At 41.0% G+C, this 288,358-nt stretch overlaps 2 protein-coding genes and 1 pseudogene across 2 annotated transcripts; 2 read left to right on the forward strand and 1 right to left on the reverse strand.

The window, feature by feature from the left end:
* Nucleotides 1-22,129: 22,129 nt before the first annotated feature.
* On the forward strand, nucleotides 22,130-22,247 carry LOC124597064 (annotated as a pseudogene).
* Nucleotides 22,248-26,499: 4,252 nt separating this feature from the next.
* On the forward strand, nucleotides 26,500-173,332 carry LOC124593890 (juvenile hormone acid O-methyltransferase-like). Its single transcript, XM_047132237.1, has 7 exons — nucleotides 26,500-26,652; nucleotides 31,798-32,018; nucleotides 35,403-35,535; nucleotides 90,985-91,132; nucleotides 94,024-94,040; nucleotides 152,491-152,638; nucleotides 173,328-173,332. Exons 1-7 carry the CDS (start codon nucleotides 26,500-26,502, stop codon nucleotides 173,330-173,332), a joined length of 825 nt encoding a protein of 274 aa, XP_046988193.1.
* A 66,613-nt stretch (nucleotides 173,333-239,945) lies between these two features.
* On the reverse strand, nucleotides 239,946-247,015 carry LOC124593891. Its single transcript, XM_047132238.1, has 3 exons — nucleotides 246,863-247,015; nucleotides 242,207-242,427; nucleotides 239,946-239,949 (listed from the first exon to the last, which is right to left on the reverse strand). Exons 1-3 carry the CDS (start codon nucleotides 247,013-247,015, stop codon nucleotides 239,946-239,948), a joined length of 378 nt encoding a protein of 125 aa, XP_046988194.1.
* Nucleotides 247,016-288,358: the final 41,343 nt, after the last annotated feature.

Below are 288,358 nucleotides of genomic sequence, written 5' to 3' on the forward strand. Positions count from 1 at the left end.
TCGAAATCATCATTGGAGTAAAGATAAAGCGAGAATTTAAACTCCAAAGAAAATACATTTGTGTTAAGCAATATTTTTCAGCTTGCTCGACAAATTACACAACCTGAGAGCCTCGCGTTCAAATCGGTGTCTGTAAAAAAAACTGTTATGTGTGTGTGTGTGTATTACAAACATTTCAGACACGTGAAATAACATTACAGAATACAGCCCTTCGCTCCATTTGCTCCACGTCAGAGAAAAAACAATCATTTTACATTCGACAATAACAAGCTATAATTGAAGAGTACGGTGCTCTTTTGTACACTATGGCAGGACCCGTTTTGCCAGTGTAATGTTATATCACACTGGCGTTTAGAAACAATTCATGAGAGTCTATCTTGTAGTAGAAACTCCTATAAGATTTTACTGTGTCTATCTCTTCCGATACATCGAAAGTACATACTGTCTGCATGCTTACATGTGACATTTTTACTCCATAACTGCCCTCTACTGACCTGTCTGTAAAGATACTGTCATAGAGCAACTATCATTTGCAATAGCAGCACATTTTTGCGTTCTAGTTTTATCAGCAATTTGATCATGTCAACTTGTTTCACACAACATACTCACATGTCGGGAAAAACACTATCATTTCGATGTTCTACAACGAGCTATAATTAAGGTGGTGTCTACTTTATAATTAGAGATTATGGAGTATGAGATAACATAGGACTTGTGGTAAGACGTATTTTTAAACACACAGTCGCGATGATAATAATAAAAACAGTTGTGATTCCATGAGAATAGATACAGTGGAGTTCTGTTGGTTTCATGAGCAAAATTGGTGTAGTTTTGAGGGACCTATATGCATGCAAACTTTAATCAGTTATACCACTCCTTATAATAGAACCTCCTATAAGATTTTACCATATCTCTCTGTCTCCTGATGTATCAAAAAACAAATATCATCTTTGTGTTGACACCAAGCACATTACATACATACGTATCACTCCACCGTAGCTGGCGGGCAGTGGTCGAAGTCTCTTGCGCAGATCTGCACAAAGTTTTTCAACTATACTAGAGGAAGACCATATCCAACAGACTATCAATCACGAGAGAGGGTTCCTCTGTTATTCCTTCATAAGCAATTTAGTATATTGTTTTGTGTTTTTTGTTGTTGTAACAGTTCCAAGCAGTATACAATTACAGCTTTGTGCACTGCCACTTTTTCTGTTATGTCCTAAAGGTCTGTGTCACGTGCTAAACCGACATCATTACGTTTCAATCCATTGGCTCTTACAGAAAGCTGAACACCACATGGTGTAACTATGCAGCTACCACCACATACAGGTTGGTAGAAATAAAATGCACAGGTGATCTTACCCAATGACAAACGTCGGGAATACATCGCAACATGTTAAAACTGGAAGAGCTTGCGGGATTGTAGAACATTTGCAACAGCTATCAGAGGGTGGTACCCTGTACAGTTAATCTCATCTCCCACAGTGATGGGATAGTGGATGCCTCAGCGTTCTGTTTCGAAGAGCATTGTTCCCTCATTTTTCAGTCATGTACATGATTACTGTTCTGGTGTTGACCCTCTCTGGAAGGTGTTTTCACAGTACATGTGAGGCACTAATAATAAAAAAGGTACTGTTATCTTATTGGTGAAAAAAAAACATCTGAAGGGTATTGCAGCATATAGAAATAGGATTAGTCTGCAGAATTGAGGAACGCATCTAAATAACTGGGAAGGTGATGACCCCAATGTTTAATACTATGCTCCACACTGACAGCAGATATCCAGTGTTCCGCCAAGGCTCTTTCCATCTCAACCAATTTTTATTTTAATCGTGTCAGAAGCATCGTACATAAAATTAGAATTATTAACACATACATATCAAGTATATAACAAATACAAAAAGAGTATAAAAGTATACAGATATATAAAAATGGTTCAAATGGCTCAGAGCACTATGGGACTTAACATCTGTGGTCATCAATCTCCTAGAACTTAGAACTACTTAAACCTAACTAACCTAAGGACATCACACACATCCATGCCCGAGGCAGGATTCGAACCTGCGCCGTAGCAGCCGCGCGGTTCCGGACTGAAGCACCTAGAACCGATCGGCTACAACGGCCGGCACTAATGGCATAGAAATTGATCTAAAATTATCTGCATTATTCCATTCTACCTTTTTATAAAGCGTCTTTACTACTGAGTACTTTAATCGCTCAGGAGACTGACTACTCCTAAAGGAAAAATTACAAATATGGCTAAATACAGGGCTAACATGTGCAGCACAGTACTTTAATATTCTGCTACACACTCCATGATAACCATGAGAGTCCTTAGTCTTCAGTAATTTAATTACTGACTCAATTTCCCTCGTGTCTGTATCACAGAGGAGTATTTCAGACATCAATCTCGGAAAGGCATTTGCCAAGAAAGTTATATCATTTCCTGTATAAAATAAATTTTTATTTAATTCACCAGCAATGCTCAGAAAAGATTGATAAATACTATACATATATCTGATTTATCAGTAACAGAAATATTTTTATTGCGAACTGACTTTATATCGTCGACCTTGTGCTACTGACCAGACACCTCCTTCACAACTGACCACGTAGTTTTAATTTTATCCTGTGAATCTGCGGTTGACACCTACTACATTCCACGTCTCGTGAAAAACAGGGCGAGCTGTGTCTGTAACTGCCATTCAGAAAAGACTGTTCCGCATCAGTCTTACCCACGGCATCCATCCAAATGTACAAGATGTCTCCAGATCAGTGCATATCGAGGTGGGTAGCACCTCTTATCGGTGTGTAGTGGAACTAGGAGTGTTCAATCACATAACGGATGGTTAAGAATAAACGTGTGGTTTATACACGATGGAGCTCCAGACAGACGGGGTTTGAAACATTTCATGTATATCAACTGTGCTATCAATTCTGAAGTATTATTACACTGTCTGGAGTCACTGCCAGGAAGGTACCAGCATGAGAGAAATGATTACAGGGCATAAACACGCATTTCTGTAGCTACAACGTTCTGCACCTAAAAATGCTATATTGTTAAAGCCACATGGTTTCTGAGGTATTAATCATGTGGAATGCAACGCTCTTAACACTCCAATGCTCGATATATTTGTCTGACATCGGACAGTTACTCTGCAAGTTTCCTACCCCAATCACTAATTCGACAAACTTTAAAATGATAAAACTACTTCCTTTTGCACTACTCTGGTGACCTAGGAAGGCATCGTCAGTGTATAACCACTGCTCGAGCAGCTTAAAAACCAACTAGAGCGAAGACAGGACACTGCTGTCTGTCTCTTATGAAATTAATGGTTTTTATATGTCTTTTTAAGGGGGATTGGAACACCCTATACCGACATCGTAAAATTTAATGACTTGGCTTCAATGTAATTCCGGAACCTCTGTTGCCATTGACATGAAACTTTTACAGGACATTAAACTGTATGTTCTGAGTTTACTGAACTACAATAATTTCATTTCAGCCACTGCTTTCGGAAATACAATTTTTTAATTACACAGTTAAAATTTTGTGTACTTTTTTGTACGTTATCCTATATAATTTTAGTTGTACATAACATTATGTTCTTCTGTTAGTTCAGTAGATTCAGTATATATATATATATATATATATATATATATATATATATATATATATTATTACTCCCTAAAATTTGAATACTCTATTCGAAGTGATTTTCGAGATTAAGTGAAAAATACAACAGGAAATTTTAATTCTCATGAAGGGCTTCTGAAGTTTCGAAAGCCTGTAATTCACTTAATATACGCTAATTTTTTACTTTTAGTCACTCAGAGGCACCCTGCACCATAGTGTGTATCATACTCTTGATCTTTTTCCAAGTTTTTTCTTTTTTTCTTCTTTCTGGACTCCTTAGTGGCCAAGTGTGCTGCATACTCTGCTTTATCAATGTAAATCTTGTCCACTTTTCAGGTTGTCTGATGCAGTTTCCTCCAGCATTAATTCGCACATGCTGTACCACTTTTACGCTACCAATGTTGCCATCAATAAACGCAATAACAACATCACTGAGCCCCCACTTTATTGTCTTCATTTCAACAAAAACACTTTTTGGTAAGGCAGTCCATATACGTTTATTGAACGACTCATTGGGATTTTGAGTCTCACCATGCAGACACTTCAGTAATCCAGGATTTTCCAGGTCTCTGTAAATAAGTTTATGATATCCATGACTGCCGCTGGGATGGAATGATAATGGCTGTATGAACTGTTTCAGTAGTGGGCATTGCGGTAATTGCACCATGAATCAGGACCTGGAGGACAAAGGTGGCGTACATGTTTTTCATTCCCTTTACAGCAGAGCCATATATCAGGGGAGAAACAATGTAACAGCCCCCATAACGTAGGCAAAATTCACGATAATCTGATGGTAAGACTAAAAAATGACGAGATCTAGCTAGCTATATGAAAATATGGCTTACCATTGTGAGATCACACTGGTTCGTTACACTGTTTCACTTACGCGCCTTTTAGTCTTCACTGTGTGATAAAGAATGTTAGCATTATTAGCAGAAGATGACAGGTGTTTTGTACAACAAGATAAAGTTAATGATTATGCACTGCGCTCACTGTACTCTTTGACTCACTTTTCGATTTTAATCGAATTAAGATATATTTTTGACAAAATAATAGAGACAGTTTAGACTTAGACTAATGTTGTTTACTTTTGTGCAAAGGTCAAACTATTCTTGTCGACAAGTGCACTTTAAGCTGTAAGTTACATCAGTAGTAACACCTGTAAGTGTTCTGTCGTGTTATAGAACAAACTTTTATGTATTTCGATAAATAATACACACAGTTTTGGTTTTATTAAAGTTGTGTACCAAGATCGTACTAAGTTCGTCGACAAGTGTCATTTAACCTGTAGGTTAAATTAATAGTGGGCCACATCTATTTTCCTAACAGTACAGAACAATCAGGCTTGGTGGGAATGCCATGTCTATTTTGTACTCGAAATATTAGATATTTTGATAAATCATTTTATTTTAGTCCAAAGATCGTATTTTGGTTCACCATTAGAGATCTGAAATTGTACTTACATACTGTGACAAGCAACCTGTATGTGTGGTTTGTTCTAGAAATCATTAGGTATATGATGAGCATTTTTAGTTTGATGCAAAGATCGTCTTTTCAGATACCAAACTTTCACCTCAGTGTGGAAGTTTGTTCCACCAATGCCTTTGGTGGTGTGGGTATTTTGTGTGTTTACAAGTCATATTTGGAACATTATGAAGGCATGTATCTGTACTACGAAAATGTGTAGTTTAAGTGATACACTTTGTTAACTATATAAACAAAATGCAACATTTTTAGTATGGTTCCGTCTGCTAAAGTGTCGGAAAATGTAACGTTGGTGGATGACTATGCCACCACAGGTAGGCTCTAGTTCAAATGTGACGAAATCTATATTAGCTAGTCAGTAACACCAATTATATTTTTCTAGTGTAGAACATGAACCTTATTCGTCGTGCTTTGTGAGGTGATGCGTTACTGAAAAACTTCTGAAAAGTCAAGGCAACGGATTTGTGTGCCACAACTAAAATAGCTCCAAGTGTGCCTACATATTACAGAAAATTGAGACATGGAACAGACTTTCTCCTCTGTGTGGAACCTTGTCCAACATTTTCTTTGATCATTTTGTGTGTTTACATATCGTATTTTGCTCGTTACGATTAGATCTCGGTATTATTTAACAGCTGACTAGGGCAAGAAAAGGGAATACACGCTGAAACGCTTTTGTAAACCCTCTGCGCCGTAGTTCCAATCAGTAAATGTCGCAGCCTTTCTTAAAAGATCATATTCGTGCACAGCCTCATGTGTACCCAAAAACTAATTGTTTAGCATGTAATTTTTAGCAATATGTGCTGTATGTTGTTGTATGACAATTAGGCATGGCAATAACAATTTGTCAGTTAATTTGAGAGTCCACCGTCAAGTGACAAGCATCGCACATTAATTGAGCTGTTCCATTTGCTGACAGTTACAGAACAGTGATTCGGACTGCCTACTTTTTTGCATGTTTGCATGCTGAGATTTGTATTGTAAGTAACATGTGTTTTGCACTGTTTAGGCCTGGTCAGTTCGTGTTTGGGCAGAAGCTCGTTTAGGTCTGCTTAGGAATGATTAGCCACATGTGTTTCGTATAGTTGGATCACGTTTTTCTAGTGCAGAACTAATCTTCCTTCCCCCTAAAATGATGCTTTGTAGGGTGTAGCATTACTGAGCAAAATCCAAAGTGTGGTCTTCGTAACACTGCCTGAACAATGTTTGTATTGTGATGGCGCAGTTAACACGCCTAAATCCTTCAAGAGGTACTTGTATGAAGACTCCGTGTGAACACCGTATATTATTCTTGCAGCTGTCTTCCGTGCAATCAATATTTCCTTTCAAATGTTCAGTTACCCCAGAAAATTATTCCGTAAGACATTACTGAGTGAAAGTAGTCAGAAAATGACAGGAGGCTGATTCTTTTGCTCCCAAAATTAGCAGTCATATGTAGAGCAAGTGTAGCTGAATGAGATATTGTGAGCAGCCAAGGAAAGAGCCAATGGGAAAAAACCTCTGCGATTTTTCGCTATCTCTGGTCGAATCAAAGGGAATCCCCAGAATAACAATGGAAGTATAGTGTGAGACACGCAACAATTTGTCCACTAATTTGTCAACATTTGTTTTAAAAAAAGTATTTGCCGATACTGAGCACTAATAAAGAATAAAACGAAACATAAGGATTCCGATTGTGATTGACTGCCTCAGTAATGATTTTTTTGTCTTTTGTTTGTTTTAACCAGGTAAGAGCGTCGCTTTTTACGATTTCAGTGAAGTTGTTTTCCTGTAATCTAGCTTATTATCATTCTCCGAAAGATAATGACGTGGAAGGACAAGGCAGTTTAGACTGTGTATAGGAAAGTTCTCATTATCAGAAAAAAGGGCTCGTACCGTGTTAACAGTACGAAAAGGGTCGACCAACCGGATGCCCGGGACAAGAGCTCTTCGCCGGGCAAGAAGTTTCGCACGATTACTGGACGCATGTGGAAAACTGTATCAATATTGAGTAGTGCCTCTTTACGTACTTTCGAATTCGAGCAGTAGGTTTGCTACTCACTTTGGATAAATTCGTCATACGTCTGTCGTCGTCATCATGGGCAGATTACTGACACTGAACACAGTGCAAAGGACGTTCAGTCAGAAAATGAGGAATCCGAGAATGTGTCTTCCGTCATCTCCCATAGTATAACAGCAACAAGTTTCAGACAGGTCGTATATCACGAGGGATGGAAAAAGTTGGTTTTAATTAAAGTGAAGCTACTCGCCGAAATCCAACGACGCTTGGTAGGAACGGTAATGCATTAGTGCGGAACCTATTTACACTGGAAAAAAATTACTTCCAGTTTTGGCCACCAGGTGCGAAGCTGGAGCTTTACACCATTTGAATGACGGCATAGCACCAACGCTGTTATTTGACAAGCCGTGACGTGAGTGAACAGAATGGTTATCGAGGATAGAGACAGTGCACTTTTAGTGAAACTGTTTTGTGTGAGCGGCGGCAGCTACAGTGCTGCGCTAAAAGAGTACCGCCGAATGAACCTTCTGAGGAGAGGTCCGGTGTCATTAAATGTTTTAAAGAAGGTGAGAACGAAATTGAAAAACACAGGTGCACTTGGCGCGGTGCCTGGAAGAGGAAGGCGCCTTACCCCGGTGGAAGTTATCGACGGAGTTGCTGTTGCTGCAACCGACCGTTTAGAACTTGCCCTGCGCAGCGCTAGTGCGCGCGCAGTCTCCCGAGAATCATGCATCCCGTGGTCAACAGTACGGATATGAGTGCGTTCTGTTTACTAAACTGGTACCCCTACAAGATCCAGACGGTGGAGCACCAGAAAACCTCATGATCCGCGGCAAGGTTCTGAATTTGCTCTTCCGTTTCTGGCACGGATCGAAGTTGATGACATGTGGCCGGGCAATATTCTATCGACTGGTTGGTTGGTTGTTTGGGGAAGGAGACCAGACAGCGTGGTCATCGGTCTCATCGGATTAGGGAAGGATGGGGAAGGAAGTCGGCGGTGCCCTTTCAGAGGAACCATCCCGGCATTTGCCTGGAGTGATTTAGGGAAATCACTCTGTGGACTGACGTGGCACATTTTACACTACAAGATGCAGTAAGTACACAGAACCACCGAATTTGGGGTACTGTTACACCGCGTGTTGTGCACAAAAAGCCATTACACTTGCCGAATGTGACTGTGTAGTGTGCATTCACAAGCACCTTCATTGTCAGTCAGTTCTTCTTTCAAGAAAATACACCCAGAAGACTTGTCCGGTGTACCGTGTCGTCTACACCTTATCGATACCTCCTTATACAGCATGTGATTCCTGATTTGGAAGAGCGCAACTGTGTTGAAACCGCTGTTTTCATGAAATATGACGCAACACCTCATTTCGTTCGCTCATTGAAAGATATGCTTAGTGAACCTTCCAAAGTCGTGTTATCTCCAGAGGTTTTCCGGATGCATGGTCTGCAAGATCACCTGATCTGAATCCATGTGATCTTTCGTTTTGGGGATATGTAAATGAACGCGTGTTTACCAAGGACACGTTCGGCCTCCACCTGATCTGAAAGCCGTTATATTGGAACATGTTGCTGAGATTCCAACGGAGCAGCTCCGAGCAACTGTTGATCACGTCATTCCATGTAGGCTTTCACGGCCGGCGTCCTTATCAGTAAACTCTTCCGGGCTAAGTTGCCGTGGTCGATCTGTAGAACTTCTTCTCCCTGACGTTTCGTTCTCAACTGCGGAGAACATCTTCCGAGGTGAGTCGACGACTGGCTGCTAGGAGCTGGGGCCGCCGCTTGTATAGAGATCGTAGGGGGCGCCACCACACGTCACATGGCGTCGATGTGCAGCTATCTCTGGCTATCGTCTGTTCTCTCGATTGCAGGCAATCGATTGTCACGTGATTGATGCAACGTCGACCGCCATATCTTATCCAATTTTAATCCTTCTTCTTTACGATTAAAATTGTATTGATGTTTGTGGATTTCAATTGCCTCTCTATACATACGTGTATAATAGTGCGACGTCCTCGCTAGCACGCTTGTTTCACCAAATTTTATGTCGTGATCTCCATCCTTAAAAACATGTTCCGCTACTGCCGATTTGTCGATATGTCCCAAGCGACAGTTTCTTTTGTGCTCCGTCAACCGTGTATTGATGCTTCTTTTGGTAGTTCCTATGTAAACCCTGCCGCAACTACACGGAATTTTATATACCCCTGGGGTGGCTAGGGGGTGACGAGCATCTTTTGTTGATCTTAGGCATTCACTAATTTTCTTAGTAGGCCTAAAAATGGTCTCTACCTGAAACTTGGCTAGCACTTTTCCAATGCGATCCGTGATATTATGGATGAACGGAAGAAATACTTTTCCAGCTGATGGTTGTTGCTGTCTCCCATTTTTAGGCATTTTTCTATTTGGGTGAAGTGCTCGATTAATCTCGTTTTTTGTATAACCATTTTTCGCAAAGGCCATTCGTAAATGATTTAGTTCTTCTTGTAAGTAGCCTGGTTCACAAATATTATTGGCCCTATCCACTAGTGTTTTTATGACCCCCCTCTTTTGCCTAGGGTGGTGGTTTGAGTTCTTATGGAGGTAGCGATCGGTATGTGTACCTTTCCTGTAGACCTTATGGCCTAAGGTCCCATCCGCCCGTTTGATAACTGATACATCCAAGAAGTTAAGTTGTCCATTCTTCTCCTTCTCCATAGTAAATTTAATCTTTGGGTTGATGCTATTTAAGTGTACCAGAAAATCATTCAAGTCTTCTTCCTCATGATTCCATATTACAAAGGTATCATCCACATACCGATACCACTTCGAGGGGCTTTTTTTGGCCGACTGCAATGCTTGATGTTCAAAATATTCCATGAATAAATTCGCAATTGCGGGACTTAGGGGGCTTCCCATGGCTACCCCATCGATCTGTTCATCACGTCGTTTGACACATGCAGCATCTCGTCGACGTTCCCGGTGCTCGTACTGAACGAATTGTGTGAGCTGTGGTTAACTATAAAATCAACATTATGCCTTTCTCGCTTCCTTAACCTTTTCTGCACACGTCCAGTTCCTAATCTGTTACATATGCATTTACAGCGCCAGATTTGCACTTGTTGGCCGAAATCACCAGTTGCTGCTGTGTAGAGCAGCAGATGCTCCTGAGCTGAATTTTCAGTTCAAAAATGGTTCAAATGGCTCTGAGCACTATGGAACTTAACTTCTGAGGTCATCAGTCCCCCAGAACTTAGAACTACTTAAACCTAACTAACCATGCCCGAGGCAGGATTCGAACCTGCGACCGTAGCGGTCTCGCGGTTCCAGACTGTAGCGCCTAGAACCGCTCGGTCACTCCGGCTGGCTGAATTTTTAGTTGCGGCGAACTACATATAAATGGGATTTCCCTGTTATATAATGAATGAAATTGTCTCTCAAAATACTGTGGAAAAGTGAAGGCAGCATAACACTTTTCCTCTTTGTACATGAGACTTCCGACATATCAATGAAGGAACAAATATCCATATGCTTCAGATCTGTCTACAAAAATCTTCAAGTTGCAGTACAAGCTATCGAGGGTGTCATTAGACGTTTATCCCTGTCGTGATCAGTATTATGATGGTGAGAGGAATGTCAGTAGACATTTAACAAGACTACAAAATAGAATTACTCAATTGGAGCCGAAAGCTATATTTGTTCATTGTTCGACGCATAATTTGAATTTGGTAGCGCAAGATGCAATGGAAGGTATTAGTTACGCGCAAGACTTTCTACAGTATTCGTGAACTCAAGTCAAGATATTCGCCAAAGAGGCTAGTAGCGTTTCCCTCGCCACAAGAAGACAACGAAGACAGTTTTGTAAAAAAACATTCCCAGACTGATTTTGCAACCATTCTGTCCTGCAAGGTGTTGGGTGAGAGTACGATCAACAGAATCACTGGAAATCCATCATGACGTTCTCCTGGGTGTTTTTGAAGATCTGTCTGAAGAAAAAAGTCGGTGGCAAGGCTAGTGGACTGTTTTCCACACCTACATCAACTCGGATTTCTTACTTTCCTGAAAATGTTAATTTCAGTTTCCGGCAGCAGTGAACCTGTTCATACTGCTTTTCAGCAGCACGTATTTGTATTTGCAGATGATGCTGTCTTTTACCGTCTTGTAAAGTCATCAGATGACCAAAACGAATTGCAAAAAGATTAAGATAAGATATCTGTATTGTGTGAAAAGTGCCAATTGACCCTGAATAAAGAAAAGTGTGAAGTTATTTTGAGTACTAAAAGAAATCCGCTAAATTTTCATAACGCGATAAGTCACATAAACCTGAAGGCTGTAAATTCAACTAAATACATAGGGATTATACACTTCTGGAAATTGAAATAAGAACACCGTGAATTCATTGTCCCAGGAAGGGGAAACTTTATTGACACATTCCTGGGGTCAGATACATCACATGATCACACTGACAGAACCACAGGCACATAGACACAGGCAACAGAGCATGAACAATGTCGGCACTAGTACAGTGTATATCCATCTTTCGCAGCAATGCAGGCTGCTATTCTCCCATGGAGACGATCGTAGAGATGCTGGAGGTAGTCCTGTGGAACGGCTTGCCATGCCATTTCCACCTGGCGCCTCAGTTGGACCAGCGTTCGTGCTGGACGTGCAGACCGCGTGAGACGACGCTTCATCCAGTCCCAAACATGCTCAATGGGGGACAGATCCGGAGATCTTGCTGGCCAGGGTAGTTGACTCACACCTTCTAGAGCACGTTGGGTGGCACGGGATACATGCGGACGTGCATTGTCCTGTTGGAACAGCAAGTTCCCTTGCCGGTCTAGGAATGGTAGAACGATGGGTTCGATGACGGTTTGGATGTACCGTGCACTATTCAGTGTCCCCTCGACGATCACCAGTGGTGTACGGCCAGTGTAGGAGATCGCTCCCCACACCATGATGCCGGGTGTTGGCCCTGTGTGCCTCGGTCGTATGCAGTCCTGATTGTGGCGCTCACCTGCACGGCGCCAAACACGCATACGACCATCATTGGCACCAAGGCAGAAGCGACTCTCATCGCTGAAGACGACACGTCTCCATTCGTCCCTCCATTCACGCCTGTCGCGACACCACTGGAGGCGGGCTGCACGATGTTGGGGCGTGAGCGGAAGACGGCCTAACGGTGTGCGGGACCGTAGCCCAGCTTCATGGAGACGGTTGCGAATGGTCCTCGCCGATACCCCAGGAGCAACAGTGTCCCTAATTTGCTGGGAAGTGGCGGTGCGGTCCCCTACGGCACTGCGTAGGATCCTACGGTCTTGGCGTGCATCCGTGCGTCGCTGCGGTCCGGTCCCAGGTCGACGGGCACGTGCACCTTCCGCCGACCACTGGCGACAACATCGATGTACTGTGGAGACCTCACGCCCCACGTGTTGAGCAATTCGGCGGTACGTCCACCCGGCCTCCCGCATGCCCACTATACGCCCTCGCTCAAAGTCCGTCAACTGCACATACGGTTCACGTCCACGCTGTCGCGGCATGCTACCAGTGTTAAAGACTGCGATGGAGCTCCGTATGCCACGGCAAACTGGCTGACACTGACGGCGGCGGTGCGCAAATGCTGCGCAGCTAGCGCCATTCGACGGCCAACACCGCGGTTCCTGGTGTGTCCGCTGTGCCGTGCGTGTGATCATTGCTTGTACAGCCCTCTCGCAGTGTCCGGAGCAAGTATGGTGGGTCTGACACACCGGTGTCAATGTGTTCTTTTTTCCATTTCCAGGAGTGTAATTATAAATAACCTAAACTGGAACGATCACATAGGTAAATTCGTGGGTAGAGCAAACCAAAGACTGTGATTCATTGGGGTAACACTTAGGAGTTGCAACAGGTCTAACTAAAGAGACTGCTTACACCACGCGTGTCCGCCCTATGCTGGAATACTGCTGTGCGGTGTGGGAGCCGCATCAGGTGAGACTGACGGATGATATCGAAAAAGTTCAAAGGAGGGTAGCTCGTTCTGTATAATCGCCAAGTAGCCGAGATAGTGCCACAGACATGATACGTGTATTTGAGTGGCAACCATTAAAACAAAGGCGTTTTTCGTTGTGACGGGATCTTCTCATGAAATTTCAATCAACAGTTTTCTCCTCCGATTGCGAAAACATTCTGTTGGTATCCACCTACGTAGGGAGAAATGATCATCACGATAAAATAAGAGAAAACAGGGATCGCACAGGAAAATTTAAGTGCTCGTTTTTCCTTGCCGCCGTTCTGGAGTGAAACGGTAGAGAGACAGCATGAAGGTGGTTCACTGAACCGTCTGCGAGGTACTTTATTGTGAATAGCAGAATAATCACGTAGATGTAAATGAATGACCCCTTCAAAGTAGTATCCTCCGGCAGCTATGCACTGGAGGAGTCGTTGTTTCCAGTCGTGCTAACAGTGCTGAAAGGCTTCAACTGGCAGGACCTTTAACATCTCGGTCACATTGTATGGAATGTTCTACAGAGTCCGCAAATGACGTCATTTTAAATCATGTTTAAATTTCGGGAAAAGAAGAACGTCACGAAGACTCAGATCAGTTGAAAAGGGGGGGGGGGAGGGGATTTGTGGAACAACAGGAATGCCTTTTGAGGTTTAAAATTCCGTGATGAAAGCGGTCGTGTGTCATGAGGCGTTGTCATGACGCAGCATCCACTTGTCTTCAATGTCCGGCCTCACTCGATTTCCCTTTTCCTGAGTCTTTCAGGGAAACACTTGGTTGACAATTTGTCCTGGAGGAACAAATTCTTTTATACGGTACTCCTATGGACAAAAAAGCAAATCAGCATAGTAATTTCTTAGTCTTTCCCGGCGATTTTGTGACATCTCGTTGAATCGGGTATACTGCCGGTGGTCTGCGTTTTTCTAATACAATGTTTCGACGTCGTACCTCGGCGTCTTCATCAGGTGCTTCCTGTGACTGAACGGCAGGCTGACAGTGTCCCGTATTTATGTATGGACGCTGTCTGGCGTTCCCTACGCCGTTCGTTCCCGCTGCGATCGCGTCGGTTGGTCGCCAGATGTTCCTTCTTCCGTCCGTGCCCGCTTCCGCTGTTTTCCCCGGTGGCGGCCGTTTCTTGGCGTACCCTACTAGGTCCGCACCCGCGATGTTTCTCAAATATTTATACTTGTTAGTTACGTGTCACTATGTGAAACTCGCGATTCCAAGGTTGTGGAATTGCTGGACCGTCAATGAAAATCAGTGTTGATACGTTTTTATATGGTAATTATTCAGCATTTGCTCACGTCACATTCTCATACGTCTTTACACGCACGGCCTGCCCTTGTGGCCTGTATAAAGAAAAGTTGGGGGAAAAGTACAATTATTTTATCTTTAAAGATATAGACTGGATTCGACTTTGTGAAAGGGAAATAGTTGCACATTCCTGGTCGCGGCTTACCATGACCTAAGAAATTAAATATGGTGGCCACGAAAGGAAGTAGATAAGTGCATTCACGTACCTCAGTTAATATGAAGCGTCGTGTCGAAGACCGGCGTCCAATCTTTTATGAAATTTTGGAAAGAAAATTTCCAAAAAATAACTTCACGGGGTTCCAAGGTTGTGCAATTGTTGGACTGTCAATGAAAAACAGTGTCGATACGTTTTTATATGGTAATTATTCAGCATTTTGCACAAGTCACATTCTCATACGTCTTTGCAATAGGACTGATAGATAACGAAAGACGGCTCTTCGTCGAGAAAAAAAACTGAAGGTGAAGTGGTTCACTCTTTTTCAACGTTATCTCTTCCTACAGCTTATATACATCTTTGAAAATAAATCTGCTTGAAAGTTATTATACTATTTACAGTCCGCCTGCTTAGCTGGGTGGTAACAAGCTCACCTCCCGTGCCAGTGGCCCGAGTTCAGTTCCCGACCGGGTTGGAGATATTCTCCGCTCAGGGAGTGGGTGCTGTGTTGTCCTCATCATCATTTCACTCTCATCACCGGCGCAAAAGTGGCCGAGTGTGGCGTCGGCTGAAATAAAACTTGCACATGGTGGTCGAACTTCTCCACATGGGGCCTCCCAGCCAACGATGCCATACACTCATTTCACTTCGTATACTATTTACAGAAAAAAGAAACGATAAGAAATACAAATAAAAGAATGAATATTTACATAGTTCTTCTTCAATGACAAGATTGGTCTTTGCGGTGGGCAGGTACGTGTGACTGTAAATGCTGGCGTAATCGGCGAGTTTGCAGAAATGAAAAAATGGGGAAGTCGGCGTGAAGTGTTCTGGACAAGCCCGATATGTGACGAAATCGAATGAAGAACCCATCAGACACCTTTTATTGTGCCACTTACATACAATGGTAATTTTATTACCATTGTTAGCAAACTGGTTATCGCCAAGCGTGGACGTGCATCGTTTTCCTTTCTATTCTTGCTCTAAAGGGAATAAGGAGGCTGCTAGCTGTTTGATACACAGAATATCTATTAATAAATCATTACTTAAATACACAGCTCTAAAACTGGCAGTGTATTTACAATGAGCTGCCGACATTTTTGTAGTCCGTCGCGTCGATATTTCTCAGTCGATGTATCGATACTTTCCCTCGATGTATAGCTGTCTGATAGTGATATATCTTTAAATACCGAATTTCGAAGGCCCGATGCTTATAAAAATATCAACAGTCCTAGAGTGGAGCTGCCAGCGCATGTGCGTCCATCTAAGCGTCGAATGTCCTGCTCTTTGGGAGCACACACCGAGGAAGATGGCGGCACGTAGTGTAGACACTGTAGACCAGACATGGGCAACTTTTGATGCACTGCGGGCCTGTTTCACGTACATATCTCGTGGGCCTACTCGTCACATGACGCGACAGCAGCGCTCTTAGCGTATAAAGGCAGAGCTACAGCGTCCCTGTCGTTAATGTATATGGCATAACGCACCGCCATCTCTTTATTGAAACGCCACGTCAATAAATTATGTTTCAAAACAAATAGTTTTGGGGGTGCATTCACTGTACGTGATCAAGTGTTTACATTTGTTTACGCATAGTAAACGTTATTTATTACGACGTTTCACAATAGCTGTCTGAAGAAATTCCTAACAAAATTCTGCAATGCCTCGCTCTCTCTCCCACGAACTTCTTCCGCGCGCCATATTGAAACCAAACGCTGGCCGGATTCGGTCCGCTGGCCGCCGGTTGCCCATCCGTGCTCTAGAGTGTAGATCACAGACGTATACAGGGTATTACAAAAAGGTACTGCCAAACTTTCAGGAAACATTCCTCACACACAAAGAAAGAAAATATGTTACGTGGACATGTGTCCGGAAACGCTTACTTTCCATGTTAGAGCTCATTTTATTACTTCTCTTCAAATCACATTAATCATGGAATGGAAACACACAGCAACAGAACGTGCCAGCGTGACTTCAAACACTTTGTTACGGGAAATGTTAAAAATGTCCTCCGTTAGCGAGGATACATGCATCCACCCTCCGTCGCAAGGAATCCCTGATGCGCTGATGCAGCCCTGGAGAATGGCGTATTGTATCACAGCCGTCCACAATACGAGCACGAACAGTCTCTACATTTGTACCGGGGTTGCGTAGACAAGAGCATTCAAATACCCTCATAAATGAAAGTCAAGAGGGTTGAGGTCAGGAGAGCGTGGAGGCCATGGAATTGGTGCGCCTCTACCAATTCATCGGTCACAGAATCTGTTGTTGAGAAGCGTACGAACACTTCGACTGAAATGTGCAGCAGCTCCATCGTGCATGAACCACATGTTGTGTCGTACTTCTAAAGGCACATGTTCTAGCAGCACAGGTAAAGTATCCCGTATGAAATCATTAAGCGTAGGTGGAAGAACATGAGGCCAAATCAAGACATCACCAACAATGCCTGCTCAAACGTTCACAGAAAATCTGTATTGATGACGTGATTGCACAATTGCGTGCAGATTCTCGTCAGCCCACACATGTTGATTGTGAAAATTTACAATTTGATCACATACTGACGAAACTAAAATCAGCTCTAACATGGAAATTAAGCGTTACCGGACACATGTCCACATAACATATTTTCTTTCTTTGTGTGTGAGGAATGTTTCCTGAAAGTTTGGCCGTACCTTTTTGTAACACCCTGTATAGAACGTGTGCGACCCTACCTCTATCAAGTTTTGAAACTAAATGTAAGAAGTGTGATGCAGAGCAAAATGCTTTATTTCTGCCATTGGAGCCGATATTCACCGTCTTTCTCGTTCATGGCTAAAATAAAACACTGATTTTAAGAACTGAAGGACGTGTTGTCTTAGACTGACAGACTTGGGGGAATGTTTCCAGATGGATTTTCGCTCTGCAGGGGAGTGTACACTTACACGAAACTTCCTGGCTGATGAAAACCGTGCATCTCACCGGGACTGGAACCCAGTTCCTTTGCCTTTCGTGGGCAATTGCTCTACCCACTAAGCTACCCAAGCACAATTCACGATCAGTCTCCACAGTTTTACTTTTGCCAGTACCTCATCTCACACTTCTTTCCAAACTTCACAGAAGCCACCAAATGGTAAGTGTGAAGAACAGGTGGAGAAGGGGGTAAGAGCGAGGGGGTTAGCTTCTACACTTCTCTCTCGAGTCACAGCTTTCGATGCTCCCTATGAAGGGACTCATACTATTGTGTTTAAGGGTGCTGTGGAATGACAAGGAGAAATAACACACAATAAAGTTAGTTTCGGTGTTGGAAAACAGGAGGCAGAGACCACAGTTTGTTTGCTTTCGTGATTAAGTCAAATCTCATCAATGTACATTTTTTGCCCCTATTTTCGTTTTTTCTGGGCGATTAACCTTTGCAGTACCAAGGGGGTTTGAGGCGATAATTTGTACCCATCTTCTGAAAATATTGTAATGTAGTCAGGTAATTTACATTCTAAAATTTTGCATAAAATATTCATCGTTTCTAATGTAACCATATACCAGAATCCGTATTTCTTTCAAATCTTTAAGTTAAACATAGCCCAAGAAACTGTTGTAGTAGCAGATGTAACGTTTCGCAATGAAAGTCATATTCAGTATTTCCAGCTTCACGACCATATGTACATATTAATATCTCTTTAAAAAGTATGTTGTGAATATGTCAATAATAATGAAACATAAATTTTTAAAATTTTTTGTGGAGTTCATAAAGTAGCCGACCACCCTTTAGTTGTAAGCTTTATTGAAAGTTTACTGATATTGCTAAGTGTGTGCTAAAAGGTTCTAGAGCGTAGTTACATCCCAGTACCCGTTTAAAAATTATGTTGCTAATATGAGTCAACAACAGTTAACGAATTAATTTTTTTTTCTAGGATGGGCATAAGTATCTCCCTCCACAAATTGGTAATACCCGTTGTTGAAAATGCATTGCTATTGCTAGGGCGAATGTGCTGAATATCAAAATCGGCCGTGATTGAAGTTGTGTTGAGAGTACTACAAAGCGGATTGTACCAGCGGAAATAGCAGCTAACTTTACATAAGGGTGATGTGCTAGTTTTATTGGCCCTGCTGGTTATATACTGAAATTGCGATATTATAGTAGTCATTTTTTAGTTAGGAACGAATTATTCAACGTACAGCCTCCTGCTATGGTTCATTTAATCAGCTCGAAAATGTGCATCTGCATATGTAATTTTATTTGCCCTATGCACATTATTTGGTCAAAAGCATATGGACACCCATATGTGATGTGGAACGGATCACCAAATATCACGAGAAGCGTACCTCCTAGTATAAATGCAGGTGGTGAGTATTGTGTTGTCAGCAGAGGTTCAATAACAGCAGAATGGATAAGACAAGAGAACTCAGTGACGTTGGATGTCGACTGAGAAACAAATGAGTCACGTACTTTTCAACTCTTATAGAGCTGTACAAGAGGACTGCTGGTACTGCGACTGAGAAATGGAAATACAATGCAACATTCACAGCTAAACCACGACCATGCAAGCCTAATGTACTGACGGAGAAGCATTACCTTGAGTCGTTGTAGAAAATTGTATGAAATCAGCAGAAGGAATCACTCCTGAATTACAAAATGCTAGCAGCAGACCACCTAGCACAATTAGTTAAAAAGGATTTGGGGAAAATGGTCTCGCAGATCCACATGAACCACAAATTCATGTAGTCAATGTTGAGTACCTCTTGAGAGGGATGGACAGTGGTTTACGCTAAGTGAGTGACTTGGAGCAATGAATCATGCTATACCCTATGGTAGTCCGATGGAAAGGTTTGGGTTTGGCAAACGCCCATAGAAAATTGCCTGCCATCGTATGTAATGTAAAGATTTATTTATTTATTTATTGTTGAAGAGCTGCGAAGGAAGCACCTGGCTTGGCGTAGAAATTTGTTGAAGAGCTTTTAAGTTAGAAGGAAGTGGTATAATGGCATGAGGATGTTTTTCATGGTTGCGCTTGAGACCATAGTCTCGATCAGCAAGACAATCTAACCAAAAATAAAGCAGGATCTATTAGGCAGTGGTTTGTGGACAATAACATTCCTGACAACTGGCTGGTCTCCCCTGGGTCCTGACCTGAGCACTGTGGAATATCTTTGGGGTGAGTTTGTTCATCGGCTTCGCCCCACACGCCAGCTTCTAACTTCCTTCTCCGGTTTCCCGATCTTGAGGAATAACGGACTGCCATTTCTCCCCAGACATTCAGACACCTCAGTGAAAATATCACCAGTGGATTACAAGCCGTCATGAGGGCGAATAGTGGACACAGCCCATGTTAGTGTCCACTAATAGCTGTCTGGATATGTTTGATCAGTTTGTGTAAAGGTATATAATTTGGAGTGCAACAACTAGTCATTACCGTAAGTACAGCTCGCGGCTACCAGAGGCTGCAGTGGAACACTACTACCTGGGCACAATTAACCGCCTATGTATAACACGAACACACAAACATGACAAATACTGGCGAACCCCTGTGGCACAACAAAATTGACGGGCACCACGAGGTGTAAAATAGTCGACCAATCGGCAACGCAGGGAAGCGGAACTGCACACTAAAAGCAAACAAACCTAGCTAAAGCCCTTATGCCGTAATCGATTTACGACCAATCGACCACTTATACGAGTCTTGGCCTGTCAAAGGGCCAGACACTGCAGATGGCCCAGGATACCTCGCAGGTGCCCAGCCCAGCGGTACCCCTTCTCGAACATTTCTTATGTCGACCAAAGCTATGACAACAGTACCGGGCATTGCACGAGACCCAAAACTAACAGCCACCCTATCTTCACATGCTCTGTCACTGATAGCAAGCAATTCGTTACTGATCTTACTACCCGACCAAACAATCGCAGAAGTTTTTTTCCCTTGGCGCTTGCGTTGGCACATTTTCCCCTCAGCCCTTGAAACTACTGCCCTTGGCTCGTTTTACGTCCACCATCTATCTCCTCGATGCGACCGTGTTGGAGGGTAATCCTACCTACAGTAAAATAAATAAATCTCGTCTGATTAGGGCCTCCCGTCGGGTAGACTGTTCGCCGGGTGCAAGTCTTTCGATTTGACGCCACTTCGGAGACTTGAGCGTCGATGGGGATGAAATGATGATGATTAGGGCAACACAACACCTAGTCCCAGAGCGGAGAAAATCTCCGACCAAGCCGGGAATCGAACCCGCGCCCTTAGGATTGACATTCTGTCGGGCTGACGACTCAGGTACGAGTGGCGGACTTACCAACGGTAGATGTACGGGTAACGTCACAGACCCACATTCCGTGAAGTCCTCTGTCAGTAATTAACAAATATGGAGGAGACAGTAGATTTTCTGAGATGGTCACCACGTCTTTGTGAGCGAGGACGGGCTCCACCCTTTGCGATGTTAAAAAGAAAATGCAGAGGATCTTGCGGTTTGGGACCACGAACTGTGTAGGATCCATGTCGGTTCGCACCATCCCGTCTTATATTTGTGTGCTCTCAACGCTTGTAAATTTTTCAGTGTCCTAGTTCAGTCACCGAAAATATTTAATGAGTTTTACTTTCCTCCCTCCTGTTATGAGAACTTGTGCTATTATTAAATAGTAATTGCTGGTTAGAACTTCGTAACTTTTCATGAGTGGCAACCCTCGGGAAATGAATTTATTAGTGGTTTAACGAACAGGCAGCGCTATTTACTGTCGCGAGTTAACGACACTCAAAAGTTGCACTCAGTTTGTAATTTACCTTTGATTTGTTATGATCTTTATCACCCCAGGATGCATAATGTGACAGTGGTGAGTACACTGTGTAGGGACTCTCGAGTCCGTCTACAGACTTTAGCTGCTACAAAAGATACACTGGGTGCTGAGTTGTCAGCCTAGACTCACTATATGTGCCAGGAGCACGCAGTAGCGTGTGAAAACTTCAATAAAATTTTTAAAAAATGTTCGATAGTGTAAGCGTAGGCTTCTCCGCCCGCTGTCGCACTCAACAAAATTCTCTTGCGCTGTCGACAGCATTGTCAATACATAAAACTGTCCGACGTTTCGGCCACTACTGCAAACGGTCATCCTCAGGGCTTTGTACTGAGCTAGATTGTTGAATGAGAGAGACTGTAGACCTTATATAGCAGCAGAGGAAGCTGCTACACGTAATTTGATGGGGCGCTTGAGGATAGCAGAAGCGTTAGGCGTTCGTTATTGGTCTTTATATTATTCCTTGTAATTGGTGGGTAAAGACGTATCTCATTGGTGTTGAGATTACTTCTTGCCACTGGCGGAAACATGCGTATCAGAAACGGACGCTAGCTGTGACGTAGCACTGCTTATTCGTTGTCGGGTCCGGGCAGCGGCGTGCCCCAGCACAGTGCCCCGCTATCTTGTGTGAGTCGCTTTTCGCGCGCTGTCCGCTATCTGAGGTCTCTCTCTCACTCGGCAGTGTAGCTCAGCACGAAGCCCTGAGGAAGGCCGTTTGCAATAGCGGCCGAAACGTCGGACAATGCGATCAACAACTCAGCACAGTTTCATTGACAAACTTCAAGAGTATTAACAGAAAGGAATTTGTGTTGGCTACATAGATTTGTGCTGACAGCCTTGCCGCAGTGGTAACACCGGTTCCCGTCAGATCGCCGAAGTTAAGCGCTGTCGGGCTGGGCTAGCACTTGGATGGGTGACCATCCGTTCTGCTGAGCGCTGTTGGCAAGCAGGGTGCACTCAGCCCTTGTGAGGCAAACTGAGGCGCTACTTGATTGAGAAGTAGTGGCTTCGGTCTCGGAAACTGACATACGGCCGCGAGAACTGTGTGCTGACCACATGCCCCTCCATATCCGCATCCAGTGACGCCTGTGGGCTAAGGATGACACGACGGCCTGTCGGTACCGTTGGGCCTTCATGGCCTGTTCGGGAGGAGTTTAGTTTAATTTTTACATAGATTTGTAGTCGCCTGCTTTTCTATCACCAGCCTAATGATGCATTGTTCTCTTACAGCTATTGTACCATATAACTCCCCCGGATGCGATAAAACACTTTCCGTTAAGGTTCGTGCTTTTATGTAGCGTTTTTATCTTTATATTTTCTCGTCAAGTATCCTTCACTTACACACTTAAGTCACCGATTTAATTTCTGACGTTGTCTCATCTTCTCCAGCCACATGAAGAAAAGTGGGGGACAGATGTCAGTTTTCTTCTGGTAAACGTGGAGCATAGTGGACGCAAAGATAACGCGCCATCATGTTTTTATAACAGATTTGCCAAAGTAAATGGTGGGTCACAATACACATTGGCGTGAACTGCGTTATTCATTTAACCCGTCGGTTTATTTTAAATTTTTATTTAAGAAACAATCAAAAGCTTTCTCTTCCAGCAGTCACAAAGAACGACCACAGATTATGCAAAGGTTGGAACATAAATAGTGGCAACTATTTATTCACAACCGATACAAAATACTTACATGTTTGCACCTGTTACTGTCGTTCAAAGTAGTCACCAGTGGTGTGTGGAGCCCGTTGCCAGCGGTGAGGAAGACGTAGTATACCGTTAGCAGAGCCTGTTCTGTTGATGGTGCGAATGGAGCGGTCTACTGCCTGTCGAATCTCTGGAACAGTTCTGAACCGAATGCCACGAAGTGGTTCTTTCATCTTCGGAATCAAATCAAAGTCACAAGAACTTAAGTCCGGGGAGTATGGTGGATGGTACAGTACTTCCCAATCCCATCGACCAAACAGAGCAGCCACAGATTGCGCTGTATGCGTCCGTGCATTGTCGTGCAAAATGAAGGTTGGGTTGCGCAGAAAGTGTCGCCGCTTCTTTCACAAAGCTGGTCGCAGCTGATGCTCCGAAACTAAAAGTAATACTGTGCACTGACGGTCTACCGTGGAGGAACGTAATGCGTTAGGATAACACCATCACACTCGTACACGAGAGTCACCGTAACTTTAGACCGCTCCATTCGCACCCTCAACAGAAAAGGCTCTGCTAACGGTATACTACGCCTTCCACATCGCTGGCAACCGGTTCTACACAACGCTGGTGACTACTTTGAGCGACAGTAACAGGTGCAAACATGTAACTCTTTTGTATCGGTTGTGAATAAATAGTTGCCACTGTTTAAGGTCTAACCCTCGTATGTGTCTATGCAGGAGCAACTTACATCCCACTTAGAACTGACACTAACAGATGCAGGCTCTCCCCACCACCAGATAACGAATGGCCAGACGCTTGGTGCCGTTTAGAGTGGAACCCTCGATGGAGCATTAACCACATTTTTATGAGACATGACATGATCAAGTTTGTGGAGTACTCTATCTTAATTTTCAATATAAAATTTGTCTAGATTTTCACGTTTATAAAAAAGGTGCTCTGTTTCGATTGCTAACTCATGATTTTCATATTTAAAATAAACAGAAAAAATATTGTACTCTAAAAGTTCTACCTACTTACAATATTTACCATATAAAAAGAAAAGAAAATGACAGGGAGCATAGCATCAAAATTTCGTTACAGTGAATAACTCGTCAAATGTAGTACAAACATGTACCATGTCATAAAAATCATTGTGCTTGTATGATGCTACTGTTTAACAAAGAGACAAACTCGCATCTGCTAGAAGGCACAACGGTGTGCACGGTCGCATGATTACAGTTATCGTATAGATAATCATAGAAGAACACGGGAAAAGAACGTTGGAAGTTAAATTGTGTGCAGTTAAGGATTACATGTTAACATGATTCTTTACGTTACCCGCAAGTGTTGTAGTCAATTGCAAACAAACCACGGCATCAGTTGCTACTTTGTTTTCTAATGCTAGAACCGGTTTCATCCAGCAGGGACGTTTTCCAAGTGAATATGAACGGCAAACAAACCACGGCATCAGTTGCAGCTTTGTTTTCTAATGCTAGAACCGGTTTCATCCAGCAGGGACGTTTTCCATGTGATTATGAATGCAGCGTCGTGGAGATTCGTTGACGCTGACCAGTCGTGGTGTTGAAAAAGGAAAACAGCAACTGGTACTGTAACCTGTTTGCAATTACTAATCAACTTGCCAAGAAACATGTAAACGTACTCGTTCAGTACACTGAGGTGTATATTATAATTTTCAGGCTGTTCTAACCGTGCATCACCAAAGACAAAATCAGTTTACAACACTTACGCTAGTCACATTACTGGCCTGAAGACGTGCAGAAGTCTTATTTTACGAAACACTCGTGTTATTTGCTATTACTAATGTATGAAAAGTGCACATCAAACGGTTCTAGGAGGGTTGACTGAAAAGTAATGCCTCCTCCTTCGTAACTCTTCAACAGTTGGCAACATTGCTATGCGGCAGGTACTGACTTGTTCCGTAACCTCTTCTCTACAGCTCCAGTTGGCGGGAAGCCTTGGCATTGAACGGTTGTGTTGTTACAGTGTAAAGTACGGAACCTTGCGGAGACGGTCAGTCAATGCAATTTAATCAAAGTGCAGTCACTGAATACCTGACAGCTGAAGATGTCACCCAAAAGGAGATTCATCAGAGAATGAAAGCAGTTTATGGTGATTGTGTTGATGTGAGGTTGGAACATCTGACCTGCGTGACAAACAAAGTGTTGGACTTGCTGTGACAGCAACCACCGAGTTTCACAAGCAAAATGTTGACAGACTGATTCAGGACGATCATCGTATCACTCAGAGAGAAATTAAAGCACAATCGGCATTTCACAAGAACATGTGGGTTACATTGATGCTGACACCTGCAATAAAAGCACACATACTTGAAATTTCCCAGGAACTCCTCTCGCGTTACAAGAATGAAGGTGACGCTTTTCTCCATTCAGTTGTGACAGGAGACGAAACGTGGGTACACCATTACGACCCGGAAACGAAACGCAAAGAGTCGCCCCAGGAAAAGAAATTCAAGACGCAGCCCTCAGCTTGAAAAATCACGGCCAAAGTGTTCTGGGACCCAGACGGTGTTATCAATGTTGATTTCCTTGATCGTGGAACAACAATAAATTCAGAGCGTTACATCACAACGCTGGGAACTCTGAAATGACGGCTAACAAGGGCTCTAAAGGAAAAGGGTAATGTTTTCCTGCAGCATGACAATGCCAAACCGCACACTTAAGTGCCATCACAGCAGAACTTCAGAGACTGAATCTCAGCACCGTACGGCATCCTCCATACAGTCCAGATTTAGCACCGTCTGACTTCCATCCGTTCCCGATAATGAAAGACGATCTGCGGAGACATCATTATGCTTCTGATGAAGACGTTGAGAGAACTGTGAGACTGTTGTTGCAGAAAATGAGTGTCAACTTCTTCCGTGACGGCTTCAGAAAACTTGTTAATCGTTGGCAGAAATGTATCCAATTGGCTGGTGATTATGTGGAAAAGTGAATATTGGTAATAAAAGATCATATTCTAAGGATTATTTCTGCGTTTGATTCACTAAAATATTCCCATCAAAACCCAATTAACGAAGGTGAAGGCATTCTTTTCGTTCAGCCCTCGTAGTAAGAAATTCAGGAATGAAGTAGGTGTGGACCACCGATAAATCCCTTAGGATCCTCTTAAACTGAACTTTATTACTAACTGAAGTCGTTATGGCTGCTGGAAATTTCTTGTTAATGTGTGTTTGTGGACCGAAGTAGGTGACTTTAAATTTTTTTGAAGATACTTAAAAACTGTTTCCATGGACTGAACTGTTGACTTGAAAATGAGATATATTATTTACCACAAATTTCATTAACGCATAAGTAAGTGGGAAGCAGTGGTCAGTTTCCTTCGTCTTCCAGGAAACTGACTAGTATTCCGTCTCTAACGGCAAACGGTTAACGTCCACCTTCCCATTAAACTGTATCTGACGTGGAGGGAGATTTCCCTAAAAACATCTTTCTTCCAGGCATCAGCATCTTGTTCCTGGCTGTGATCGGTACAGAATTCTAACCAACTTGGCTGAGCAAGAAGTGTACACCAGCATGGATAAGCCGGACTTGTACAACCTCGGGTGTGCTCCCCTCACGCTGCTGGCCGCCAAACAGGTTGACGAGCTGTGGCCGGTCCTCACGTGGCCGAGGCAGCCGCTGCCGGTGCTCGACATTGGCTGCGGGCCCGGTGACGTCGCCAGGAAGGTGGGTTCTTCACTTTCAGTCACGTTACTACTCCATCAGAGCAATCGATGACTAAGCAACTCTCTTGTGTGCTGTAAAGTATCGTCGCTCCTGGATACCTAGGACCACCGAGATAAGGAGGTATACAGAGTGTTCATTTTAACAGAAGACACTGAAGTATCTCGAAACTACACATCGGACCAAAAAATGTTCAAATTCCAATTTGTTTGTCTCGGAGTGAGACATCTAATGATGCCACATTCAACCAGCCACCCAACCCTGTCAATGACTGGTAAGGGCAACTTTGAAATCTTCAGTGGGAACCCCCAGTTTTTGTTGCAGTTTACGATTTTATGGCAAAATCTATATACTTTTGTCTGAAGCATTTCCTTCCTTTTGCCACAGGTGGCGCTGTAATCGGAGGAATAGAAATGGGTGCACTATCGCAATTTGTAACATGGTACTCAAAAGTCCTTGAATATCCAGTGGCATTTGGGAACCCACCTCCATGCTGCGACGTTAGGACAGGCCAGTGTCTCCTAACTTCTAATTGGAAACCCCATTCGCAACGCTGTAGTCCTCCAACCCATCGAACAGGGGACTACTTGACGTGATACTGTGGCCATGGTTCGTGGTGAACACTACTCTACTTTTCCAATTCGAGTAGGTGTTCAAACGTAGTATCGTCAACTTCAGTACACTTAGTGATCCACTTTTCAACTGACCGTAAAGAGGACAGAAGCATAGATGCAGGATTATCAGCATAGGTGTTTCCGATGCTGTCGACCATGTCTTCACGGCCTGTTGACACTTGCTGATGCAATTTATCTTTTAAATATCCCCACAGGAAGAAATCCGGCGACCTAGAAGACCAATTAACAGGGCCACTTCTCCTGATCCACAGAACAGTGTAAACAACGTTAATACCTCCGGTGTTTCAGTTGCGTAATGTGCCGGGAATCCGTCATACTGAAATCACATACGTTGTTGGACGTCCGGGGCAACGTCTTACAGTTTTTCCGATAGTTCCTGTTTGCGCCCCTTCAACATGCCGTTGGTAAGATACGGACTAATGAGATTGTTCCCTATGACTCCACACCATACGTTATCTGACAGAGGACGCTGATGGTCAACTTGCTGCAACCAGTGGGGATTGTCTTCACTCCAGTAATGCATATTATCCCGGTAACGCAACCATGGTTTGTGAATGTAGACTCACTGGAAAATAGTATATGGGTAAAGAACTTGGGGGTCGATTGCATTTGTTGACGTGGCCACTTACAAAACACTACTGCGTTATGGAAAACGGTGCCATGAAGTTCTTGATGCAGCGACATGTGGTGTGGATAATCCTTATGACAATGCAATATGGTGACAATACTACCTAAGGACATATCGGAATCGCGGTATAATTGCTTGTCCGTGGACTGTGGTGCACTGGCGCTATTACAGCTATTTGATTAGCTTCTCCTTCAAAAACAATTTTATATGCCAGATTACGAGTAAATGGTAGCTTTAACGCGTCGCTGCACAGATTGAGTAAATCAGATCATGTCAATGTTCATTCCGCTCACAGAGAACTCATCACCACCAGCAACAAGGGCTTTCATTTATCACACCCATTTATGAATTTTAATAAAGAAAGCGATATGTAACATCCTATGTACAACAATAGATTTAAGACATTCTGTGGGGTTCTACATCTACATCTACATCTACATTGATACTCCGCAAGCCACCCAACGGTGTGTGGCGGAGGACACTGTACGTGCCACTGTCATTACCTCCCTTTCCTGTTCCAGTCGCGTATGGTTCGCGGGAAGAACGACTGTCTGAAAGCCTCCGTGCGCGCTCTAATCTCTCTAATTTTACATTCGTGATCTCCTCGGGAAGTATAAGTAGGGGGAAGCAATATATTCGATACCTCATCCAGAAACGCACCCTCTCGAAACCTGGCGAGCAAGCTACACCGCGATGCAGAGCGCCTCCCTTGCAGAGTCTGCCACTTGAGTTTATTAAACATCTCCGTAACGCTATCACGGTTACCAAAAACCCAGTGACGAAACGCGCCGCTCTTCTTTGGATCTTCTCTATCTCCTCCGTCAACCCGACCTGGTACGGATCCCACACTGATGAGCAATACTCAAGTATAGGTCGAACGAGTGTTTTGTAAGCCACCTCCTTTGTTGATGGACTACATTTTCTAAGCACTCTCCCAATGAATCTCAACCTGGTACCCGCCTTACCAACAATTAATTTTATATGATCATTCCACTTCAAATCGTCCGTACGCATACTCCCAGATATTTTACAGAAGTAACTGCTACCAGTGTTTGTTCCGCTATCATATAATCATACAATAAAGGATCCTTCTTTCTATGTATTCGCAATACATTACATTTGTCTATGTTAAGGGTCAGTTGCCACTCCCTGCACCAAGTGCCTATCCGCCGCAGATCTTCCTGTATTTCGCTACAATTTTCTAATGCATATTCCTTGTTCATATCCCGATCTACAGTACCTCCTCGTACGCAACAGGTGCACCAAACTTCAGATACGTATAATAATTAACAATATTATGAGAAGGATAGTTGTTACTCACCGTACACCGGAGCTAAGTCGCAGACAGCCACAACAAAAAGACTGTCAGAAAGTGAGCTTTCGGCTAACAAGGCATTCGTCGAAAATAAATACACACACACACACACACACACTCCCGCAAACGCAACTCACGCACACATGATCACAGTTTCCGACTATTTTCGATGATGGCCTTATTGGTCGAAAGCACATTTTCTGACAGTCTTTTTGTTGTGCCTATCTCCGCTATATAGTGAGTAACAACTGTCCTTTTCATAATAATGTTACGTTCTATCTTGAATTTTCCATTGTGTATTAACAGATCAATGTATCCTTTTCCAATGCAAGAAAAAACATGGTGCTCCCGATTAAGCAGGGATTCTTCATGCAAGCTGTTAAAAAATTATCCCATAGTTTGAGTGTTAATAGTGTGGTCCAAACCAAGACAACAATATCCAGTAAACATGGGATCCAAAATGCATCCATTAAGAGCTGTGACCACTTGTTCAGTATTAGAGATTTTTTTCACACGAGCCTATATCAACAAATGCTCATAGAACTTAAGGCATTCCTTTTGGAGCCCATGTATATTGGACTGTTTTCTTGTTTTAGTCCATACTGCAACCTCGCAATGCATAGTACGATTTTTTTAACATCCTGTATAGCGAAACATTGGCCTGTGCGTTCGGGACTCAAGCTGTGAGGGTTCCATACAAACTTAATTTTTATCCTGAACTGACGCGGCATGTACACCGAGAGATTTTTATTCAACAAATACGTCGTGAAAGACTTCGTAGCCATATTGTATACAGATAGTTCATCCATCTTGGAAATCGAGAATCTCGGCGATTTTTGCCTGTTATCAACATTGATACTGGCAAAGTATTGGTCCCAGGGATTCCAGTACCTTCGAGAATGTTTTAATTTCAAGTCTGGAGTCAGATAGCAAGCGAGAAAAAGACATTTTTTCCGTGTGATATAATAACAAATTAACAATTTACTGATTGTTTCCTTTTCTTGTACTGTGAAATCTTGCTTCTTGCCAAATTTCATGATTCTACGTCAACGGGAAAGAAGTATAGGTTTTGATGGATGAGTGTGCGAATGCCAAAAAGTTTGACACAAATGGTCCTACTTTGGATTTCACTGACTTAGAAGCTTCATTGCTGCTGGTAAACCTTTCGGGGTATAATGTCGTGATCCACGAAACTGTTCTGCTCCTGGCGTTCCCTCCAGAATTGGGCTGGACATCTCCAGAGGTGTTGCTCCTCCGTTAAGACTTGAGTCGTGAAAGAGCAACGCCTCTAAAGACGTCCAGCTCAGGGTAGAACGTCAGGAACAGAAGACGACAACATTATACCTCGAAGGATTTAACAGGAGTGTGTCATCCGGTCCTGAAAGCCTCCTTTCTGTCATTAGATGCTTCACTTTTTTACACCGTCAAGGGACAGTAGGCCTCAGTATGTGACATAAATGTGCACTTGGTAGACCTTAGTATGTGACATAAACTGGAACTTGATATGTTTACCCGTTGTTGACAAAAATGGTTTTTCACAGTAGGGTAGACAGACAGACAGAAAAGTAATCCAACAGGGCTTCCATTTTATCGACTGAAGAAAGGAACCCTAAAAAGAAACGAATTGTACGTACATTGTGTTTTCGCCAGTTTATGGACAGTGTTCTGACACAAAGACACACGAATCTGAAAACGAATACAGCTCAAACACATCCGATGTTCCGCACACACGCGTTAAACCCTTGCTGAGGGCATAGGCCCCACAAGCACATCCCGTGTACTCAGGAGCCGGACACAACCGATGTAGTTCGCAAAATATGGGCGGGTTTTCAAATAGACACCGTTTGATGATGCGCCGCTTGAACTGCCTGTTAGTTGTCGCAGGGTTGACAGAAACAGTCTGAAAAGCTTGTAGGGGTGTTGCAAGGTAGGCTGTACTGAGAAATAAATGCTGAGAACAAAATTCATACGTTACGGCAAGTCCGATTTAATTAGCAATTCAAGCACTTCCACGAGGAAAAGTGCGGTAATGCACAGACATCTGTGAGTTAGCACTTCTTCAGATGCTCATCGCCTGTTAAACTGTGCTTTTTCCGGAAGTTATAAATTTAAGCAAGGTGAGCAGAAGCTACGTCTGTGCTGTCTTTCAACGGCTTGTTTAGCTAACTTCAATAATAACAAAATTAGAAACAATTAATAATTATTTCTCAGAGCAACCTACCCTGCAACACCCTTACAAGCTTTTAAGACTGTTCCGGACAGCTTTGTACATCTTTCAGGCTTTAGCTGGTCCGGTGAGCTATGTTCCATGGCACATCGCGGCGAGCCACCCTAATGTACCAGGTCACGGCACACGAACTGGACGATCTGGAATCTGAACTGTACTCTCCATTCGACAACTGTGGCCTCTTCTATCAATTCCCTCTTTTCTCAATCCTCGACAAGTCTGGAAGTCGCACTCAGCACGCTGTTTATCGCTTTGTGTCCTCGAAGAAACGGAAGCGCCGATTAACTTTACCAGCTGTGTAGCTTAGAAGAGCAAATTAGAAACCATATTTCTGCACTGGCAGATTTTAGCTCCGCGGCTGCCACCGGGTACGAAGCTGGTGGCCTGCGACATCAGCACAAAGATGCTGGAGTTCTGCAGGCAGCACAACGCGCTGCCGGGCACCATCACGTACGAGCAGCTAGACGTGGTTCAGCCCGACCTGGTGAACTCCGCCGTGTGGCAGTACGCGCCCTTCGGCAAGGTGTTCTGTCTGCTGCTGCTGCATTGGGTGCCCGACAACAGGTGTGTGCTCAGTTTGTCGCACTATCCCATACCGTACAACAGCTGGCCTGCCTTATTTCTCCAATTGTAATGCAAGGGGGTTACACTTGATCACTCCAGCTATGGATTGCTGTTGTGGTACTTCCACGAGTAAGAAATACTATAACAATCAGTCATACATTTTCTCCAATAATACTTTAAGTTTATCGATATGTATATCTTATGGTACGGACAAAACTAGATTACGTAAGGCTTGTTGTCAGACTGGCAGAAGAATTTGTTACGTATTAAAATGAAGTCACAGAGCACCATGCAACTACGAGGGCACGTCAAAGGGTAAGGAACACTGTTTAAAATAGAAATAAACTATTTTATGTTCAGGGCAGCTGCAGCTGTTGAAATGTATGACGTTAGGAAGAAGTCCGCTAACAGTAGGTGAAATTCTTGTTCATTAAAACTCAGTGGGTTTCGCTGCCTAAAGCCGCATCGTCAAGTGCAACATACGTTGTAAAAAGCAAAGTACAGTATCAGCAAATTTTGTGAATATTAAAATTAATAAAGGAATGTCTAAAATACAGCCACAACTTAAAAAGATTGCAGGAATATCCGTCGCTCCTAGTTAAAATTAATTGTTCTGTGAATATCGTCAGTACTACTGCGTGCTGTGTTCCTTAAAATTTGCCTGCATAAAAAAAGACGGAAGAAAATATTTTATAGTGAGTGGACGCTAAAAGTTTTTAAATAAGTCCGGATTGGCGTTGAAAAATTGTCACTGCTAACATGATTAGCCGCGACACTACGCAGATTACTGTGTGGAAAGTGTCAGGTGGCAGTGTCTTACCAGTGTGACAGCAGAGCAGGACAAAGCAAAAGCACGACCGACGAAGAGAGACTAGCTGGCTGGCGGAACGGAAGTTACCTATATGGACAGCGTGACGTCATGTACTGATGACTAGGAGCGGTAGGTCGATACCTTTACACACGAGAATAATACACAATTTTATTAGGTACTAACACCTAATCGTACAAACAGTCAAAATTAGCAAGAATGATATGGTGCTTTAATTCCAATTGGTTATTCGACGTGAATTGTGCGTTTTCTTTCTAACATATTCAAAATGAGGCTTTTTTCTTTCTTTTGGAATATTTTTAAATTTCTGAACGGCTTGTGATGCTGTGTCCCTCTTCGCTAAGTGCGTTGTTATTTAAGATAAGGTGTTCCTGAAATCTGTAATGGCCTACCGGTTTGTCCTATTTATTTCTTACGGCAGTCATTGCATGTAATGCAGTATACGCCCGCTTTTTTATGTTTATTTCCCACGGCTTTTTCCTTGTGCCTGAGTTTTTTGCTTGTATCCGAAAATGGTTCTGAGCACTATGGGACTCAACTGCTGAGGTCATTAATCCCCTAGAACTTAGAACTAGTTAAACCTAACTAACCTAAGGACATCACAAACATCCATGCCCGAGGCAGGATTCGAACCTGCGACCGTAGCGGTCTTGCGGTTCCAGACTGCAGCGCCTTTAACCGCACGGCCACTTCGGCCGGCCCGAAAATGTAGAATACGTTGAAGTAATGTTTTTACATCTCATACGTTTGCAAATTCTTTCGCGTACTGCACCCAGATATGGTATTCTAAAAAAAGAAAAATAGAGCGTTCCTTCGTCTCCTCAGCTGGTGTTTTGCTTTGTCCTTCACCGAGCTGTCCTGACTCACACCGGATGGACACTGCCACCTTATACTTTCCACATAGTAATCTGCATACTGCCGCGATTAATCGTGTTAGCGCCGGCCGCGGTGGTCTAGCGGTTCTAGGCGCTCAGTCCGGAACCGCGCGACTGCTACGGTCGCAGGTTCGAATCCTGCCTCGGGCATGGATGTGTGTGATGTCCTTAGGTTAGTTAGGTTTAAGTAGTTCTAAGTTCTAGGGGACTGATGACCACAGATGTTAAGTCCCATAGTGCTCAGAGCCATTTGAACCAATCGTGTTAGCAGTGACAATTTCTATCGCCAATCCAACCCCTTCTTGAAAACTTTTAGCGTCCGCTCACTATAAAATTATTTATTTTTTATTTTTAGATGGAGACAGATTTTAAAGGATGGAGCACGCCTCTGCTCTCCCGTTAGAAACGACTTCCTTTTACGAGAAGAGGGGACGGCACATGTTCGACTAGCAAACTGGTAGAAAAATAAAAGCTGCAAAGGCGTGCTATTTACTGAATATGTTCCTTCTGGATATGCAGAAAGAACCACAAAAGTTCATCATTCGCTACAGGTTGTTCTGTAAGGTATCTTTGAACGAGAGACTACGGGGAGAGTAGTGTAGCTCTAGAAACTGCAAAACTACTCTGGAGGAAATAAACTCCTCTGGTCTCTACGAGACATGAAAAAAAATCTCATTCGCGCTTTCAACTCAACGGAAAAATAAGGAAAGGACACTATAGATGGGTACAGGGGAGAAGCTGCTGGTTTCATTAAAAATAAAACAGCAAATCCCGTTGTGGCTTCTCCCCCACCTCCCCCCGCCGTCCACAGTATCGGCATCTATTCGAGCTGTGTGATATAGCTGAAGAAAATGAAGACAACATGATCGTTATGAAATAATATTAGGAGAGTTGTTGGACGTGAAAACGTATCCCTTCCATCGTGCCAGAATGAGAATTTCAAAGAAATCACAATGGGATGCAGTGACAGTAAAAAAAAATGCCGTCGATAGCGCATTAGCTGCAAAATTCGGGAGCAGGGTCCTTCCCTGTCCCTAAGAGTCCATTAGAAGAACATGTGGCTTTAATACCGGGCTATGTACAACAATGGTATATTCGTATGATAATTTTAAAAACTCTTTCATTAATCGGTTGGAGGATAGACATCTTATATTTTTAGAAAAACTGTTCTTTGCCCCTAAAAAGTAGTAATTTTACAATTAGTCTATAATTTAATGCAACGTTTGAAGCCACGGGAACAAAAAAGCTGTAGTCAGTAATTTTTTTATGGAATTAATGAAGTGCCATTCTGAATTTTCACCAAGGTGTGCTCAACCTGCTGGTTTTCAAATAGCACAAGATGTTAACAGAGAGCAAGGAATGGTTACATTGAAGACCTATAACGACACTGAATATACCGTTACATGTAATTTCATTTTTGTGCTCACATTTACAACGTTATCGTTCTCATAATGTGTTCGGCGTTGTGAACAGCAAGTTCAAGCCTGTTAATTTAACTTCGTTTGCATAATGTGAAATTAAAAACACCTTATTTTGTGTAGGTTTTTAGTATTATTGTTGTAAATTTTCACCACAAAATAGTTTTGTTGTAATTCGTTCATTTGATTCTTACAAAAAACCAGAAAGTCTTATGTGTCCTCCACTGGGGCAACGCCTCCTAAGACAATTATATTTTCACAGGCGTGCTGTCCAGAACATTCACAAGCTGTTGGTGCCTGGAGGAGAGGCTGTCTTCAGCATAATAGCTAACATGGTGTTTTACACAGCGTTTGAAGAAATGGCGAAAGACTCGCGTTGGGCGCGGTACATGCAGGTAACCCTTAGGTCTACCCGATATTCTCCTAAATCTTAGAAATACTTGGGAAATTATGTTTAATAATTCTAAAAATGCCCTACTTCAGGAGAAGTCAACTTGTTTAGCCTGCCACCCACTTTTGTTTCTGTGTTAGGTATAAAATTTTCTAACCGTCCACCGATTACACAGTAAATATGATTTATGAAGTAGGGATAAGTTTACTTTACAAAATTTATAAAGCCGAGCTACATCAAGTTAAAACATACCAAAGTCAGTCCCTTATTTTCAAAATTTTTCTTTAAAGCCTAATAAAAGTATTTTCAAAATCCCTACCGGCTACCGCCCACCACGAAAGCTGAAACGCCCACTTGTGGGTGGGAGGGACCATGTTGACCACCACTGCATTCTGCCTTTTCCTCAAACGAAACTAAAGTTACTAGCCAGGAAGAATTTTCTTTTATAAATCTGAGGACTGTCGTACCCATTGCGATTGACTTTAAGATTCTCAGAGTTTTTCAACGTTCTCGAGTACTCGACGTTTCGACCCCCTGCTGCGATCATCAACAGGAGTCTTCTGGTGTCCCGTGGTTAATGAACAGGGCTAATCATAGGGCAGAGAGAGGCATCCGAGCACTCAGTCTTGCCGAGTTTCATGTACGATAAGAACCGGAAGATGCAGTATTACCGGCCAAGCTGATAACAATAAATTATACTGCACTATCCCTTGGAATATGGCTGAACTGGAATGCAATCACACTACTGTCTATGGCTCTACGTTGTCTAGGTGTCTGATTGCATCAGCCGGTTCTTGTTCAATTGATAATTCAAATGAACGCAGTTCCCTTGAACTGTACAAACATATAAGTTACAATAAATTTTGTTCCCAATGCAACGAGTTTGCAATAAATTTAAAAATTTATTTCAGCAGATTCCATAAACACTTTTTCCTGATGCCTTTTGTCAGCTTCAACTGGTATTTAAAGCAAAATCGTGCACCAGATGTGCTTAAAAGGAAATGTGAAAGTCCGTAGGTCGTCTCGTGTACCTCCATACAACGTAGGTAACAATGTAAAATATCTAACTTGTGAGCGCTGATGCGTCAAGTAAGTCACTGTTCGACAGATACGAGGGCTTGTAGAAAAGTAATGCCTCCGAATTTTTAATTCTGTGCTCTATACTGGTAGAGGTACTAAAGGTCTGGCTTATTTCTCAGTCGACTGACGTAAGATGGATTCGAATTGTAGCGTGTAAAATAGCGGTATGTACCGCAACTATGTCGGTGCGTAAGAAACTATGTGTTGTAATGGAGTGTCTAACCGCAGACAACGTGCATCCAATTGAAGTTCATAGAAGAATGAAAGCTATGTACGGTGATGATTGTATCGACATCACTAACGTCCGACGCTGGGCTGTTCGTGCTCGTAATGAAGGGAGTAAAAATCGTCGAAGGAGACCAAGAGGTGAATACAGTAAGTAGATTCAGAACCATGCAGCCTGCGGTACTTATTTGGGTATGAAGAGACTTGCTCAGTATGGAATAGCATGGAGAGCTGCATCAAACCAGTCTTCGGACAGAAGGCCACAATAACAACAACCTCATTGTGAGTGACAGAGCACAATCTCTTTCCAAAGCTTAAAGAACAGCTTAGAAGACTTCGCTTTGATAGCGATGAAGCAGTGTAGTTAGAGGTAAGGTTTTCATTCCGTCAGAAAGTCAAATATTCTACAATGACTGATCAACAAACTGGCCTCTCGTTGGGGGAATGCCTTCGTCACCAAGGTGACTGCGTTGAGAAATAAGTCCATAGACATGAAAAGTAATGAAGTAGATATTAATAAAGTTTGTTTTATTTAAAATGTTTTGCGAGTTTTCGTATTAAAAAAGTTCGGAGACATTCAAGTTCAGCACATCCTCGGAAATACGATTCTCGACTGAACTCTAGCCACAACCCTAGCGGGTATCCCGGGAGCAGTGATCAGTATTGAGGAATATGACAGGAACGATCATTCGAAGCAACAATGCCCAGTAAGCAATGAATGTAAAATTCATGCTTTATGAGCCTTGAGCACCTGTTCATCTTCGATACAGTGAAACCAATCGCACATCGACAACGACCATATACTCTGCGACTTACGCAGAATCGTCACTGGAGAGTGGGACAAACTGGACCAGAGCAGGCTTGATAATCTCATCGAAGATGCATAAGCGATGGTTTCAAGTCTGTACATATTAACGTTGGCCCAGGAATGCAGTGAAAAACCTCCAGGGGGAAGCAGAGGATTTTGTCCTGTGTGTTTGATTTGGTGATCTGAACACATCCCAAATGAAAACAATCGCATGCTTCAGGCCAATTTTTCTTTTCTGTCCCGTGAATTTACAAATAAAAGGGCGATGCACAACATTTGTTGTTGCGTGTATTTTTCGAGAAAATAAATGCAGATGTTTCGAAGTGTTTGGGTGACAATTTGCCCATTCTTTCATTTCTCGAGAGAGTGGAGAATTCAGCATACGTCCTTTGCCCAGAACATCTGCTATGAATTTCGCCTTGATCATTAATAATAAACTTTATCATCATTGCTTTTTCTCAATTCTGTTACAATATGTAGATTTTATTTTAGTAAAACGGATTGCTCTTCATATCCTCACTTCGAGAGCCAAACTGCTGAGCAGACAGCTCTCACAACGCAAGCACATTTGGCGCTGAGGTGTCATCAAGAGCAACCACTCGTGACAGACGAGACTTGTTACACTAGTACAACGCCATAGGTCCTGCAGTAGACTCACTTGTCACGAGTAGTCAATGGAGACAACAAAATCGTTCACGTAAAAGGGGCTTTAGACATAATCTGCCGAGACTTTCCAAAATAACCAGTTCTTAGCAGCCGAATTTGCACTAGTATATCATTATGATTTCTACAGGGTGAGAATTATTGAACTATTTGAATAAAACGTAAATTAGTTACAAACTACGGCGTGCACACAATTTATTCAACATATGAACGTCACTACAAATATTCGGATTTAGATTACGACATGTTCGATATTGCAGCCGTCATTGGCGATGGTGTGGCGCAGACGAATAACGAAATTCTGCATGACCCGCTTAAGTGTCGGAACAGCGATGCTGTCGATGACCTCCTGAATGGCTGTTTGCAGCTCAGAGATGGTTTTGGAGTTATTGCTGTAAACGTGTCATTAATATAGCCCCACAGAAAGGTGTCGCATGTGTTCCGATCCAGAGGATATGGCGGCCAGTTGAGGCCCATGCAGTGGCTTCTGAGTACCTGAGAGCCATAATGTGTGTCCCCAAAGTCCTCTTCCAGAACATCAAACACTCTCTTGTTTCGATGGGGTCGAGCTCCGTCTCTCACGAACCATATCTTGTCGAAATGAGGGTCACATTGTATAATGGAGATGGAATCATCTTCCAAAACTGTCACGTGCCGTTCGGTAGTCACCGTGGCATCAACCATCAACGAATATCGAACCGACAATCCGTGACCGGACATTGCCCACCACAGAGTCACGTGCTGAGAGCGAAGAGACATCTCGATCGCGAAATGTGGATTATCAGTCCCCCAAACGCGTTTATTTTGGTTACTGACGAACCCATCCATATGACGGTGGCCTTCGTTGCTAAGACAAACAACAATGCGCATGCTAATTCCCATCATGCTACGCAGCCAACAGTGCAGTTTGAACTTCCTAACGCAAACCATTCAGAGAACCTATGACGTTTTTCATTTCATGTAGTTCAATAATTGACCCCCCCCCCCCCCCCCGTATATCACTAAGGTCAACTAAATTCTAATGCGCGCTTTTGCGCTGATTAATTCAAGATGTTACAATAAGATGTGAATGAAGTGTTTCTCACTCGGGATATTTCCACACTATCACAAGTAGACATAATTTAACTTTGTTTATTTGAACAAGTAAACTTAGAACACAAGTAGTCACTATTTCTGAAGCAGCGCAACAGAAGAAAATAAACGTTTTCCAGCGATTCTTCCTAGTATTGTGAAGGAAAGTTTCATCACAAATAACTGTTCTTAAACGAAACCGGTATAGATTCTTGAGAGCTTAGATTACGTTCTCGTGAGCAATGAAAAGTCTGTCTTAGAAAACAAAGTACGTATGCAAAGTTGTATCTCACGGGCAGTACGACTTGTCCACGGCGCGGAACACAAAGGCTCAGAGCGCAGGTCGCGGGCGACGTCCCATCTGAGGCTGTATCCAAATAGTGGTGGTACTTGAGTCGCTGGCTGGCGAAGACAGAACTGGCTCTAGCCGGCTCCGTGCTGGGAGAAATACTCGAGCGGCGGGAGGTTATAATTTCCCTATTGGCTAGTGAAGCTGCAGCGAATGCAGCAAGAGATACGTGTCTGGAGTGACGCCTGTTCTGCGCCCTCTAGCTGCTTACCTACATCTACATCTACATCTACATTGATACTCCGCAAGCCACCCAACGGTGTGTGGCGGAGGGCACTTTACGTGCCACTGTCATTACCTCCCTTTCCTGTTCCAGTCGCGTATGGTTCGCGGGAAGAACGACTGTCTGAAAGCCTCCGTGCGCGCTCTAATCTCTCTAATTTTACATTCGTGATCTCCTCGGGAAGTATAAGTAGGGGGAAGCAATATATTCGATACCTCATCCAGAAACGCACCCTCTCGAAACCTGGCGAGCAAGCTACACCGCGATGCAGAGCGCCTCTCTTGCAGAGTCTGCCACTTGAGTTTATTAAACATCTCCGTAACGCTATCACGGTTACCAAATAACCCAGTGACGAAACGCGCCGCTCTTCTTTGGATCTTCTCTATCTCCTCCGTCAACCCGACCTGGTACGGATCCCACACTGATGAGCAATACTCAAGTATAGGTCGAACGAGTGTTTTGTAAGCCACCTCCTTTGTTGATGGACTACATTTTCTGAGCACTCTCCCAATGAATCTCAACCTGGTACCCGCCTTACCAACAATTAGTTTTATATGATCATTCCACTTCAAATCGTTCCGTACGCATACTCCCAGATATTTTACAGAAGTAACTGCTACCAGTGTTTGTTCCGCTATCATATAATCATACAATAAAGGATCCTTCTTTCTATGTATTCGCAATACATTACATTTGTCTATGTTAAGGGTCAGTTGCCACTCCCTGCACCAAGTGCCTATCCGCTGCAGATCTTCCTGTATTTCGCTACAATTTTCTAATGCAGCAACTTCTCTGTATACTACAGCATCATCCGCGAAAAGCCGCATGGAACTTCCGACACTATCTACTAGGTCATTTATATATATTGTGAAAAGCAATGGTCCCATAACACTCCCCTGTGGCACGCCAGAGGTTACTTTAACGTCTGTAGACGTCTCTCCATTGATAACAACATGCTGTGTTCTGTTTGCTAAAAACTCTTCAATCCAGCCACACAGCTGGTCTGATATTCCGTAGGCTCTTACTTTGTTTATCAGGCGACAGTGTGGAACTGTATCGAACGCCTTCTGGAAGTCAAGAAAAATAGCATCTACCTGGGAGCCTGTATCTAATTTTTTCTGGGTCTCATGAACAAATAAGGCGAGTTGGGTCTCACACGATCGCTGTTTCCGGAATCCATGTTGATTCCTACATAGTAGATTCTGGGTTTCCAGAAATGACATGATACGCGAGCAAAAAACATGTTCTAAAATTCTACAAGAGATCGACGTAAGAGATATAGGTCTATAGTTTTGCGCATCTGCTCGACGACCCTTCTTGAAGACTGGGACTATCTGTGCTCTTTTCCAATCATTTGGAACCCTCCGTTCCTCTAGAGACTTGCGGTACACGGCTGTTAGAAGGGGGGGGGGGGAGACCCTCTGTGGATTGAGCAAGATAGGCGGGAACCAGCATGACCGCAGGTGTTGGACTGACGATAACACGCTGAACAGAGATGCGTTGCGGGTTGGTGGAGTCGCAGGCGAATCCGAGATAGACACCAGTTTACACGAAAGTTCTCCCATAAACGATAACAAATATAATTAGAATGACTGCACAGTCTCACTAAATTATTAAAACTGCCTAAAATTACTGCTAGGAAACCAAGTGGCGTATCATTCCTATGGTAAATTACGTCCCCTTTCTGCTAGCACAGACTTCTTGTAACTCATGCATCTGACTGCTTGATTGTTATTTCATAACGTTTCGTTAACAAGCTTTCTAAGATTTATCCGTTACCATTATCTTCGCCTCAATGAATCTCTGTTAATTTTATATGCTACTGATACAATTATAATAAAATATTCAGCATGTAGACCTCTTTAAGAGGATATATTATGGTTTTCTGAGCTTTTATGGTGCAGGAACACTAACACAAAAGTAAATCGCTTCGAATACGAGCATCACACATAATCAGATGACTAGTAGACGGGCGTTCCAGCCACATATATGTATGTGTCATGTAGTCCCATAAGTCCGCTTATTATCGAAAGTACAATCGCTTGGGATATCATGCAATATTTGTGACTGGAATGAAGATTTGTTGGTAGGGACGACGCACGTGCTACCTGGGACGGATGATCATCAACAGATTAAGAAAGAAATAGAGCTGTGAACCAGAGACAAGACCTAGCTGTTCATATTTTAAAGTAACTACCAGGCAGAAAAATCTAATACTAACTTCAGAAGTTATGCAGCTGTTGCAGTAGCCCGTAACAAAATACTATCACAGAAGGATTACAGATATCAGCCACATCTTTTTAAGAATTAATATCGAGAACTTGTTTCAAAAGTTGAGAGATGTAAAACAGTGCACTTCACGAATTGAAAAACGTATTATCTTACGATTGCAGTATCAATGAGTCCCAACTGTAATGTTCTTGCACGAATATCTGGGTATCACAACTACAAGGAGCACGAAATGGTATGACTGCATAGGTCAGTCATTTGTAAACTAGATGGCGGAATTCAGTTCATTGATAGGGCAATAGGAAAATGCAACCAGTCTACAGAGAAGTCTGTTTACGAAACTATTGTGTGACCCATCCGTAGTATAACTTGTGCCAGTTCGAGCACAACCTGCATTGTTGCCAGATTTCCCTCCCTTATGACAGTGTGCTCTTTTACCAGGTATTCCCCTATCCTTACACCTCCACCTACTCCACCACCGTTCCTTTTACCTCATATATGCCAATTGACAGGTCTATGACATGAGAATCCAAGATGGCGATCGAAGATGGTGGACCTGGGAATACGAACACACTTGCTAGGTCACATTTCTTAACATGAAATTGGCGGGAAATGAAAAAAATCCTTGGTTTCTCCCACTCCTATGATATTACACTTCAGTTGCCCTACGTCCATGGCATATATGAGGTAAAAGGGACGGTGATGGAGTAGGTGGAGGTGTAGGGATAGGGAAATACCTGGTAAAAGAGCACACTGTCATAAGGGAGGGAAATCTGGCAACAATGCAGGTTGTGCTCGAACTGGCACAAGTTATACTACTGATGGGTCACACAATAGTTTCGTAAACAGACTTCTCTGTAGACTGGTTGCATTTTCCTATTACCCTATCAATGAACTGAATTCCGCCATCTAGTTTACAAATGACTGACCTATGCAGTCATACCATTTCGTGCTCCTTGAAGTTGTGATACCCAGTCCATGTCTAATGTTATTAAACAACTGACGCCACTTCTGGAATAGGATAGGACTTTTTATGCTTTTATTTACATAAATACCACGCTGTGGATGGCCTCTGCGTGTCGGAAAGGCCGAAGTAGCAGGGTATACAGACACCACCAGGGGGTTGGAGTGATGAGAACTAAATCCCACCCACTGGCTGATGACAGATGCCACACTCATACTACTGATTCAACTACCTAACGGAAAATGCAGAATAATAGCTCCAGTTTTCGCGACCAGCATGAAGTTGGCGATGGTGGTGCAGTCACAGCCGACCTAAGTTAAATTGCTCAGGAAATTTTAAAATGGAAGACGGTTATTTATACAAAAGCCGTTCAATAAGTAATGCATCACTTTTTTTCTGAAAACATGTTATTTTATTCAGGATTTCAATATACCGTATTATTCCTCTCTCTTTAGGCAACAAAACCCTATTTTTCAGCGTAATCTCATTCAATACGGTGGCTTTACGTCACCTTACTGGGAGGTCTGTATGTCCACATGGTACCACTGTATTCGTTGTTGTCAGAGCCAACGTCTTGCTGCATCAAAAACCTCCGAATCAACCACGTACTGGTTCCTGCAGAGTACATGATTCATTGGAAAAAACAAACGGAAAGTGCGAGATTCGGGCTGTAGGGTTGATGAATACCTCAACAGGTAGACAAGTGAGTCAGCACTTCTGACAGAGACGCCCAGTTGTCCAGCGAGGTGTTTGTTTGTGATCCGTCAATCACCTCGAACGTGAGTGTTCGCATGTTTCAACACCACAGAAGTAACAGCTGCGTGCAGGCTGCTGGCATGCGTTAGATCAGACAGATATACGTGACCATATTTCGATAATGATGGATGCCTTACCCAGTGACTGACTGTGCGTTTGTTCACTGGCAGGATTAAGTAGACATTCTACAAGTGTCTATGAGTGTCTGCCATGCTCTGGTCTTCCACCAAAAGAAACTCTCTGCTGGGAACACACCTCTGTTACAGACGCCATTTTGAAGACTGTACATAGCGCCGCCACCGATGGGCACCTCATGAATTTACAGTGTTTGAAACGAGAACATTTCATGAAGTCCCACAACAAATTCCACATTACTTTCCACCAAAAGTGGCTGAGAAAAAAATGTGTTGGATTACATGTTGAACAGCCACATTGAAAAATTATGGGACAATTGGTCCTATGATTACATATCGGATTGAGTTTTCGTAAAACTAAACGATGATTATTTTTTTAATTTCTGTTCCAGAATTCTTATTTTTGGTTCCCAATCTGTGCGACCGCTAAAACAGTCTTGACTGCATCTCATTTTTTTAAATACAATTTTTATTAATGTAAGTGGAATGCTTATTTCAATTGCACGGTAAGTCATCTATTGTTGAAAAAAGATTAACCATTACTTACAAGAATATTTCACTAATTGGCCTTTATTAAACTTTTTTAACTACAATATTACATCGAAAAATAATGAATTATTTTGTGACACAGAAGCAACAGAAATTCCTGTAGATGAGAATAGTTAAAAAAGTTAGAAAAATTTCTTCAATCGAAATATCCAAATATTCATATTAAGCCAGATGAAATTTTAAATAGAATTGTTACTGAGAGTAATGTAAAATTCTGAATGGATATAAGAGAAGATAATATTGGAAGAGAGCTAGAATTTAATAATCAAATTATTGAAGCTAATAAAAAGACTGTTGCTAAAGATATTCCTAAAATTACTCCATTCGAATTAATTGATATAAATTTTAATTTGGTTGATGGAATGTTTGTTAAACATACTGATCGTTTTCGCAGAGAAACCAATATTATTATTTTTTCATTTAAACCAAATGCTTACTTTGGAAGACCAATAATTTTTGAACCATATTATCCTGTAAATCTTCCTGTTTTAGATCCCAGTCAAGATTTAGAAATTACTGTAAGTGATGAAAATGACAATTTGATTGATGTTAATTGTGCTCGTGCAACAGTTGTTCTTAAAATGTTTTAATAAATTTTATCCTTACTAAATCATGAGGAAAATCGAGAGTTATCAGTTCTACTCATTCTCTGCGAATGGGAAAAGTAAACATAATTTAAATGCACCCAACTTGGATACAGATATTCAAATAAATGTTTGTGACTTCATCCAAATTATGCACAGTTATACATGAACTTAAGAATTGTTCTAGTTAACCCAGATAGATCAGAATCAGATAATCCAACATGTGATTGAAAATCCAATAAAAAATTAATCGATAAGTATGTGGCAAAACTGTTTGATTTTGTGAGCATAAAGAAAGGAAATGATATTTTATCTACAATCAAACATCCTTTTATTTCATCAGCAGCAGTGTTATATTTGACTTCATGTATTATGATAAAATAAGCTTATAAGGATAAATTAATAACGGAAAAATAAAGAGTATGAAAAATGAAGTACTTTATCCATTATTAATTCATGGTGGATTTTTTATAGATCATAAAAAATTAGGTGGGAAGGAGATTTAACAGTAATTTTTACTAGGTCTTGTAGTTCTGAAGATGCAATTCTTAGATGGCCTGATTATAATGATGCTGGAGTTGAAATTAAAAATACACTTCCTAAGGAAGGAAAATTTCTAATCGAATTGATGGAAATTTGTGTAGTGATTGTTAAATATGAACCAACTTACAAGTTAGAACAATGAAAAAATATTCTGGAAAATCCATGAGTTCGGATATCTTTTTATGAAATAAAAATTGTAGCAGTTGCAGGATTGAGATGTAAGAAAAATTTCGAACTAGATATCACTAGTTACTAGAACTCTGCAGAATGTGATATACCTTATTTCGTATTTGTTACATTGCAGACAAATCGTAAAATTAATCAGTTACTTGACTCTTCATTATTCGACCACGTTAACCTACCCTACAGAAAGAATGAAGAAACGTAATATTCCCACAGGGAATGTGGAATACTAATCAACCAAATAGTTTTCTCAAAGTATACGATCCATTTCTTGATTTTAAACGACTTACGCTACTGAAATCAGACACTGACATTTCTCTATATAACTTCATAAGAAACTGTCCTATCTATGCGATTAACGTCTTTCATAGAAAGAATATTGTAAGTTCACAGAAAACGACTATGAAAGTTTGCTTGGAACTTTTAGTGAAAAATTTTCTACAGATATACTTACTGAAAGCTTTCAACTTTACAAGTGAATAAAAGATTAGAGAAAGTTTAGGAAATCTTTACATCATGTTTTCATTTCACTTTGAAATATTTTCAGAACGATAGAGATAATAAAGACTGGGTAATGTTAATTAGAAAATGATTATTCATTGTATTTTTTTCTGAATAGTTCTTTTTATGTCGATGATTTTAGCATTTTGAATTTCCAAAATCGGTTAATATTTGCGTGAGATCGATGGACAGCACTGGTTGCAGGCCAAGCTTCCTTCAGTTGTCACTGGGAGCTTCAACTTGTATTTTATTCAGCAGCGTGTGGCTTCTAGATAAACGTAGTACTGACGTAGAGCAGTAATTTACGTCAGTGCAAACGAGGTCAAGCGTTGAGTGAATTTACGTCAGCATGACTTACGTAAGACATTCTCTCGTGCTGATATAAGAAGTTCATAACTTCATTCACAGATGGCGCTGATGGACTACACATTGAAAATAATATTTGGAACATGTTCCACTTTAAACACAAATTAATTATTTTACAATTGATTTCAGTATTTATACCATCATGTACAGTCGTGCTCACAAGTATCCGAACGACCTGACTTGCATTTCGCCTTATTCGCATGCAACCCACATAACGCAACTGATTAGCAGGTCCTCTAATCGCTCCTTGGTACAGTCGTTTGACTATTGAAAATGGTTCCAACAAATCACCACTAGAAAACACTGCTCTGTATCGCAATAACTCAAGATGTAAAGTAAAACCAAGATACTACAAATATCAGGGAACCCTTTATCACAGATAACACTGTCCTTAAGGCCTGTAAGCTCACATTTATTACAATAAATGACATACCTGAAATGCTTACTTCAGATAGGTAAAACACGTAGTAAGTTCGTCCTATTCATGATTTCCTCTTCAACGTAACATACCGTACTTATTGTTTAACACAAAATGACATTAAAAATTTAAGTTATTAACGAGCAGCTAGTTGAGAAAATGTATGAACTTCAAATGACACGACGAACCGTCTTGTTCTGCATATGGATTCAAACCCAGGTCATGCAAACTAAGCAAAGTCTTCGTGACTGACGAAAACCAACAGTCATTCCTGACTAGGCATACAGAGAGCTATATACCTCGATTTTAGACAGTATCAGTTAGCAAATATCAACTTTAAATTACATAACGAAACATTTTTAACGGACGCGAATTCCTACTCATCATCTATTGTCCTTTTTAACGAACTACGAGAGATGTTAAATATTGCTTCTTTACAAGTAACTTACTTGAAATGCCGTGAGGTAAAGATTTGTGTGGGATAGGGATTCGAACCCAGAACCTAATCGGATTGTAATTGAAGCACAATCAACTGTGACGTATCAGATTTTCTCGGCAGTAGCTTGATGTTTTAACTGAAATGACTAGACGAAACATTAATTTTTTTCTTCCCAGAACTCCAACCTGGCACTTATCGCTGTTATATCCTACAGAAAACGAACGTTAAATATGGATTTGTTACAACAGCAGCAACATGTGAGCACGTTTGAACTAGAAATAATATGACGAAGAGTTCAGTGCTAACTGGGAATCGAACCACACACATATCGTTGTTGACTGCACACTGAGAGACTTCAACTACCGAATTTTTCTCAACTTGCAGCTCGGAATAACATCCTTGAATTTACAATGACCTCGCAAATAGTTCTGTGTCTCACTAAGCGTCAAAAACGTCAGATATCGTTAGTGTTGACAACGAATAAAAATACATTCAAAATCTAAATTATTATCCACCAGCAGATAGGTGTTCTCATGCTAGAGCTTGATAATACATAATGGAAACTTTAGTGCCGGGCCAGAATTCGAACCCATTCACGCGCAATATGTGGAGATGTTGAGGAATCTGCAGTTTTGAACAAACAACAAATTATTGTCGAGCTGTTTTGTCACGAAAGGATCAAATTCCGCGTTAAGGGTGGTCTGAATTGCATCTCCAGTTCAGAACCAATTTTATCGACATACAAAAGCTCAAATGAAAGATGAAATAAGTGACCTGTGATCCTACTTGGCGTTTGTTCCGTCACTAGAAATAAATAATTACCATAAGAAAGATTACTGCTGAAGTTGGAATCGAATCCAGACCAGAGGTATAGGAACCTATCATCAGCCCAATAGACCACCAAATCCTCTTCTCTGTGAAACATTTTTCTATCGTAAAACGTTGTTCCATACTAGATGAGAATTCTGACTAACAGGCTCCCTGTAGTGTTGTGAAGCATGTTCTGTACATTCCTTTACTTGGTTGACCGAATCGCCATGAACTAACTGCCTCGGCTACCCAGTGCATACATTCGACTCTATTTTCGAATCATCGAAATAAAATCACGTAACTGCCACCTACACAGAACTGCCAACAGTGTAGGATGCAGAAATTTAAATAGGAGGTGTTCCTTTCCACTTGAGCTACTCTATTGCGCTAAATGTTTGTTGAAAACGCCGTGCAATGCAAAAGAAAAACTGTAACTGTCTGTCTCTCAGAAGTTATCAGTCTAATGAAACGTTAAACATAATTCCCTTCACTTCTCAACCCAAAATAGTCGCATGTCGAAAAAGAGCTAACTTCTGCGACATTTTGTTGTTTTCAGGTTTAATAGACGGCCAGGCAGTAAATACATCTCGCAATTTTTGTATTATGTATGGGGAGAGCGCATCGTGCCAAATGTTCAAATGTGTGTGAAATCTTATGGGACTTAACTGCTAAGCTCATGAGTCCCTAACCTTACACACTACTTAAATTAAATTATGCTATAGACAAACACTCACACACATGCCAGGGAGCGGACTCTAACCTCTGGCGGGACCAGCCGCACAGTCCGTGACTGCAGCGCATCAGGCAGCTCGGCTAACCCCGCGCGGGCCACATCGAGAAAAAATACGTAAGAAAGGCATTTTCTACACTAACTGACGTGTGGTAATGGCATTTTATTCTTCTTCAAACCTTGTTTGACAGCTTTAATTCAGAACAAGTTTTCTATATGCATGTAATCAATAAACTGCATGTGCATTGTCGGACTGTTATAGATAACATCAGAGAATTCGCATATATCATTGATGATTAATTTCCCTCTCATGTTTACTATTCTTTTAACAACACGAAAATAACCTTACGAAAATTGTGCATTGCATTATAAGAAATGAAATAAAACTACCCATGATAACCTTACGACGAAACTCTGTTTCAATAAAACTGAGTATCTATTAACAAGGGTGTCTCTTTCGGCACGAATTAGAAAAATACTATTCACTTACATTTCGATTGGGTTTGTGTTTGATTGGTATGCTGTGTCATACTCAAGTGGTATGCAAATGTGGTATTTCATAAATAAAGTTATGTATTCCTAGAAACCCAAAATTTGCTTGTCGGGTACGGAAAGAGGCGTTACCTGTTGTGCAGCATTGTAAGTTTTTCACCATTGTACTATGAGCAGACAGTATTTCCTTGCGATTTCCTTATCGATGTTTGATCTGACTGCTTGTAGCTCTTTCACAGAAGGGATAAAATCGTTAGAGTCAAGAGACTGGAACCGCAAACAATAACAGCCGCTTTTTTACAGCTCAGCAAGTTACCACAGGGCTATGGAAGATGCATGTGTTTACACTTACTTTTACAAGGCCAATAGTGGCTAGAACTCATAAACCCCTATTTAAAGGACGAGATTACTTGCGATTTTCACGTGCAACGACTTTACTGGGCTTTCTCTTACCATCTGCTAGGTGCTTGAATCTAAAATAAGGATTCAAATTTTTGTGCCTGAGCCACAATCGAACCCCACACATACCGTCCTTCTTTATAATCCACGAATACAGCTGAAGTAACAATTGCTTGGTCACCAATAGTAAGATGTGTGCTTGTTTGACCAGAAATAACGACACCTATTGTGATTGTTGGCAACACGTGAACAGACATTAAAAATGCACGTTAATTTTCACTACCACGCCGGTGTGCACGTAATAGGGCTTGAAATGAAATTATGAATATTTTTGTACTGGATCAGGATTCGGACCCACATACTTACCTTTGGAGAAGATCTAGAGAAGATTGCAGTCTTGGGAAAAGGAACGAAATGATTGAACTATTCTGTTCCAAGAGATTCAGATCCTCGAAAGAGGAGATACGAATTCGAATCACAGTCCAGCACCAAATTTTTCAACGTCTCTAGTTCAATCGAGTGCCAGTAAAATAAGAGCCCTGTTCCTTCAAATGCATATCGGTTCATCAAATAAAGCAAAATTTTCTAATGTAAGCAAGTTTACTGGTGACAGTATTTCTGTTTACCATGACTTCCGCCTGTGTCATTTCCCAACGTAAACCGGCTCCGCCCAGTTGGTAATGAAGGAACGTGATGTTTAATGCGGATTCTGGATTAAAACGTCGTTCTGTTGATGCTACCAGGGATAAAGTAAATTTTTTTGTGCCTCTTAAAAGTAAATGCCAGAACCCATGCGTTGCACCTGTCATAGTTCGTTCCACCAGACCATTGTGACCTCATTTTCCAGCCCCAGGAGTGTGCTGTAACGGATGACGTGATTAGCTTACAAAATTAGTTACTGTGGAAAAAATGCGAGTGTATCGAGTGGTTAAGTAGAAGTAGGCTTCTGACGCGGAGATTATGCTATTCTCATGTCAGCAGGATGTAAAGACTCTTCTAGGCATCATAGCCTCGATGTGAAGCCATTTTGAAATTTTCACTAATTCAGCAAATGTCTTAGTTCGAGAAAATCCAGTGTGAAGTGTGAAGTTACCGGATAATTCGATTATTACCGTCATTATTACTATCATTTTCTTCATACCGCTGCTGGAACACATGTGCTTGAAGATCATTTAATGCCTTTTGGTCATTATAGAAGTAGCTGCCCAAGAAGAGGTTCTTTCCCTGTCTACGGAATCCTTTTCATGTTAATATCAAACATCAGCAATTACTTGTAGATTACATTAAAACTAAAGTAATTGATGAAGACGTTACTCGACAACAAAAACGCGCTGCCTTTCTTCATTTACTTGCGCCTAGAAATGGCTGCCGAATACTACGAAACTAAAAGCCAAGGGATCTTACTGCCTTCCGACATACGTCGCTGTCAGTTCTTCCATATGATTTGGTCGACGTGACCTGTTACAAGTTGTATATGACAGAGAATGTTGTAGAAAATCAATTGTTTTCCTTTGCAATAAACAGAAAAATTTTCATTCTAAGCTATCCCAGTTCAAAATTTTCGCAATATTAGTTCAAATTTAATATTCGCTTCTGTAATGTAGGAAAGTATTTCACAGTTGCAAAACCCACATCCGACTCATTGACGTTACACTTAGTCGCTGACCATAAGTTCTAGCTCAGAGTGACACCAGTTTAAGTAACCTAATGTAGCGAAGACTGTTTGCCAGTGTTCTTTCTCGCCGGAATATATGAAATTCGCTTATTGGGCTCAGTACACTGTGACAGTAATTCCTGTGTGTATGCAATGCATACGTATTGTAGAATATAGTGGTGTTCTGGCTTCCACTTCTGTATACAATATGCCTTACCTAAACGGGACCTTTATCATTACAGGCCCTGGGCAGTGCAACATCATACTGACAACAGTAATATGCTAATACTGACAACCTCACTGTTCTTTTTAGCTGATTTTGTAATCATTTAAATAAAACAACATGACCTTCCAGTGGGAGACATTTTGTCCCCCTTTTCCTTCTGTGAAATTTGTCAGTAAGCTTTTTGCTTTCAAACCAGCGAAATGAGGCAGAGTACAGCCAGTAAACGATTCACAAACCACGATTTAGTGCCTTTAAGACGATCTCTTTAAACATTGTCGTAGATGAAGGAATTTAGTTTCTTCGTAATTCGTCTTATGCAGCAACACTCACAGATATCATAAATAGGAATAGGTCTTCATCCAGGTATAAAGGTTCTAAAACACAGCTTGTGTCAGGTTGATCTTTTCGTCTGATAGCACCGCTATCTACTACCTTTGTGTGTTATTTCTCGGTGTTCAAAAAGCAAAATATTATGCCTGCTCCCACGAGGTATTAGAACGAGATCGCAAGAAGGCTAACGAATTATAATCAAAATGCACTGAGACGCCAATTTGGTGTTAAGTCGACAGATATAGTTGGATATTATTGCCTGTATTACTGTCATCCAGTTGTCGTCTTCTCTTACCGAGCTTTTCATATTAACCTGAACACAAGACGCCGAGATAAATGTGTATATTCTCCGTGACGAAACATCCCACATTTCAATCATCCTGATCCATTCATTACGTGTTTTGGCAGCAGTGAGTGATAGCAAATCTGTTGTGAGGTGACGAATAACAATAACAATGTTAGTAATAACACATCAGTAATCAAGGGTGTTTACTGCATTACAGACAATAGTTAACGATTAACAAAGTAACCAAGAAAGGCTGAGTGTTTAATTGTCGCACTGCGTAGGTGCTGTAACCACTTTGTTACTGAATTCTGTTCTGGTTGTTTGCAGAGAGAAAAGAAAGAACCCTGTATCCATACATTTCGCTAGTACAAAGAGATACTACCTATCAACTACCCTTGCTTTACATCACGAGACGAACATAGCGTCATCGAGCAGATATTTGAAATACATTTATATTTTTTCTCTCTCTCTCTTATTATTTTTCTTTTTATTTTCTGAGGAAAGCTTTGAGAAGCGCGAGTAATAAGGAAGTAGGCATATAATCTATTTACAGTTAATTTCGTCAGGATGCATAACGCAAAACTACACCTTTTAAAATATTATTGCGTAATTCCAGTTATTGACAGTGTATTCGTGAGCTTGCTCGCATTCAGTGAGGTGAAACCTATCGCAGAAGCAAGCAAAACACAAATATTTCTTGCACCATGCGCAACACACAAACGATATCTCGCTGCACTGACGTGTTGTCCAATATATTGCTCGGAAAACATATCTGATTCATGTTGCTAAATACAGCTCTATCAGATATCGATCTGGATGTGTACCAAGTGTATAAAAGTATATCTTGAAATATGCACAAAGGCACATAGAGGTATTAGACTGAAACATAGCCATGACCAAGATTGTAACTGGCGTCGACAGCATCGTCTTCTACCGCCTCGACAGCTCGAATGGTGACGGTGCTCGGCCGGTTACTTACGTTTACTGGTATCAAAGCTACAGCATGAAAATACAAAAATGTTAATAACCCGAAGATCATTAGCTTTGGAACCCATAGTAAAGTAAAGCAGTCATCAGTCGGAAAATTGGTTTGAACACCACAGTGCTTTAATAGGCACGGTCGTGTTGGAGGTTGTATGCCATTGCTTTCCTCCGACCTTTCAGTTGACTTACCTAGCCAGTTAATAGGGGAACCTACAGTTTAACGTGGCTTTTGGACCACAGTGCAACTCGGCATTTTTCACGTCAACAAACACTGCTGCCGCTGCACGTAATGAATGGATCAGAATGACTAGAATGTGGGATGTTTCGTCACGGAGAATATACACATTTCTCTCGGCGTCTTGTGTTCAGGGTAATATGAAAATCTCAGCAAGAGAAGAAGACAACGCGGTGCTGGTGATGCAGGCATTAATACTCAACTATTTCTGCCGACTTAACAACATGGCGACAGACTAATTGGCGTCTCAGTGTACTTTGATTATAATTCGTTAGTCTTCTTGCGACCTCGTTCTAATACCTCGCGGGAGCAGGCATAATATTTTGATTATTGAACACCGTGCAGTACCACACAAAGATAGTAGATGGAAGGATAGAAAGAAACAATCAGACTCATGGGTGTGAATCCAGTTCATTATTAGAACATTGAACAAGAGGGAAACATTACGAGAGCAATGAATACACTGCATAATATACATTATTTGTATAGATCTGAAGACGAAAAAGCGCAGATCTGCACAGTGCCCGCATCTGCACTTTAGTTTCTGTCTTAATGGGCATGATTTTTAGTTTCTTCTCTTCTGAATTTTCAGGTGAATTGATTATTACGTGGCACAGAATAATTACTTAACTGTGTTTCTTATATCTTCCATTCACACCAAAATTTTTCTGCATTCTCGTGCAATTCATGAAATTCTATTTCTATGTTCACAAGACTGCACGTAGATGCAATCGATTTGGAGGTGCAAAGTGTTTGTTATCTTACTTTTCGTGACAGGTGGGCAAAGTTGATTTCCAGAGACTTTATATTGTACTGAAATAATTTTTTGTCACAAAGTAACAAGGTAAGTGTTTCATTTGTATATATTTTGTGGGAAACTATAATCATGGTGGCAGATTACACACCTGAATGTTTCAAATAACTGGTAGGAGAAAACGCTGCATATTAACCGAACCCCACCCCTCGTCTGTGTATCCTCCTATGACACGAGCATGGGATTCTCCTCGCATACCACTACAGAGCTGTTCCTAGTATAGCTGAGAAATGGCAGCATCGTCACAAACATTTGGCAATACTGTCACAGTGCAATATCTTCAGCGTATGGTACTGAACTGACTCACTAAATTCACTTGATATTCCCTTTCCATTTGAATGACTCGTGTTATATAATCCTCATGTAAACTAAGACACTGAGACTAAAAATTCAATATTTTGGCTACAGAAGTGCTATTCATCATATAAGTGACAACTTTTATTATCTTTCATGATGCGTTATGAGGCTGAGCGACCAATACCATGATGAGAATGGCGTGCCGGCAGCAGTGTGCCCATAGCCCTGTGGTACCGCCTTTGTCTGGTGTTGCAATGGCTCAATGAGTCGTCAGTTCTAACCATGGTAGGGGAGAGCGTATGCGAGCCTCTTTTCTGATTTGTTTTATGGAGCTACGAATTTCCAGAAAAATGCTGTAACGAAATCAGAAGAAAACCTTTACCCATCACGTCCTCTTGGTAGTTCGACTCAGTAAGTTATGTTAATGGTGATAGATCTCGGCTTTCTGACTGCCAAGCTGCTTCACAATGCAAGCGTCTCTGAGGAAATTCGAATCAACTGTCAACAATACGATTTTCAATATTGTTCTTCACTTAAGACTCACATGCCAGGGTGATAAGTATGAAGGAAATGAACCTCTTTATTACTATAGGGCCTCTATGCTAAATTTGCACAGTAGCAATTAGCAACTCTCTGCAGACTTTGCTAACAGCGTCTCTAGGAATTTACTTTTTCTCCAGGTAGCTTCAAATATGGGCAATTTTGTCACCTTAAATACAATTGAATATTTTAAATGTCACTTTTGTACAGCGTTCACTTCTTCATTAATGAATGTATGGACCTCAAAACAAGCAATTTGCGACAGCAGCTGTAGAGCAGTTTCTGAAAGATATTGACACAATGATTCGCATCCATTTACGATAGGGAATCAAAGAAAAGAACCAAACACATTACATTGTATTTACTTTCTGTTCCTTGACTAACACTTATAAATCCATGACAAAAAGAAATTATTTGAAGAATCTCCTGTGAAAGGAAAAAGAACAGGATATGACACTTTAATTATAGTGCACTGGATCAAAAACAGTGAAATTAATTTTGTGCCACATTGATGTATTGCATACTAGTGTAATAAAATACTCACTAAATAAAACCGGTTTTGTGTCTCCACTGCTATCGAGTGTAACACAAATCGTAGACAGATTTTATGGGTCACCACTCAACAACATTAAAGCATTTTACATAGTCGAGAGTGAGGAGTGGAGCAGACGTTGTTGGCAGAAGGCAAGGCAGCACAGTGCCTCAGCTCCTGCCAGTAGGCAGTAAACGGGTCCCAGAGTACTCAGACGCACGTGGTTTTCAGAGGCGGATGGTCGGCCAACAAATCTCTCGCTAAAATATTGCTGAACCAAACTGTTATTACCAATGTGACAGAAACCGAAATATTTTGTAGATTCGCTTGAAATACACTCAGAGCTTCAGCACCGAGAGGAAAGGGGCGATAAATATTTTGTTGACGCGTGCTTTCGGTTGCCTGACCTCGTAGTAACTAGTCTCGCGTTTTACCTCAAGACTACGGTCGTAGACAAGAGTGATGTACTCAGACTGCAGTCAAGACAAGGAAGTGCCGCAGTCTACAATGTTGCCAGATCGAGCATATTGCCGGACATAAAATTCTTAGGGAAGCACGACTGTACTGTCCACTTTACCTGAAGAACTCGGCGGTGATATTTTTGTCTAAGGATGTATCTGCACCTCATATTGCACAATGAAGAACCAGAAGAATTAAAAAAACTAAATTAGTTTATGAGAGCAACGGTAGCTACAGCGATCGAAGTATTCATAGTATTGTATACGTGTCAGTAAATGCCTTCCAATACCCACTCAAGGAAGACAACGATACACAGTCTACCTTCAATATTATAAAAACGCCTCAGTTTGTGGATGAACTCAGACTTAAGTTGATAATCATTGTGAATATTTAGCAGTACTGTATCTATTGGTGTTAAACTCATTTTCAATCAACGGTTCCCACAGCTACGGGAACACTACCTGTGATACCTCTTACACAAAATACTTACGCAGTGCTATCAGATGAAAAGACCAACCTGACACATGCTGTGGGAATTTTGTCTAACAACCTTTGTACCTGGCTGGATAAAGAGATTTTCCTATTTTAGATATCTATGAACGTTGCTGCATAAGACAATTAACGAATAAAACTAAATTCCATCAGCTGCGACAATATTTGAAGAAATCGTCTTAACGGCACTAAATCGTGGTTTGTGAATCGCTTAGAGGCCTTACTCTGCCGCATTTCGCTGGTTGGAAGGCAAGGAGCTTACTGACAAATTTCACAGAAGGAAAAGGGGGACGAAATGTCTCCCACTGGAAGGTCATCTTGTTTTATTTAAACGATTACAAAATCAGCTAAAACGAACAGTGAGGTTGTCAGTATCAGCACATTACTGTTGTCAGTATGATGTTGCACTGGCCAGGCCGGCTGAAGTGGCCGTGCAGTTCTAGGTGCTGTAGTCTGGAACCGCGAGACCGCTACGGTCGCAGGTTCGAATCCTTCCTCGGGCATGGATGTGTGTGATGTCCTTAGGTTAGTTAGGTTTAACTAATTCTAAGTTCTAGGGTACTAATGACATCAGAAGTTGAGTACCATAGTGCTCAGAGCCCTTTGAACTATTTTTTTTGCACTGCCCAGGGCCTGTAATGATAAAGGGCCTGTTTAGGTAGGGCATATTGTATACAGAAGTGGAAGCCAGAAATTCTACAATCCGTATGCATTGCATACACACAGAAATTACTGTTACAGTGCACTGAGCCCAATAAGTGAATTGCATATATTCCGGTGAGAAAGAGCACTGGCAAACAGTCTTCGCTCCATTAGGTTACTTAAACTGGTGTCACTCTGAGCTAGAATTTATGGTCAGCGACTAAGTGTAACGTCAATGAGTCGGATGTGGGTTTTGCAACTGTGAAATACTTTCCTACATTACAGAAGCGAATATTAAATTTGAACTAATATTGCGAAAATTTTGAACTTGGATAGCTTAGAATGAAAATTTTTCTGTTTATTGCAAAGGAAAACAATTGATTTTCTAAAACATTCTCTGTCATATACAACTTGTAACAGGTCACGTCGACCAAATCATATGGAAGAACTGACAGCGACGTATATCGGAAGAAAGTAAGAACCCTTGGCCTTTAGTTTCGCAGTACTCGACAGCCATTTCTAGGCGCAAGTAAATGAAGAAAGGCAGCGCGATTTTGTTATCGAGTAACGTCTTCATCAATTACTTTAGTTTTAATGTAACCTACGAGTAATTGCTGATGTTTGATATTAACATTAAAAGGATTCCGTAGACAGGGAAAGAACCTCATCTTGGGCAGCTACTTCTATAATGACCAAAAGGCATTAAATGATCTTCAAGCACATGTGTTCCAGCAGCGGTATGATGAAAATGATAGTAATAATGACGGTAATAATCGAATTATCCGGTAACTTCACACTTCACAGCGAATTTTCTCGAACTAAGACATTTGCTGAATTAGTGAAAATTTCAAAATGGCTTCACATCGAAGCTATGATGCCTAGAAGAGTCTTTACATCCTGCTGACATGAGAATGGCATACTCTCCGCGTCAGAAGCTTGCTTCTACTTAACCATTCAATACCCTCACACTTTTTCCACAGTAACTAATTTTGTAAGCTAATCACGTCATCCGTTACAGCACACTCCTGGGGCTGGAAAATGAGGTCACAATGGTCTGGTGGAACGAACTATGACAGGTGCAACGCATGGGTTCTGGCATTTACTTTTAAGAGGCACAAAAAAATTTACTTTATCCCTGGTAGCATCAACAGAACGACGTTTTAATCCAGAATCCGCATTAAACATCACGTTCCTTCATTACCAACTGGGCGGAGCCGGTTTACGTTGGGAAATGACACAGGCGGAAGTCATGGTAAACAGAAATACTGTCACCAGTAAACTTGCTTACATTAGAAAATTTTGCTTTATTTGATGAACCGATATGCATTTAAAGGAACAGGGCTCTTATTTTACTGGCACTCGATTGAACTAGAGACGTTGAAAAATTTGGTGCTGGACTGTGATTCGAATTCGTATCTCCTCTTTCGAGGATCTGAATCTCTTGGAACAGAATAGTTCAATCATTTCGTTCCTTTTCCCAAGACTGCAATCTTCTCTAGATCTCCTCCAAAGGTAAGTATGTGGGCCCGAATCCTGATCCAGTACAAAAATATTCATAATTTCATTTCAAGCCCTATTACGTGCACACCGACCTGGTAGTGAAAATTAACGATCATTTTTAATGTCTGTTCACGTGTTGCCAACAATCGCAATTGGTGTCGTTATTTCTGATCAAACACGCACTACCCGACCGGTGTGGCCGTGCGGTTCTAGGCGCTTCAGTCTGAAACCGCGTGATCGCTACGGTCGCAGGTTCGAATCCTGCCTCGGGCATGGATGTGTGTGATGTCCTTAGGTTAGTTAGGTTTAATTAGTTCTAAGTTCTAGGCTACTGATGACCTCAGAAGTTAAGTCGCATCGTGCTCAGAGCCATTTGAACCATTTTTGAAACAAACACGCACACATCTTACTACAGGTGACTAAGCAACTGATACTTAAGCTGTATTCGTGGATTATAAAGAAGGACGGTATGTGTGCGGTTCGGTTGTGGCTCAGGCACAACAATTTGAATCCTTATTTTAGATTCAAACACCTAGCAGATGGTAAGAGAAAGCCCAGGATAGTCGTTGCACGTGAAAATCGTCCTTTAAATAGCAGTTTATGAGTTCTAGCCACTATTGGCCTTGTAAAAGTAAGTGTAAACACATGCATCTTCCATAGCCCTGTGGTAACTTGCTGAGCTGTTATTGTTTGCGGTTCCAGTCTCTTGACTCTAACGATTTTATCCCTTCTGTGAAAGAGCTACAAGCAGTCAGATCAAACATCGATAAGGAAATCGCAAGGAAATACTGTCTGCTCATAGTACAATGGTGAAAAACTTACAATGCTGCACAACAGGTAACGCCTCTTTCCGTACCCGACAAGCAAATTTTGGGTTTCTAGGAATACATAACTTTATTTATGAAATACCACATTTGCATACCACTTGAGTATGACACAGCATACCAATCAAACACAAACCCAATCGAAATGTAAGTGAATAGTATTTTACTAATTCGTGCCGAAAGAGACACCCTTGTTAATAGATACTCAGTTTTATTGAAACAGAGTTTCGTCGTAAGGTTATCATGGGTAGTTTTATTTCATTTCTTATAATACAATGCACAATTTTCGTAAGGTTTATTTTCGTGTTGTTAAAACAATAGTAAACATGAGAGAGAAATTAATCATCAATGATATATGCGAATTCTCTGATGTTATCTATAATAGTCCGACAATTCACATGCAGTTTATTGATTACATGCATGTAGAAAACTTGTTCTGAATGAATGCTGTCAAACAAGGTTTGATGAAGAATAAAATGCCATTACCACACGACATTTAGTGGAGAAAATACCTTTCATACGTTTTTTTTCTCGATGTGGCCCGCGCGGGATTGGCCTAGCTGTCTGATGCGCTGCAGTCACGGACTGTGCGGCTGGTCCCGCCAGAGGTTAGAGTCCGCTCTCCGGCATGTATGTGTGTGTTTGTCCATAGGATAATTTAATTTAAGTAGTGTGTAAGCTTAGGGACTCATGAGCTTAGCAGTTAAGTCCCATAAGATTTTACACACTATAAGAGGTATGCGCTGCCTGCAACAGGCAAGACTTAGGAGAGTCTCTGACCAGAGAGCAGTATATAGTTAGTTGTTGCTTGTCGCTAGTCGGCAAGAGTCTGCATTAGTCTTTGAGTAGTCTGCGTGAGTCGGCAGTGGTCCGTGGTGGTCGGCACGTGTTTGCTCTGGTCGAGACTCTGAAGGATGAGTATTATTGTAGAAGGTAAAGAAGCAGCCTTGCGCATATTTAGTAATGTATGTTAACTGTCATCCAATTTCTTTAAAAAAAAAATGCCCCAATAATAATTTTTATAATACAAAGAATTTAAAAAAAAAGCATTTTGTAGGAACATTAAATGTGAATGCATTTCTGCACAGAGATTATAAATGGGAACCAATTTTGTTCAGAGGTTACAATATTTAAAATTCATTTTTATTATTATTTCCGTGGGGAGTTTACACATGATTCATTTTAATTTTTTTATTAATATTTCCATGGGAGGTTACACTTGGTTCATGGTAGATTTTAATATTTTTGTGGGGAGGTTACACTTGGCGACATCCGGCCAGGATCGTATTTCTTTGTGAATCTTCTGATAAGTAGTCATATATCTGCTCTTATTCACTTAAATGTAGTTTGCATCTGGCGCAACGCATTTACTAATTTATCACTCTTTCTTTCACAGATCATCGGCAATTTGTTTCTCTTTGTTGTAATTGTGTTTGTTGCATTTTTGCATTGTCCTTGTTTCATTTGTGCTTAATTTTGATTTGTGAAAAATGCCGCTAAAAACTGTGTAATTTTTTCTAACGAAAATGAACAGTGTACTCAAAGTACGACAGATTTATTTGATTCCGAGGTAGAGACTAACAGTGCACATCCGTTTGGCAAACCCTTTCAAGAAGTACAGAATGACCAAATGGTTACAAAAAACGTGACAAATGCACATACACCATCACACAGCACAGATAATACAGTAGCTGATTTTGGCATGGATCGAGTCATAGCATTAATGATACAACTTAACGAGAATCTCAAACAACAATTTGGTGAAAATGTTAAACAACTGCTTAATGAAAATTCCAAACAACAGAATGAAAAACAAGACAACAATCACAAACAACTTAGCGAAAATCTCAAACAACGAATTGATGAAATTAATGAAAAACAAGACAACAACTTCAAACAACTTAATGAAAATAATGAAAATCTCAAACAACAACTTAATGAAAAACTAGACAACAATTCCAAACAACTTAGTGAACAGATTACAGCCGTTGCCGCGCAATGTCATGATACTAAAGAACAATTACGTGAGGAAATTAAGGCTTGTGCTAGGAAAAGTAATGAAGAAATTAGATCTGTTACTCAAGAATTAAGTAATATGCAAACAGCTACAACACAATCACTTAGAGACGAAATTAGTGCAGTCGGTAAACAATGCTCTGAAAACGCAACACAGTTACGCGACGAGTTTAAATTAATGTCAGCAGAACTTTCGCGCACACTAGATGCAAAGGTAGACGCGAAATTTGAACAATAGAACAGCCAAATTGACGAACGTTTTAATCACCACCTACAAAACAGGGAAACGCGTTACCGTAAATTCATACAGGAACAGAATAAAGTAAAGCGACAAGTCATGGAAACAATTACCGCACAGAGACAGGAAGATAAACGTAAATCGTTTACGAAAGCAAAAATATACGTAGACAACAATATTGCTACAGTATCAGACGAAATTAATACTATCAAACGGTTGAACACCGAATTGCGTGATGAAATTTCCGATCTTAAATCAAAAACAGATACACACATAGTAGACTTTCAGACAGTGACCGACAGACTCGAACAATTAGAATTAATACAGGATTCCGATGTCATCAAAGCAGACGTTAAAAAATTGGACGAAACCACACGTAAAATACAAAAACAAATTAATGCTTGTGACACTAAAAACGATGATCAGGTAAAAATACTGACTGAAAAATATAATGAATTGGCCAGTCGTATTGACGTTATTAAAAGGAATAATGACAGCAAATCAGAAGATACTTCACCGATTTCGTTTAATCAAACACCTGAATTCCAAAATTTACAGCAGACGATCAGTGAGATAGATTCGTCCAATAATACGTTATGTAGAAAATTGTCAAGAAGTGACAGAGATGAAAAATGTTTCAGTCAATAACACGTCACAGCATACGGCACATTCGGAACATTTGTCACACTCACACAGTCAGTATAATTTAGGTAATTTACAGAGAGTACGTGACTTAGATTCCGAACAATCACAGACGTATAGATTCTCATACAGTCCTGAACCAGTTCAGACATACAGAGACGATAATTTTGATTATAAGCATTTTCTATCCATGAGAAAATTTAAAGTATTTAAAAATGACAGAACACAGATTCACCCCTTGGATTGGATACAACAATTTAGCTTTGCTTTTCCACCGACTTGGCCCGTAACACATAAACTTGAATTTATTTGTAGTTTTTTGGAAGGCGAACCGGCAACTCGTATGAGACCGATCGCGAGACAATGCTATTCGGTAGAAGAATTTCAGAATGCTTCTCTGTCATCGTATTGGTCGAAGACGACACAGCGCGGAATCAAGGATCAATTAATTAGTTTACCGAATTATGAAAACTCAAATTTTTCCACTGTCACGCAATTTTTTTTGGACACATGGTCCAACAAAACCAGTACTTAACTGAACCATACAGTGAATCTGCACTTATTCAATTACGTATTTCTAAATTACCACGATCATTAAGAGTGTCACTTTTAACGGGTCAGCAGAAAGAAAATATTTCGGCATTCAGAGATCTGTTACAGCTTTTGGAAGTGCAGCAATCGGATTATTCCTTTATAAACAAAAATTTTTCATATAATAACCAAGGTCAACAAACATACAGCAATTACGATCAGCCACGCAATCTCAATAGCAAAGCTAATAGGCGCTTCAGGAACGACAACCACCAGAACTTTAATAACAGACAAAATTTCAATTATCAGTATTGTCAAGATTATCAGCAACAGCGAACGCATTTTGGTAACAATAGAGGTTTTTCACCACAACAGCATGAAAGCCAACCGGTTAGCATACCTAACCAACAATGTAATGTACAAGGTCAACCAAGCTTTAATGTTTCGCCGCCTACACGTATAGCATCAGCTCCAACAAATAGTAACGCACAGCAACAAGGAAATAACTACGTACAGAAAGCACACCATTTCAACTCCTATCGAAATGCACCGTATAGAAATGACTATCATGACAGACGTAAAAGTAATGAGCACAATTTTCAGCGTATGTTTAATAACAGTCGGTCTTACCAACAGCAAAATCATCCGCAACAACATATTATCATGAATGAACCAGACAGTAGGTATCATCCCGAACGTAATACGTCAGGAAGAAATAACAGAACAGTACAAATAGTTGAAATGCCACAGCATCCTCCCGAAAATAATAGCACGTCAGATAGAATTGGACTAGATACAGTACAGGTTGCATCTTCCAGCAACGTAAGCAATACTTTTGACACGGAGAATCTTGTTCACGAAAATGTTATTACTTTTGACGACATCCGAGCCACTCTTTTGCAGGAAAGACCAGTTATTCAAAAAACCATTTCACACCCTGTCATCGAAGTAAAGATTGGATCATGTAAATTTTCAGCAGTAATCGATTCTGGATCTCCTATGTCAGTCATAAATGAGGAAACTTTTAACGAATGTAACAAAGAGAATACCTATCCTACATTACCATTAGGCAAAACTAAAGTAAAAGGAGCAGTATCTGGTAAAGGAGTAGATGTAAAGTTACAGACACATTTATCATTTTATATTGCAGGTCATACATTTCACTCAAATTTTTGGATTGTTCCCTTATTGACGACCGACGTTATTTTAGGTACGAATTTCCTGGTACAACACGACGCAATTATTGACTTTCAAAACTCCTATTTAATGTTAAAGGATGAAAATGTACAACTGGCTTCAGAATTTCAGCACTCTTTATCTGCAGAAGAACAAACAATTAATCGTACAGAGGTCATTTCCGCATCACGTAACATAGACTGTCATTCCACATTGTTCACAGATACGTACGTACATAACTATAATACTCCAGACGAAGCCGACTATGACGTTATACAGATGATTTCTGATAAAGTTAAACAGAGCATTGCAAATACAGACGACCAACGCACGCAACTACGCAAAATTCTTTTACATCAAGCTCCAGTTTTTGACAACGTTCCTGGTACTATGTCCGGTTTTTTGTATGAATTTCAAGTTAAACAGCACGACACATTTAAAGCCAAACATTATCCCATTCCGTATATTCACAGAGAGCAAGTTAAGAAAGAATTGCAAGCTATGCTTGACCAAGGAATTATTGAACCGGCAGTTAGTCCGTACATAAACCCGCTCCATATCGTTAAGAAAAAGGATGGTTCACTTCGCCTCGTACTTGATTCGCGGCACATCATTGACATTATTATTAATGAAACAGATCGCCCTCAGACACTAGAAGAACTTCTACAGAAATTTCAAGGTACTGCTATTTATTCCACATTATATTTGAAATCGGGATTTTCGCAAATTCAACTCCATCCGGACTGCAGAAAGTACACGGCTTCTCTCTGTTTTGGTGACTGTTATCAATTTTGTAAATTACCGTTCGGTTTAACTATTTCTTCAGCAGCATTTATTCGCGGTTTGAATACAATACTTCCGACAGAACTTAAAGACAGGATCACAACGTATGTAGACGACATTCTTATTGCAGAAGCTAACTGGTCTGAACGCAATCTGATTCTTGAACAACTGTTACGAACTTTTCGTGCACAAGGACTCACAGTTAATCTCAGTAAATCGCACTTTGGCAAAACTTCTATAAAATCTCTTGGACATGTAATTTCAGCAGAAGGCATTGCACCTGACCCGGAAAAGCTTCAAGCTTTACGTGACATTACTGTTCCTACGACGAAGAAACAACTACGCAGCTTTTTGGGTTTAATTAACTTTTTTCGTAAATTTATTCATTACTCTGCTTTAGACACCCCTAGATTACGTCAATTGACAGGTAAAAACGCTATTTGGTCCTGGGATAAGCGAGCACATTCTGAATTTGTGAACCTGAAACAAGCTTTGTTGAATGCACCACTTTTATCACATCCAGATCTTACTAGAAATTTTTCCATTGCCACCGACAGTTCTAACACCGCTTTAGGCGTACACATTTTTCAGGAAATTGGAGAAGATGGTTGTACAGTAATTAAAAACATAGCCTTTGCGAGTCGCATTCTGTCACCTGCTGAACGCAATTATTCTGTTACAGAACTTGAAACATTATGTGTTGTATGGGCATTTACGAGATTTTGGCATTTTCTTTATGGAAGACATACCACCGTTTACACAGACCATAGAGCGATACAGTTTTTACTTTCCGCTAAATTTACACACGACAGATTAAGCAGATGGAAACTTTATTTGCAGGAATTTAGTTTTACAATTGTTCACATTCCCGGTACACAAAATATTGTAGCAGACGCACTATCCCGTTCTCTCAGCAACAATCAGCAAGACATCGCAACCAACTTCTGCAAAGCAAATTTCGGCGTCATGTACATTCAACAAGTTGCATTTGAAAATTTCATTTCGTCGTCATTACAAGACATAGCACAAGAGCAGAGTAAAGATAACGTGTGGAAAGAAATTAAACACCTTTGGCAAGATAGGAATAATGTTACCATTAGAAACCATTACACTGTATGCAATGACATTCTGTTTCGCCGCTCTCACCCTGACAGCAACAATTGGTTATTATGCATTCCTGACGAGCTTGTTAACAAATTAATCTGGTATACTCATTTAAGTTACGCACATTACGGAACCAGAAAATGTTTTCTTATACTGAGACAGAACTGTTATTTTACCAATATAGAGAAACGTATTCGACGAGTTTTAGCGTCATGTAAAATCTGCCAGAAAGCTAAGTCAGATACGGCTTCACATATTCCTCCATTACATCCCATTGTACCTGTTAAATTGAGACACATGGCCGCTGTAGCCATTTTTGGTCCGATTCCCAGAACTAATAGAGGTTTTTGCTACATCTTTGTCGCTGTTGAACTCACTTCAAAATTTGTTACCTTCACTCCGTTACGCAAAGCTACTGCTAAAACTGTTTCGAAAGCATTTCTAAAACATTTTCTATTTCATGTAGGGCATGTATTGAAAGTAATTTCCGACAATGGACCACAGTTTCGATCTGCTATATGGACACGTATGTTACGAGCTAGAAACATTTCTCCGATCTATATATCCAGGTACCATGCTTCTTCGAACCCTTGTGAACGATTAATGAAAGAAATTGGTTAACTGTGTAGAATATACTGCCATAAAAAACATACTGATTGGGACACACACATACTCTCATTCCAGGATGTAATTAATTCCATACCAAATGAATCTACTATGCTATCTCCGTCTGTTATACTGAAAAATGTTGAACCACCTAACAAAATTAAAGAATTAGTAACCTTTCCTACATCTCGTCGACTACGACACCATGAAATAATTGACATTGCGCTGAACAACATCAAGCGTGCCGCAGAGCGCCGGAGAAGACAGCAAAAACAGGTTTGTACACGCCGTGACTTTGACATTGGACAGAAGATATTAGTACGCACACATTATTTATCTAATAGAGGAAAAAGTAGATGTAGTAAATTTGAGCTTCTATATGCAGGTCCATATCGAATTCGCAGCATTCCTCACCCCAATGTAGTACACGTCGAAACTCTGAGGACCAAAAAAACCAAAGGGAGTCACCATATCTCCAACATCAAACCCTTTATTGAAAGAATATACTTTAAGATTTATCACACTGTAATGCCATTTCCTGATTTTTTTATGACCACTTATGCAATTATATTCACATGAACACTTACTGATGATTATCGTATTTTTTCTTGGCAAGTGCCCGGCAAGGTAAGGTTAGCAGGTCTCTTCTCTTGTCGTTACACATCAGACTGTGCACATTTTCCATTTTTTTATGTATGTATGATTGTTTTCCTGTTTTGTTTGTATGCACTATGAAAATTTAAGATGTAACAAACACCAGTTGATTGTGACATTTGCCTTATGATATCTCAACACCGTGACTATTTTACATTTTTGTTTTGCTGCTACATTGTGATACTCTGTGTACATTTTTGCATCTGAACACTGTCTATGTTTTTGACATATTAGGTTTTCTGTCATGCTATGCTGTATGCTCAATTATATCACTAGAAATCAGCTATTATTTAATGGGTATATGATTTAAATGCAAGACATTAATCATTGTTCATCATTTTCAGAAAGAAATAACGTGTAAAAGAAATAAATTGAACAGAAATGGGAATTTCACCTTCGGTATGAACGAAAGAAGATGCAATACCTCGTCACGAAGAGTAAATGGATCAGAATTAACAAGCATTAACAAGAATATACTATACACATCGTATGATAGCAGTCTTAACTATTTTTTTCTTTCAGAATACGAGGCGATTGATGCAGGCTGTCAGACAGAACTACACATCTTAGTTTTAGTGATGAAATATGCTAGAAATAAGGAACTCTATACTATGAATAGTTGTATAATGAAGTGACTTTTTCGCAGATGGTAATGAATGGTAATGAATAATGATGAAGAATATAGTGATACTGATAATGAAGTTTTTCTTTGCAGGTGATGATAGTAATGATAATGAAGTTTTTCTTTGCAGATGAAAATAATGATGAAGTTTATATATTTACTGTTAGTTAAGAAATGCTATGTAGTTATTTAGGTATTTGTTGCAGTTCGTTTTGACAGTATGTCTTATGTCGCATGGTATGATGACTGAAGGTTTTGGAAAGGACAGCTAGAGAACATATAATATATTTAATACATATTTCATTACCTGTTAATTCGAAGTTCACTACTTTTCAGCATAATATGCGTTTCTTCTTTCAGCTTAATGATTCATTTTGTATTTTTTGCACGAGAAATTATTCATGAAGTTAATGTGCTATAGGCAGTTGGTCATTAAACCTGTGTCTCTCATGAATGTGATCACATATACTCTATTTGTTTCATAACCTTGCTACAGCTGACTCATGACGAATGACGTTACACATCTTCATTTGTAGCAATAAGTCAAATGCAAATATTATTATGCCCCAGCAATTAATTATCGATCCCAACGCAATGCATTGCTAGCACAAAAAAAAGTATTACCAGTCCCAAATAATGCTACCAATTTAAAAGAGTTATGAGTAATACTGAATGATGTTTTCTAATCACAGACTTTGAGTAATAGTTACAGAGTGTTACATTTTAATTATGTCTTATGTCACTTGAATGATGAGTTCTGGGTAATAGTGAATGATATTTTGTAATAATGCATGCATGCTCTACACTTATTAACTCCTGTTTTGATTGATGACTTCTGATGATTTGTAACTGGCCAGTGAGTGCCAATAACTATTTGTAAATATGTCACATGTCACTTGAATGATGAAAAATGTTTTGTAATATTTAATACTTGCTATCCAACAAATGCCACTGTTTCTAATACTTTAAATTTATATTATGTCACTTACATGCTATATATATGATTACCAGTAGCTTGATGCTACACTCATTAACTCCTGTTTTGAATGATGACTTCTGATGTTTTGTAACTGGCCAATGAGTGCCAATAATTATGTTTAAATATGTCATATGTCACTTGAATGATGAAAAATGTTTTGTAATATTCAATACTTGCTGGCCAATTAATGCCACTGTTTCGTATATTTTACATTTATATTATGTCACTTTCATGCTATATATATGAATACCAGTAGCTTGATGCTACACTCATTATCTCCTGTTTTGAATGATGGCTTCTGATGATTTGTGACTGGCCAATGAGTGCCAATAATTATTTTAAATATGTCGTATGTCACTTGAATGATGAAAAATATTTTGTAATATTCAATACTTGCTGACCAACGAATACCACTGTTTTTTATATTTTGAATTTATATTATGTCACTTACATGCTATATATATGAATTCCAGTAGCTTGATGCTACACTCATTAACTCCTGTTTTGAATGATGACTCCTGATGGTTTGTAACTGGTCAGTGACAACCAATGTTCTCTGTAAATAGATAACTTATGAACATTATTCTGTAATACTTCATACATGGTACAGAAATGTTCAGTAACTGGGCGATGAGTGCCACTAATTAATCAACTCAGTTGATAGACTAGTAATTATCAATGATGACTGGCATAAGACTTAATGTCCTTCACCTTCTGACCTAATTACCAGAAATTACTGCAATATCCGTTTGTCCTGTCTATCCTCATGCTCATGGAGCACTATATTTGGTTTTTGCACTAATTCTACGTTGGTGTACCTTACAAGAACGTGGTGTTGACACGATATGCTGTCCACCACCTTGAGCGATGGAGATGTTATTATGGTCCTATAAAATATATAAAATAAAATATTAATTATTAATTATGTAAATGCATGATAGTGATTGGTTGTAATTAATATTTGCTTATCTGGAACGTGGACGTTTAATTATTTGGTATCAGACGCTTGACAATGGCTTTTTCGTAAGTGCAATGCTATTCGTAGTTGACCGTGAAATGTGATTCAAATAATCGGACTTCGTATTTAAATCGTTTCCAAAGACTGCTGCGGTAGGTGCGGACTCAAATCTAAATCTCAATATTAGAATAATTTGCCAGCCATGTCAATACGTCGTACAGAGGTGACTGTCTACTCAACATAAAAAGTTTACACAGTTAGTTAAATCAGATATATTCAACGAATAAGCCTACAGTTAAATAATTCTACTTACTTTCATAAATATAAATTCTTTACAGAATCGAGTGCCTAGTAAGATTGCAACTCGCAGTGTTCTTATATAACTTCAAATACGGCGGTGTGCCAGTTAATAAAATATACGTGCTTCCCGCCTCAGCTATTCTCCTCGACCTCCTTCTTCTTAATCAAACATAAGAGTATCGTAATTGTGTTTTTGTTTTATCAGCGACACTGCGCTGCAGTTCTGTGCCATAGGCTTTATTTATTTGTCACAGATTAATTATTTAATTAAGATTTCGCGTTTCCGAGGAAACTCACGCATGGCATGCAAATGTGCCTTTATATTGCCCCCTGAATTGCGAGGCGAAAGGACACACCTGCAGGCGAGAAATTCACCTAAAGGTACAAGAAAATCTAAGTTATCTACAACTATTTACATGACATACATTATACAGTATATTATATACAAAATTTGAATGACGCGCATGCGCCGTAAAAGTTCTTATGTTGGCAAAATAGAGTGCGCGCATGCGCAGAAGCGTCTGTGTGACTCCGGCACTGCCGTTATATCGTAAATTTAGATCACGCGGCACAGTATTGCAGTTCATATTGTTCGTGTGCGCGCGCATTTCTTAGTCGTTGCACAAAGAAAATATTCCACCAAGATTACATATGAAGATTACATTCTATGACAGGTAACTTAGTTTTAAAATTACAATATTTGTTATAATACAATACAACTTTAGATTGTTGAATGTTCTTAGTTACATAGTATTGCATTGAAATGCTTCAAAGAAAAATGTCTTTTTGTTTCAGGTGCGTTGACCTATACACATCGCGTCGTTATTACAGTTTATATTCATCTGCTGCACAATAATTTTTCACAGGTTAGTGTCGTCGTGGTAAAGTTTTTTTGATCACAGTAACATCGCTGTATAACAACGTGATTGATACATAAGCATGTCCATTTCCTATTTCCATTATAGTCGTTGGGATGCAGTTCGTTGTGACAAAAAGCATTGTTTATTACATATCAGACGTGACCCGTCGAGTAATTGGTCCATATGCAGTTCGTTTTCGATATTCCGTGGAAGCTTGGTTGCACAACCTCAGGCGGCACATAGCTGGCGTCGATCCTTGGACAGTCCAGGTAAGTGTGTCCGTCACATTTCGAGAACATTCCATTCCCTGAAGTTCCAACCAAAATTCTTAAACTCGACGTGTTATTTTCTGGACAGGCACGTTGTGACCATTTAATCCAGTTAACATCTTGAAGTTAGGTACTGTAGTAATGTCACTAGACGATGCACCAATTACGCACTTCACATTTTCAGTTTTTTGCTGAATATAGCTCACCTAAATGTTCGTAGTTACTAATCAAAGAAATCGTTCATCGCGTTTACAAAGGTACTATGCATGATGAATATCATTAACAGTTTCTTTCACATAGGTTTCTGCGTAGTTGCGGACTTAGTAATGTATGTTAATGTCCGTGAACAGCGGTTCACTATGCAATTTTTTTTCAAAAGTTTTTCACATTTTGGCACTCGTTATCGTTCAAATTTTCACATAGTAACAGTTACATTATACATAATTTTTTTAAAAAAACATAAGTAATCATACATATACATGTCACATATTTTCTTAGCATAAACATAATACAGTTACATATAAACATGTTTACATCATCATTACATAGCTATAAATTATTACATTGTGTCACATTTGATTACATGAATTGCAGATATTTACGTCCTCTTTAACGGTTTTGCTGGGATTTTATCGATGTTTTTTGTGATGTCATCTGAAATTAAGATAGGTTAGACACAACATTCATTACATCAGTAGGCAAGACCAGGCGTTTTCACTACTCAATAAATATTCAAAATAATAAGAGAAGGAAAACTGTTAGATTCCTCGCGTTTTGTGAGTGTGTTTTTAGTGTCTGTGTGGCCTTGGCTACTGGTAGATGCTTTTCTTGCTGAGAGATGTGCGTCTAATCTATTTCTCGAAGTAAAAGATCGCTTCACAGATGACGTCTGTCGGTTCGTCAGGTGTCATACCAAGTCAGTGATACCTACAGTCACATATGTTCCGTGAAAAATTAATATATCTTTCACTGCTACGTAATCATAAATTTTACTTTAATATTCAGTCTTCTCGGTGGTGCCGCGGCGTTGAAAGAAAAGTTCTTCTGTCTTCAACTGCGTCACTGGAACCGCTGAAATGAAAATTTCTATACTACTTATTATCTGTGTTGTAGCAAACAGAGTTTTGCGAGTTGCTTAGCAATGTTTTCATGGGTATGACTTTGACATTATTTAGCATGAAATGCTCTAAGATCTCGGTGTGCGTATAGCCCAATAATTTTGTTAGTTCTAGGATGTTGTAACAGATACGCACCAGGATGCGGTATGTTAACAATTATATAAGGTCCTTCATATAGCAGACGCCACTTAGCATTGCGTCGTTTGAGTGCTACAGATTTATGATGAGTACGAAGTAGTACAAGCATTCCTATCTTGAATTTTTGTTTTCTTTTTATTATGTTTATGTGATGTTTGTTTCGTATCTGTGCGTGATGTGTCAGTGTAGTCAATACTTGTACCCTGTACAGCGTTTGTCATGCTTTAGAGTTCTCCTGTCCAAATCAATAATAATTACACTGCCTTTATCATTTAAAATACATTTACCTTTGGAGAAGTTTATAATGCAGTCCTTCTCGCTCATAATATCTATTCCTAATATGCAATTTGTCACAAGGTTTTGTACAACCAGGAATGGCCATTGTACGGTTCCATTACCTATTTTAATGTTTACAAAAACTTGCTTCGTAACCCTACATGACTTATTACGTAGAGCAGTAGTTATTTTACAGTTTTGGACAGGAAACTCAGGCACAGACTCCAATTCACACATCTTTTTATAGAAATTAAAAGACAAAACGCTCACAGCTGCACCTGTATCTAAGATAACAGTAGTTGGAATCCCACCTACTACACCAGTAGTACAGGCTAAAACAATTTCATTTGTGTTTGAACGACATTTTGTACTGTCTTGCAAAAGTTCATTTGATATATTCTCATTGTGGTTATATCTTATAAATAAAACAGGTTGTTTTTGTTTAGAATTATTAGGTAAATCAATATTTTGTTGTTCAATGGTGGTGTCAAATAACTGATTAACATTGAAGTCGCCCCCCAAGAATTCTTCAGCCACAACCCGGGACATAAAAGTGACTGTTTCTAGTTTGTTGGATTAGCATTTGTATTAGGTACTGACACAGATTGAGGTTGTGTATCAGGTGTCATTTCTATTATATTCACATTCGGATATTGCCTGTTGTGATCTCCAAACTTTTGGGGTTGTTGTTGCTGTTGCGCATTATAACTTACCTGTCGGTCGTAAGGTATGCTCCAATTTTGTCCTGGTGGCTGCTGTGGTAAAGCAGTGTTTGAATGAAAGTATTGATCGCTACGAGTCCAGCCTTGATGCTGTCTTGGCTCGTAGTTATTATTATTTCTATTTCTGTTTGTGTTTTTGTTGTTACATTTGTATCCGTTGTTACCGTTGTTGTTATTTCCGCGGTGCCTTTTTATGGATTGCCGCATGAAGTGTTATTACTGTTGTAACTGTTGTTTGTATTGGAATACGCGTGTTGATTTTGATTTCCGTATTGAGACGGCATGTGAGTTTGCTGTTTTTCCTGTACCGCGTATCCAACTGTGGGCGCGCCAGAATTGAGTTGGCAAGCCTGCATGTTTTGCATACCACTAGTATAAACATTGTGGCTGCTGTTTTGCCGAGCGAAGCGCTGATCTTCTAGTAACTTGTCAACCGAATCTAAAGCCGTTAAAAAATAATCTGGATCGTCATCCGGATTATGTAAGAGTTTTTCTTTAATGTTGAAAGGCAATTTGGCCTTCAACGCACTGAGTATATCACGTGTTGCGACTGGTTCGTCCAAAAAATGTCCCATGTTCAAGCATTTTTCAAAATATCTGCGTAAGTTACTATTTTTACTGTTAAAAGTTTCAGGTTCTAAAATTTGTCTTCTGAGTCGCTCCTGGACGGATTGCGACCAGAATTTGCTCAGAAAGGCACGCTCAAACTCACTGTACGTGGTACATACGTCAGCTTGACTGTATGCCCAGACAGCTGCATCGCCTTGGATTTAACCGCCAATATATGAAATCTTTTTCCGGTCACTCCAAGTGCGTGGAAATGCGTTACTAAAAGATTTAAGAAAAATCACCGGATGAATGGTTCGTTTTTCTGGGATAAAAGTCTGAAATTGCCTGTGTTTTATTAAGCTTTCTTCGTCCTTTGCATTATGATATGGATTTGTTCCACTGTAATTACTGTAATGTTCAGATGGCGAGTAATTACGATAATGTTGCTGTGGTTTAGCATGATAATAGCTTGTGTTTGTGTTTGCACGTCGTTGTATGTGTTGTTGTCGTGGTGTGTTTTGTTCTTGTGTGTTTGTTGTGTCCGGTATGTGTACGTCATACTCGTATGTATATTGGTTTCTGAACTGTACATTTTGACTGATATTTTCGTTACATTCAGACTGTGGTTGATCCGTGAATTGTGTCATTGGTGCAGTAAAGGATTGCACTGCATCACTAATCAGCTGTTTGTTATTAGTGATGTATTCCGCTACGGAGTCGTGCACAATTGTTGGTAAATTTTCACGTATGCATCTATCAAAATGTTTGTCCTTGCTCTCTACCCAATCATGAAATTCTTTATTAATATTTTGAAAACGAGCTGTGGCATCAGATTGTAATCTATCAGTCAGTTGTTGTTCAACATCGCCAAATTTATTCTGTACGTCAATAATTCGTTTTTCAAGGTTGTCATGTACTGAAGGATATGTCTGAATTTGTTCAGTAAGAGCTTCACACGTGACATTAAGGTTTTTTACTTGTGTCTGTAAAAGTGCTATGTCACTTGTAGTCTTTTCTTGTATCGTATTGAGCCTGGAAAATTTCATACTGAGTTCAGTCATCTGTTTGGTCAGAGTGGCGTCTATAAGTTTCACACGTTTACATAAAGTGTCATTGCATGTCTTGATTGCTATGAGGTCAGATTTAATTTCGTCATTTTGTGTCTTTAAGGTTGACAGGTTTTCCGCGTTCTGCATCCTTATGGTTGCCATATTTTCTGCGTTTTGTTACATTAGCATTTGTAACATGTTGGCAATGTTTACTGTTTGCAAGGTCTCTGCCCCCGCCGCGTCATTAGACGTGACGTCATGTATTAACATGGGCTCTGACTGAGACTTTGAAATTTTTGTGGTGGACGGCCTATTGTCAAAATTTCCGTTAACACTTGCGTCAATATTTGATGAATCGTCACTACCGGTTGCTGTCGTAAAGTCATTTTCTAACATTTGTCTCTCGTCCGAGTCGGATTGCGTCTGAATAGTATGTCTTTGCTGTTCCATCTTTGCGTATTGTTTTCTAGTTATGACCATGCCACACGTATGGTATGCTTCAAGAAAATAAAGTTTGACACTGGTTTTAAAATAAAATGCAGTTGAACATGAATCGCTCGTAGCAACAATGGCTGTTTGTTAATTTAAAAATGTAAACTGAATATCGGATTATTCTTAATGGCTGCTGGCCATGTTACAACGTATCGTACAGAAGTCGGCCACATTGTACACTCGTGTATTGGTATTGTTGCAGAAGTTATTGTTTAAGGAAAAGCACTGAGAATGAAATTTATCACTGAAAACTGCTACGCGCGAAAGAAATACTACAGAATCTACTGAAGAGCTAATACACTGAATTATGCGTCTGGTCAAGCCTGCCAATGCAAAGATGCTGCGTCTTACCTTATTTTGCTGGAACCTTCGTTGCGTTTTCCCGCAAAATTTTAGAATTGGAAAATATCTTCAGATTTTTGTTATTCCTCATACATTCACGTCCAGGTCCAGAAAGTTGATTTTTCACATGAAACAAAGAGAACAATGCAACAAATGACGAATTGAACAACGTCCTGTCACGGTCTCCAATATAAAATAAATAAAATAAAATAAAATATTAATTATTAATTATGTATATGCATGATAGTGATTGGTTGTAATTAATATTTGCTTATCTGGAACGTGGACGTTTAATTATTTGGTATCAGACGCTTGACAATGGCTTTTTCGTAAGTGCAATGCTATTCGTAGTTGACCGTGAAATGTGATTCAAATAATCGGACTTCGTATTTAAATCGTTTCCAAAGACTGCTGCGGTAGGTGCGGACTCAAATCTAAATCTCAATATTAGAATAATTTGCCAGCCATGTCAATACGTCGTACAGAGGTGACTGTCTACTCAACATAAAAAGTTTACACAGTTAGTAAAATCAGATATATTCAACGAATAAGCCTACAGTTAAATAATTCTACTTACTTTCATAAATATAAATTCTTTACAGAATCGAGTGCCTAGTAAGATTGCAACTCGCAGTGTTCTTATATAACTTCAAATATGGCGGTGTGCCAGTTAATAAAATATACGTGCTTCCCGCCTCAGCTATTCTCCTCGACCTCCTTCATCTTAATCAAACATAAGAGTATCGTAATTGTGTTTTTGTTTTATCAGCGACACTGCGCTGCAGTTCTGTGCCATAGGCATTATTTATTTGTCACAGATTAATTATTTAATTAAGATTTCGCGTTTCCGAGGAAACTCACGCACGGCATGCAAATGTGCCTTTATAGTCCCACTGTTTGGTGTACCTAATGCACTACCAAAATGATAACATGGAATATTACTACGACATTTCAGTGTCTTGGCTACACTGATTAATACTTCAGGGAAATGAACCTCAGATTGTATCACTTGGTGTTGTGCTTCTGCAGAAAGATATGGACTTTCAATGCAGCTGTGTGCAAGCTAATGTGCTACAACCATGATGCAATCCTTCCCTTTCCTATCCTAGTTCTTGTAAAATAGTAAAAAAAAGCTACAGTGCGTGTGGACTTTATGTCATTTGTTAATATGATTTGTACTCACTGCGTATACGTTTTGTGATTTCCTGATATTCTGCACTGCAGTGAGTGTGCACTTATGTCATTTGTTAATATGATTTGTAACTATTGCGTGTACATTTTGTGATTTGCTGATATATTCTGAACAACAGTATGTGTGCACTTTATGTCATTTGTTAATATGATTTGTATTCATTGCGTATACATTTTGTGATTTGCTGATATATTCTGAACTACAGTGTGTGTGCACTTTATGTCATTTGTTAATATGGTTTTGTACTCATTCCGTATACATTTAGTGATTTCCTGATATGTTCTGTACTACAGTGCGTGTGCACTTTTGCCATTTGTTAATATGTTTTGTACTCATTGTGTATACATTTTGTCATTGCTTGATATGTTCTGTACTCAGTGCGTGTGCACCATATTTTATTTCATGTTCTGCATTCTGTGATTGTAAACTTAGTTAATTAGGAAAAATTTGTTGCTCATGGCAAGTCCAATCGACTCACCATCGCTGCCAAATTTTTGTTTCCCCCCCCCCCCCCCCCCCAGTGGAGGGTATCCGCTGTATGCGCTGCCTGCAACAGGCAAGACTTAGGAGAGTCTCTGACCAGAGAGCAGTATGTAGTTAGTTGTTGCTTGTCGCTAGTCGGCATCAGTCAGCATTGGTCTTGAGTAGTCTGCGTGAGTCGGCAGTGGTCCGTGTTTGCTCTGGTCGGGACTCTGGAGGATGAGTATTATTGTAGAAGGTAAAGAAGCAGCCTTGCGCATATCTAGTAATGTATGTTAACTGTCATCCAATTTCTTTTAAAAAATGCCCCAATAATAATTTTTATAATATAAAGTAATTTTTTTTAAAAAATAGCATTCATTTCAATTTAAAGATTTTATTCAATGGATTATCTTTCCTTTCATGAATCACAAAGCATAGGCCAGTATTGCACGGAGCTGTGCCGAAAATTTTTTATGTAAGAGCAGATATATTCGCAGTTTTTATTGAGGTAAGGATTTTTGCTTTTTTTTATTCAGAATACAGGGCCGAGACGCAGCGCTGCTGTCGTCATAAAATTTACCAGGTTACTGAATTTTTCTGTTTCGAACTTAACATTAAATGAGAAAAGAATTTTGTAGGAACATTAAATGTGAATGCATTTCTGCACAGAGATTATAAATGGGAGCCAATTTTGTTCAGAGGTTACAACATTTAAAATTCATTTTTATTATTATTTCCGTGGGGAGTTTACACATGAATCATTTTAATATTTTAATTAATATTTCCATGGGAGGTTACACTTGGTTCATGGTAGACTTTAATATTTTTGTGGGGAGGTTACAACACATTTGAACATTTGGCACCATTGCTCTCCCCATACATAATACAAAATTTTCGTGATGCATCTGCTGCCTGGCCGTCTATTAAACCTGAAAAGAACAAAATGTCGCAGAAGTTAGCTCTTTTTCCACATGCGACTATTTTGGGTTGAGAAGTGAAGGGAATTATGTTCAAAGTTTCATTAGACTGATAACTCTTGAGAGACAGAGAGTTACAGTTTTTGTTTTGCACTGCACGGCGTTTTCAACAAACTGATAGCTCAATAGAGTAGCTCAAGTGGAAAGGAACACTTCCTATTTAAATTTCTGCATCCTACACTGTTGGCAGTTCTGTGTAGGTGGCAGTTACATGATTTTATTTCGTTGATTAGAAAATAGAGTCGAATGTATGCACTGGGTAGCCGAGGCAGCTAGTTCATGGCGATTCGGTCAACCAAGTAAAGGAATGTACAGAACATGCTTCACACCACTACAGGGAGCCTGTGTGTCAGAATTCTCATCCAGTGTGGAACAACGTTTTACGATAGAAAATGTTTCACAGAGAAGAGGATCTGGTGGTCTATTGGGCTGATGATAGGTTCCTATACCTCTGGTCTGGGTTCGATTCCAACTACTGGTTATGATTTTTGATAAGTAGAGACAGATCCTGTTCTCTTCTGGCTACGCCAAGTGAAGAAGGTATAATGGAATTGTGGTCTGAAATTCACGTTAAAGATGATATTCCTTCTCTACCAAGTACACGTTAGATTGAACCACAATAAAGTCAGGAGTAGCGTCATGTAGAAACTCTATCAGCAGTAATCTTTCTTATAATAATTATTCTGGGACAAACTCGAAACCACCCTGGCAAAAATACCCCAAGACAACGCGAAAATTGTACTAGGCGATTTCAACGCACAAATCGGCAGAGAAAAACGCTACAGAAAAACAGTAGGAAATTTCCCTGCACACAAATTCACCAACAAAATCGGCACCAGACTGATCGAACTCTGCCAGCAAAACAACCTCAAAATCATGTCAACCTCCCTGATGAAAAAGCCCAAGAAACAAAAGACGTGGCGATCACCAGTCCACTCACTAGGCGAATTCCAGATAGATCGCGTGGCAATCTCCTATGAATACCAGAAAGAAATCCACGACGTCCAAGTGAGAAAAGGCGCCAACATAGATTCGGACCACTACCTAACAAGAATCAAAATCAAACTCACACCAAGAAGACAACACAAAAAGAAATTGACCTCACCGAAATTTGATACAAGAAAGATCAGAGAATCGAACATCACAGAACACTGGGAAAAACAAGAGGCGAAAGATTGGACCAGCTTTAAACAAAAAACTGTGAACACAGCCAAAGAACTGATCCCGCTGACGAGAAAACCCAGGCACCCTTGGTGGAACACTACCTGCGAAATCGCCCTACAAAATCGAAGAACAGCTTTCACAAACTACAACAGCAACAAAACACAAGAAACGCAGGACTACTTCTATGAAATTCGAAGACAAATATCGAAAACAATAAGACAAGAGAAACGCAAATACATAAACGATCAGCTAAACTCCATCGAAGAAGACTTCAGAAATTTCAACACACGGGATTTCTACAGGACCTTCGCCAACCAAGTCAAAGGATACTCACCACAGAACCTCTGCTTCAGAAAAGAAGACGGAAAACTGGCACTTACCAACAAAGAAAACTGTGACGAGCTCGCGAAGTACTTTTCAAAATTACTAAATTGCCTGGAACCTAACTCAACCTTCGAACCCCGAGAACCGGCCAACGCACCGGAAGACCCACCATCACCAACAAAAGAAGAAATCCTCCACTGCATAAAGAAACTGAAAAACAACAAGGTAGCCGGTGAAGACGGAATAACGGCAGAACTGCTGAAGAACCTAGGACCAAAGTCGCTAAACGAAATCACACAAATCATACAGAACACCTGGACAACCGAAATCATACCTGACGACTGGAAGACCGCACTCATTCACCCGCTACACAAGAAAGGTGACAGGACAGACACAAACAACTATAGAGGAATTTCCCTGCTACCGGTCATCTACAAAATTCTATCAACATGCCTTCTCACCAGAACGCAAGGACAACTGGAACCCGCCATCTCGGAATACCAAGCGGGTTTCAGACCCAACAGAGCCTGTCCCGAACAAATCTTCAACCTGAAATCAATCATAAAATCCCACATGACAAGCCCCAAAAAAATCATCTGCACTTTCGTCGACTTCAAAAAGGCTTACGACTCGATCGACAGAAAGTCCCTCATCCAAATCCTCAGAGAAAAAGGCCTAGACCAAAAGACCGGAAGACTAATCGAACAGACACTAACCAATACAAAATCCAAAGTCAAATTCATGGGCGAAATCTCGGACCCCTTTGAAATCCACACTGGCCTAAGGCAAGGAGATGGACTATCCCCGTTATTGTTCAACATCGTCCTGGACAAAGTAATGAGCGAATGGGAAGCTGAAGTCAGGAGACAAAACACCTGGAGACCAGTCACATTAGGAAGGAAAAGACTGGAAATCCCTTACCTAGCATTCGCAGACGACCTAGCGATACTGACCTATGACCCAACATCAGCAAAAACACAGATCGAAATCCTGAAAGAATGCGCCGAGAAAGTCGGCCTACAAATCTCTTTTGAAAAAACGCAAGTCCTAACAAGAGAAGGCGACGACATCACAATCAAGTACGGCAAAATTAAAGGGGTCACACACTTCAGATACCTAGGCGAAATCATCGAACCGACCGGAACAGAGAAACTGGCTTACGAAGACAGACAACAGAAGACACGGAAATCACTAGGCATGGTACGAAACGTCTACAACAAACAATGCATTTCCAGAAACACCAAGATCAGACACTATAACACAATGATCAAACCCGCCGTACTGTATGCCAGCGAAACACTAGCACTCAACAGGAAAATCAAAATTGAAGAAATCAAAAAAGAAGAACGCAAAATCATGAGGAAAATTTTAGGAGGAAGACCCACACCAGATGGCTACAGACTACAGAAGAACTCAACAGTAGAAGCATATTCGAACATCGAGAACGATATGAGAAAAAGGCGCCTTAAATTCTACGGACATTTAGATAGACTCCCTGAAACAAGACTCACCAAGAAAATTCTAGAACACATCAAGATACTTAAAGTCTCGACACCCTGGATGGAAGGAGTCCGAAAAGACCTACAAGCAATTGGCACCACAAACACCACAGACAGAAGCACCTTCCGAAAACACATAAACAATTGGGAAGTAAAGTCAGAAGCGCTAAAACAGCGGACCAAACAAGAATGGTCTGAGGAGAGAAAAGAGGCCCTCTCCAAGAGAATGAAGGAGTACTGGAAGGACAAGAAGAACAAGCCTTCAAAGTCATAAGCTTAACGATTTCCTTTTAGGGAAAATTCGCCAACAATAATAATAATAATTATTATTTATTTCTAGTGACGGAACAAACGCCACGTAGGATCACAGGACATTTATTTCATCTATTATTTGAGTTTCTGTATGTCGATAAAATTTGTTCTGAACTGGGGATGTAATTCAGACCGCCCTTAACGCGGAATTTGATTCCTTCGTGACAAAAGAGCTCGACAATAATTTGTTGTTTATTCAGAACTGCAGATTCCTCAACATCTCCACATATTGCGCGTGAATGGGTTCGAATTCTGGCCCGGCACTAAAGTTTCCATTGTGTTATCAAGCTCTAGCATGAGAACACCTATCTGCTGGTGGATAATAATTTAGATTTTGAATGTATTTTTATTCGTTGTCAACACTAACGATATCTGACGTATTTGACGCCCAGTTAGACACAGAACTATCTGTGAGGTCACTGTAAATTCAAGGATGTTATTCAGAGCTGCAGGTTGAGAAAAATTTGGTAGCTGACGTCTCTTTGTGTGCAGTCAACAACGACATGTGTGTGGTTCGATTCCCAGTTAGCACTGAACTCTTCGTCATATTATTTTTAGTTCAAACGTGCTCACATGTTGTTGCTGTTGTAACAAACCCATATTTAACGTTCGTTTTCTGTAGAATATAACAGCGATAGGTGCCAGGTTGGACTCCTGGGAAGAAAAAAAATTCATGTTTCGTCTAGTCATTTCAGTTAAAACATCTAGCTACTGCCGAGAAAATCCGATATGTCACAGTTGATTGTGCTTCGATAATAATCCGATTAGGTTTTAGGTTCGAATCTCTGTCCCACACAAAGCTTTACCTCACGGCATTTCAAGTAAGTTACTTGTAAAGAAGCAATATTTAATATCTCTCGTAGTTCGTTAAAAAAGACAATAGATGCTGAGTAGGATTTCGCGTCCGTTAAAAATGTTTACGTTATGTAATTTAAAGCTGATAGTTGCTAACTGATACTGTCTAAAATCAAGGTATATCGCTCTCTGTGTGCCAAGTCAGGAATGACTGTTAGTTTCCGTCAGTCACGAAGTCTTTGCTTAGTTTGCATGACCTGGGTTTGAATCCATATGCAGAACGAGACGGTTCGCCGTGTCATTTGAAGTTCATACATTTTCTCAATTAGCTGCTAGTGAATAACTTAAATTTTTAATGTCATTTTGTGTTAAACAATAAGTACGGTATGTTACTTTGAAGAGGATATCATGAATACGACGTACTTATTACGTGCATTACCTATCTGACATAATAATGAGAGTGGTAGCATTTCAGGTATGTCATTTATTGTAATAAATGTGTGCTTACAGGCATTAAGGATAGTCTTATCTGTGATAAGGGGTTCTCTGATATTCGTAATACCTTGGTATTACTTTACATTTTGAGTTATTGCGATACGGAGCATTGTTTTCTAGTGGTGACTTGTTGGAGCCATTTTCAATAGTCAAACGACTGTACCAAGGAGCGATTAGAGGACCTGCTAGACAGCTGCGTTATGTGCGTTGCATGCGAATCAGGCGAAATGCAATTCATGTCGTTCGGATACTTTTGAGCACGACTGTACGTTTCAAATGAAATACGAAAGTGTGAAGAAAATAATTTATTTACATCCAGAATAAACTGATGAAAGTAGTGCTTCTATAACGTACGTTGTCACTGGAATACCATTCGTATATACTATCTTAGAGCCTCATTACTCTGTCAAACATATAAACCAAGTATGAAGACTGAACGATTTTGGCCATTATCTCAAAAGGCATCAAAGCGTCATTTGTTGGAGGAGAGCTAGCTTCTATATAGTCTCCTGAATCGCAAACACATTTTTCCCAGTGGGCAGGCAGTGACTTGATCCCATTTTTGTAAAATGAATGTGGCTGTGTCAGCAGCCAGTTATGCACAAACACTTCCTTAGCGCCAAATCTGTGACCTCCGATTGCTTCCTTTAGTGTTCCAAACAAACGAAAATTGTAGGGCGATAAGTCCAGACGCTAGGATGGATATTCGAGTGTGCTCCACAACATTTCGTGAATTTTTGTTGATTTCGGGTAGCTGTGGACGGTCGAGCGTTGTCATAAAGCAGGATCATATCCTGGCTTGGAAAGACTGCCTTTCCTGACAAGACGCACGTTTTATTCGGTAATAGTATGCACCGTTCGTGGTACGGAGGGCATGCAGAAAATCGATGAGACCTCCTTTAAAGTCAGAAGCCGGCCAGAGTGGCCAAGCGGTTCTAGGCGCTACAGTCTGGAACCGCGCGACCGCTACGGTCGCAGATTCGAATCCTGCCTCGGGCATGGATGTGTGTTATGTCCTTAGGTTTAAGTAGTTCTAAGTTCTAGGGGACATATGACCTCAGCAGTTGAGTCCCATAGTGCTCAGAGCCATTTGAACCATTTTTTAAAGTCAGAAAAGACATGCGCAAGAATCTCAGACAGTCACGCTGGTTCTCAGTCGGCGTTGGTGTGCTGTATTCTCAACTGTTTCTCGTCTTCTCAAAAACTCTACCATTTGTAGACTTGAATCTTCTTCAGGATGCTCTCCCCGTCCGAACTGTGCCTCAAATATTTTCAAAATTTCGGACAGTTTTAGACCCTCCGTTCTGAGAAGCTTGATCATACAGGACACGTCGCTTAAATCCGGACAGACGAATTTTTTTAAAACCAAATTTATGAACACAAAATACAAATGAAAATTAAAATCCTTTCACATATAATCAATGGTATCTTTCAAGAGTAACAGTACTTGATGCAACCTCCTTCAGCCGCAGTGACTGCCTCCAATCTTGCTCTGAAGCGACCGCAGATACTCTTTAAAACAGCGCCCTCCATATTCGCTAAAGCTGCTTCGATAGCGGTGCGCGGAGATGCGACGTTAGGGTGCCTCGTCTTATTGGTAACGTTTTTGACTGTGCTCCAAACACAGTAGTCTATGGGCTATGCGGGGCCCATAAATCTTTTGACCAGAACATGTCAACGTCATGCGAGAGCCAGTTTTGGACTAAATGGTTCGTATGAGATCCTCCCTTGCCATCCGATACATTATTCGCTCGCTGACAGTCAGTACTGACACCGGTTTACTCAGCGGTTGCCGCGGTTCCTCCGAAATCAGCGCCCCTCGCCGTTTCACCAGAACCTTCCCCAGAATTCTCCGAAGCATTGTTCTTAGCCACAGTATCGTAACCAGCAGATCTCGGACACCTGAAGAATCGAACTGTTTCAGTGGGCGAACGCCCATTGAAACGACTGTCGAAAATCGCGGCTCCTCGATTTACTCCGCACTCGTCCGTAACATCTCATTCGGCCACAACGTCCAGAACCTGTACACTGCCGAGTACGAACATTCTTATATGGAGTAACATTGCAGGTTGCCTGTCATGTATCTATGTCTACGTTGTGAGGAAAACGTCAGGTTGCTATACAGCGCTTAAAGGCCTGTGTCCTACAGGCCAATGTAGTATTGCTCAGATGATTTTGCTTTAAAATTTGCATCTACAGTAGGTGGACCACTGTGTTCAACATCTTTTCAGTAGCTGGCAATAAGTCCTGCAGCTGACATACAGTTAAGTTTTACACTTCGCTACTATCATGAAATGTAAGTCTTTTTTCATCATACATGTTTCTGATATTTTTGAGGCTTACTGTGCGACTTGATGCTTTGAATAAGTGTGCTTGATTCTCAGATGTGCTTGATTCATGATGGGGTCAGACAAGATCGACACGTTTGTGTGGCAACTGTGTTTTGGCTATGCCTAAGGCAAGTTACTGCTTGTTTTAACAGCTGTCGTCCATTCAACAAATAAAGTTTTGTGGTGTAATTTTTAACAAGATAATAGCACATGTTTTTCCTTCAGTTTCTGAGTCAATGCATGTCTTTCCATAGGAAGATTAATATGCTTCTGTAATTTTTGTTTAATTTACCTGCATAATTTATGTGTCGGCTGTTTATCACCTCAAACCTAGGACAAATTTGAATTTCCAATAATTTAATTTAATTTGGGTTAAAGAATAAATATGCTTCCAGCATCTTAAAATTTCATAACAATTTTAATTTAGGTCACATTAGCTGTGATGCAGCGCCGTCACAAACAGCAGATCATTTTGTATTGGTATATATTATTCATATTGGTATTGTACACTGCCAATTTCCCAGCATTTTGGGCGTTCAGTATGAGATGGCATTACCATACTTTCGTCTACATTGGGTCTGAGAATTCCTTTAATGTAGGCTCAATAAATTCATGGTTGTCTCAATAAGAGCCCATATATGTGCTATATTCATGGCCAGCTTAAAATTGGTTATGCGCATTTTGTCACACTCGTCATGCTGTCTCGTGCCACAAACCAGTTCATGCTACTCATTGACGGTTGTGATAACACAGATTACAGCAAATCTGTCATGTTGCATTATCTTCTACTAAACACACATTTCATTTCTTCTCATGTTTTCTTACTTGTATATTTGTTTGCGACGATGACGCAAAATACTTTGACTACTTGCTTAACGCAATACATCCGCGATTCTGCATGCTATGTAATTCGACAAGTCCTTAGTAGGTTTCCAGAGGTATCTGAAATAATATGTCTTCGCACAGACCATGCAGTTCTATGCTCTTGGTGGATTACCAGAGGTATATGACATAAGATATCTGTGCACCGATCATGCAGTTCCCATATATTATGCCGCTGGTAGGTTGCCAAAGATATCTGACCTAAGATGTCGATGCAGAGATCTCGCAGTTTCTGGAGGTATCTGACATAATATGTGTATGCTCGGGTCACACAATTCCCATAAATTATGAGCTGGCAGTTGTGGATGCGGAGCTGGCGCCCTATGGATTCCCAGATGTGTTCCATTGGCTACAGATCAGGTGAACTTGGTGGTTCATTATCATGCCCCTTAAACTACTGTAAGAATAATTCTGGTCTTGTGGCTCCGAAAATTTTGGTGCAAGAAACTACCGCCTTCAGAAAAAAACATGAAGAATGAGGCATTGATTGATGCAGGTGGTACCAAATAATGTTCATTAGTCCAGAACTGTCGAATGCCTTCGATTAGCATCACAGGTCCCATGGAAACCCATATGAATATACCCCATACCACATAATTGCCTCCACTGGCCTACGTCTGTGGTGCAGTGCATGGTTGATGGTGTATCCGGACGTGATCATATATCTGGTGTAACAGAAAAACGTGAATTATCTGGTCAAGCTTCACGTTTTCACTGAGCCACTGTCCATTCTCGACGATTCTGGTCTGTCAACAGATGAGATTGTTGGGTCAACTTAGGAACAAAATGCGGATCGTCTACTGTAGAGCCCCAAGTTCAATATCCTGCATGCTGTGCTCTATAACACTTGTGCCTGTCCCAGCACTGTACTCTGCCCTCAGCTCTGCTACAGATCTCCATCTATTGTACATCACCAAGTGGGAAACCCCACCTCCAAGTCCTGTGATGTGGTGTGGACATGTAATACAACATCCCCTACTTGTTGTTTTACTGACCTACAAGCACTTTCCATAGAAACTTGCGACAGTAGCACATCAACTGCCACCCAGCCCTGCTGTCTCTGGGATGTGGACTCTCCATTTTGTGGCCCAGATAGTTGCTGGAGTGACTCCCCCATTTGTGTCTGCTCCACTTATACAGGATGTAAAGAGTCTACATACAGACATTATTTTAATATGTAACTACTTCAGTATGTTAGTTGGTTTTTCTCTGCATCTAATAATCTTCCTGCAAACAAATGACAATTTACTGCCTGATGTTTCCTGCATGGTCGCAACTGCATCATGTAGTGGACTACACCTGCCAGTATAGACAATCCATTTTGTCTCCAAACATCCACACTTCAATGCCTGAGCAGCTGCACAAACGAAAATAAACATCAATGACTTGCTTGTGTCACGTTTACTTGGAGATACTAATCAACCTAAAAACATGCTGCATATAATACCTAAAATTATTAGTCTACAAATGAGTTAAATACTGATGTAAAGTTTTTCAGTACACTGTCCTCAGTAATTGACAGAAACATCTGCATTTATACACCTAACATCCTGTATCCTTTTCTTACCTTGTCGCATGCACACAATATCACCAGGCGACCTTCAGTCTTGCGGTGGCCAGCGGTCATGTTTTGGCTCATCAGTGTATATATGATATGCTTGTCTCCACTAGACAGGTTGACAATAAAGTAAAACAATTTTTTAGTGTTGTTGATCTGGATTACCATCACAGCTTTTAACAGCTTATGTCTCTGTTGATATAGACCTTGACATACCTCACAATACTTAAGGTTCCAGGTCACGATGGGTCATAACGAAATAAACCAAGGAATGGTTGCCCATTTCTACATAGTATAGTGTTCTTTTGGAAGTTTCACTCTGTAGTTTATTTTTGCGATTCACATATGTCATTTTGCACAGTTAGAAAGTGTACCAACCAATGAATCCACATATATTATATATACTACATATATGTGTGTGTGTTTGCCGCATGACCTCCTAAACCACTGGAGCAGTTTCAACCACACTTGGTAAACATATTCTTTACTGTCAGGCAACAATAACTGTGTGGGTAAGAACCACCTACCTAAGATAGTTCAGCAGATATGACATCACAAAAATGAAATGCGTGGATAAACGCGGCATCATGCATGAAGTTTAAATTTTATTTCTTCTGTACTATTAACTGTATTCGCAATAACTTCCGCAGACGGTATCCACATAAGCTGCTAAATGCATCTATAAAATTATTTCATGACATCACACGTGGTTCAGGAGATATGACGTCATAAGCACTGAAATTCGTGAAAAACTGCCTCATTGTGCTTGACGTTTAAATGTATTTCTCCTTTGCTACTAATTCTATTCTAATATATTTTCGAGACAATACCCATATTCGTCACTGAATGTATCTAGTCAGATACATCATAGTACAACACATAGTTCAAGAGATTTGACATCATAAACACTAGGATGCGAGAGAAATTGCCTAATCATGCATAAACTTTTAATACGTTTGTTCTTTACTATTGAGACACTCGTACAGTCGAGACAGTTTGAGGAAATACCTGACATCTTGTAACATCTTTGACAACTTTCAACTGCTAAGGGCAAACGACATAAGTGAAAACAGTAGCTATCTATAGAGCTATCAACAGGCATTGCAATAGAGACGTTTACAAAATCGTGTTGTAGACGCGCGAAGCGCCTGGGCCCAGTACGTTGAAACTGTACGGGATCGTTTCTTAATTAGGATACTGTAGTTATGCATTTCTAAATTACATATATTTCTTTATACGATTGTTTCATAACTTCGAAACTGTTTTCACCAATACATGAAAATGAATTTTCTTCAATAGTTCACTACAAACACATTTTATTTTTGGTTTTCGTTTCTAATAGAAAATTGGGAAAATGGGTACCGTGTGAATGCCGGTTTTGTCAGTTAACACTGGTACAACACCTAACCTTTACATGCTATTAGTTGTATACCTCATTGTGGGAAGCGGAACTGTTGAAAGGTTCTTTTATTTTATATACGTCTTTGCTATAAATCTCATTATAGTACAACATGGGTTAATAACATGAAACAGATAAAATAAATTGGCTACGTGTGAGCAGGACTCACGTACTGAGGGTGGACTGCAAACTTAATTGCGTATATAGATAGTTTAAGCATTACGAGAACCAATGATATTGACGATTTTGGCCTGTTATTGACATTGCTATTGACAAAATATGTTTGCAGGGATTCCAAGACTTTCAATAATGTTTTAGTTATAAATCTGAAGTCGAATAACAAATGACAAAAGAAATATTTTTCTTCGTGTTGTATAATTACAGATTAACAGTTTCGGATTTTTCCTTTACTTGTACTGTGAAACCTTGCTTCTTGCCAAATTTCATGGTTCCAAGTCATCGGGAAATAACCTATAGGTTCCGATGAGTGAGATTTCCAGTATGAAAATATATGATAAACGGCCGCTTCTTTCGCCGTATTCACTTACAAGCTTAAAATTTTTACACCGTGAAGGGACCATAGACTTCAGTATGTAACATAAATTTGAACTTTATACGCCAATCTGTTACAAAGAAAAGATGTATTAACAGACGGACAGACAAATAGACAGACGGATAAAAAAATGAGAAAAAAATATCTTTTCATGTTACACAATTATTAGAAATTAAGAATTTTCGTTTTTTTTTTTTTTTTTTTTTTTTTTTTACTTTGCTTGTACTGTGGAATCTTGTTTCTTGCCAAATTTCATGATTCTAGGTCAACGGGAAGTACACTAGAGGTTTTGATAAGTGAATTTTTCGAATATGAAAATACGTAACATAAATGGCTGTATCTTTTGATTGCAGCGACTTAAAGCTTAAGGCTTGTACACCGCTGAGAGATCAGAAACCCTTAATAACTGACATAAATTTATCCTTGATACGTCATCTCGTTCCTAAGAAAATGTTCCTTAACAGTCGAAGAGATAGGGAGGCAACCGGACAACAAAACGGTATTGGCGCACTGAACCCTAGTATTAGTATCCGGAACATACAACAGAAGGATGCGTGTCAGTTATATTATTACGTTTCAGCAAGTATCCACAATTCATCCTGTTGTGTTGGTACCATTTATTAATTTAATCTCGAATCTGATAAGTATTATTGATCACCAAAAAATAAAGAGAATGTGACTTTTTTTCTGAAGACAAATCGTTTGCAAGCGTTGTAGTGGAGCGTCGATGTTCACGGATTTTGCCGTTCCTCTCAGGACGTGGAGGAGTTTGTTTCTCCGTACCAGCACAGTGAGGACCCAGTGAGCGACTTCCGCCAGCTGCTGCAGAGCGAGGGCTACCAGGTGCTGCACTGTGACGTAGCGCCGCAGGTGCTCTTCTTCCCGAGTGAGATGCAGCGCAGAGGTGAGCAGCTCCTTTAGTGTCCCAGAAACAACTAGTTACACGTGTCTGGATGTAGCTAACACCCAAACCTCCAGATGTCAGACGCTCACATCTGTACCAAATGTTTTATGCCGATAGTGTGTCAAACAAAACTCCGATTTAGTTCGTACTATGTTCTGTCGTCGAGCAGAACGGCGTAAATGTAATTAAATGTAACACCGGATCTACGGGACACAAAAAGCAGTACTACGAGTAACTATCACGTATATTTCCCGTGGGGAAGTTGGTAGAGCGTTAGATTATCGTTCCAAGGATAATGGGTTCAGAGCCCAATGATATCAAATTTTACTATATTTTGAGCGAAAGTGTTATATGGGACAACGTCATCTTTAGGACATGTAAAAGGGCCATTTGGAGTTTACAGCATTGTTCTCTTGGAAGTCTTCTTTCGCTTCGTTTCTTTGAAAGTAGTAAACCTATAGAGTGCATTTCTAATTTCACAGAATATACAACCAGAACACAAAATAAAGAATCGTTGCATCACACGTGCAGAAGTAATAGTATTGATAATAATAATAATGATAAAAGCTGTAATAATAATAAAACTAATAGTAATATTAATAAAGAGTGTGATTCATTCAGGAACAAAGGCTTCACAATCCTGGCTGCATACTAAGAGGTGTGTGAAGCAAATTGCTTTCGTTCACCAAGAACATTTGATGAATCTCACATCTGCGCATGCACCATGTAGATTGCAGATTGAAAGCTTGTGTCTGAAACAGAACTTTGTTGAAGCTTTAAAGCCATTATCCACCGGTAATGGTGGGAATTAGGGAATCGTGGAGAAACCAACTGATTTTTTGTGACGGACTGCAGCTTAAGAAGATTTTTCCGTTGTTGCTGACTGATCTCTTCCGAAGAATCTCGAGCAGCATCAGACGTTTTATGCGTCATATGCTCGTACGCTCTGAAGAAATGAAGATCGGACGGTTGATAAATAAAGATTGTGTTTGCTGGAAATACGTCAATTGCGATTTAGTTTCCTGGTAGGTTATTTTGTACGTGCTTCTCAAGAAAAACACTAGTGTCTTTGCAGGGCCCACAAGAATCCAATATTAGCAATAGTTTGTCCTATACAAATTTCACGCGTAAGCACTCAACAAGAGTTGTGATCGGTGGGGTGCGAACGCGTGACCTTTGGTACGACGACCTCACGTTCTATCTACTCACCCACTCAAGATCTAGCAAACAATAGCTGATAGATAAACTTTTCCTGTGCTCCGTATTTCTGGTGTTATTTATAATTACCGTTTACGCACTTAGCTCGAACTAAATCTGTGTTTTGGTTGATGCTCTATCGACATACAATATTTGGTACCGATCTGACTGTCTGACACCTGGAGGTTTGGGTGTCAACAGTAAAGGTTGATCAAAAATGTTAATCAAATGCTATTGTAGACAGCCTGCCTCACTAGTCGCTTATCTAGAGTGTATTCTTTGATGAGCATGTGTGTAGGTTAATCATAGAATGCTATTGGTGATGAACCCCTCAATGTGGTGTTATAATTACTTGACTTGCTGGACTGGCCTCAGGAGATGTCCTCAAGATGCTTGTCCTTAAGCTGCGATGGAGAAAAATTTTCTCGCTGCAAGATTGGCCTCTGTTGGTGATGAAGAGGTGAGCTCTCGTTAGGCCCGTAAGGAGAAAATTATTCTCGCAACTGTTCTGGACAACGTATTGTCACCCCGACAGTGCTGCTGGTAGACCAGTTCCAGGACGAGCCTGTTGCAGGATCGACCCAACTACTCGTAGAAGGAATCATAGGGGCAGTTATTGAGCCCCATCTATCCTCCCTCCATTAGGGATAAACAACAAAACACAATACCCAAATATCATAACTCACAGGGAGGAATGGCGTGAGGGGTGAGCTGTACCAATTTACACAAAGGTTGTACTTTTCGTTACACATTTATTTTCGAATACAAAAATGGCATTAACCTGAAGACAATCTTGATTAGGAAATTTTTGCTCTGTTTACAAATCACAATACTATCATGCACCTGGTAAACAAAGTCAGCTGCCACAATTACCAAAACATAAGCTCATTTAAACATTGTTGTAGTCGTCGTCATCGTGCCTAATCGAGGACCCAGAACTCTGTGTACTGTAGCTTATATAGCAGACTGCTTTTCCTATTTCATTCTTGGGTGTGCTGTATCTTATACTTCTCGTAGGTCTTCTTGTTGCACTGCTTACTTGTTGTTTTTCCTTTTTTTGCTCTTGTTGTGTTGGGCGCTCGTAGCTACTCACGCAGCAGGTCCGTCCACATCGTTGTCGTTTGCCGTTGCACCTAGTTGCCCAGGCCACTGACGAGACAGCATATACTCTACAATTTTTATCCTGTCACTCCTGCTAAGCGAAAATATACCGATGTCAAAACACTCACAAACACACCAAAACACCATATGGCAGAACAACCTGCTCCCACATGACCACCTTCTCAGTAAGATGGTCACAATTCACTGTAACACTTTCAGTAGTCTTGAGGAAAATCGAATTACGCGACCCGAGCTTGATGTTCGTGTTTTTTTTATCTTCACGCTGTGTGCTGGGGTGGTGGTGAAACTGGAGTGTCTTCCGGCAATTTAACGTCTTCGTTTAGCAAATATGCAGTTTTCAGTCGGTCGATGGAAATGTTTTTTACTTGGTCTTTCATTTCGAATCCAAAAAAATTTGGTGTTCTTTCCACGACTTCGTATGGGCCTTAATACGGTGGTTCTAACGATTTTTTAACTCTGTCAACCTTTACAAATACGTGTGTTAACGTGCTGAGGTCCTTATATACAAATGATGTCTGTTTTACTTTGTGAGCTATTTGCACAGGTTTCAGCCAGTTCCTATATTGTTTTAGTTGTGAAACAAATTGGGGTAAGTCTGAATCCCTTTTTGTTCCGTCTTCTTGAAAAAAATCACCAGGTATCCTGATGAGTGGATTGAAGATGATATGCAGTAGTTTGAGTTTGATTACAACCACATATTTTTTATAGTGCTTGAAATAGCTCAGAATTAAATTGTCTTCCACAATCGGTTACTATTGGTAAGGTGCGCCAAATCTAGAAATCCAACAACTGAAGAAAGCTTGAGCTACAGCTTCTGTTTGTACGAGTATATTCGAAGTGGTATTACCTCAGTCCAATTCGTAACTCTATCGATGCATGTTACGTGTATCCATCAGAAGGAGGCATTGGCCCTATCAAATCAATATGAATTACTTTAAAACGTTCATCAGTGTCGGGAAAGTGTCCTATTGGTGAATGCACATGTCGTGGAACGTCGTTGTTTTTTTGACAACCATTACAAGCTCGTGACCAATTTGCAATGTCCTTTTTCATATTCATCCACACACATTTTGACGTCATCATTTTTACAATTGTCTTGATACCTGGATGAGCCAAATTATGATAATGTTGAAAAATAACATAACGGAATTGTTCAGGAATATAAGGTCGAATACTTTGTGTCGAGATAAGCGAAGTATTATTGCCAGGTTGCAGTTGATGAAGCACTTTATCCTTTTCTTGTGCTTGGGCTATTTCTTCATAGCTAATCGGAACCAATTCTTCAAGCCTTGAGAAGCTATCAGCCACAACATTTGCTTTACCAGAAATATGTCGCAAATATGTTGTAAACTGTGAAATATTTTGGAGATAACGTAATTGGATTGATGTTGCTTTCTCATTCTTCTGCATATGTTAGAGGGGCACGATCAGTATAAATAATAAAGTATTTACCTTCTAGCAAATATCTGAAATACTTGACAGCCATATATATACTAAATAGTTGTCTGTCATATATGGAACTTTTTTGAAAAGAATCCAATAGGTTTCCATTGTACATCTTGCCACTGTTGCAATACAGCACCAGCTGCAAGATCTGATGCAGCCATAAATAATGCGAGTTGGTTGTGCAAACCCGGAAATGTTAAAAACGTTGCATTTACGAGATCTTCTTTACATTTTTGGAACTGAGCAATTGCTTCTTCTGTCCAGTCAATATGTCTTCGGTCATTTTTAGTTGTTCGTTTTAGGTAATCATTCAACAAAGCTTGGTTTTCTGCAGCATGTTCTAAATGCCTGCGATCAAAATTGATGATTCTTAAAAATTTTCGAAGTTCGCTAACAGTTTCAGGTCGCTTGTAGTTCATCAGCACAGACATTTTTCCTGGATCCGGCTTCGCTCCTGCAGGTGTGATTAATTGTCCTAAGAATGTCAGTTCTTTCACTCCAGATACCGATTTTCCAACCTTTATTCCCAGACCATACTGATTCAATTGTTTAAAGAGTAAATTTAGATGTTCAGTATCTTGTTCTGACGATACTGATGCTATTAAAATATCATCCAGATATGGAAAGCAGAAATCCAGCTCTCTCACAACTTCATGTATAAACCTCTGAAATGTGCTACGTGGATTTCGAAGTCCGAAGGGCATATAATTAAATTTATACAGACCAAAAGGTATAATAAACTCTGACTCTGGTTTGTCTAGTTCGGCTAACGAAATTTGATAAAGTAGGTCAATCTTGGAGAATATCTTCTTATTCTGCAGCACAAAATTTACGTCATCTACTCGAGGGACTGGATACCGGTCTGGGAGAGTCCTATCATTAAGACGACGATAATCCCCACAGTCTGGCCACTGACCATTTGACATCATAACAAGGGACAGTGGACTGTCCCATTGTGATTGTGATGGACGTATAATACCATTATTCAACACCAACTGAAATTCTTACTTAGATATTTGCAATTTATGTGGATCCAAACAACGAGCTTTACTATACACCAGTGGCCCATTATAAGTAGTGATGTAATGCTGTACTTTATGCTTTAACACCTTTGGTACTATAGATGGTTTTGTTAGCTCAGGAAATTTTTGTAGCAGCTTTGAATACTGACATTTTGCATAGAGTGGGCTTACTGAATCGTTAGCATTCACAGTGGTTACCTTTGCCGAAATTTTTAACATATTAATGTTACCTACAGCTTATTATTTTTCAGATCTACGAGTAAACCAAAATGATGAAGAAAATCGGCTCCCAATAGTCCCTTTGATACATCTGGTACTATAAATAGCCATTGAAACTTACATTTAAGACCTAAATCAATGGTTCAGCTTTGACCCTTAAGTTTTTATTTCAGAACCATTTGCGGCAGAGAGACTAAAGTCAGAGGGTTCAAGTTTTTTAGTTTTTGACAGTGGTATAACATACAAATCTGCACCGCTATCTACCAGATAAGGTCGTCCATAAGTTCTGTCTTTAACAAATAATCGATATTGGCGGCTTACTGTGGGAACTGGAGTAGAACACTCAAACGCTTTTGACTCTACCCTTGCTTGTTTTCCTTGTTTTTCCATTGGCAAGACGGTAAACACTTTTCAGGTTTACACCGTGAGCCAAATTTGAAGCGATAATAACAATATTTACCATTTGTTTTGAACTGTGTTCTGTTTCTACTTCTGCTGCGCGGTCTGGATCTATTTGTTTCTCGAAGCGTCTTAACTTCATTTCTAAGTCTTTATTTTTTACAAGAAGATCTTGGACTGATAAGGAGGTGGAAGGATCTGACTGGGCTGAGGTAATTTGGTGCTCCTCAGCATATTGCATCTCCACTATACGATCGGCCATCTGCGCGATTTTGTCCGTCGTTCCTTGCGATATCACTAATATACTTCAACTATTACTTGAAAGTTTATCGAGCCACAATGTTTTTAAAGCGTTTTCCGACAAGTTGGTCCCAACACAGTTCCGCGTTTTTCGTAATAACTGCTAGGTTTCATATCGCCCAGTTCCAACCCGCTCAACAGTTGTTTTATTTTACGCTCCTCACTTTCCTTGAAAATAGTTAAGAGTCGTTCTTTTGCCAGCGAATATTTATTATCTTCATCTCTGGTTACCAGATCCCAGATGTTTTTGACATATTTCGGTTCAAACTGGACCAACAGGTAATTTAACTTAGTTGCTTCCGTTGCTATAGCAGCGATTATAAACTGAGCTTCGGCTTGGTAAAACCAAATATCGGGCTTTTCTACCCAAAAGGGAGGACGCTTTACGCTTACCTTATTGATTTCCCGAGTACTCACGGGATTGCTCCCTCAAGTTCACTTCCTGTCGGCATTTTGAGTATTTTTATTAAATACTGTCTACGACGAATTCCAGCAGATTCCGCGTTGGACAATTCGCCCAATTCCCCGATAATTATGTTGCAGGTTTTATTTTTGTTTCCCCTCGCCGATCACGTCGGAGTCGCCATTTATTAGTGGTGTCTAACTAAGGTAAACACACACAAATAAGCTTATAACTTCTTTATTATATAATTTTATAAGACATGAATCAGCGGGTTACTTAGGCACAATACAAATAGCGAGCTTTGCGTGCATCCCATGCGCGATGCTAGCTGTTTTCACAAATTATTCAGCTGCCAAAATCATCGAGGATGGCCTCAGAACTCAGGCGGCATTACTCGTCTAACATTAACAGATCTGCTCTCTGTACTTGTCCGGATTGGACAGGAAAGTCGGCCACTGGCCCATCAGGAAAGGCATACCGTACTGGCTACGCAGTATGATCAGGCATGGGTCTTTTGAGTCATCAGTCTTCTGAATGGTTTGATGCGGTCGGCCAAGATTTTCTCTCCTATGCCAACATCTTCATCTCAGAGTAGCACTTGCAACCTACGTCCTCAAATATATGCTGGCTGTATTCCGATCTCTGTCTTCCCTTACAGTTTTCGCCCTCTACAGTCCCCTTTAGTGCTACAGAAGTCAGTCCCTGATATCTTAACAGATATCCTATCACACTGTCCCTCCTTCTTGACAGTGTTTTCTACACGTTCCTTTCCTCTTGATACTGTGCAGAACCTCCTCTTCGAGCTTTACCAGTCCACCTAATTTTCAACATTCGTCTGTAGCACCACACCTAAAATGCTTCAATTCTCTTACTTCCCATTTTCCCACAGCCCATATTTCACTACCATACAATGCTGTGCTCCAAACGCATACTCTCAGAACTTTCTTCCTCAAATTAAGGCCTATGTTTGATACTAGTAGACTTGTCTTGGTCAGAAATGCCCTTTTTACCGGAGATAGTCCACTCTTGATGTCCTCCTTGCTGCACCCGCCAGTGGTTATTTTGCTGCCTAGGTAACAGAATTCCTTAACTTCATCTGCTTCGTGACCATCAATCCGAATGTTAAGTTTCTCGCTGTTCTCGTTTCTGCTGCTTCTCATTACTTTCGCCTTTCTTTGATTTACACTCAAGCCATATTCCGTACTCGTTAGACTGTTCATTCCATTCAGCAGATCAATTAATACTTCTTCACTTTCACTCATGGTTGCAATGTCATCAGCGAATCGTATCACTGATACCCCTTCACCCTGAATTTTAATTTCACTCCTGAACCTTTCTTTAATTTTATCATTGGTTCTTCGATGTACAGGTTGAACAGTAGGGGCGAAAGACTACATCTCTGTCTTGCACCCTATTTAATCTGGGAATTTCATTCTTGGTTTCGGCTCTTATTATTCCCTCTTGGTTCTTGTAGATGTTGTACATTAACCGTCCTTCCATACAGCTTATCCCTATTTTTCTTAGAATTTCTAACATACTGCACCATTTTACATTGTCGAACTCTTTTCCTAGGTCGACGTATCCTATGAACGTGTCTTTATTTTTCTTTAGTCTTGCTTTCATTATAAACCGCAATGTCAGAATTGCCTTTCTGATGCCTTTACCTTTGCTACAGCCAAATTGATCGCCATCTAACACATCCTCAGTTTTCTTTTCCATTCTTCTGTATACTATTATTGACAGTAACTTGGATGCATGAGCTGTTAAGCTGACTGTGCGACAATTCTCGCACCTGTCACCTCTTGCAGTCTTCGGAATTGTGTAGATGATATTTTTCCGAAATTCGGACGGTATATTGCCAGACTCATACAATCTACTCAACAACGTGAATTGTCGTTTTGTTTCCTCTAATAATTTTAGAAATTCTGGTGGAATGTTATCGATGCCTTCTGCATTATTTGATCTTAAGTCCTCCAAAGAAATCTTAAGTTCTGATTCCAATACTGGAACCCCTGTCTCTTCATAATCGACTCCTATTTCTTCTTTTATCACATCAGACAAATCTTCCCCCTTCTAGACGCCTTCTGTTTTACTCTTTCCACCTATACGCTCTCTACTCTGCATATAACAAGTAAATTCCCGTTGCACTCTTAATGTTACCACCGTTGCTTTTAATTTCATCGAAGGTTGTTTTGACTTTCCTATATGCGGAGTTAATCATTTCTTTTTCGATTTCCTCACTTTTTCATGCAGCCAGTTCGACTTAACTTCCCTGGACTTCATATTTATTTCATTTGTCAGCGACTTATATTTTTGTATTCCTGAATTTCCCTGAAATTTTTTGTACTTCCTTCTTTCATCGATCAGCTGAAGTATTTCTTCTGTTACCCATGATTTCTTTTCAGTTACCTTCTTTGCACCTATGTTTTTCCAGCTTCTGCGATTACCCTTTTTAGAGATGTCCATTCCTCTTCCACTGTACTGCCTACTGGACTATTCATTATTGCTATATCTACAACGTTAGAGAACTTCAACCGTATCTCGTCATTTCTTAGTAATTCCGTATCCCATTTCTTTGTGTATTGATTCTTCATGACTAATCTTATAAACTTCGGCCTGCTCTTCAACACTACTACATTGTGATCTGACTCTACCTACATCTGCTTCTGAGTACGCCTTACAATCCAGAATCTGATTTCGAAATCTCTGTCTGACATTGATGTAATCTAACTGAAATCTTCCGGTATCACCCGGCCTTTTCCAAATATACCTCCTGCTCTTGTGAGTCTTGAACACAGTATCCGCTATTACGAACTGAAATTTATTAGAGAATTCATTTAGCCTTCTCCTCCCATTCCTTGTCCCAAACCCATATTCTCCTGTAGCCTTTTCGTGTGCACCTTCTCCTAAATTGTATTCGAGTCCCCCAAGACTATTAGGTTTCATCTACCATTGCGAATTTTATTATCCTTTCAATACCTTAATGTATTTTCTCTGTCTCTTAATTTTCAACTTGCGACATCGGTATGTATAGCTAATCTGTTAACTGTTCACCGTAACACATTGTCAGCGCTACCTTCCTATTTATTTATTTATTGTTCCGTGGGACCAAATTAAGGAGAAGTCTCCATGGTCATGGATCGAGTCAATACATGAAAGTATAACACGATATTAGAAACGGATAAAATGAAATATAAAAAAACATATTCAGGTGACAAGTCGTAAGTTTAAATGAAGAAAATCAACAATGTAACACTGGAATTTGCTTAATTTTTTAGCTCTTCCAGGAGCTCCTCGACAGAATAGAAGGAGTGAGCCAGGAGGAAACTCTTCAGTTTAGACTTAAAAGAGTTTGGGCTACTGCTAAGATTTTTGAGTTCTTGTGGTAGCTTATTGAAAATGGATGCAGCAGAATACTGCACTCCTTTCTGCACAAGAGTCAAGGAAGTGCATTCCACATGCAGATTGGATTTCTGCCTAGTATTAACTGAGTGTAAGCTGCTAACTCTTGGGAATAGTCTAATATTGCTAACAACAAACGACATTAAAGAAAATATATACTGTGAGGGCAATGTCAGAATTCCCAGATTTTTGAATAGGGGTCAACAAGAGGTTCTCGAACTTACACCACATATAGCTCGAACAGCCCGTTTTTGAGCCAAAAATACCCTTTTTGAATCAGAAGAATTACCCAAAAAAATAATACCATATGACATAAGCGTATGAAAATATGCGAAGTAGACTACTTTTCGTGTTGAAATGTCACGTATTTCAGATACTGTTCTAATGGTAAATAAAGCAGCATTTAGCTTCTGAACAAGATCCTGGACATGGGCTTTCCACAACAGCTTACCATGTATCCGAAAGCCTAGGAACTTGAACTGTTCCGTCTCGCTGACAATATGCCTATTCTGTCTGATCAAAATATCGGTTCTTGTTGAATTGTGAGTTAGAAACTGTAAAAACTGAGTCTTACTGTGATTTAGCATCAAATTATTTTCCACAAGCCACGAACTTATTTCATGAACTACAGTATTTGTTGCTGTTTCAATATTACACACAAGATCCTTCACTATCAAGCTGGTGTCATCAGCAAACAGAAATATTTTTGAATCACCTGTAATACTAGAAGGCATATCATTTATATAAATAAGAAACAGCAGTGGACCCAGCACCGACCCTTGGGGAACGCCCCACTTAACAGTGCCCTATTGGGACTGAACATCATTACCACTCTCAATATTGCGGAGAATTACCCTCTGCTTTCTGTTCTTAAAGTAAGAGGCGAAACAATTGTAAGCAACTCCCCTTACTCCATAATGGTCCAATTTCTGCAGTAATATTTTGTGGTCAACACAGTCAAAAGACTTCGTTAAATCAAAGAAAACACCTAGCGTTCGCAACCTTTTATTTAATCCGTCCAAAACCTCACAGAGAAAAGAGAATATAGCTTTTTCAGTTGTTAAACCATTTCTAAAACCAAACTCAACATTTGGCAGCAAATTATGTGAATTTAAATGCTGCAGTAACCTTGTATATACAACCTTCTCGATAACTTTAGCAAACACCGATGGCATAGAAGTAGGTCTAAAATTGTCAACATTATCAATGTCTCCCTTTTTATAAAGTGGCTTCACTACCGAGTACTTTAATCGATCAGGAAACCGACCACTCCGAAAGGAAAAGTTACAGATATGGCTGAGAACTGGGCTAACATACACAGAACAATACTTCAGTATTCTGCTAGATACCCCGTCATATCGATGAGAGTTCTTGATCTTTAGTGATTTAATTATTAACTCAATCTCCCTCTTGTCAGTATCATGGAGGAGCATTTCAGGTAACAGCCTCGGAACACTTTTTTCTAAGAGTGCTATATGATTCCCTGTTGGGACTAGGTTTCTATTTAGTTCACCTGCTATATTCAGAAAGTGATTATTAAATACTATACATATATGCGACTTATCAGTAACACGGACATTCCCACTACGCACTGATTCTATATCCTCGACCTGTCTCTGCAGACCAGCAAGTTCCTGTACGACTGACCATATGGTTTTAATTTTATCCTGAGACTTAGCTATTCTATCTGCATACCACATACTTTTTGCCTTCCTAATAACATTTTTAAGCACCTTACAATACTGTTTGTAATGGGTTGCTGCATTTAGATCTTGGCTGTTTCTAACGTTTTGATATAATTGCCACTTTGTTCTACAAGATATTCTTATCCCTCTAGTCAGCCACCCAGGCTGCCTGTTTGTGCTAGTACCCTGTTTTGAACGTTCTAACGGAAAGCAACTTTCAAAGAGCATGAGAAAAGTCTTGAGAAAAGCATTATATTTAACGTCTACTGTATCAGCGCTATAAACAGCTTGCCACTCTAGTGTACAAAGGTCTCTACAGCAACTGGATCAGCTTTCCTGAACAGCTGATGACTATATTTAACACGTGTTGCAGCACAAAAATCTTTTAAAGTTAAAATTTGTCCATCATGATCTGAAAGGCCATTCACCTTTTTGCTAACAGAATGCCCTTCTAGTAATGAGGAATGAACAAAAATGTTGTCTATGGTTGTTCTACTGTTCCCTTGCACTCTTGTTGGAAAGAATACGGTTTGCATAAGATTATGTGAATTAAAGAGGTCTACCAGCATCCTCTTCCTTGCACAATCACTTATACAATTAATATTTAAGTCACCACATATAACTAAGTTTTTGTATTTCCTATAAAGTGAACCAAGAACCTCCTCTAGCTTTAGCAAAAATGTTGTGAAATCGGAGTCTGGGGATCTATAAATAACAACAGTTAGAAGCTTAGCTCCGTTAAATTTAACCACACCTGCACAACATTCAAACACCTTTTCAGTGCAGTACTTTGAAACATCAACTGACTCAAATGGGATGTTTTTCACATACATGGCTACTCCCCCACACCGCAAAGAGCTCCTCGAAAAGCTGCCAGCCAACCTGTATCCTAGTAAAGGAAGCCTCTGAATTGTCTCCTTATTTAAGAAGTGTTCAGATATACCAATAATTTCAGAGTCAACATCTATAAGCAGTTCACTAACTTTATCTCTAATACCTTGTATATTTTGATGAAATATACTAATTGCCTCATTACTCGGATACCTAAGCTTTGTCAAAAGTGATTCCCTTGTTATAGAGACTTCCCTTAAGCAGGAATACTTATCAGCTGACTTCAATCTAAAAAAGGTGCAGCTCTAATACCCACTACTGCAGGAATTTTCCCATGAGTGATCCCACCAACCCCACCTATGCTGTCACCTATAAGCTTTGCCAACCTCCCCTTCCCATACCTGTTGATGTGTAGGCCATGTCTAGTGAAACCTGTCCTGCTGATAGACTCCTCCGACACCACTGAAATGTGACCCATGCTTTCTGTCATCAACGCACCCCCAAGTCTCATGTTATTACGCCTGACGGCTGTATTAAGATGAGGCCGATCGTGACGCTGAAACAGTTCCACGAAATGCACGTTCGTGTTGCCAGTCTGAGTGGCTATCTTTTCCAGGTCACCATCTATGTTATACTCCCCATCCCTATCAATACTATTACCAGCCCCACCCACAATCACAATCACCTGATCCTCTTTAGTAAAATCCCTACATAACCCCCCTATGTTAACAGTCACCTGAGCCAACCCTGCATTAGGCTTCACAATGCTGGTTACCTGGTACTCACTCCCCAGCACTTCCTGCAACTGCTGGCCTACACCTCTGCCATGAGAACTACCTAACAGCAGAACCTTCTTCTTCCTCTTCGACTTTGCAACTGTTCTAGGCACAGTAACTACTGAGGTCTGCTGCATACTTCCTACATCTACAGCTACTAGAGATTCCTCTCCACTAGACTCTGACAGTTGGTCATATCTATTGTAAGCACCAATAATAAAACTATCTGAAAATCTTCTTCTCCTAGCAAATCTCTTGCCAACAGCCAGCTCCCATTCCCCAACCCCCTTCTCCCTCCTCATCCTATCTAGCTCCTCCTGTGCGTTTTTCAACTGCACCTGAAGGGCACAGATCTTACGCTCCTGCTCCTCTATCAACTTACTCTTGCTACATAACCTGCAGTTCCAGGAGAAGATCTCACCAGAATGCCCACTGGCTTCCCCACTGCATTCCCCCCAGTGAAAATACTTCGAACAAGTCTCACACCGCAATCCACTACTCACGAACCTACGGCAAAGCCCACACTTCTCACTCACACCACGGGTGTCACAGTTCTAATCACCAGTGCCATGATGTCGCCACAGCTTTGAGCGGCGCGCCAAAAGTCTGTCGACTGTGGCCAACACAGCGTCCAGCTGTTTATGGACTGCAGGCAATTTTCTATGCGTCCGCTCACAAGATCTTACTGGGTAAAAGACTGAATACCCTCTCATAAAATACAAACAGAGCAGCGAGGAGTAACTGAAAGAGTACAGCAGACACCTGCAAAAGAGAAAATTACCCGACTGTGGCGCTTCTGGGCTGAAGAGCGCAAGATGCTACGTAAACAATAACTCACTGAACGTAACTGCATAGCACATGGGCACACGACGTACTGAGGCTACCAACTGGCTGATCTAAACATCGTAGATTTACGTAAAGCTTGTCTAATTGACCTAAAGAACGTGATCGAAGCAGAATGAGCAGGAATCCAATGCGAAAGGTCTTCAATAAACCGTAAAATAAATCTATGGCACCCCATATGAAAAGATATTCGAAGAAACTTTTGTCGTAAGTAAAGTCAGCAAGCAAACATAAATCAGCTATTCAGTCACACAGGGACTATAATGACATCAAAGCTGAAGATTACAGAGAGAAGATCAAATTACTGAATTCGGTCTTCCGAAAATGTTTCACCCCGCAAAATCGTAATACTGACTTCAATCATAAGAACTTTCGGTCATCACACACATCAAAATGGCAGATAAGATAATCGACCAGTGGGCACAGGTATTACAGCAAAATCTTCACACTGGCCATCATGTCACGGCACCATCACGCCGAGGTGTATTCACACTGTCCATCGTGCTGTGTCATGTCATGTCACGTCACATCAGTTCAAATCTCATGATATCAACTCTTGTGGCTGTCTTCATCTGTTTTCAGTCCATAACAAATAACGAAAAATAACCAAGAAAGAATAAAAAATAATTAATAACATAGCGCTAGAATAACAACTAATATCGACAGTGAAAACCACGACCTAATGGAAGCATGATGAATCGAAGTGTGGAGGATGAGAGCAAGGCCGTGTACTGGGAAAAAATGACCTGGGGTCACATGATTAGCAACAGACGATGACATCAACTGTTGAAACTTCGTATCGGAGAAACTTTGATGTTGCCATGATGTAACGTTATGTTACCAGTGTAAAAGCTACTAATTGAAGTTGAATGATTTCACATGACGTGCCATGACGGCAATGGTGAACTGGCCTAAAAAAGGTGTGCGAAATATGATATTTGGAAGTTGACAAATTACAAGACAACTTTCAAACACAATGTGAAAAGTCGATCTAAGTTCTAATAGTGTTAATGCCTGATCTCATTAAGTATCCCCTAGACTGTCAATAATATTGGGCACTAATACTGTGCAACATATTGTCAGCTGGCTCCATACAATGAATCGATATTGCACAATACTGGTGTTAAATGTCGGATTGCAAATACGGCAGATCCTGATGCCAGCTCTTATTTGGCTCTTGGGCTGGCCTGCACTTGTGCAAAAAAACAGGTAGCCTAGATGAATAAATGAGTGGTATAAAAAGATAGGAGAACTGACACATGTAAATTTACTGAGTTACTTGACTATAAGCGAGCCAAATGAGTATCGGAAATTTCTGAGGATAGGTGCTCGCTCGTTAGTTATACTGTTTCAGGTAATGACGCCTATAATTCAGATTATATCTGACCAGTATTTATTTATTTACATTCGATTTTGAAAACAAGAAGTACACATAATTTTATTTAAATTTCGCTAAAAAATTTCTTGCCCTAGCAAAAATTTCAAGGCACCAATGCACCAAAGTGTTGGTTCCAGTAGCTCTGCACCACCAGCCTCGCTTTTCAATGCACTCTTAATTCTTTTCAGTTCTTTCCTGTAATTTGTCCACAATGAATTTAATTTATTTGTTAAATGAAGCTTATCTGCTCCCACATACGTTTCCCTATACTTCGACAACATCTAATCTGATTGCTTCGTTTTCTCATGGTGTTTGCTATATTCATTTCATTTATTTTCGAATTTGATGAACAAAATATTTTTGCCAGTGAGTTTATGTGTATAGACTTCTTTGTCTATTATATGTATTCTTAGGTATCTATGCTAGACGTTTGTGTTTTGTGATTTTATGTAGTATTCCTTTGCAAACTGGCAAAAGCACATTAAAAATAATAAATAAAAATCTCTATTCCTGAACAGTATTCCTCTGTTAATATTATTTTACTGTGCAGGTATATAATCCAGTAGATTATGGGCCTACAAAGACTGAATTGAATAAGTTTGACCAGTAAATTGTGTTAAACTTAATATTGTTTGCGAGCAGTTTATAACGTAATATCGTATTGTAACTGAGCAATTAACTTCTGCCCAAATGAGGTGGATTGAGGCGCTATCTAAATATACAACTTGGAAGTTTCTAGCAGAAGCTTATCTGCAGTTGGACGATCCTTGGGATGTCGCTGATGGAATCTTAAAATCTACAGATTCAGATTTACAGACCGAAAATCGTAAGGCAAAATCCAAATTAACTCTTCTAGTCGATCCTGTCACTTACTTTCACACAGAAAAGGCCAGCACGCCAAAGGAAGTATGGGGCAATCTAAGAAGAGCTTTTGAAGACGGAAGTTTGACTAGGAAAGTTAACTTGCAAAGAGAGATTATCACCACAAGTTTAGTCAGATGTAGAAATGTTGATGAATCAGTGAACAAAATCATCTCCACTATGAATCGTTTTAGAAATATTGGACTCGGCATTGCTGATAAATGTATTGGTACCTTGTTACTAGAGGGACTACCTGTAAGTTCTCTCACATGATAATAGGCCTAGAGAGTTCAGGTAAATCAATTACAGGCGACAATGTATAATTCACGGTATTAGAAGATGTTAAGAATGTACAAAAATATTCTGTCCCGGACAAAGGAACGGCTTCGTATCGAAAATACAAAAAGAAGAAACTTGTTCGATGTTATAAATGCAAAAAATGGGACATTTTGCATCGCACTGCATGGAAAAATAAGTACACAATAAAAAAGTCTTGTTTCAAAAGGAACAGAAAGGAAGGCAATCAGTAAAGGTAAGACGCTGCTTGTTGTCCTTATGGTAAAATTAGAAATAAGAGTGCAGATTGGTTTCTTGATTCTGGAATGTCAATGCATATTACCAAAGACCAATGAGTTTTATGCGATGTTTCACCTAAAACACACATTATTGTTCCAACAGTGGATGTTCCCAATTACAATGTGGATGGGTAGGAAAGTTAAATTTTAATTTTAATGCTAAAGCACAATAACACGGTATTACAGCCCATAATGTACATTATATTAAGAATGTTGCTAAATATTTGCTTTCAGTTGGTGAAAAAGTGAATAAGGACTACAAGATGATTGTTTTTATTTAAATAGTTGAGTAACAATTGATCAGAGTGGTAGTGGGATAGCCAAAGCTAGTAAATAAAAGGTTAGTTATCAGTTAAATGTTCCTGAAGTTCGTAATAGTTATCAAATACATTCCACAAAAAGTGTTTTATGGCATAAAGGACTCGACATCTTAATAGGAAAAGTATGGCCTTGTTAAAAGATATAGCAACAGGATTAAAGGAATACAAGCGTTTTAATTTGCGTTGTTAAATTTGTATACAATGAAATCAAGCCAGATTACAGTTTAAGTAATTAAAAATAGATCTACTGAGCTTTTACAGTTGATACACAGACCTCTTTGGGCGTATGGAAAAGGAATCTATGAGAGGCAGTTGTTATTTCCTTACCTTGATTGATAATTTTATGAGATATATCCACGTTTATTTCCCTAGAACCAAGTACAAAGAGAGCGAGATATTTGATAGTTTCGGGTCTGGTGGTAAGAATATGAAAGTTATCCGGTAAGAAAATAGTACCGAATATGTCAATAAATAGTATAGACAACAACTGAGTGAACTGGAATGAGATATCAAACTGCAACTAGCTTTAGTTCTGATCATAACTAAGTAGCAATACAGGCTAACAGAAAAATTGTACCGAAAGCAAGAAACGTGATAAATGATGCAAAATTGCCAAAATGTTATTTGGCCGAAGCACTTTCAACTACAGCGTATCTAAATAATAAATCATCTACTAAAGAAGTACTAGACATGACACCATATGAAGTGTGGATTGGAATGAAACCTTCTCTAGATCATCTAAGAATTTTTAGAAATAAGACCATTGTACAAACTGCCAAAAACTTAGAAGAAAATGCGGCTCTAAATATGAAAAAGTCCTTTTCATTGGAAACTGTGAAGGTTCCATAGGTTATAGATTCATAAAGCCTGAAACCAAAAGGGTAATAACTGGCGGGGTTTTAGCATTCTTATAATCTGTTGAAATCAGATGAATGGTGGAAAATTATTTGCGTGTATTAATCCTGAAGCAGATGCCCAAGAACATGCAAGGCACCAGTAAGTTTAGAAGCTAAACCCCTTGAAGAAGTTGTCCAGGAACAGTCTTACATGTTTATTGAAGATGAAATGGATAATGAGAACCTGGAAACTCCAACAGCAAAGGAAATAAATTTACAGCATTCAACATGTACAATGTAAGCTAAATTGTGTCCAGATTATGAGATGTACATGGCTTCTCAAACATGCAACAGTAAACCTCTTATAGTTGAAGAAGCCTTAGCCAGCCCTCATGCAGATTATTTGAAGAAATATAGAACAGGAATTAGTCCTTTACATAAATAATATTTATGAATAAGTAGATGCACCACAAGGAAAGAAACCATTATAAGTGAGATGAATCTTCAGTATTAAAAACACTGAAGATGCAGTACGAAATTTTAAAGCTTGTTTGGTAGTTACAGGTATTTCTCAGGTAGAGGGCATAGATTATAAAGAAATATTCTCAACTGTAGTGAAATATGTTTCTTTAAGATATCTCTTGTGGCTTGCTGTAAAAGAAAATTTATTAATCCACCACATGGATGCATCTCAGTGGAGAAATGGAGGAAGAAATCTTTGTGCTTCCTCAAGAGGAAGCCAAGAAAAATCTTCAAGAAAAGAATATAATTTATCATATGGAAAGGATCATGTATGGTCTTAAAAAGGTTGGATAGTGTTGGAATCAGTGCTTATATAAAGCATAAACAGTCAGCGTCTGATCCTTGTGTGTATCACAGAAAAAAATCTTGATTTTCGCTATATGTGTTGATGATATCTTTATTTTGACAAAAAGTGAAATTTCAGTGAATAGTTTCAAGGGAAAACTTCAATCTGAAATTCATATGCATGATTTAGGTGAGGTGAAACAATATCTTGTTATGAAGATCATAAGAACTGACGATGAAGAAGAACTATTGATTGTCCAATCAATGTAGAGAAAGAGAATACTAGAAAAATTTGGCCATATAAGACAGTTTCCTCACACCTATGGAACAGAGGGTGGAGCTGAAGCGGGAATGTGTGGGATCGCCAGATACAAGTTACTGGTGCACTGGGCGCCGGCCGCTGTGGCCGAGCGGTTCTAGGCGTTTCAGTCTGGAATCGCACTGCTGCTACGGTCACAGGTTCGAATCCTGCCTCGGGCATGGGTGTGTGTGATGTCCTTAGGTTAGTTAGGCTTAAAGAGTTCTAAGTCTAGGGGACTGATAGCCTCAGATGTTAAGTCCCATAGTGCTTAGAGCCATTTGAACCATTTTGCACTGGGACAGTCTTATTGCCACACCAACACACTGTGCTCATGGTGTATAATGTGGTAGTGATGTGACGAGACGGATGGCGCTGTATAAATAATCCCCCATGCGTTGTGGGGAACTCACGTTAAACTCGACCAGTGTGACCTGAGACAAGCAGAACTATACACCTGTATACTCGTCTACACTGGTCTGTTGCTCAACTAGCACTGCTCTCCACTTTGTATTGAGCGCACCTATGTGCGCCGCACTGTTGCCAAAATTTGGCCTAACGGTTAATCTGTGGGTACGCTGGCGGCGAGCACAGCTAACTTGTGCTAACTACGGCTCGCGCATTTCTTGGCGCGGCTGCCACAAAGTTGTTAGTAGCAGAAAAAGGTGAAATGCGTAAAAAGGAATTCCATTATTTGGAGGCAATAGGAAGTCTTTTATATTTAGCATAAACTTTTAGGCCAGATATTGCCTTTAATGCTAATACTGTGTGCAAATTTTGAAAAGACCTTAGAATGAAACAGTGGGTTGCGGTTAAAAGAACGCTAAGATATTTAAAAGGAACTGTTGATTACCAAGTAAGTAATTGTAAGACAGGAAACTGGAATCTGGAATGTTATAGTGATGCAGACTTGGGAAAAGAACTGCATAACAGACATTCTACTGGAGGTAGCTGTTTCAAGTTGATGGGGCGATTAATCTCCTCGTCTTGCAAGAAATAAATAACAGTGGTTTTGAATACTGTTGAGGCTGTCCATATCATATTGTCGTTCACCATAGAAGAAGTGTTATGAAATCTAATAGATGAAACTGAGCCACATACGATTTTTTAATCTACCAAAGTGTTTTCCGACAACATGGGAACTATCAAGCTAGTTCAGAAGCAAATAACAAGTTGCCATCCAAGCACATTGACATTAGGCACCATTTTATTAGGTATCCCTTAAAGCAGAAGGATATTACTCTAAGCTATTTGTGTACAGAGAAAATACTCTCTGATTTATTGACCAAGGCTCTCAGTAAGACAACTTACAGAAATTGGAAAAACTGTATGGTTTAACAACGTAGAGTTCCATGTGCAGTGGAGGAGGAGGAGATTAGTGTTTAACGTCCCGTCGAGAACGAGGTCATTAGAGACGGAGCGCAAGCTCGGGTGAGGGAAGGATGGGGAAGGAAATCGGCTGTGCTCTTTCAAAGGAACCATCCCAGCCCATGTGCAGTGCTTTGAAACGGTGTAGTTTTCAAGATTATTGTCATCATCATCAGTGTTCTGCCTAAAAGCAGGTTTTCACATCGTAGTTCTCCAGGCTGTCCAGACTTCTGCCACCCTCTTCAGGTCTGCATAATTTCCTCTTCCCTTTATTTCATCTATCATTTTATATCTCCTTCTTCCTCTCAGTCTTCTCCCACAAGCCAATCCTTCAAAGCACCTACTAGCAAGCACTCCCTTCTCAATGAATGTCCCAACCAGTTCCTTTTCCTTTCTCTTACAGTCTTCGGCAGACATCTTCTCTCACCAACCCTTTCCAATATTCTTTCATTACTCACTCCTTCCATCCAGCTTATTCTCTCCATTCTCCTCCACATCCACATCTCAAATGCTTCTAACCTTTATTCATCCTCTCGTCTCAGTGTCCATGTTTCTGCCCCATATAGTGCTACACTCCAGACAAAACATTTGCCAAGCCTTTTCCTTACTCCTGAACTAATTTGCCACATAAGAGTCTCCTCTTTCTGTTGAATGCCTCCTTCGCTACGGCAATTCGAGTTTTCACCTCCTGGTGACATCTCAAGTCTTCAGTTATTGTGCTTCCGAGATATTTAAATTCACTTACTTGGCTAATGGTAGATTGTCCTATTTTAATATTGGACAGTCTGCGTCTTGTACTGATGACCGTACTCTTTGTTTTTGCTGTGTTTATTTGCATCCCATATTCCACACAAGCTTCATTCAGATCTTTGAGCATGTGATTCACTGTCCGCTCACTTTCTGTCACTAACACCATGTCATCAGCAAATCTCATACATTCTATTCTCTTTCCACCAATACATATTCCTCTTTTCCCATCTAAGCTTTTCGCAACAATCTCTTCAAGGTATACGCTAAACAACAGTGGGGAAAGGCAACAACCATGTCTAACACCTCGTCCAATGCTGCTTCCTTTTGACATTTCATTTCCACTCCTTCTGGTTCAAATGGCTCTGAGCACTATGGGACTTAACATCTATGGTCATCAGTTCCCTAGAACTTAGAACTACTTAAACCTAACTAACCTAAGGACATCACACACATCCATGCCCGAGGCAGGATTCGAACCTGCGACCGTAGCAGTCGCGCGGCTCCGGACTGAGCGCCTAGAACCGCTGGACCACCACGGCCGGCCCACTCCTTATCTTTACTTTCTGGTGTAAATATAGATTCTGTATCAGTCGTCTCTCTTTCCAATCTACTCCTTTCCTCTTCAAGATATCCATCAGCTTGTTCCACTGAATTCTGTCAAAAGCCTTTTCTAAAACTATAAAAACAGCAAAGATTCTCTCCCCTTTTCCATATATCTTTCCCCTATAGTTCTTAGCAGGCCAATAGCATCTCTTGTTCCTTTTCCTCTTCTAAATCCGATCTGCTCCTCTGCAATCTCTCTATCCAGCTTGCCTTATAACCTTTTATTCAACACTCTCAGCAAGACCTTAGCTGCATGAGAAATTAGACTGATGGTCCGGTGCTCTTCACATTTCCCTCTCTCTCCATTTTCTCTATTTCCTCGCATTTCTGTTTCATCCATTTTTCTCTTGCTTCTTCAGTTTCTCTTCTTAATTCATTATTCAGTTTCCTGTACCTCTTTTTGCCTTCTTCAGTTTCTACACTTTTCCACTTTCTGCGCTCTTCCATCTTTTCCAACACGTTATCCATTCTTTCCTGGTGCTTTGGGATACTCTAATTCCTAGAACTTCTTTGGAAGAGTCCATGAGTCCTTCCCTCATTTTTATACACTTGTCATTAACACTTTCATCAGCACTACCTCTTTGTCATTTTTCCATAAATCTGTTCTCCAAATCTGATGCCTTTCCTACCTCATTGAGTCTTTCTATGTTCAGTCTTTCCTTTGCTTTACCTCTCCAGACTTTTTTCAACTTCACTTGTATTTGTGGTCTGAATTTATATCTGCTCCTGGATAAGCTTTAACATTCTTCAAGAAGTTCCTAAACCTTTTTGTATTAGGATGTAGTCCAGCTGATATATTTCCCTATTCAAATTTGATATCCATGTGTAACGTCTCCTTTTGTGGTGTTCAAATAATGTGTTATCCACTGCTAATGAATTTTCTTTACAGAAACTAATTAGTCATTCACCTCTCTCATTTCTTATTCGTAACCCAAATTTTCCTACTGTATCTTCATCTCTTCCTTCACCCACCACTGCCCACTGCATTCCAGTCCCCTATGATGATAATGCAGGCATTTCTATTTTCTTTCTCGATGAGTTCTTGTATTTTCTCATAATATTCTTCCACTTCCTCATCTCTGTGCTGGCTGGTTGGCATATACATACCTGTATTAATACCAAATCTTTTGAACTACCTTTCAGTCGTATCATCATCAGTCTTCCATCAATATATTGTACCTTCATTGCCTTATTTTTCAACTTTCGCCCTATCAATATTCCTACTCCGTTTTCACCACTCTTGATTTCCTCTGAGTAAAAGAGTTTATAATCTCCAGTTTCTATCGCCCCATTCTCTCCCCATCTCATTTCACGCAAACCGAGGGCATCTAATCTGTTCATTTCAATTTCCTGTTTTGCATTCTCTAGCTTTCCTTCTTGAAGAAGTGTCCTCACATTCCACGTTCCAGTCTGTATCTTTCGTCCTTTCACTGTCCCTTTCTTCCTTTCAAATACGTCTACTCTCAATGTATTCCCCTTCTGGAGATCGGAATGAGGGGAAGTTTTAACTCCGGAATCTTTCACATGGAGGGACATACCACGTACTGCTTGGGAATGTAATGTGGTAGTTTCCCATTACTTTCCACATAGGCAGTAGGATGCCCAGCCTAAAGTCAGCCGCTCAGCATGAGTCAGACGCTGTCTGTAGCCGCTCCTCTGGGGTTCAGTCGCTACTTATACCCTTTTTGTACCCAAAGAGAAAAGATGCCTCTTCCACCAGCTCCGCCGTACCGAAGCCCATCTTCTCCGCCTTCGCTGCCGTTGAGGTCTTCACCGTATCCCTGGAAAGGGGCCCTCACAAGGTACTATCACCCGGGCCAGGTGAACCAAAGTTTTTTAACGAGGTGGTACTCCTCCCCCTCCTCCTTTCTCAACCGGGCTTGGGACCGGCTATGGCGGAGTTAAGATTATTGTGAACACATAAAAATAGGGTGTTGAAATTTGGTGTACTAAGTATGTATTATGTGTATTGGCAGTGAGTTGGTGAGTATGGAACTCTTTGCCTAATGTTTGTACTCTTGGGTATATATGTTAGATGTTCTGTGTTCCATTCTTTGTGTAGCATGTCTTTGTAACATACTAGGAACACATCAAATATAACAAAAGATATATTCCTAGGTTGTGTTTCTCTGTCAGTATTACTTTACTGTGTAAATGTGTAATGAAACAATTTGGTACTTCTTGAGGCTAGAAACCCGTAAATACTTTCAATAATAAATGTCTGTTCTTCTATTTCGAACCGATTTCCACTTCACGACACACCAAAGTGCGCAAAATAAACAGTTTAACAGACTGTGCTGACAGACATGTAATATTAGCCAGAGACTATGCATTCTAAACATTTTGCTTAAAATCTAATTTCAATAGATCCGTCAGTATACGTGCAATATGTTACATAACTTTCAGTTTTGCCTACAGACAGCCAGTAATATTGCGGAATATGAAATATTGCATTGGTCTCTGACATTTAGTTCGCACGAGTATACCATGAAAATCTTGTTGAACAATATGGATGCAGGCACCTAGAAATATACTCATTTGCTTGAAACACACTGACATGCACAACCCTCAAATTTAGCGTAATATTGTGAATAAACCAATCCCAAACATATGTACACCAGCCGTCAAATCTGAATACTGTGTGGGCTATAGTTCTCGCCCAGTCAGAACAAAGCACACCTATAGTAGGTGTGCGAGCACACAGTGTAATGGGTTTGTTCAAATTGTTCAAATGGCTCTGAGCACTATGGGACTTAACATCTGTGGTCATCAGTCGCCCTAGAACTTAGAACTACTTAAACCTGACTAACCTAAGGACATCACACACATCCATGCCTGAGGCAGGATTCGAACCTGCGACCGTAGCAGTCGCGCGGTTCCGGACTGAGTGCCTAGAACCGCTAGACCACCGTGGCCGGCAATGGGTTTGTACATAAATTCATTTCATAAGGTTACTTATGTATCATGTCAGAAATATGACTTTATAAAACGTGACGAATCCATTGAATGAATGGGAGCATGTGTGGCTATTATTTTACTAAATAGTAGAAAAATTATGGGGTGGGGAGTGGAGTGAACTCTACATTTATGTGTTCGTACCGTTGCAATGACAACATTGTCATAAAAATCAAATTAAGACAGTAGCGATCGCGTTTTCAGATTTTTTATTTGTTAGCAACGATTTTAGGCCCTTTCCTCGACCCATATTCAGGCTTTTTCTGGCATTATGACTACTGGTGACGGCATACGGAGCGAGATCCGTGGAAGTACGGTTGTCACAACCGTAATTCCATGTATCTCGCTCCGTCTGCCGCCACCAGCAGCCAATGACAAATATTATGACGGGAGCAAATCTTGCTTTAAAGAGAAACCGGATACGGTATTACATTACTTTTGCAACTAAGAGCCTTATTTACATATCAATATTTTTCAAAAATCTTGGCTTTGTGATTCTTCAATTTCTCCGGGCGTATTTCATGACGAAATAAATCTCGGGTAAACAGTCTGGTATGAGTGTGCATAGGACACAATATTTCGGCAATCGACCACGTTGCGCGAGTACATCAGCGCACCTGATGATGGCAACGTGGTCGATTGCCGAAATATTGTGTCCAATGCACACTCAAACCAGGTTGTTCACCCGATGTCTATTTCGTCATCTTGGCTTTGATTGCAGCTCACACCGTTGCAATGTACCAAGATAGTAGGCGAGTCTGGTATTGGACAGTAATTTGCTGAAAATATTTCGAGGTCCGTTATACATCAGTTGCAGGTAGAAACAGAACTCCGGTACTGGCGCAGCTGTCGGGGTGAGCTTGATGTTGTGGAACTGCAAGTCTAGATTATACACAATTTGAAACTTTCGGTACTAGCACTCTTACGGTCTACAAATGTCTATACACTGTCATACCCAGTGGAACTTGTGACACTCTTTCAGTTCAGTGACTTATATGACACAGTTTGAGGTTTACTCAGATAAAAGTACCGTCCTCAAAATGCTCAAACGAGGTACCATGCACACGCATTGTTCCACCAGTGGCCTATCGCTTTGTGCCCAAAAACTGTCTTAGTTTACTCAAGAATAAAAGCGCGACACTCAGTTCACATAATATTACTCACTCTCTTTCTGCAGTTCCCATCAATACGCACACGTATTAATATAAATGATTTATCTATGACTTAACGCACGAAAGCAAACGCACCAGCCATGCCAAATGTCAGCAGTCCGCGTCCTCATGTTACTAAGCGCCCTACTACTCGATTGTTTAGTCTCTACAGGGTGATTTTTTTCCACCGTGTACAATCTCTAGGAATTGATCGATCAGAGGATCCTGAACAAATTAGGTCTAATGAACTTATTTCCGGAACTGTATGTTTTCCGTGCTACAGACCTTTTATTCAAGCGTACTTTGTTACAGAGACTGGAATCTAGCACGCGCTGTACCATGCAGCCACAGCTACAGTATGCATGGTTTTCTACTGGAGGATGGTACAGTACTGTATCATGCCCTGGAACCCCATTCCCGCCATAATAATTGGTAATGCTGTCACCGATTCACTTCTCTATGTGTCTCACTTTGTAGTGGATGTGATACAGTGTTGTACACAATGGTTCCGGAATAGTGTTCACTTACGGAAAGGCAAATGACAACGGACGGGGCCCAGCAAGGTTGTATCAGGAGAGATATCCTCATCGACAATAACCACAGCATTCAATATTTGCAACAGTGTTCCGCCATTTTTCTGAGACAGGGTCGATCATGAAACAGGAAATCATGAAGAACGTACCCGAAAAGTTCGGACACTAGACTTGGAAGAAAATATGATTAACACTGTGGAAGGCGACCGCCGTGTCAGTACCAGGCGGTTTGCCCGCAAGTACAGGGAAGGCCAAACGACCATGTGCAACATTCTCCATGACAGTTGTTACTATCTTTATCACTTACAGCGTGTGCAGGGCTTACCAGCGACAGACTTTCCACATTGGGAGCAGTTTCGTCACTGGTTTCTTCACCAGGCAACCACGATTCTGCGATTTGTGTCGTCCATCCTGTTCACAGATGCGACCACCTTTACGTGAAGTGGTATGTTCAGTTTTCGTGTCAGTGATCTGTGGGATAATACGCAAACCCCCATGTTATGGTAACAGCGAATTATCAGCATCAGTGGAGCCAGAATGTGTGGACCGGGATAATTGGCGATCGTCTTTTGGGACCAGTCTTCTTTCTACATCGCCTGACAGGCCGGAACTACGTATCGGCGTTTCTTGCGGGTGGCTTTGCCTCCCGTGCTGGAAGAAGTGCCATTGATTATTCGAATGGTTATGTGCCTACCACGTGACGGATCTCCAGCCCACTTCGTCGTTAACGTCCGGACGCATCTCATTCGTGTGTTTTCTGGTCGATGGACCGGACGAGGGTGTCTAGATGCATGGCTTGCTCGTTCACCGGATCTCAACCGGTGCAGTTTCTGGTTATGGGGCCATCTCAAAAGAATCGTTTACATAGAGGCCATTCCAGATATACAGACAATGAAGCAGCGTATTCATCTGCCTTTGACACTGATCGGATGCAGCCTGGCAGAAAAATGCTACGGCGCGTATATACACGCTTTGAGGCAAATGGAAATCTTTTTCAACACATACTGTAACTGTGGCTGCATGGTGCAGCGTGCATTAGACCGCGGTCTCTGTAACAATGTATGATTGAATACACGGAAACCATGCATTTCCGGACACAAGTTCATTAGACCTTTTTTGTTCCACATCCTCTCATCGATCAGGCCATAAGCATTGAACGCGGTGAAAAAAATCACCCTGTGTTGTCGAAAGTAGGCATTTTATGGCAAACATATGAACATAAACAATGAAAAATTAATGTTCAGACAGAGGTAATACCTGAACATTTTGACATTTATTACTAAACACAATGAATAAAGCAAAACAATAAAGGGAAAAATTATTTACGTAGACTCCTTGGAGTTATACCATCACGGTATACCATCAAGGTATACTATTGTACTCATGAATTAGTTGATTTTTTAAAATTGTTTCGTTTTTCAATTAAGATGACATGTGTGACTTATTCTGTAAATTATCTCTGGATGAGTGAACAACTAATTAACGGTGCCTCGATAGATAAAGTCTGAAGCATTGAACACACTGTAAAACATCCTTGTTTTGGGCACTACATTGTGATAAAGTGCTGCTTTCGATATCTTAAACCATTATTCAAATATAATATTTGCGTGCTTCCTGATGTTTGATCATGACCTAATATTTGCCTTTTTATTTTATTAGATTTTCTGAAGTCAGTATGTCCATTCCTGAACCGCGTTCCGGAAGACCAGAAGGATAATTTGTTAGATGATTGGATACAGCGTTCGGAGAAACTGAATGGATTGTCAAAGGATGTTGGAAGCAGCGAAAAGCCGAAATACTACATCCACTTTAACATAATGGTGGCTGTGGCCAGAAAATTATAATTGGGAGTTTTACAGCACGGCTTGAACAAGAAACAATGTTTAATGGCAGAAATGATAATCTACGTAGGATTTCCCAGCTAGTCTTTTGTTAATAGAGAATTAAACTATAGATATTTATATGTACTTATCTTCCTATAACATATGTGTTATGAGAAGCCTCTCAGATGTAAATGACATTATACGAGAGTCCTGATCTGGATAGTTTTGATGATACTCCTGTCAAATATATTCCAACTGTGCTAGTGTTCCGTCTTTAATTAACAGGATGTCGACAATACTTTCCTTTGCTCCCTTAATTCGTTGGTTTCTCCCTCACTTCATCATCATGGTCATACATGATTCGTTTTTCATCCCTGTCGAAATGAATAACTACTAAATGTTTGCTGCTTTAGTGCAAACACCAAGAGAAGTATGAACAGAACTAATAAAGGTTTGCACATTTAGTAGTTCTTCATGTCGGGAAGGGTGGAGAAAGGAAGTGTATTGTGAAGAAAAGATGTAATTTATGGCGTTAATGGTATTCGCTGAGAGATCCAGCTCAAATCATTACGAAAGGGGCTGCTATTGCATAATTCATTGTCATGCGAAATTTTGTAAAACCTGTAAATACCAACATGGCACAAGCAGTAAGTTTACCCATCCAACAGAGTGAAGTAACAGGGCGTGCTGAAAAGTAATGTCTCCGAAATTTTAATGTAAAAATTCTTAAAACTTTTTAAATAATCAAACTTTATGATCATTATGCATCTTTATTGTTTATGACTACGTATTTATTTCTCAAAGTAGTTACCCTGGCGACGAACACATTTCTCTCAGAGAGAGGCATGTTTGTTGATATCGTTCACTCAGTTGACGGGATCATGCTCTCACCTCGCGTTGCACGCTTCATCACTGTAAAACTTAGGTCCTCGAAGGTGTTCTTTAAGTTTTTGAAACTGCTGAAAATGGGTGGGGCCAAGTCGGGATTGTATAGATGATGGTCGATGGCGGTGAACCCAGGACGTCGGATTGTTGCAGATGACGCAGCGCTCGTGTGTGGTCTGGCATTGTTATGGTGAAGGAGAGGGTATTCTATACGTGGACGATCTCTTCGAATTGGTGCTTCACGTTTTCTGAGGGTCTCGCAGTACATCGACATAGTTACGTAACACTTCGCCATGCTGCACACTGCAGTTCGCAGCCATCTAACGGTATAGAGTTGCAACTTGCGTCAGCGAGCGGGAAAGTCGACCGATTAATACGCATGACATGTAACAACCGATACTGGAAACAAAATAAAAAGATTCGGAGGCATTTCTTTTCAGCGTGCGCTCGTAATCGGACAGTGGTATTTGAAGGTAAAGGCTGATCAGAAAAGCAATCTTCACCGAAGCTGTTTGTTGCCCACTATTTAATATCGAAGCGTTTTTAACGGTTTCAGAGTGGGCAGCAGTAGCATGAATTTATTCATATTTGTGAAGAAAGTTCCAATACGTGGCACAAAGCAAAATGACGACAGTCCTCTGCATTTACATTCTAGCAGATAATAGTAGGAGGGTAAGAGAAATAGTTTCCTGGTTGACACGCAGAAAGGTTTACCAACTCAAGGTTACAAAAGCAGGACAGTGCTTCACAAAAAGCAGAATATCTTTTTTTTTTAAATGCTGACAGTTATTTATTTTGTAATCAATAAACTGTTTGTATTTTACACACTGGGATAATAAACATACTTTAATATCAGTATGAGGAGAAAATAATACGGTATACTTCGAATTAGTAGAAAACGCTCACATACAGCGACAGCACTCAGCCAAACTTCTCATTGAAACAGCACTTCTAAACACGACAGCATACAAAATTCTCCAACTTCAAAAGATTAGCTAACAAGCATTCGTATCAGAAAGTTAAAATATCGAGACAATGCTTAATAAATCAAAGATCTTGAATCGAGATATCGCTCACGAATGCGTCATTTCTCCAAACAGTTGCACCTTTGATAACAAATCTTGTGAAAAACATATGGCAAAATGAGTGCACCTTATCATTCAGTCTAATTACGAAACTCTGAAATTCGTTGGATGATGAAGTGCAACTTCGTTAGCAAAAATCTGGTCATTTTCTAAAAACAACTCTGACCATACTTTTTTTCTTTAAAGAAAAGAAGAAAAAAAGGGCATGACTGTAAAAGCTCCACCGTAGGTAACATCGGTAACTCTACAAACAGATGGCACTAATATGAAAGATTTATTTAGTTATTTTTACACAGGGTAAGTAGCAACAGAAGTGAAGCACCAACGTGATCCGTAGTTTTCAAGTAGTCTGGTGTGTCGTTCAATGGCTATCATATTATCATTTTGGACACTTCATAGACTACAGAAATTGTAAGCTGCGCCATATTTTACTAAATACTACAGTTCACTTAATTTGTAGGTAGATCCTTTGAAGGGGGACAACTTTCCAGCTTTTCACACCAGAAGTATTATGAAACCATGTGCCTACTGCCTTCGTTACTGCCACACAAAATTAATCACTGATGAGAAGCATCTTCTGCAATAAAAAATGACCTGGTTTATTAGTATTTCTCATTCACACTAATGTACACTCTAAGACAAGAGAAAAAGATGCACCACGAACGAATTATCCGAATGAGATGGAAATCGGTAGGTCTGATGTTCATGACAGACAAGCAAACAATTACAGCTTTAGCTTAACTGGGTGATTTATTTAAGTGAAAGAGCTCCATAAATTCAGTAAGCCAATAACGCATTGGTCCAACACTGAGACTTACGCAAGAAATTATTCGACTTGGCATTGATTAATGGAGTTGTTGGATGTCCTACTGTCCAAATGGCGCGTTAGGTCGTCAGAATCCCTTCCCGTAATGCCCCAAACGTTCTCAACTGGGAAAAGATACGGCGACCCAGCTGAAAAGCAGGGTCTGACAACCGCGAAGGCAAGCAGTCATCACACACACTCGTCATGCGTGGATGGGCATTATCGTGACGATATATAAGTCCAGGATGGCCCGCCATGAAGGGCGTAGAGTATCGTCGACGTGCTCAGTGCTGAAAGGGGCCGCTCACTGATCATTAGGGTCCATTTCGCAGCAGGACACATCACTGAACACAATTCTACTTCAGTCAATGAGAATCCATAGTGGTGGATACCAACCTGACTCTCAACCAGCAGTGACGGTCTGGGCCGCCATTTGTCTTCATAGCAGGACCCCGTTGGTTGTCAATCGTGGCATCCTAACAGCACAGCGGTGTAAGACGTAGCTCACGCCCCCGGCATTTGAAAATTAGTATATTCATTCAGTATGGAGAATTAACAAAAAAAAGTCTCTGTGAGATAGTTGCGGAGCTAGTTGAATGCTGTCCAAAAGCAAATACGAAAATAAATTGGACCATTTTACAAGAAATCCAATAGACTTCGTAAATCAATTAACTATCGTGGATTAGATATGGGTCAACACTTCACGGCAGAAATAAAACGTCAAGTCTGTATCTTCTGTTCGAAAGGTATTCGAGATGTAAAACGGTTTCATTCTGACTACCTTATAAAGGATAAGATAGTACCTGTCAAATACTAGCTTCAAACATTTAGACCAACTGGATGAAAAATTACGGAAGTAGTATGGTTATGAGAGGTCTGTCGCACAACCCAAGAGTTTACCATTAATCTGCACAGCAGTTGCTGAAAAAATCCAAAATGGCGACGGCAGAAAATTTCTTTAAAATCCAAGATGGCGCTGGTGATAAATTAAAAAAGTCCAAGATGACTGATACTTGGCACTGCTGGCGCCAGTCGCTTCTCACAAGGGAACATCCCCATCGCACCCCCCTCAGATTTAGTTATAAGTGTGGCAGTAATTTGGAACAATTGATAGAGCAATTTAGAGTAGCATATAGAGAATTTGTATTTATGCCTAACGGTGTACGATGTGCGCATCGTTACTACGATTTTAGGCAGGGTAGATACAGACCATTGTGGTACAATTATTAGAACCTCAATAGTTATCTCACAGTCCTTCTCAGACGCACAGCCGTAGGCCATACTAGGAAATGGCCTCACGTTCAGTGAGGTCTCCTATTCAGGGTAGACCAAAGTATAGGCTTGTACGCAAGTTGGATTGCCATCTAAAATGTAAACAATAATGTGACATTTGCACATTTCCAGGACCATCCGCTGCGAGTGACCACCCATTGGGGGCCTCATTAGAAAGCGAATCGGGCCCACCTAGTATTACTTGTGGGCCGATTACGCGTTTTCAGGATGACGCAACACTTTCAAGGCCGCGCGCAGGTTCAGACGTGCCAGACCGGTTAGGACACGTACCAGATAGTTGCGCAACAACAAGCAGGGTAGGGTATAAAAGATAGGCCTTGAAAAACCGAACACAGATCAATCGAGAAAACAGGAAGAAGTTGTGTGGAACTATGAAAAAATAAGGAAAATATACAAACTGGGTCGTCCATGCGTAAGATAAGTAATATTAATGGGAAAGTGAGGTGAGGAGCACCGTGGTCCCGTGGTTAGCGTGAGCAGCTACGGCACGAGAGGTCTTTAGTTCAAATCTGCCCTCGACTGAAAATTTTGCTTTCTTTATTTTCGCTAAGTTATGATCTGTCCGTTCGTTCACTGACGTCTCTGTTCACTGTAATAAGTTTAGTGTCTGTGTTTTGCGACCGCACCGCAAAACCGTGCGATTAGTTGACGAAAGGACGTGCCTCTCCAATGGGAACCGAAAACATTTGATCGCAAGGTCATAGGTCAACCGATTCCTCCACAGGAAAACACGTCTGATACATTCTATACGACACTGGTGACAGCATGTGCGTCGCATGACAGGAATATGTTGTCGACCCACCTAACTAGTACACTTGGCGAATGGGTAAAAAGATTCTTCTACCTTGCCCGATTTAGGTTTTATTGTGGATGTAATAATCACTCCAAAAAAAGTGATGAAAACATAAGAGTTTGTCACATAAACTGAAAATAAAAAGTTAACATTTTCGGACGCGGGAAGATTAGAACTAAAGACCTCTCGCTCTGCAGCTGTTCACGCTAACCACGGGACCACGGCGCTCCTCACATCACGTTTCCCTTATATTGCCTATATTACACATGGACGACCCAGTTTGTATATTTTGCTTATTTTTCCATAGTTCCACACAACTTCTTCCTGTTTTCTCGATCGATCTGTGTTCAGTTTTTCAAGGCCTATCCACTGTGCCTACTTATAACTAAATCTGAGGTGGGTACGATGGGGAGGATCCCTTGTCAGTATCCGTTTGAGATGTCAGCTATTGACTCTGCACCGCGTGGCCGCGGTTTTCCTCTTTGATCGCTCTTCGTTTATTTAAACGCACGACGCTGTGGGGAGAGGGCTGGTTTTGGTCGGTTGGTTGGCGCTCCGGCATGCAGTGTGGTTGTCTACGGTCGCTCTTTGCGCATGCTCCGCCTCTTTCTGTCACGTGGGCAGTGGGGCTGCGGACGGAGACGTGCGTGCGGTCGGCGAGTGTGTACTGCGTCGTGTGAGAGGTCTATGGGCCCGTCTTTGCTGCTAAACGATGTGAACTCGTGAAAGTGCCTTTCGTATATATCAGCCTGCAACCGCATACGGTAAAGAATCAAATGGTGGGAATTATTCAGGTTTTTGAAGTCCTGTTCTGTATATGTACATTGAATTTCGTGCTGTTTGCAGTTAACAGCTCTCCCAGTGTTTGGACGCCCATGTTATCTGTTTCGCGTTGACCACTGGTGCACAACTTTTTGAATGGTAGTTACCTGTGTGGACGAGGTTTGCTGTTTTGGACGCACTGAGATACAGGCAAGGAGTGTATATCTAAGTGCGTGTCTGTGCACTCCGAAATAACCACAGGTACGATATTCTGGGTGTCAGCTGGTATTTAGCTAATGTGTTCAGAGGTAAACAAGCGGGGGTGTAATGGCGAAAAATTTATTGCATGCTAGAGTCCTGTCGTATTGTAATTATTGAGTGTGTGATAACGGAATATATATATATATATATATATATATATATATATATATATATATATATTATAATTAATCGGCCCTGGGGTTATATTACGAGTGCCTGATTTAGCACTATGACCAACTTATTATATATTTGAGTATATCATCACTTCCTGCTCTGGCAGTAGTAAGCGTGTCTGCACGTATTATTAATGACAAAGTAGTGCAGATATTTAAAGTGATTGGCTTGGGGATCCCTTGTGGACGTATTCCTGATTTGGAATTTTCTAATATTTTAGTGATTTTGTTATTCTAGATACTTCCCTGTTGCTGTGTGGTTTTATGTTGTTGTGCCAGTGGTATAATTAGCAGTGCGCGTCGTCCGTTATAGCTCTTCGTTTAACTGGGGGACGACGCCTTGCCAGCGGTCAGTTTGAATTGTAATCGATACCGCGGTCGCCGTGTTTATCAGCAGACACCAGTTCTTCGGCTAATATAAGTTGAGTATTTTATTATTTGTTCCTGGTGACACCGAGGCGTCCGTCTTTCCTTCTTCACCGTTCTTTTCAGCTATCATTCAAGCTCGATCTGAGTTGCAGTTTCAGTGCACCTCTGATGAGCCATTAGTTGTCACAGAATTTTTGTAATACCTGATAGATGCCTTTCATTCTACTGTGTTTTTAATGTCTTACTGCTGTTATATCTTAAAAGGTGTCCTGCCTCTGTGGCAGTTTTTCTCAGTAAACCATTTATTGTTTGTATAGTTCTTAAGATTTATGTAAAAAGGATTCTAAAATTATTGGTTTGGTGTGGGCTTTGACGCCCGTAGACATTTTGGCTGTTTAGTAATTTTTCAGTTTCTTGGGTAATTATGTATATTATTCTGGAGTAACAGCAGTCTGACGTTGTCATGCAGTTGTAAAATAAAATCTGTTGGAAATTATAACCCAGGGTTTGTGTTTGATTGATAATTATTGGCTTGTCTTTATTGAGTTGAAGTATCTTTGAGCGTGTGTCCCACGTCACAGTGCCGTTGGACATAAAATCAAAAAAGGAAGGCGGCAATGGTGGAAAATTCAAAATTGCAAGATGTGAAACTAACCCGGTTGTGCTAGTGGGCAATTAAAAAAATTAAATTTGCAAAATTTAAAAAGCCAAAATGTCGGAAGTATAGCTACTTTAGTTTGCAAGACTGCTGACGCTACAATCAAAGACGGCGATATGTTCGAAAGTTTCTGAACGATCTGGATTTTGTGCCACTTTCAAAGGCACTTAATTATACTAGGCAAAATGATTTTTGATTCTGTGTAAGTTTCACTGCGTTTGGAGTACTTTTTCGTACTGATTTCAGATCTGTTATTAGTTTTTTTGTAGCGTGTACAGCTTTTTCACAAGCCAAGTAAACTCATTTTTATTTAAATTTAAGATTCACAAAGAGAAATTTTATTGCAAGTCAGGAAAGACATCAAGGATATAGAATATCCTAACATTTCTTCGCCCTTACGACCAGTTATGCATTATGAATCTCTCCCTATTACAAACCTACATCCGATTTTTAAGAATTTGCGAGAGGAGAGCAGCTCCAAAAATGAATGCGATGATGGTGATGATTACAAGCCAGAAAAAGATTATGTACCACAATTATTTGGTTAAAACGATCTAAGTGATTTAACTCGTGACTTGACTCTGATAAGAGATCCTGCCAAACTGTATGGGCGTAGACTGGAAGCAAAACACCTCCTATTACCTGGAGACTCATTCTCTTTGTACCACAACAGACAAACAGATAGCTAAAAGATGTACTTTTACGTAATGGAAATTTGTTTGGCTCAATTCCAGTTGTACACTCAGTGCACCATAAGGAGATATACTGTTCCGTACTCGGCACTATTGCCTAGGTTTGCATTAGCAGCCGCAGGCCATTGGTTGGCTATACTGCCAAGTAGTTTGTGCTCTTACCTCTCTGTTGGCAGAAGTGGTTATTGGCAGTAGTCAAGACACAGATGAGATCAGTGAGTTGGTCGTTGGTCGGAACCAATAAGAAAGGCAGTCGCTTGTTCGCTCAAGAAGAGCTTTTCCACTAGCTCTCAATGTGGTTTGTTTATGGGGCCACCACTGAGTGATTGCTGCCCTCGAGTAATGTGAGCTCTAGGAATGGAGCAGCCTGAATTTAACGGCAGTGATTATAGCGCGTTTACTCAAGTTTGCAGTACGGAAGGAATCCATGTATGTTTCTGTTTGAAACAGGTACTTTGTCTTGGAGTGGCCATATCGCCATTTTCTAGTTACTATTTAAACGGATTGTGCACCGATAGAGTTTGAAAGATGGACGTACATATCTTCGTTTGGGAAGTTGGCTGTTGATTCTGCTGTTGCGTGCATACACTAACTCTGAGTCTGAGGTATTATTATTGCGAGTGGTAGCGAGCGAACAGTTAGTTGTTGGTAGCAGTGGGACGCAGCCTGGCGTGGGGAGAAGCCGCGCGTCAGGAGAGGTTGCAGCGCGCCCTGACCGCGATGGTGGCGCCGGAGGAGAGCTCTGTATTAGTCGAGGATTTTCGGTAATTTGCCTTTAGGCCGCTCCTTGTTGTTGCTTGCTTGCCCACTGCAGGGATGTTGTCATATTTGTGTGCGCATACATTGAATGTAATATTCGTATCTTCGTTGTGACCAGATACGTCATGAAAGACATTGTGGAATAATTAAAGTTTTTGGTAATAAAACTGTTAAAGGAAAAGGTCTGAGTAAAGTATGCAGGGTGTGAATCGTCAGTTTTCGGACTATAGCGAACTAAAATTTTTATTGATTCTTTTAATTTTTTACACCACTTAAGGCTTGTGACTAAACCACTCCTGTACATTTAATTTCTATAAAAAAAGGGGAGTGGTTTCATCATTAGTGGTGACCACGAGTTACACTCTGCATGGATCGCAGTATTTCTTTTGAATTATTTTAGCGTGTTGCTGGATGCACAATATTCAAGCAGTTGCAGCGGAAAGACGAGGTACGTTGTCTGTTGCGTGCAGGAACATTACAATATAATTGAATATTTTAAAAATTGCGGTCACATACAAAAGACTTAATTTTTCCTGGTGTAGCGCTAGCATCATCGGTCCCGAGTTCGAAAACTGCCACAGCTTAAATTTTGATTGATAATGACAGTTGACAGCTGAAGATTTCAGGCATAGGAAGTCACCCTCATTCTTCAAGCAGCAATTTTGAAACGTCCCCTTGGAAAAATTATAAATGACTGTGCTTAAACTGACACACAATATTTATAGCGCAACGCAATCTGACTTTCAATAATCCCTACAAAAGAATGGCCCTGACTAACATTAACCTATACCTTTCACAAATCACTTACCTCACAAAAATCTTCGTTACTCGAACTACTGCAATACAGCGAGCGCCACTACTGCCAGCTAAATAAAAGGTTCAAGCTACTGAAGGCATTAACTGCTGATATTCATAGTTAGCAAATGAAAGATTTTGTTGGATAACAAACAATGTATTTACCTTAATAGTGTTCAAAAGTCATAATATATATAGCAGTTCATGACATCCAGTCTTACAAATGTACTGTCTCTCATGGACACACGTCCAGATCATCCGCTCTCAAAACTCCGCCATTTCTCTCCCCACATCCACCACTGCTGGCGGCTCACCTCCAACTGCACAACGCTACGCGCTGTTAACAGCCAACTGCCCAACGCTACAATGGCGAGTATTACAACAATGCCAACCAGCCACAGACTGCACACAGCACAGCCAGTGATTTTCATACAGAGCGCTACGTGGCAGCGGCGTTACCAATATAAGAACCTAAACAGCCTACTTACATAGCCCCAACGCTCCCCACAAAAAATTTTACAAATTGTTTTGGGCAGTGGCCAATAATGATTTGATAAAATTTTTCATAATTACAATAAAAAAGATATCAAATGCACACACTTATTGATACAATGTTGCTCAAAAGCTAAAATTTTCTCACAGTCCATAGAGACAGTCTTGATCATTCATCACAGTAAAATTGCAGTGGTTTTTTTTTTCTCAAAGTCTGAGCAGTAAAGGAGAATGCACTCGGAAGTAGTGGATTTCCATGCAGTCTTGAAGTAGTGTTGTCCTTCCAACAGAAAGACAATGCTGACTCTTGACATGCTGACAGGTAATGGGCCACAACAGAGCAAACCCACAGCAGAGTCAGTCGAAGTTTTGACGAATATTGGTAGGTAGGTCATCACAGAGCAGACCCAATGTAGTCCTTGTAGAGATTATGTTATTGGTGGGCCACCAGAAGTGCAGACACACTGCAGTCCTTGTAGAAATAATGGAACTTGTGAGTCATCAAAGGTGTAGACCCACTGTAGTCCTATCTCTGTCATTACTTAAGGGTAAAGAAAGTGCCAAGTGTCTTAATTATCGTCGTCCGTAAGCAAAGTTCTGTGGAAGTCAATGTACCTACCTCATAATAATCAAAAGCGAAATGCTATGCGTATAGATATCGTAGTTACTACGTACAGTACCGTGATTAAGAAAGTACTACACTGTAACGTATTGTTGTGCTACAAAAAAGGCTGTCTTATTGTAGCTATACCACAAAGTTACTACTAAAACATGTTTTACTTCCCAGAAAAATTCAGAAAAACTGTGCAGATATAAAGCAGATACAGCACAAAAGCAACAATGTAAATTGTGTCACACATTAGTAGCGTCGAGATATAATTGTGTAGCTGTCAAAGAAACCAAATGCTAAGTCATCTTTAATCCCACGGCAAGTACTTCAAATAAAGAACGTCTTTTCAAGTAAACCAAAATGTTGCATGAAAATCATTAGCAGTGCCGGTATATGTTCTAAGTATGTGAACCTTATAGTCGTTACGTGATCGTGCAACTAACAAGCAAGAATGTACAAATAACAACACTGTGTCGTCTGTTCACTATAACAATGCATTCGTAATTTCTGTTTAAGTAAGTTCTCTTGGTTCTTGACTTGATATTTAACTTCAAACATTGCAGATTATCTTTCAATAAACGTTTTTACATGTGAAATGTGGTGTAAACCTTTACTCTTCCTAGTACGCAAAGTTTCAACTTCAACGCAATTATCATGTGGTATACGTCGGATTCTGTAAGGTCCATTGTAAACTAGAAAGAATTTGTGACTCAAGTGTTTCTTCTTATGTGACAATGAATGAGCTTTAATGAGAACTTTCTGACCAATATATAATTTCTTTGCATTTGCTTTACCGTGTAGTTTTCTCCTTTTGTCTGCAGCAGAATTTATATTTTTAATAGCCAAATCAATTATGTCTTTGTGTCGAAGTTTACGTGTATTCGTAAAAGATACAAGCTCTCTGATTCTGTTCGGTGGTTCTTTATTCTTCAGTACAAGAATAGGTGGTAAAGCAGTGGAGTCATGAGGCATTTCATTCAGCACGTTTTGAAATAAGTGTAGATACCTGTCCCAATGCTGATGCTTTCTGTGACAATAAAGTCTGCAAAGCTTATTGATTTCTTTCATAATCCGTTCAGACGGGTTACAATGTGGTAAGTACAATGAAATAAAAACAGGTTTGATTTTATGGTTCCGAAGCATGCGTGGCCAAACAGCAGATCTGAATTGCTGTCCGTTATCTGAAATGACTTTACGAACGTGTCCAACCCCACGTAATAAATTTTTAAGAAAGGCATTGGATACAGACCGTCCTGTGGCTTTACGTAACGGAGTGAAATAAACAGATTTTGAAGTAAGTTCAACAGCGACTAGAACGTACGAAAATCCATTCGATGTACTGACAAGGGATCCCAAAAGATCAACAGCAGCAAATTCTTTTAATTTAGAAGGAATGATAGGAAACAACGGAGCACGATGTGAAATAGTAGATGGTTTCGCCTTTTGACAAAGTTTGCAAATAGACAAGACTCATCGAGTTCTCTTTTCCATATTGTTAAAATAACAAGTCATCTGAAGAATATGATAACATTTTCATGGACCAAAATGTGCATAGCTGAAATGAATGTACCAAATGAGCTTATTAACAAAATCGTCTGGAGTGCAAAGTACCCATAGCTTGTCATCAACAGTGCAGCGTCTGGAGAGTATGTTGTTTCTAACCAGATAATTATGCCGAATCTGAGTGTGTGTCTTTTCATGCTATTTACTTTTGATGTCTTTCCAAATCAGATCTTTATCTTGTTCATGAGCAATGTCCTTTAGTGATGTGCTAATGAAGTTTTCAAAGGCGACTTTCTGAATGTAAAGAGTACTGAAATTTTTCTCGGGGTTGCCTTCTGTTGCCGGTGCGCGTGACAGTGCGTCCGCAACAATGTTCTCCTTGCCGGGAATGTAGATTATTGTGAAGTGGAATACTTGCAGAAACAATGCCCAACGTTTTAACCTGTCATGATTTAATTTTGAAGACATAAGAAATTGTAATGCACGATGATCACTGCATACTTTTACGTGCTTACCAGAAAGGAAGAAACGGAATTTGTTAAATGCCCAAACGATAGCTAAAGCTTCTAATTTAGTAACGGAATAAGTTTTTTCAGATTTTGTTAGAGCTCGGCTAGCAAAAGCAATGGTTTTCTGAACAATAGTGTCATTTTCTATGGCTTCTTGAAATAAATGGGCACCAAGACCGACTTTAGAAGAATCCGTGCTAAGGCAGAAATCTTGTGACAGATCTGGATGAGCTAGTATTGGCGCGTTAAGTAGCGATTCTTTCAAAGAATTGAATTCCAACTGTGCTTGTTCGTCCCAGTTCCAAATAGTATTTATTGCAGTGAGAGCACAAAGTTTTGGTGTAACTAGAATTTGCATACTTAGAAAACGACGGTAAAAATTTACGAGACCTAGAAAACTGCGGACTTGTTTTTTTGTGGATGGAACTGGAATGGCTCTGATTGCTTTTAACTTTTCAGGATCCGGCTGAATGCCTTCAGAAGAAATAATATGTCCCAAAAACCTTACCTTTGACCTACCGAATTCAGACTTTTCCAAGTTAACTGTAATTCCAGATTCTGCAAAAATACGTAACAAACTGTTGAGGATGCGATTATGTTGTTCCCATGAGGCTTCTGCTATTAGAATATCATCCACATATAAGGTGACGTGACGTTTTAAGAACTCAGGTAATACGGAATTTAGCCCGCGAATGAACGCTGCCGAAGAAATGTTCAAACCAAAAGGAAGTTTCCGAAATTGATAACAAACACCGAAACAAAGGAAAGCTCTGTATTTTCTACATTCTGGATGAAGTTCGATCTGATAAAAGCTGGGTCTAAAATCAATAGAAGACAACACTTTTACACCATTAAAATTTAGAAGAAGTTCTTCCACCGTTTGCGGCCTGTCTGTTTCAGGAATGATGATAGTATTGACTTGTCTCGAATGTAAGACAAGCCTGATCGATCCATTTTTCTTCTCAACAACATGTAACGGATTGTTTTATGAGCTTACTGCAGGCTCAATAATGCCCTCGTCAAGCATAGACTGTATTTCTCTTCTAACACGGTCCCTACAATGTACCGGAATTACGTATGGTCTAACACAAAATTTAGTATGCTCACGATCACGAAATAGGTATTGAAATCCCTTGATTGTTCCTGTTTTGTAAGTAAAAACTATGGAATGTGCTTGTAAAATCTCAAAAAGGTCCTGCCTATCAATGTCATTACAGTTCTCAATTGTTTGAATTTTATTCTGAATTAAGTCATCAGTATCAAATACGCCGTCGGTATCATCCCTGTCAGTACTTGCAGAGTGATTGTTAGTGTCAAGTGTCGTCGAAAACTCCGAACTGTTGTCTAACAGAAGGTAAAGCCAATTAATTTCTTCATCATGGTTTGAGAGACAATCTTCAAATTTCAAAGCTATTGACTTACCTTCTTTCTCTAAACTTATTTCAGCATCATGAAAGTTTAAGATTGCTTTGTATTCATTCAAAAAGTCTACTCCAAATATAATTTCCGTCGACAATAATGGAACAATAAGAAAGTTCATAGAGAAGCTGTGACTGTGGCAAAAGAATTCTAAGTTGGTTTGTTGGCGTGCATTTACACTTTTTCCAAAAATTGAACCTTGTAATTTAATCTTACGTAAAGGAAGTGTGGGGTAATCGTTCGATTTGTTGCATTTGCTAACAGCTGTTTCATTAATTACTGAAATGGGACTACCAGAGTCAAGTACTGCCGTAAATTTTACGTCATTTGCTGTAATGTGAATTACAGGATATGCAATGTTGTTATGTTTTACGTCGTGTTCCTGGAGTAAGATGTCCCTAATGTCTTCCATTTTTACCTAATTACTAGCAACGGCAGCTACGTCGTCAGCTTCATAAGTACGTTTTGTGGCTGCCAGCGGTGTAAGTCATTGCCTATTGTCTCTTTGTTGGCGCGCGTCGTTATTGGGGTTTGGAGATCTAACTTCTACAAATTCACCTTGTCAAGAGGGCCCCGCCCTGTTTGAATCCCGCCAGTTCTGATGGAATTCATGGCTGTCGTTTTGTCGGTAGTTTACATAGTTTCTTGTTTGTCGGTCTTGTGGTGGAGAATTTCTCCTGGAATCATAACTGTGTGGTGGACCGTTGCGTCTGAAGTTATTCTGTCTCCCTTGATAATAATTATTTTGGTTCCCATATTGTCTGTTTCTCTGATTGTCTCTGAGATAGTCATTACTGCAGAGAGGTGATCTTTCCCTGTAATTATTACTACTCTGCCAACGGTTGTCATATGGGTGGTGTCTGTTTTGGTCACGATTTACGTTGTAAGAATAGCCTTGTCGTGTCCAGTTATTATTTCTGTCGTCGCGGAAATGTGACGGATGTGACCTATAATTGTTGTGTTCCTGTTTTCGCGTCCCGCGATTGTCAGTGTCAATTTCCAATTCTTGTAAGAGTCCCTGAAAAGCTTCAATGTCGTCTTTGCAACGTCCCGCCAAAATAATATGTCGTAAATGTTCCGGCAATTTGATTAAGCAAATGCGGATGAGATCTGAGGGGCTGTAAGGGTTTGACAGGTACTGATTCTTGTGGCCGGCCCGTGTGGCTGAGCGGTTCTAGGCGCTGCAGCCTGGAACCGCGTGACAGCTACGGTCGCAGGTTCGAATCCTGACTAGGGCATGGATGTGTGTGATGTCCTTAGGTTAGTTAGTTTTAAGCAGTTCTAAGTTCTAGGGGACTGATGGCTCGGAAGTTCAGTCCCATAGTGCTCAGAGCCATTTGAACCAGTTTTTGATTCTTGTGCAACATGTCTTCAAAATATTTCACAAGACTGGAAAATTCAGATTGTTCGAAATGTTTCATCATTATGATGCTATGTTTTACTCGGTCTTGTGTAGCTTGAGACCAATATGCTGAGAGGAAGGCATGATAAAATTCTCCTTCACTGTGACAATCGTGAATGACCGATCGCATTCTTTCAGCTGGTTCATTCTCTAAGTAGCCACACATAAATTCTAATCTGTGCTCTAATGATCAGATGGGAGGAAAACAATGAGAGAATTGATGAAGCCATGCTTGTGGATGAATGTCGTTGCCGGAATTCTTAAATGTTTTGAATTTGCGTGTAGTAATAAACAGCTTATAGTCAAAATCATCGTGTCAGCGAGTCGCATATCGGTCATTGTTACGTCGTGTCGGCGGTTCCATCTCAAAATTCGGTGCAACTTGCCATTTTTTCTTTCACAATTTCCGAAATGCCCCGTGTTATTATTTTGCGGCTTTTCCGTATTTCTAAGTCCCTCTTCCCGTGTTGGCGCGCGAGTGTCCTCTGAAATATGTAATTTTTGTATTACTTGTGCCAACTGATCTTGTACTTCCCGGATTTCTCTTTTGTGTTGCGTATTAATGTGATTCTGATTTCGTTTGAATTTCTTAATTTGTTCATACTCTTCTGTGTCAGTATTGGCTACAGGTCTTGTGTCATTCAGATCATCATCTACCTTTGTAGATAAGTTAGTGAACTGATCCGAAAGTTCGGCTACTTTCTCCGCTAGTGTACTATTTCCGCAGTGTGTTTTTCTGAACCAAGTTTCAGAGTGTCCATCTGTGTTGAAATCGTGTCTACTGTGTCCTTTAAGTTTTCCTGAGTTATTGCAAGTTGCGTAACCGAATCAGTAGATGCAACTGAGTCAATTTTAGCTTGCGATGTCTCATGATTTTCGTGAACAATAGTTTGCAGTTCTTTTATGGCTGCTTCGTGATTCTGAAATGTATATTCATGCCGCGAAAAAATAGGTTGGAAATGCACACAAATTTGTGTTTTTCGACATTACAGACTTTTTGACATTTCGATTCGGTTTTACGTAACTCAGTAGTTAAATCTTCACGTGTTTGTTCAAGCGTGGTGTGAAGATTTTGTTCCATTGCGTCTAACTTTTGAAGATTTTGTCCCATTTGTTTCCGATTTTGTTCAAGTATTGTGTCTAACTTTTGTAGCCTTTGTCCCATTTGTTGCATTAACTGTAATAACAACGCACTGGTGACTGAAACATGTTCCTCAGTGCTATTCGGCAGTGCATTTGAACCGGCAATATTCGCATTTTGAAAAGTAGAAAATGTGTCTTGACTTATTTGAGAAAATGGTGAGGACGCAAAACCTGAATCTACAGTATTTGCAAGATTTTCCTTTCGGATTCCTGAGGCGGGCTGTTGCCGACCGATCGATCGATAATACCTTTCACAAATCACTTACTTCACAAAAATCTTGGTTACTCGAACTACTGCAATATAGCGAGCGCCACTACTGCCAGCTAAATAAAAGATTCAAGCTACTGAAGGCACTAACTACTGATAGGCATAGTTAGCAAATGAAAGATTTTGATAGAGAACAAACAATGTATTTACCTTAATAGTGTTCAAAAGTCATAATATATATATAGCAGTTCATGACATCCAGTCTTACAAATGTACTGTCTCTGATGGACACGCGTCCAGATCATGCGCTCTCAAAACTCCACCATTTCTCTCCCCACATCCACCATTGCCGACGGCTCACCTCCAACTGCACAACGCTACGCGCTGTTAACAGCCAACTGCCCAACGCTACAATGGCGAGTATTACAACAGTGCCAACCAGCCACAGGCTGCACACAGCACAGCCAGTGATTTTCATACAGAGCGCTACGTGGCAGCGGCGTTACCAATATAAGAACCTAAACAGCCTACTTACAATCTCAAAGAAGACAAAGGAACGGACAGAGATTCATGGCACTCTCTTGTCCTTGGGATGGGAAACTGCACCTAAGGACGGAAGTATAAGCAATGAACAACGGCATGAGGATACAGAAGGCAATGGAAACAATGCGTTAAAGACACATAACGTGTATCCACAGGACATCTGGCCTGTAATTGAAAAGGTGTCATGATGATCTCGGAATAGTCTCGGAACAGTCTCGATTCCGGAATAGTCTCGTATCTCCAGTAGTGGACTGCCAAAGAGGACGCAACAATGAGATAAAGATTGAATAACCAACGAAAGGATAACGTTCACGATTCGGGGCATGGAAAGTCTGAAGCTTGAATGTGGGAGGGAAGCTAGAACATCTGAAAAGGGAAATGTAAAGGCTCAATCTAGATATAGTAGTGGTCAGTGAAGAGAAGTGGAAAGAAAACAAGGATTTCTGGTCAGATGAGCATAGGGTAACATAAACAGCAGCAGAAAATGGTATAACGAGAGTAGGATTCGTTATGATTAGCAAGGTAGGGAAGAGAGAGTATTACTGTGAACATTTCAGTGATAGGTTTGTCATCATCACAATCGACGGCAAACCAACACCGATATTCAGGTATACATGCCGAAGTCTTAGACTGAAGACTAAGAGACAGAAAAAGTATATGACGATATTGAACGGGTAATACAATACGTAAAGGGAAATGGAAATCGAATAGCCATTGGGGAGCGGAATGCAGCTATAGGGGAAGGAGTAGAAGAAAAGGTTACAGGAGAATATGGGCTTGAGACAAGAAAAGAGAGAGGAGAAAGACTAATTTAGTTTTGTCACAAATTTCTGCTAATAATACCGAATACTCTGTTCAAGAATCACAAGAGGAGGAGGTATACTTGGAAAAGGCTGGGTGATATGGGGAGTTTTCAGTTAGATTACTTCATAGTAAGACAGAGATTCCGAAATCAGATACTGGATTGTAAGACGTAACCAGGAGCAGATATAGACTCAGATCACAATATAGAGGTGATGGAATACATGTATATGCCTTCATAATGTTCCAAATATGAGTTGTAAACACACAACATGCCCACACCACCAGAGGCATTGGTGGAACAAACTTCCACATAGAGGTGAAAGTTTGGTATCTTGAAAACACGATCTTTGACCCAATTAAATGTACTCATCAAATGCCTAATGATTTCTAGTACATAACACACACAGGTTGCTTATCACAGTACGTAAGTACAATTTCAGATCTCTAATGGTGAACGAAAATACGATCTTTGGACCAAAATAAAATTATTTATCAAAATACGTAATATTTCGAGTACAAAATACACATAGCATTCCCACCTAGCCTGATTGTTCTGTAACGTTAGAAAAATAGATGTGGCCCACTCATTGCACTATTAATTTTACCTACAGGTTCAGTGACACTTGTCGATGAGATTAGTTCGATCTTGGTATCAGACTTCAATAATACAAGAACTGGGTGTATTATTTATCGAAATGCATAAAAGTTTGGTCTATAACACGACAAAACACTTACAGGTGTTACTACTGATATAACTTATAGCTTAAAGTGCACTTGTCGACAAGAATAATTTGACCTTTGTACAAAAGTAAACAGTGTTAGTCCAAGTATAAACTGCCTGTATTATTTTGTGAAACACCTATCTTAATTCGATTAAAATCGAAAAGTTACTCAAAGATATAGTGACCGCAATGCATAATCATCAACTTTATCTTGCAGTACAAAACATTTGTCATCTTCTGCTGTTAATGCTAACATACGTTATCATACAGTGGAGACTACAAGGTGCTTCAGTGAAACACTGGAACGAACCAGAGTGATCTCACAATGGTAAGCCACATTTTGATATAGTTATCTAGACCTCGTCATTTTTTAGTCTTACCATCAGATTATAGTGAATTTTGCCTGCATTATGGTTGTCATTACATTGTCAGTCCCCTGATATGTGGCTCTGCTGTTAAGTCACTTTTTATAACAATATTTAATAGCTTTAACATCCTGAGTGTCAGGTGATAATAATAATTACTAACACATACCTCTTTCTTTTTTCTTCCCTGTGCAATGATGAGCCTGTATCTCGAGATAGATATTAACGGCTATATAGTTTTGAAAGTGCAATATTGGTGTTGACTACCTGTCACTAGACAGTATCATCATCAGTCCAAGAGCTGCCAATATGTGGGTCTGGCATCACCATGAAAAGAATATCTTACATCACAGAATAATTTTGTTAAATGGAATATAAAAGTGTTTTGCATTGAAATCAATACACAGTGAAGGCTGTAGTTACCATAATCATTGCAATTATGTGGGTTCCATCGTGTTAATCAATTACTGGTCTTCTTCCGCTAAATATTTTGTCTTGAGACTGATGGATGTTGTCATTTTTCAGAATTTGTTGCAAAGAGGTAATCTGCATTAGACATCCATCAAGATTTTATGATTGATTATTTAAAGTACCAACCAATTAATTATGTATGTAATAGGAATTTGTTTAGGAAGGGAACTGTTTTAGGCGTTCTGTGCGATGCCTAGTATTTGTACATAACTGGAAATGTGGTATATGATACCTAGCTTTTGCATCAATAAGAAAAGGACACACAAGCACAGGGTTCTTTCTCGTCTGAAATAGATAAACAAGTTTTAACGGTCTTTAATTTATTCCCACTGAAAATAATTCAGAAATTAGTTGTATTTATTACTTTTATTATCACACGACCTGTTTCAGTCTCTTATAAGCCCATTTTCAGGTGTCGTAACTTGGTGGTGTGTCCCCTGAGCGCTGTGGTGAACGTGTACCACCTCGGCTCTTCGGGGTCACAGCACCACGCTACGACACCTGAAGAAGATGGGCCTATAAGAGCCTGAAACCGGTCGTGTGATGATAAAAGAACTTTACAACTCTAGCGGGATTTGCAAGCTCTGGTATAATGCTCAGTTGGGAATATTCCTCAAACAGAATTGTTTATAATTATTTCCTTGTAATGAATTGCTTTTGCATCAGATGCAAGTAAAAGATCGTATGATCACTAAACATGACCAAATTACCAGAGGAACATTTCATACTAGTGTAAGATGTCGTCTAGAGGTCTGCTGGCATACGAAGTGTTCAATCACTAACATGATTTGCAGTCTGCGTAGTAACAATCGAACTACGACGTATGTCCGTATGAAGTTTTTGGTTTCAAATGAGAATTCCTATTCCTCCTAGGACACCCCGTACTAGGCTGTGAATGAGGTGCTATAATTCCTATTCTGTAATTTAAGACAAAGGTGTTCAAAATCGCTAAAGATTTTTCGTTTTTACGTCACGAATACATAATTTCGTCAATAGCTTGGAAAATAAAGGAAATAACTGAACAAGGTTATCAGGAGAACATTTCCTTTCTAAAATCATAAGGTGTTAAAACTTCAGGTTTGTGACTTTTGTATTTTGGTGGAACTCAAAATTCCAAAAATACTACATTTCTTAGTACCCCATTATGTATGTTGGCTTCAGACTTTACTTTTGTACACATTCCATTTCTTTTCGTGTATGTTAAATGGCAGCCATTGTAATGATGTGATATTGCGCAATTGTTGGTCGCTAAGCATGAGCTCCATTCATACACAGGGTCCAGGAAGAGCAAATAGTATCCGAAAGACACTATAATGATGCAAATTAGAATCTGTAGCAAATTGGTAGATGATCTATAGACTGAATAATATTCAGATGCTCACTTTGTATCTTCTTCTTATGTTTTTGTAAACTTACAATGTCGATTGAATGAACCCACTACTAGCTCAAAAATATTTCTCATACTTATGAGTGATTTTTTTTAGTGCTGAACATAGCTGAAAACTCAAATGAAGTTAATGTTAAGTCAAGGTTTGGGAACGTGACTGACGTTGCCCACACATATTTACTTGTTATTGGTAGATGATGTGCCTACAATTAAACACACATCAGTGGCTGTTTCTAAACTTATTTGGATGTAATTACATGGATATGCACCTAGTGTAGCCTAAAATCAGTTCAGCTACGATCCTACATTTGTATAATTGCTAATTACAGCTGAGGTAGCTGTAGATAATAAATTTCAGATAACCAAAAATCGAAACTTTTCAATAAAAATATTTTCTTGTATTATTCATTTATAATTCATTGTGCTCCAAGTGCCAAGTATGATCGTCGCCTTAGCAGAAATTGTTTCCATGAACTGCTGAAGTCTGGCCCTTAGGCATTGTCTGAATTGGAATGGGGCAACCATCATGATTGCGATTTCCCCTGCAACATGCAACACAAACTTGGTTAGATGATTCGGTAGTGTCCTGGATGCATGCATTTTGGGAGGCATGTGCAATTGGCAATACCAGCGTCCAGGAGATCGTGCATATGTGACAGAGCCCAGTTTGTGTTTCTCGAGCATGCAGGGAGCAATGAGCTATGTCCATTGAAAAAATTACCGCAGTGGTACAATGAAGACCAGGAGTTTGGCAGTCTAGTCACTGTCAGTATAAAAATAGGTCGATTGTAAGTATTTAAGATTAATATTAACAGTAAGTAAATATTTTTATTGTGTCATTCTGTTTTGACAAAAGTAATTCACAAACATATCTCACACATTTCTTGCTACTAGTGACACACTATTATTTCGTCTACTGAGATCTCTATGTTGAACATTACGAGACTGATAGATTATCTCAACCCACAAAACCGAGCGAGGTAGCGCAGTGGTTAGCACACTGGACTCGCATTCGGGAGGACGACGGTTCAATCCCGTGTCCGGCCATCCCGATTTGGGTTTTCCGTGATTTCCCTAAATCGCTTCAGGCAAATGCCGGGATGGTTCCCTTGAAAGGGCTCGGCCGATTTCCTTCCCCATCCTTCCCTCACCCGAGCTTGCGCTCCGTCTCTAATGACCTCGATGTCGACGGGACGTTAAACACTAATCTCCTCCTCCCCCTTCTCAACCCACAACTCACCTATTAGCTTCTACAAAAAGGAAGCAGTAAGACATGCTGGCATTCCAAAAACAGAAAGTTTTACTAATGGAGGAAAGTTCAAGTGAAAATGAACCACATGAGAAATTAAAACAAGATGAGGGTCATTTGTTTTCATGAGTATCTCGTCTTCTGTGAAGAAGTTGTCTACAATACAGAAATTGTACATTCAGGAAAAAATCAGTGAGTGATTGACTGAAGCTGCGAGTGAGAACCAGACTGGTTATTCTCCTCTTCCCAGACTATGTCAGTATCAAATAAATAATTCTTGATAATTTACACATCACTCATTACTCAAATTACTTCTGTTGTGCTTGACTTTACACTATTAGATGTTATTAGTAATTTACATAAATGTTTTCTGGGTATGGTCCCGCGTCATAATGTATAAAACTACTGCTGCTGCTGGAGAAAAACCAACGTTTCGGCCACGGTTGCAGCGGCCTTCTTCTGGGTCTACTGGTGCGTTCTAGCTATGCAGAGTATCTTATATTGTATTGTTACTGTTCACTGGGCATGCCATTACGTCATAATTTTAAAAAGATAGTTCGTTACATTGGTCACTTAAGGAAGAAGGAGAGGGAAATTTATTTTAATAGGTTATTGCGGTGGATGGAGAGCGTAACCTCTTTTGTGTATTGGCTCTTGTGTTATGTACCATGATTGGTGGTCACCGTCCAATGGGATTGACTGCTGTTTACCATATGCTGGAAGTCGGTCGCGCGGCGGTAGTTAGTCGCCGGTAGTGCTCGTGCCTCGTGTTGACAGTGCGGTCTGTTGGGCTCCGATTGCTGGCAGCCAAGATGTGGCAAGCCTGAGTCCATCCTCTCTATTCATGTTCTTAGGGTTTTATGTATTTCGATGGCCTATCTGATTTTGCGTTTCGTCATAACCAGCTGCTTGAGCGAAGATTGTGTGTTGGCCAAACAGCCGGTTGTGACGAAACGCAAAATCAGAGAGGCCATAGAAATGGTTCAAATGGCTCTGAGCACTATGGGACTTAACATCTATGGTCATCAGTCCCCTAGAACTTAGAACTACTTAAACCTAACTAACCTAAGGACATCACACAACATCCAGTCATCAAGAGGCAGAGAAGCCATAGAAATACTTAAATACGCAACACAAAAAGTTTCCTTTCCTTCTGCCTTAAGTGACCTATGAAACGAACTATCTTTTTAAAATCATGACGTAATGGCATGCGCAGTGAACAGTAACAACAAAATATAGGGACACTGCATAGCTAGGACGCATCAGTAGACCCAGAAGACGGCCGCTGCAACCGTGGCCAAAACGTTGGTTTTTCTCCAGCAGCAGTAGTTTTATACATTATGACGCGGTACCACACCCAGAAAACTTTTATGTCGACTGACTCTGGCCGCGGAAGCCTACGGAATTATATTATAAGCAATGGTTTAAACTATTTTCGTTAAAAATAAAATTGTGAAAAACCAACAAAAATTGTTGATTTCAGATCTACTTATCTCAAGATAACTATAAGCATTTCGTCTGGCTATGTAGGTTAATGGAAATTGGTGCAGGGTACTCCTAAGTGAGCATCGAGCTTTTCCCAAAGATAATCAAACGTAGGCACAGACTTCCCCGTGTATTCATGGAATTTATTGGAATCTGATTATAAACTCACGTACAATGTATTAAACTCTCCAGACAATTCTCTCTGTTTCACTAGGATTCTTGGACTCTTCCTTACAGTGGATAAATTTTCCATGATAGCTCTGTTACTGTTTTCCTTGTAAGTCCTTATAAGGTTCCCTGAATGCTTCCTGCGCTGGCCAGTCATGAGTCCTGTTCGGCATCTGACACCAAAACCTACAGGATGAGAACTCTTAGACAACCGCAGTTAACTGTCGAGGTGAAACTGAGTGTCACGCGCCCCCAACCGACCTGCTATCTGTCTCAATCGATTATAAGGACATTATTTGGTACAACAAACTCGATTTTCACACATCTCACAGCTTAATACATTAGCTTCATGATGATCTGCCTACAGTTTCGCTAATTGTCATAGTTACTGTGATATTTCCAGATAAAATAAGCTACTGCATGAAGTTTTTAAAGTTTGCCACGAAAAATAGAGGACACTATGAATTTGCGTTTGGGCATGTTAAGTCATTTTTGCTTCGTATGAAATGTATCTGACACACTGAATTATTCTTTAAACTTGGGAGAGTATCGCTAACTGCCTCCACTCTCGAGAAGGTGGATGTATGTAAAGCACTTCATCTCAAACTAGCACGCCAACAAAAAGGCCAGAATTGAATATCATAACATTCCTCATATCTCATGAACAGTTTGAGATATCGAAACAAGAGTTTGGAAAATCACAGTACACATTTTTTCATATGATTATATTGAGAAACTTCCACATGTATAGCGACAGTCAAGCAGATACTGATTTTTTGAGTGAAATAATGCAATTCTTAAGAACCATCAATAGCTGGAGAAGCAAAAACTGCTGTGGGTTTGGGATAACACATGTGAAGAAATTACAGTTTACTTTTATATGGAGAATGGGCATTTTCACATACTACTAACTTGTTTTTTGACGGAAAAATGCATATGAACTTTGGGGAAAAAGAACTACCACTTGTGCTGGAATTTCGGCGTAATTCTACGATCCAGAGTATTTTTGATAATGAACGACTGGTAACGAATCAGTGTCGCGAAGGGTAAAATATTCAACAGTAAAGTATTCAGCTTAAGTTGGTAAGAAAGTTGAAAAATCGTTTCTTGAAGAGAAGAAGTGAAATCTTTGTGTGACGAGTTAGATGCCGGTATCCAATGTTTTATCAGCTAACAAGAAGTGGAACGTCACTTCGCCAGCAGCGAGCTAAGCAGCTTGACCCTTGAACGGTACAGGCACCAGCGCCGACAAGTATACGACAGAAAAGTATGGCGGACGTCATGCGGCAACTCCATGACGATCCCAATCGACACAACCATCACTGAACACACCATACGGGTGGTGCAGTGTGCAACTGCTCCTTATAAATAGTCCAACCACCGCCTGCAGTGGGAGAACAGATCGGTAGTTGTCTGGGGCACTACCTCTGTGACGCTGGAGGTCAAGGGTTGTACGTGTATTATTTGGAATAGGCAGTATTTAGAAAGATTCTCGAGGCTTAGCCCCAGTAGGACTTGTATTTGAAGGGCTTATTTCAATAGTGGTACAAGTCCATTTTTGTTCAAGTACATATACTTGAATATTTCTGGTATCTCAACTCAGATTTTTCAGCGCTCATTTAACTTTAGGACTCTGTATCTCAGAATGAACAAAAATGGACTTGTACCACTATTGAAATAAGCCCTTCATTTGAAGACAAGAGCAGTACAGTCTAATATGACCACTTCTGCATACTTGTAAATAGTAACTTGTAAATAGGGGATGTGCGAGGGGATACTTCCAGGGAATGTATTCCTTCCTACCAATATTTGATTTACATCCCGTTCCCGACCGAATCCTACCGAGTTCCGTGCTCTGCACCACTCAACACCCTGCATAGGGAGTTAAAAAGGAATGGGCTAAAATGCTCTCGCAGATCCTCATGAGCCACAAATTCATGTAGTCAGTGCTGAGCACCTCTTGAGATCGATGGACAGCGGTTTACACTGACTAGGAGCAATGAGTCACGCTATGTCCTGTGGCAGTCGGATGGAAAGGTTTGGGTTCGGAAACGCCTAGAGAAAATTGCCTGCCATCATGTGTAGCGCGAATATTTAAATTTGGAGGAAGTATTGTGATCGCATGGGGGTGTTATTTAGGATCACAAGCGTGACAATAGCATTTAAAACTAATAACCCCCTACAGATGAAACTGAAACACACAACTGGAGACTCAAATATATACCAAAAGTCAGGGGTTTACAAAATAACATGTAATGACTGTGAGAAACAGTATATTGGCCAAACTGGCCGTAACTTTTTAACACGTTTCAGAGAACGTACTACTGGTACTGCATGTACCAAATCAATATTTGGTCAACATCTTCATGGTTACAATCATTCTGAGGGTTGGATTTCTAACACTTTGAAAATAATACATACTGTGCCAAAAGGACCACCGCTAAGTACCTTAGAAGAAATTGAAATCTTTTCACTTCACAAAAGTAATCCATTATATGTTTTAAACGAACAACTTCAGTTCAAAGATAAACATTTCTTTCAGCTTGATCTTCTTTAGAATGTTTACTCTTCTGTCCTTTGTTTTTTAAATTTTTTTAAAAATCATTAAGACTTTTAGGAAATTCGTGTAGTGACTATTAAATATGAACCAACTTACGAGTTAGAACAACGAGAAAATATCTGAAAAAATCGAAAGTTGAGATATCTTTTTATGAAGTACAACTGTAGAAGTAGCAGGATTGAGTAGTAAGAAAAATTTCGAATTAGATATCGCACAACTCTGCAGAATTTGATATGCCACATTTCGAATTTATTACATTTCAGACAATCGTAAACATAATCATTTACTTCACTCATCGTTATTCGACCACGTTAAATGGAACAAATGAAATTTTCCCACAGGAAATCTGGAATATTAACTCACCAAATAATATTCTCAAAGCATACAATCCATTTCTCGATTTTAAATGAGTTACACTACTCATATCAGATGCTGACATAATTCCATGCAATTTCATAACGAACTATCCTATGTATGCGACTAACGTGACGTGTAGAAATAATATTGTAAGTTCACGGGAAAGGACTAGGAATCTTTGTGTGGAACTTTTAATGAACAAATTCCTTCAGATACTTCAACGTATGTTGGAATGTATAGTAAGAAAAATTTAACTTCCAATACTTGGCACAGAATATTTCCTGAAAGTTTTTAACTATATAAATGAATAAAAAATTAGAAAAAGTTAAAGAAATTTTAACATCATGTTTTCATTTCATTTTAAAATATTTTCAGGAAGATGAAGAAAACAAAACTGAAAAATTTAGTATGTTAATTAGAAAATGATTACTCATTGTATTTCTTGTGTATAGCTCTTTTTATGTAGATTATAATAGCATTCTGAATTTTCAAAATCAATCAAGATTTGCGTGAGATCGATGGAAAGCGCTGGCTGCAGGACAAGTCTGCTTCAGCTGAACTAGCAGTTTGCATCTCGTATTTTATCAGGTGGCAGGTGGCCTCTAGATAAAGATAATACTGACCTTGAGCAACAATTTCCGTCAGTGAACTTACGTAAACATTCTTTTGCTCTATTTGTAGTATGACTTGCGCGAAACATTCTCTCTCGCCAATCTAAGGCAGTTCAAAACTTCTTTCAGCGATGGCGCTGATGGACGATCCATTGAAAATAATAGCGGAACATGTTTTGCTTTAAACATGAATTAATCGATTTTAAAGTTGTCTTCAGTATTCATACTATCATTTACATGTTATTCACATTTCTTCACTTCAAATAAAACACGAAAATGTGAAGAAAATAACTTATTTACATCCGAAATGAACTGATGGAAGTAGTGCTTGTAGAATGTACTTTGTCACTCGAATACCTAATATATATACAATTTTAGAGGATATTTACTGTGTCAAAGCTCTAAACCAAGTATGAAGGCTGAAGGATTTTGACCATTATCTCATGAAATCATCAAAGCGTCAGTGGTTAGAGAAGAACTAGCTATTTGGCAAAACTTTTTCTATTCTCGCTTCTGTACGATCTATCACCATGTAAAGGGCAAGTTTAAGACCCATCCCAAGGAGCGGGTGGTGTGTTTCATCCCGAAATAATGGAGCCCTCTGTTATCTCAGAAGCAAGATGCACTGACGTACGAGAGGTCAGAACCCGGAATCTCGGTTTATAGAACTAACACAGTGGAAGGTGTTCGCTAGCGAACGTTTTGTACTTTTTAAGAATGAAGCTAATTTTGTCCTATTAAATTTCATAATCTTTAAATGGACAATATCAAACAGCTAAAGTAGTGTGGTGACTGTCTAGAAAAAAGAATATTAATGAATTTCGTAAAGATAAGTAACGAAAAGATGGATTTGTAAAGAAAGTGTATCGAGACATCAGAAAATTAAAGTTACATGTGAATTTGGTAGAACTGTTGGTAAAACAAGAACACTAAAAAATCAAGTACAATCGACAGTTCATAAAAATCGTATGGCTGCTCAAGAAGAAAGAATTAGGAAAATATTGAGCAAAGGATAGATTTCTTATATTCACCACAATTCATTACGTTTTATTTTTTCACGTTCACTTTTTATAAAGAAATATTAAATTTTATTTTCTTACATTTACGTTTTATATGAAATATTAAATTTTATTTCCTTGCATTCACCCTTTGTATGAAAAAAATAATAATTTGAAAATTGGTGAACGTGATACGAAAAAGTGTTCAGATTTATTAACTTTTCTAAGTAATTTAAAAGAAATTAAGTGATTTAGACCTCAAAAGTAAATGTTCTGTTAAGTTCTGTGTAAGTTCTAGTGAGCTAGCTCACGAGGAACGAATCAGCTAGTGAGCTAGAACTGAGATACAATCTACCAAAACGTGCTACTCACATTGTGTATAGAAAATCTGACACCCATGCAGATTGAACCACATGTGGAATATTTTTAAGCTACACTGAAGCGCCAAAGAAACTGGGAGAGGCATGAGTATTCAAATACAGAGAGATGTAAACAGGCAAAATACGGCGCAGCGGCTGGGAACGCGTACATGAGACAAAGAGTGTCTGGTGCAGTTGTTAGATCGGTTACTGCTACTACAATGGCAGGTTTCAAAGATTTAAGTGAGTTTGAACGTGGTGTTATAGTCAGCCCAGGAGCGATGGGACGCAGCATCTTCGAGGTAGCGATAAAGTGGGGATTTTCCCGTATGGCCATTACACGTGTATACCGCGAACATCAGGAATCCAGTAAAACATTAAATCTTCGACATCACCGCGGCCAGAAAAAGATCCTGCAAGAATGGGATCAATGACGACTGAAGATAGTCGTTCAGCATGACTGCCTTCCACAAATTTCTGCAGATGTCAGTGCTGCGCCATCAGCAAGTGTCAGTATACGGACCATTTAACCGAACTTCATCGATATGTGCTTTCAGGGCAGAAGGCTTTCTCGTGTACCGTTGATGACTGCACAACACAAAGCATTACTCCTGGCATTGGCCCGACAACACCGAAATTTCACTCTTGATTACTGGTAACATATTGCCTGGTCGGACGAGTCTCGTTTCAGATTGTGTCAAGCGGATGGACGTGTACGGCTATGGAGACAACCTCATGAATCCATGGACCCTGCATATTAGCTGGGGACTGTTCAAACCGGTGGAGGCTCTGTAATGGTGTGGGGCGTCTGCAGTTGGAATGATACGGGACCCCTGATACGTCTAGATACGACACTGGCGGGTGACACGTACATAAGCATCCTGTCTGATCACTTGCATCCATTCATGTCTATTGTGCATTCCGACGGACTTCGGCAGCTCCAGCAGGACAGTTCCACACCGCACACGTCCAGAATTGCTACACAGTGGCTCCAGGAGTACTCTTCTGAATTTAAACATTGACGCTGGCCACCTAACTCCGCGGACATGAACGTTTTGATCATAACTGAGGCGCCTTGGAACGTGCTCAGAAGAGATCTCCAACCCCTCGCACTCATACGGAATTATGGACAGCCCTGCTGGAATCATGGTGTCATTTGCCTCCATTATGGGAATCGATGATGATGCTGACTAGTTGTTTCTGTTATCGACATTGATATTGGCAAGATATCGACCGCAGGGATTCCAAGACTTTCGATAATGTTTTACTTTCAAATCTGAAGTCGATAACAAATGAAAAAAGAAATATTTTCTTCGTGTTATATAATTAAAGATTAATAATTTCGGATTTTTGCTTTACTTTTACTGTGAAACCTTGATTCTTACCAAATTTCTTGTTTCTAAGTCAATGGGAAGTACCCTATAGGTTTTGGTGAGTGAGGTTCCGAGTATCGAAATATGTGATAATCGGTCATTTATTTTGATAGTATTGTCTTAGAAGCCTAAATTTTTACACTGCGAAGGGGCCATAGACCTTGAATATGATACGCCAACCTGTTACAGAGAAAGTTTGTCTTAAGGAACGGACAGACAAACAGACGGAGGATAAATAAATGGTTCAAATGGCTCTGAGCACTATGGGACTCAACTGCTGTGGTCATAAGTCCCCTAGAACTTAGAACTACTTAAACCTAACTAACCTATGGACAGCACACAACACCCAGCCATCACGAGGCAGAGAAAATCCCTGACCCCGCCGGGAATCGAACCCGGGAACCCGGGCGTGGGAAGCGAGAACGCTACCGCACGACCACGAGATGCGGGCACGGAGGATAAATGACCAAAAAATATTTTTTTCGTGTTATAGTTTTACAAATGAAGCAATTTGATATTTTTTTTTTGCTTTACAATTGTACTGTGAAACCTTGTTTCGAGCCAAATTTCATGATTCTAGGTCAACGGAAGTATCCTATTAGTCTTGATGAATGAGTTTTGTGAATATGGAAATATGCGACATACATAGCTGTATCTTTTGACTCCATCGACTTAGAACCTTACAATTTTTACACCACTTAGAGATCACAGCCCTCTCTGGCTGCTGAGGCAACACTGGGATCAGCTGCGCATAATGGGAGATGGGACTCTGTGGTGTGGGTAATGAGAAGCCTGGCGTCGTGGGGAGGGGGAGGTATAGCAGTGTGGAGTGGGGGACGCTAAAGTGCTACCTGTGGGAGCTTACAGGGACCATGGAGAGTGAGTAGGGCAGCTAGGTGCAGGCAGGGGGTTAGACGGAGGGTGGGGTGGGGGGTTAACGGAAAAGGAGACTAATGAAAAGACTGTGGGTACATTGGTGAATAGAGTTCTGTGTAGTGCTGAAACGGAAACAGGCAAGGGGCTAGAGAGTACGACAAAGACTAACGACAGTTGAGGCCAGGAGGGTTACAGGAACGTAGAATATACTGCAGGGAGAGTTCCCACCTGAGCAGTTCAGAAAAGCAGTTGCTGATGGGAAGGACCGAGGTGGTGCAGGCTGTGAAGCAACCATTGACATGAAGAAAGTTGTGCTGGCAGCATGCTCAGCAATGTGGTGGTCCAGCTGTTTCTTGGCCACAGTTTGTCAGTGGCCGTTCATGCAGACAGACAGCTTGTTAGCAGTCACGCCCACATAAATGCAGCACAGTAATTGCAGCTTAGCTTTTGGATCACTTGACTGGTTTCACAGGTAGCCCTGCCTTTGATGGACTGGAGTAGGTGATGGTGGAAGTGTGACGCTACAACGCAGTCCTTGCTATGAATTTTTTCGCTTACTTAACACATGAAACGGTTTGTATACGATGTATTGTCTAGTGCAAATATGTATTCTAGATACTATGTTTAAATTATGTAATATTTAACACTGGCAAGTCAGGGCATATTTAGTTAACGTTGAGGTCAGAAAGATTGTATTGTCGTGCCGCTGGGCGCGGGAGCGCGCCAGCGGGCAGTAGTAGCAGTGACGCCGTGCTCGGAGTAAGATGTACAGTCGAATGCTGCTATTCCTAGCTATGTTACATCTAACGGCTAGTGTGTGGACCTAAGTACGACGGGAAATTAATGGTCGGCATATCTGGAAGCATGGCCAGGCAAGTTATTATGGATTAATGGGCATAGTGCTGAAGAAGCGAGGGCTTAAATAAGAAGTGCACTGTGGGCCCAAGTCGCAACAGTAAAAGCCCACTGTCACATTGTGTCGCCGCCGTGGGCTTCCGTCGATCCATCGACAACGAAGGAAGTAAGATCTACGTAATTTTCGTAGGATAAAATTGTAGAAGGCTTTCCAGTGACTGTGCTTTTCTCTGAAGTTGAACAATTAATAACAAGCATTGTATAATCGAAGTGTTGCATTCCACTCGACAATAACACCAAGTAGGTTCCTTCCGATCCTTACTTATCTTATTGAACCGAGTGTGTCACGCCATAATCAAGAGAAAATATGTTAATTATCAAATTATTAGCATAGACGGTGAAGAGTAAATTTCAGACTGTTTTGAACGATTGGTTATCATAGTTAATTGTTGCACTTAATAAGCTTATGCCAACCATAGTAACTTAATAACAGACTGAAGTAATAAAATTGATTATTAAGATTTATTTCCATGCATATTCAGCTGAAGTGGCCGGCCGATGTGGCCGAGCGGTTCTAGGCGTTTCAGTCTGGAACCGCGCGACCGCTACGTTCGCAGGTTCGAATCCTGCCTCGGGCATGGGTGTGTGTGATGTCCTTAGGTTAGTTAGGTTTAAGTAGTTCATAAGTTCTAGGGGACTGATGACCTCATATGTTAAGCCCCATAGTGCTCAGAGCCATTTGAACCATTTTTTCAGCTGAAGTTAGTTCAAGGATATTTCATGAAATTATAAAGCATATTCCACCTGAAAATCGCCCAATTAGTGAATTAATATCATTCAAAACATAGTTAATCAATTATTGGCAATATATTTCATTATCAGTAGATTAAACTGTGCAAAGTACGTAATTTTAAAGACAGAATGACAGTCCATTATTCAAAATCTAGACAGATAATTATCTGTGTTGTCAGCATTGCACTTAGCTGACAAATTATGAACAAAATAACTATCAAAATACTTATTGAAAGTTGACCACTAATGTTTAAGTGTAGTTAGATTGTTATGACATTATTTTATATGACTACTGAGCCTGACACAGCACTCACGTAAAAGTTCACGTTCCACCTGCTGCGCTACAAGCTGGTAAACTTTATGTTTGACACAATTATTCACGTACTTCACGGTACTGTCGCTCATCAGTTGAGCTTGCGTCCGATTTTTTAATTGCTTTTACAACTTAATCATTTCTTTCGGCAAAATTTCCACTGGCAAAATTTATTTCCAATTTATTTCCATTATTTCATTTACCGATCGTTATTGAATGAAATTACTCGTTCAATAAGGATCAAGTTATAACGTCTCCTGATTCCCGCAGAATAACCATTATCTACTTCGGATTCGGATGCCTTATCCCGACACGGGTCAAAGTTCGTAAGTCACGGTCATTGTTAACTTGTAATTTCGCAAATCCCGGGAAGTTGGGGGGTGTTATAGAAGGACGTATGTGACAGTTGTTGCATCTAGGTCTGTTACGGGGATATGTGCCGTGAGGCATGGGGTTGGGAGCAGAATGTGATGTATTCTTTTCTGAAGACAAATCGTTTGCAAGCGTTGCAGTGGAGTGTCGATGTTCACGGATTTTGCCGTTCCTCTCAGGACGTGGCGGAGTTCGTTTCTCCTTACCAGCACAGTGAGGACCCAGTGAGCGACTTCCGCCAGCTGCTGCAGAGCGAGGGCTACCAGGTGCTGCGCTGCGACGTGGCGCCGCAGGTGCTCTTCTTCCCGAGTGAGATGCAGCGCAGAGGTGAGCAGCTCCTTTACCTTTAGTGTCAGCCAGTGTCTCACAAACAACGCTTTACATGCGCCTGGGTGCTGCTAACGCCAAAACCTCCAGCTGTCCGATACTCAGACTTGTACCAATCGTTGTATGTCGATAGTGTGTCAACCAAAGCTCCGATTTAGTTTGTGCTATGTGCTGTCGTCCAGTAGAACGATGTAAACGTTAATTAAAAGCAACGTGAGAACTATGGAGCACTCAAAAAGCATTACGATCAGTAACTATCAGGTATAGTTTCCGTGGGGAAGTTTGTAGAGCAATAGATCGTTGTACTAAGCATACTGGGTTTAAAACCAAATGACTGCAATTTTTCTTTACTACATTAGGAGTGAAAGTGTTATATGGAACTACGTCATGTTTATAGAACTGTGCACTTGGCAGTCTGTTTTCGCTTCGTTCCATTGAAAGCACGTAGTAAACCTACAGAGTGCATTTGCAATTTCTCAGAATATACAACCAGAACAAAAAGGTAGAAACAGTTGCATCGCATGTGCAGAAGTAATAATAATAATAATGGTCACAATAATAAAAGTAATAGCCGTGATAATAATAAAGAGCGTGATCCATTCAGGAATTAAGGTTCAGATGGATCAAATGGCTCTGAGCACTATGAGACTTAACTACTGTGGTCATCAGTCCCCTAGAACTTAGAACTACTTAAACCTAACTCCATGCCCGAGGCAGGATTCGAACCGGCGACCGTAGCAGTCGCGCGGTTCCGGACTGCGCGCCTAGAACCGCTAGACCACCGCGGCCGGCCAGGAATTAAGGCTTCACAGTACTTGCTGCTTAAGAAGAAGTGTATGAAGAAAATTACTTTTGTTCACCAAGCACATTTGATAAAGCTTACATTTATGCATCCACCCTGAAGATTGCCGAATGAAACATTGTGTCTGAAACAGAACTTTGTCGAAGTTTTAATGCCATTATCCACCGGTGACGGTGAGAATTATGCAAATGTGGCGAACCAAACTGACTGTATGTGACGGGCTGCAGCTTAAGAAGATTTTTCCGTTGTTGCTGACTAATCTCTTCCGAAGAATCTAGAGCACCATCAGACATTTTCCGCTTCATATGCTTGTACACTCTGAAGAAATGAAGATCGGACGGTTGATAAATGAAGGTTGTGTTTGCTGGAATTACGTGAATTGCGATTTTGTTTCCTGGTAGGTTATTTTGTGCGTGCTTGTCACGAAGAACACTAATGTCTTCGTGGGGCCCATACGAATCCAGTATTAGCATAAGTTCTCTCCCATATAAATTTCATGCTTAAATACTTAAAAGGATTTTTAATCAGAGGGGTGAGAACCCGGGACCTACGGTAAGACGACCTCACACTCTATCAACCAACACACCCCGAGATCTACATAACAATCGCTCACCGATACGCTTTTCCAGTGCTCGCATCAGTTCCGGACAATGTCTCGTCAGCCCGGCAGTGTTATTGGTGGCCCAGTTCCAGGACGAGCTGGTTGCAGGTTTGACCCAACTTCTCGTAGAGCGAGCCATAGGAGCAGATGTGGAGAGTGTTTCATAGTGTCGTTGTTGGTAGGTTTTCTTGTCATAGGGAGACTTCAATTTAAATTAGATATTGGGTGCCAATTATCCTCCCTCCATTAGGGGTAAACAACATAACTCACAGAGAGGAATGGTGTGTGTGTGGGAGGGGGGGGGGGGAGGACTGTACTACTTTACACACAGATTGAACATTTCATTAAATATTTATTTGAGAATACAAAAACATTAACCTGAAGACAATCTTCATCAGTAAATTTTTGCTCTGTTTAAATATCACAAAGCAATCATTCAACTGGTAGACAACACTCATTAGATTTAATGTCTGCAGAACTAAAGTCTGCTGCAAGTCAAGACACAGTTATCACAACATAAGCTCATTTAAACATTGTAGTCGGCATCGTGTTATCGTTGTGCCTTCTCGGGGATTCTGACCTACGCGTACTGTAGCTTATAGCAGACTGACTGGCTTACCTATTTCATTTTTGGATATTCTGGTTCTTGCACTTCTCTTAGCGTAGGTCATCTTGCTGCATCTCTTGCTTGTTTTTCTTGCTGTTGTTGCGTGTGGTGCTGGTAACTAATGAAGCAGAAGGTCCGACCACCTCGTAGTCGTTCGCCGGTGCACCTGGTTGCTCAGGCTACTGACGAGACAGTTTTCCGAGTTACGCGCTGACGCACAAAATTTCCTCGCAAATTGCCCGAACCGATCTCTTAGCTTCGGAATTCAGGCAATCCTGTGAAGCTGTCCGCAAATATTTATTAGTTCAGGCCTTTAGGACAATATTCAACAATTCTGCAAAACATCTTGTTCAGTACAATTACTAAAATCTTTAAATAAATTCTTGTAGCATTTCGAGTCATTCCAAAAATGTCAGACATGCTCCCACATCTCCACTATGGCCTCTAATTAAACAAATGTGAGCAAATTCTGACCGCCGACATATATGGTGTATTGCAAAGATGCAGATTGAACCTTCAATAGCATTCAGTTCCCTTACTCTAATACGGTAAGTAATCCATCAGCAGCAAAAGGAAGGCAAGTTAACATTTAGATGGGCACTCTGAAAACGAACATGTATTAATACCACGGAAAGTAGTAACTACTGCAACCTACATCCTTATGAATCTGCTTAGGGTATTCATCTCTTGGTCTCCCTACGATTTTAATCCTCCTAGGACTATTGGATGGAGGAGGTAGACAGAGAGAGGTGGAGAAAAGACAGACAGAGAATAAGGAAGAGGAAAAGGTCAGAGAGAGATGAGGAAGGCAGAGATGAACCAGTAGAGGAATGGAACAAATACATACCAGGGAAATGCTGGGTACTCATCATTTAAACATAAATACAGTTGCTGTTATTAGTCAATTAATCGTTTGCTGACACACAAGACAACAACACTTCGTCATGAAATTACAGTGTCACAACTCGGGGGTCGCTGAGGGTGCCAACTTCTAACGATCAGAATTTTTTCTTTTTCTTGGAGGGGGGGGGGGGGGGGCGGGGAGGGCGGCATCCAACTCATCATGCCCTTTCTACAGCAACTCAATTGTAGGTGTAGTGTAACGTGTAGGTTACTGATTAATATTAATATCAGTACATATGAGGCCTCAGGTGCCACCTGTGAAGGAAACGTTTCCTGGAGATTGACTATGACCGTGAATCTGTAATCCGAAAAGGTTTAAAGAAAAACTACATGAAATAAATTAATATTGCGTAAACTCCACGAACCCGTTTTACTTCCGGAAACTTCAAAAGCACACTTCTATATGAGAAGTTTCCCAACCCTGTTAAAATTCTGATAATGAAATCCTTTGATATTGGAAAACAGTAAAACAATCTGAAGTTAATTTGATAAATAATGACACAATGTACTGTAGCTTTGCTTACCAGTAATAGTTAAACCCATATAAATATGCATCTAAACATGAATGAATGGAAATATTACAGTAATATCGCATACAATAACAGTTGCCAGATTCAAAGTTTCCTCTGTAACAGTTAAACCCAGATCAATATGCATCTAAACACGAATGAATGGAAATATACATTAAGATCGCGTACTATCACAGTTGTCAGATTCAAAGTTTCTTCTAATACGCTAACTTGAACCAGTGGCGAATAAGCTACATCTTTGTACTTGGTCGGTGTAAATACCTTCAATGGCAGATGCCTCAACTTACACATCTGGCCACATTTCGCACAGTGCAGCACATAAATTCTCCTGTCTAAATTACTGTATATACACATCGAAGCACACCCTTCCAAAAGACACATACAACGTATGCAACGACTAGTACAAATACACTGAAAAGCAAAACCAAATAGATGATGGGAGTAACTGCTGTTAGTGATCGGGTCAACAATCACTGAAGGTGAACAATCTTTACAATACACTACTTTTATTTACAGACATTAGTCTGTTACAGAGCATAAAGCAATTAAATTGCTTACAATTGTGTTTCTCTAGAGGGGAATGTTTTTTGAGTCTTATCTGTTCTGGGTCGGCGTGCTGTGGCGACGGCGGTGTCAGCAGTGTGAAGTTGCTGATATGACTACTGTAAGTTCATCCAGTCATGTCCCTGGCATTAAAATATCCTCGTTCTTTTCATGCTGTTTTGGCTGGCAGTGGTAATAAGTGACGTAGCATCCATTTGTCGTAGGCTGGAACAAAGTAACTGCTGATGTAGCGCCTGAAGCTCGTATTAGTTCATCTGCAACTTTCACAGGGGATAGTTTGGCACAGTCCACATCGTGTTTAAATTAACCTTCCACTTTCTATACTTTACCAGCTGCGAAGCTAAACAGTCCATCTACCGTTAATTTTCATGGTTCATAATAACACTTTTCTCACGAAAACAGTCACTAATATAGCAAAACAGTTCACAGTTTCCACAATGGCAGTTAGTGTTTTAGCACATGTCATATATCGTAGTCAAGAAAATGCGCAATATTAAATTCACAATTTATGTAATGCTGCTCAATCCTAAACCGACGACTATACTGTCTGTTCACGAGTGCATTGTCACAGCCACAGGCATCGTTCTGCAAAACGAACAGCGTTTGCATAATACAACGTCCGTTTAGAACATCTACCATAAAGTCAGATTTGAAACCGGTCTAACACAAGAATGTCCGGTATAGGCACACACACTTCATGTGCTACACTATATAACCAAATGAAAAATATTCTACGTCATCAGAAACATATCTATGGAGTACAAGGTAGTAAAAGAAAGAAAAAAAATATATATATCGTTATTAGTCATGGCATCACACACCCCACAATGCCAATATTGGCTCTTCTACAGAAAAGTATGACGACCACTAAATCAGAATTAACTACCGCCCAACAATGTAAGTATTGGCTCTTAAACAGGAATGTTTGCGATCACTCATCTAGAACTAAGTACAGGAAAAATCTTTAGGAAATGTAATTCATTCACGAATCGAGTACCTTACAAAACACTCTTAAGGCTTACTCGTGAGTTCTGCTCATCAGTCTAAGATCCTTACCAAGTTGGGTTAACAGACGAGATAGAGCCAGTAAGGAGCAGCGCATTAAGAAGACGCGAGAGCATTGCAGAAATGCTAAACAAACGCCAGTGGCAGACATTGCAGGAAAGCCGTTGTTTATTTATTCCATGGTGCTAAAATTCCAAAATGAATTGCATCTGCCCTTTGAATATTCCGTGGAATTTGTATTTTAGACTTCATTGTTATTACTCTTTGAACATGGTTATGGTCTCGTTAAAATAAGTGTACCTTTCCAATTATATGGCCGTGTTTGGTTCAGTCTATAGTGCATGCATGTAATATCAACAGGTCCGTTATGGCAAAGGCCTCGTCACTCTTGTTGTTATTGTTGTGATCTTCAATCTGATGGCAGGTTTGATGCAGTTCTCCACACTAGTCAATGTTGTGCGAGCCTTTTCATTTCGGCGTGATTACTACAATCTATGAGCCTGCATTCTCTACCGAATATTTGGGCTCTGTAAATGTTACTCTCCCATAAGTAATTCAAATGGTTCAAATGGCTCTGAGCACTATAGGACTTAACTTCTGAGGTCATCAGTCCCCTAGAACTTAGAACTACTTAAACCTAACCAACCTAAGGACATCACACACATCCATGCCCGAGGCAGGATTCGAACCTGCCACCGTAGTAGCAGCGCGGTCGTAGCGGTCGCTCGGCTCCAGACTGTAGCGCCTAGAACCGCACGGCCACTACGGCCGGCCATAAGTAATTACCAGACTAACTATTCAGTAATATTACAGGACGTCTCATATTAACTGATCCGCTCTTTTGGTCGAGTTGCGCCATTAACTTTTTTTTCCCTTATTTATATTCAATACCTCTCCTTTAGTTATACCTATCAAACCGGCAGCATTCTTCTGTAGCACCACATATCAAATGCTCTTTTTCTCTTGTTGCCTCTACTCTTTATCGTCTAAGTTTCCTTTCCACACATGGCTACACTACATAAGAAGTTCTTCAGGAGGGATTTCCTAACATTTAAGTTTGTACGATGTTCAAAAATTCCTCCTTCTGAAAAACGCTTCTCTTGCTATTGCCATTCTGCATTTTATATTGTCTCTGCTTCAGTAATCATCAGTTATTTTGCTTCTTGAGTAACAAAACTCATCAGTTTTTTGAGAGCCTTATTTTATGAATCTGATTCTATCAACAACATAAGTTTGGATAGGCTTATCAAGAATAAAAGACAAAACAACTCCGTTAACATCTATCTGAAGCATTGTATTCACCACATTATTCACATTTTCCTATCTCTCATCGAGCAACAGTTACTCCACATCTTCAGAATTCAACATGTCTATCTGTTCATAGCTATTCTCTGTCATTTTTCCAGCATCGAAATCGGCTACGTATGGAAGTGTCAGTCCCGTGTTGGTGGGCTCTCCACATGCACTTTATTCCGTGGATCAGCTGACTGCAGCTCTGCAGTGCTCAGACCTTAGTTCCTATCACTCCAGTGGCCATCCCTGGTATATGCCCTGCTACCTCTATTGTTAATACAGCGTCTACCATTCCAACCGTCTCCACCTGTCCTATCATCATGATTCTCGATGCTACCACTTCTCATTACCACATTTATTTCGTCGTCAATATATTGCTCGTGGTCGTAATTTCTAATCCCTTGTAGACTTCAATCAAGATACATAGACTGATTATTACTTCTTCCAGGAGCATTCTCATCACTATTATCATATTGCAATATCCATATCCAATAATAAACTCTGACAACCTAAGTCATCTATCACTCAAGCAGCTAGAATAATTTGATGTAAATGTGACAAAAGTTTCATTACACAGATACGAATCGACGTAGCAAGACTATAAGGAATGTATAAGAATTGATTTTTCAATAACATATGTTCAAATAATCAAGCAGGATTGTATAAACCACAATTGGAAAAATTTTACATCATTACAAGACCGTGTTTAAGTCAGTGTTGTGCTGCCTCAGACCAATAAGCAGGCAGGCACATAGGCCTCAACACCTCATAGGATTAACAATTTCTAGTCAATATATGTATCTGCACAGCATATTCACTTTCCAAGTAACCGTACACAAATTCAGTCTTGCAGCCAGCAGGGAGACTAGGCACAAGTATAAAATCAAATTGTTTCAACAAACATGAGGGTGAATGACAATTGCTGTATTCCTGACAGGTAAGGAATTACTATAAGCATATTCAGACACACCTTCAGAAATCTCATTCTCTTAATCAAGCTCTCTATGACCACACTGGGTTCTCCAACTCCGTAATGGCACAAAGGATCTGGTTCGTCTTCATGATCTGAATCCATGTCACTGTGCAGTACGTGATCCCTACTGTAACATCGACATGCAGTACCTTCACTTAACCTTTCCTCAGTCATAGACAATCTTGTCCTAATTCCCTTCTCCTCCTGATAATTTCCATCTTCGTTACCTTAAACCTCAACAGTGATATCATCTCTTCATACTCACAAACAGCAACACGGAGAGTAAAACCATAACAGTAATAACCTAATTCACGAACTTTCTTATCCATTTTAGTAATCTCCTCTTTACCCTCTAACATTTATTTTTTTGAACTAAACCTTAACTTTTCAGAATTATCTTCTAACACCGGTTTTAATGTAGCATGGCTTGAAATCTGTTCTTCAATGTGAGTAACTACTGCTTGATTTGGTTCAACTTCTGTCTTATTCTTTTAACACTCTTCCCTAAAACTTTGAAAATTATTTTGCAATTGCTAATTTGTTCATTAACATCCGCCAGAGATTAACCAATTCTGTGCAACAATGGAAAGTTTAGTCTCAACATTAGAAATTCTTACATCAAATTTTGTGTGGAAATCCCACCTCTACTGAAAGCTAAATACATTGAATGTCATGGAAACCTCTCCATTAACAGATTGATATTTCAGTATCTGTCCCTGCACGTTAGCAACACTATTTTCTATATTCTCAGCTAAGTTTCTTGCTCAGTTCTAGATTACTGGTTCTTATTTTCTTATCAAGTCCGTTGAAACGAATTCCCCTCGCCCTTTCTGTTCTCTTCGTAACGTTTCATAAAATGAAGATTAATTTACGTAATACAAGGTTACAGCAACTTGCCTATAAAATGTGAATTGTGTAAAGCCTAAAGTAATAATACATAAAAAGTAGAAGTCATTACTGAGCCACACACTACACTAATGATGAAAGGAAATGATTATCAAAACGATTGTAACAGTAAACATCTATCTGCATCTTGTAGTCTATACTTTGTTTCAGTGATTCCAGATTACCAGTGGGTACTGTGAAGCACCCAAACTGGAAATTCTGTTTTTTTTACATCACCATCACTATCAAAATTAATATTTTCAAAGCGCAATATATAGTAATTAGTTACCCACAAAACAACACATGCACTGCGTAACACAACAAGTCAAGCTAAAATACTGGGTCTCTTACTAATGAGTACTTCAACATTCACATCTACATCTACAGGATTACTCTGGAATTCACAATTACGTCCCTGGCAGAGGATTCATCCAAACACCTTGAAGCTACTTTTCTACAGTTCCACTCTCAAACAGCGCGCGGGAAAGGCGATCACTTAAATCTTTCTGTGCGAGCTCTCATTTCTCTTATTTTATTATGGTAGTCATTTCTCCCTATGTAGGTGTTCGCCAACAAAATATTTTCACACTCTGAGGAGAAATAGGAGACTGAAATTTCATGAGAAGGTCCCGCCGCAGGTAAAATTGCCTTTATTTTAATAATTGCCACCACTACACGTTTATCATATCCCTGGCACTTTCCCCGTTATTTCGTGATAATACAAAAGGAACTGTCCTTCTTTGAACTTTTTAGATGTCCTTCGTGAATCCTATCTCATGCGGAATAAATCGCAATCTTTGGTTTGGTATCCCAAGAACATTATCTGTGAACTCATTCCAATTTAAGTTATTTGTGTTCTAATCCCTAAGTATTTAGCTGGTTTACAGCCTGTTTAATTTTGTGATTTATCCTGGAACTGAAATTCAGCGGATTCTTTTTAGTGATCATATGGATGATTTAGATTCAACTGCCATTTTTTTCGCAATACAGTTAGCTTGTCTAAATCATTCTGCAATTCGATATGATCATCTGATGACTTTATGTGACTGTAAATGACAGCGTTATCTGCAAAAGGTCTGAGATGGCTGCTCTGATATCTCCTAAATCTTTTATGCATATTAGGAACAACAGAAGGCCTAATACATTTCCTTGGGGTACGCCGAACGTTACTTCTGTTTTACTCGATGACATTCCGTCAGTTATTACGAACAGTGAGCTTCCCGACAAGATATTACGAATCCAGTCACACAAATGAGACGATACTCCATATGGATGCAATTTAATTAGAAGTCACTTGTGGGGAACGGTATCAAAAGCCTTTTGGATATCTAAAAATATGGAATCAATTTGACGTCTCCTGTCGACAGCAGTCATTGCTTCTTGAGGATAAAGATCTAATTGTGTTTCACAAGAAAGATATTTCTTAATCTGTGTTGACTGTTTGTCAATAAATCGTTGTTTTCGAGGTGATTCATAATGTTCAAGCACAGTTTATGTTCCAGAATTCTTCTGCAAGTTGCCTTAGGGATATTAGCCTGTAATTTAGCGGATGACTCCTATTTGCTTTGTTGGGTATTGGTATGACATGTGCAACTTACCAGTCTTTGGGGACGGACGTTTCCACGAGAGCGCGACTGTATGTGATTGCTAAGTACAGAGCCATTGTGTCAACGTACTCTGAATGGAATCTGATTGGTACACAATCTGGAGCGGAAGATTTGCCTTTCTTAAGTGTTTTAGGTGCTTCACTAAACCGATGATATCTGCTTGTAAGTTACTCATGATGGCAGTTGTTCTAGACTGCAATTTTGGAATATTTACGTTGTCTCCGTTGGTATGCTAGTTTCGGGGAACTGTGTTTAGTAACTCTACTTTAGAGGTACTGTCGTCAGTGACGTCAGCATTGTTATCGCGCAATAAATGTATGGATAGCGTGTTGCCACTGGTGTACCTCACGTACGATCAGACTCTCATTGGATTTTCTCCCAGGTTTCGAGACATAGTTTCGTTCGGGAAACTATGAAGAGCTGAAAACAGGTTAAGGAAAATGCTTGTAAAATTGAAATAACTAACAACATTCTGAAAGGTGTTTATATGAAGTGCTGCCTGATTGTACACAATAACTCAAATACTCTACACGATCCTTCAGTATCCTTAACATCACACGAGACCCTAAATCCTATGCAAAGCTTGTTAAGTTCTAGATGGCTCCAACCAAAAATTAAATGAGATAAATTTAATTAAATGAGATGTATTTAAAGTAACCAATGAATTTAGTATGCTTTAAATTATTTGAAAATTCCTCTTCCATCAGTCTTCTACACTGAAGAGCCAATGAAACTATTACACCTGCCGAATATCGTGTAGGGACCCCGCGAGCATGCCGTAACACGACGTGGCATGGATTCGACTAATATCGGAAGTAGTGCTGGAGGGAACGGCCACTACGGAATTGCCCAAGTCCGTCGAAGTGCACAATGGACATGAATGATGCAGGTGATCAGACAGGATGCTTCTGTACGTGTCACCTGTCACAGTCGTATCTAGACGTATCAGGCGTCCCATATCACTTCAACTTCACACGACCCACACCATTACAGAGCCTCCACCAGCTTGAAGAGTCCCCTGCTGACATGCAGGGTCCATGAATTCATGAGGTTGTATCCACGCCCGTACACGCACATTCGCTCGATACAATTTGAAACGAGACTCGTCTGACCAGGCAACAAGTTTCCAGTCATCAACACCCCAATGTCGATGTTGATGGGACCAGGCGACGCGTAAAGCTTTGTGTTGTGCAGTCATCAAGGATACAAGTGTGGGCCTTTTGCTCTGAAAGCCCATATCGATGATGTTTCGTTGAATGGTTCACACGCCGACACTTGTTGATAGCCCAGCGTTGAAATCTGCAGCAATTTGCGAAAATGTTGCACTTCTGTTAATCTGTATGATTCTCTTCAGTCGTTGTTGGTCCCGTTCTTGCAGGTTTTTCCTCCGGCTGCAACGATGTTGGAGATTTGATGTTTTGACCGGATTCCTGATATTCACGGTATGCTCGTTAAATGGTCGTACGGGAAAATTCCTACTTCATCGCTACCTCGGAGATGTTGAGTCCCATCGCTCGTGGGCCTACTATGACGCCACGTTCAAACTCACTTAAATCTTGATAATGTGCCACTGTAGCGTCAGCAAGCGATCTAACAACTGCGCCAGATACTTGCTGTCTTATATGGCCACTGCCGACCGCAGCGCCGTATTCTGCCTGATTACGTATCTCTTTATTTGAAGACGCATGCCTATACCGGGAGGGAGGGGGGGGGGCGGTTGCCCTCGAAATCGACGCCACAGTCACTAAAAACTGAATCAACCATTTGTAGCACTGTCTATGCTATCATAGAATCAACTGCTGAAACACATCACGGAAGTTCCGGATTTGCTTCTCTTTATGAGCAGACGACTTTCAAAATGGTTCAAATGGCTCTGAACACTATGGGACTGAACTTCTGAGGTCATAAGTCCCCTAGAACTTAGAACTACTTAAACCTAACTAACATAAGAACGTAACACACGTCCATGCCCGAGGCAGGATTCGAACCTGCGACCGTGGCGGTCGCGCGGTTCCAGACTGTAGCGCCTAGAGCCGCTCAGACGACTTTCCCAGTTGAATAAAATAAATAGTATATCAGCACCAATATTCTACACAGAAAACACACTTCCAAAGAACAAGCATCCATATCCAGAAAATGACGTCACACGCCAAAATATACAATGATTAAGAATGAAAATTAGCAATGCAGGATCCAGTTCTTAAGACACAGTACAACACCTCAACACACGGTAAGAAGAAAATGTTTATAAGTTTAACACTAAAAAAAAGTTAGCAAGAAAAGTAAATTATTTCACTCTGCAACAGTCGTCAACATTCTGATGCTTAACATCTGCCAATCTTCTATCTGAAAAAAATATATCAGTCCAAATTTAAACTTAAATAACAAAGTGCTGATTATACTTTAAATTCGAGAAATTTTTCACCAGTTTCGACTGTCTCTTGTTTCAGTATGCAGAATAGTGCAAGAAGTAATCATTAGCAACCGCCATTCGTGTTTAGACCACAAACAGCAAAAAATTACTTTCCATATTGTCCTTACTTATCACAGTAATTATCACATAAGCATGACAAAGTACACTTTACTATTCTCCCTCACAGTGAGTTATGTCAAGAATGAAGTGAAGAAACTCTGAAACGTCCCCTTTGAACAATTATACACGACTGTCCTTAAACTGACACACAATATTTTGTTAGCGCAACGCAATCTGACTTTCAAAATTCCCTACAAAAGAATGGCCCTGACTAACATTAAACTATACCTTTCACAAATCACTTACCTCACAAAAATCTTCGCTGCTCAAGCTACTGCAATACAGCGAGCGCCACTACTGCCAGCTAAATAAATGATTCATACTATGGAAGACACTAACTACTGATGGGGATAGTTAGCAAATGAAAGATATTAATAGAGAACAAACAATGTATTTACCTTGACATCATCATATATAAATATAGCAGTTCATGACAAATTTCAAAACTCCGTCATCTCTCTCCCCACATCCACCACTGCTGGCGGCTCACCTCCAACTGCACAACGCTACGCGCTGTTCACATCCAGCTGCCGCTGCCCAACACTACAATGGCAGACAACAATGCAAAACTAGCCACAGACTGCACACAGCACAGCCAGTGATTTTCATACAGAGGTGGCGTTACCAATAAAAAAACTTAAACAGCCTACTTACATAGCCCCCATGCTCCCCACAAAAAATTTTACAAATTGGTTTGGGCAGTGGCCAATAATGATTTGATAAAATTTTTCATAATTACAATAACAAAGATATCAAATGCACACACTTATTGATACAATGTTGGTCAAAAGCTAAAATTTTCTCACAGTCCATAAAGACAGTCCTCGTCATTCGTCACAGTAAAATAGTAGTGTTTTTCTCAAAGTCTGAGCAGTAGAAGAAAATGCACACGGAAGTAGTGGATTTCCATGCAGTCTTGAAGAAGTAGTGTTGTTCTTCCAACTGAAAGACAGTGCTGACTCTTGACATGCTGACAGGTAATGGGCCACAACAGAGCAAACCCACAGCAGAGTCATTCGAAGTTTGGAAGAATATTGGTAGGTAGGTCATCACAGAGCAGACCCACTGTAGTCCTGGTAGAGATTACGGTATTGGTGGGCCACCAGAGGTGCAGACCCACTGTAGTCCTTGTAGAGATAATGGTATTGGTGGGTCATCAAAGATGCAGACCCACTGTAGTCCTTGTAGAAATAATGGCGTTGGTGGGTCATCATAGATGCAGACCCACTGTAGTCCTTGTAGAGATAGCCAGCAGCCATCTGTTGTGATTGTGCAGGTGCACAATCACCATTGAAGAGTCTTGCGGAGAACATAGCAAGTCCATAAACCACCACTTGTGCACTCACAAAGTTTTTGGAATTGTCCTTAGAACCAGCAATGCTGTTATCCAGTCCCTTACTGAATCATTAACACACGTGCAAACACTATCAGTCCCTGCTTCTCACATATTGTCCATGTACTATGACCAACAGAAACGTATGCAGTGAAATGTAACTTACAAGTTAATAATAAGATGAACTGGTGTCAATTACAATTTTATAAATTTACAACATGAAAATACAATTACAAAGGTACAAAATACATCATTAAAGAACATAATAATACAGATAACATTTGTAGTACAGGGTTTACAAAAGAATAGAAATAGACATATACATCAGTGTTGCAGGAATTATGACATAAGTAAATACATAAAAGATCAGAATAACTTTCGAAACATCAATTTCACACATGAGTATTAAACAGAACAGAATTAATAATGTCTAACATCTTTACAAAGTAAATAACATATTATTAATGCCAATTATATTCGAGGATAACAGTATTCCTCATCATAGTGAATGTAGCTTAATATTAAAAGAAGAAAAAATTCTATGAAACTACACAGAGACAGGAAGAAAACAACTACACAAGGGTACACAAACACATAGTGGGATAACACAAAAGGAAAGGACAGGGTTTGTTTCATTGCAGTATTTTGCAAACAAAACTTTCTTTGCTTCTTGGAGATCTCCCTTCATTCATCATTATTCCCAAAAGTCCTATCTAAGCCTGCCTTCTGTATTCCGTTCACAACCTTTGTCAAAAATGGTTTTTCTCCACTGTACAGTATCCTTCTTTTTCGCCCAAACCATTTTCATATAGCTTCTCAACACATTGCTTCCAAGTCATCATAGTTAGTTTCTTATACAGTCTACCCCCTCTTAAGCTAACTTAAATCTACTGAGCTCAGATGCTAAACTAAGGGACGAGGCAATGCAGCAGCACATAAAACAATTAATATAAACAGCAATAAAAAAATGGAAAATCGCAAAGCAAGCTACAGTAAATCTAAATTACCAAGCAATTCAACATTACAACTAATATGAGGCAATGCGCAGCAAACAAAAAAATAAATCTGGCTTAGCAGAGTAACACAAATTAAAGTTCAGTAGCACTACGCCTGGCAAACAGCAGCTTATATCTAAACATGACATAGCTCAAGCAGAAAAATATTACAGTAAAGATAACAATGCAGATAAGGGAAATGTATAATCACATCTTAATGTCTAAGTAATTAAAGTGGTGCACCACAACAACTTATTGTAAAAAAAATATTACCATGTACTTGAAAAGAAAATTATGTGTCCAGTTACTGTTACTAGTCCCTTCTTATTGTTCTTTCCTTTCCAAGTGCTCCTTTTTTTAAAGAATGTGGATTACAAAATTATCATTTAATAGATCTGTTGACAGAAAGTGTTCACATTAGCAAATGCATCTAAGTTTATTTTATAAAACTAATGCTGTAACACAGCTGGAAAACAGGTATCAAATGAAATAAGCAATTACGCAAACCAAAGCATACAAATATCATTCAATAGTCATGTGACATTTCATAAGTCAGTAGCTCTCAACTCTCGTAGAAAGACACTTGTCATTATCAGGTTTGCAGATGTAAGAATATTTCCCATCAGTTTATAAGCATTTCAGTAAGTAGCAGAAAGTAGGCGCTCCACAATATAATCATATGTTTCCAAGTAATGAGCGTGTCTTATTTGCGATGCTTTCCACAAAGGAATGTCCATAGCGAGGTTAATGGTCTCTCCTTTTTTTTTTTTTCTCCACCTGCGCCTCTGAAAGGCTAATGGCTTTTTTTTTTTTCAGGCGGCCGTCGCCCAGGTGGGTGCCTGCGATGCATTACATGCAGGTGGTCACTTAACTTTCTTACGGAAATATTTACGACAGCAGTTTCCGCTACAGTGACAGTCTCAATTAAAAATATTTCACAGGTCAAGAATTAGCGTTGCAAATCTGTAGAAAGAAAATCCTATAAATATAAGTGTCCAAATAAAATATTCGTCAGCATTGTGATACAGTCATGAATTTACGCACATTTCATAACTCTTAAAGTACAATTCTTGGTTTCCAACATCCTGTTTCACAAGTCAAGAGTCCCTACCCACTATTCATTACTCCTTACCTTATTACACATATACGTATCCATCGACACTCGTCAATATTTCGTCATTATAAATATGAAGCATAATCAAACTCCTCATATACGGTATCATCATCTTATTGATCATAAACATATCTCAACAGCATAGTACACATTGTCGTCGTAATAATAACATCATAACACCTCAGTCAAATCTCAAAAACGTCGTAGCTTTCTGCAATAATTTCAAAACCTAAAAAAAATTCTCTGCTCATTTCAATAGTGTCATCTTCCTCAAACGTACTTTAAAATCATGCTCCCTTACCAAATATATCATTCAAAGCTCTCATAGTATCACAATGGTTCAGAAAAATATGAGCATTTCACAAAGTACAGACAAAATACAATTTCATAAGTGTGAAGTTATCCAACTGTGTAATTGCGTAAACATCTGTCACTGATGTAATAAAAAAAGTTTATCTCTCAGTTACATGATCAGATAGCTGTGTAATTTGTGTGTTAGAGAAATATGGTACCGATGTGTAAAGTTGTGTAAGCAAATACCATATTAGCTAGGGCTCCTTGTGTTTGCCAAACACATGGTACACAAAGTAAGTGTGTACCCCCCTGAGGATAAATGTAATTATACTCCCAGGTGTTACAAATTACAGCAATGGAATGAAATGTATCACTGAAAACCTTTGTATCATTGTACTTCAAATATCTTTAAAAATAAATGTTTTAAGTACAAAATTAATCACTCAAATGCGTGTCCTGTAGCGCTAAATGTGCGTCTTGTTGCAATATAATCTCTGTGGAAGTGTCGTAGTTATCGTCCTCCAAAAGCTAAGTTCTTCAGAAGTCAATGTACTTACCTCATGATAAACAAAAGTGAAATGCTTTGTGTATAGATATCGTAGTTATTACGTCTATTGCCATGATGAAGAAAGTACTGTGCTGTAACATATTGTTGTGCTACGGAAAAGGCAATCTCATTGTAGCTTACTGCTAAAACATGTTTTGCTTTCCAGCAGAATTCAGAAAACTGTGCAGATATAAAACAGAAACACCGCAAAAGTAACATTTTAAATTGTCACTCATTAGTAGCGTCGTGATAAAATCGTGTAGCTGTCACATAAACTAACCAGTGTGTCATCTGGTATCTCACAGAAAGTACTTTAAATCCAGAATGTATTTTCAAGTAAACCAAAATGTTGCATTAAAATCTCATTAGCAGTACTGGTAAATGTTCTAAGTATGTGAGCCTTATAGTCGTTATGTAATCGTGCAACTAACAAGCAAGAATGTACACACACAATAACACTGTGTCGTCTGTTCACAATAACAATGCATTCATAATTTCTGTTTCAATAAGTTCTCTTGGTTCTTGATTGGATATTTAACTTCAAACATTGTTGCATGTTAACAGATTCTACGTCTGACAAAGCATACTAGAAATGTGAAGTGAAAAGTTTTATACCAAAGACTAAGTTAAAAAGCAGATTATCTCTCAATAAATGGTTTTACATGTGAAATGTGGTGTAAACCTTTACTCTTCCTAGTACACAGAGTCTGAACTTGAGAGCAATTATCATGCAGTATACGTCAGTAAAGAATACTGGAGTTTTTCACAAGGTTAGCGTCTATGTTATTTTTCTCTGAGCCAGCCGGCGCACGTGGGTGCCTGCGGCGCGAGTCATTGTCTGTCTCTTTGTTGGCGCGCGTTGTTATTGGGATTAGGAGACCTAACTTCTACAAATTCGCCTTGCCGAGAGGGCCCAGCTCTGTTAGAATCCCGCCAGTTCTGATGAAATTCACGTCTGTCGTTTTGTCGGTAGTTTACATAGTTTCTTGTTTGTCGGTCATGTGGTGGAGAATTTCTCCCTGAGTCGTAACTGCGCGCTGAACTGTTGCATCTGAAGTTATTCTGTCTCCCTTGATAATAATTATTTTGGTTCCCATATTGTCTGTTTCTCTGATTGTCTCTGTGATAGTCACTACCGCGGAGAGGTGATCTTTCCCTGTAATTATTACTACTCTGCCAACGGTTGTCGTATGGGTGGTGTCTATTTTGGTCACGATTTGCGTTGTAAGAATAGACCAGTCATGTCCGGTTATTGTTTCTGTCGTCACGGAATTGTGACGGATGTGACCTGTAATTGTTTTGTCCTTGTTTTCGCGTTCCGCGATTATCAGTGTCAATTTCTAGTTCTTGTAACAGTCCCTGAAAAGCTTCAATGTCGTCTTTGCAACCTCCTGATAAAATAATATGCCGTAAATGTTCAGGTAATTTGATTAAGCAAATGCGGATGAGTTCTGAGGGGCTGTATGGGTTTGACAGGTACTGATTCTTTCACAAGACTGGAGAATTCAGATTGTTCGAAACGTTTCATCATTATGATGCTATGTTTTACTCGGTCTTGTGTGGCTTGAGACCAATATGCTGAGAGGAAGGCATGGTAAAACTCTCCTTCACTGTGGCAATCGTGAATTACCGATCGCATTCTTACAGCTGGTTCATTCTCCAAGTAGCCACACATAAATTCTAACCTGTGCTCCAATGACCAGTTGGGAGGAAAACAATGAGAGAATTGATGGAGCCACGCTTGTGGATGAATGTCGTTGCCGGAATTCTTAAATGTTTTGAATTTACGTGTAGTAATGAACAGCTTATAGTCAAAATCATCATGTCGGCGAGTCGCATGTCGGTCATTGTTACGTCGTGTCGGCTGTTCCATCTCAAAATTCGGTGCACATTGCCAATTTCTTTCATAACTTCCGAAATGCCCTGTGTTATTATTTTGCGGCTTTTCCGTGTTTCTAAGTCCCTCTTCCTGTGTTGGAGCGCGAGTGTCCTCTGAAATACGTAATTCTTGTATTACCTCTGTCAGCTGATCTTGTACTTCCCGGATTTCTCTTTGGTGTTGTGTATTAATTTGATTCTGATTTTGTTTTAATTTTCTTATTTGTTCATACTCTTCTGTGTCAGTGAAGGCTACGGGTCTTGTGTCATTCAGATCATCATCTACCTTTGTAGATAAATTAGTGACCTGATCCGAAAGTTCGGCTACTTTCTCCGATAGTGTACTTATTTCTTCAGTGTGTTTTTCTGAACCAAGTTTCAGAGTATCTACTGTGTCCTTAAAGTTTTCCTGAGTTTTTGCAAGTTGCGTAACCGAATCGGTAGATGCAACTGAGTCAAATTTAGCTTGCAAGGTCTCATGATTTTCATGAACAATAATTTGCAGTTCTTTTATGGCTGCTTCGTGATTCTGTAATGCATTTTCATGCCGTGAAAAAATAGGTTGAAAATGCTCACAAATTTGTGTTTTTACGTCATTACAGACTTTTTGACATTTCGATTCAATGTTACGTAACTCAGTAGTTAAATCTTCACATGTTTGTTCAAGTGTTTGTTCCAATGAGTCTAACTTTTTAAGATTTTGTTCCACTGTGTCTAACTTTTGAAGCTTTTGCTGTGTTTGTCTCTGATTTTGTTCCATTGTGTCTAACTGTTGGTGTGTTTGTCTCTGATGTTGTTCCATTGTGTCTAACTTTTCAAGCTTTTGTCCCATTTGTTGCATTAATTGTAATAACAATGCACTGGTGTCTGAAACATGTTCCTCGGTGCTTTTCGGCAGTGAAGTTGCACCGGCAACATTCACATTTTGACAAGTGGAAAATGTGTCTTGACTCATTTGAGAAAACGGTGGGAACCCAAAACCTGAGTCTGCAGTATTTGCAATATTGTGTTCTGTCATTCCCGATTCCTGAGGCGAGCTGTTGCCGACCAATTCGATCGATAACGCTTCCCTGTTCACTACCTGTTTCACTGTCTACACCATTGTTTGCCGCCCGCTCCATTTCCCTATGCGCAATTACCAAATTACTACTTTGAACATTAGTTAATTCATTACTCTGCGGCGCTAACACACTGCTTTCGTCTTCACTGTCATTTCTCAGTTTACTTTGGAGCCTAGTATTACGTTTTTCACACGCCATTATTGTCACAGTATTTCACACGATAACACAGAAAAGCGCAATTTGAAGAGCAAAATAAAATAACATAGCAATGGAAATAATGTCTACTTAATTGCCAGCACAGCTGCGAAATACTTGGTGCAAATCTACATGCATGCCACAACTGTTTTACTGTACAAAAATGAAAAACTACAACTACAAAGGAAATTCTCTCTATAATTACGCGCTGGCAATAAACAATAGCTACACTAATTACACAAACTACAAGAAAAAAATCAGAAGATTCCAGTGAGGTATCCTAGGCTAAGGGTCGACATATGAAACGTCCCCTTTGAACAATTATACACGACTGTCCTTAAACTGACACACAATATTTTGTTAGCGCAACGCAATCTGACTTTCAAAATTCCCTACAAAAGAATGGCCCTGACTAACATTAAACTATACCTTTCACAAATCACTTACCTCACAAAAATCTTCGCTGCTCAAGCTACTGCAATACAGCGAGCGCCACTACTGCCAGCTAAATAAATGATTCAAACTATGGAAGACACTAACTACTGATGGGGATAGTTAGCAAATGAAAGATATTAATAGAGAACAAACAATGTATTTACCTTGACATCATCATATATAAATATAGCAGTTCATGACAAATTTCAAAACTCCGCCATCTCTCTCCCCACATCCACCACTGCTGGCGGCTCACCTCCAACTGCACAACGCTACGTGCTGTTCACATCCAGCTGCCGCTGCCCAACACTACAATGGCAGACAACAATGCAAAACTAGCCACAGACTGCACACAGCACAGCCAGTGATTTTCATACAGAGGTGGCGTTATGAATAAAAAAACGTAAACAGCCTACTTACAACTCTTTTGAGCCACGCCAAGTATGCACTCATTACTGATCAATTAAGTGCTTAAAGAAGGTGAGAAGATAACGTGTATCATATGCTTTAACGCAAATTGTCCTGTGTTCTCAGCATAAGCAACGATATTCTGTAATAAAATGTATGCCAAACTGATAACTGTTTCAGAGAACAAAATTTTCAATAAATAGATGAAAAGATTTCTGAACATTAACAAATATACCCATTCGATAGGTAAATTTTATTCGTTAGACAACTCTGGAACCTTACGTTCTTTCATCTTGGCAGGATCGCCAATATGTACATCTGCTGTCGTGTTGTAGCTTTCAAGTGAGTCATCCGGCTGAAAATTCCCCCTTTCAATCATAAATGTTCACCCAGGAAATAATATTATGACGTAACCTGAAACGAAGAGCAAGGCTGAATGTTGGGAAGAAATGATCTGAGGTCACATGGTCAACAACGGACGATGAAGTCAGCTGTCTCAAAACCTTGTACCCGAGAAACTTTGACGTTGGCTTGATGTGACGTTATGTGTTGGCCAGTGTGAGTGCTATTATTTGAAGTGGAATATTTTAACATGACATGACATGATGGGAAGTGCGACTTGGCCTTAAGAGGTGCGTGAAATACGATATTTGGAAGTTGACAAATTATAAGACAACTTTCAAACACAATGTGAATGGTCGACCTAAGTTCAAACGGTGTTAATGACTGTGGAATCAAGTGATTTCCTGATCTCATTAAGTGGCCCCTAACCTATCAATAATATTGGGCAGCAACATTGTGCAACATATCAACAGCTGGTTCCAGATAATGAATCGATATGGCACAATATTGGTGTCAAATCTCGGATGTGCAAACATGGCAAATACTGATGCCATATATGGCTCTTCGGCTGGTTTTGCGCTCATGCAAGAAAAGAGAAAGCGTAAACGAATAAAGGAATGATATAATAAGAGAGGAGAATTGACACATGCAAACGTCCTAAGTGACTTGACAATAAGCGAGCCAAATGAGTATCGGAAATTTCTGAGGATGGACGCTCGCTCATTAGATATACTGTTTCACGTCATTACATCTATAATTCTGACTATATATAGTTAGTATTTATTTATTTACATACAGTTTTGAAAATAAGAAGTACACATAATTTTACTTAAAGTGCGTTAAAAAATTTCTTGCCCTTGCATAAAGCTCAAACCACCAACGCACCAAAGTGGTGGTTCCAGTAGCTCGGCACCACCAGCCTCGCTTTTCGATGCACTTGTAATTCTTTTCAGCTCTTTCCTATAATTTTTCCACAATGAATTCAATTTCTTTACTAAATGAAGCTTATGTGCTCCCAGGTACGTTTCCCTATATTTCGACAACAACTTGTTCCGTTTTCTCATGGTGACTGCTATATTCGTTCCATTTATGTTGAGGTTTGGTGAACAAAAGATATGTTGTGGCTATTGGTAATGAGTTAATGTGTATGGACCTTTTCACCTAATATGTGTATTATTAGCTATCTATGTTAGATTTTTCGTTGTATGCTTTTGTGTGTTGGCCTTTGCAAACTGCCAGGAGCAAATTAAATATAATAAATAAAATCTATTTTCGTGAACAGTATTTCTCTGCCTATATTATTTTACTGTACAAATACAAAATTCAATAGGTTATGGTCCTAGGAAGACCGAATTGAATAACTTTGACCAGTAAATTGTGGTATACTTAATATTACTTGTGAGAAGTCTATAACTTACAGTTCTTGTATTGCAACTGCGCAAAGAACTTCTGCCCAAATGAGGCAGACTGAGAAGTTCATGGGTCGAGATAATTATACAGCTTCGAAGTCTGTAGTATAAGCTTATCTGCACTTGGGCGATCTTTGGGATGTCATTGATGGAACCTTGAATTTCACAGATTCAGATTTCCAGAACAAAGATCGTAAGGCCAAATCCAAATTAATTCTTCTAGTCGGATCATGTTAATTACCTTCACACAGAAAAGGCCAGTACAGCGAAGGATGTATGGGACTATCTAAGAAGAGCGTTTGAAGAAGGATGTTTGATTAGGAAAATGAATTTGCAAAGAGAGCTTATCACCACACGTCTAGACGAATGTAAATATGTTGATGAAAATGTGAACAAAATCTTCTTCCACTTTGAATCGTTTAAGAAATATTGGATTCGACATCGCTAATAAATGGATTGGTACCTTGTTACTAGCGGAACTACCTCTAAGTTCTCCCACATAATAATGGGCCTAGAGAATTGAGGTAAACCAATTACAGGCGACAGCGTAAAAGTCAAGATATTAGGAATATATAAAAATATTCTATCCAGGACATAGGAATGCCTTCGTATCGAAAATACAAAAAGAAGAAACTTGTTCGATGTTATAAATGCCAAGGAAAAACAAGTACACAAGAAAAAGTCTTGTTTCAAAGGGAACACAAAGGAAAGCGAACAGTAAAGGTAAGGCACTGCATATTATTCTTGGCAAAATTTGGATAAGAATACAGGTTAGCTCCTTGATTCTGCAGTGTCTATGAATATAACTAAAGGCCAATGAGTTTTATACGATGTTTCACATAGAACATACATTGTTCGCCTAACAGTGGATGGTTCTCCATTACAATGTGATTGGAAAAGAAAGATAAACTTTAATTTGAATGCTAATGCAGAATCACACGGCATTACAGCTCATAATGTACATTATATTAAGAATTCTGCTAAAGATTTTTCCTTCAGTTAGTGAAAGGGCTACAAGATAATTTTTCTGTTTAAATGGAGAAATAATTGATCAGAAGGGCCAGTGTGAGACCCACAGATACTAAAGAAAAAGTTATTTATGAATTAGACGTTCCTGAAGTTTGAAATGGTTATCCTTTACATTCTGCGAAAGGTTTTTTATGTCATAAAGAACTGGACATCATAGTAGGAGAAGTACGGCCTTGTTAAAACACACGGCAACAGGGTTAAAGGAAAATAAGCGTTGTAACTTGCGTTGTGAAATTTGTTTACAATGAAATCAAGCCAGATTATCGTTTAAAACAAGTAAAAATAGATGTACTGAGCTTTCACAGCTGATACGCAGAGACGTTTGGGCCCATGGAAAAGGAATCTATCAGAGCACTTGTTGTTTCCTTACCTTGATTGGTAATTTTTCGAAATAAACCCACGTTTATTTCCCTGGAACCAAGGACAAAGTGAGCGAGATATTTGCCACTTTCGCGTCATGGCTGAAAGAAGGAGTGGTAAGAATATAAAAGTTATCAGGTAAGAAAATAGTACCGAATGCGTCAATAAACACTTTAGACAACGACTGAGTGAACTTTGAATCAGAAATCAAACTGCAGCTTGCTTTAATTCTGACCATAATGCAGTAGCAAAACAGGCTAACAGAAAAATTCTATAAAAAGTAAGGAGCATGTTTAAAGGATCCAGAATTACTCATATGTTATTGGGCAGAAGCAGAATCAAGTGCAGAGTATCTGAATAGTAAATCGTCTACTAAAGATTTACCAAATACGACCACATATGAAATTTGGACTGGAAAGAAGCCAGGTCTAGACCATCTAAGAATATTTAAATGAAAGGCCATGGTACAAGTTCCCAAACTACTTAGAAGAAAATGGGGCTCTAAATTTGAAAATCATATTTATTGGAAATTGTGAAGATTTCCAAGGTTACTGAATCGTAAAGCCTGAATCAAAAACGGGACTAACTAGCTGAGAGGTAATATTTTTATAATTGGTGAGAATGAAACGTATAGTGAAAAAGTATGTGCACACATTAATCTGAATAAGATGTCCAACAGCGTTCAAAAGCACCAGAAAATGTTGGATTTAAAATACATGAAAGAGCTGTTCAGGTAGAATCAGATATATTGAGTGAAGATGAAAAGGATAATTAGAACCAGGAAACTCCAGCAGCAATGGACGTAAATTTGCGGCGTGCATCGTGTAGAATATAATCTAAATTGTATCCAGAATATAAAATGTGTGTGGATGCTCAAATATTCAACAGTAACCTCTTACAGTTGATGAAGCCTTGGTTAGACCGAGTGCAGTTTATTGGAAGAAAGCTACAGATAAGGAATTAGAGCCTTTTTCTACTCCGGCCGGTGTGGCCGAGCGGATCTAGGCGCTTCAGTCTAGAACAGCGCGACCACTACGGTCGCAGGTTCTAATCCTGCCTCGGGCATGGATGTGTGTGATGCCCTTAGGTTAGTTAGGTTTAAGTAGTTCTAAGTTCTAGGGGACTGATGACCTCAGATGTTAAGTCCTATAGTGCTCAGAGCCATCTGAACCATTTTTTTTTTCTACGAATGATATTTACGAGTGCACCACAAGGAAAGAAACCATACGAGTGAGATGGGGATTGTACACTCCTTAACTATAGAGCACGTGATCCGATCGTGTAATGGCGATGAAACAATGGACGCGTGAACAGACAAAACCGATAACCGTCTTCCCACCCACTGAGCGCCGTGTATTTTGTGGTCGCGACGTAACGATACGCGTGGTACTGTCTAAAAGATCCAGATCGCGTTGTGGGGAACTCAGTTTAAGCTCGACACTTTGGTCCACAGCTCGACGCTTTGGTTTGCGGCAAACAGAATTATACACATGGATACACGTCTATATTAGTCCGTTGCTCAGCTCACACTGGTCTCCACTTTGTCTTGTGCGAGCCCGTGCACTTCGCACTATTCCCAAAATTTGCCCAAATGGTAAATCTGCGGGTGTGGTGTCGGCGGCCACCGCTAGTTTGGGCCGGCACTAGCTACAGCTCGCGCATTTCTCGGCACGGCTGCCACAAAGCTGTTTGTAGAAAACGAAGGTAGAATGTGAAAAAGCAATTCCCTTACTTGCGGGCAGTCGCCATTCTTTTATAATCAGCTCAAATTCCACGCCAAATAGTGCCTTCACTACTAATATCGTGAACAAAATTTGCTAAGACCCTAGAATTAAACGTTGGGTTGTAGTTAAAAGAAAATTTTTATATTTAAAAGGAACCGTTGTTTACCAATTAAGACATTCTATTCAGGCAGCTGTTTCAAGTTGATGGGAGGATTAATATCCTGGTCTTGCTAGAAATAACCAACAGTGGTTTTGATTACTGTTGAGGCTGACTATATGGCAGTGTCTTTCATCTTACCAGAAGTGTTATGATTAAGAGCTCTAATAGGTGAAACTGAGCCACATACGATTATTGAGTCTACCAAAGTGTTTTCCGACAACAAGGGAACTGCCAAGCAAGCTCAGAAGCAAATAACAAGTGTACGATTCAAGCACATTGATATTGGGTACCATTTTACTAGGTATCGCCTAAAACAGAAGGATACGGCTATAAACGGTTTGTGTACGGAGGAAGCAGGTCTGATTTATTGACCAAGGCTCTCAGTAAAGACAAATTCCAGGTATTTGAATAACCGTATGGTTTAACAACATAGAGTACAATGCGTAGTGCTCCGAAACGATGTAGTGTTCATGATTATTGTGAGCACATAAAACATTTGTTCAACAGGAAGTGTTGAATGTTCGTGCTCGAAATATGTGTTATGTGTGTCAGCATTGAGTTGGCATGTATAGACTTCCTGGCCCAAGGTATGTAGTCTTGGTATATATGCTAGATGTTATGCGTTCCATTCTTGTTGTAGTATGTCTTTGTAAATTACGGGGAATACATCAAATATAATAAAAAATATGTTCCTAAATAGCGTTTCTCCATCAATATTATTTTACTGTGTAAATGTGCAATGCAACAATTAAGTACTTTGTGAGACTGGAAACCACTAAATATTCTCAATAATAAATGTCCGTTCCTCTATTTCGAACCAATTTCCGTTTCACAACACATCAAAATGCACAAAATAAACACCGTAACAGACTGCTCTGACAGGCATTCAATATTAGCCAGCGCCATTAGCATGAGACATTTTACGTAAAATCTAATTTCAGTAGATCCGTCACTGTGCCGTATAAAATATTACACAACTTTCAATCTTACCTACAGACAGCCAATAACATTGGGCAATATGAAATATTGAGTCATTCTCTGACATTTAGTTCCCACAAGTATACCATGAAAATGTTGTTGATTAATATGAATGCGTGCACCCAGAAATGTACTCATTTACGTGAAATACACTAATATGCACAACCCTCAAATTTAACATAATGTTGCAAACTAACTAACCTCAAACACATGTACACCAGCTGTCAGATTTTAATATTGCGAGGGCTACAGTTCTCGACCGGTCAGAACAAAGCACACTCTTAATAGGTGTGTCAGCACACAGTGTAATGGATTTGTAAATATGTTCATTTCATGAAGTTATTTATGTATTACGTCAGGAACATGACGCTATACAACTTGGTTAATCCACTGAATGAATGAGAGCAAGTATGGCTATTAATTTACTAAATAGTAAAAAAATTATAATATGCGGAATGGAGCGAACAGTACATTTATTTGTTCGTACTGTTCCAATGACAACATTGTCTTAAAAATTAAATGAAAACAGTCCTGATCGCGTTTCCAGATTTTTCATTTGTTAGCAACAGGTTTCGGCTCGTTCCTCGAACCATCTTTAGGCTCTTTCTGCCATTATGGCTGCTGGTGACCGCAGACGGAGCGAGATCCGTGTAATTACGGTTCTTTAGCATTTTATACCGATCGCTATGCTCCATCTACAAAATGCTTTCTAAAATTTTGAAAACATTGTCGTAGATTGACCAAATATTATGACTGGAGCAAATTTTGTTTTAACAGGAAACCAGATTGACAAAATGTTATGACCGGAGCAAATTCTGTTTTAAAGAGAAACCAGATACCGTACTACATTGAAACTTCCTGGCAGATTAAAACTGTGAGCCGGACAGAGACTCGAACTCGGGACCTTTGCCTTTTGGAAGGTAGGAGGCGAGGTACTGGCAGAAGTAAAGGTGTGAGTACGGGGCGTGAGTCGTGCTTGGGTAGCTCAGTTGGTAGAGCACTTGCCCGCGAAAGGCAAAGGCCCCAAGTTCGATTCTCGGTCGGGCACACAGTTGTTATGTGCCAGGAAGTTTCGTATCTGCGCACACTCCGCTGCAGAGTGAAAATCTCATTCTGGAAACATCCCCGAGGCTGTGGCTAAGCCATGTCTCCGCAATGTCCTTTCTTTCAGGAGTGCTAGTTCTGCAGGGTTCGCAGGAGAGCTTCCGTAAAGTTTGGAAGATGGGAGGCGAGGTACTGGCAGAAGTAAAGCTGTGAGGACGGGGCGTGAGTCGTTCTTGGGTAGCTCAGTTGGTAGAGCATTTGCCCACGAATGGCAAAGGTCCCGAGTTCGACTCTAGGTCTGGCACACAGTTTTAATATGCTAGGAAGTTTCATATCAGCGCACACTCCGCTGCAGAGTGAAAATCTCATTCTGGAAACATCGCCCAGGCTGTGGCTAAGCCATGTCTCCGCAATATCCTTTCTTTCAGGAGTGCTAGTTCTGCAGGATTCGTAGGAGAGCTTCTGTAAAGTTTGGAAGGCAGGAGACGAGGTACTGGCAGAAGTAAAGCTGTGAGGAGAGGGCGTGAGTTGTGCTTGGGTAGCTCGGTTGGTAGAGCACTTGCCTGCGAAAGGCAAAGGTCCCGAGTTCGAGTCTCGGTCCGGCACACAGTTTTAATCTGCCAGGAAGTTTCATATCAGCGCACACTCCGCTGCAGAGTGAAAATCTCATACCGTACTACATTATTTATCCAGTTAAGAGCCTTATTAACGTAGCAGCCGTTTTCAAAAAATCTCGCTGTGACTGCAGCTCACACGGCTGCAGTAGTCCAAGATAGTATGGCGGTTCTGGTATTAGACGATAATATGCTGAAAATGTTTTTAGGTCCGTTATACATCTGAGGTAGAGACAGGACTCCGATACTGGCGCAGCTGTCGGCGTGAGCTAGATGTCGTGGAATTGCAGGTCCAGATATGCATAATTTGAAACATTCGGTCATATATTCGTATATTATTCTGTTCAGTGGAACTTGTGATACAATTTCAATTTAGTGACTTACACGACACAGTTTTAGATTTACTCACATAAAAGTAAAGTCTTCGAAACGCTCAAACGAGGTACCATGCACACACATTGTTCCACCAGTGACCTACCGATTTGTGCCCAAAAACTGTCTCAGTTTATTCAAGAATAAAAGTGTGACACACAGTTCACATTATATTACTCGCTCTCTTTCTGCAGTTCCCATCAATGCGCTCACGTATTAACATAAATAATTTATCCGTGAGATAACGCACGAAAACCAACGCACCAGCCATGCCACATGTCTGCAGTCCGCGTTCTCATGTTACTCACGGTCCTACAACTCGATTGTTCAGTCTCTACAGGGTCTTTTTTTTTTCACCATGTACTGAGAGTACACTGAAAAAATAAAAAAAAAGTCTAATGAACATACGTCCGAATGTGCATGTTTTCCACGCTAGAGACCATTTATTCAATCATACTTCGATACAGAGACTGCGCTCTAATACGCGCTGCAATACCATGCAGCCACACTTAAAGTATGCATGGTTTTCTCCTAGAGGGTGGTACAGTTCTTCAGATATCAGGCCCTAGAGCCCTCTCCTGCCATAGCAATTGGTAACGTTGTGTCCGATTCACTTCTCTATGTGATTCATGTTGAAGTGGGTGTGATACAGTGTTGTACACAATGGTTCCGACATAGTGTTCACTTGCGGAAAGGCAAATGGCAAAAGGGGGGGGGGGAGCAGCAAGATTGTATCAGGAGAGCTATCCTCACCGTCAGTAGCCACAGCATTCAATATTTGCAACAGTGTATCGCCATTTGTCTGAGACAGGGTCGTTTCAGGAAACATGAATCCACGAAGAACTTACCCGAAATGTTCGAACACCAGACTTGGAAGAAAATATGATTAACACATCAGGAAGGCGACCGCTGTGTCAGTACCATTCGGTTTGCCCGCCGGTAAGGGGTAATCCAGACGACCGTGAGGAACTTTATATCAGTTGTTACTGCCCTCATCACTTCAGACGTGTGCAGGGCGCTCTAGAGACAGACTTTCCACATCGGGAGCAGTTTCGTCACTGGTTTCTTCACCAGGCAATCACGATTCTGGGATTTGTGTCGTCAGTCCTATTCACAGCTGAGACCACCTCTACGAGGAGTGGTATGTTCAACTTTCTTATCAGGATCTGTGCTATAATATGCAGAACCCCCATGGTGTGGTGACAGCGAATTATCAGCATCAGAGCAGCCGGAATGTGTGGTATACTTCCAACGTTTTTGGATTCTTTAATTTTTCTAATTTAATTGTTTTTAATTGCCCAATAGCACAACAGGTTTAGTTTCACATCTTCTAATTTTTAGTTTTCCACCAACGCCATCTTAAATTTTTGATTCTACCATCAACATCATTGTGACATTAGACACACTCTCAAGGATACTTCAACCCAATAAAGACAAGGCATTAAATATCAATGAAACACACACACTGACTTATAATTTCCAACATATTTTATTTAACAATTGCATGGCAACAGCAGACTGCTATTACTCCAGAATAATATACATAATTACCCAAGAAACTGAAACATTACTAAAAAGCCAAAATGTCTACGGGCATCAAAGCCCACACCAAACAAACCAAATCAACAATTTTAGAATCCTGTTTACATAAATCTTAAGAACTATACAAACAATAAATTGTTTACTGACACACACTCCCACAGAAGCATGACACCTTTCTAAGATATAACAGCAGTAAGATATTAAAAACACAGTAGAATGAAAGGCATCTTTCAGATTTTACAAAATTTCAGTGACAAGTAGTACCATATCAGGGGTTTGCGGAAACTGCAGCTCAGATCGAGCCTGAATGAAAGCTGAAAGGAATGATGAAGAAGGAAAGACGGACGCCTTGGTGTCACCAGGAACAAATAATGTAATACTCAACTTAGATTCACTGAAGAACTGGTGTCTACTGGCAAACACAGCGACCGCGCTATCGGTTACAATTCAAACTGGCCGCCGTCAAGGCGTCGTCCCCCAGTTAAACGATCAGCTACAACAGACGACGCGCAATGCTGATTATACCACGGAAACACCAACACAAAACCAAAACAGGCAAACCTCATTCAGACAGGTAACCACTGTTCAATACGTTGTGCACCAGTGGTCAATACGAAACAGACTACAAGGGAGTGCAAACACTATAAGATCCTTTAACTGCAAACAGCACGAAACTCAATAAACATGTATACAGCAGAACTCTAAGAACCTGAATAATTCCCACCGTTTGATTCTTTAGCGCATCTGGTTGCAGGCTGATGTATACGAAAGGCACCTTCACATCTTCGCATCGTTTAGCAGCAGAGATGAGAACATCGCCCCCTCACAAGACGCAATACACACACGCCGACCGCACGCAAGTCTCCTTCCGCAACCCCACTGCCCACGTGACAGAAACAGGCAGAGAATGCGCGAAGAGCGACCGTCGACAACCTGACTGCACACCGGAGCGCCAACCAACCGATCAAAACCAGCCCTCTCCCCAATTTTTTTCTTTATTGTGATTTCATTCCCCTGCGCCATAAGGGCAGGGGAGGGCTGTCAGCGGCACAGTCCGTCGCTTTTCAGCCGAGTGACATGACAATAATACGAGAATAAAATGTTACATATAAGGCGATAAAAACGGGGGACATAAGACAGAGTAGGGGAGATAATGGAGGTAAAAATACACTGACATGGAGACGGTCATGTGGGGATAATTAAAAAAGTCGACATAAAGTTAAAAAAAACACAGTTGGCAATCTCAAAACACTAAGAAGACACCGAAGGCAAACACACAGGTTAAAAGTCAGCCACAGTGTTAAAAACACTCCAGAACAACACACTTTAAATCCACTTGGAGTACATATGATGAAGAATAAAACTGACAGGTGGGACCTGCCGAGGGAGGGGCCAGACAGGATGGAAAAGGAGGGGAGAGCATGGGGCAGCAGGGGAGGGGGTGGGATGATGAGAGTAGGGGTGTCAGCGGCTACACCAAGAGGCAGGAAACTGGTGGGGCAGGAGATGAAGAGGGAAGACAAGGCAGGTGGGAGTGCAGATACACTGAAGGGGAGTACAAGAGAGGGATGGGGAGTAGGAGGAGAAAGACCCGAGAAGGGAGGGGGAGAAGAGGGAGCCCTGAGGAGGAGGCAGGTGGATGTTGGGGTTAGAGTTGGTATGAAGGATACATGTCAGGGCGAAGCTCATCATCTGGAAGGGGTAGATGGTTAAAGTTGCGTTAGGAAAGGAGGCAGAGGGTGTGGAGATGGACAGAGGGTGGGACACAGCAGTAAAGGCACAGCAACGGGCTGGGGATGGAGAGGAAGGGCGACACGAGGGGGTGAGGGGAATCAATGTGGTGGACAATATATAGCCTGCAGATGTGTTCAAGGAAAAGGAGAATGTGGGGGAAGGGGATGAGGTCGTAGAGGATGTTCATGGGGGATGGAAGGACGATGCAGAATTAAAAGTGGAGCGCATGGTGTTCAAGGATTTGGATGGATTTATAGAACCAGGGAGGGGCGGAAATCCAAGCCACGCTTTCGCAACAGAGGATGGGGTGGATCAAGGATTTGTAGGTGTGAAGGTTGGTGGAAGGATGCAGACCGCATGTCGAGCCGGACAGCAGTTTCAGGAGACGGAGTCTGTTGTGAGCTTTGTGTTGGATGGTAAGGAGATGGGGAGTCCAGGTGAGGTGGCGGTCGAGGGTGAGGCCAAGGTATTTGAGGGTAGGAGTGAGGTGGATAGGACGGCCATAAATGGTGAGGTAGAGATCATGGAGATGGAAATAGCTGGTGGTTCGACCTATGATGATCGCCTGGGTCTTGGAGGGGTTGATACCGAGGAACCACTGGTTGCACCAAGCAGTGAATTGGTCAATTTGGAGGGTACGTTGGGACCGTTGACGGTTAGGATAAAGGGCTACGAAGGCGGTGTCATCAGCCAACTGGAGGAGATGACCCCTCTCCCCACAGCGTCGCGTGCTTAAATAGCCGAACAGCGACCACAGAGGAAAACCACGGCTACGTGATACAGAATCGATGGCAGAGATCTTAAATGCATATTGCAGAAGACGCTGTCGTTTATCGACTTGCAAAGTCATCAGAGGGTCAAAACAAATTGCAAAACGATTTAGAAAAGGTATCTGAATGGTGCATAAATTGACAATTCACCCTAAAAAACGAAAAGTGTGAGGTCATGCACATGAGTGCTAAAAGGAATTCGTTAAACTTCGGTTAGACGATAAATCAGTCAAATCTAAAGGCATTAAATTCAAATAAGTACCTAGGAATTACAATTACAAACAACTTAAATTGGAAAGAACACATAGGAAACGTTATGGGGAAGGCTAACCAAAGACTGCGTTTTATTGGCAGGACACTTAGAAAATGTTACAGATCTGCCTACACTACGCTTGTCCATCCTCTTTTAGACTACTGCTGTGAGGTATGGGATCATAACCAGATAGGACTGACGGAGTACATAAAAAAGTTCAAAGAAGAGCAGCATTTTTTGTACTAACGCGAAATAGGGGAGAGAGCGTCACTGAAATGATACAGGATTTAGGATGGACATCACTGAAACAAAGGCGTCTTCGTTGCGTAGAAATCTTCTCACGAAATTCCAATCACCAACTTTTTCTTCCGAAAGCGAAAATATTTTGTTGACGCCGACCTAGATAGGGAGAAACGAACACCATGATAAAATAAGGGAAATCGGAGCTCGTATGGAGTGATATATATGTTCACTCTTTCCACGCGCTGTACGAGATTGGAATAATAGAGAATTGTGACAGTGGTTCGATGAACCCTCTGCCAGACACTTAAATGTGATTTGCAGAGTATCCATGTAGATGTAGATGTGGATGTAGATATAGTGACTCTCCATGTTCAGGAAGACATTTGGGGTTTGATAAAGATCATTTAACCACATTAATCCATTTTATAGAAACTTGAGCCGGCCGAAGTGGCCGTGCGGTTAAAGGCGCTGCAGTCTGGAACCGCAAGACCGCTACGGTCGCAGGTTCGAATCCTGCCTCGGGCATGGATGTTTGTGATGTCCTTAGGTTAGTTAGGTTTAACTAGTTCTAAGTTCTAGGGGACTAATGACCTCAGCAGTTGAGTCCCATAGTGCTCAGAGCCATTTGAACCATTTTTTATAAAAACTTGTTTCTACAGATTGAAAATATCATTCTGGAGACATTCCCTAGGCTGTTGCTAAGACATGTCTCCGCAGTATCCTTTCTTCCATGAGTGCTACCGAGCGAGGTGGCGCAGTCGTTAGCACACTGGACTCGCATTCGGGAGGACGACGGCTCAACCCCGTCTCCGGACTTCCTGATTTAGGTTTTCCGTGATTTCCCTAAATCGTTTCAGGCAAATGCCGGGATGGTTCCTTTGAAAGGGCACGGCCGATTTCCTTCCCAATCCTTCCCTAACCCGAGCTTACGCTCCGTCTCTAATGACCTAGTTGTCGACGGGACGTTAAACACTAGCCACCACCACCACCAACAGGAGTGCTAGCTCTGAAAGGTTCACAGAAGAGCTTCTGTGAAGTTTGGAAGGTAGGATACAAGGTACTGGGAAAACTGAAGCTGTGAGGAGGGATTATCAATCGTGCTTGCGTAGCTCAGTTGGTGGAGCACTTGCCCGCGAAAGGCAAAGGCCCCAAGTTCGATTCTCGGTCCGGCACACATATTTAATCTGCCGGTAAGTTTTAGTAAAGTATTTCTTTCGCCCTCGTACCTTACATTATTTGTGATAATGTAAATGCACAGGTTTGACGTCATTTTCCTTTGTGACACTTCTCCAGCTTATTCTGCTTAGAAATGTAAACACTTTAAATTTTCTAGTGGCACTTTCTTCACAAAGCTAAATAAATTCATGCCACTACTGCCCACTCTGAAAACATTTAGATATGCATAGATATCAAATATTGGGCAACAAAGAGCTTCGCTGAAGATTGCTTTTCTGATCGGCCCTTAACTTCAAATACCACACTGTCCGATTACGAGGGCGGGTTGAAAAGTAATGCCTCCTAATTTTCTTCATTTTGTTTTCAATAGCGGCTGTTACATGACACTGATATTAGCCGGTAGACTTTTCCGCATCTCTGACGCAAGTTGCAACTCTCTGCCGCTAGAGGGCTCCAAACTATAGTATGCAGCATGGCGATGTGTTACGTAACAGTGTCAGTGCATTGCGAGACACTCAGATATCTGAAAACGCGAATTCCAAGAGTTTGTCCGCATATCGAACACCCTGTCCTTCAGCACGACAATGCCAGACCACACACGAGCGCTGCGACATCTGCAACAATCCGACGTCTTTGGTTCACCGTCATCGACCATCCTCGATTCAATGTCGACTTGGCTCCATCCAATTTTCAGCTGTTTCAAAACCTTAACGAACACCTTTGAGGACTTCAATTTGATAGGGATGAAGCGCTGCCACCAGAGGTGAGGGCGTGGCTCCGTGAACTAAGTCAAACATTCTGCAGTGACGATATTAACAAACATGTCTCTCGTTGGAAGAAATGTGTTCTTCGCCAGGGTGCCTACGTTCAGAAATAAATATGTAGGCATGAACATTGAAGATGCATTATCTTCATAAGGTTGGATTATTTAAAAAAGTTGTAAGAGTTTTCACATAGAAAATCGAAGACATTACTTTTCAACACGCCCTATTAGTACACAATATTTGCGGGGTAAACTTTCTGCTTGTTTCATTGTTGGTTCAAATGGTTCAAATGGCTCTGAGCATATGGGACCCAACATCTGAGGTCATGAGTCCCGTAGAACTTAGAACTACTTAAACCTAACTAACCTAAGGGACAACACACACATCCATGCCCGAGGCAGGATTCGAACCTGCGACCGTAGCAGTCACGCGGTTCCGGACTGAAGTGCCTAGAACCGCACGGCCACCGCGGCCGGCGGCATTGTTGGTATTGCAGGGTTCACAAAATTTGCCATGAGAATAAATTATGCAATAGTAACCCCTTTCGTAATAATCTGAGCTGCATCTGTCAGTGAATACCAGTGACGGTATAAATTACAACTCTTCTTAACAATATATTTCCTTTCGCCACCCTTGTCGACATGAAGAATGACTAAAGGTGCAAACCTTTAGTAGTCTCTCTGTTCGGTTACTTCACTCCGTTCCATTGGTAAGCTTTCTGCTTACACTTCTGTTGGTGTATATACTAAAGCAGCAAACCTTTAGTTGTTCTTCATTTCGACAGAGGTGCGAAACGAATCATTTATGCCCCTGATGTTAAAGTGAGAGAGAAGCCAACGAATTAAGGGAGCAAAGGAGCATCTTGTTGACATCCTGGTAATTAAAAGCGGAACACTAGCACTGTTGGAATATCTTTGACAGGAGTATCGTCAAAACTGTACAGATCAGGATACTCTTAGAGTGCCATTTACACCTGAGAGGATTTTCCAAACAGTTTACGGGAAGATAATTACATATAAATGTCTATAGTTTAATTTTCTGTTAACAACAGACTAGCCGGGGAATTCTGTTTGTGCTCTGTGTTGTTTGTCATTTCCGTTATTAAATATTGTTTATTGTTCAAGCGGTGGTGTAAAACTCCCAATTACAGTTTTCTGGCCATAGCCACCATTATGTTAAAGTGGATGTAGTATTTCGGCTCTTCACTGCTTCCAACGTCCTTTGATAATCCATTCAGTTTCTCCATACGCTGTAGCCAATCATCTAAGAAATTATCCTTCTGGTCTTCCGGAACTCGGTCCAGGAATGGACATACTGACTTCAGAAAATCTAAAAAAAAATAAAAAGGCAAATATTCGATTACGACAAATATTAGATTACGATGAAAAATCACAAAGCATACAAATACTATATTTGAATAATGGTTTAAGATATCGAAAGCAGCATTTTATCAAGACAAAGTTCGCAAAAGAAGGATGTTCTACAGTATGTTCAATGCTTCAGACTTTATCTATCGAGGCACTGCTAATTAGTTGTTTATTCATCCATAGTGCATTTACAGACTGTATCAGACATGTCATATAGTAGAAAAACAAAACAATTTTTAAAAATTGAAGGTATAGCTCTAGGGAGCCTACATAATTAATTTTTCCCTTTATTGTTTTGTTTTATTCATTGTGTTTAGTAGTAAACGTCAAGACGTTCAATTAGTAGTTCTACCTGAACATTAATTTTTCATTGTTTCAGTTTATAATTCTCTGTGCTATAAAAGTTCCCGTTTTCGACAACACAGGAGGATTTTTTCCCCCCGTGTACAAAGTCTGTGGATTTATTGATGAGAGGATACAGAACAGAAAAGATCTAATGAACTTATGTCCGGAAATTCATGATTTCTGGGTATTCGATCATACACTCTTATACAGACTGCGGTCTAATGCACGCTGCACCATGCAGCCATAGCTACAGTATGTCTTGAAAATGATTTTCGAGTGCCTCAAGGCATGTATGTACGCGCTGTAGCATGCTCTGTCTCACACGTTCACGTGGGCCAGGCTGCATCCGAACAGTGTCAAAGGCAGCATGAATATCCTCCTTCCTTGTCTGCATATCTGGAATGATTCTGTGTACAGGATACATTTGAGATGGCCCAATAACCAGAAACCACACCGGTTGAGATCCGGTGAACGTGAGGCCATGCAACTGGACACCCTCGTCCGGTCCACAGACCTGGCAAGACACGATTAGGATGCGTCCAGTAGGCTGGAGAACCATCATGTAGCCGCCACGTAACCCTTCGAATCATCAATGGCAGTTCTTCCAGTAAGGGAGGCAAAGTCACCCGCAAGAAACGCCGATAGTTCCGGCCCGTTAGGCGACGCTGAAGGAAGACTGGTGTCAACAGACGATCGCCAATTATCCCAGCCCACACATTCCGGCTGCTCTGATGCTGATAATTCGCTGTCACCACACCATGGGGGTTCTGCATATTATAGCACAGATCCTGATAAGAAAGTTGAACATACCACTCCTCGTAGAGGTGGTCTCAGCTGTGAATAGGACAGACGACACAAATCCCAGAATCGTGGTTGCCTGGGGAAGAAACCAGTGACGAAACTGCTCCAGATGTGGAAAGTGTGTCTCTAGAGCGCCCTGCACACGTCTGAAGTGATGAGGGTAGTAACTACTGATATAAAGTTCCTCACGGTCGTCTGACTTACCCCTTACCGGCGGGCAAACCGAATGGTACTGACACAGCGGTCGCCTTCCTGATGTGTTAATCATATTTTCTTCCAAGTCAGGTGTTCGAACATTTCGGGTAAGTTCTTCGTGGTTTCCTGTTTCCTGAAACGACCCTGTCTCAGACAAATGGCGATACACTGTTGCAAATATTGAATGCTGTGGCTACTGACGGTGAGGATAGCTCTCCTGATACAATTTTGCAGCTCCCCCCCCCCCCCTTTTGCCATTTGCCTTTCCGCAAGTGAACACTATGTCGGAACCATTGTGTACAACACTGTATCACACCCACTTCAACATGAATCACATAGAGAAGTGAATCGGACACAACGTTACCAATTGCTATGGCAGGAGAGGGCTCTAGGGCCTGATATCTGAAGAACTGTACCACCCTCTAGGAGAAAACCATGCATACTTTAAGTGTGGCTGCATGGTATTGCAGCGCGTATTAGACCGCAGTCTCTGTATCAAAGTATGATTGATAATCTAGCGTGGAAAACATGCACATTCGGACGTATGTTCATTAGACTTTTTTTATTTTTTCAGTATGCTCTCAGTACATGGTGAAAAAAAAGACCCTGTAGAGACTGAACAATCGAGTTGTAGGACCGTGAGTAACATGAGAACGCGGACTGCAGACATGTGGCTTGGCTGGTGCGATGGTTTTCGTGCGTTATCTCACGGATAATTATATTAATACGTGAGCGCATTGATGGGAACTGCAGAAAGAGAGCGAGTAATATAATGTGAACTGTGTGTCGCACTTTTATTCTTGAATAAACTGAGTCAGTTTTTGGGTACAAATCGGTAGGTCACTGGTGGAACAGTGTGTGTGCATGGTACCTCGTTTGAGTGTTTCGAAGACTGTACTTTTATGTGACTAAATCTAAAACTGTGTCGTGTAAGTCACTAAATTGAAATTGTATCACAAGTTCCACTGAGCAGAAGAATATACGAACATATGACCGAATGTTTCAAATTATGCATATCTGGACCTGCAATTCCACGACATCAAGCTCACGCCGACAGCTGCGCCAGTATCGGAGTCCTGTCTCCACCTCAGATGTATAACGGTCCTAAAAACATTTTCAGCATATTATCGTCCAATACCAGACCCGCCATACTATCTTGGAATACTGCAGCCGTGTCAGCTGCAGTCACAGCGAGAATTTTTGAAAAAGGCTGCTACGTTAATAAGGCTCTTAGCTGGATAAATAATGTAGTACGGTATGAGATTTTCACTCTGCAGCGGAGTGTGCGCTGATATGAAACTTCCTGGCAGATTAAAACTGTGTGCCGGACCGAGACTCGAACTCGGGACCTTTGCCTTTCGCGGGCAAGTGCTCTTCCAACCGAGCTACCCAAGCACGACTCACGCCCCTCCTCACAGCTTTACTTCTGCCAGTACCTCGCCTCCTACCTTCCAAATTTTACGAAAGCTGTCCTGCGAACCCTGTAGAACTAGCACTCCTGAAAGAAAGGATATTGCGGAGACAAGGCTTAGCCACAGCCTGGGGGATGTTTCCAGAGTGAGATTTTCACTCTGCAGCGGAGTGTGCGCTGATATGAAACTTCCTGGCATATTAAAACTGTGTGCCAGACCTAGACTCGAACTCGAGACCTTTGCCTGTCGGGGGCAAGTGCACTACCAACTGAGCTACCCAAGCACGACTCACGCGCCGTCCTCATACCTTTACTTCTGCCAGTACCTCGAATCCCACCTTCCAAAAGGCAAAGGTCCCGAATTCGAGTCTCGGTCCGGCTCACAGTTTTAATCTGCCAGGAAGTATCAATGTAGTACGGTATCTGGTTTCTCTTTAAAACAGAATTTGCTCCGGTCATAATATTTTGTCAATCTGGTTTCCTGTTAAAACAATATTTGCTCCAGTCATAATATTTGGTCCATCTACGACAATGTTTTCAAAATTTTAGAAAGCATTTTGTAGATGGAGCATAGCGATCGGTATAAAATGCTAAAGAACCGTACTTACACGGATCTCGCTCCGTCTGCGGTCACCAGCAGCCATAATGGCAGAAAGAGCCTAAAGATGATTCGAGGAACGAGCCGAAACCTGTTGCTAACAAATGAAAAATCTGGAAACGCGATCAGGACTGTTTTCATTTAATTTTTAAGACAATGTTGTCATTGGAACAGTACGAACACATAAATGTACTGTTCGCTCCATTCCGCATATTATAATTTTTTTACTATTTAGTAAATTAATATCCATACTTGCTCTCATTCAGTGGATTAACCACGTTGTATAGCGTCATGTTCCTGACGTAATACATAAATAACTTAATGAAATGAAGATATTTACAAATCCATTACACTGCGTGTTGACACACCTATTATAAGTGTGCTTTGTTCTGACCGGTCGAGAACTGTAGCCCTCGCAATATTAAAATCTGACAGCTGGTGTACATGTGTTTGAGGTTAGTTAGTTTACAACATTATGTTAAATTTAAGGGTTGTGCATATTAGTGTATTTCACGTAAATGAGTGCATTTCTGGGTGCACGCATACATATTATTCAACAACATTTTCACGGTATACTTGTGTTAACTAAATGTCAGAGAATGACTCAATATTTCATATTGCCCAATGTTATTGGCTGTCTGTAGGTAAGATTGAAAGTTGTGTAATATATTATACGGCACACTGACGGATCTACTGAAATTAGATTAAAAGTAAAATGTCTTATGCTAATGGCGCTGGCTAATATTGAATGCCTGTCAGAGCAGTCTGTTACGGAGTTTATTTTGTGCATTTTGATGTGTTGTGAAATGGAAATGGGTTCGAAATAGAGGAACGGACATTTATTATTGAGAATATTTAGTGGTTTCCAGTCTCACAAACTACTTAATTGTTGCATTGCACATTTACACAGTAAAATAATATTGATGGAGAAACGCTATTTAGGAACATATTTTTTATTATATTTGATGTATTCCCCGTAATTTACAAAGACATGCTACAACAAGAATGGAACACATAACATCTAGCATATATACCAAGACTACATACATTGGGCCAGGAAGTCTATACATGTCAACTCAATGCTGACACACATAACACATATTTCGAGCACGAACATTCAACACTTCCCGTTGAACAAATGTTTTATGTGCTCACAATAATCATGAACACTACATCGTTTCGGAGCACTACGCATTGTACTCTATGTTGTTATACAGTTTTTCAAATAGTTCGAATTTGTCTTTACTGAGAGCCTTGGTCAATAAATCAGACCTGCTTCCTCCGTACACAAACAGTTTATATCCATATCCTTCTGTTTTAGGCGATACCTAGTAAAATGGTACCCAATATCAATGTGCTTGAATCGTACACTTGTTATTTGCTTCAGAGCTAGCTTGACAGTTCCCTTGTTGTCGGAAAACACTTTGGTAGACTCAATAATAGTATGTGGCTCAGTTTCACCTATTAGAGCTCTTAATCATAACACTTCTGGTATGGTGAAAGACAATGCCATATAGTCAGCCTCAACAGTAATCAAAACCACTGTTGGTTATTTCTTGCAAGACCAGGATATTAATCCTCCCATCAACTTGAAACAGCTGCCTGTAATAGAATGTCCGTTATGTAGTTCTTCTCCCCAGTCTGCATCAATATAACTTTCCAGGTTCTTGTTCACTGTCTAACAATTACTTAATTGGTAAACAACGGTTCCTTTTAAATATAAAAATTTTCTTTTAACTACAACCCAACGTTTAATTCTAGGGTCTTAGCAAATTTTGTTCACGATATTAGTAGTGAAGGCACTATTTGGCGTGGAATTTGAGCTGATTATAAAAGAATGGCGACTGCCTGCAAATAAGGGAATTGCTTTTTCACATTCTACCTTCGTTTTCTACAAACAGCTTTGTGGCAGCCGTGCCGAGAAATGCGCGAGCTGTAGCTAGTGCCGGCCCAAACTAGTGGTGCCCGCCGACACCACACCCGCAGATTTACCATTTGGGCAAATTTTGGGAATAGTGCGAAGTGCACGGGCTCGCACAAGACAAAGTGGAGACCAGTGTGAGCTGAGCAACGGACCAATATAGACGTGTATCCATGTGTATAATTCTTTTTGCCGCAAACCAAAGCGTCGAGCTGTGGACCAAAGTGTCGAGCTTAAACTGAGTTCCCCACAACGCGATCTGGATCTTTTATACAGCGCCACCCGTATCGTTACGTAGCGACCACAAAGTACACGGCGCACAGTGGGAGGGAAGACGGTCATCGGTTTGAATCGCCGTTACGCGATCGGATCACGTGCTCCATAGTTAAGGAGTGTACAATCCGTATCTCACTCGTATCGTTTCTTTCCTTGTGGTGCACTCGTAAATATCATTCGTAGAAAAAGAAAATGGTTCAAATGGCTCTGAGCACTATAGGACTTAACATCTGAGGTGATCAGTCCCCTAGAACTTAGAACTACTTAAACCTAACTAACCTAAGGGCATCACACACATCCATGCCCGAGGCAGGATTGGAACCTGCGACCGTAGCGATCGCGCTGTTCTGGACTGAAGCGCCTAGATCCGCTCGGCTACACCGGCCGGAGTAGAAAAAGACTCTAATTCCTTTTCTGTAGCTTTCTTCCAATAAACTGCACTCGGGCTAACCAAGGCTTCTTCAACTGTAAGAGGTTACTGTTGAATATTTGAGCATCCACACACATTTTATATTCTGGATACAATTTAGATTATATTCTACACGATGAACGCCGCAAATTTACGTCCATTGCTGCTGGAGTTTCCTGGTTCTCATTATCCTTTTCATCTTCACTCAACATATCTGATTCTACCTGAACAGCTCTTTCATGTACTTTAAATCTAAAATTTTCTGGTGCTTTTGAACGTTCTTGGACATCTTATTCAGATTAATATGTGCACATACTTTTTCACTATACATTTCATTCTCACCAATTATAAAAATGTTACCTCTCTGCTAGTTAGTCCCGTTTCTTATTCATGCTTTACGATTCAGTAACCTTGGAAATCTTTACAGTTTCCAATAAATATGATTTTCAAATTTAGAGCCCCATTTTCTTCTAAGTAGTTTGGGAACTTGTACCATGGCCTTCCATTTAAATATTCTTAGATGGTCTAGATCTGGCTTCTTTTCAGTCCAAATTTCATATGTGGTCGTATTTGGTAAATCTTTAGTAGACGATTTACTATTCAGATACTCTGCACTTGATTCTGCTTCTGCCCAATAACATATGAGTAATTCTGGATCCTTTAAACATGCTCCTTACTTTTTATAGAATTTTTCTATTAGCCTGTTTTGCTACTGCAGAACTAAAGCAAGCTGCAGTTTGATTTCTGATTCCAAGTTCACTCAGTCGTTGTCTAAAGTGTGTATTGACGCATTCGGTACTATTTTCTTACCTGATACCTTTTATATTCTTACCACTGCTTCTTTCAGCCATTACGCGAAAGTGGCAAATATCTCGCTCACTTTGTCCTTGGTTCCAGGGAAATAAACGTGGGTTTATTTCGAAAAATTACCAATCAAGGTAAGGAAACAACAAGTGCTCTGATAGATTCCTTTTTCCATGGGTCCAAACGTCTCTGCGTATCAGCTGTGAAAGCTCAGTACATCTATTTTTACTTGTTTTAAACGATAATCTGGCTTGATTTCATTGTAAACAAATTTCACAACGCAAGTTACAACGCTTATTTTCCTTTAACCCTGTTGCCGTGTGTTTTAACAAGGCCGTACTTCTCCTACTATGATGTCCAGTCCTTTATGACATAAAAAACCTTTCGCAGAATGTAAAGGATAACTATTTCAAACTACAGGAACATCTAATTCATAAATAACTTCTTCTTTAGTATCTGTGGGTTTCACACTGGTCCTTCTGATCAATTATTTCTCCACCATTTAAATAGAAAAATTATCTTGTAGCCCTTTCACTAACTGAAGGAAAAATCTTTAGCAGCATTCTTAATGTAATGTACATTATGAGCTGTAATGCCGTGTGATTCTGCATTAGCATTCAAATTAAAGTTTATCTTTCTTTTCCAATCACATTGCAGTGGAGAACCATCCACTGTTAGGCGAATAATGTATGTTCTAGGTGAAACATCGTATAAAACTCATTGGCCTTTGGTTACATTCATAGACACTGCAGAATCAAGGAACTATCCTGTATTCTTACCCAAATTTTGCCAAGAATAATATCCAGTACCTTACCTTTACTGTTCGCTTTCCTTTGTGTTCCCTTTGAAACAAGACTTTTTCTTGTGTACTTGTTTTTCCTTGGCATTTATAACATCGAACAGGTTTCTTCTTTTTGTATTTTCGATACGAAGGCATTCCTATGTCCTGGACTGAATATTTTTATATATTCTTAATATCTTGACTTTTACGCTGTCGCCTGTAATGGGTTTACCTGAATTCTCTAGGCCCATTATTATGTGGGAGAACTTAGAGGTAGTTCCGCTAGTAACAAGGTACCAATCCATTTATTAGCGATGTTGAATCCAATATTTCTTAAACGATTCAAAGTGGAAGAAGATTTTGTTCACATATTCATCAACATTTTTACATTCGTCTAGACGTGTGGTGATAAGCTCTCTTTGCAAATTCATTTTCCTAATCAAACATCCTTCTTCAAAAGCTCTTCTTAGATTGTCCCATACTTCCTTCGCTGTACTGGCCTTTTCTGTGTGAAGGTAATTAACATGATCCGACTAGAAGAATTAATTTGGATTTGGCCTTACGATCTTTGTTCTGGAAATCTGAATCTGTGAAATTCAAGGTTCCATCAATGATATCCCAAAGATCGCCCAAGTTCAGATAAGCTTATACTACAGACTTCGAGGCTGCATAATTATCTCGACCCATGAACTTCTCAGTCTGCCTCATTTGGACAGAAGTTCTTTGCGCAGTTGCAATACAAGAACTGTAAGTTATAGACTTCTCACAAGTAATATTAAGTATACCACAATTTACTGGTCAAAGTTATTCAATTCGGTCTTCCTAGGACCATAACCTATTGAATTTTATATCTGTACAGTAAAATAATATAGGCAGAGAAATACTGTTCACGAAAATAGATTTTATTTATTATATTTAATTTGCTCCTGGCAGTTTGCAAAGGCCAACACACAAAAGCATACAACGAAAAATCTAGCATAGATAGCTAATAATACACATATTAGGTGAAAAGGTCCATACACATTAACTCACTGCCAATAGCCATAACATATCTTTTGTTCACCAAATCTCAACATAAATGGAACGAATATAGCAGTCACCATGAGAAAACGGAACAATTCTATCAGTTGTTGTCGAAATAGTGGGAAACGTACCTGGGAGCACATAAGCTTCATTTAGTAAAGAAATTGAATTCGTTGTGGAAAAACTATAGGAAAGAGCTGAAAAGAATTACAAGTGCATCGAAAAGCGAGGCTGGTGGTGCCGAGCTACTGGAACCACCACTTTGGTGCGTTGGTGGCTTGAGCTTTATGCAAGGGCAAGAAATTTTTTAACGCACTTTAAGTAAAATTATGTGTACTTCTTATTTTCAAAACTGGATGTAAATAAATAAATACTAACTATATATATTCAGAATTATAGATGTAATCACGTGAAACAGTATATCTAATGAGCGAGCGTCCATCCTCAGAAATTTCCGATACTCATTTGGCTCGCTTATTGTCAAGTCACTTAGGACGTTTACATGTGTCAATTCTCCTCTCTTATTATATCACTCCTTTATTCGTTTACGCTTTCTCTTTTCTTGCATGAGCGCAAAACCAGCCCAAGCGCCATATGTGGCATCAGTATTTGCCATGTTTGCACATCCGGGATTTGACACCAATATTGTGCCATATCGATTCAATGTCTGGAACCAGCTGTTGATATGTTGCACAATGTTGCTGCCCAATATTATTGATAGTTTAGAGGCCACTTAATGAGATCAGGAAATCACTTGATTCCACAGTCATTAACACCGTTTGAACTTAGGTCGACCATTCACATTGTGTTTGAAAGTTGTCTTATAATTTGTCAACTTCCAAATATCGTATTTCACGCACCTCTTAAGGCCAAGTCGCACTTCCCATCATGTCATGTCATGTTAAAATATTCCACTTCAAATAATTGCAACCACACTGGCCAACACATAACGTCACATCAAGCCAACGTCAAAGTTTCTCGGGTACAAAGTTTTGAGACAGCTGACTTCATCGTCCGTTGTTGACCATGTGACCTCAGGTCATTTCTTCCCAACACTCAGCCTTGCTCTTCGTTTCAGGTTACGTCATAATATTATTTCCTGGGTGAACATTTATGATTGAAAGGGGAAATTTTCAGCCGGATGACTCACTTGAAAGCTACAACACGACAGCAGATGTACATATTGGCGACCCTGCCAAGATGAAAGAACGTAAGTTTCCAGAGTTATCTAACGAATAAAATTTACCTATCGAATGGGTATTTTTGTTAATGTTCAGAAATCTTTTCATCTATTTGTTGAAAATTTTGTTCTCTGAAACAGTTATCAGTTTGGCATACATTTTATTACAGAATATCGTTGCTTATGCTGAGAACACAGGACAATTTGCGTTAAAGCATATGATACACGTTATCTTCTCACCTTCTTTAAGCACTTAATTGATCAGTAATGAGTGCATACTTGGCGTGGCTCAAAAGAGTTTCTTCACTTAATTCTTGACATAACTCACTGTGAGGGAGAATAGTAAAGAGTACTTTGTCATGATTATGTAATAATTACTGTGATAAGTAAGGACAATATGGAAAGTAATTTTTTGCTGTTTGTGGTCTAAACACGAGTGGCGGTTGCTAATGATTACTTCTTCCACTATTCTGCATACTGAAACAAGAGACTGTCGAAACTGGTGAAAAATTTCTCGAATTTAAAGTATAATCAGCATTTTGTTATTTAAGTTTAAATTTGGACTGATATATTTTTTTCAGATAGAAGATTGGCAGATGTTAAGCATCAGAATGTTTGCGACTGTTGCAGAGTGAATTAATTTACTTTTCTTGCTAACTTTTTTTTAGTGTTAAACTGATAAACATTTTCTTCTTACCGTGTGTTGAAATGTTGTACTTTGTCTTAAGAACTAGATCCTGCATTGCTAATTTTCATTCTTAATCATTGTATATTTTGGCATGTGACGTGATTTTCTGGATTTGGATGCTTGTTCTTTGGAAGTGTGTTTTCTGTGTAGAATATTGGTGCTGATATACTATTTATTTTTTTCAACTTGGAAAGTCGTCTGAGCGGCTCTAGGCGCTACAGTCTGGAACCGCGCGACCGCCACGGTCGCAGGTTCGAATCCTGCCTCGGGTATGGGTGTGTGTTATGTTCATAGGATAGTTAGGTTTAAGTAGTTCTAAGTTCTAGGGGACTCATGACCTCAGACGTTCAGTCCCTTAGTGCTCAGAGCCATTTGAACCATTTTGAAAGTCGTCTGCTCATAAAGAGAAGTAAATCTGGAACTTCTGTGATGTGTTTCAGCAATTGATTCTATGATAGCATAGACAGTGCTACAAATGGTTGATTCAGTTTTTACTGACGGTTGTGTCGATTTCGAGGGCATCCTCCCCCCCCCCCCCCACCCCCCCTAAGTACCCTTTATTGCAGTTTTTCTGCACGGAAGTGCCAAGCCAAACAAACTGGTATAGGCATGCGTATTCAAATAAAGATATACGTAAACAGGCAGAATACGGCGCTGCGGTCGGCAGTGGCCGTATAAGACAGCAAGTATCTGGCGCAGTTGTTAGATCGCTTGCTGACGCTACAGTGGCACATTATCAAGATTTAAGTGAGTTTGAACGTGGCGTCATAGTAGGCCCACGAGCGATGGGACTCAACATCTCCGAGGTAGCGATGAAGTAGGAATTTTCCCGTACGACCATTTGACGAGCATACCGTGAATATCAGGACTCCGGTAAAGCATCAAATCTCCGACATCGCTGCAGTCGGAAGAAAAACCTGCAAGAACGGACCAACAACGACTGAAGAGAATAGTTCAGATTGACGGAAGTGCAACCCTTTCGCAAATTGCTGCAGATTTCAACGATGGGCTATCAACAAGTGTCAGCGTGCGAACCATTCAACGAAACATCATCGATATGGGCTTTCAGAGCAAAAGGCCCACTCTTGTATCCTTGATGACTGCACAACACAAAGCTTTACGCGTCGCCTTTTCCCATCAACATCGACGTTGGGGTGTTGATGACTGGAAACTTGTTGCCTGGTCAGACGAGTCTCGTTTCAAATTTTATCGAGCGAATGTGCGTGTACGGGCGTGGATACAACCTCATGAATCCATGGACCCTGCATGTCAGCAGGGGACTCTTCAAGCTGGTGGAGGCTCTGTAATGGTGTGGGTCGTGTGAAGTTGGAGTGATATGGGACGCCTGATACGTCTAGATACGACTGTGACAGGTGACACGTACAGAAGCATCCTGTCTGATCACCTGCATCATTCATGTCCATTGTGCACTTCGACGGACTTGGGCAATTCCGTGGTGTCCGTTCCCTCCAGCACTACTTCCGATATTAGTCGAATCCATGCCACGTCGTGTTACAGCATGCTCGCGGGGTCCCTACACGATATTCGGCAGGTGTAATAGTTTCATTGGCTCTTCAGTGTAGAAGACTGATGGAAGAGGAATTTTCAAATAATTTAAAGCATACTAAATTCATTGGTTACTTTAAATTCATCTCATTTAATTAAATTTATCTCATTTAATTTTTGGTTGGAGCCATCTAGAACTTAACAAGCTTTGCATAGGATTTAGGGTCTCGTGTGATGTTAAGGATACTGAAGGATCGTGTAGAGTATTTGAGTTATTGTGTACAATCAGGCAGCACTTCATATAAACACCTTTCAGAATGTTGTTAGTTATTGCAATTTTACAAGCATTTTCCTTAACCGATTTTCAGATCTTCATAGTTTCCCGAACGAAACTATGTCTCGAAACCTGGGAGAAAATCCAACGAGAGTCTGATCGTATGTCAGGTACACCACTGGCAAGACGCAATCCATACATTTATTGCGCGATAACAATGCTGACGTCACTGACGACAGTGCCACTAAAGTAGAGTTACTAAACACAGTTTTCCGAAACTAGCATACCAACGGAGACAACGCAAATATTCCAAAATTGTACTCTCGAACAACTGCCAACATGAGTAACTTACAAGCAGATATCATCGGTTTAGCGGAGCACCTAAAACACTTAAGAAAGGCAAATCTTCCGCTCCAGATTGTGTACCAATCAGATTCCATTCAGAGTACGTTGACACAATGGCTCAGTACTTGGCAATCATTTACAGTCGCGCTCTCGTGGAATGTTCCGTCCCCAAAGACTGGAAAGTTAAACATGTCATACCAATACCCAACAAAGGAAATAGGAGTAATCCACTAAATTACAGACTAATATCCCTAAGGCAACTTGCAGAAGAATTCTGGAACATTATGAATCACCTCGGAAACAACGATTTATTGACAAACAGTCAACACAGATTAAGAAATATCTTTCTTGTGAAACACAATTAGATCTTTATCCTCAAGAAGCAATGACTGCTGTCGACAGGAGACGTCAAATTGATTCCATATTTTTAGATATCCAAAAGGCTTTTGATACCGTTCCCCACAAGTGACTTCTAATTAAATTGCATCCATATGGAGTATCGTCTCATTTGTGTGACTGGATTCGTAATATCTTGTCGGGAAGCTCACTGTTCGTAATAACTGACGGAATGTCATCGAGTAAAACAGAAGTAACGTTCGGCGTACCCCAAGGAAATGTATTAGGCCCTCTGTTGTTCCTAACATGCATAAACGATTTAGGAGATATCAGAGCAGCCACCTCAAATTTTCTGCAGATAATGCTGTCATTTACAGTCACATAAAGTCATCAGATGATCATATCGAATTGCAGAATGATTTAGACAAGCTAACTGTATTGCGAAAAAAGTGGCAGTTGAATCTAAATCATCCATATGATCACTAAAAAGAATCCGCTGAATTTCAGTTCCAGGATAAATCACAAAATTAAACAGGCTGTAAACCAGCTAAATACGAGGGCTATCCACAAAGTACATTATGTTTTGGAAATAAAAATAAATGAAGTATTGGAATTTTTTTTATTATATACAGATGAAAGCCACACTTAAATGCTACTTTTCTACATTGTTGCCATTTAAATTAAGGCACTTATCGTAGCGATGGACGAGCTTGGAAATTCCTTCGTAGTAAAATTCGGACGCCTGCGCCTTCAACCACGTGGTTACCTCTTCTTGAAGCTGTGCGTCGTCATCAAAACGCTGCATAGCCAACCACTTCTTCATTGGTGGGAATAAGTGGCAGTCGCTCGGTTCCAGGTCGGGACTGTACGGCGGATGAGGAAACAACTCCCAGTTAAAAGATTCTAGAACTTCACGAGTGGCATTTGCCTTGTGGGCCCGGGTGTTGTCGTGAATCAGCAAGATCTTTGAGCCCAACTCTCCCCTGCGCTTCTTTTGTATTGCTCTTCTGAGGTTGTGCAGAGTTTGGCAATACCTTTGAGAGTTTATTGTAGTGCCTCTTTCCAGGAAATCCACAAAAATCACACCTTTTCTGTCCCAAAAGAGATAACCACGTGGTTGATTACGCGGGCGGCCGAATATTACGACGAAGGAATTTCCAAGCTCGACCATCGCTAAGATAAGTGCCTTAATTTAAATGGCATCTATGTAGAAAAGTAGTATTTAAGTGTGGCTTTCATCTGTATATAATAAAAAAATTTCCAATACTGTATTTATTTTTAATTCCAAAACGTAATGTACTTTGTGGATAGCCCTCGTACTTAGGGATTACAACACAAATAACTTAAATTGGAATGAGTTCACAGATAATGTTCTTGGGATACCAAACCAAAGATTGCGATTTATTCCGCATGAGATAGGATTCATGAAGGACATCTAAAAAGGTCAAAGAAGTACAGTTCGTTTTGTATTATCACGAAATAACGGGGAAAGTGCCAGGGATATGATAAACGAGTTGTGGTGACAATTATTAAAACAAAGGCAATTTTACCTGCGGCAGGACCTTCTCATGAAATTTCAGTCTCCTATTTCTCCTCAGAGTGTGAAAATATTTTGTTGGCGAACACCTACATAGGGAGAAATGATTACCGTAATAAAATAAGAGAAATCAGAGCTCGCACAGAAAGATTTAAGTGTTCGTTTTTCCCGCGCGCTGTTTGAGAGTAGAACTGTAGAAAAGTAGCTTTAAGGGGTTTCGATGAATCCTCTGCCAGGCACGTAATTGTGAATTGCAGAGTAATCCTGTAGATGTAGATGTGAATGTTGTAGTACTCATTAGTAAGAGACCAAGTATTTTAGCTTGACTTGTTGTGTTACCCAATGCATGTGTTGTTTTGTGGGTAACTAATTACTATATACTGTGCTTTGAAAATATTAATTTAAGTGAAGGTACTGGATGTCGCTGTTACAGTAGGGATCACGTACTGCACTGTGACATGGATTCAGATCATGAAGACGAACCAGATCCTTTGTGCCATTACGGAGTTGGAGAACCCAGAGTAGTCATAGAGAGCTTTATCAAGAGAATGAGATTTCTGAGGGTGTGTCTGAATTCGCTTATAGTAAATCCTTACCTGTCAGGAATACAGCAATTGTCATTCATCCTCATGTTTGTTGGAGCAATTTGATTTTATACTTCTGCCTAGTCTCCCTGCTGGCTGCAAGACTGAATTTGTGTACAGTTACTTGGAAAGTGAATATGCTGTGCAGATACATATATTGACTAGAAATTGTTAATCCTATAAGGTGTTTAGGCCTATGTGCCTGCCTGCTTATTGGTCTGAGGCAGCACAACACTGACTTAAACACGGTCTTGTAATGATGTAAAATTTTTCCAATTGTGGTTTATACAATCCTGCTTGATTATTTGAACATATGTTATTGAAAAATCAATTCTTATACAGTCCTTATAGTCTTGCTACGTCGATTCGTATCTGTGTAATGAAACTTTTGTCACATTTACATCAAATTATTTTAGCTGCTTGAGTGAAAGATGACTTAGGTTGTCAGAGTTTATTACAGATGTTGGAATATGATAATAGTGATGAGAATGCTCCTGGAAGGAGTAATAATCAGTCTGTGTATCTTGATTGAAGTCTACAAGGGATTAGAAATTACGACCGCGAGCAATATATTGACGACGATATAGATGTGGTAATGGGAAGTGGTAGCATCGAGAATCATGATGATAGGACAGGTAGAGACGGTTCGAATGGTAGACGCTTTATTAACAATAAAGGTAGCAGGGAATATACCAGGGATGGCCACTGGAGTGATAGGAACTAAGGTCTGAGCACTGCAGAGCTGCAGTCAGCTGATCCACGGAATAAAGTGCATGTGGAGAGCCCACCAACACGGGACTGACACTTCCATACGTAGCCGATTTCGATGCTGGAAAAATGACAGAGAATAGCTATGAACAGGTAGACATGTTGAATTCTGAAGATATGGAGTAACTTTTGCTCGATGAGAGATGGGAAAATGTGAATACTGTGGTAAATACAATGCTTCAGATAGATGTTAACGGAGTTGTTTTGTCTTTTGTTCTTGATAAGCCTATCCAAACTTTTGTTGTTGATAGAATCAGATTTATAAAATAAGGCTCTCAAAAAACTGATGAGTTTTGTTACTCAGGCAGCAAAATAACTGATGATGACTGAAGCAGAGACGATATAAAATGCAGAATGGCAATAGCAAGATAAGCGTGTTGCAGAAGGAGGAATTTTTTAACATCGTACAAATTTAAATGCTAGGAAGTCCCTCCTGAAGAACTTCTTATGGAGTGTAGCCCCGTATGGAAATGAAACTTGGACAATAAAGAGTAGAGGCAACAAGAGAATAAGATCATTTGATATCTGGTGCTACAGAAGAATGCTGCAGGTTTGATAGGTATAACTAAAGGGGAGGTATTGAACAGAACTGAGGGAAAAAAAGTTAATGGCCCAACTCGACCAAAAGAGCGGATCAGTTAATATGAGACGTCCTGCAGTATTAGTGAATAGTTAGTCTGGTAATTACTTATGGGAGAGTAACATTTTCAGAGCCCAAGCATTCAGTAGAGAATGCAGGTTCATAGATTGTAGTAATCACGCCTAAATGAAAAGGCTTGCACAACATTGGCTAGTGTGGGGAACTGCATCAAACCTGCCATCAGATTGAAGATCACAACAATAACAACAAGAGTGGCGAGGCTTTTGCCATAACGGACGTGTTTATATTACATGTATGCACTATCAACTGAACCAAACACGGCCATATAATTGGAAAGGTACACTTATTTTAACGAGACCATAACCATGTTCAAAGAGTAATAACAATGAAGTCTAAAATACAAATTCCACGGAATATTCAAAGGGCAGATGCGATTCATTTTGGAATTTTAGCACCATGGAATAAATAAACATCGGCTTTCCTGCAACGTCTGCCACTGGCGTTTGTTTAGCATTTCTGCAATGCTCTCGCGTCTACTTAACACGCTGCTCCTTACTGGCTCTTTCTCGTCTGTTAACCCAACTTGGTAAGGATCTTAGACTGATGAGCAGAACTCACGAGTAAGCCTTAAGACTGTTTTGTAAGGTACTCGCTTCGTGAATGAATTACATTTCCTCAAGATTTTTCCTGTACTTAATTCTAGATGAGTGATCGCAAACATTCCTGTTTAAGAGCCAATACTTACATTGTTGGGCGGTAGTTAATTCTGTTTTAGTGGTCGTCATACTTTTCTGTAGAAGAGCCAATATTGGCATTGTGGGGTGTGTGATGACATGACTAATAACGATATATATATTTTTTTCTTTCTTTTACTACCTTGTACTCCATAGATATGTTTCTGGTGACAAAGAATATTTTTCATTTGGTTATATAGTGTAGCACATGAGGTGTCTGTGCCTATACCGGACATTCTTGTGTTAGACCGGTTTGAAATCTGACTTTATGGTGGATGTTCTAAACGGACGTTGTATTATGCAAACGCTGTTGGTTTTGCAAAACGATGCCTATGGCAGTGACAATGCACTCGTGAACAGACAGTATAGTCGTCGGTTTAGAATTGAGCAGCATTACACAAATTGTGAATTTAATATCGCGCAATTTCTTGACTACGATATATGACATGTGCTAAAACACTAACTGCCAATGTGGATACTGTGAACTGTTTTGCTATATTAGTGACTGTTTTCGTGAGAAAAGTGTTATTATGAACCATGAATATTAATGGTAGATGGACTGTCTAGCTTCGCAATTGGCAAAGTATAGCAAGTGGAAGGTTAATTTTTAACACGATGTGCACTGTGCCAAACTATCCCCTGTGAAAGTTGCAGGTGAACTAATACGACCTTCAGGTGCTACATCAGCAGTTACTTTGTTCCGGCCTACGACAAATGGATGCTACGTCACTTATTACCACTGCCAGCCAAAAGAGCTTGAAAAGAACGAGGATATTTTAATGCCAGGGACATGACTGGATGAACTTACAATAGTTATATCAGCAACTTCACACTGCTTACACCGCCGTCGCCACAGCACGCCGACCCAGAAAAGATAAGACTCAAAAAACATTCCCCTCTTCGAGAAACACAATTGTAAGCAATTTAATTGCTTCATGCTCTGTAATTGATTAATGTCTGTAAATAAAAGTAGTGTATTGTAAAGATTGTTCACCTTCAGTGATTGTTGACGCGATCACGAACAGCAGTTACTCCCATCATCTATTTGGTTTTGCTTTTCAGTGTATTTGTACTAGTCGTTGCATACGTTGTATGTGTCTTTTGGAAGGGTGTACTTCGATGTGTATATGCAGTAATTTAGACAGGAGAATTTATGTGTTGCACTGGCGAAATGTGGCCAGACGTGTAAGTTGAGGCATCTGCCATTGAAGGTATTTACACCGACCAATTACAAAGATGTAGCTTATTCGCCATTGGTTCAAGTTAGCGTATTAGAAGAAACTTTGAATCTGACAACTGTCATAGTACGCGATCTTAATTTATATTTCCATTCATTCGTGTTTAGATGCATATTGATCTGGGTTTAACTGTTACAGAGGAAACTTTGAATCTGACAACTGTTATTGTATGCGATCTTATTGTAATATTTCCATTCATTCATGTTTAGATGCCTATTTATATGGGTTTAACTGTTACTGGTAAACAAAGCTACAGTACACTGTGTCATTATTTATCAAATTAACTTCAGATTGTTTTACTGTTTTCCAATATCAAAGGATTTTATTATCATAATTTTAACAGGGTGGGGAAACTTCTCATATAGAGGTGTGCTTTTGAAGTTTCCGGAAGTAAAACGGGTTCGTGGGGTTTACACAATACTAATTTACTTCATGTAGTTTTTCTTTAAACCTTTTCTGATTACAGATTCACGGTCATAGTCAATCTCCAGGAATCGATTCCTTCACAGGTGGCACCTGAGGCCTCATATGTACTGATATTATTATTAATCAGTAACCTACACGTTACACCACACCTACAATAGACTAGCTGTAGAAAGGGCATGATGAGTTGGATGCCGCCCTCCCCCCCCCCCCCCCGCCCCCAAAAAAAAAAAAAGAAAAAATTTTTCATCGTTAGAAGTTGGCACCATTCGAACACTTCGTGTCGACTGTTCTCTTTCCAAGACCACTGCCACCCTCAGCGACCCCCAAGTTGTGACACTGTAATTGCATGACGAAGTGTTGTTGTCTTGTGTGTCAGCAAACGATTAATTGACTAATAACAGCAACTGTACTTACATTTAAATGATGAGTACCCAGCATTTCCCTGGTATGTATTTGTTCCATTCCTCTACTGGTTCGTCTCTGCCTTCCTAATCTCTCTCTGTCATCTTCCTCTTCCTTATTCTCTGTCTGTCTTTTCTCCACCTCCCTCTGTCCACCTCCTCCATCCAATAGTCCAAGGAGGATCAAAATCATAGGGAGACCAAGAGATGAATACCCTAAGCAGATTCAGAAGTATGTAGGTTGCAGTAGTTACTACTTTCCGTGGTATTAATACATGTTCGTTTTCAAAGTGCCCATCTAAATGTTAACCTGCCTTCCTTTTGTTGCTGATGGATTACTTACCGTATTAGAGTAAGGGAACTGAATGATATTGAAGGTTCAATCTGCATCTTTGCAGTACACCATATATAACGGCGGTCAGAATTTGCTCGCATTTGTTTAATTGGAGGCCATAGTGGAGATTTGGGAGCATGTCTGACAATTTTGGAATGACTCGATGTGCTACAAGAATTTATTTAAAGATTTTAGTAATTGTACTGAACAAGATGTTTTACAGAATTGTTGAATATTGTCCTAAATGTCTGAACTAATAAATACTGACGGACAGCTTCACATGATTGCCTGAATTCCGATGCTAAGAGATCGGTTCGGGCAATTTGCGAGGAAATTTTGCGCGTTAGCGCGTAACTCGGAAAACTGTCTCGTCAGTAGCCTGAGCAACCAGGTGCACCGGCGAACGACTATGAGGCGGTCGGACCTTCTGCTTCATTATTTACGAGCACCACACGCAGCAACAGCAAGAAAAACAAGCAAGAGGTGCAACAAGATGACCTACGCGAAGAGAACAACAAGAACCAGCACATCCAAAAATGAAATAGGTAAGGCAGTCAGTCTGCTATAAGCTACAGTACGCGTAGGTCAGAATCCCCGAGAAGGCACAACGACAACACGATGCCGACAACAATGTTTAAATGACCTTGTGTTTTGATAACTGTGTCTTGACTTGCAGCAGACTTTAATTCTGCAGACATTAAATCTTATCCCCCCCCCCCCTCCCACAATCACACCATTCCTCTCTGTGAGTTATGTTGTTTACCTCTAATGGAGGGAGGACAACTGGCACTCAATATCTAATTTAAATTGAAGTTTCTCCCTATGACAAGAAAACCAACCAACAACGACACTATGAAACACTCTCCACATCTGCTCCTATGGCTCGTTCTACGAGAAGTTGGGTCAAACCTGCAACCAGCTCGTCCTGGAACTGGGCCACCAACAACACTGCCGGGCTGACGAGACATTGTCCGGAACTGATGCGAGAATAATTTTCTCCACAGAACCCTGAGGACACCTCATCTCCACCTCAACTGAGAACAATCTTGCTGTGAGAGAAAATTTCTCCACAGCAGCTGCAGGGCAAGTATCTTCATATTCCCTGAGGCCAGTCTACCAAGTCCGGATAGTTATAACATCACATCGAGGGGTTCATCAGGAATAACATTCTAATGTTTAACCTGCACACATACTGAGCAAGGAATGCACACTAGATAAGCGATAAGCGACTAGAGAGACAGGGGGTCTGTAAAGGCATTTGATTTATAGTTTGGGCAAAGTTTTGCTGCTTTCACCTAAACCTCCAAGATGTCACACACTTAGATCGGTACCACATATTGTATGTCGATAGAGCATCAACCAAAACACCGATTTAGTTCGAGCTACTTGCTGTCATCTGGTGGAAGATGCGTAAACGGTAATTAAAAGTAACACTACGGAGCACTGGAAAAGCGTATCTGTGAGCGATTGTTTCGTGGATCTCGGGGTGTGTTGGTATAGTGTGAGGTCGTCTTACCATAGGTCCCGGGATCGCACTGTAGGGAAGCAGCCTACTCAGTCTTTCCATTGCGTGCCAGCCAGTCCGCTGTAACTAGATCTGACACCATAAATGTTGCGCAATACTTTAAAAATCAAGTAAATAACCTGAAACGGTTCTAGCATGTCAGGAGTAATACTAAATCAATATGTGTTGAATGTCAGTTCAATAACTTTAACCATTTTCGAAATTTGGATGTTTTTCTGTAAAAATCATTGGCGCAACAGAAAAGAGCTAGAGATTTAAAAATTTATATTTAGATTCCTTTTTCATAATAATTTAATAGAAACAGTACTTTGGATTCCACAAATTAAAATTTTAGTGGAAATTCATGATTTCTGGTTTTTGTCTTAAAAAATAAGGAAGCAAGATTGATTAGGTAGGCGAATAAATAAGGCTAGGATTTTTAAATTTAAGTAGAAGGGAGATCCGCTATAATCATAAGGATGTGAGAAGTTTCAATTGAATAACTATAAAACTATAGTGATAGCGTATCTCCAAAGGGCAAGTTCACAGCTCGTCTACTGCGTGTAGTGTAATTAAATTAATTCTCTCGCCCAAAATATTTTACTTAGCCACGTCAGACTGTTATTATGATTACTTATCTGTGTGCTGAATGCGCATTTAAATTGAGAGCTTCATCTGCCATCAGCAAAAGAAGCTATGATTTATTCAGTAACTTAAAGTGGTGCTTTACTAGCCCAGCGGCTAGTTGGGAGAGCCGATTTGATCAGGCGTCCCACCTGAAGCCTGGGGTCGACGTCAGGGCGGCCAACCACTCCAGCTATCGCACCGATCGACTGACGGCGGGTGGTGGGACAGCCGTTTACGTCCGCAATGGCATTCGTCACCATGTGATACAACTTCCGCCACTGGCAACGCTGGAGGTCACTGGTGTCGTCGTTCACACCTCGGCGGTCGCCATCACGTTCGTCGCTGCCTATCGACCGCCGTCTCGTCCACTGGACCCTGCTGACATCGATGCTCTGCTCTCCTTGAGGGGGCAGGTGTTCGTCGCCGGGGACTTCAATAGTAAACATGTCTCCTGGAACTTCAGGATCACCAATGCCGGTGGCCGCTGCCTGCTCCGGGTAGTGGAACGTCACCATGCGCTTGTGGTGGGGCCGTACGATCCGACAATCTTCCCTACCCGTGGCCTCCCGGATGTCATCGACATAGCGGTCGTCAAGGGCATCCCTCATCGGATCACCGCCACGACGAGGACGGCACTGTCTTCTGATCATGTCCCAGTGGTTTTTGATATCGACCTAGACGCCCTCCAACAGGCCAGGAGAGGCATCTCACTTGCTGGCATCGACTGGGACAGGTTTCAAGCAGCCGTGACGGACTCACTCGCCGCCGCGACGCCCCCTGCGGAAGCTGGAGCGATCGCAGCACTTCTGCACTTCGCGGGCTCCACGATCGACGCTGCCAATATAGCAACGCCGCCCCGACCTCGCAATCCGCCTGACTACTCCCGACAGCTGCCGCCGGACATCCTTGCGGCCATCACTGCGAAGAACCGGGTATACCGGGAGTGGCAGAGGACAAGAACTGCCGACACCAAGCGCCTCCTCAACAGGATGCGTCGGGACATTCGGGCTGCCATTGACAACCATCGCATCGGAATAACAAGGTCGCCACCCTCTGTCTTGACGACGGAACGGCCTGGCAGACGACGAAGCGCTTCCTACGCCGCACGCAACGTATCCCTCCGCTGCTGGTCCATGGTCAGGCTGTCTGCGAACCAGCTTCGAAGGCTGATGCCCTCGCAGACGTCTTTGAGGCTGCGTTTACGCCGATCGAAGACCCCACCGACGCTGTCCACGACGACCTGGTTGCTGACCGGCTCCCACGCTACTTGGAGGCACGCGACGACGATGACGTCATTGAAGAGTCGACGGCGGAGGAGGTGTCGTCCATCCTGCGTGCCCTGAACCCCAGGAAAGCTGCGGGCCCAGACGAAGTTTCCAACGCCCTACTCCAGAAGTTGCTGCCGGTGGCTGTCACTCATCTCGCCGACGTCTTTAATGTAATCCTCCGGTCCTGCAGTTTGCCTCAGTCCTGGAAGCACGCAGAGATCGTGGCGATTCCGAAGATGGGGAAGGATCTGCGTCAGCCTGCGAACTACAGACCTATTAGTTTACTGCCGGCCGTCTCCAAGGTCTTTGAAAGGGTGTACATCAGGCGGCTGCAGGCCTCCTGCCCGAAGAGCAGTTCGGCTTTCGCAGGGGCCACTCGGCAGTTCACCAACTCCTTCGGCTAGTGGAAGATGCGTTCGTTGCCCTCGAGCATCGCGAGTTCTTCGGCGCGGTGTTCCTGGACGTGTCGCGTGCTTTCGACAGTGTGTGGCACTGCGGCCTCTTATTCAAACTTTTTGAACTTAGGGTCCCGACGTCGCACGTCCGTCTCATCCGTTCCTATCTTGCCGATAGGACCTTCCATGTGCGGGCCGCGCATGGCTTGTCCTCTGTCCGCCAATGCCGGTGTGCCACAGGGCTCGGTGTTGGGGCCACTCCTGTACTCGCTGTACACTTCTGATGCGCCGAAGATCGACCGTGTGCGGCTCGCCCTGTACGCGGATGACACGGCTCTATATACGAGGAGCCTCATTGCCGCCGTCATGCGCCGACGTCTGCAGCTCGCCGTTGACACCCTGGCAGCCTGGGCCGTCAAGTGGCGTCTACATTTCAATGGGGCCAAGACGCAGTTCCTGATCGTCACCAGGCGACTCGTTCCTGCAGGTCTGCAACCGCTCACCGTCGGTGGCAGCCCTGTCCCGTGGCGTACAACGGCGCGTTACCTCGGCGTCACCATCGACCGCCGACTCACGTGGGTTCCGCACATCCGCGAAGTGAAGACCAAAGTGCGGAACAGGCTCCACAACCTGTACCCGGTGCTGAACCCCGGCTCCCAACTACCACCGCGGCTGGGCATCACTCTCTACAAGGCGCTGCTCCGCCCTGTACTCCAATACGCCGCCGTCGTCTGGGGGAACGACGCCGACACAAACCTGAAGAAGCTGGAGACACTGCAGAATCGCATCCTTCGGCTGGCCTTACACCTGCCTTACGATTTCCCCACCGCTTATCTTCACGACATCGCGGAAGTACCTCTGCTCCGTGACCTCTTCCAGCGACCGCCCGCACATTTTACGAACGTGCAGGCCGGTCACACAACGCCCAAATCCGGACGCTGGGCCGCAAACTGCCGCGCAGCGTCACCACCCGCTGGCCACACCTGCTCGCTGCATAGCTAGCACTGCAGAACTGTGCGGAGGAGACACCCAAGAAGACAATCTACATGTGAAGACGCATTACATCGGCATGCATGGGAGGCAAAGCAGTAACTGCTGCGAACTCCATCACACATCGGAGGACAAGTTATCTCCGTGCAGATCCACGCGAGGAAGCAAGGCCCCAGTTCTCTCCAGACGCTGAATAGCACACCATCTGTGTCGGCAGTCGCGTCGCGTCGGTATCATTGCTATAAACCGCCTCGGATGCCGTATTAAGTTACCTGGGATACGCGTAACCATGAAATCATTTTCGAGTGAAGTGTTATTTCTGGGATGACTTTAATGATCTATCTTCAGTTTGCGTATGTCGTATTTTCACGTGCCGCCGCGGGACAGACATTCTACCATTGTTTAGCGTGGCGTTTCATGAACCTAATCATAAAATTATGGCGAGCATTCACTTAAACATTTAATTTGGACAGTTATAGTTGCATCAGCGCATTAGACTCTGAACTGCTCGGTTTGTCAGATTGTGTGGATTTTTTTTTTTTTTTTTTTTTTTTTTCATCTGTGACTTTCAGAATATAGAGAACGTTTTTTTTTTCACGATCGTTTTTGATTATGAATCCCAGACAATCTCCTAATTCCTCAGAGCTATAAGCTGTAGCTATAAGTGTATTTCCCAGATGAAGTGGGCACTAGGAATTCTAATTACAGGCTTCACGTTTTGCTAATCACTTTCTGGTTGCCAAAATTGTAGTTAGAGAGCCAGTGTTGAGAACGGCAAAACAACAGCATTAATAATAGGAACATTTTAAACAACATAATTCCATCCGCAGCCCCACATATGGTCAAACAGCAGGGAAATGCAGTGTTTCTACATCACAAAACATTATATATAAATATATACATAAATTCCACATATGGTTAAAACGGCCGGGAACACTGCAATAATTTCTACATTCTACATTACATTTATAAAACAAATAATTTCCACCCGCCGCCCCACAGCACCCCTCTGATTAAAAATCTTTTTAAGTGTTTAAGCGTGAAATTTATATGGGAGAAACTTCTGCTAATACTGGATTCGTATGGACCCCACGAAGACATTAGTGTTCATCGTGGCAAGCACGTTCAAAATAACCTACCAGGAAAGAAAATCGCAATTCACGTAATTCCAGCATGCACAATCTTCATTTATCAACCGTCCGATCTTCATTTCTTCAGAGTGTACAAGCATATGAAGCGTAAAATGTCTGATGGTGCTCTAGATTCTTCGGAAGAGATTAGTCAGCAAGAACGGAAAAATCTTCTTAAGCTGCAGCCCGTCACATACAGTCAGTTTGGTTCTCCACATTTCCATAATTCTCGCCGTCACCTGTGTAATGGCTTTAAAACTTCGACAAAGTTCTGTTTCAGACACAATCTTTCATTCGGCAATCTTCAGGATGGATGCACAAATGTAAGCTCTTTTCAAATGTGCTTGGTAAACAAAAGTAATTTTCTTCATACACTTCTTCTTAAGCAGCAAGTACTGTGACGTCTTAATTCCTGAATGGATCACGCTCTTTATTATTACTGCTATTACTTTATTATTGTGACCATTATTATTATTATTACTTCTGCACATGTGATGCAACTGTTTCTTCCTTTTTGTGCTGGTTGTATATTCTGTGAAATTGCAAATGTACTCTGTGGGTTTACTATGTGCTTTCAATGAAACGAAGCGAAAACAGACTGCCAAGTGCACAGTTCTATAAACATGACGTAGTTCCATATAACACTTTCACTCGTAATATAGTAAAGAAAAATTGCAGTCATTGGGTTTTAAACCCAGTATGCTTTGTACAACGATCTATTGCTCTACCAACTTCCCTACGGAAACTATACCTGATAGTTACCGATCGTAATGCTTTATGTGCGCTCCATAGTTCTCATGTAGCTTTTAATTAACGTTTACGTCGTTCTACTGGACGCCAGCACATAGTACAAACTAAATCGTAGCCTTGGTTGACACACTATTGACATACAACGATCGGTACAGGTCTGAGTGTCGGACAGCTGGAGGTTTTGGCGTTAGCTGCACCCAGGCGCATGTAAAGCGTTGTTTGTGAGACACTGGCTGACACTAAAGGTAAAGGAGCTGCTCACCTCTGCGCTGCATCTCACTCGGGAAGAAGAGCACCTGCGGCGCCACGTCGCAGCGCAGCACCTGGTAGCCCTCGCTCTGCAGCAGCTGGCGGAAGTCGCTCACTTGGTCCTCACTGTGCTGGTACGGAGAAACGAACTCCTCCACGTCCTGAGAGGAACGGCAAAATCCGTGAACATCGACGCTCCACTACAACGCTTGCAAACGATTTGTCTTCAGAAAAGAATACATCACATTCTGCTCCCAACCCTATGCCTCATGGCCTCCCGGGATTTGCGAAATTACAAGTTAACAATGACCGTGACTTATGAACTTTGACCCGTGTCGGAATAAGGCATCCGAATCCGAAGTAAATAATGATTGTTCCGCGGGAAACAGGAGACGTTATAGCTTGATCGTTATTGAACGAGTAATTTCATTCAATAACGATCGGTAGATGAAATAATGGAAATAAATTGGAAATAAATTTTGCCAGTGGAAATTTTGCCGAAGGAAATGATTAAGTTGTAAATGCAATTAAAAAATCGGTCGCCAGCTCAACTGATGAGCGACAGTACTGTTAAGTACGTGAATAATTGTGTCAAAGATAAAAGTTTACCTGTTTGTAGCGCAGCAGGTGGAACGTGAACTTTTACGTGAGTGCTGTGTCAGGCTCAGTAGTCATATAAAATAATGTCATAACAATCTAACTACACTTAAACATTAGTGGTTAACTTTCAATAAGTATTTTGATAGTTATTTTGTTCATAATTTGTCAGCTAAGTGCAATGCTGACAACACAGATAATTATCTATCTAGATTTTGAATAATGGACTGTCATTCTGTATTTTAAAATTACGTACTTTGCACAGTTTAATCTACTGATCATGAAATATATCGCCAATAATTGAGTAACTATGTTTTGAATGATAAAAATTCATTAATTTGGCGATTGTCAGGTGGAATAAGCTTTATAATTTCATGAAATATCCTTGAACTAACTTAAGCTGAAAAAATATTTCAAATGGCTCTGAGCACTATGGGACTTAACATCTGAGGTCATCAGTCCCCTAGAACTTATGAACTACTTAAACCTAACTAACCTAAGGACATCACACACAACCATGCCCGAGGCAGGATTCGAACCTGCGACCGTGGCGGTCGCGCGGTTCCAGACTGAAACGCCTAGAACCGCTCGGCCACACCGGCCGGCCACTTCAGCTGAATATGCATGGAAATAAATCTTAATAATCAAGTTGATTACTTCAGTCTATTATTAAGTTACTACGGTTGGCATAAGCTTATTAAGTGCAACAATTAACTATGATAACCAATCGTTCAAAACAGTCTGAAATTTACTCTTCACCGTCTATGCTAATAATTTGATAATTAACATATTTTCTCTTGATTATGGCGTGACATACTTGGTTCAATAAGATAAGTAAGGATCGCAAGGAACCTACTTGGTGTTATTGTCGGGTGGAATGCAACACTTCGATTATACAATGCTTGTTATTAATTGTTCAACTTCAGAGAAAAGCACAGTCACTGGCAAGCCCTCTACAATTTTATCCTACGAAAATTACGTAGATCTTACTTCCCTCGTTGTCGGTGGATCGACGGAAGTCCACGGCGGCGACACAATGTGGCAGTGGGCTTTTAATGTTGCGACTTGGGCCCACAGTGCGCTTCACATTTAAGCCCTCGTTTCTTCAGCATTATGCCCATTAATCCGTAATGACTTGCCCGGCCATGCTTCCAGATATGCCGACCATTACTTTCCCGTCGTACTTAGATCCACACACTAGCCGTTGGATGTAACATAGCTAAGAATAGCAGCATTCGACTGTACATCTTACTCCGAGCACGGCGTCATTGCTACTACTGCCCGCTGGCGCGCTCCCGCGCCCAGCGGCACGACAAAACAATCTCTCTGACTTCAACGTTAACTAAATATGCCCTGACTTGTCAGTGTTAAATAGTTCATAATTTAAATATAGTATTTACAATACATATTTACACTAGACAATACATCGTATACAAACCGTTTCATGCGTTAAGTAAGTGAAAAAATTCATAGCAAGGACTGCGTTGTAGCGTCACACTTCCACCATCACCTACTCCAGTCCATCAAAGGCAGGGCTACCTGTGAAACCAGTCAAGTGATCCAAAAGCTAAGCTGCATTACTGTGCTGCATTTATGTGGGCGTGACTGCTAACAAGCTGTCTGTGTGCACGAACGGCCACTGACAAACTGTGGCCAAGAAACAGCTGGACCACCACATTGCTGAGCATGCTGCCAGCACAACTTTCTTCATGTCAATGGTTGCTTCACAGCCTGCACCACCTCGGTCCTTCCCACCAGCAACTGCTTTTCTGAACTGCTCAGGTGGGAACTCTCCCTGCAGTATATTCTACGTTCCTGTAACCCTCCTGGCTATGTATGTCGTTAGTCTTTGTCCTACTCTCTAGTCCCTTGCCTGTTTCCGTTCCAGCACTACACAGACCTCTATTCACCAATGTACCCACTGTCTTTTTATTAGCCTCCTTTCCCGTTAACCCCCCCCCCCCCCCCCACCCTCCGTCTAACCACCCGCCTGCACATAGCTGCCCTACACGCTCTCCATGGTCCCTGTGAGCTCCCACAGGTAGCACTTTAGCGTCCCCCACTCCACACTGCTATCCCTCCCCCTCCCCCCGCCCCCAGGCTTCTCATTACCCACACCACAGAGTCCCATCTCCCATTATGCATAGCTGATCCCAGTGTTGCCTCAGCAGCCAGAGATGGCTGTGGTCTCTAAACAGTAAAAAAATTGTAAGTTTCTTTGGCGCTTCAGTGTAGCTTAAAAATATTCCACATGTGGTTCAATGTGCGTGGGTGTCAGATTTTCTATAGACAATGAGAGTAGGACGTTTTGGTAGATTATATCTCAGTTCTAGCATCGATGCAGTCAAAAGATACAGCTATGTATGTCACATATTTCCGTATTCGCAAAACTCATTCATCAAGACCTATAGGATACTTTCGTTGACCTACAATCATGAAATTTGGCTAGAAACAAGGTTTCACAGTACAATTGTAAAGCAAAAAAAATTGAAAATGCTTCATTTGTAAAACTATAACACGAAAAAATATTTTTTGGTCATTTTTCATCCGTCTGTTTGTCTGTCCGTCCCTTAAGACAATCTTTCTCTGTAACAGGTTGGCGTGTCATATTCAAGGTCTATGGCCCCTTCGCAGTGTAAAAATTTAAGCTTCTAAGTCAATACTATCAAAAGAAATATTATACATATTTTGATACTCGAAACCTCACTCACCAAAAACTATAGGGTACTTCCCATTGACTTAGAACCAAGAAATTTGGTAACAATCAAGGTTTCACAGTACAAGTAAAGCAAAAATCCGAAATTATTAAACTTCAATTATATAACACGAAGAAAAAGATTTCTTTTGTCATTTGTTATCGACTTCAAATTTGAAGGTAAAACATTATCGAAAGTCTTGGAATCCCTGCGGCTGATATCTTGCCAATATCAATGTCGATAACAGAAACAACTAGTCAGCATCATCATCGATTCCCATAATAGAGGGAAATGACACCATGATTCCTGCAGGGCTGTCCATAATTCCGTATGAGTGCGAGGGGTTGGAGATCTCTTCTGCGCACGTTCCAAGGCGTCTCAGTTATGATCAAAACGTTCATGTCCGCGGAGTTTGGTGGCCAGCGTCAGTGTTTAAATTCAGAAGAGTGTTCCTGGAGCCACTTTGTAGTAATTCTGGACGTGTGGGGTGTGGAACACTCCTGCTGGAGTTGCCGAAGTCCGTCGGCATGCACAATGGACATGAATGGATGCAAGTGATCAGACAGGATGCTTACGTACGTGTCACCCGCCAGTGTCGTATCTAGACGTAGCAGGGGTCCCGTATCATTCCAACTGCAGACGCCCCACACCATTACAGAGCCTCCACCGGTTTGAACAGTCCCCAGCTAACCTACAGGGTCCATGGATTCATGAGGTTGTCTCCATAGCCGTACACGTCTATCCGCTTGACACAATTTGAAACGAGACTCGTCCGACCAGGCAATGTATTACCAGTAATCAAGAGTGCAATTTCGGTGTTATCGGGCCAAGGCAAGGCGTAATGCTTTTTCTGGCCGCGGCGATGTCAGAGATTTAATGTTTTACTGGATTCCTGATGTTCGCGGTACACACGTGTGATGGCCATACGGGAAAATTCCCACTTTATCGCTACCGCGGAAATGCTGCGTCCCATCGCTCCTGGGCTGACTATAACACCACATTCAAACTCACTTAAATCTTTGTAACCTGCCTTTGTAGTAGCAGTAACCGATCTAACAACTGCACCAGACACTCTTTGTCTTATGTAGGCGTTCCCGGCCGCTGCGCCGTATTTTGCCTGTTTACATTTCTCTGTATTTGAATACTCATACCTCTCCCAGTTTCTTTGGCGCTTCAGTGTAGCTTAAAAATATTCCACATGTGGTTCAATGTGCGTGGGTGTCAGATTTTCTATAGACAATGAGAGTAGGACGTTTTGGTAGATTATATCTCAGTTCTAGCTCACTAGCTGATTCGTTCCTCGTGAGCTAGCTCACTAGAACTTACACAGAACTTAACAAAACATCTACTTTTCAGGTCTAAATCACTTAATTTCTTTTAAATTACTTAGAAAAGTTAATAAATCTGAACATTTTTTCGTATCACGTTCACCAATTTTCAAATTATTATTTTTTCATTCAAAAGGTGAATGCAAGGAAATACAATTTAATATTTCATATAAAACGTAAATGTCAGAAAATAAAATTTAATATTTCTTTATAAAAAGTGAACGTAAGAAAATAAAACGTAATGAATTATGGTGAATATAAGAAATCTATCCTTTGCTCAAAATTTTCCTAATTCTTTCTTCTTGAGCAGCTATACGATTTTTATGAACTGTCAATTGTACTTGATTTTTTAGTGTTCTTGTTTTACCAACAGTTCTACCAAATTCACATGTAACTTTAATTTTCTGATGTCTCTATGCACTTTCTTTACAAATCCATCTTTTCGTTACTTATCTTTATGAAATTCATTAATATTCTCTTTTCTAGACAGTCACCACACTGCTTTAGCTGTTTGAAATTGTCCATTTAAAGATAATGAAATTTAATAGGGCAAAATTAGCTTCATTCCTAACAAGTGCAAAACGCTCGCTAGCGATCACCTTCCACTGTGTTAGTCCTATAAATCGAGATTCAGGGCTGTGACCTCCCGTACGTCAGTGCATCTTGCTTCTGAGATAACAGAGGGCTCCATTATTTCGGGATGAAACACACCACCCGCTCCTTAGGATGGGTCTTAAACTTGCCCTTTACATGGTGATAGATCGTACAGAAGCGAGAATAGAAAAAGTTTTGTCAAATAGCTAGTTCTTTTCTAACCATTGACGCTTTGATGATTTCATGAGATAATGGTCAAAATCCTTCAGTCTTCATACTTGGTTTAGAGCTTTGACACAGTAAATATCCTCTAAAATGGTGTATATATTAGGTATTCGAGTGACAAAGCACATTCTACAAACACTACTTCCATCAGTTAATTTGGATGTAAATAAGTTATTTTCTTCACATTTTCGTGTTTTATTTGAAGTGAAGAAATGTGAATAACATGTAAATGATAGTATGAATACTGAAGACAACTTTAAAAACAATTAATTTATGTTTTAAGTAAAACATGTTCCGCTATTATTTTCAGTGGGTCATCCATCAGCGCCTTCTCTGAAAGAAGTTTTGAACTGCCTTAGATTGGCTCGAGAGAATGTTTCACGTAAGTCATACTACAAATAGAGGAAAAGAATGTTTACGTAAGTTCACTCAGTGCGCAACCTTTCTTTCACTGACGGAAATTGTTGCTCTAGGTCAGTATTATCTTTATCTAGAGGCCACCTGCCACCGGATAAAATACGAGTTGCAAACTGGTAGTTCAGTTGAAGCAGACTTGTCCTTTAGCCACCGATCTCACGCAAATCTTAATTGATTTTGAAAATTAAAATGCTAATATAATCTACATAAAAAGAGCTATACACAAGAAATACAATGAGCAATCATTTTCTAATTAACATACTAAATTTTTCAGTTTTGTTTTCTTTATCTTCCTGAAAATATTTTAAAATGGAATGAAAACATGATGTTAAAATTTCTTTAACTTTTTCTAATTTTTTATTCATTTATATAGTTAAAAACTTTCAGTAAATATTCTGTGCAAAGCATTGGAAGTTAAATTTTTCTTACTATACATTCCAACATACGTTGAAGTATCTGAAGGGATTTGTTCATTAAAAGTTCCACACAAAGATTCCTAGTCCTTTCCTGTGAACTTACAATATTATTTCTACACGTCACATTAATCACATAGATAGGATAGTTCGTTATGAAATTACGTGGAATTATGTCAGCATCTGATATAAGTAGTGTAACTCATTTAAAATGAGTAATGGATTGTATGCTTTGAGAATATTGTTTGGTGGGTTAATATTCCAGATTTCCTGTGGGAAAATTTCATTTGTTCCATTTAACGTGGTCAAATAACGAAGAGCGAAGTAATTGATTATTTTTGCAATTTGTCTGAAACGCAATAAATTCGAAATATGCCATAAATTCTGCAGTTATGTGATATCTAGTTCGAAATTTTTCTTACTACTCAATCCTGCTACTTCTGCAGTTGTACTTCATAAAAAGATATCTTAAATTTCGATTTTTTTTAGAATATTTTCTCGTTGTTCTAACTCGTAAGTTGGTTCATATTTAATAGTTGGTACACGAATTTCCTAAAAGTCTTAATAATTTTTTTAAAAATTTTAGAAAACAAAGGACAGAAGAGTAAACATTCTAAAGAAGATCATCAAAAAGCTCAAAGAAATGTTTATCTTTGAACTGAAGTTGTTCGTTAAAAACATATAATGGATTACTTTTGTGAAGTGAAAAGATTTCAATTTCTTCTCAGGTATTTAGCAGTGGTCCTTTTGGCACAGTATGTAATATTTTCAAAGTGTTAGAAATGCAACCCTCTGAATTATTGTAACCATCAAGATGTTGACCAAATATTGATTTGGTACATGCAGTACCAGTAGTATGTTCTTTGAAACGTGTTAAAAATTTTTCGCTAACAACTCAAATAATTTACATCCAAAACTTGTATTTACAGTAGGACACGAAAGTAACAATAGTATTAATTTGCTGGAACTCACAATTACAAATAAGAATGGAAAACATAATATTTCTATTTATAGAAAACCCACATCAACCGACATAATAATAAATGCTAAATCATGCCATCCATCAAGATACAAAATGGCATTTCTTAAAACTATGATACATAGGATACTGAAATTTCCTCTCGAACATGATGCAAACCAGAAGGAAATTGATACATCAAAACAGATAGCAGTTGCTAACAATTATAATTCCCATCAGGTATTGATCTGTTACATCAAAAATTACAAGAAACAAATGATGCTGTTACAAATTCCAATAAGAGATTTACAAAAATGACATACATGGGACCTATTTCAGATAAAATAAATAAATTATTTAAGAACACAAGCTTGAGAATAGCATTTAAAACTAATAACCCCCTACAGATGAAACTGAAACACACAATTGGAGACTCAAATATATACAAAAATTAGGCGTTTACAAAATAACATGTAATGACTGTGAGAAACAGTATATTGGCCAAACTGGCCGTTACTTTTTAACACATTTCAATGAACATACTACTGGTACTGCACGTACCAAATCAAAATTTGGTCAACATCTTGATGGTTACAATCTTTCTGAGGGTTGCATTTCTAACACTTTGAAAATATTACATACTGTGCCAAAAGGACCACTGATAAATACCTGAGAAGAAATTGAAAACTTTTCACTTCACAAAAGTAATCCATTATATGTTTTAAACGAACACTTCAGTTCAAAGATAAACATTTCTTTGACCTTTTCGATGATCTTCTTTAGAATGTTTACTCTTCTGTCCTTTGTTTTTTGAAATTAAAAAAATTATTAAGACTTTTACGAAATATTTTGTCTTTACATTGTAATTTTATTCACCAAATACTATTTTATGACTGACTATATGTTTTAGAATTTTTGCTTATATGCTTTTAGACTGCATATTGCTAATTCACATCATTTTATTTTTGACACTATGGCTCATAATTTTATAATTTATCTTCCTTTTTCATTATTTTTATTTGCTTATAAGACTGGCATATAACTTGAGGAATAGCAATGCCTTTAAAAATTGTCACATGTAATTTACATACCAACTTCATAAACAATATTTCATATATATGGACAACTACTTCGAATTGTATCTGTGCAGCATGTAGTATACATGTCAGCTATAGATTATTGCAGCTTACACATTGAAAATCGTTTCAATAAAGACATGTTGCTGCTCAATAATACATCGTCTGACGCGCCATTCCACTTTCACAACAACTTCGTTGCAGAGAAGGCTGCTGCCACATCTTTGCACTGGCGTTTGTCCTCACCATGGCAACCACTAGTTCGACTATCGACTTTACAACAACTATCAGTCGAAAGAAGCCTGCTGCCTCATCTTTGCAACGGCGTCAAACTTCACCATGGCAACCAGTGGTTCCAAATGGTTCACTAACAGGCCTTGAGAGGGCAACCCATGTACAGCCAAACCGAAGTTCATTTTTCCTACATAGATAAATATTTTTAACGCTCCTTAATTGACAATAGCTGTTTAATAAGCTAATTTTAGTGTGTATTTATTTTTAGTTCTTGACAATGCTCTTTTAACTAAGAAATTTTAAATTGTAATTCGACTTATAACTCAGTGGTTAGTAATGACATCATGCAGTCTGAAGTCAGTGGAACCTCCATTATGTATAGTAAGACGTGCACTGGTTTCTCCAGTATTGATTCTCCAACAGAAAGAGGATCCTGCTCAATAGTAATTCATCTTTTTATAGCTTTATAACTTTATGTATCTTCTTTAATGTATGTAGCCCTCTAATTAAAGCTTTGTATACAACCTGTAGGTCTGAAGATGACTACAGTTGTGGTCGAAACCGATTACCTTCATAAATAAATCGTGATCAATAGTAAATATCAAAGAATGTGCGATTCTAGATAAAATGTTATTTCTTTCCTTTACAGTCACAAAATGAAACAGTTTTGTTACATTATTATTGGATTTTCCATCATACGTTGGATAATACGATTCTGATTCATCTGGATTATCTATAACAGTTCTTAAGTTCACCAAAATTTGTGCATAGTTTGGATGAAGTCATCAATATTTATTTCAATCTCTGTACCCTCGTTGGGTACATTTAAATTGTGTTTACTTTTCTCATTTGCAAGGAATGATTTTTTTTGATTTCCCGCCACTTTCAAGTTAAAAAAAGTGACCTAGGAAGCGTGTTCGTATTCCCAGGTCCACCATCTTGGATCGCCATCTTGAATTCTGATGTCATGTCAAATATCACATTATATCCTAAGTGATAGTTCTTTCGATAATAAGCGAAATTGTGAGATTACATGACATATACACACATACTTTGCAAGAAACTGCACAAAGCATGGCGAAGGATAGGTAGTGTTGTAGCACACGTTACGGGTTCTCTGCCACACGAAAAGATTTCCCGAGTAGCGATGAGTCGGCAGCGTCTGACTGAAGCGAACATGACGCCCTTGGTAGTAGGGGGGGGCGTGGCACAGTCGCTTAAAGCTGTCACTGCAGAAGACTCACCTCGCGATGGACAGGTATAGGTAAAGACGTGGAAATGTCAGACTTACGCGTGGCTGGTGCGTCCATGTACTGGTCATCTGATTACGTGCGTTACTTGTATTCGAAACGATTTACTTTTGTGTTTGTGTTGCTGTACCATAAAAGGTCAGACAAGCATAATATATCCCCTTAAAGAGCTCGAAACGCTGAATATTTCATTATAATTCTATCAGTAGCATATAAAATTAACAGAGATTCGTTGAGGCGAAGAAAATGGTAACGCATAAATCTTGTAAAGCTTGTTAACGGAACATGATAAAATAAAAATCAAGGAATCAGATGCATTAGTTACAAGAAGTCTGTGCTAGCAGAAAAGGACGTAATTTGCCATTGGAATGATACGCCTCTTGGTTTCCTAGTAGTAATTTTAGGCAGTTTCAATAATTTAGTGATACTGTGCAGTCATTCTATTTGTTATCATTTATGGGAGAACTTTCGTGTAAACTGATGTCTATCTCAGAGTAGCCTACGACGCCGCCAAACCGCAACGCATCTCTGTTCACCGGGTTATCGTCAGTCTAACACCTGCGGTCAGGCTCGTTCCCGCCGTATCTTGCTCAATCCATAGAGGGTCTCCCAGTAAGCAGCTAGAGGGCGCAGAACAGGCGTCACTCCAGACACGTATCTCTAGCTGCATTCGCTGCAGCTTCGCAAGCCAATTGGGAAATTAAAACCTTCCGCTGCGCGAGTACTTCTCCCAGCACGGAGCCGGCTAGAGCCAGTTCTGTCTTCGCCAGCCAGCGACTCAAGTACCACCACTATTTGGACATAGCCTCAGATGGGACGTCGCCCGCGACCTGCGCTCTGAGCCTTTGTGTTCCGCGCCGTGGACAAGTCGTACTGCCCGTGAGATACAACTTTGCATACGTACTTTGTTTTGAAGACAGACTTTTCATTGCTCACGAGAACGTAATCTAAGCTCTCAAGAATCTATTCCGGTTTAGTTTAAGAACAGTTATTTGTGATGAAACTTTCCTTCACAATACTAGGAAGAATCGCTGGAAAACGTTTATTTTCTTCTGTTGCGCTGCTTCAGAAACAGTGACTGTTTGTGTTGGAAGTTTACTTGTTCAAATAAACGAAGTTAAATTATGTCTACTTGTGATAGTGTGGAAATATCCCGAGTGAGAAACACTTCATTCACATCTTATTGTAACATCTTGAATTAATCAGCACAAAAGCGCGCATTAGAATTTAACTAACCTTAGCGATATACGGGGGGAGGGGGGAGGGGGGGGGCAATTATTGAACTACATGAAATAAAATCGTCATAGCTTCTCTGAATGGTTTGCGTTAGGAAGTTCAAACTGCGTAGCATGATGGGAATTAGCATGCGCATTGTTGTTTGGCTTAGCAACGAAGCCCACCTTCATTTGGATGGGTTCGTCCGTAACCAAAACAAACGCGTTTGGGGGACTGATAACCCGCATTTCGCGATCGAGAAGTCTCTTCGCTCTCAGCACGTGACTCTGTGGTGGGCAATGTCCGATCACGGATTGTCGGTTCGATATTCGTTGATGGTTGATGCCACGGTGACTACCGAACGGCACGTGACGGTTTTGGAAGATGGTTCCATCTCCATTATACAAAGTGACCCTCATTTCGACAAGATATGGTTCGTGAGAGACGGAGCTCGACCCCATAGAAACAAGAGAGTGTTTGATGTTCTGGAAGAGCATTTTGGGGACACAAATTATGGCTCTCAGGTACTCAGAAGCCACTGCATGGGCCTCAACTGGCCACCATATTCTCTGGATCAGAACACATGCGACACCTTTTTGTGGGTCTATATTAACGACACGTTTACAGCAATAACCCCAAAACCATCTCTGAGCTGCAAACAGCCATTCAGGAGGTCATCGACAGCACAGCTGTTCCGACACTTCAGCGGGTCATGCAGAATTTTCTTATTCGTCTGCGCCACATCATCGCCAATGATGGCTGCAATATCGAACATGTCGTAATCTAAATCCGAATACTTGTAGTGATGATCATATGTTGAATAAGTTGTGTGCACGCCGTAGTTTGTAACTAATTTACGTTTTATTCAAATAGTTCAATAATTCTCACCCTGCAGAAGTCGTAATGATATACTGGTGCAGATTCGGCTCCTAAGGACTTGTTATTTTGGAAAGTCTCGCCAGAGTATGTCTAAAGCCCCTTTCACGTGAACGATTTTGCTGTCTCCATTGACTACTCGTGACAAGCGAGTCTACTGCAGGACCTCGGGCGTTGTACTAATGTAACAAGTCTAGTCCGTCACGAGTGGTTGCTCTTGAAGACACCTCAGCGCCAAAAGTGCTTCCGCTGTGAGAGCTGTCTGCTCAGCAGTTTGGCTCTCGAAGTGAGGTTATGAAGAGCAATCCGGTTTTACTAAAGTAAAATCTACATATTGTAATAGAATTGAGAAAAAGCAATGATGATAAAGTTTATTATTAATGATCAAGGCGAAATTCATAGCAGATGTTCTGGACATAGGACGTATGCTGAATTCTCCACTCTCTGGAGGAATGAAGGAATAGGCAAATTGTCACCCAAACACTTCGAAACATCTGCTTTTATTTCCTCAAAAAATACACGCAACAACAAATGTTGTGCATCGCCCTTTTATTTGGAAATTCACTTGACAGAAAACAAAAATTGGCTTCAATCATGCGATTGTTTTCATTTGGGATGTGTTCAGATCACCAAATCAAACACACAGACATTTGTGTAAGGACAAAATCCTCTGCTTCCCACTGGAGGTTGTAACCTCCCCCCTCACTTATCGACCTTAATGACAGTGAAAAATGAAACCGCGTGTACCTAATGGGAGTTTTGGAAAAGCAATCGTCACCGAAGTTAACCTGTCGGTAAAGAGGGAGGAAAGGGTTACATCTAAATGAAAGGAAATGTGCTAATGAAACTGGTGGAAATTAATTTTGAAAAGGGGTAAAGTTAATAAAGAAGGTAAATGTGCAGCCGTTACGTTAACAATTAACTAGCGGTAATTAGGTATTTGAGATTTGGGGAAATCACGGTCGCCAGTCCTAAGGACAATTACTATAGTAACTGAAAAAGAAAGATTATTACACATATAATTAGCACTAGAAGCGTGGCAACTGAAGGTTGACACGTGTAGTGTGAAAACTGAAAGTTTGTCAGAAGTAATAAATTTCGCTACACCCTGACTTAATTTAGCAAAAGAATTAATAAAACCGGAAAATCGAAAGTTAATTTAGTGACTGAAGTTAATAGTGAGCTTTCTTTCTGAAGCACATCGAAATTCAGTAAAATACAGTTAGTCTTGGACTACCTCAACAATCGTTTCAAAAGCTACTTGAATCTACGCAATTTAGAAACAAGAGATTTAACTTTGATCTTGAATTAAATGATTCTGAACAATTAACAATAGTAAAATGTAGTACGTACCAAGCTGAGCTGCAGTCACAGGTAAGCTAAAATACGGTAACAAAGCTCGCACTCTTAATTCGTGCTTGTGTAATCTGAATATTGTAGCCAGCTCTGAGACTTTAACTGAACTTTGAAATTAAAGCAGTGAAATCGAATGATGCTGGCGTTTGAATTTCAACGACCCTCGGGCTCATTTCGGAAAAGGAAGGGACCTTGCTTGGCAATGCAATTGGGACAATGAGCAACAAAGGTTCATGCTAAGTTGCTGTAATTTTGCGAGGCAAATGGAACAATTTGAAAAGCTGAGGTCTGCCATACAGTTCTGAAACTTTACGTGCTTTTAGTCTTCCTTGTTGGTTGATTGAAGGTTTGAAGCCGTCGATCGAGGAGGTGGCGACAGTCACTCATTGTCGGCCGTCGCTGTTGCAGAAGCTGGATGTTGGCGCGCCTTCTTCTCGAAACGGTCACCAGGCGAAACGGGCTCTTGATGTGCGCCAGCTAATGCTTCCCGTCCGCGACACCATGTCAGAAACTATCATCGCGAGTCGAGCGCAATTACATGCTGCCAAACCCCGAAAGCGCGGCAACTCGCGGGAGCGTCACACAACACACCTGCTCCACTCGCTACTCCCGCCACACTCCTTCTGCTCCGCCCGCGCTCCACGCGGCAGAGTTAACACTACCAAAGATCCTACACACTTTGAGTCTTCACACGACCTATCGATGTAATCGTTCGATAGCAGTTTTCCCTAGGCAAGACCCAGCGTAAAAATACAAATGATATTTACGAAACAAACCAATTATACATCGACATAAATGCATAAATATATATATACAAACAGTAAAACAATTACAATATATAAAGAGACAGAAATGTCATATCTTGAGGTAACAAAACAAGGAAAAAAATAATAGTACAATAGATGGAAATAGGAGGATATGCATTTCCGGCGTTACACGTGCCCCACATTGTCTGAGGATGTTCGTGTAACGTAAACAGACTCAGAAAATGTCCCAAAAAAGAAACAGCGGAAATGCATATGCTCAAAACATCAAAAAAATTTAGCATTCGTCTAATTAACCATAAACCAATTTGTAGACAATAATAATTGAGTGGAGAAACTCCCAATCTTATTCCACTCTGTCATCTTGCACAAAATAAAACAGGTTGACAACATATCAAAATTCATAGAAAACATAGAAAACGGTTTAGCTATTCCAAAATCATTAAGATTCGTAACACTATAAGAAATGGAATACTATTTGCAAAATTGATCAGAGTACATGGTCATAAAAAACAGGTATATCAAAATACGCAAACTAATAATTAATTACATAGAATACACATATTTATGTAACCTTTTCATAATTAATATTCTCGTCATGTCCAATTAACGCTAAGCAAGAAAATAATATACAGCAGATAAAATAAAACATAAATATTGACAGCAGAATCCTTTCACATCAGCTGTCCGGGAAGAAAAACAATTCCGCCTTCCGTACTCGCAAATACAAAGAATGCCGACAGCGGCCCAAGAGCCAACAGCGACACAAGAGCCGACAGCGGCTCGCCTCGCCAGTATTGTTGCGCCCGCGTGTGCGGCACGCTTGATCTCACTCGCCCTTGTGACGGCGTTTCCAGAACGTCCGTTTCACTGAATTCTTTCGGAAAAACTCACTCCCGAGTAATCTCAAGGAGTCCATAAACACTATCACAGTGGATAACTCAACACTGTCCATCATCACACGCATGTACTAGCCTGAAACTTAAAGCAGCGTCTAAGTACATCGGCAATGACTAGTAAATCTCATATTTATGAAATCTTACAGTTATTTACAAAATCATATTTACATTCCTTAATCTACTGTGACTCAGCTGAAAACTTAAACTAGCAGCTTGGATTTTTCAGTTGATTAGATCATGATTAAATTGATTAAAATTAAATTGATTAATCAAAATTAATTACTTATTAATTACAACTTCTTTAATGACCTTGGTCAGTCAAAAGCATGGCAATCTAGCAAACCTTAAATCTTACACTCTATATTTACATATTGTACAAATTACCCATTGTGTGGTATTAATCGATCCTAGGTTGGTACAATTTCAAGTCTACTATATTCCGTAAGCATTTGTGTGAGGCATACCAATGACTTTATATGGTCCATTATAAACAAACTTAAATTTAGAGTTTTCATGGTCTATCTCGCTCGATTTCTCATGAGCTTTTACAAGTACTAAGTCTCCGATTGCAAACTTAGCAAAACGCGCTTTAGCGTCATGACGACGTATGCGAGCATCGGCTTTTAGCTTCATTACTTCTCGCAAACGATCTTTTTTCACACCAATACTAATGTTAATCCGTGGAGGGAATTTGATTATCTCTTCCAATTCACTTTCTACACTTTTGTCAATGCCGAAATTCCTCATGTTATGGCAGTTCAAACTCATTCCTACGTCAATGTCATCCGGCCAGTTAACAATGTGTATAGGCTGGTATTGCCTATGCACACCGTCTCCTGCCTCGTCAAAACCAACTACCATTGTTTTATCTAGTGACATACATGTCAAAGTTTTGCTTTCGCAGTTAATCACTGCACGGTACTTTAATAGCCAATCTAACCCGATAATTACTTCCGTAGTTAAGTCTGGCACGACGACAAACTCTTGTTCAAATCGTGCCCCACATATCTCGAAGTTGACAAAAATCTGTTTTGTGACCGGTTTACTGGCCTTCCCAGTAGCACCGATAATTTTCACTCCTGTTACTGGCATAACTACGATGCCAGGTCTGTCTTTCAGTAACTCAAATATTTTCCCAGATACAGCACTCAATTCTGCCCCGGTGTCAATCAACACGTTTAGTTGTAGGTCGTGCATATTAACAGACACTACTATCTGTCTACACTTGTCCTCGACTGTTTCATTATTTTCCCACAGTAAATCCTCGTCTATATCCAGGTCATTCCAGAAAAAACCATCCGGCTTTGATCCTAAATCCGGTTTATCTGGCGGCTTTTTCAGCCTCTGTTCACTTACAGTTTTAATTTCAACACGTCTGTCCTGAGGCTTAGTCTGTAGCTTCGCCTCCAATACCGAAACCTTTTCCTGTAACTCGTCAACTAGTGAGTGCTGCTTTGCTATCACTTCACTAATTGTCACCTTCGTTGATTCCTCTTTGGTCAGATTGATCTCATCTGCCAATCTACCTGGAAGAATGTGCCCAGTAGCATCTGAAATTACTTCCTCTGGATTTGCGCAACCCACACTGCTACCGTCTGACCGTATAACGTCAGCTCTAACCTCATACACGCTGTAATCTACGTGCTTTTCTACCAATCGTTTCCGGCTATCACTAAAATTTTCGTAATCTTTCTCCTTAATACTCTCGCAACGTTTAAACTGGAGGTTTGCGTCGGATGGGTCGGCTACTTCTATCACTATAACTTTCGGTAAAGTCTGCCGGTTAGGGCCAGAACTTTCCGTTACTACTTCAACATTCAACTCCTGCGGGACGAAACACGACGCATCTTGCTCGTGCTCCCCATTAACATCAACTATTTCTAGTAAAGTCTGCCGGTTAGGGCCAGAACTTTCCATCACTTCACAAATACTATCTTCCTGTGGGACGAGACGCGACAAATTCTGCCCGCGCTCTCCATAAATGCTTCTCCCGTACAGGCCCCTATAATCTCTTAGTTCGTCGTATAAGCGACCGAACTGCCTTAACCAGACCTCATCCCTCTCTGCATCCCCTCGCTCAATGACGGACGTGTTATCCGACGTCTGATCTTCTCTCAACAATTGCGAATCATTCTTAAACTCAATCTCCAGTTCCGCTGTGGGTATTACAGCTGCCCCTTTATAATCGATTTCCGGAACACTACTTAAATTGTTCTCACTGACAGTGAATGTACCTTCTACTGCCGTGTATACAGCTGATCTACTACTTGTGGACGCACTCCTTTCTCTTAACACTGGCACACTCTCCCGCCGTTGATTATTCCATACGGAATTTTCATAATAACGACAACTGGGTTTTCTCCTGTTATTGGGCCGCCAAAATTTCTCCACGCCCGGTCGGCCCCTCACCGGCGCGGCTAATGGTTTCCCTGTCTCGTCCCAGCAGATACGCTCCCCGGATACTGCTGAGGCGGCTGGTCACACCCTCTGGCGTTATTACTATTCTGCGCAGCCCGTATCACGCTAGTATGATACTGGTTTCCGTCATTCCGGTTATTATTTGCATTGTACCGATTGTTATTACGGTCCGAACCATTATTGTCATTGCTGCGGTATGCATTATTCCCATGGTTATCGTTGTTATGGTTGGGGTGGTACCCGTTGTTGTTACCACGGCCTCTACCACTGTCGCGATTATTGCGCCAATTGTCCTCGTCCTCAACTCTTTCCAGGAAATCATTGATTGTCCTGTAATTGCTTCCTACGTAGCGTTTTGTATCATCTGGAAGCTTCTTGTAGAGTTCCCAGACTATTTCGGATTCCGTGCGGCGATCACGCAAATATTCCAACTTGCGGATCCAGCCCTCACAAAACTCCCTCATCGAACCGCGCGAATTCGCATCGAAAGGCCTCGATACGACAAATTCGCGCCAGACACTTTGCTGTTTTTGCTCCGACCAGTATTCAGCCAGAAACAAATTTTTAAACTCGTCAAAAGTCAGGTTCGTAATGTTGAGGTTTAAGCCCCAACGCTTGGCATCACCAGCCAGCACATCAATAACCGCATTAATTTTTCTCTCATTAGTCCATGATCTGGGTAAAACTCTTTCACAATTCTTAATGAAATCCGTCGCGTGTATACCGCCTTTTTTCAAGGGGTCGAACCGCTCCTCTTTCGTCAACAATTCCGAACTATGTGCACAGATTGGCACATAGCTCTGTTTTTCATCAAGTTTCTTTTCTAATTCCGACACTCTCGTAATTACTTGGCAAGTGGTTGTCGCAAGCGTTTCCACTTCCCTCTTTTTCTCTTCGCAGGTATTAGCCTGCTCCCTCACTTTAGTGTCTACTTCGGACACTAAAGCCTTTAAAGTTTCCACCTTCTGTTGATCCTCTTTTTTCACTAATTGAATTTGTTCCGTCACCTTATTCTCGATGATCGGAGCAACTGCTTCTCCTACACTTTTCTCGATTCTGCTAATTTCGGAATCAAAACGAGTATTTATGCTCGCAATTTCCGCCTGAACGCCTATCATTTCCTGTTTAAGATTACCGATTTCGGTATTAATTACAACAATATCTTCTTTGATTTTATCAACTTTTGTATTAACAACTCCAACATTGTTGTTAACAACATTAATAGCTTTGTTCTGATTGTCTAGCTTTCGTTCAATCTTTTCAGACTGAGCTTCTTGCTTGGCAGACAGGGCTATAATTTCTGCCGATTGACTCTTGATTTCATTAATCAAAACATTCAATAAATCAGTTAAATTCCCGGAGACTACCGGTTTTACTTCCGTAGCTGGTTCCTCTATACATGTTCCCCCGTATTCATCATCAAGGGGTACAGATTTGATTTTCGCTTCCGATTCCGAAACATTTTCTAAAGTTTGGAATTCCATTTCTGCTCTTTGTTGCGTTTCGGCGGTCGCGTCTTTCATGCTAGCCGCCTGCCCCTGAACAATGGGAACCGCCGTGCGCGTTTCCCACTGTTCGACCGATTGTTCCGTATCCAAGTCTACCAAATTTTTGGTAATTGTTGCCTTCACTCATTTTAATAATTTTCAATATAAATGACAAATCTCAAATGTAATTAGGATTACTCCCACTACTTATTCTCGCTGACGTAACGACCTGTACGTAACCAGTACTTTGTTACGACATTTGCACCAAAGAAAATTCGTGTCCAGAACAACCTCAAATCTGAAGATTGTCCTGTCACCAGGTCGCCACGTGTAACCTCCCCCCTCACTTATCGACCTTAATGACAGTGAAAAATGAAACCGCGTGTACCTAATGGGAGTTTTGGAAAAGCAATCGTCACCGAAGTTAACCTGTCGGTAAAGAGGGAGGAAAGGGTTACATCTAAATGAAAGGAAATGTGCTAATGAAACTGGTGGAAATTAATTTTGAAAAGGGGTAAAGTTAATAAAGAAGGTAAATGTGCAGCCGTTACGTTAACAATTAACTAGCGGTAATTAGGTATTTGAGATTTGGGGAAATCACGGTCGCCAGTCCTAAGGACAATTACTATAGTAACTGAAAAAGAAAGATTATTACACATATAATTAGCACTAGAAGCGTGGCAACTGAAGGTTGACACGTGTAGTGTGAAAACTGAAAGTTTGTCAGAAGTAATAAATTTCGCTACACCCTGACTTAATTTAGCAAAAGAATTAATAAAACCGGAAAATCGAAAGTTAATTTAGTGACTGAAGTTAATAGTGAGCTTTCTTTCTGAAGCACATCGAAATTCAGTAAAATACAGTTAGTCTTGGACTACCTCAACAATCGTTTCAAAAGCTACTTGAATCTATGCAATTTAGAAACAAGAGATTTAACTTTGATCTTGAATTAAATGATTCTGAACAATTAACAATAGTAAAATGTAGTACGTACCAAGCTGAGCTGCAGTCACAGGTAAGCTAAAATACGGTAACAAAGCTCGCACTCTTAATTCGTGCTTGTGTAATCTGAATATTGTAGCCAGCTCTGAGACTTTAACTGAACTTTGAAATTAAAGCAGTGAAATCGAATGATGCTGGCGTTTGAATTTCAACGACCCTCGGGCTCATTTCGGAAAAGGAAGGGACCTTGCTTGGCAATGCAATTGGGACAATGAGCAACAAAGGTTCATGCTAAGTTGCTGTAATTTTGCGAGGCAAATGGAACAATTTGAAAAGCTGAGGTCTGCCATACAGTTCTGAAACTTTACGTGCTTTTAGTCTTCCTTGTTGGTTGATTGAAGGTTTGAAGCCGTCGATCGAGGAGGTGGCGACAGTCACTCATTGTCGGCCGTCGCTGTTGCAGAAGCTGGATGTTGGCGCGCCTTCTTCTCGACACGGTCACCGGGCGAAACGGGCTCTTGATGTGCGCCAGCTAATGCTTCCCGTCCGCGACACCATGTCAGAAACTATCATCGCGAGTCGAGCGCAATTACATGCTGCCAAACCCCGAAAGCGCGGCAACTCGCGGGAGCGTCACACAACACACCTGCTCCACTCGCTACTCCCGCCACACTCCTTCTGCTCCGCCCGCGCTCCACGCGGCAGAGTTAACACTACCAAAGATCCTACACACTTTGAGTCTTCACACGACCTATCGATGTAATCGTTCGATAGCAGTTTTCCCTAGGCAAGACCCAGCGTAAAAATACAAATGATATTTACGAAACAAACCAATTATACATCGACATAAATGCATAAATATATATATACAAACAGTAAAACAATTACAATATATAAAGAGACAGAAATGTCATATCTTGAGGTAACAAAACAAGGAAAAAAATAATAGTACAATAGATGGAAATAGGAGGATATGCATTTCCGGCGTTACAAGGTTTTTCACAGCATTCCTGGGCAAACGTTAATATGTTCAGACTTTAAACCTTCGCTTATGTATCTTCGATGAGATTATCAAGCCAGCCCTGGTCCAGTTTGTCCCACTCTCCAGTGACGATTCTGCGTAAGTTGCAGAGTATATGGTCGTTGTCGATGTGCGATTGGTTTCACAGTATCAATGATGAACAGGTGCTCAAGGCTCATTAAGCATGAATTTTACAGTCAATGTTTACTGGGCATTGTTGCTTCGAATGATCGTTCCTGTCATACTCCTCAATACTGATCACTGGTCCCGGGATACCCGCTAGGTTTGTGGCTTGAGTTCAGTCGAGAATCGTATTTGCGAGGATGTGCTGAGCTTGAATGACTCCGAACTTTTTTAATCCGAAAACTCACAAAACTTTTTAAATTAAACAAGCTTTATTAATATCTACTTCATTATTTTTCATGTCTATAGACTTATTTCTCAACGCAGTCACCTTGGTGACGAAGACATTCCCCCAACTAGAGGCCGGTTTGTTGATCAGCCATTGTAGAATATTTGACTTTCTGACGGAACCAAAACCTTACCTCTAATTACACTGCTTCATCGCTATTAAAGCGAAGTCTTCTAAGCTGTTCTTTAAGATTTGGAAAGAGATTGTGCTCTGTCACTCACAATTAGGTTGTTGTTATTGTGGCGTTCTGTCCGAAGACTGGTTTGATGCAGCTCTCCATGCTATTCTATACTGTGCAAGTCTCTTCATACCCAAATAAATACTGCAGGCTACATGGTTCTGAATCTACTTACTGTATTCATCTCTTGGTCTCCTTCGACGATTTTTACTCCCTTCATTAAGAGCACGAACACCCCAGCGTCGGATATTAGTGATGTCGATACAATCATCACCACACATTGCTTTCATTTTTCTATGAATTTCAATTGGATGCACGTTGTCTGCGGTTAGACACTCCATTACAACACATTGTTTCTTATGCACCGACATAGTTGCAGTACATACCGCTATTTTACACGCTACAGTTCGAAACCATCTTACGTCAGTCGACTGAGAAATAAGCCAGACCTTTAGTACCTCTACCAGTATAGAGAACAGAATTAAAAAGTCGGAGGCATTGCTTTTCTACAAGCCCTCGTATCTGTCGAACAGTGACTTACCTGGCGCATCAGCGCTCACAAGTTAGATATTTTTCATTGTTACCTACGTTGTATGGAGGTACACGAGACGATCTATGGACTTTCACATTTCCTTTTAAGCACATCTGGTGCACGATTTTGCTTTAAATACCAGTTGAGGCGGACAAAAGGCACCAGGAAAAGTGTTTATGGAATCTGTTGAAATAAATTTTTTAAATTTATTGCAAACTCTTTGCATTGGCCAAAAAATTTATTGTATCTTATTTGTTTGTGCAGCTCGAGGGAACTGCGATCATGTGAATTATCAATTGAACAAGATCCGGCTGATGCAATCAGACACCTAGACAACGTAGAGCCATAGACAGTAGTGTGATTGCATTCCAGTTCAGCCATATTCCAAGGGATAGTGCAGTATAATTTATTGTTATCAGCTTGGCCGGTAATACCGCATCTTCCGGTTCTTATCGTACATGAAATACGGGAAGACTGAGTGCTCGGATGCCTCTCTCTGCCCTATGATTAGCCCTGTTCATTAACCATGGGACACTAGAAGACTCCTGTTGATGATCGCAGCAGGGGGTCGAAACGTCGAGTACTCGAGAACGTTGAACAACTCTGAGAATCTTAAAGTCAATCGTAATGGGTACGACAGTCCTCAGATTTATAAAAGAAAATTCTCCCTGGCTAGTAACTTTAGTTTCGTCTGAGGAAAATGCAGATGCAGTGGTGGTCAACATGGTCCCTCCCACCCACAAGTGGGCGTTTCAGCTTTCGTGGTGGGTGGTAGCCGGTAGGGATTTTGAACCTTTTATTATGCTTTAAAGAAAAATTTTGACAATAAGGGACTGACTATTGTATGTTTTAACTTGATGTAGCTCGGCTTTATAAATTTTCTAAAGTAAACTTATCCCTACTTCATAAACCATATTTACTGTGTAATCGGTGGACGGTTAGAAAATTTTACAACTAACACAGAAACGAAAGTGGGTGGCAGGCTAAACAAGTTGACTTCTCCTGAGGTAGGGCATTTTTAGTATTATTAACCATAATTTCCCAAATATTTCTAAGATTTAGGAGAATAATCGGGTAGACCTAAGGGTTAGCTGCATGTACCGCGCCCAACGCGAGTCTTTCGCCATGTCTTCAAACGCTGTGTAAAACACCATGTTAGCTATTATGCTGAAGACAGCCTCTCCTCCAGGCACCAACAGCTTTTGAATGTTCTGGACAGCACCCCTGTGAAAATATTAATGTCTTAATAGGCGTTGCCCCAGTGGAGGACACATAAGACTTTCTGGTTTTTTGTAAGAATCAAATGAACGAATTACAACAAAACTATTTTGTGATGAAAATGTACAACAATAATACTAAAAACCCACACAAAATAAGGTGATTTTAGTTTCACATTATGCAAACGAAGTTAAATTAACAGGCTTGAACTTGCTGTTCACAACGCCGAACACATTATGAGAACGATAACATTGTAAATGTGAGCACAAATATGAAATTACATGTAACGGTAAATTCAGTGTCGTTATAGGTCTTCAATGTAATCATTCCTTGCTCTCTGTTCATATCTTGTGCTATTTGAAAACCAGCAGATTGAGCACACCTTGGTGAAAATTCAGAATGGCACTTCATTAATTCCATAAAAAAATTACTGACTACAGCTTTTTTGTTCCTGTGGCTTCAAATGTTGCATTAAATTATAGACTAATTGTAAAATTACTACCTTTTAGGGGCGAAGAACAGTTTTTCTAAAAATTTAAGATGTCTATCCTCCAACCGATTAATGAAAGAGTTTTTAAATTTATCTTACGAATATACCATTGTTGTCCATAGCCCGGTATTAAAGCAACATGTTCTTCTAACGGACTCTTAGGGACAGGGAAGGACCCTTCTGCTTAATTTTGCAGCTAAGGCGCTATCGACGGCATTTTTTTTACTATCACTGCATCCCATTGTGATTTCTTTGAAATTCTCATTCTGGCACGATGAAAGGGATACGTTTTCGCGGCCAATAACTTTCCTAATATTATTTCATAACGACCATGTTGTCTTCGCTTTCTTCTGCTATATCACAATGCTCGAATAGATGCCGATACTGTGGACGGCGGGGGGAGGTGGGGGAGAAGCTACAACGGGATATGCCGTTTTGTTTTTAATGAAACCAGCAGCTTCTCCCCTGTACCCATCTATATTGTCCTTTCCTTCTTTTTCCGTTGAGTTGAAAGCGTGAATGAGATTTTTTTCATGTCTCGTAGAGACCAGAGGGGTTTATTTCCTCCAAAGTAGTTTTACGGCTTCTAAATCTATACTACTCTCCCCGTAGTCTCTCGTTCAAAGATGCCTTGCAGAACAACCTGTAGCGAATCATGAACTTTCGTGGTTTTTTATGCATATCAAGAAGGAACATATTCAGTAAACAGTACGCCTTTGCAGCTTTTATTTTTCTTCCAGTTGACTTGTCGAACATGTGCCATGTCCTCTCCTGGTAAAAAAAAAATGTCGGTTCTAACGGGAGACCAGAGGTGTGCTACATCCTTTAAAATTTGTCTTCATCTAAAAAGAGAAAAGAAAACATTTTTTAATGAGCGGACGCTAAAAGTTTTCAAAAAGGGGCTGGATTGGCAATAAAATATCGTCACTTCTAACACGTCGCGGCAGTACGCAAGTTACAATGTGGAAATTATAAGGTGGCAGTGTCTTTCCGGTGTGAGTTAGGCCAGCTCGGTGAAGGGCAAAGCAAAACACCACCCGAGAAGGCAAAGGAACGCTCTATTTCTTTTAGAATACCATATCTGGGTGCAGTACGCGAAAAAAATACAGTCATACGAGATGTAAAACATTATTTCAGCGTGTTTTACATTTTCGGATACAAGCAGTAAACCCAGGCAAAAAACTTTGGTAAACAAATATAATGAAGCGGCTGGATACTGTTTTACATGCAATGATTGCCGTAAGAAATATATAGGACAAACCGGTAGGTCATTTCAAATAAGATTTCAGGAACACCTTATCTTAAATAACCCACGAGTTAAATTGACAGCGCACTTAGCGAAGAGGGACACAGCATCACAAGCCCTTCAGAAAATTTAAAAATATTCCATAAGAAAGAAAAAGGCCACATTTTGAATATGTTAGAGAGAGTAAACGAAAACGCACAATTCACGTTGAATAACCAATTGAAATTAAGGCACCACATCATTCTGTCTAATTTTGATTGTTTGTATGATTTAGTTTTAGAACGTAATAAAATTCTGTATTATTCTCGTGTGTAAAGGCATCGACCCAGCGCTCCTAGTCATGAGTACATGACGTCACACTGCCCACATCGAGGCCCACGAGAAAGACAGGCCGCAACGCCTACGTCACGAAGGAAGGCCTGAACTCGCTCGCTCGCTCAGCTCAGCAGACAAAATGCGTTCCTAGACCTGTTAACTTGCAGCCTGGTGTGAACACACTAATGAGAATTGCATCTTCTACTGGAATTTGCTATTATGTAGTCCTACTGATGAACAGTACTACAACAAAATGTAATTTAAGACTAATACTTGATATAAGTGTGTATCGCATTTAGTCTCTTCTGCTCAACAGTCCTCATTTCATACAAGAAGTGGTTCCTTATGCAACTGATAATCATTTTGGCATGATTTTAATTTCATTGTACCCCAGTACAGCCGTAGTGGACTTCCTATCATTGTAGGACTAATAACAGTAATAATCCATAACAGCGGATTCCAGCAAAAGATGCAATTCTCGTTTGTATGTACACATTTAGTTACGAGTTAAAAGACGTATAAACGTAGTTTTCGTCTGCTGAGTTGAGCGAGCGAGCGAGCGCACGCCTACATTCGTGACGTACGCGCCGCGGCCTGTCTTTCTTGTGGGCCTCGGTCCACATGGATAGCTTCCGTTCCGGCAGCCAGCTAGTCTCTCCTTGTCGGTCATGCAGGGCGCTTTTGCTTTATCCTACACCGACCTGCCTTTCTGTCACACTGGTAAGACACTGTCACCTGACACTTTCCACACAGTAATCTGCGTAGTGTCGTGACTAATCATGATAGTAGTGACAATTTTTTAACGCTAAACCGTCCCTTTTTTAAAAACTTTTAGCGTTCACTCACTATAAAAGATTTTCTTTCGTCTTTTTTGATACAGGCAAATTTTAAGAAATGAAGGTACGCCATATGACGAAATTCACTGAATAGTAAATCCTTACTAGGAGCGACCGGTATGCCTGCAATCTTTTTAAGTTGTGACTATATTTTTGACATTCCTTTACTAATTTTAACATCCACATTATATGGTGACGCTGTACTTTGCTTTTTACCGCATATGTTGCACCTGACGATGAGGCTTTAGGCAGAGAAACCCATTGTGCTTCAATGAAAATCAATTTAACCAACTGTTAGCGGACTTCTGCCTAACGTCATGCCTTTCAAAAGCTAAGGTTGGCCTGAATATAAAATAGTTTATTTCTATTTTAAACAGTGTTCCTTACCCTTTGACGTGCCCTCGTAGTTGCATGGTGCTCTGTGACTTCGTTTTAATACACAACACATTCTTCTGCCAGTCTGACAACAAGCCTTACATAATCTAGTTTTGTCCGTACCATAAGATATACATATCGATAAACTTAAAATATTATTGGGGAAAATGTATGACTGATTGTTATGGTATTTCTTACTCGTGGAAGTACCACAACAGCAATCATTAGCTGGAGTGATCAAGTGTAGCCCCCTTGCATTACAATCGGAGAAATAAGGCAGGCCAGCTGTTGTACGGTATTGGATAAGGCGACAAACTGAGCACACACCTGTTGTCGGGCACCCAATGCAGCAGCAGCAAACAGAACACCTTGCCGAAGGGCGCGTACTGCCACACGGCGGAGTTCTCCAGGTCGGGCTGAACCACGTCCAGCTGCTCGTACGTGATGGTGCCTGGCAGCGCGTTGTGCTGCCTGCAGAACTCCAGCATCTTTGTGCTGATGTCGCAGGCCACCAGCTTCGTACCCGGTGGCAGCCGCGGGGCTAAAACCTGCCAGTACAGAAATATACTTTCTGATTTGCTCTTCTAAGCTACGCAGCATGTAAAATAATCAGTGCTTCAGTTTCTCTGAAGAGACAAAGCGATCCTCAGGTATTGCAGATCATTGATACAACCGTGCTGTGCAATTTCCAGACATGTCGAATATTGAGAGAAGAGGAGGGTGATGAAAGAGGCCACAGTTGTCGAATGGAGAGCACGGTGATGATTACAGAGCGTCCAGTCCGTGTGTCGTGGTCTGGTACATGGGGGCGGCTCGCCGCGCTGTCCGCGGAACATAGCTCACCGCGCCAGCTAAAGCCTGTACAGGGCGGTCGGGAACGGCCTGAAAAGCTTGTAAGGATGTTGCAGGGTAGGTTACACTGGGAAATAATTATTAATCGTTTCTGATTTTGTTATTATTGAAATTAGCTAGACAAATAGTTGAACTCGTGAATTCAAGCAGTGTACTGGAGAAGCTGTTGCCAAATATGTTCTTCCTTCGTTTCCTCAGACAGCACAAATGTAGCTTCTACTCACCAAGATTAAATTTATAACTTCCGGAAAAGGCACATTTTAGCTGGTGATGTGCATTTGAAGAAGAGGTAATTTACGGACTAACAGGTGTCTGTGCATTACCGCACTTTTGCCCGTGCAAGTGCTTCTATTGCTAATTAAATCGGACTTGCCGCAACGTATGAATTTTGTTCTCAACAATTATATCTCAGTACAACCTACCCTGCAACACCCCTACAAGCTTTTCAGACTGTTTACGACCACCCTGTAGAGCCTGCGTCAACTGGAAGGTAGTTCAGGCGGCGCACCATCAACCCGTGTCTGTTTGAAAACCCGCCGGTATCGTGGAAACTCCATGGGTTGTGGCCGGCTCCTGTATACGTAGGGTGAGCTTGTCGGGTCCACGTCTTCAGCAAGCGTTCAACGCTGGTGTGAGGAACATCGGCTGCGTTTGAGCTGGATTCGTTTCCAGATTTGTGTGTCCTTGTGTCAGAACATTGTTCATAAACTGATGAAAACACAGTGTACTTACAGTTCGTTTCTTTTTAAGGTTCCTTACTTCAGTCGGTAAAAATCGAACCCCTGCTGGATTACTTTATTGTCAGTCCATCTCTCCAATTGTCAAAAACCCATTTTCTCGAACGAGTAAACGTATCAAGCTTAAATTTATGCCACATGCTAATATCTACTGTCCCTTGACGGAGTAAGAAAGTGAAGCTTCCAAGACAGTGAAGTCACGAGGTACGGCCATTTATGACATATTTTGACACTCGAAAGCTCACTCATCAAAACTATAGTTACTTCCCGTTCAGCTAGAATCATGAATTTTGGCATGAAGCAAGATTTCACAGTTTATGTAAATTTGTAATTGTATCACACGAAAAAATATGTTTTTGTCATTTGAAATCCGACTTCGGACTTGAAATTAAAACATTTTCGAACGGCTTGCAATTCCTAGGACTAATATTTTGTCAGTATCATTGTTGATAACAAGTTGGTAAGCAGTCGAGATTCTCGATTTCCGATATGAATGAACTGTCTGTATAAATAATGAAGTTTGTATGGAACCCTCACAGCGCGAGACCTAAACGCACAGGCAAATGTTTCGTTATACTGGATGTTAAAAAAATTGTACCGTATATTGAAAGGTGGCAGTATGGACTAAAACAAGAAAACAGTCCAATATACATGCGCACTTAAATGTATACCTTAAGTGCTATGAGCATTTGTTCATATAGGCTCGTGTGAAACAAATTTTTAATACTGAACAAATGGTCACAGCTCTTAATATATACGTTTTAGAAGCCATGTTTACTGGATATTTTTGTCTTGTTTTGGACCACACTATCGCCTCTCAAAAAAAAACTCCGTCCGCACAGGCCTTGGAAGGCCCAAAGGTACCGACCGGCCGCCGTGTCATCGTCAGCCCACAGGCGTCACTGAATGAGGATATGGAGGGGCACGTGGTCAGCACACCGCTCTCCGGGCCGTAAGTCGGTTTACGAGACCGGCGCCGCTACTCCTCAATCAAGTAGCTCCTCACTTAGCCTCACGAGGGCTGATTGCACCCCGCTTGCCAACAGCGCTCGGCAGACGGGATGGTCACCCATCCAAGTCTTACCACAGCCCGAAAGCGCTTAACTTCGGTGATCTGACGGGAACCGGTGTTACCACTGCGACAAGGCCGTTGGCATCGCCTCTCAAATTATGGGATAATTTTTAACACCTTGCATAAATAGTCCATGCTTAATCGTGAGCATCGTGTTTTTTCTTGCTTTCGAAAAGGATATATCGATCAGTTAGATATTACACAATGTAAAATTCAAGATAGAAAGTAACAGTACTGTGAAGAAGATAGTTGATACTCACTGTATAGTGGAGGTGCCGAATCGAAGATAGGCACAACAAAAACACTGTCAGAAAATGAGCTTTCGGCCAACAGGGCCTTCAAAGAAAATAGTCGGTGATTATGATCACGTGTGTGTGAGTTGCGGTTGCCAGTGTGCGTGTGTGTCTGTGTGTGTGTGTTCGCGTTGTCTATTTTCGACGATGGCCTTGTTAGCCGAAAGCTCACTTTCTGACAGTCTTTTTGTTGTGGCTGTCTGCAACTCACTATCTCCGCTATATGGTGACTAGCAACTATCCTTTTCTTGTTAATTATTATAGGTGCCAGAAATATGGTGCACCTGTTGTGTACCAGGTAGTACTGTAAATCAGGAGATGAACAAGGATTATGCAAGTAGAATAGAAATCCTATACCAAGTCTAAAATCTATTGTCGTACGTAGGACGTTATGTATAGCTTTCTTTACTAAAATTCATGAATGGGTGTGATAAATGTAAAGCCCTTGTTGCTGCTGGTGATGAGTTACCTGTGAGCGGGATGGACAGTGACATTATCTCATTTACTCAATATGTGCAGCGGCGCATTAAAGCTACCATTTACTGGTAGTCTGGCATATCAAATTGTTGTTGAAGGAGAAGATAGTGAAGTAGCTGTAACAGTGGCAGTGCACCACAGCCCACGGATAAGCAATTACACCGCGATTCGAATATGTTCGTACGTAGTAATGTACAATATTGCTTCGTCTTAAGGATTATCCACACCACAAATCGCTGCATCAAGAATTGCATGGCGCCGATTTCCATAACCGGGTAGTGGTTTGTAAATGGACACGTCAACAAATGCAATCGACCCCCATGTTATCTGCCGAGAAACTATTTTTCAGTGAGTCTACATTCACAAACCATGGTTGCCTTAACGGGGGTAATATGCATTACTGGAGTGAAGACAATCCCCACTGGTTACAACAAGTTGACCATCAGCGTCCTTGGTCGGTTAACATATCTTGTGGCGTCGTAGGAAACAAACTCATTAGTCCGTATCTTATCGACGGCACGTAGAAGGGGCACAAACAGGAACTACCGGTACAACTGTAAGACGTTGTCCCCGACGTTCGACAACGTATGTGGTTTCAGCATGACAGTTCCCGGGGCATTATGCAATTGGAGCACCGGAGCTATTAAATCGTGTTTACACTAGTCGGTGGATCTGGAGAAGTGGCCCTGTTAGTTGTTCTGCTAGGTCGCCGGATATGATATCGCTGGATTTCTTCCTTTGGGGATATGTAAAAGATGAAGTGCAGCAGCAAGAGCCAACAGGCCGTGAAGATATGGGCGACAGCATCGGAAGCGGCGATGCTGCTGTTCCCGCATCTATGCTTCTGTCCTGTGTACGGTCATTTGGAAAGTGGATCATTAAGTGTACTGGAGATGGTGATACTGCGTTTGAACACTTACTCGAAATGGAAAAGGAGAGTAGAGTTCGTCGCGAGCCATGGCCACAGTGCCGCGTCAAGTACTCCCCTGTTCGACGTGTCGAAGGAATACGACGAAGCGAATGGGGTTGCAATTAAAAGTTACGAAATACTGGCCTGGCCCAACTTCACAGCATGGGGGTGCGGTCCCAATGCCTTTCAAGGGCCACTGAGTATCATGTCATAAATTACGATGGGGTACCCATTTCTGTTCCTCTGATTACAGCGTCATCTGTGGCGAAGGGAAGGAAACGCTTCAGACAAAAGTATACAGATTTGGCCGTAGAATCGTAATCTACAATAAAAAACGGGGGTTCCCATTGAAGATTTCAAAGTTGCCCATACCAGCCACGCACGGGGTTGGGTGGCGGGTTGAGTTTGATATCACTGAGTGTCCCCCTCCGAGCAAGCAAATTGGAATTTGAACTTTTTTTGGTCCGAAATGTAGTTTCAAGATACTACAGTGTCTTCTGTTGAAATGAACACTCTGTGTACCTCCTTTTCTCGGTGGTCCTAGATATCCAAGAGCGACGGTACTTTTCAGAATACATCGGAGTTGCTTAGTCGTCGATTGCTCTGATGGAGTAGTAACGTGACTGGAAGTGAAGAACCCACCTTACTGGCGACGTCACCGGGCCCGCAGCCAATGTCGAGCACCGGCAGCGGCTGCCTCGGCCACGTGAGGACCGGCCACAGCTCGTCAACCTGTTTGGCGGCCAGCAGCGTGAGGGGAGCACACCCGAGGTTGTACAAGTCCGGCTTATCCATGCTGGTGTAGACTTCTTGTTCTTCCAAGCTGGTTAGAAGTCTGTACCGATCACAGCCAGGAACAAGATGCTGATGCCTGGAAGAAAAAAGTTTTTAGAGAAATCCCCCTCCACATCGGATACAGTTTAATGGGAAGGTGGACGTTAACCGTTTGCCGTTAGAGACGGAATACTAGTCAGTTTCTGGAAGAGGTTTTTAAACGAGGCCGAAGGAAACTGACTACTGCTTCCCAGCTATTTACGCGATAATGAAATTTATCGTAAATAATATACCTCATTTTTCAAACCAACAGTTCGCTCCATGGGAAAAATTTTTAAGTATCTTTACAAAAATTTAAGGTCACCTACTCCGGTCCAGAAAGGTGTCCATTACTCAGAAGCACACATTAACAATATATTTCCAGCAGCCATAAAGACTTTATCTAGTAGTAAAGTTCAGTTTAAGAAGATCCTAAGGGGTTTATTGGTGACCCACTCCTTCTATTTCATTCCTGAATTTCTTACTAGAACCGTTTGATGGACACTTTGTATATATTAATAACATCAAATAACACGAGCTTTTCGTAAAATAAAACTTCTGTACATCTCCAGACCCGTAATGTGATCAGTATAAGTAAGTGTTGTGAACCGATATTGTCTTTGGTGGTGCACGGCTAGAACAGCCTGAAAATTATAATATACACCACAGTGTACCGTACGAGTACGTTTACATGTTTCGTGACAAGTTGGTTACTAATAGCATACAGATTAGAATACGAGTTGCTGTTTCCCTTTTGCTGTGTATCTCAACGGCGCTGGGTTCATAATCATTTGCAAAACGTCGCTGGTGGATGAAACCGGTTTTAGCGTTCAAAAACATAGTTAAACTAATGCCGTGGTATGTTTCCAATTGGTTACAACATGCGGATACCATAGAAACTCATGTTAAAATGTAATCCTTAAATTCACATAATTTAACTTCCAATAGTCTTTTCCTGTGTTTTTGTATGATTTTTATACGATAACTTTAATCATGCTACCGTGCACGCCGTTGTGCTCTCTAGCAGATGTGCATTTGTCTCTATGTTAAATAGTAGCATCATAGACCGCACAGTAATTTTTATGACACTGTACATGTTTGTATTACATCTGACGAGTTACTCAGTGTAACGAAACTCTAATGCTATGCTCATTCACTTTCTTTTCTTTTTATAAGGTAAATATTCTAAGTACGTAGAAGTATTTGCGAACAATATTTTTTCTGTCTATTTTAAATATGAAAATCATGAGTTAGCATTCGAGACAGAGCATCTTTTTATGAATGTGCGATCAAGACAAATTTTATATTAAAGATCATGATAAAGTACTCCAGAAACTTTGATCGTGTCAGGTGTCATAGAAATGTAGTTAACGTCCCTTCGAGGGTTCTAGTCTAAATGTCACCAAGTGTCTGGCCATTCGTTATCTGGTGGCGATGATGGGGGGAGGAGGGGGGGGAGAACCTGCATCCGTAAGTGTCAGTTCTAAGTGGCATGTAAGTTGCTCCTACATAGACTAGTATCATTTGTGGTCGTTCCTTGTGACTGTCGGAAGATATCTTTTGCTTGTTTCTTTAATGGAAATTTAAAATAACTCGACGGGTTAAATGAACAGCGCAATTCACGCCAATGTGTACTGAGACCCACCATTTACTTTGGCAAATTTGTTACAGAAACACGATGGCACGTTAGCATTGCGTCCGCCAGAAGAAAATTAATATCTGCCTCTCACTTTTTTTTCATGTGGCGCTCACACGAGCTTCTAAGCGATGGTGAAGGATACCTGACAAGAAAATATGAAGATTAAACGCTACATAAAAACACGAAACCTAAGGGTAGGTGTTTTATCGCAACTTGGGGAGTTCTGATGCAGTACAATAGCTGTAAGAGAACACTATCATTAGGCTGGTGACAGAAATGCAAGCGACTACAAATCTATGTAGCCAAGACGAACCCATTTCTGTTAATACTATTAAACTTTGTCAATCAAACTGTTCTGTGTTGTTGTTAATACATAAACTGTCCGACGTTTCGGCCACTATTGTAGACGGCCTGTCTCAGGGCTTTATGCTGAGCTACACTGCCTAATAAGAGAGACATTAGATAGCAGACAGCGCGCAAAGCGACTTACACGTGCGAGCGGGGCACCGCGGTGGTCGTACGCACACTGAGCGCGGGCACGCCGCTGCCCACACCTGATAACGAGTACGCAGTGCTACGTCACAACTACCGTCCGTTTCTGATTCGCCTGTTTCAACCAATGGCAAGACGTAATCTAAACACCAGTGAGACACGTCTTTACCCACCAATGACAAGGACCCACCAATAACGAACGCCTAACATCCCTTCTGCCCTCAAGCGCCCCATCAAATTACGTAAAGCAGCTTCCTCCGCTGCTATATAAGATCTAAAGTCTCTCACATTCAACAGTCTAGCTTAATACAAAGCCCCGAGGAAGATCTTTTGCAGTAGTGACTGAAATGTCGGACAGTTTTATGTATTGACAGTGTTGTCGACAGCGCTAAAGAATTTTATTGAGAGTGACAGCGGCTGCAGAAACCTACACTTACACTGTTGAACTCTTTTTAAATTTTTTTAATTAAAATGTCCGTACGCTACTGCATGCTACTGGCACATATACTGAGTCCAAACTGTCAGGTCAGCACCCAGGGTGTTTCATAACAGTTACCAAGTCTGTAGACGGACTCGAGAGTCCCTATACAATGTACTCATCACTGTCACATTAAGGGTGATAAAGCCCATAATCAATCAAAGTTAAATTTCAAATTAACCTCATCTTTCGAGTGTCGTTCATTCACGACAATAAAAAGTGCTGTATGTTCGTTAAACCACTAATAAATCCATTTCCCGAGGGTTGCGACTCATGAAAAGCTGCAAGATTCTAACCAGCAATTACTATTGAATAACAGCGCAAGTTCTCATAACCGGAGGGAGGAAAGTAAAACCCGTTAAATATTATCGGAGACTGAACTAGGTCACTGAAAAATTTACAAGCGCTGAGAGCACACACATGTAAAACAGTGTGTCAGCCGGGAATGTGCTGCTGAGTGACACGCGAACCGACATGGATCCTGCCAAGTTCGTGGCCCCAAACGTAAAGTTCCACTGCATTTTTTTCTTTTTTTATCACGCAAAGGGTAGAGCCCGTCCACGCCCACAATGACGTAGTGACCATCTCATAAAAACTACTGTCACCTCCATATTTGTTACTTACTACACGAGGACTTCATGGAATGTGGGGTTGTGATGTTATCCGTATATCTGGGCAAGATTACCCACTAATACGGTCGCATCGAAGAGATAGATAGTGGACGAAAAGCGAGCGAAGGGCAGCGGTTTCAAGGGCAGAGGTGAAAATGTGTCAAGGAAAGCGCCAAGGGCAAAATACTTCTGCGATTGTTTGGAAGGGTAGTAAGAGCAGTAGCGAATTGCTTGCTGTCAGTGACAGAGCTTGCGAAGATAGGGTGGTTGTTAGTTTTGGGTATCGTGCAATGCCCGGTACTGATGTCATAGCTTAGGTCGACATAAAGAGTTTTCGAGAAGGGGTACCGCTGGGACTGGGCACCTGCGAGGTATCCTGGGCCATCTGCAGTGTCTGGCCCTTTGACAGGTCGATTGGTCGTAAATCGATTAAGGTATAAGGGCTTTAGCTAGGTTTGTTTGCTTTTAGTGTGCAGTTCCGCTTCCCTGCGTTGCCGATTGGTCGACTATTTTACACCTCGTGGTGCCCGTCAATTTTGTTGTGCCACAGGGGTTCGCCAGTATTTGTCATGTTTGTGTGTTCGTGTTATACATAGGCGGTTAATTGTGCCCAGGTAGTAGTGTTCCACTGCAGCCTCTGGTAGCCGCGAGCTGTACTTACGGTAATGACTAGTTGTTGCACTCCAAATTATATACCTTTACACAAACTGATCAAACATATCCAGACAGCTATTAGTGGACACTAACATGGGCTGTGTCCACTATTCGCCCTCATGACGGCTTGTAATCCACTGGTGATATTTTCACTGAGGTGTCTGAATGTCTGGGGAGAAATGGCAGTCCGTTATTCCTCAAGATCGGGAAACCGGAGAAGGAAGTTAGAAGCTGGCGTGTGGGGCGAAGCCGATGTACAAACTCAACACAAAGATGTTCCATTGTGCTCAGGTAAGGACCCACGGGAGACCAGGCAATTGTCAGGAATGTTACTGTCCACAGGCCACTGCATGATAGATGCTACTTTACTACAGGTTGCATTGTCCCGCTGATCGAACACATACTGCTGTCAAACGAGCTGTAAAATTCGTTCATATTATTCCGCATTTAGTATTGACTTAAGCACAATTAGCGGAACACGCCCTAACCACGAGAAACACCCCCATGCAGTCACAATACTTCCTCCAAATTTAAATATTCGCACTACACATGATGGCAGGCAATTTTCTCTAGGCGTTTCCGAACCCAAACCTTTCCATCCGACTGCCACAGGATATAGCGTGACTCATTGCTCCTAGTCAGTGTAAATCGCTGTCCATCCAGTTCTCAGTCGCAGTACCAGCAGTCGTCTTGCACAGCCATTTAAGAGTTGAAACGTACGAGTCGTATTTGTTTCTCAGTCGACATTCAATGTCACTGAGCTCTTGTGTCTGATCCATTCTGCGATTATTGCTTCCCTACTGACAACACAATACTCTCCACCTGCAATCATACTAGCTGGTACGCTTCGCGTGACATTTGGTGATCAATTCCACATCACGTTAGGTGTCCATATACTTATGATCAAATAAAATTACATACGCAGATTCACGTTTTCGAGTTGATTAAACGAATCATGCTGGATGCTGTACGTTGAATGATTCGTTCCTAACTAAAAATTAATTGACTAGCATAATATCGCAATTTCAATAACTAACCATCAAGGCCTACAATTCATAGTTCCCAATTACAGGAGCACATCACGTTCATGTAAAGTTAGCTGCTACTTCCGCTGGTACAGTCCGATTTCCAGTACTTTCAACACAACTTCAGTCACGGCCAATTTTGATATTCAACACATTCGCCTTAGCAATAGCAATTCTTTTTTAGTAACGGCTATGGCCAATTTCGGGCGGGGGATACTTATGCCAACCTTAGAAAAAAATTTAAACATTCGTTAACTGTTGTTGACTCATATTAACAACAAAGTTTTTATAAAGGTACTGATGTATAACTACGTTCTAGAACTTCTTAGCATACACTTAGCAATATTAATGCCATTTTTAATGTGTACGACTAGTGGGTCGGGGGGTTATTTTATGACCTCAACAAAAAATTTTAAAAATATTCATTTCATTAATTACAGTTGACTTTTATTCACTGCATACTTTTTAAAGAGATATTAATATGTGCATATGGTCGTGAAGCTGGAAATACTGAATATGACATTCATTGTGAATCATTACATCTACTGCTAAGACAGTTTTTGGGTTTCGTTTGACTGATGGATAAAAATTTAAAGCAAAATTTTAGAATATAAACTACCTGACTACATTACAATATTTTCAAAAGATGGATACAAAATGCCGCCTCCAACACCCTTGGTATCGCGAAGGTTAATCGGCAAGAATTAACGAAATACATGACAAAAAATGTAGATTGATTAGATTTGTTTTAATCTGGAAAGCAAACCAACCGTAGTTTCTGCCTCATGTTCCCAAGACCGAAACTGAATTTATTGTGTGGTGTCTGTCCTTGTCACTCCCGTACAGCCAGCCAGCACACTTAAACACAGTAGTATGAGTCCCTCCATAGGGAACAGCGAAAGTGGTTGCTGGACAGGGAAGTGTAGCAGCTAAACCGCTCCCCCTTCCCCCCCGTTCTTCACACTTCTGTGAAGTTTGGAAAGAAGTGGGAGATGAGGTACTGGCGAAAGTAAAATTGTGAAGACTGGTCGTGAGTTGTGCTTGGGTAGATTAGTAGGTAGAGCATTTGCCTGCGAAAGGCAAACAAACTGGGTTCCAGTCCCAATGAGGTGCACGGTTTTAATCGGCAGGGGAGTTTCGTATCAGTATACACTCTGCTGCAGAGTGAAAATCCATCTGGAAACATTCCCCCAGGTCTGTCAGTCTAACGTCTAATACAACATGTCCTTCACTTCTTAAAATATCTGTTAGATTTCAGCCATAAACGAGAAAAATGGTGAATATCGGCTCCACTTCCTACAGTCAGCAAAGACAGAAACACAGCTTTTCGCCCTGCGTCACACTTCTTACATTTAGTTTCAAAACTTGACGCGTTAGAGGTACGATTCAGAGTCATTTTGATGACCCATTCTATTTCTTTAAATGGTTACTCGATCCGTTTTTTTTAATAATTACCCATTCCTTTTTTGAAGAAAAAGGACAGTGATCAATTCTGAATTTGTAAATGGCTACCCTCACCATTTCTTTAAGCAGTGCCCTACACTGAAAGGCAAATATAGCATTTTATGTAAAATATCTTATACCATTTTATGTAAATATCTTTGACTTTCATGGAAATTATGAACATGATACCAATTATCACATCATTTTAATATTACGTTGATCAAATACAGACATATGTATGTATATGCAAATATCAATGACTGCCATGAAAATAATGGAAGTTGACGCCATTTTTACGGATAGTTTTGATATCACATTGCTTAAAAACACAGGTACGTATGTGTACAGAATTACATTAGACCTTCTCCGAAATAATGCATATCTTGACTTTGGTACCTATTCAAGTAAAGTTTATGTAGTTCCTTACTGCATAGCTTCGAACTTGCCGACATTTTAATACATTTTACTGTCTCATTGTAATACTACCCTGTGACTGCCTGGAGAGGAGGAGGGGAGATGGTACGAAACACAGTTGTGCTAGTTCTACCATCTTTAATTTTTTCACGCTAGCACAAGTGGTTCGGCTATTTTGGATTATAATTGGCTTTAGAGGAGAGAAGGAGGCTTAATGATAAAATTGCCACTCCATGTAGGCAGCCCGCTCTAACACTTCCATTTTCTTAGTGCCAAATGGCCTCTATCTTGGAGTGTCACGTCAGTGGTATCACATACTTCCACATTGTATTTAAGTGCAAAGTGGGCTAGTATGCCCATAGATGCGAGGGTAGGAACTTAAATAGTGACAACTATTTATTCACAACCGATACAAAAGAGTTAGATGTTTACACCTGTTACTGTCCTTCAAAGTAGTCACCAGCGTTGTGTAGAACCCGTTGCCAGCGATGTGGAAGGCGTAGTATACCGTTAGCAGCGCCTGTTCTGTTGATGGTGCGAATGGAGCGGTCTAAAGTTATGGTGATTCTCGTGTACGCCTGTGATGGTGTTTTCCTAACGCATCACGTTCCTCCACGGCAGATGGTCAATGCACAGTATTACAGTTCGTTTTTGGAGCATCACCTGCGACCAGCTTTGCGAAAGAAGTGGCGACACTTTCTGCGCAACCCACCCATCATTTTGCACGACAATGTGCGGGCGTATACAGCGCAAGCTGTGGCTACTCTGTTCAGTCTATGGGAGTGGGAAGTACTGTACCATCCACAATACTCCCCGGACTTAAGTCCTTGTGACTTTGACTTAATTCCGAAAATGAAGGAACCACTTCGTGGCATTCGCTTCAGAACTGTTCCAGAGATTCTACAGGCAGTAGACCGCTCCATTCGCACCATCAACAGAACAGGCTCTGCTAACGGTATACTACGCCTTCCACATTGCTGGGAACTGGTTCTATACAATGCCTGTGACTACTTTGAAGGACAGTAACAGGTGCAAACATGTAACTCTTTTGTATCGGTTGTGAATAAATAATTGTCACTATTTAAGTTCCAACCCTCGCATTATACTTATGGTTAGCTGGCTTTATAAACTTACGTATTTTACTAATTTTTTAGATTTCACTGTGGAAATTATTATACAATTTTATTCCCTAACAGAAAATGCTGTTTTTAGGTTTTGTTTGTTTTTCTTTGGTAAATGTAATTACGAAGTGGCTGGTGATTTAAAGAACTAATAGTGAAACACATCATACAAAGTGGCCTTAATTCAGCATACATATTTGTTGCTCAATAAAGTTTTAATTTGTCCTACATCAGGTGCAACTGCCACAAAAAGATCGTTACATGGGATGTTGATCGAACTAACTGTCTATGGCATCGGGAGTATTATACTCTATTTGTTATACTGTAATACATTCAGACAATTGAGTTAGGTACACATTTTATGTATCTGTATGGCCTGTTCCTTAAAAGATACTTAACGACAGAAGGAGTGGACATATGGCTGCAGCTTGTTTCACACTACCGTCTACGTGTAAGTCGTTGCTGAGCCGTGCTGACCCCGGCTTGTGCGTTGCTTTAAAACTTGGCTGTTACTCTGCGTTTGGTTTCCCGCGGTTATTGCGGTTATGCCGTGGTTCTTCCTCTTTTTACGTGTGGCAGCAGCGGTGTGTATCGATATTTGCACCGTATACTATCTTCGGTCTGGTGTCCATAGTTCCGGCTTGGCGGTGTGAAGCCAATCGGTCGGTTGGAGCGGATTAGCAAGCAAGTGTCTGCGTGGCACATTCGGCCGGGCCCGCTGTCGGTCTCTGTACAGTGTCGGAGCATGTGGAGGCTGTTCCGAGTGCTACGAGGTCCGTGGCTCATTGACCCAGCACATGAAAGTTGAGTGGTGATTTAATTACCGAAGCCACGTCTGTTCACGTTGTTCCCTTGGTTGGTGGTTCGCTGTTGGTGGTATTCCTGGGAGCAACAGCGAGTGTTCGAGTTGGAGAAGATTTAGCCGCCGTGTGGTGGAATTAACTATATTTGTCGGTTTGAAATTCAAGTGCACCAGCGGAATTTTCTGCCTTGTGGCCGTTAGCATTCCGGTTACCTGCCCAAGTCGCTGACGTAAATTCAGGCAGTGTCCTTTCCTCACCTGTTGTCACTGTCCAACATGGTGTGTAGTTTTTCACAGCTTAATGTATTTTTGGTTGTGGGCGGCTATGTCTGTAACTTTTTGGCTTTGGAATTCTCGTATACTGGTCGGTGGTTAGCAAGTGGTCTTGTCGATGGGTCCCTGACTTTCTCTTGGTTGTGTTACCGGCGGATCGAGTATAGTTGGACCGACTTCTTGTCTAACCTAAGCGAATTTTAAGATTTCAAGGGCAGACCGAGCCCCCTGGAAACTTATGAGCACCGTTGCCTATACTGCCTTTCGTGTTGGCGTTTAAGTGTGTATTTTTAATGGTTCATTGCCGATGGTTGCAAATCTTATGCTTGTAATTGTGTTTTAAAATCAAAGGCCTTCAGCAGTTTTAAAAGTAAGTTTTTCTAAATTGGGCAAGTCTTACATTGTCTGAAGATAAAGCTTGGGCCTTTTGCCTGTTGAAAATTTATTATATTGTTTTAAAGCATCGGCCTTCAGCCGCTTTAAGTTTTAAGGATCCTACTTATCAAGTATCACCCTTTGGAAGATAAAGCTGTGGGCTTTCTGCCTGTTGAGAATTTATTGTAGTGTGTTGTTTTTAAAAGCACCGGCCTTCAGCCGCTTTAAGTTTTAAGGTTCCTACTTATCAAGTATTACATTCTTTCAAGATAAAGTTGTGGGCCTTCCGCCTGTTGAAAATTTATCGTAGTTGTATTGTTCTTAAAATGATGGGCCTTCAGCCACTTTAAAATTTTCGATTCTTACTTATCAAGTCTACATCACTTGGGCTTAAATACTACTTAAGGTTAAAGCCTGGAGCCTTCTGTCTCAAAAAAAATATTTATAGTTGTTGTATTTAATTCATGGGCCTTCAGCCGTTTTAGAATTAAAGGCGTTTTCTGTCGATAGTCAAGCTTAGAAGTTGCGCTGTAATGTTTGGACAACTACATAAAGTGTTATGTTTGGAGAGTAACTTACAGCCGCTCATTCTGGCTCCCTTCCACAGTTCCTACTACTTGTCCTGTCCTGCGGGTTTAGCAGGGCGTCTCAGCTGCTTTCAGGCATTTTATTCAGGTTACTGCAACTGCAATTGTAAGACCCTTAAGATTCTAGTATATGAGCAGTAGGGTACTCAGGCTCCCAGGACACTTTTGATATCAAATTGATATGTAAATTTATTCAGTTGATCAATTATTACTCCCACCCCCACCCCTATAACAGTCCCACCACCCACTACCACCTATACCCCCACCCCAAATCCACCACATCCCCAGGTGACATCATGTGTTTCCCTCAGCCTGCACATTGCTCCCCAACGCCTCCTCCTCACCTATTCCCATTGGTGGGAATTGCAAATATGATAGCAATTTCGAATTATGGCGAAAATATCGAAATTTGGTGGAAATTTCTTTTTCCCACCACTACCCTGACATCCCACCTCTCCCCCATTTCACAAAAGAAGTGGTCTGAAATTCAAAATGATGTTGCTGTTTCCAGGACTCGAACTCTGGTCCTTTTGGACAGAAACCCCAAGTGCACCCACAACACAAGGAAACTGTCCAGATGCAGGAGAGGAAGGTTAGGTTAGTGTATTTTATTTATTTTGAACTACAGATTGGTCTTAATTACATAATTAATCGTAGAGATCAGTCCTAATTACACAACTACATGCATAGCACTACGTAAGTAATGCAGAAAATAGCAATAGGACTCAAAAATTTTCATACAACTGATGTTATCTCTCTGGGAAAAGATTTCACAATTCCACTCAACAGAGAGGAGTTTAATAAGTGTATTACTTGTAAGCTTGCAGCTGAGGACTGTATCTATCGCTGTTTGGCATCAGAGTTCGCTACAGATGCCTGCTCGACAATCACATTACAGCCCAGGCAATCGAAGCAAATACATGCTACTGCAGCTGATGGAAAACGCTTCACTGTTTTAATTACACAATGAATTGGTCGTGAAAAGAAAAACCAGCACTCATAATCAATGGGGAAAAATGTAGTTCCTAAAGATGGCAGAGGGGTAGCAGTTGAACATGCATTTTCATCATAGTACAGCTAAGAACTAGCAAAATTGTAGGCACTCCCACCTCCTATAATTCACTCCCATACCTCCCTCACCCCTCCTTCCACCTTTGCGAGGTGGGGGGGGACACACACAAGCGCTTTCAACTGCTACAGTGTGCCATCTGTGGCAAACTGCCATTCTCCTTGGCCGCTGGCTGCACCCAGCCTTGAGGTGATGGTCTAGGCATCGGCCCTTCGCAAACATAAAAGGATGTAAAGCCAACTACACAGTATGAGATAACTCAGGACCATCCCAAGTACAAACTTTTTGTTCATCTAAAATGTAGCTGCACTGCACTGCCCCTCACACTGCCCCTTCTGTTGTGGGGCAGCTGCCCTGATGGCCTCACACACAGAAGGCCCACCCCAGAAAGTGGCTACCTTTCTGAACGTGAAAACGCTTCACTGTAACAATAGTATTTAATGTCAAGGCACTTCTTGTATGCGAGCATGTTTTAAAAAGGAAAACACACTCCGTATAGTTTTTACGTTTGCTGCAGGATACAATGTGCATCTTATTATTTTGCGACACCTAACGAAGTGAAAAAAAACTACAGCTCCGACATCGATCATAGATGACCAGACTGCTGAGGCTTATACATGTGCAACCAGCATAAAACTGAGGGAAAAATACTTGCACTATGTTGCTGCGATAACTACTGATTACCGCAGAATGTTCTAATTATATCGAAATCATCATTGGAGTAAAGATAAAGCGAGAATTTAAACTCCAAAGAAAATACATTTGTGTTAAGCAATATTTTTCAGCTTGCTCGACAAATTACACAACCTGAGAGCCTCACGTTCAAATCGGTGTCTGTAAAAAAAACTGTTATGTGTGTGTGTGTGTATTACAAACATTTCAGACACGTGAAATAACATTACAGAATACAGCCCTTCGCTCCATTTGCTCCACGTCAGAGAAAACACAATCATTTTACATTCGACAATAACAAGCTATAATTGAAGAGTACGGTGCTCTTTTGTACACTATGGCAGGACCCGTTTTGCCAGTGTAATGTTATATCACACTGGCGTTTAGAAACAATTCATGAGAGTCTATCTTGTAGTAGAAACTCCTATAAGATTTTACTGTGTCTATCTCTTCCGATACATCGAAAGTACATACTGTCTGCATGCTTACATGTGACATTTTTACTCCATAACTGCCCTCTACTGACCTGTCTGTAAAGATACTGTCATAGAGCAACTATCATTTGCAATAGCAGCACATTTTTGCGTTCTAGTTTTATCAGCAATTTGATCATGTCAACTTGTTTCACACAACATACTCACATGTCGGGAAAAACACTATCATTTCGATGTTCTACAACGAGCTATAATTAAGGTGGTGTCTACTTTATAATTAGAGATTATGGAGTATGAGATAACATAGGACTTGTGGTAAGACGTATTTTTAAACACACAGTCGCGATGATAATAATAAAAACAGTTGTGATTCCATGAGAATAGATACAGTGGAGTTCTGTTGGTTTCATGAGCAAAATTGGTGTAGTTTTGAGAGACCTATATGCATGCAAACTTTAATCAGTTATACCACTCCTTATAATAGAACCTCCTATAAGATTTTACCATATCTCTCTGTCTCCTGATGTATCAAAAAACAAATATCATCTTTGTGTTGACACCAAGCACATTACATACATACGTATCACTCCACTGTAGCTGGCGGGCAGTGGTCGAAGTCTCTTGCGCAGATCTGCACAAAGTTTTTCAACTATACTAGAGGAAGACCATATCCAACAGACTATCAATCACGGGAGAGGGTTCCTCTGTTATTCCTTCATAAGCAATTTAGTATATTGTTTTGTGTTTTTTGTTGTTGTAACAGTTCCAAGCAGTATACAATTACAGCTTTGTGCACTGCCACTTTTTCTGTTATGTCCTAAAGGTCTGTGTCACGTGCTAAACCGACATCATTACGTTTCAATCCATTGGCTCTTACAGAAAGCTGAACACCACATGGTGTAACTATGCAGCTACCACCACATACAGGTTGGTAGAAATAAAATGCACAGGTGATGTTACCCAATGACAAACGTCGGGAATACATCGCAACATGTTAAAACTGGAAGAGCTTGCGGGATTGTAGAACATTTGCAACAGCTATCAGAGGGTGGTACCCTGTACAGTTAATCTCATCTTCCACAGTGATGGGATAGTGGATGCCTCAGCGTTCTGTTTCGAAGAGCATTGTTCCCTCATTTTTCAGTCATGTACATTACTACTGTTCTGGTGTTGACCCTCTCTGGAAGGTGTTTTCACAGTACATGTGAGGCACTAATAATAAAAAAGGTACTGTTATCTTATTGGTGAAAAAAAAAACATCTGAAGGGTATTGCAGCATATAGAAATAGGATTAGTCTGCAGAATTGAGGAACGCATCTAAATAACTGGGAAGGTGATGACCCCAATGTTTAATACTATGCTCCACACTGACAGCAGATATCCAGTGTTCCGCCAAGTCTCTTTCCATCTCAACCAATTTTTATTTTAATCGTGTCAGAAGCATCGTACATAAAATTAGAATTATTGACACATACATATCAAGTATATAACAAATACAAAAAGAGTATAAAAGTATACAGATATATAAAAATCGTTCAAATGGCTCAGAGCACTATGGGACTTAACATCTGTGGTCATCAATCTCCTAGAACTTAGAACTACTTAAACCTAACTAACCTAAGGACATCACACACATCCATGCCCGAGGCAGGATTCGAACCTGCGCCGTAGCAGCCGCGCGGTTCCGGACTGAAGCACCTAGAACCGATTGGCTACAACGGCCGGCACTAATGGCATAGAAATTGATCTAAAATTATCTGCATTATTCCATTCTACCTTTTTATAAAGCGTCTTTACTACTGAGTACTTTAATCGCTCAGGAGACTGACTACTCCTAAAGGAAAAATTACAAATATGGCTAAATACAGGGCTAACATGTGCAGCACAGTACTTTAATATTCTGCTACACACTCCATGATAACCATGAGAGTCCTTAGTCTTCAGTAATTTAATTACTGACTCAATTTCCCTCGTGTCTGTATCACAGAGGAGTATTTCAGACATCAATCTCGGAAAGGCATTTGCCAAGAAAGTTATATCATTTCCTGTATAAACTAAATTTTTATTTAATTCACCAGCAATGCTCAGAAAAGATTGATAAATACTATACATATATCTGATTTATCAGTAACAGAAATATTTTTATTGCGAACTGACTTTATATCGTCGACCTTGTGCTACTGACCAGACACCTCCTTCACAACTGACCACGTAGTTTTAATTTTATCCTGTGAATCTGCGGTTGACACCTACTACATTCCACGTCTCGTGAAAAACAGGGCGAGCTGTGTCTGTAACTGCCATTCAGAAAAGACTGTTCCGCATCAGTCTTACCCACGGCATCCATCCAAATGTACAAGATGTCTCCAGATCAGTGCATATCGAGGTGGGTAGCACCTCTTATCGGTGTGTAGTAGAACTGGGAGTGTTCAATCATATAACGGATGGTTAAGAATAAACGTGTGGTTTATACACGATGGAGCTCCAGACAGGCGGGGTTTGAAACATTTCATGTATATCAACTGTGCTATCAATTCTGAAGTATTATTACACTGTCTGGAGTCACTGCCAGGAAGGTACCAGCATGAGAGAAATGATTACAGGGCATAAACACGCATTTCTGTAGCTACAACGTTCTGCACCTAAAAATGCTATATTGTTAAAGCCACATGGTTTCTGAGGTATTAATCATGTGGAATGCAACGCTCTTAACACTCCAATGCTCGATATATTTGTCTGACATCGGACAGTTACTCTGCAAGTTTCCTACCCCAACCACTAATTCGACAAACTTTAAAATGATAAAACTACTTCCTTTTGCACTACTCTGGTGACCTAGGAAGGCATCGTCAGTGTATAACCACTGCTCGAGCAGCTTAAAAACCAACTAGAGCGAAGACAGGACACTGCTGTCTGTCTCTTATGAAATTAATGGTTTTTATATGTCTTTTTAAGGGGGATTGGAACACCCTATACCGACATCGTAAAATTTAATGACTTGGCTTCAATGTAATTCCGGAACCTCTGTTGCCATTGACATGAAACTTTTACAGGACATTAAACTGTATGTTCTAAGTTTACTGAACTACAATAATTTCATTTCAGCCACTGCTTTCGGAAATACAATTTTTTAATTACACAGTTAAAATTTTGTGTACTTTTTTGTACGTTATCCTATATAATTTTAGTTGTACATAACATTATGTTCTTCTGTTAGTTCAGTAGATTCAGTATATATATATATATATATATATATATATATATATATATATATATATATATATATATATATATATATTATTACTCCCTAAAATTTGAATACTCTATTCGAAGTGATTTTCGAGATTAAGTGAAAAATACAACAGGAAATTTAAATTCTCATGAACGGCTTCTGAAGTTTCGAAAGCCTGTAATTCACTTAATATACGCTAATTTTTTATTTTTAGTCACTCAGAGGCACCCTGCACCATAGTGTGTATCATACTCTTGATCTTTTTCCAAGTTTTTTCTTTTTTTCTTCTTTCTGGACTCCTTAGTGGCCAAGTGTGCTGCATACTCTGCTTTATCAATGTAAATCTTGTCCACTTTTCAGGTTGTCTGATGCAGTTTCCTCCAGCATTAATTCGCACATGCTGTACCACTTTTACGCTACCAATGTTGCCATCAATAAACGCAATAACAACATCACTGAGCCCCCACTTTATTGTCTTCATTTCAACAAAAACACTTTTTGGTAAGGCGGTCCATATACGTTTATTGAACGACTCATTGGGATTTTGAGTCTCACCATGCAGACACTTCAGTAATCCAGGATTTTCCAGGTCTCTGTAAATAAGTTTATGATATCCATGACTGCCGCTGGGATGGAATGATAATGGCTGTATGAACTGTTTCAGTAGTGGGCATTGCGGTAATTGCACCATGAATCAGGTCCTGGAGGACAAAGGTGGCGTACATGTTTTTCATTCCCTTTACAGCAGAGCCATATATCAGGGGAGAAACAATGTAACAGCCCCCATAACGTAGGCAAAATTCACGATAATCTGATGGTAAGACTAAAAAATGACGAGATCTAGCTAGCTATATGAAAATATGGCTTACCATTGTGAGATCACACTGGTTCGTTACACTGTTTCACTTACGCGCCTTTTAGTCTTCACTGTGTGATAAAGAATGTTAGCATTATTAGCAGAAGATGACAGGTGTTTTGTACAACAAGATAAAGTTAATGATTATGCACTGCGCTCACTGTACTCTTTGACTCACTTTTCGATTTTAATCGAATTAAGATATATTTTTGACAAAATAATAGAGACAGTTTAGACTTAGACTAATGTTGTTTACTTTTGTGCAAAGGTCAAACTATTCTTGTCGACAAGTGCACTTTAAGCTGTAAGTTACATCAGTAGTAACACCTGTAAGTGTTCTGTCGTGTTATAGAACAAACTTTTATGTATTTCGATAAATAATACACACAGTTTTGGTTTTATTAAAGTTGTGTACCAAGATCGTACTAAGTTCGTCGACAAGTGTCATTTAACCTGTAGGTTAAATTAATAGTGGGCCACATCTATTTTCCTAACAGTACAGAACAATCAGGCTTGGTGGGAATGCCATGTCTATTTTGTACTCGAAATATTAGATATTTTGATAAATCATTTTATTTTAGTCCAAAGATCGTATTTTGGTTCACCATTAGAGATCTGAAATTGTACTTACATACTGTGACAAGCAACCTGTATGTGTGGTTTGTTCTAGAAATCATTAGGTATATGATGAGCACTTTTAGTTTGATGCAAAGATCGTCTTTTCAGATACCAAACTTTCACCTCAGTGTGGAAGTTTGTTCCACCAATGCCTTTGGTGGTGTGGGCATTTTGTGTGTTTACAAGTCATATTTGGAACATTATGAAGGCATGTATCTGTACTACGAAAATGTGTAGTTTAAGTGATACACTTTGTTAACTATATAAACAAAATGCAACATTTTTAGTATGGTTCCGTCTGCTAAAGTGTCGGAAAATGTAACGTTGGTGGATGACTATGCCACCACAGGTAGGCTCTAGTTCAAATGTGACGAAATCTATATTAGCTAGTCAGTAACACCAATTATATTTTTCTAGTGTAGAACATGAACCTTATTCATCGTGCTTTGTGAGGTGATGCGTTACTGAAAAACTTCTGAAAAGTCAAGGCAACGGATTTGTGTGCCACAACTAAAATAGCTCCAAGTATGCCTACATATTACAGAAAATTGAGACATGGAACAGACTTTCTCCTCTGTGTGGAACCTTGTCCAACATTTTCTTTGATCATTTTGTGTGTTTACATATCGTATTTTGCTCGTTACGATTAGATCTCGGTATTATTTAACAGCTGATTAGGGCAAGAAAAGGGAATACACGCTGAAATGCTTTTGTAAACCCTCTGCGCCGTAGTTCCAATCAGTAAATGTCGCAGCCTTTCTTAAAAGATCATATTCGTGCACAGCCTCATGTGTACCCAAAAACTAATTGTTTAGCATGTAATTTTTAGCAATATGTGCTGTATGTTGTTATATGACAATTAGGCATGGCAATAACAATTTGTCAGTTAATTTGAGAGTCCACAGTCAAGTGACAAGCATCGCACATTAATTGAGCTGTTCCATTTGCTGACAGTTACAGAACAGTGATTCGGACTGCCTACTTTTTTGCATGTTTGCATGCTGAGATTTGTATTGTAAGTAACATGTGTTTTGCACTGCTTAGGCCTGGTCAGTTCGTGTTTGGGCAGAAGCTCGTTTAGGTCTGCTTAGGAATGATTAGCCACATGTGTTTCGTATAGTTGGATCACGTTTTTCTAGTGCAGAACTAATCTTCCTTCCCCCTAAAATGATGCTTTGTAGGGTGTAGCATTACTGAGCAAAATCCAAAGTGTGGTCTTCGTAACACTGCCTGAACAATGTTTAAAACTGAAATTCTGTGCTTGCGTGTGTGAATTTAATTCATCTTACACTAAGTGTGTGGTGTATTAATCGGAATAAGCTTGTTCACATGAGTTGTTCAACGTGTAAGTTAGATCCTTTATCCCTAGCTACCCCAGTATTGTCACACTTTTATCTGTTTTTAATTAATAGCATTATACTGGCCAATTTTTAGAGGAATGTTTTGTGACTGTAAGGTGTTATTTGACATGTTTTCCATTCTGATTTTTGTTTTTCTGTATCACGTCAGCTGTTTGTACATATGACATCTAATGTTTTAGATAAAATCACATTTTATTCTAACAGGGGATTTTTTTTATTCCATTAAAATTACTTATTTTGTATCATGTGTATAATTACTACACACTGCGTTAGAATAGATAACAGCATATGTTAACTTAAAATGCTAATAATAAGGGGACTGATGACCTCAGATGTTAAGTCCCATAGTGCTCAGAGTCATTTGAACCAGCTAATAATTGTTACAAAGCACAACACATGTGTGACAATTTAATTTCGCTTCGCTGGTTCCACTGCATGAAGTTCCTTCTGACAAGGGGCAAAACTTCTCGTCTCTGATTGTCTGCCTTCGCAACTGCTATCTCTGTTTTGCATAATGTTTGCGTTTCGCCTTCCGAGGTGAAACCGTTCTACTTGTTCTTCAGTGACAGTGTCCAGGTTTGCAGGCAAAAAATCTACATCTACATCTACATTTATACTCCGCAAGCCACCCAACGGTGTGTGGCGGAGGGCACTTTACGTGCCACTGTCATTACCTCCCTTTCCTGTTCCAGTCGCGTATGGTTCGCGGGAAGAACGACTGTCTGAAAGAATCCGTGCGTGCTCTAATCTCTCTAATTTTACATTCGTGATCTCCTCGGAAGGTATAAGTAGGGAGAAGCAATATATTAGATACCTCATCCAGAAACGCACCCTCTCGAAACCTGGCGAGCAAGCTACACCGCGATGCAGAGCGCCTCTCTTGCAGAGTCTGCCACTTGAGTTTATTAAACTTCTCCGTAACGCTATCACGGTTACCAAATAACCCTGTGACGAAACGTGCCGCTCTTCTTTGGATCTTCTCTATCTCTTCCGTCAGACCGATCTGGTACGGATCCCACACTGATGAGCAATACTCAAGTATAGGTCGAACAAGTGTTTTGTAAGCCACCTCCTTTGTTGATGGACTACAATTTCTAAGCACTCTCCCAATGAATCTCAACCCGGTACCCGACTTACCAACAATTAATTTTATATGATCATTCCACTTCAAATCGTTCCGCATGCATACTCCCAGATATTTTACAGAAGTAACTGCTACCACTGTTTGTTCCGCTATCATATAATCATACAATAAAGGATCCTTCTTTCTATGTATTCGCAATACATTACATTTGTCTATGTTAAGGGTCAGTTGCCACTCCCTGCACCAAGTGCCTATCCGCTGCAGATCTTCCTGCATTTCGCTACAATTTTCTAATGCTGCAACTTCTCTGTATACTACAGCATCATCCGCGAAAAGCCGCATGGAACTTCCGACACTATCTACTAGGTCATTTATATATATTGTGAAAAGCAATGGTCCCATAACACTCCCCTGTGGCACGCCAGAGGTTACTTTAACGTCTGTAGACGTCTCTCCATTGATAACAACATGCTGTGTTCTGTTTGCTAAAAACTCTTCAATCTAGCCACACAGCTGGTCTGATATTCCGTAGGCTCTTACTTTGTTTATCAGGCGACAGTGCGGAACTGTATCGAACGCCTTCCGGAAGTCAAGAAAAATAGCATCTACCTGGGAGCCTGTATCTAATATTTTCTGGGTCTCATGAACAAATAAAGCGAGTTGGGTCTCACACGATCGCTGTTTCCGGAATCCATGTTGATTCCTACATAGTAGATTCTGGGTTTCCAAAAACGACATGATACTCGAGCAAAAAACATGTTCTAAAATTCTACAACAGATCGACGTCAGAGATATAGGTCTATAGTTTTGCGCATCTGCTCGACGACCCTTCTTGAAGACTGGGACTATCTGTGCTCTTTTCCAATCATTTGGAACCCTCCGTTCCTCTAGAGACTTGCTGTACACGGCTGTTAGAAGGGGGGCAAGTTCTTTCGCGTACTCTGTGTAGAATCGAATCGGTATCCCGTCAGGTCCAGTGGACTTTCCTCTATTGAGTGATTCCAGTTGCTTTTCTATTCCTTGGACACTTATTTCGATGTCAGCCATTTTTTCGTTTGTGCGAGGATTTAGAGAAGGAACTGCAGTGCGGTCTTCCTCTGTGAAACAGTTTTGGAAAAAGGTGTTTAGTATTTCAGCTTTACGCGTGTCATCCTCTGTTTCAATGCCATCATCATCCCGTAGTGTCTGGATATGCTGTTTCGAGCCACTTACTGATTTAACGTAAGACCAGAACTTCCTAGGATTTTCTGTCAAGTCGGTACATAGAATTTTACTTTCGAATTCACTGAACGCTTCACGCATAGCCCTCCTTACGCTAACTTTGACATCGTTTAGCTTCTGTTTGTCGGAGAGGTATTGGCTGCGTTTAAACTTGGAGTGGAGCTCTCTTTGCTTTCGCAGTAGTTTCCTAATTTTGTTGTTGTACCACGGTGGGTTTTTCCCGTCCCTCACAGTTTTACTCGGCACGTACCTGTCTAAAACGCATTTTACGATTGCCTTGAACTTTTTCCATAAACACTCAACATTGTCAGTGTAGGAACAGAAATTTTCGTTTTGATCTGTTAGGTAGTCTGAAATCTGCCTTCTATTACTCTTGCTAAACAGATAAACCTTCCTCCCTTTTTTTATATTCCTATTAACTTCCATATTCAGGGATGCTGCAACGGCCTTATGATCGCTGATTCCCTGTTCTGCACTGGAAGAGTCGAAAAGTTCGGGTCTGTTTGTTATCAGTAGGTCCAAGATGTTATCTCCACGAGTCGGTTCTCTGTTTAATTGCTCGAGGTAATTTTCGGATAGTGCACTCAGTATAATGTCACTCGATGCTCTGTCCCTACCACCCGTCCTAAACATCTGAGTGTCCCAGTCTATATCTGGTAAATTGAAATCTCTACCTAAGACTATAACATGCTGAGAAAATTTACGTGAAATGTATTCCAAATTTTCTCTCAGTTGTTCTGCCACTAATGCTGCTGAGTCGGGAGGTCGGTAAAAGGAGCCAATTATTAACCTAGTTCGGTTGTTGAGTGTAACCTCCACCCATAATAATTCACAGGAACTATCCACTTCTACTTCACTACAGGATAAACTACTACTAACAGCGACGAACACTCCACCTCCGGTTGCATGCAATCTATCCTTTCTAAACACTGTCTGTACCTTTGTAAAAATTTCGGCAGAATTTATCTCTGGCTTAAGCCAGCTTTCTGTACCTATAACGATTTCAGCTTCGGTGCTTTCTATCAGTGCTTGAAGTTCTGGTACTTTACCAACGCAGCTTCGACAGTTGACAATTACAATACCAATCAGTATGTCAAGGTAGAAAATGAAACTTCACAGTCATGTTACACCCAAATTTCATGAAATCTGGCAACATTGTTTTAACCGTGGTTTTGTAATTTATATGTTTGTTGTCGCTCCCGAAGTTGGTCACTATTTCTTCAAAAAGAATCAAAGTCCTTTCTCCACTGGATGCATTGTACTTTCAGACAAATTATTTTTCATTAAATTTCTGATCTGTGGCCCCACAAGAAGCCCTTATTTATGTTTCTCATAAGATACTTTTGGAAATCTTGTTACCAGTTACATGAAGCAGTCACCATTTCTTGGAATTGCTATAGTTAACTGTTTCGTTAGTCCAAGCGTGATATGAAAAGAAGATCATTGTTTCTTGGATGGTGGAACAACTAGTTCATTTATTACATTCTATGAATTCAATTGGAGGGTTTTTCTTTCACCCCAGTTAGTTGCCTCCAAAAGCCTGTTTTTCGCTTGGCTGTCCCGTTCACAAATGACATAAGGCATTTTTGTGAAGCCGGATTGTTGAAGTAGTACCGTGCTAACTGCTTTCAAATCCCCACATATTGTGCCAAAATATTTCTCATAGTTCCTGTACTTCAACACAGCTTTGAGGTTTTCATATTGTGGGAAGCAGGTAGGCCCAAGGACAAATAAAAGGCTGACATCTATAGATTGAGTTACCAGTAAAATAATATCCGTCTACTGAAAACACTAAAATTACAATTTGACTAGCTGACAAACCTGGCATTACCCGAGTATTCATTTTTCCAAGTTTCAAAAAATGAACTGTATTTGTAGTGAAGTATCGAAAAAATTTCATTTTCATGTATTCGTGAAAACACCTTTGAAAATATGAAACAGTCGTATCATAGAATTGTGCACGATGTACCGATGTATAGGTACAGTATTCAGATTAAGAAACGTGATCACGGAAAGTTTCTGTACACTCGACTCAGCTAATTCGCGTGTCTACAAAGCGGTTCTGTAAACGTCTCTATGGCAACAGCTCTTCATAGCTCTATAGACGGCCGTCGTTTCCGCCTACAACCGTTCGCGCTGCATAGTTGAAAGCTGTCAAAGGCGTTTCAAGGTGTCAGGGATTTCCTTAAGTTGACTGACTGTTGGAGTGCCTATTGTTATCAGTAAAGAAAAAATGTATTAAAATTTCATGCGTGTTGTGGCGTTTTTTTCACACATCTCAGTGTTTTTGACGTCATATCTCTCGAACTATATGTCGTGTAGTAATATATTTGTGTAGGCACATTCAACGGCATGTGTGGATACTGACAGCGAAATATGTTGTGGGCAAAGACGTAAAAAATTTAAACGTCTTAACACGATGCGGTAGTTTTTGCGCGTCTCAGTGTTTACGATGTCATATCTCCCGATCTATATGTCCTATAATGATAAACTTTAGCAAGTACATTCAGTGGTATATTGGATACTGTCTACAAAATCTGTTGCGCATATAAGTAGTAGAAAAGAAGTAATAAATTTAAATTTCATGCGCAATGCGGCAGTTTTTCATAAATCTCAGTGTTTATGACGTCATGTCAAAAAGGCCACCTCAGATCTGAGTGTCTTCAGCGACGGATCACCCAATTGCCAGCCGCTACCGTGTCACCTCCGGCTCCGACGACATTTTTACCGATCACCTACGCATCGGCTCTCTCTTCTCTCACCGGCCGCCGCCCGTCGGACTATGCACCGGTGACCCTTCCAGCTGCTACGGATACCGCCGGGGCCGAAACGTCGCGCTCAAAGCCTGACGCTACTCCGGCGCCACTACCAACAGCGACGACTTCCGACCCCCACCCGCCCGATCATATGGACGCCCCTTCATTTGACGTTCTCACGACGGCCTTCCTCCCAGAGCGACGCGACTCCCTTCCGTCTTCCGACACAGACGGACGAAGCCGCAAACAACGTTCACCTAAGAGGCGCAAGAGGAGGCGCCGCACGGGTTCGGAACGAGACGGATCACCTCCCCCTGATGCTCCAGAGGACGTCCGACCCGACGAGACCTCAGAAAACCTGCACGATGATGCGAATGACGACAACATGACGTCGACTGTGGCTGTGTTGGTCACTACTCTACTGGCTCGCCCAGGCCCTCCTGAACCAATGGACTCCACCATTGCGACTGTCGCCGAGACGTCCTCCGCCCCTACGACCGAAGTGGAAAGTATAACCACCACAACGACAGCGCCTTCAATGGCGTGGAGTGAAGACGCCGATGAAGACTCGGACCACACACTGGGGACAGAGCTACCCCAGACGGAAGCCTCGTTACGCCGCTGATAATGCCTCCAGGTGGCGCACGGCACGACTCGCCGTTGCCTCGCCCCTCTTCATCCTCCGCTGGTGGAGTTCCCCTCCACGGCGGGGTACGGCTCCAAACCTACCGAGTAGCGACGATCAACACCAACACCATTAGCTCACCCGTGAAACTTAAACTGCTGCGAGAGATGATATGGGCGTGGACGTCGACATCGCACTACTACAAGAAGTACACTTGGTCACACTTACAGACGTCGCGGGATATAACACTTATCCTTCTCCTGGTGACCACACCGGGACGCGGCGTAGCCATCTACGCCCGAGAAGGCATTCCAGTTGCCGATATCACATACCTTCCATCTGCCAGAGGCATAGCCGTCACCGTCATGGGGACGTGTATTGTCAACATTTACGCTCCGTCGGGCTCCACCCACAGACGCGACAGGGCACTCTTCTATTCAGAGGAAATCGCTCCTTTGTTTCTTGGACGCTGCGACCATTACTTGCTTGGAGGTGATTTTAATTGTGTCTTGCGCCCTAAAGATCAAGTGCCCTACTACAACACCTGTCAAGAACTGCGTCTTGTCGTCCGAGATCTGTTGCTCCGCGACACTTGGGAAGTTCGGCACGGCGACGCGCCTGGACATACTTACCAGACGAGTCACTCCGCGAGCCGCCTTGAAAGGATTTATGTCTCTCGGAAACTCACACCTGCAGTCTGAGGTGCAGAACGTTGGCCCTTGGCCTTTTCGGACCACTGTGTCTACATCTGCAACATTCTCCTTCCCCGGCAAGTGGTCTGGCGTAGTCGTGCACCCTGGAAGCTAAACACCTCCCATCTTCATAATCCCGAACGTCTTCAACGTGTTACCGAGACATGGGCCACCTGTGAACGTCACTTACCTAAGTACTGCACGACCTTGACCTGGTGGCTGGAATGTGCCAAACCTGCCATTCGACCTACCTTGATTCAGTATGGCAAGGAAGTTCCTACGTGGCGCCGGCACACTACCGACTATTTCTACGCCGTTCTCCGCGACCTGGACGCCCAGCCGCCCACCCCGGGCACCCAGAGGGAACGCAGCAGAATTAAGGCGCAAATTGTCACTTTGACACGCCGTAGGCTGCAGGGGGCTATGGTGCGAACGCGATGTCAAGATTCGGCGGAACAAGAACATTCCACCATGCATCATATCGCCTCCGATAGGAAACATCGACGACAACGACTCATCACCGAGATCAACACCTGTCGCGGCCAGCACGTCACTTGCCAGGCCGAAATCGTCAGTGCCTTTGTCGACCACTACCGCACAATGTACCAGGAGCAGACTACCAACAACCACGCTGCGGAGTCTGTGTTACCACACGTAACTCGCACCCTCACCAGCGACGAAGTGGACGAGCTGATGGAGCCAATTACGCGTGACGAAGCGCACGATGCAATCAACAAAGGTGCTCTGAATAAGTCACCTGGTGTCGACGGATTGCAGATGGAATTTTATCGCGCTTTCCTCACACTAATGGCGTCACGGTGGACGACGATGTTTCATGAACTGATGACGACGGGGAACGCCGTACCGCCGTCCTTTGTCACGGGAATTATTATACCCATCCACAAACCGACACCAGGTGTGACGGCAGCTCATTACCGTCTCCTGACTGTGCTTAACAAAGACTATAAAATTTTTACACGCCTACTGGCAACGTGATGCCGCAAGGTCCTGCCTAGCATTCTATTCCCGGAACAGACAACTCCGGGCGGCTCAGTTAGTATACAAACGGCCACAGGAGAATGTCTCGCTTTAATTGCACTGGCAGCGGCGTGCAGACTCCGCGCGGGGGTGGTTGCCATTGATTTTGACAGCGCATTCGACAGAGTGCAGCATCTTTTTCTGTTCTCAGTGACGAACCGCATGGCTTTTCCTCCAGCCTTTATCGACTTCAGCTGGAGCCTGTACGGCTCCGCTGAGTCGTTGATTCAGGTCAACGGCCGTGTGGCGGGACCAGTGGTGATCCGGCGTTCCGTACGGCAAGGCTGTCCACTTTCGACCCTACTCTATGCCATAAACCTGGAGCCACTCATCGGGAGTCTGACGAGCCACCTTTCTGGTCTCACTTTGCGACAGCACAGTTTTCGATGCCGTGCGTATGCGGACGACCTCCTCCTCTTGATCCGCTCACGGAGTGAACCACTAACGGTACTCGATTTGATATCAACGTACGGAACTCCAGCGGGCAGTAACATGAATGTGGCTAAATCCGCGGCGATGTCCATTGGACGCGGCCTCTCACACGACGACTTAGCACCTCTCCCGTGTGTACAAAAACTGCGATACCTTGGTATCATTTTCACCTCCACCGTGCGCCGCTCCGCTGCCATCAATTTTCGGCGCGCACTCCAAACTATCCGCACGACGGTGCGACAAAATCTTCTCCGCCGACTCGATTCTTTACAACGTGTCCAATACCTCAATCAACATGTGGCGTCCAGAATGGTCCACGTCGCACAGGTCCTCCCGCTGCCATCAACTATTGGACGCAGCCTCCAGGCTGCCTTCGGATACTTTCTTACGGCCGGTACGCTCTTTAAGGTCTTCTACGACACGCTTACCCTTCCCCCGCGAGCAGGAGGCCTCGGCCTTGTCAATGTGCGACTCCGAGCGGCGTCCTTGTATATGTGCAACTCGGACAAGCAGTGGCACGGGGGCATCTTCCTTAAGCGCAGCTTGCTGGAAATTCTTGTGCTCGCGACCATAACGCCACCAGTAACCGTCGGACACATCAAGCACCACCTGACGCACATTTCAGATTTCATCGTCGACTTCAGTTATGCTCACACACACTTACCGACCACGCGGTCTCCTCGACCTACAGATTTTTAGAACCCACTGCTACGTTCCATATCCAGCAACAATATCGAACTCAGACGTCCGTCCGAGCGGTAGCCCACGATTTGGCGTCATATCCACCAGCCTTTGCTTCCCTCCAACGTCCGAGCAACATGGTACCAAGTCGCAAATGGAAAATTCGCCACAAATCAACGTCTTCACGCCATCGGACTAACGGACTCACCACTTTGCTCCATTTGCCACCTTATGGATGACGGTGTCCATCAACTGACCTGCGCTGCCACCAGTGACGTCTGTAAACTTGCTCGACAGTTCGTTGCCTGTTACCTCCGCATTCTGCCGGACTTGATTGGCCCATGGACTTTCCTCCATCCTGAGGATACTTATTTCCCCGCCACCGAAAATCATGCGTTTGTATGGGTCAAGGGATGGACGATCACCTACGTGTATAATAATGGCGACAAATCACGCCTTGATTTCTGGCAGTACTTACAAACCGCCCACAGTGAAGTCGAGCACCGACCGCGCTACCGCGCCTTCTTCGCCAATTACCTACACGCGATCTTTACGTCACCCCCGCTCAGTTGGATGTTGCCACACGCAGACAGCACTCCCGCCCCCCTCCTGCTGACATCTGAGACTGGTATACAATGAGGTTGCCTTAGTGCTATACTGCGCTCCAAAATATTAATTCAAATGGCCAATTCAAAATTAAGTACACATAAACCAGCATTAATTAACAAGGAGTGACACAAGGTCGCTCGAAGGGATGACAACACTTAATTGAAAAGACAAATGGCGGAAGCGGCAGTAACATTAAACAACTTCTCCGAGTTTTAACAAGGAGTCACTTCCCGCTATACAAGTAAACATTTAACCATGCACAAGGAAGGAACCCCAAAGAGAAAATTCAAATAAAACCCCCAAAAGATTATAAAGGACAGGGAACCCCAACTATTTAAATTTAAAAGAATTAGCTCTCCCTAAAGGCAGTGTAAACGCGATGGCCACACTTAAGAGGCTACCAAAAGGTCTTATACATTTGCTCCTTTTCTTTAAAGAAACACAAGGCTGCTTAACGTCTGCTGGCTTCTGCTGGACGTCCGGTATGGCTCGTGTAGTATACACCAGGCAGCAACCCAAGTTAGGCGGTCGCAAGGCACAGCGAGCAAAATCAGGAGAACAGAAAGGAAGGCGTCCAGCACATATCCTCCATGCTGAACCGGCAGACCGCGTACAACCAACTCCACATATACGTGGCTGCTTCCCACCTCGTACCTCGCGGCGTCTCAGCAGGTAGCCCGAGCAAACGTCAGCTCCATTCGCCCCGCGAATGCGGAAAACAACAAGGCAAGCAAAGATAAGAAGCATCGAAGGATCGATAATGGACATCCAAGAGACTGGCGCGCCAGTAACGAGCGCCACGGCTCAAGGTGGACACATCAGTGAATAGAGCTATTTTCTCGTTTGCTATTCACGGCACAAACGCCATGATTGCCCGTCCAGACAGGCACAGTGATACACTTGTGACAAGAAAGGTCACGTAAGTACAATCTGTATGTTTGCACTGGAACAAACATAATAATTCTGCCCAATCACAAAAATATAGTCACAAGGCCCATGTAATCAGTGCAGTGAATTCAAAGCCTGCTGCAAGCATTAGCAAAACTGGCAAGCAGACAGTTCCTTCAGTGTTGCGTGTGAGTTGACCAGCATTTCGCTCTCATTTAAACATAGGGCCGAAAGAGTCAGCCTTCAGGAATTGTGAAACGAACCTGTCGTCCGGGACAGTGTGCCACAAAGAGTGCAGATTCGCCACGAGATGGGGAAATCCACAGGCGTCTATTGTGCTGAATGTGGCCTAGGTGCTTTAGTGTGCGAGCGAGACAGACGAGAACCTATGTGATATGGAAACCCCATAGAAGCTGTTTGTGGCCAGAAAGACGTATCAGTGTTAAATATGGCGGACCTAAGATATGCCATAAGGGGAAACATTTGTGAAAACTATTTAATCCTGTAGTAATTCGTGGAATTATGCCACAGTGATTTTAATCTACCATCCATAAATTTTCGTGGTCATCCCAATAAAACTTGAATATTGATCATATCTACAATAGTTTAGTATTTACTGTTAAATTGAAATTAACAAGTTTTGTAACAAAGACCTCAATGTTAAAATCTGAACGCTTTGGTCGATCTTAACAATCGACATTTCATATAGAAGCGCATCATTAAAATGACGAATGTTATAAATATCAACTCTGTAACTTTATTTGTTTAAAATAATTAGTGAATTTAAATTATCAATATATTCAGTTAAGCATTAGATCATCATTTCCTCCACACAAAACACATTGAACGATGACAGCATGACACCTTATTGAATCATTAGGTAACAGAATATTTGTTGTAACGTTCAGTGCATAATCGTTACTTTTGTTCTTTATTTATTTACCAGAAAGCACATTGGTGGTAGGCTACTGGCCGTGACATTCAAGCTTAAGAAAGATTTTGACGTTTATTATGTACTGGATATTATTGTTACTTTATTTCGAATGTGAAAGTGGTCAAGCTTTGATTATATGTTGAAATGTAAAATAATGTAGAATAAGCTGTAGCCAACCAGATGGACAGCTTCAGGAAAGGGAACTGCTCTACTCACCTGAGCGAGGATATTCGGCGCGCGGGAAAACGCGCCCGGAGACGGGCAGAGGGGGACAGTTCTGATTGAGGTGCGAAAGCGGACGGTCAGTCTTTAGGTAGCTAGGAAGTGAAACGACTTAGAAAATTTGGCGTTGTGTGGTATCGCGGGACTTTGTCTCTGATGGGTGAGCAGCCGCTCGCCTCGTGTGAACTCTAGCTTTTCGTGTAAACAACGAGGTGGAGATTGAACAGTTCTCGGGTATCCGACCGGGTAGCGTCGTAATTTCTCCACAATACTTCGGCATACGTACACGCTGCCATCTTCAGGTGGTTCCTGGCGAATGCTGTGCTGTTCCCCTCGGCGACCTATATATACTAGCCGTTACCCCCTCCACCGTTCCTTTCCTGGTGTCTTTGGTGCGGCCGGCGCGGCGGCTACTGGAGGTGGAGGGGGAAGCGGCGCCTGGGTCTGAACCGGGGTCTACAGTCTCCCTGCTGCCGCCATCAGGGGCGTCCTCGATCTCTGGGACCGCATCTTTCTCTCCAGGCTGAGTGCATGGTTCCAAGCCCGAGTAAGTTGAAGGCCGCTTTCTTTATTGTGTCTGCCGAAATATTGTGGAGAAATTACGACGCTACCCGGTCGGATACCCGAGAACTGTTCGAATTGCAAATACGCCGGGAAAACTTCAGATCGCATATCAAGTACCTCTACGGGGAGGAAATGCTACAACAGATGAAGATGCTGGACAAGCTGCGGAACAAGAAGGAGCGACTGCTGTGCTCACTTGCGTTCCTGCTTAGATGCCGAGACGGTACTGTCGTGCCGCGCTTCGCCAAGATAACTCACCACATAAGGACTGCAGCGGCCAGGCGCATCATGAGACGAGCCAGCTTAGCGCTGGTAAGAGAGAGAATTCATTATACTCGCCGCTGCCTGGATGACACTTCGAAGAAACTGCTGGATGTCCATCTCAGGCTATCTTCAGTTTATTATGGGAATGGGCTAACGCTGCCACCTGGACACAAGCAGACGGCGTATGAAGGAAAGCTACAGTAAGCAGACATCGAAGCTTGAACGCCTTGCACCACGACAGAAGACTACGCAAGAACCACCTAAGCGTACTGTCATCAACCTTACAGGAAGAACGATCAATGACGCAGCAATGTCGGTGCTCAAGAAAGGACTCAACTTCGTCCCAACCCCGACATCTCTACCGAATGTGGACATTATAAGCAGTGTGGAGCAGGCCACCTATACTCTGCCAGCCAATGAAACAGAATAAATACGGCTATACTTACACGTGATACGCTTTTCTGCCAATCCGATGTGAAGTCATTATGTGCCCCATTGTTGCCCGACGTCGTCCATCTGGCCTCGCTTAACATCCAATCGAGAAGCAGTTACAGTAGCCTATGTTGTGTTTGTACCAAGCTAGCGCCACTCGTTTGCAAATGACACAAAGTCCGAATAGACATCATCTTTCAGATGTAGAAACGCGCCTACCAACTTTAGTTTTCGTTGTACAACTCCTTCTTGCTATTGCGAGTTTTTTCCATCAGCGTGTGAGATGAAGAGAGAAACGTTCTATTACGCACTCGAGATTATTCGTGGTGATATTTGAAAAGGAAGATAACGAACACTCGCCACAACTACAAATAAATTCAGCAAAAGAGAAATATGTCATTTACACTTCAGTGACTGTCACTAAAGATACGCGCGACAGGCAAACGTAAATTTTAGAATAAGATACTTTTAACAGCAGCTATATTGAAAAGTGGTAACACATGCACCACATTTGCAATCACCTCAAGTAAAAGAATGGCGACCTTGCTGGCGTAAAAACGCCAGTAAATAGCAACAGTAATTTGTAGACCGATAGTGCTCAGCTACCAAAACCCAAAAAACATCCAGTATGGTAACTTTAAGCGTAATATACGCCACTCTTTTCTCTTTAATGAATTATTTTTTGGGGTTATAATATACGCCTAAAATACCCGACTGTGATTTTGCCTACCAGTGGTTTCCACTAAAGCACCAATTTCAGTCCACAAATGCTGAGCTATATCCTGATTACGACAATTTATATTCTCAACATGACACAAATACGATCTTTCTTGGACTCAATTTATCAGTTTCTCACGATCCATATTTCGTGTGTGAGAACGTCGGGAGATTCGACCGAAGAAAGATTTGAATTTCGTCGAATGTCGTCCGAATTCTGTACGTTCGGACGAGGAGACCGGCTGCATCTGGCCGCGCTCGCAGTGACGTACTGGTCTGAAAAGATCGGCCGTCTTCGGACAAAGTCGGTCGTTGCCGTAATCTGCCGGTGTCGGTGCCACCATGACCGCAGTCTCTCAGGCAGAACTTGAAGCGTCCGCGGGACACGTTCGCGACACGTGTCGTTCTGTTGCAGTAAACGAGCGCCCTGTTTTCGCAAACACAATGGGTAAGCAGCACAAAATGAGAAACATGATTAAGAGGCAGTTAGGCGCCGCTCGTAAAACGCAGCCAGAAGCCAACTCCAGGCATGGAGGAAGTTAGCTGCAGCGGGCGGAGCAAGCACTAGGTGTTAAATGTAAACGTGGAACAAGGAGTTGCAGCGGGATCTGACGGCAAGAGGATTACGACGTCGGAACCGACAGCACTTGGGAGATAGCACACATAAAGGTCAGAATACGGCATGGAGGTGAAAGAGGACATCATTTTCAATCTTTCGAAGAGGAAATTAATTTGATTAAATGATCCACACTGAAGAGCCAAAGAAACTGGTACGCCTGATTAATATCTTGTAGGGCCTTCGCGAGCACGGAGAAGTGTCGCAGCACGACGTGGCTTGGACTCGACTAATGTCTGAAGTAGTGCTGGAGGGAATTGACACCATGAATCCTCTGGGCTGTCCATAAATCCGTAAGAGTACGAGAGGGTGGAGATCTCTTCTGAATAGCACGTTGCAAGGCATCCCAGATATGCTCAATAATGTTCACGTCTGGGGAGTCTGATGGGCAGCGAAAGTGTTTAAACCCAGAAGAGTGTTCCTTGAGCCACTCTGTAGCAATTTGGGACGTGTGGGGTGTCGCATTGTCATGCTCGAATTTTCCGAGTCCGTCGGAATGCACAATGGACATGAAAAGATGCAGATGATCAGACAGGATGCTTACATACGTGTCACTCGTCAGAGTCATATCTAGACCTATCAAGGGTCAAATATCCCTCCAGCTGCACATGCCCCACATCCTTACAGAGCCTCTAGCAGCTTGAACAGGCCCCCACTGACATGCAGGGTCCATGGATTCATGAGGTTGTCTCCATATCCATACAAGTCCACTGCTCGATACAATTTGAAACGAGACTCGTCTGACCAGGTAAGATATTTACAGTCATCAACAGTCCAATGTCGGTGTTGACGGGCCCAGGCGGGGCGTAAAGTTTTGTGTCGTGCAGTCATCAAGGGTACACGGTGGGCCTTCGGCTCCGTAATCTCATATCGATGATGTTTTCTTTAATGGTTCGCACGCTGACACTTGTTGATGGCCCTACACTGAAATCTGCAGCAGTTTGCTGAAGCGTTGCATGTATGTCACGTTGAAAGATTCAAGAGTCGTGGTTGGTCCCGTTCTTGCTGAATCTTTTTCCGGTGGCAGCGATGTCAGAGATCTGATCTTTTACCAGATTCCTGATATTCACGGTACACTCTTGAAACGGTCGTGCAGGAAAAGCCCCACTTCATCGCTATCTCGGAGATACAGTGTCCCAACGCTCGTGCGCCGACTATAGCACCACTTTCAAACTCTCTTAAATCTTGATAACCTGCCATTATAGCAGCAGTAACCGAACTAAGAACTGCGCCAGACAGTTGGTGTCTTATACAGGCGCTGCCGATTTCGGCATATCTCTGTTTTTGAATACACGTGCCTGTACCAGTTTCCTTAGCGCTTCAGTGTAAATTGTGAGACAAATGGCAAGTTACAAGTAAGAGCGCTGCATGTGGAAGGTACATGTTCGGGTTCTAATCCCGGTCCGACACACCGATTGCCGGCTGGTGTGGCCGTGAGGTTCTAGGCGCTTCAGTGTGGAACCGCGTGACCGCTACGGTCGCAGGTTCGAATCCTGCCTCGGGCATGGATGTGTGTGATGTCCTTAGGTTAGTTAGGTTAAGTAGTTCTAAGTTCTAGGGGACTGATGGCCACAGATGTTAAGTCCCACAGTGCTCAGAGCCATTTGAGCCATTTTGAACACACCGATTTAATTTGTCTGGAAGTTTCGCTAACGTACGTTAGTTAATCCAAACTAAGTCACATTAAAATCGTATGTCAACGTGTCACTTTACAGTGCAAGAAGGGCGCTAGAGATAACATACACTCCTGGAAATTGAAATAAGAACACCGTGAATTCATTGTCCCAGGAAGGGGAAACTTTATTGACACATTCCTGGGGTCAGATACATCACATGATCACACTGACAGAACCACAGGCACATAGACACAGGCAACAGAGCATGCACAATGTCGGCACTAGTACAGTGTATATCCACCTTTCGCAGCAATGCAGGCTGCTATTCTCCCATGGAGACGATCGTAGAGGTGCTGGATGTAGTCCTGTGGAACGGCTTGCCATGCCATTTCCACCTGGCGCCTCAGTTGGACCAGCGATAGTGCTGGACGTGCAGACCGCGTGAGACGACGCTTCATCCAGTCCCAAACATGCTCAATGGGGGACAGATCCGGAGATCTTGCTGGCCAGGGTAGTTGACTTACACCTTCTAGAGCACGTTGGGTGGCACGGGATACATGCGGACGTGCATTGTCCTGTTGGAACAGCAAGTTCCCTTGCCGGTCTAGGAATGGTAGAACGATGGGTTCGATGACGGTTTGGATGTACCGTGCACTATTCAGTGTCCCCTCGACGATCACCAGTGGTGTACGGCCAGTGTAGGAGATCGCTCCCCACACCATGATGCCGGGTGTTGGCCCTGTGTGCCTCGGTCGTATGCAGTCCTGATTGTGGCGCTCACCTGCACGGCGCCAAACACGCATTCGACCATCATTGGCACCAAGGCAGAAGCGACTATCATCGCTGAAGACGACACGTCTCCATTCGTCCCTCCATTCACGCCTGTCGCGACACCACTGGAGGCGGGCTGCACGATGTTGGGGCGTGAGCGGAAGACGGCCTAACGGTGTGCGGGACCGTAGCCCAGCTTCATGGAGACGGTTGCGAATGGTCCTCGCCGATACCCCAGGAGCAACAGTGTCCCTAATTTGCTGGGAAGTGGCGGTGCGGTCCCCTACGGCACTGCGTAGGATCCTACGGTCTTGGCGTGCATCCGTGCGTCGCTGCGGTCCGGTCCCAGGTCGACGGGCACGTGCACCTTAAGCCGACCACTGGCGACAACATCGATGTACTGTGGAGACCTCACGCCCCACGTGTTGAGCAATTCGGCGGTACGTCCACCCGGCCTCCCGCATGCCCACTATACGCCCTCGCTCAAAGTCCGTCAACTGCACATACGGTTCACGTCCACGCTGTCGCGGCATGCTACCAGTGTTAAAGACTGCAATGGAGCTCCGTATGCCACGGCAAACTGGCTGACACTGACGGCGGAGGTGCACAAATGCTGCGCAGCTAGCGCCATTCGACGGCCAACACCGCGGTTCCTGGCGTGTCCGCTGTGCCGTGCGTGTGATCATTGCTTGTACAGCCCTCTCGCAGTGTCCGGAGCAAGTATGGTGGGTCTGACACACCGGTGTCAATGTGTTCTTTTTTCCATACTCAGGAGTGTATTACACAGTGGGAGATCACTCGTAAATTTTAATGAGAGACGGAAAGTCTCACGTATAAGTAACTAACCTTGTTCATGTTTGATGACTGATGATGAATGTGTAACAAACGCAGATGTCGTCTAATAATGACGACACAAATAACAATGACTTATTCGGTGATAATTTGATTCAAGAATTTTAATTACGCAAAACTATGAGATGTTAATATGTTAGTGACATAAGGAGACCAATGAGTAAGATTCCGCAAGAAAACTATTCTCAAGTACCCTGTAAAATACTTATATTCTAAGTTAAGCACTGAGCTTCAAGTTCTCAATGGCCACCTCGTTTGTTTTATATAATTTGGAGCATCATTGAAAGACAGGTCAAATTTTTCTCTAATTTGTATTATTTCTTACAAATCATTTCACAAATCATGTTACCTTTTATCTTTAATTTTTTTTTTATTTTCAAGTTTTGCTCATAAATCATGAAATACAATATATTTCAGAGTCAATTGGTATTGTATTAAGAGTGAAAGCAAACTAGTCTCAATTTTTGCTGTCTTATACATTTTTGATACTTCATTTACGTAGGTGTTCGTTAAAAATTTCAAGTTTTCCCTCAGATCACTAATTGCTTATTTGTCATCAGTACTTTCAAGCAATTAAAACTTTTTTACAGAATTGTATCTCACACTGGTCAATTTTGTACCACATTTGTCTGTTTCCTAATCTTCAGTTGGCTATGAAAATTCACTGACCAGTTTCTCCTGAAATCACTAACAAAATTTTTCTTAATTAGCTGGGTTACTTTAAAGTATTTTTTTTTTTTTTGCACTAGAGCTCACACGCGTCAATGTGGTACCCAATTTATCAATTTGTCATCCATAATTTGGATATGAAAATTATGACAAAAATTTTCCCTCACCCAATCACTAATTGCTCTTCTTAATTATCGTGATTACTTTCAAGAATTAATTTCTTCCTTGTCAAACTAGACCTCACGCTGATCAATTTGATATCTCTGTTTTTCCATTTCCCAATTTCCGTTTCAGAATGAAAATTCGGAGACTAATCCATTGTATAATTTTTACAGAACCCACAAAAATGTTTGAGAAATATTATTAATTTTCGGCAAAAATACACACCAGGAAATTATTGCAAGTATTGTGCGTAAAAGAAGGTATTAAAGTAGGTATCACGTTTAGTGTAGTAATAAAATTTACGCCATTTTTGTAGCTATGCGTAGGTTCATTAAATGGCTCAAATGTCTCTAAGCACTATGGGACTTAACATTTGAGGTCATCAGTCCCCTAGGCTTAGAGCTACTCAAACCTAACTAACCTAAGGACATCACACACATCCATGCCTGAGGCAGGATTCGAACCTGCGACCGTAGCAGCAGCGCGGTTCCGGACTGAAGCGCCTAGAACCGCTCGGCCGTAGGTTCATGATCAGATAATAAATTATGGATCTCTTTGCGAGAAATCGTCTTTTAATTTTGCTCCACTTCCTATGATCAAAAGTATTATTTCTACCACCTGATATTAAACTTTGTTTTGTTGTAACTGTCTTTCATTGTTTCATCACAGTCTGGCAGACTTTGAAACTAAGAACGCCCCATTTAAGCTTTCAAGTTTGCCAGATTATGCTGAAACAGTAAAATATAAGTTGCAGCAAAATGAAGTTTAATAGCAGCTTTTTGATTGTATATTCAAATATGTCATCAAATCAATCACCAAGTGTGCAGCCAATAACATTTCTTTTAACACGTCTCATACGACGAGAAGTTAGAGATTGCACCGTTTGAGTGTTGCTGACTCGGTAACTTTTGAGGTGGGCGAGAGCGTCTAACGGGCCGGAGGGGTGGTGGGTACGAATATGAAAACGCGGGCGCTCTCGATTCTTTATGTGTCTTTATCTGGGTCGCGGTCCACACGCCGTGGTCGGTGAGTTCTACGTTTGGTGCTTCGTCGTCACTTCAGGCACCGACAGCGTCTGTGGTCTAATGTGTAGTTCATTCAAGGAAAACTCGTGATCAGGTGGGTCTTTACACTTCAAAGTTTTCTTACATTGTGGTGAGCAAATTGTACTTTTGAAAGGCTTCTCCGAAACAGCGTGTGGAATACTGGATATGATTTGAACAATATCGCAGTTAAAAACAGTTGAAATACAGTTTAGCATATACAGTCGCGATACACCTACGACAGCAGCGCACCAAGCGGACAGTCAGCTACACTGTTGAAGGAGATATCCGGTGAATTCAAGTTGTATCTATGACATTGATTTGTAACATGGTTTATACAAAAGGGAGCTTATGTAGCGCAACAAATTGCCGCAATAGCAAAAAGAGGATACCACATTTGTCATTCTTAAGTCTTGCAAGGACCCAGAAAGTGTGATACGGCAAATTACAGGGCTGTTCGAAGTCAATTCCCTTGAAACCTATAGACTTTTGTATCCTTCTTTTAAAGTATAAGAACGAATGTGAAAGGAAGGAAAGTGGAACGGAATGCAGAAAATACATTATGTGACGTAACAAATCAGCCACCGTAATTTAGGTAAGAAAGTTACATGTTCCGTAGACCATTGGAACGGCTCTTTTATCAAAATGATGTGGAAAGAGTCAGTTTACAGGATATGTACGCACGTCATTGTTGTTGTTGTTGTTGTTATTGTCGTGGTCTTCAGTCCTGAGACTGGTTTGATGCAGCTCTCCACGCTACTCTATCCTGTGCAAGCTTTTTCATCTCTAGTACTTACTGCAACCTATATCCTTCTACATCTGCTTAGTGTATTCATCTCTTGGTCTCCCTCTCGAATTTTACCCTCCACGCTGCCCTCCAATGCTAAATTTGTGATCCTTTGATGCCTCAGAACATGTCCTACCAATCGGTCCCTTCTTCTCGTCAAGTTGTGCCACAAACTCCTCTTCTCCCCAATTCTATTCAATATCTCCTCATTAGTTATGTAATCTACCCAGCTAATCTTCAGCATTCTTCTGTAACACTACCTTTCGAAAGCTTCTATTCTCTTCTCGTCCAAAATATTTATCGTCCATGTTTCTCTTTCATACATGGCTACACTCCACACAAATACTTTCAGAAACGACTTCCTGACACTTAAATCTATACTCGATGTTAACAAATTTCTCTTCTTCAGAAACGCTTTCCTTGCCATTGCCAGTCTACATTTTATATCCTCTCTACTTCGACCATCATCAGTTATTTTGCTCCCCAAATAGCAAAACTGCTTTACTTCTTTAAGTGCCTCATTTCCTAATCTAATTCCCGCAGCATCACCCGACTTAATTCGACTACATTCCATTATCCTCGTTTTGCTTTTGTTGATGTTCATCTTTTATACGCCTTTCAAGACAGTGTCCATTCCGTTCAACTGCTCTTCCAAGTCCTTTGCTGTCTTTGACAGAATTACAATGTCATCGGCAAACATCAAAGTTTTTATTTCTTCTCCAAAGATTATAACACCTACTCCGAATTTTTCTTTTGATTCCTTTACGTCATTAGTATTGACATTAATGAACATGCCATTTTCGTTCCACTCATGCATTTATGCAACATAAAAACCAGATCGTTTTTTCCTGACAACCAGTCTTTACATAAAAAAACCTTCCATGGGATAAAAGACAGGATTACAGGTTACATTGATTTAAATTTTACTTTGCTACCTGTCATATATGTTATTGTACAAATGATCAATAATTTTTGTTGCTGCATAATGAACTCCTATTTCAACCACTAACAGCTTCAGTAGTGGCTAATAAAGGTATTTTTTCTCTAGTGTCGAAAGTACGGCCATCATATTCTTTTCAGATAACTGTGGTCGGTGTGCTGGCGTGCGCCTTCACCATCACATCAGTCAGTAGTAGCAAATATTGTATAGCAGGCGCTGAAATAAGCGCCCTTATGACAAGAGAAAACCAAAACAGCCCCTAGACTACGCGTCGATAACGCCCCCAGGGCAGCGTGCATATAGGCGACCGAGCTATCAATCAATCACAGTATCTCAGACGCCGGCACGGTAGCTCAGCGTGTTCGGTCAGAGGGTTTAGCAATCCTCTGTAATAAAAAAAAACTGAGTGAACGAACAATAAAAAAGAAGAAAAAACGTACGTCGCGTCGGGAGTCAGTTCGCACTGTGATCTAGTCCTCCGCAGTGATAGTCGTCGCCTCACGCCTTAGCGAGCTGTGAGGGAACTTCATTGTGTACAGTTGTGATAAGGACACGGACAAGATTCAAGAATTAGTACATGTTATTTGATTGATGTTAACCACAGAACTTCAGACCGGACATAATTGAAGTTAGTACACAATTGGTTCCTGTAATACAGTGTATTTTAACCACGTGTGCATTTTGTGTTGAAGTGAGAGGAAACCAGCCACCCACCTAGCATACCACCCTCTCCTCATGCAGCCAGGAACCACAAAACATTACAAGAGGGCACAGCCACAACAGTGGGTTATTTACGACGAATTTCATTACCGAATATTTGTATTGTGATGGCGCAGTTAACACGCCTAAATCCTTCAAGAGGTACTTATATGAAGACTCCGTGTGAACACCGTATATTATTCTTGCAGCTGTCTTCCGTGCAATCAATATTTCCTTTCAAATGTTCAGTTACCCCAGAAAATTATTCCGTAAGACATTACTGAGTGAAAGTAGTCAGAAAATGACAGGAGGCTGATTCTTTTGCTCCCAAAATTAGCAGTCATATGTAGAGCAAGTGTAGCTGAATGAGATATTGTGAGCAGCCAAGGAAAGAGCCAATGGGAAAAAACCTCTGCGATTTTTCGCTATCTCTGGTCGAATCAAAGGCAGTCCCCAGAATAACAATGGAAGTATAGTGTGAGACACGCAACAATTTGTCCACTAATTTGTCAACATTTGTTTTAAAATAAGTATTTGCCGATACTGAGCACTAATAAAGAATAAAACGAAACATAAGGATTCCGATTGTGATTGACTGCCTCAGTAATGATTTTTTTGTCTTTTATTTGTTTTAACCAGGTAAGAGCGACGCTTTTTACGATTTCAGTGAAGTTGTTTTCCTGTAATCTAGCTTATTATCATTCTCCGAGAGATAATGACGTGGAAGGACAAGGCAGTTTAGACTGTGTATAGGAAAGTTCTCATTTTCAGAAAAAAGGGCTCTTACCGTGTTAACAGTACGAAAAGGGTCGACCAACCGGATGCCCGGGACAAGAGCTCTTCGCCGGGCAAGAAGTTTCGCACGGTTACTGGACGCATGTGGAAAACTGTATCAATATTGAGTAGTGCCTCTTTACGTACTTTCGAATTCGAGCAGTAGGTTTGCTACTCACTTTGGATAAATTCGTCATACGTCTGTCGTCGTCATCATGGGCAGATTACTGACACTGAACACAGTGCAAAGCACGTTCAGTCACAAAATGAGGAATCCGAGAATGTGTCTTCCGTCATCTCCTATAGTACAACAGCAACAAGTTTCAGACAGGTCGTATATCACCAAGGATGGATAAAGTTGGTTTTAATTAAAGTGAAGCTACTCGCCGAAATCCAACGACGCTTGGTAGGAATGGTAATGCATTAGTGCGGAACCTATTTACACTGGAAAAAAATTACTTCCAGTTTTGGCCACCAGGTGCGAAGCTGGAGCTTTACACCATTTGAATGGCGGCATAGCACCAACGCTGTTATTTGACAAGCCGTGACGTGAGTGAACAGAATGGTTATCGAGGATAGAGACAGTGCACTTCTAGTGAAACTGTTTTGCGTGAGCGGCGGCAGCTACAGTGCTGCGCTAAAAGAGTACCGCCGAATGAACCTTCTGAGGAGAGGTCCGGTGTCATTAAATGTTTTAAAGAAGGTGAGAACGAAATCCAAAAACACAGGTGCACTTGGCGCGGTGCCTGGAAGAGGAAGGCGCCTTACCCCGGTGGAAGTTATCGACGGAGTTGCTGTTGCTGCAACCGACCGTTTAGAACTTGCCCTGCGTAGCGCTAGTGCGCGCGCAGTCTCCCGAGAATCATGCATCCCGTGGTCAACAGCACGGATATGAGTGCGTTCTGTTTACTAAACTGGTACCCCTACAAGATCCAGACGGTGGAGCACCAGAAAACCTCATGATCCGCGGCAAGGTTCTGAATTTGCTCTTCCGTTTCTGGCACGGATCGAAGTTGATGACATGTGGCCGGGCAATATTCTATCGACTGGTTGGTTGGTTGTTTGGGGAAGGAGACCAGAC

Source organism: Schistocerca americana, chromosome 2 (assembly GCF_021461395.2).
Source record: "Schistocerca americana isolate TAMUIC-IGC-003095 chromosome 2, iqSchAmer2.1, whole genome shotgun sequence".
Lineage (NCBI taxonomy): Eukaryota > Metazoa > Arthropoda > Insecta > Orthoptera > Acrididae > Schistocerca > Schistocerca americana.

Coding starts and splice junctions, on each gene's coding strand:
- LOC124593890 (XM_047132237.1), top strand. CDS start 26,500: ATGGATAAGCCGGACTTGTACAACCTCGGGTGTGCTCCCCTCACGCTG. Junction 26,653..31,797: donor CCGGTGACGTCGCCAGGAAG/GTGGGTTCTTCA, acceptor CTGCACTGGCAG/ATTTTAGCTCCGCGGCTGCC. Junction 32,019..35,402: donor CATTGGGTGCCCGACAACAG/GTGTGTGCTCAG, acceptor ATATTTTCACAG/GCGTGCTGTCCAGAACATTC.
- LOC124593891 (XM_047132238.1), bottom strand. CDS start 247,015: ATGGATAAGCCGGACTTGTACAACCTCGGGTGTGCTCCCCTCACGCTG. Junction 242,428..246,862: donor CCGGTGACGTCGCCAGTAAG/GTGGGTTCTTCA, acceptor CTGTACTGGCAG/GTTTTAGCCCCGCGGCTGCC.